The sequence below is a fragment of the Ceratotherium simum genome, chromosome 12, assembly GCF_057802395.1.
Source record: "Ceratotherium simum simum isolate JZ-2026a chromosome 12, ASM5780239v1, whole genome shotgun sequence".
Taxonomy (NCBI): domain Eukaryota; kingdom Metazoa; phylum Chordata; class Mammalia; order Perissodactyla; family Rhinocerotidae; genus Ceratotherium; species Ceratotherium simum.
In genome coordinates this window covers 5,530,466-5,777,722 of record NC_141911.1, presented here as the reverse complement: position 1 = coordinate 5,777,722, position 247,257 = coordinate 5,530,466, and the positions used below count along the sequence as shown (strand labels likewise).

Below are 247,257 nucleotides of genomic sequence, written 5' to 3'. Positions count from 1 at the left end.
CTAACAACACAAAGAAATTTCATTAATTCTGAGCAAAAGAAAAGATTGCCTTTCAATAATTCATTTAATTTTTGTTACTCTAGCTGATGAACATTACCAGTTAGGTAATGTTATTTATTAGGTTGGCTAAATACATTGCCCTCAAAACATTCTTGCCTGACAACTAGGAGAGAGAATTTTAGAGAGGGAAGAAAGTTTCAAAATAGTAAAATTTTCATTAACCCTAGTGATGCAACATATCTGTACACAAGTAAAAATACAATTGTTGGGGGGGGGAGGGGGTATAAAAAGGTTTTAAACCTAAACTAACTAGATTATCCACATTGATAAAATTCAGTACTCATGTAATTGTTTAGAGCAATTCATATTATCCTGTAATATAGTCTAGTCCTTTGAACTACAGTTCAAAGAAATATTAGTAGGAAATATTATAGATTCATTTTCTTATGAAGGTTACCATCATAAATCAAGACTTGGAATATTTTCTCCAGTTCATTTTATGAATTGGTTGTTTATACTGTAAATCTACCCCCAAGTCAATTTTAAATCATCTTTAATATATGAAAAGCCCCAGAATTTTATTAAGTCCCCAAGGAAGTATTATCTTTAAAATTAAAAGGTACACCTCTACAAAGAAAAGCAGTTACATTATGTTCGGTATAAAGCACTTTGTGCAAGGATTAATTCTCTGAAGCCCTTTCACAACCTTAGATCTGTCAGCAGGAGTTCACCAGGGCTGCTTCCTGCTGAGATTTTACATCAGGGCCAAAAGAGGTTTGCGTCTGTCATTCAGCAAGATTACTAAATCATTATTGTTGCATTTTAATAATTTTGAGATGTTTCTTTCAATGCTGAAAATGAAGCCGTTTTCCCTCTAAAGCCATACTTTAAAATTTAGGAAATTTCTAAATTTAGAAAAAATTTATGACAACTATAAAATCCAATTATTTAAACCCAATTTACTAAATTCAGATTCAAGGTAAATTGATTTCTCCTTGGAACTATGAAAAGGCTCAAAGTCTGTCACTAAACATCAAAATTTCAATAATTGCATATCTGTTTGATATCCTATTTGGTGCTGTAGAAAATAAAACAAATGTGGCCTTTGCCCTCAAGATCTCTGTGACTTAAGACGATACTAACGCAGCCTTAGAAGGCATGAAGCATCTTGAATAAATTCATAGACCATGTGGCTGTGTTCATCTAAAAAATTCAGAGCATTTTTCAAAAGTTTAATACTGACTGATAGAAATAACCTATAAGAAATCCAGTGGTGCTTATCCAGAGATAAGTGACCCATTTCATTAGTCCTAACCAAAGACATCAGCCTAAGCAGCACTGTGAGAAGCACTTCTCTTTCAGCAAACAGGAAATCAGTTGGATAATTTAAACAAACACTCTTCAAACATAATGAACTCTCCTTGAAAAACAGCCTCTCGTTATCTTTACATTACAGTGAGATGAGATCCCACCTCTTCACATCAGAATGGCTCTTAAATTATTCAAAGTGTCTAAATGAAATAAAACAATTTAAATGAAATAAAGTCAATCACTTATGTTTTATTTTTTAATTCCCCTCTATCTGCAATTACTCTTTCAAGTTTAGCCCCTCGCCTACCCTATCATGAGGATCTGACAGCCTCCGCAGATATGGCTGGGGGCGGGGGGGGGGGGGAGTTTATTTGGGAAGGACAACATTGCCCTTTATGCTGAAATCCTTGCAAATGTAATTACTGAAGAGGACACTGGGCAATGACTCATTGGTTCAGCATCCTACCCAAGGAGAAATGGCCAATCCTGGAGCTACAATGAATAAATATTCAGTTATTTTTAACCATTTTGCTGCTTAGCAAATGGAACAGGCCTTATAGTCAGTTGTACATGAAGGATTAATTCTATGTCAGATAAAACATATCTTTGATGCAGAAATAGAGGAAGCATTAGGCCTAATCTGGTTAAAAGGTCCTTAAATTCTACTCATTCATTCATTCAAACCTATACTTATTGAATGCTGACTAAATGCTAGGGATTTATTAACAGATGTTTAAATAAGATGGGATCCTTGACTGTCATAGCCCAGGGGTAAATTAGAAGACAATCATGTATTCAAATAAATGTAATCAAGAGTAATGGTTCTTTCTCTTTTTAAAATGCTGTACCATGTAAATAAAATGTCCAAGGGCTCACCTGGGGTGAACATCTATCTGTAAAATTTGGATAACAGTATCCACTTTGCAGGACTGTAATGATGAGTGAGGTTGATCTTATTCAAATGCCAGGTAACTATTATTTCTCATCTTTGTGCTCCCACTGCCTTTAGCACAGTGATTTGCATGTTTCAACTCGATAAGTATCCACTGCAGTGAGTCCAACTGTTGATCCAAGTCTGCTCTAGATGGTCTTGCGCTTAGTGTGCAACCACTACCAACTATGGTAGTCTCCCCTTATCCATGGGGGATACGTTCCAAGACCCCAGTGGATGCCTGAAACTGTAGACAGGACTGAACCCTATATATACTACAGTTTTTCCTATACATACATACCTAGGATAAAGATTAGTTTATAAATTAGGCACGGTAAGAAATTAACAACAATAACTTCTCTTTGGCATATCCAAAATGCCAGCAGGAGAGAAGTCAAGATGGCGGCATAAGCAGACTCTGAACTCACCTCCTCCAGTGGACACAGCCAATTTATAACTACTCTTGGAAAAATTGCCCCTGAGACAGAACTGAAAACTGGATAAGAAGAACTCCTGCAACAAAGGACAATCCTAATTGAGGTGGAAGAGGCAGAAACTCCCTTCTGGAGAGGAAAAACGCCGCCTTCACAAGCCGCAGCGCCTCACGGCTGCCCAGGAGCAGCCTACAGGTACGCAGCCCTCCCTGGAGGCGCGGGGCCCTGAACCGGGGAGTGCCCCCGCTATGGGCATTTTGTGGACCCAGCACAATGGAGACGAGTTGTGTAATATCTGACTTTGCCTGCTACTAAAACATTGGGGAGTACCCCCAGAAAAGCTGGTTCACAAAGAAATTAAAACCAGCTCTTAAAGAGCCCAAGTGCAAACTCACCCATTTCAGAAAGCAACCTAAAATCACCAGAAAGAAAGGTTCACAGTGCTTTGGTGAAAAGAGACTCACCTGATAGGCTCTGAGTGCATCTCGGTGAGAGATGAGACCTCTCCAGGGACTGGGACATTGGCGGCGGGCACTGTGGTGGCCTAGTGTGGGCGAGCTGACACAGACGCCATTGGAGTTCTCCCTGAGGCCTGCTAGCCCGGGTCTGCCCCACCCACTAGAGCACCAATTAAATCCAGCTTAGCCGGGGCAGGCAGCCCACCCTAGAGACTGGCCCCACCCAACAACAAGCCCTCAGGCAACTTGTGGGCCTGCATAGATTGGTGATTGGATTCTCTGCAGCCTGGCAACAGAACCCACTTCAGTGTGGCAGGGCATGCACAAGGAGCGGGTGGAGAGTGTGGGGTGGTGGTGGAGTGTGTGGGGCTCCCACCATGGAGAGCCTGGGTCCACTTCAGGAGGTTGGGGCATGCACACAGGGCAGGACTGTGTTGACTGTGTGTGTGGACCTGTGGGCAGCAGGGCTTGTCAGCTGCAGAAGACTTGTGCTTCTCAAAGACCCACATAGGGGGTTTGCCCCACCTTACAAAGCCTGAAACAATTGCGTTCTCCTGTGTCTGAGGCCAGCCCCACCCAGCTGCAATCCTCAGAGAGCTGACAAGAGACCTAATAGGCTGGAGGCTTATAGCAATTGTAAGCCCCTGAGCCTAACAACCTGCCACGCTGGGGGCCTACTCACTTAAAAGAAATACTGCAACACAAATGTGGTATTAGAACTTGCAGCCAACTGAGCTGGGGCTCCCCACACCTGATAAAGAGACTTAAGAAGGGCCCACAACAACTACAAGCAGCTGAGCATTACAACAGCTGGCCAGGAGCATAACTGGGCCTCCCTGGGCGCCTACAGGAAGAGCAAACAGGCCACAACAGAAGGACACACGTAGCACATAGAGGGGTCACCCCTGGAACATTGAGAACTGAGGGAAGCACACTGCAGACCTCCTAAGGCATCACTTATATAAGGTCACCTATCCAAGAGCAGGAGACGTAGCTGACCTACCTAATACCTAGACACAAGCACAGGGAAAGAGGCAAAATGAGGAGGCAAAGGAATACATTCCAAGTAAGGGAACACGACAAAACTCCAGAAAAGGAACTAAGTGAAACAGAAATGAGCAACCTACCCGACAGAGAGTTCAAACAAAGAGTGTTAAGGATGCTCACTGATCTGGGGAGAAGAATAGATGAACTCAGTGAGAATGTCAACAAAGAAATGGAAGATATAAAAAAGAACCAATCAGAAATGAAGAATACAATACTGGAAATGAAAAATTCACTAGAGGGACTCAAAAGCAGAGTAGAGGATACAGAAGAACGGATCTGTGAGCTGGACGAAAGACTAGAAGAAATTACCCAAGCTGAACAGGGAAAAGAGAAAAGAATTAAAAAGAGTGAGGACAGTCTAAAGGACCTCTGGGACAACATCAAGTGCACTAACATCCGTGTTACATGTGTCCCGGAAGGAGAAGAGTGAGACAAAGTGGCAGAGAATCTATTTCAAGAAATAATAGATGAAAACTTCCCTAACCTAAGGAAGGAAACAGACATCCAGGTAGAGGAAGCACAGAGAGCCCCAAACAAGATAAATCCAAAGAGGCCCACACCAAGACACATCATAATCAAAATGTCCAGAATTAAAGATAAAGAGAGAATCCTAAAAGCCGCAAGAGAAAGTCAAGTTACATACAAAGGAAACCCCATAATGCTATCAGCTGACTGCTCAGCAGAAACCTTATAGGCTAGAAGGGAGTGGTACGATATATTTAAAGTGCTAAAAGGAAAAAACGTACAGCCAAGAATACTCTACCCAGCAAGCTTATCATTCAAAATGGAAGGAGAGATCAAAAATTCCCCAGACAAGCAAAAATTAAAGGAGTTTGTCACCAAGAAACCAGTGCTACAAGAAATGTTAAAGGGACTGATTTAAGGGGAAAAGAGAAGACCACAAATAGGAAAAATTATCTATTTCCATGATAAGAGGGTAATGGATACAAATGCACGAAAAAGAGGTTAGACATGATATCAAAAACATAAAATGAGGGAGGAGGGGTGTTAAAGAGTAGAGCTTTCAGACAGAGGTCAAACTAAAGAGACCATCAATTCTGTATAGAAGGAGAAAGGAACAGAGAAGGACTACTAAAACATTGAGGAAAAAAAAAGTTAAAAAATGGCAGTAAGTACATACTTATCAATAGCTACTTTAAAAGTCAATGGACTAAATGCTCCAATTAAAAGGCATAGGGTGGCTGATTGGATAAAACAACAAGACCCATATATATGCTGCATACAAGAGACACAATTCAGACCTAATGACACTGACAAACTGAAAGCGAAGGGATGGAAAAAGATACTCCACGCAAATGGCAATGAAAAGAAAGCTGGGGTAGCAGTACTCATATCAGACAAAATAGACTTTAAAACAAAAACTGTATAAAGAGGCAAAGAAGGGCATTACATAATGATCAAAGGAACAATCCAACAAGAGGATATAACACTTGTAAATGTCTACACACCCAATGTAGGTGCACCTAAATATATAAAGCAATTATTAACAGACATAAAAACAGAAATAGACAGTAACACAATAATAGTAGGGGACTTTAACACTCCACTTACACCAACAGATAGATCATCCAAACAGAAGATCAATAAGGAAACATTGGCCTTAAATGACACACTAGAACAGACGGACCTAGTAGATATATACAGAGCATTCCATCCAAAAACCGAAGAATACACGTTCTTTTCAAATGCATATGGAACATTCTCCAGGACTGATCACATATTATGCCACAAAACAAGTCCCCATAAATTTAAGAAGATTGAAATAATACCAAGCATCTTTTCTGACCACAACAGTATGAAACTAGAAATCAACTATAGGAAGAAAATCAGAAAAGCCACAAATACGTGGAAATTAAACAAAATGCTACTGAACAATGACTGGGTCAACGAAGAAATCAAAGAAGAAATCAAAACATACCTGGAGACAAATGAAAATGAAAATACGACATGCCAGAATTTATGGGATACAGCAAAAGCGGTTCTAAGAGGGAAGTTTATAGCAATACAGGCCTATCTCAACAAACAAGAAAAATCTCAAATAAACAATCTAACAATGCACCTAAAGGAACTGGAAAAAGAAGAACAAACCAAGCCCAAAATCAGTAGAAGAAGGGAAATAATAAAAATCAGAGCAGAAATAAATGAAATAGAGACCAAAAAACAATAGAAAAAATTAATAAAACCAAGAGCTGGTTCTTTGAAAAGATCAACAAAATAGACAAACCTTTAGCTAGACTCACCAAGAAAAAAAGAGAGAAGGCACAAATAAGTAAAATCAGAAATGAAAGAGGAGAAATTACAACAGACACCTCAGAAATACAAAAGATTATAAGAGAATACTATGAAAAGCTATATGCCAACAAACTCGACATTCTGGAAGAAATGGATAAATTCTTAGAATCATACAACCTTCCAAAACTGGATCAAGAAGAAGTAGAGAATTTGAATAGACCAATCACCAGTAAGGAGATCGAAACAGTAATCACAAACCTCCCCAAAAATAAAAGTCCAGGACCAGACGGCTTCCCTGGTGAATTTTACCAAACATTCAAAGAAGACTTAATACCTATCCTTCTCAAACTCTTCCAAAAAATTGAGGAGGTAGGGAAGCTCCCTAACTCATTCTACAAAGCCGACACTACCCTGATACCAAAACCAGACAAGGACAACACAAAAAAAGAAAATTACAGGCCAATATCACTGATGAACATTGATGCAAAAATCCTCAACAAAATACTAGCAAATCGCATACAACAATACGTTAAAAAGATTATACACCATGATCAAGTGGGATTTATTCCAGGTATGCAGGGATGGGTCAACATTCGCAAATCAACCAACGTCATACACCACATTAATAAAATGAAGAATAAAAATCACATGATCATCTCAATAGATGCAGAGAAAGCATTTGACAAGATACAGCATCCATTTATGATAAAAAGTCTGAATAAAATGGGTATAGAAGGAAAGTACCTCAACATAATAAAGGCCGTATATGAGAAACCCACAGCTAATATCATCCTCAATGGTGAAAAACTGAAACCTATCCCTCTAAGAACAGAAACCAGACAAGGATGCCCACTGTCACCACTCCTATTTAACAGAGTACTGGAAGTCCTAGCCAGAGCAATCAGGCAAGAAAAAGAAATAAAAGGGATCCAAATTGGAAAGGAAGAAGTGAAACTGTCACTATTTGCAGATGACATGATTTTATATATAGAAAACCCTAAAGAATCCACCAGAAAACTTTTAGAAGTAATAAACGAATATGGTAAAGTTGCAGGATACAAAATCAACATACAAAAATCAGTTGCATTTCTACACACTAACAACGAAGTAGCAGAAAGAGAAATTAAGAAAACAATCCCATTTACAATTGCAACAAAAAGAATAAAATACCTAGGAATAAACTTAACCAAAGAGGTGAAAGATCTGTACACTGAAAACTATAAAACATTGCTGAAAGAAATTGAAGAAGACACAAAGAAATGGAAAAATATTCCGTGCTCTTGGATTGGAAGAATTAACATAGTTAAGATGTCCATACTTCCTAAAGCAATCTATAGATTCAATGCAATCCCTATCAAAGTTCCAACAACATTTTTCACAGAAATAGAACAAAGAATCCTAAAATTTATATGGAACAACAAAAGACCCCGAATAGCTAGAGGAATCCTGAGAAAAAAGAACAAAGCTGGAGGTATCACACTCCCTGATTTCAAAATATACTACAAAGCTATAGTAATCAAAACAGCATGGTACTGGCACAAAACCAGACACACAGATCAATGGAATAGAATCAAAAGCCCAGAAATAAACCCACACACCTATGGACAGCTAATCTTTGACAAAGGAGCCAAGAACATACAATGGAGAAAAGAAAGTCTCATCAACAAATGGTGTTGGGAAAAGTGGATAGCCACATGCAAAAAAATGAAAGTAGACTCTTACATTACACCATACACAAAAATTAACTCCAAATGGATTAAAGACTTGAATGTAAGACCTGAAACTATGAAACTTCTAGAAGAAAACATAGGCAGTACGCTCTTCGACATCGGTCTTAGCAACATATTTTCAAGCACCATGTCTGACCGGGCAAGAGAAATAATAGAAAAAATAAACAAATGGGACTACATCAAACTAAAAAGCTTCTGCACAGCAAAGGAAACCATCAACAAAACGAAAAGAGAACCTAACGATTGGGAGAAGATATTTGCAAACCATACATCTGATAAGGGGTTAATCTCCAAAATATATAAAGAACTCATGCATCTCAACAACAAAAAAACTACCAACCCAATTAAAAAATGGGCAAAAGACCTGAACAGACATTTCTCCAAAGAAGATATACAGATGGCCAACAGACACATGAAAAGATGTTCAACATCATTAACTATCAGGGAAATGCAAATCAAAACTACAATGAGATATCACCTCATGCCCGTCAGAATGGCTATAATTAACAAGACAGGAAACAACATGTGTTGGAGAGGATGTGGAGAGAAAGGAACTCTCATACACTGCTGGTGGGAGTGCAAACTGGTGCAGCCACTATGGAAAACAGTATGGAGATTCCTCAAAAAATCAAGGATAGAACTACCATATGATCCAGCTATTCCACTGCTGGGTATTTATCCAAAGAACTTGAAAACACCAATGCGTAAAGATACATGCACCCCTGTGTTCATTGCAGCGTTATTCACAATAGCCAAGACTTGGAAGCAACCTAAGTGCCCATCAAGGGACGAATGGATAAAGAAGATGTGGTTTATATACACAATGGAATACTACTCAGCCATAAGAAACGATGAAAACCAGCCGTTTGTGACAACATGGATGGACATTGAGGGTATTATACAAAGTGAACTAAGTCAGACGGAGAAGGTCAAATACCATATGATTTCCTTCATTAAGTAGTAGATAATAACAACAATAAACAAACACATAGAGACAGAGATTGGATTGGTGGTTACCAGAGGGGAAGGGGGGAGGGAGGAGGGTGAAAGGGATAATTCGGCACATGTGTGTGGTGATGGGTTGTAATTAGTATTTGGGTGGTGAACATGATGTAATCCATGCAGAAATAGAAGTAGAATGATGTACAACTGAAATTTATACAATGTTATAAACCAATGTTACCGCAATAAACAAAAAATTAAAAAAAAAAATGTGAGCATCACTACACTTGCGCTGTGGGGCCATTATTAAGTAAAATAAGGGTTACTTGAACACAAGCACTGCAATACTGGGACAATCGATCTGATAACCAGGATGGCTACTACGTGACTAAGGGGCAGGCAGTGTATACGTGGATCTGCTGGACAAAGCAATGATTCATGTCCTGGGTGGGACAGAGTGGGACTGCACAAGATTTCTTATTGCTACTCGCAATTTAAAACTTACGAATTGTTTATTTTTGGAATTTTCCATTTAATATTTTCGGACCACAGTTGACCACAGGTAACTGAAGCCTCGGAAAGCAAAACTGCGGATAAGGGGGGACTACTGTACCATGTTTCTCCTTACCTTTTTAATGCTATAGAAGGCTTTCAAGAAAAGTCAAAGAGGGAAGCTAGTGGGTAGGAGACCGGGGAATTTTCAGACTCACATGATCTACGTTAGGATCCTATGTGGGCTTGGTATAGTGCCAATAATCACTTATTATTATTTATAAATCAGCTCCTTTTACAAATGAGGAATCTAACAACTGAGACCAGCTCCCAGGCATCCTGACTTAACTTCTTTCTATAGCTATTATGTGGCTTCCTTTGTGAAAGTTTTTATGTGTGCATTTAACATCATTTAATCTAAGATAGCTATATTCCTAACTCTTGATAGGTCTGTCAGTTGCCTCAAGGGAAACCAACCCAGCTAGATTTTAATCTCTGAATTGCGGCCTCAGCTATAAAAGTCTTAGCTGAGGTTTTAATGGCCCAGATTTAAGCAAATTTAGCAGATACACCAGTAGGTGTTCCAATCACATACACCATTTAAGGGCTTTGCGTGAGGATTTAAAAAAAAAATTACTATTAAAAAAAAACAACATAGTCCATGTGCAGTACAATTTACCAGCAGGAAAGATTTCAGTGTCCTGGAAAAGTTTCATATAAAAAGGAAGGTAGGAAAATGTAAAATCACAGTACTCAACATACTCCAAACGAACCTTGGGATTCTTTTGGCTCTTTGCCCTCGAACAGGTAAAATGCTTTGTATTTCTAGCACTTTTTTTAGACCACATGCTATTGTCTGTCTATAGGGCATTTTAAACCCTAAGGGCTAAATCCAGGTGTGACTGTGTCTAAAGAAACATTGACCTTCATGGTCCTTGTCCAGGCTTTGGGGAATTTCAACAGCTCATCAACCAGTATTTGATTTTGTCTTTAGCTTCTTCCCCATCAAATGAAAATTAATTTGAAGACTCCTTTTTGTACGAATTCCACATGTCATTAGATAGTTTGAAGCTGCCTTGGCCAGGGAGGCATCTGGTCTGGGACTCGGTGCTTTGAAAAGTGTTGGGTCCCCTCTCACTCTCACAGATGGTGCAGCCAGCAGTAACACATGGAAGACTAGAGGACGCTTACTCGGCAAAATGTCATTAATACCATAGTGCAGCCATTTAATGTCAACCAACTTTATATCAGCCAGAGATTCCTAGCAGGAGCTGCTTTTCGGAGCAGATGGCCCAATTCTCTTAATCCTAGGAATTGATATAGCTGAAAACCAATCCACGGGGGGAAAGTGTTAAGGCAAAAATGTGAACTTGATAAGGGAGGAATAGTGGGGTTTGGATAACCAAATAAATAAGAAAAGTAAAAACAGAGTAGCTTAGTACTAAAAAGTACTGAGCATGTGAATTTAAAGTACTGATTTGGTCCCCAGTGGCTACTGGAAACTCAAGGCAAGCAAGCGGGTATGTGCATTTTAGTCTGTGTGTGTGAAAACTGTCGATGACTGCTACTTCCATCTTCTGCAGGGTTAGCGATACAGATGCTAGGTTTTTCACCCAAGAGGTCTTTCTTTACTTTTTGCTCAAGCCAGCCTTGGGTCTGTTTTGACTGTTGCATTGATGTTCCTTAGAATGGAGCCGAATCCAAAACTTCTAGCTGGACTTATTCTGCTGACTTTATGTGTGGTGGGCTGCTCCAGCCAACACTGGTCCCATGGCTTGCGCCCTGGAGGAAAGAGAAATGCTGAAAATTTGATTGATTCTTTCCAAGAGGTAAGTCTCTCTCATCTTCAAAATAGGACGTGGCTTACGTGATTCAATTTAACTGTACTAACATTCCGTGTGCGCCCCAGCAGTGCGACTCCAGGCTCTATCTACCCTAGGTATGCGGGGGGGAGATAACACACTTACAAAGTCAAGTCCCATTCCTGCTTTCAAATCAGTCAAGGACTAACGAAACAAAGAGCAGGAATAATTCCAAGAGAATACAGCAACAAGTGCAACGTGGCGTGTTTTACTCTGAATATATAGAATAGCCAAAGGAATTAGAAACAATGGGATGGTGCCAAGGTCTCTAGTACAAGATGATTCTTTGGGATTTGGAAAGAAAATCTTAGAACTTCTGGTTATGTTTTTTTTCCCTTATTTTATCTTTTAAAAATATCCATGATATTAGGTCAGTGGTACATTTTTATAACTTATAAATAAGTATCCTTATCAAGCCTGCATACTGTATAATTTCTTTTTACTGATATGCCATTTAAACAGAGGTTGGAGGCTGCTAGAGTGGAGGAGTTAGCAAGCTCAAGGAGACAAACTATATAACGGAAAATACACTGGATTTGATTTCCTATGAATTAGATTTCAGTACTAGTACCAGCACTAACATAGAGTACTTGTTTTTTTATCTGTAAAATGCGACTTCCTAAAGTCATGTGAAGACTACAGGAGAGAGGCTTTATGTGTTAGCTGATTAATCCAAAAAATGTTAGTGGATTAATAAAACAACAGTTGTTATTGTTTTTTAAGTTAATGGGAAAGGAACTAGGCCTAAAGGATGAGTGATTCAGGGCTGGGACACTTAATATAGGGCTGAGAATGGGAAACCTAGCTAGAGAAACTTAAATCCATTTAGTTTTCATTGGGAAAAAATATCTCTTTTTGGAGAAATAATAAAGATAATTTAGTATGAAATAAAGAAGCCCAGAATCTGAAGTCTCCTCTCCACATATTACATGTGAAGCAACTCTCATTTAACTATGACATATTTGGTAAAAACTAGAAAAAAAATATCAACCCTATTCATAACTATAAGCTCTTGTGTTTTTTTATATCATCCCCTCAGGAGGTTCAAAGTACTTCATTCTCATCATCTCTAGGGAGAAAATATTCTCTCTCCTTACTATCACCATTACCTCAGAACCCCACACCAACCTGTAAAAATGCCTGAAGGTAGATCTATGTTCTTCAAGGCCCCATCCCAATCCCAGCTTCCACAATCCCCTTGACCTCACTTTCCACAGACAATTTTTGGTGGGAATGGAAAATACCATTTCATTTATCTCCATCTCCAAAAATCACATTTTTCCCCCTCAGATAGCCAAGGAGGTTAATCAACTGGCAGAACCTCAAAGCTTCAAATGCACCGTTCACCAGCCCGGTTCTCCTCTCAGGGACCTGAAAGGCACTCTGGTGAGTTACAGTGATAATAACATGGGGCCTTAGAGATGGAAAGGTCCTTGGGTACCACCTCTTAGGTTGTCCACTTAGGACGACCACGTATCAGCCACCGTGGGGCTGACCTTCCTGATTGCCTGAATTTTCCTGTGGTAGGGCCCTCATTGTTTCATGACCCCCTCCTTTCAGTGGTTAGACAGTATTAATGATTGGAACCTTTTTTTCTTAAATTGAACTGAAATCTCTGGGTAACCTTTATCTCCTCATCTTGGCTCTGGCCTTCGGGATGAATGACAAAACAAATTTCTTCTCATGGCTACCTGTCAGTTCTTCACATACATTCATCAAACCCCAGATTATTCTAGTCTAGGCTAATCCACACCTCTCCACTGGAGTCCTCAATTGTTCTTGGTATGACATGGTTCTCCCTGGGAAATGTAAAAATCAAAAATGGTGCTGTAGCTTGTTTTTTTTTTCTCTTTTGAATAAAAAATTCCAATTTAGTAACTTTATAATTCAGAGCCACATATTTGATTTCCAGTTCTCTGATTGGACTATAACAATCTCCAAATTCCTGCCCAAAATGGAAATCTAAACTAATACAGGTTTTTGATTAAAAAAAAAGTATAAAGAGAATTGAATGTAGAAATTGAATCTTGAATTCAGTGTTGCTGCTCTCTGAAATACATGGTCCACTTATCTGCAGCAGTTAGAAGGCATCACAGTTAATTATCAGTCATGCCCAGGAGCGGGGAAAGCCCTAATAAATCATATATGAAGAAAAGCTCTAGTTTTCATTTTCTCCATTGACCTTAACTTCCACACCCATAGGACAAAGAGAAAAAGCAGATAGACATCTTTATTTCCTTTCTTTTTCTAATCTTGCTTACCACATGATAAAAATAATAGCAAGCAGTGAAATCTCCCAAACATGACATTAGAAAGAAGGAATTGAGGCAAAAGCTGGGTTAATAGCAAACTGATAGATCAGATCTTTCTTTTACCTCCTTCCTCACACACTATCCTTAAACTATTAACATAGATTTTATGTTTATTAATTAAACAACTTAAAATGAACTGATCTGTTGTATCTCTCTAGCACTTTCTAGTGCACAAAAATAAATGAATCTATTCTACAGATATTTTAGAAATTAAAATATCAAAAACATAATGAAATTCAGATAGATAGTAAAATCAACCTTGATATATCTGTTACTCACATATTTTTCAGGAAAGTCTGATCGAAGAAGAAACTGGGCAGAAGAAGATTTAAATCCACTGGGCCAGAAGGAGTGACAACACTTCAGCATAATTCTGACATTGAAAATTGTGTGAATTTCAGAAATTCTTATGTTAAGTTGCATGTATTTCATAACAAAGTACTGTGTTGTGAATAAAGTGGCATGAACGTTAAGTCTTTCTCTAACTCAGAACTCTGGTAGGGGGCCGGCCCTGTGGCTTAGCGGTTAAGTGCGCGTGCTCCGCCGCTGGTGGCCCGGTTTCGGATCCCGGGCGTGCACCGACGCACCGCTATGCTGAGGCCGCATCCCACATACAGCAACTAGAAGGATGTGCAGCTATGACATACAACTATCTACTGGGGCTTTGGGGGGAAAAAATAAATAAATAAAATTATTTTAAAAAAAAAGAACTCTGGTGGGGGAGGGGCATTGTAAGCCCACAAAAGGGAGAACTCCAAGTTTGTCTATAGGGGGCAGATGAAAGGAGAGATAACATGAAGTCAACATTATTGTTGATTAAAGGAATCTCATGGCTCTCCTCCACCACCACCCTGCCCCACAAGAACAGTCATCTATTGGTCTGGGCCAAAAACGCTGCTTCAGTAGTGTTCTGTGGGATTATAGCTTTATCTTTGACCATACTCTATAGAAGCAAGATTAGGCCATGGCCAAGGCTCCCTCTCACTTGGACAGAAGTTCTCTTCCCAGATTGTCTCCAATCCCTTTGAAAGTCAACTGGAACCAGAGAGAGACCGGCTCCTCCTCCTTAAGGGAAAGGAGGCCTTGCTGGGCTCCTGGTATAATGCTCCTTCTGGCCTCATGTGGTCTCTCTGAGTTCACCAGAGCAAGTGGTGCATATTGAGGTTTGGGACCAAAGCCTAAAAATAATAGTGTTCACCTGCCTGATCTTTTTGGTATTTCTCTTGAGAAATGCTGTGGAGTGTAGAGTCAGTTGAAGATAGGATTCAGGTGCTCCTGTGTTCCCTGGTCAAATAGCATGGCCACTATTCATCCTCCACAAAGACCAGTGTCAGGCTTTGTGCTAGATAGAAGCATAAATGTTTTCATTCACCCTTATAACAACCTTGGAAAGTAGATACTGTTGTCCTCCCTTTAGAATGAGGAAATTGGGGCTCCAAGAGTTGAAGAGCCTCGCTCAGTTCTGTCGAGTTCCGTGGTCAGTGTCCCTGAATTGCACTATGTTGAGCAGCCAACGGAATTGGACTTGAAAACTCTGTTATTTTGTTAGTTGGAGCTGCGACAGGATACTGGGGCTCACGTATCAACTTAGTTTACTGGTGACCATTTCTCTACAAGGTCCCAGACATTATGACACTAACTAACATTCTCATTTATCCTCATAACTTTCAACTGACTATGAGACCATTAGAAAAACTCAAATTTCAGATAACTTGCCCGATATCACAGCAATAAATTGTGCCTATATTCACATGGCAAAGATCTAGGCCCTCTACCTCTTTTAATCAGACAGATGGAACCTTCCTCCTCCTCTCCATGCCCCTCCACCTCAAAAAAGGGCAAGACCTGTGCTAAGGAATTTGAACAGGGGTCAGGAACAGGCCATGGGGGAAAAAATCCTCCCCTTTTAATACAAATATTTACTACTGCACAATGCTAGATTTCCCAAACATCTCTAGTGGAAGAATCTCTAAAACTGAATCAAAGAGCTTCCTCACTCCCATTTTAATAAAATTAGGCAGAGATGTGGTCCATAATTTACTTTATGGAACAAAAGGCAAAACTACATTATATCATTAATTGATACATACAAGCCAGGATGAGAAGCTTCTACTTGTCAGTAATTCAGTAACTATTCATTTTTTTTTAATAAAAACAATATCATTTACAATCTTTACGTTAGTCAACACATTAAAAAAAAGAAGGCAACACATCCACTTATTTTATACATTCTGTTTGGAGTCTCAGGTTTCCTTCGCCAAACCTTGCCTTTGGGATGATTTCTTTGGAGCCAGCTGTCAGCCTCCCCGAATGGCATACAAAGAAGATGCTCATCCAGCTACCCAATGCTGATGTTAGAGGCCTTGGATGGCATCCAGTAATTTGTGACTTACGTGAACGTGTTGGGTAATTGATTCTCAAAAGACCCAAATGACTAAGGAGAAGGAGAGTGAAAATGACTCCTTTATTAAAACTTTAAAAATCTTCCTGAATCTTGAGAACTCTTTAACTCATCAATGTAGCTTCAAAAGAGTCTGCAGCCTTTCAAAATAAAGGGGGGGGAAACATACCAAATGATACATTTAATGAGATGTTCTCAATATATATGGCTTTAAATATCTCAAATATGTATGGCTTTAAATGATCAAGTAACAAAAAGAATGACTTGAAGATAGATCATTTTAGGAAAGGGTTTAGACGCTGTAGTATCTTAGAGATGACTGGGAAAAAAGCCAAGAATCACTGCATGAGATAACAGCACTTATAAACGTTGACAGTGGAAGGTGCACTAATGTAGTATTTTTCAATGGAGACCCTAGATCCAAAAAGATTCCCCAGGCTTATCGATTCAAAGTCGCTGGGGCCCAAGCCATCCGCATTTTTAACAAGCATCGCAGTGATTCTTATGTATACAGACAGTGGAGCATTATTGCTCTAAAAAGCAATAGATTGCAAATGTTTAAAAGCACTGGGACATTTTCTCAAAACAAAAAAACCTCTTAGGCATAAGCCCACGACTAACAACAGTGGAGCTATTCTCACTGAGGTGTGGCTGCCCCCTCTCTCCAACCCAACACACCACCAGCTGGGAGTTTAAGAAACACACCTTGAACACCAATTTTCTAAAGCTGCTGTTTCCTCTAAGGTAGTGGTTCTCAACCTTGGTGTAACATCGCAATAAGACAGGCAGATTTAAAAGAAATACTGATGCCTGGGTCCCACTCCCCTCCCTTGGAAATTCTAATCAGTCTGGGGTGTGGCCTCTTCCCAGATGTTACTAATGTTCAACCTAGTTTGAGAATTGGTTCCTGTCCTTTCTGTGTAAGTTATTAGATACTCCTTTAACCTCTTTATTTCCCTTTACCTCGGCTGATTACCTGTGGTGAATAAGTGAAGAAACAGAACCTATTGTATTAAGTGAATTGTTATCAGCAACTGTCAGCTCAGATGCCAAACGGATGGATGAGTGGTGAGGGTGAGGGAAGAACCAAATGGTTTGCAGTTTTTATTGCTTCCAGGCAATAAAGATGATGATGACTCCATGAAGATGGCGAAGATGATTCCACGACCCCAAGGTCAAGTTTCAACCAACAGGATTGCAAGGAAAGGAGGTGTGCTGTGGAAAGCCGGGACTCTGGGTGCGAGGTGTTATGAAGGAGGTGTCAATCAGGAAAAGTGCAGGAACGACTTCATTTCCTTAGCATCAGGGTAATAATAAACTAAACACAATAAACTTTAAAATACATTTCCATTTTTAATTTAAAAAATAAATAACAGCAAATCTGAACAAAATTTTTCTGCTTCAATGCACATCTTCCTAACTGTCCATGTTTGAAACCCAACTAGTTTACAAAATCATGGCAACAGAGTTTTTGACAAAGTTTGGATGAACAACTCACAAAATTTGACTAATAGATGAGTTTGGGCAGCGTATATTGCAGCTCAGTTTTGACTAGATCATAAGAATCAGCCTAAAATCATCAACTTGGAAGGAAAACTTTTTTCTTCTATAGATTAGAACCGAAGGTTCCACTCTCAACCTACCAGAAGAGGAACTTACCTTTTCTGACTTAATTTTAAAACTCCACTTGGTCATGGTGCACAGACCTAGAAGGCTTTGTTCCGGAACTTAGTTTCCTTCTGACTCTTTTTCATTCACTTAGAACAAAAGAAAGCTAGGGCTGAAAGGATTCTGAAAATCACGAAGCCTCAAATATTATGTATACATATTCACATGAGGAAACTGAGGCCCAGGGACTGACTACAAATTGACTTGCCAAAAGGTACACAGTCTTTATGGTCTTGTTTTGTGTTGACGGTGGGGTTTTTCTCCCCTTTTCATTATACCCGAGAAGTGAGGGAAGGAAGGCACAAATGTGCAGGGCCTGGTTCTAAATACCTTTTACAAAATGCCACATGGACATGAGAGGTGCTGGAAGTAGTGTTCGTCTGGATCTGAGAGGTGGTGACAGGAGTGCATACGTATGTAAATTTCATCCATCTGTGCACCTAAGATTTGTGCCTTTAACTGTATGTAAGTTACGTCTCAATTTAAAACAAGAAATCATCCCATGATCTGGGGGCAAGCAGAGGGGAGAGTGAACAAAGGTAGATTGTTATCTGAAATCCTGGTTTATCTCTGGTTTCTTCTTAGGAGTCTGCAGTGTGGCAGCAGTTTTCAGTGGGTCTCCCCGGCAGGAGAAAATGACCACAATTCTGGAATCAAGGTGGGAAGGTGGAGGAGGAGGCAACCCAGGGCCCAGCAGCCCTGGTTGCTTAGGGTTATTTAGGGTTCCCTTTTCCTCTAATACCACTCTCTTGCCAATCCCACAGCACACCACAGTCTTTGTACACCAGGGCTCTTTCCATTGAACACACTGAACTGTCACATCCTGGGGGTCTAGTACAGTGTCTGGCATTCAGTAAGAGCTTAATATACGTTGAATGAAACAATTCTTGAAAAAAATCGCAAAGTAAGACAAGTCACAAGGACAGAGAAAGAGAAAAAAAGAGACTAAAAGAAAAATTCCATAAACCAATATCCACAAAGGTTGCGACAATTTGGGGGCTACTTTCAATGTCTTGCAATATTCCAGAATTTTTATCAAAGAAAATAAAAACCAGTTCTTCTCATTGTATTCCCTGTCCCTCATCTCTCATATATTTAAGGTGATCATAAGGCATTTCTTTGTAGTCTTCCTCTTTGACTTCAGGACAGACAGTATTTATGATCTTTTGTCAAATATGACTCTTCCTGACCCAGTGCCTTCCCAAGGAGATGAACCTTCCAATGTCCCCTATAATTTATTATTCACAACATTACCTGGAATCCTTTGAATTCAGGCAGCAGAGACCTAGTATGCCCATTAATGTGCAAAGGGAATCATATGGAAAAATGTGTTATATTAAAAAACGGAAGGTATTTGGGCACTGATGGATCAGATTTCCCCAGCCTCTGATCAAACACCAGACTGCAGGTCTCACTTCCACTGCTCTGAAGGGACATGCTTTAGGTTTGGTTTCTCGTGACCTAGTTTACATCCTTCTATTTTAACGGCAGCCTGAAAAGCAGGGTGAGGCATACTCATCCCCTCTCGCCAGTCTGCCAGGCTGCCAAGTCTCAGAAGCTGCTCCAGGCTCCTTGTCAGCCCTGCACAAACTTTCCATTCCTTCTCTTCATTCTCTTCCTCCATTCTCATCAGTTCTTTCCACTTAAAATCCTCTTCACTTCTTATCAACACTGTGTCTCTAGTGCTAAGTGATTATGTAAGAGACTCCAAAAGAAGCCATCTTTGAGAGAGGGATGGTATGTGCATAACTAACTTGCAATCACATTCCAAACTACCTTGGAAAAACAGGAGGATCAATAATGCTCTTAGAGAGTTCCAGATCTTACTCAGGCCTAGCAGAAAAAAGGACGGACCATTTCGTGAGCACCTGCTACTTCATATATTCGATCCCATTTGAACCTCACAACATCCTGTGTGGCAGGCATTATCCCCATTTTGAAACGTGAAGAAATGAAAGCTCAGAGAATTTCAAATAATTGGAGGGAGTTTGCAAAGTTAACAGAGGATGTAGCTGGGACGATCTGACACCAAATGGGCTTTCTTCTAAAGCCCAGCTTCTTCCCATTAAACCACACTGTAGGTTCTTCAGAGTGGGAGTGAAGAATAAACTTTTCCTCACCCCTTTTAAGTATGCATGCTAATTTCTTGAGTAATGCTGGACACGTCTCAGAGGGTTTTACTTCCTTGACCCTGTGATGAATTAATATCTCTCCTAAGAGAGGTCCTGGTGAAAGAGGCACACAAACAAAGAGGCAGGAAAGCAAATCCAAATTCTCGGAACTGAAATCTCTCTCCTCCCTCGACCTCGGAGGAGAGGGGACCCGGCCAGGTGGGGGAAGAGAGCCCGGGTGAGCTTCCCCACATGTTGACCTGGGGATCCACAACCAGAGTCTTCTACTTTGCCATAAACAATTAAGTAGTATAGAGACACCTGGGACATCTCCCCTGTTGCTCCAACTAGGGGTAGGGATTCAAGAGTGGTCAGGGTTGTCCCCTAGATCTAAGGGTTATTGGGGACAGCCTCAACTGCAAGCTGGGTTAGTAAGAATCTCTCATAGGATTTTCTGTGTTTAGCCTCAATTTCCTCATCTACAAAATGAGGGGGTTGTTTGTATGGCCTTTAAGGCCCTTCCAGCTCAAAATGTCTTTAACTTTGTGTGGTTGTTTATGCAGGTGTAGGAAATACCTGATCATCTAAATCACCCCAGTTTTTCTTCCGAAAGGAGTACTGACATTAGTACCATAAACACGTAATCAAATTAACTCCACAATCAAGAGGAATAAATAATCAAAGGGAGCTATTGCACTGTATTCTTCAGGGTAAAATCAGGGTGCAGATAGGGGCCGCTGAGCCATCCAAATGGGATCTGGAAGAGAAGCTGTTGAACCCAGGCTTCAAACTCCCTTGTTTCCAGTGATCTGAGCTCAGAGGAGGTAACAGGACAAGAAAATGTGTGTGCAAAAGAAAGCGTCAGAAGAGTCCGTAGCAGGCAGGTGGCACTTTCATGCAGTGAGGGCCATTAGTCCATTAGTCAGGAGTGTGAGGGACTCCCGGGGCAGGTTGGGGGCAGCTTTCCTGTGTCACAAGTGGGTGGGGGTGGGGGGACACAGGCGCTCAGGGCTCATGATTGAGTCCATGTTTTTTCAATAATGATAGCCATTCATACTTGAAAGTAGTCAATCTCCATTAAAAAGATATTCTTTCCTCAAAGGAGACACAGTAGACATTAGGAAGGTAAGATTATTTTGGTTACCAAAGTACCTCATATCAGTCTTTTCCAATGTTATATGGGATAAGGTATGTCCACGTGAGAAAACTAAGTCTCAAGCATAGCTTTCCAGAAGCCAAGCAAGAAACCCCACTGGGGTTGTTCTATCACCACAGAAGAACTTATTCAGGCTTTTGTAGGCCCCAGTGGTTCTGTGCTGGAGGCTGAAATTTAATAATGGTGAGGGAGATCTCTCCTTTGAGAAACGCACAGGATATGGCCAATTCTGGAATTCCTTGTGGACTGGAGGAGACGTGGCATGGCCTCAGACATCAATCAAAGAGACGCTTTCGAACGAACGAAACTGGTTTTGAGCTGGTGAACCTCATCCCAGATGAGCAACAGCAGTCAGCAGGAGGCCCCATGCAATGAGGGCACTGCCCCCTGGAGGCCAGCTCCCAGGCATCAGCTGTCCGAGGTGCTCAGAGATCCAGGGAGAGGACGAGATCCTCACTGGGATCCCGTCTCAGAGGAAAGGATGCCAGATTTCCGAGCTTTTGGAGGTGGTGGGGGTGGGGCTTTGGCTTCTCTTCGGACAGGCAGTGGCGGGGCAATCTGAGGGAGCAGACACATGCAAGGAGAAATGAGTCTTATCTTTCTTCCCAATTTTGCCTTTTCCTCCACATTTCAACATTCTGCTTTAGCTTCTAACTGATGTGAGTTTATCTATACAGCCTTCGCAAGGTGAAAAGGGATGTAAGACTGATTTATCCTCCTTGTTCTCCTTGAATTAATCAGATATACACCAACTCTGCTATATCCCCACCACTTGGCATACATACAGTAGGCACTCAATAAATATTTGTTGAATGAACAAAGGAAACTAATCAGAGGCCATTCCAGAATAACTGTCACTCACTCAGAAAAGTAAACTCTTCAAATATGAACAAGAACTCACTTCTTATTTCACTCACCTGTCCCCAGGGTGAGGTACAGAGAAGGGCTTTACCTTCAATCTGACGAGAAGGTCTACCTGGGTATCCTTCCTTCCCACTGAAAACTCACCTAATTTTTTATGGTTTCAGGAATGAAGCAAGAACTGATCAGAGTGACAAATCTATGAGAAAACCTGTCTACTAAAAAGCTTGGAAACTCCAAGGCTACATTCCCATGACTGGTGCTCTGGCCCCATGTTAGCCGTCGTTCCCTTACCTCCGTGGAGTTCCTCTGGCTGCTCTCGTAGGGCTTGATTTTGGGGGGTGGCGGAGGTGGGACAGCAGCAGTCATCAGCCCATCTGTCTGCAAAGACGGGGAGCCTAGAAATGACACCAAGGAGATGAATTCATCAAGAAATCCCACGGAACTTCTGCTTGCCACTTTAACACCTACACCAACCTGGTCAATCAAATTGCTAAGATCATATTCTATGGTTTCTGTGGACAGAATGAAAAAGACCTCTTACTCCTCATGACAAATGTAGCACCCTTCATTCACCAGCAGGCTTCACAAAAAGTTCTGAAGTAAAAATTCCATTTTTTGTTCAGGGTTTTACTATTGAACTGAAGATGAGAACATTTTTTAGAATTTAGGGTATTACTCTGTTCTCTGATATATCCCAAGTGCTTAGAAAAAAATGTCTGTCACATAGTAGGTGGTCAATAAATTTTGGGTAAATTTAACTGAGCTGTCTTAGTTTTACCATTTAAAGGGTGCGATTTCCACTTCCTTCAAGAAAACTTCCCTCATTATCTCCAATTCTTGGTTGACCTTTGTCTCCCGTGTGGCAGGACGATTTACCCCCCCCCCCCATTATTCCTTTCTATCAAGGGTACCTTGTAATTCTTCTCAGGCCTGTGTATTGCTGAGTCCCCAAGTCTGACTGCAAGCAGCATATAGAACGGGTCTATTTCTTGTTCTTCTTTTGGACCCTTCTCCACCTAAAGTACAGGGCTATCTACCCAATAGTTTAGAAGTTACTTGCTTCCTGTCTGGTCCTAGCACACATCTACTCCATTTACACCTTCACAATTGGGAAAGGGGCAGTGAGACCTTTTGGATCACAATACAGAAAAATTTAATGAGTCCTAGCAACCCGAGGACTCCTTGCCAAACTCTAGTCTAATTCTGTTATACCCACTGCCACTGAATTGAACCAGCTTTACAATAATCTCAGATACACTGTGGCTGTTTTGATTAAAAATTGCCCAGATTCATAAACATACTTCATTCTCTAGTAAAACGGATATATGGCATATAAATAGGAGAACTTACTCAGGGTCCTGGTAGCTTTAGGAGTGAGTGGAGGGGGGCTCAAGAGTGCGGACTGAGGAGGTGAAGAACCACGGAACGGTGTCAGCCGATTATCCGACAGCTGCAGACTCTTTGGCCTCTGTGCTTTCCTGGTTGGGCTCTAGGACAGGGGAGGGGGAGGAAACACAGAAAACCATTCTCACAGTGAGGAAGGCTGAGCTCATCCATGCTCTGATCAACCTTGTCTGCTGAGCAGAAACTTGTTAAAGGGCATAAAGCCAGGAGCCATTTTCAAGCTCACCGCACTGTTATGTGGTGGGCACCATAGCAAAGATATAACAGGGAATCACTGAACCATAGATTATTTTCTGGCTGGTCATGGACTTGATTTTGACCACAGTTGGACTGTGTCACTTAGGTTGGAAATGAGCCACCCTGATTCTCAGGGAAAGTTGGTCTTGCCACACTTAACTTGATGTGGCTTTTGGAGCAAAAAGTACCTTTTATTTTCTTAAGTTAAAAGAAGATAAATGACAATGTTTTGGACTGACTCATGGCACATGGTGGCGAGAACCAGGACTCCAAGCATCACCCCATTTGTGTACATTGTGGGTAGAGGATCTTGAGTCACTATTGATTTAGAGACTCAGATTCTCTGGACGTGCTTTTCTCAGTGGGATCGAGATCTGACACTACGACAGGCTGCTGTATGCTGAGAAAGCCAGGGCCAGGCTTCTAGCTGGTGACTCAAGGCTGTGAGGGAAGGGTGCTGTGCCTGGCTGTGGGGAAAGTATTGGCAAACCTCTGGTGCTGTTTCCCTTTTTTTACCATTAGATCAGGTTCCGGCGCTTTCTCTACAATGACCTGGGACTTGCTCAGGTTCCAGTCTTTTCTCTTGAACTTGCTGATCCGGTTCTCACTGTCCTCTTTGAGGGGCAGATCTTCAACTCTGGCGCCTGACGAGGCCCTGCGCTCCAAAAGTGGCTCCAGGATCGACCTATCAGCAAAGAACAAGGGCAAAACCACAAAACACTGATCACTCGACAGGCAGAATTTACTCCAGAGAGACCGGGGGTCATGACTGCTCAACCTAATCTTGACCTGTGACTTCCCTCTCAGGCTCTGCTCTGGAGCTAGCCAGCCTCTGTTCAAAACCTACCTACACTGACTTTTTGGGTGACCTTGGGCAGATAACCTTTATATACCTCAGTTTCCTTAACTGTAAAATGGGGAGAATAATAGTACCCACCTCATAGGGTTATTACAAAATCTTAGAACAGTGCCTAGCTATATGAGTATTCCTTAAATGATTTTTTTTTTTTTTTTGGTGAGGAAGATTACCCCTGAGCTAACATCCACTGCCAATCTTCCTCTTTTTGCTTGAGGAAGATTGTCTCTCAGCTAATATCTGTGCCAACCTTCCTCTATTTTGCATGTGGGGACTCTGCCACAGCATTGCCTGATGAGCGGTGAGTAGGTCCACACCCAGGATCCAAACCCGCGAACCCTGGGCCACTGAAGCGGAGCACACGAACTTAACTACTACACCACCGGGCCGGCCCCTTAAATGATTTTGAATTACAATGATAAATTTTCAAGCGCCACAGTGAAAACTGATTCATTCAAGAACCATGATTAGATGCTATACATAGAGAGGGGAAGAGTGTGATGAGAAACAAGAGTCTCAAAATCTCTCTCCATAAATTACATGCTAATTACAAAGGGAAAAATAGTAACTACACAGAAAAGAAAATGGATAAAACTGTAACCACATGATCAACGAACATCACCAACAAGGGACAAATGGACATAATGTACCTCTGGATATGATACCTGAAAAGGACATAACATCACATAAAAATGTATCACCTGAATCCTAACTAAGCACGGGGACACATCAGACAAACCCAAATGAAGGGAAATTCCATAAATAACTGGCCCGTAATCTTAAAAACTGATAACATTATGAAAGACAAGGAAAGGCTAAGGAAACTATTTGAGATTGAAGAAGAATAAAGAGACACGGCTAAATACAATACGTGACCCTGTTTGGATTCTGTACCAGTAACTGCTTAAAAGACATTACTGGGACAACTGAGAAAATTGAAATATGGGGTGAAGCTTAAAGTAGTATGTCAATGTCACATTTCCTGAATTTAGAGGCTGTACTGTAGCATGTGGTTAAAGAAGACAATCCGCTTGTTCTTACAGCATGATGTATGCAAGCTACTCTCAAATGGTAGAGTGGGTAAGGGAGGGAGAGGAGGACAGAGAGGGAATGAAGGCAGCAAGTGAAAAAAAAAGTTATATAAGTTAAAAAAAGATATATCTTTATGATAGGTATTGCTTACAGCTTATGAATGGGTATTTAATAAGCCCTGGTTTGACTAAAAATTGGTAGATTTTGCTCCAAAAAAATAAAAAGTTTGGAGGGATCAACAGGCAAAGCACAGAAGATTTTTAGGGCAGTGAAATTATTCTGTATGACACTACAATGGTGAATACATGTCATCATACATTTATCAAAACTCCTAGAATGTACAACACCAAGAGTGAACCCTGAGGTGAACGATGGACTTTGGGTGATGATGATGTGTCAATGCAGGTTCGTCAACGGCAACAAATGTACCACTCTGTGAGGGATGTTGATGGTAGGGGAGGCTGACGGTGCACGGGGCAGTGGCATGTAAGAACCCTCTGTACTTCCTGTTTCAATCTTGCTGTGAACTCTAAAAAATAAAGCCTATTAAAAAAAAGCTTCGGGGGCCAGCCCCATGGCGTAGCGGTTAAGTGCGTGGGCTCCGCTGTCCGCGGCCCGGGTTCGGATCCCAGGCACGCACTGATGCACCGCTTGTCAGGCCATGCTGTGGCGGCGTCCCACATAAAGTGCAGGAAGATGGGCACGGATGTTAGCTCAGGGCCAGTCTTCCTCAGCAAAAAGAGGAGGATTAGCATGGATGTTAGCTCAGGGCTGATCTTCCTCAGAAAAAAACAAAACAAAACAAAAAGCTTCAGTAGGAAGTAAGACAATATAAAAACTGGTATCAGCTCTTAGAATTTAAAAATTAGGGCGGGCCCCGTGGCTTAGTGGTTAAGTGTGCGCACTCCGCTACTGGTGGCCCGGGTTTGGATTCTGGGCGCGCACCGACGCACCGCTTCTCCAGCCATGTTGAGGCTGCGTCCCACATACAGCAACTAGAAGGATGTGCAACTATGACATACAACTATCTACTGGGGCTTTGGGGAAAAAAAAAAAAAAGGAGGATTGGCAATAGATGTTAGCTCAGAGCTGGTCTTCCTCAGCAAAAAGAGGAGGATTGGCTTGGATGTTAGCTCAGGGCTGATCTTCCTCGGAAAAAAAAAAATTAAAAGCTTCTGTTCAGCAGGAAGCATCATTAGTAAACTAAAACTATTTGCTATACATATTTTAGATGGCAAATATCTTTAATATATAAGAAACTTTTACAAATCAAAAAGAAAAATATGCGTAATTCAATTTTTAAAAATCGTCAAAAGATATAAACAGGTATTTCATGAAAAAAGAAGTCCAAATAATTTTTAAAAATTTAGTACTATTAAATACATAAATATTAAAACAAGATATTTGGAGGGGATAATTGGGCAAAGACTTTTTTATGTTTTATTCTGGAAAATTTCAAACAGATAAAAAAGTGGAGAGAATACAATAAACTCTTATGTATACATCACTCAGCACCAACAATGATCAACTCATGGCCAATCTTGTTTCACTTGTTACACCAGTCACATTCCCCACCCCTCACCGGATTATTTGGAAATAATTCCTGGATGTCATATCATCTCATCTATAAAGATTTTAGTGCATAAGACTATATGACAAGGTTTCATCTTCATACCTACAGTCCCATCATCATTCCTAAAAAATGAATAATTCCTTAATTTCATCAAACATACAGTCAATGTTCAAATTTCCTGTTCATAATTGTTTTTTGTAAGTGGTTTGTTTGAATCAGCATCCAAACAAGATTCACTCCTGTATTTGGTTGATATGCTTCTTAAGTCTTTTTTTAAGTCTTTTAATACTGTAAGTTCGCCTTTCTACAAAATATTTTTGCCTTCTTCTGTGAAGATACAGAATGATAAAGTTCCAGGGAAGTCTGATTTAAGGAACCACTGGAGTCACAATGGAAAATGCTTCTAGACTGCAGTTTCTTTTTCTTATTTCAAATTATTCTCTCCTTTTATGAATCATTTTTTATTTTTAAAAAAAGATTGCATGTCTGAATTTTCAATTTTTTGGTATTTTCCAGTTGTTAGTATATTTAAGAGGAAGTCACTCACTATTATTTATCTTAAATCTATACTAATTAAAAAAAATCATAGAACTAAATTCCAAAAAGACCCTAATTATTCTTAAAACCAACCAAGCCAAATCAAACAAAAAGAATCACCTCAAACAGTAATTGATCAGTAAGAAAAAAAGAAACAAGCCAAGATTCTACTGGATCAATGATCACTTTACCTGAGAGATTGAGAATGGAGGGAAGTGACGGTGGGTCACTAGATTGACAGTCAAAGATGTGAGTTTCACTAGGCCCCAGTTATGAACCAAACTAAACCATTAAATAACTATAGTGTAGTCCCACAGTGTCTGTGTTACTTTTTTCTTATAATGACTACTTTAATGATTTTCCTGAAATATCAAAGATTAATTTTTTTCTAAAAATTTCTGGTTTGGGGCTCCTTTGCTGGTGTTCTAAACATGTACTTAGTTGGCCTGCTGTGTAATCCCTCCGGCTTCCCTTAACATGATGCACTGTGTTTCATAAAGTAATTCTCTTTCTGTACCTGAACCTCCCATATGCCGAACAGGATGGATACATTCTACTCCCTACCAACAAAGAACCAACCCTTTATAGACGGCACCCCCAATAATCACCATGGAAGTTTTAATGAATACTGTGACATAACACTGGTAATAGGAGAATCAGGGTCATTAGCTGTGAATCAGTTTGAGCTGCTTTAAAGAAACATCCTGAATAAATGCTAGAAAATCCTGAATAAATGTTAGAAAATGTTATCAATGACTTCTTACACACTGGGGAAATTTGGGCAAGAGTAATAAGTCGCATTGCCCGGGGTCACAGCATGAAGAGGACCCCATTCGCCTGCTCTGTTTATGGCCCTAATGTATTAGCAATCACAGTGTCTCTGATTTTCAACAGCTGCTTCAAAACTTTTCTTTCTTCAATGAGGCAGAGTTTATTTAAGAAAAGAGTCTTACTGAACAGAACAGAACTTCCATGGTTTCCAAAAAGTAGGCAGTACCTCCTTACGGCATGAAAAAAACCACAGAAGAGAAAAAATAAACAAATAAATTAGGTATGATTTAATATTTAGGAATTCAAAAGATTAAAAATAGTACAAATACTATGGGTAAATATATGATGAAAATTATATAATCACTCATATACTGTATATGGCAGTACATATTGGTATTTGATATCAAGAACTGTAGAAAATTTCATCCTCTGACTAGGTAATGTATGCTCCTGGAAATGCATCCTACACTTGATCTTAACCAGAAGGCTGAGAAATGATCTGAGAATGCATCCTAAATAACTGAAAAGCTGTATGTACACGTATGTTTGCTACAATTCTTAATAATAAAAATGTATTTTATATTGATACAAGCTAAATGCTTTCATATTAAGTTTATAATGAACTTTGATGGTTACCTGTTTAGAAATAATGGCACAGCTTAAATGTAGTAGGAGAAGGATTAATCGTGGCACATTCATATGATGCAATGGTATTTGGCCATCAAAAATGATAATAAAAATTGGTAATAATAAAGTTACATAGCAACAGGGAAAATGCTTATAATAAAAAGACAAAGAAGAGAAGCAAATTACCAAACTATAATTCCAATTATATGTATGCCATAATTCCAACTGTGTAAAGATATCTATGTCAATAGAAAAGGATGGATAAATACTTTAGGAAGTACTAAACATTTGATTTCCAGGCAGGGGGTCATTTGGACAGGTTATTTTTGTGATATAATTATTATAATATGGAATTACAAATCTATGAATAAATGGTGAGTCAACTGACTTGACTTACAGTCAACACTAAAACATATAATGATATTAAACATTCATCATGTATATTAAATTAAGCAGTAGATCACAAAATGGTACACGCAATGTTTTTCCACTTATATAAAATGTATATATGCTTTTTTGCATTGTATAACTAAACCTTAACAGTGGTTATTTCTGAGTGATGAAGTTATAAGCATGTGTCCTTTTAAAAGTTTCTAGTACTTTGAAAAATTTCTACATGTGCATACATTAATTTTATAATTAGTAAAATATTGTTTTAAAATAGTGTCTTTAAACAGAAAGAACACAATTATAAGTTCACTCCTTTAAAATATTTTAAATTTAAACATATGGAAAAGCACTCCACGTTTTTGGCAAGGAAGGCTCAACATCAGAAAGTCATCAATCCTCCTAAAGTGAGCCCATAAATATAACACGATTCCAATAAAAATAGCAAGAGGATTCTAGACAAGTTAATCCAAAAGTAAGCAATGAGTAAAACTAGCCCAATAATTTCTGAAAAGGACTACTACAAATTAAAAACCTTTTAAGTCTAAAGTAATTAAAACTGCATAGTACTAGTGCATGAACACACAGGTACATCAAAGAAATGGGGAAAAGTCCACCAACAGACTAAAAAACACATAGGAATTTGATTTTCTTATAAGGTTAACATTTCAAATCAATAGAGAAAAGATGTTTTGCTCACTACATGTTATAGGGAGAACTGGGTAGTCACATGGGGGAAGAAAAAGTTGGCTCCATACCTCCACTTTATACTAGAATAAATCCCAAAGGATCGCAGATTTAACTGTGAATCATGAAACTCTAAAATTAGTTTTTTGTAGTCTTAGAGTGGGGAAGGCCTTTAATAACGATATAAAATCCAAAAGTCATATAATCAACTATTAATTTATTTGACTGCATAAAAAAATCAGCACAACCAAATAAAAATTAGAAGCAAAGGTGAAAGACAAAGGAGCAATTAGGGGAAATATTTCAACTCAGGTCACAGACAAAAGCCAACATTCAACAGAAAAATGTACACAAAATAATTGACCACAGTTCACAGAAAATAAAAACAGCTACTAAACAAGTGAAAAGATGCTCAACTTCACACAAGAGAAATAAAACCAAAACAGAATGAAACAAAAAAAAACCCTACACCAAGAAAATATTTTCCACTTATCAGATTGGCAAAAATTAAAAAGACTGATAATACACACTTTGGTGGCAAGGTGTGGGTGATGGCCAGGTACCAGTCTATGTTGCTGGTGAGACTCTAAATTGGTATAATCTCTATGGAAGTTACGTTAGGAATAATTTTGAAAATTGCAACTATACGTTTGACAGAGCAATTTCACTTCTGGAATTTTTCTCACATTGATATACTTGTATATTTACAAAATAACACTTTTAAGGTTACTCATTGCCACACTGCGGTGATAGTAACAGACAGAAATCCACTACGCGTCCATCCATAGGCACTGGCGGAGTGTGTCCTGGTGCAGACATACCACGAGATGCCTGCAGCTCAAAGAAAAGAGGAGGCTCTTTATGTTCTGAAATGGAATGATTTTCAAGATATAGTAGGTAAAAAAAGCAAGGTAAAGAGAGCATTATATGCTGCCATTTATATAAAAAGAAAGTGTGCGGAAGAATATACATCTGGGTATTGATTGTGCACGTATAAGGAGCTGCTGGCAAAGGCACCAAGAATCTGAATGCTAACATCACCTGCCTCTGGAGACTGGCACTGCCAAGTCAGGAGTCAGGGACTGAAGGGAGATGTTTCACGATACATCCTTTTGTACCTTTGGAATTTCATATTATGGGATTATATTACGTATTCATAAAACAAATATAAATTTAAAAATTAGTTTTGAAAACGGAAATGATAAAAAATCAAGCAATGACTACAAGCTAATACGAAAAAAACAAATCGGAATGTGATAAGGTGGATGACAAGATGCGATAGGATTATGGGTGATTTATTTTTTTTTCATTTTTCATTAACAGTTGTTACCATTATGTAAATAATGATATCCCTCATGAGGAAGACAACGAGCATGACCCCAAAGCAATAACCCATGGATTCTGAATTATTTCCCTCATGAGGATGATGCGGCTACACTCACCAAGTCCCACTTGACCAAAGACAAACATTGCCCCAGCCCCCCTGGCAACTAAAGATCGAACCTTACCCGTCAGATCCGGGTCTGGAAGGAGCATTATCCGACGAGTTAGAAGAGGTGGAAATCACAGAGGAAGTCACCGAGGTGACGGACAATCTCCGCAGCGTAGACGACATGATGTAGGGTAGTACGACAGACCCTGTGCGGCTTTGCTTCCTCTCAGTCAAGTTGGGTGGCTGGAGAACACATGACCCCTCATGGTTAGCTGGCCTGGAATTCAGCCCATATGCACTGGTGCAGCCCCCCTGTTTGCTTGTGGCAAGTGCCCATTTGTACTGGCTGGCACCCCATTCTGAATGATTGGCACCTGTGTTGCCTCAGTTAAATAGTGCAAAAATTTATATTCTCAGCTATAGACACAACTTAGGTTAAACCTACCTTGTTTCTAAGACTAGAGAAAAATTCATCATCATCTGCTGTCAGATACAGAGAAGAAAAACCAATGTGCATGACCCAACGACAAAATAGCAACACCCTGTCTGCTTCTCCAGGTTAGCATCTTTCAGCCATTTAAAAAATAGAATATTGGCCTAGGAGAAAAGTTTTAGATTGAAACTACAGACCTGAAGCTTAACTTGGTAAATCTCAGGAAGCAAAGGAATATTGATCTACTTTCTTATGTCACTAGTAGGACTGATCACCCCCACAGGCCACCATATCAAATTTACATGCTAACACTGGCCCGGTTCTAATAATGACTCAATTCATCAGGTCAAAGTCACAGACTGCCATCTAGGAACTTGTGTGCAAAAGACAAACGTTTCTAGAAGAACACTCTGAACTGGCAGTAGGTTAGGAGGTAAATTCTTAGGAAGGCAGGACAGAACACTTGGACAACTGAAAGAGATGATCAGAAAGATACTCTGGAGACAAATGCAGTAGAGACGGGGTGTGGGAATAGTGTAGAGGAGCACATGAAAGGAAATTCAGGGGTCTGAAGCGAGGAAAGAGAATTTGAAAATCAGGGCTCCAAGAATAAGACAGTTACAGAGAGCAGGTGAACATCTATTAAACCGCAGATAAATGAAGCTGGAACCAAGCACACAATCACCTGCTGCAGAAAAAAGGTTAGAGCACGCACCAATTCCCCCAACTTCTCAGGAGGAAAAAAGAAAATTGTAGCTGTGAGAAATGTGTTAGAACTGTCAAAAAAAAGCAAGAAATCAGCTACATACACTGTAAAATGTATTTCACAATTCTCTCTTCCCTTCAACGGTGTAAAAAGTAAAAACTTTTTGTCAAAATAAAAAATAAAGATTAGGAAAAAGTACAAGAATTGGGCTAGACAGGACAGGAACACCCAGTGTCTGGGATTAGAACACCTCAGCTTCTAGCAGAGTGGTTCTCACAGTGCGAGCCCAGGTCAGCAGCACCTGGGAACGTGTTATAAATGCACATTCTCAGGCCCACCCCAGACCTACTGAATCAGAAACCCTGGGCATGTGGCCCAGCAATCGGTGTTTCCACAAGCCTTCCAGGTGGTTCTGACGGTCACTCAAGTTTGAGAACCCCTATCTAGCACCACAAGGGTTGAAGGTCATCAACAGCAGGCCATGCCTTCTCCGACCTGCCCTTGGTATTTTCATGCCATATATACCTATACTATTTTGGCCCATTTGGCATCTCAAAAATTGATCATTATCATTAAAAGTAAAAGAGCTTCAAGGCTATTTAGACAAAGCCTACCAGTGTTATAACCCCATAGAGCTTTTCCACTTTCTCCTTGAGTTCCCGGAAGCAAGAAGACAAGCGGTCGTGCAGCGGCTTTAGCTGCTCCGTGAGCTTCTCCCCATGGATGCGGATCCCCTCTGTCAGCAGAGGCATCTGCAGAAAAGGGCATGAAAGGAATGACATATGGTTTAGGAAGAGCGACAATTCAGATTTGGAGGTTGGGGAAAGATGGGCGGCTGGGGACAGACAGGTAAACTGGCAGACACAGCACATATCAAATGAGAAAGCTACGTCTCACTGTAGGCTTGGGAGCTGGACGCCCTTGGGTCAAAGATGCAGAGAAACATGCACACCAAGGAGGCCAGTGGGCCCTAAACTAGCGAAGGGCTGACAGATGGCAAAGCCACCTGAACCCAGGGGGGCACTTCTGTGGATGAGCAACTGACAGGGTTCAGCCTTAGACTGAACTGAATGGCTGCACTTCCTCCCACTGTTCACTGCAGTAGTGACAGAGAGAAAAACAGAAGCCAACCTCTCTCAGCTGAAACAGGCCGGCAAACCAATTTAATCTCCCCTCTAAGAAGGTCCCTCTCAACACTGTGCAGTCTAACGGATTACTACTCCTAGGTCACTCTGCCACAAATAGATAGATTGTGATTCCAAGGGTTAAAAAAACAAAGAAAAGTAACTCTAAAAGTGGGGCTTGTAGATTTAAGCCCTAGAGACTGTCTTGGCGTCATGCACTGTGGCCACCCTCGGAGTATAGTGGAAAGCTGTCCCGCTCACCTCCCCGGAGGCATACCTGTAACGCTATTAGTTGCTTTAGCAGCTCAATCTTCTCCTGGTCTTCAGGATGCTCCTGCAAGTACTTTTCTGTAAAAAAGGCCTAAAAGCAGACCATATGCAAATATTAATTAGAACATATTCCTATCTGTGTATTTGACCCTAAAAGGGAAGGGAGGGAAGCCTGGAAAGGTAAAAAATGTCTTCTGTTCTATCTGATAAACCAGGAATGACTAAGCCCTTAATACTGCAGTGGACAATTAAAAAAGGTATGTGCTATTTTGTGGCCTTTCTGGAATCACGCAATTCCTAGCAAGAGCACATTCTCAGTAATCACCATATACACACACTAATTAAATAACAATCATCAGCAGAGCAGAATGTCATTCATTAACTTTCCCAAAGACCTAATAAAAGGCCAAATGACAATATCTAAAGGTTATCATTAGATTAAGTGCACAGATATTATAAAAGAAAGAACAAAAAATTATTAGGCAGGAGATGTGGCTAATGGTTTTTCTGCTCTACCCCATGATATAGGCTGTATCACTTTTTTTTCCTATAGTAAGTGAAAATTAATATCTGTACTTTCTTACTAATCACCTATGCAAAAGGCTATTTTGAGGACAATTTGAGATATAGATGTGAAAATGTTTTGAGATATTCAGTGTAGGTTGCATTTAGTATTATTATACGTGAAGACCATATCACCCACAACATCACCAATAAACATTCATGGTACCTATGGCTAAGGCCCTATAATAGAGAAATAAAACACAAACCCATTATGAATATAGGTGTTACATAGGAGACATTTTAAAGACAGAATTGATGGGGGGCCAGACCGGTGGCACAAGCGGTTAAGTGTGCATGCTCCGCTAAGGCGGCCCAGGGTTCGCCGGTTCGGGTCCCGGGTGCGCACCGACACACTGCTTGTTAAGCCATGCTGTGGTGGCATCCCATATAAAGTAGAGGAAGATGGGCACGGATGTTAGCCCAGGGCCAGTCTTCCTCAGCAAAAAAAGAGGAGGATTGGCATTGGATGTTAGCTCAGGGCTAGTCCTCCTCACAAAAAAAGAAAAGAAAAAAAAAAAATAAAGACAGAATTGATTAGGAAAGAAAAACAGAAGCCTATAGTGAATATTTCTAATAGAGTCCAGAATAGGAGTTATATATTTTCTTCCTGTACCTTTGCCTTCATTCCTGGAAGTGCTTTCAAAGACCAACTGTCAAAGATCCCCCTCCCTCTTCTGCTCTGCTACTGTGAAAGCCCAAGAGTTCCTGAAACTACAGGATACAGTTATAAAAGTGATCAGCCCATTTGGTGTGGAAAACTGAATATGTCACCTTCCCATCTCGTGGGAAGATGTTATGGGTTGAACTGTGTTCCCTCCCTCAAATTCATATGTTGACGTCTTAAGCCCCGGCAACTCAGAATGTGACCTTAGTTGGAAACAGGGTGCTGCAGATGTAATTAGTTAAGAAGAGGTCATACTGGGGTAGGATGGACCCTGAATCCAATCTAACTGGTGCCCTCACAAAAAGGGGAAATGTGGAGACAGACACACATACACAGGGAGAACACCATGTGAAGAGACACAAGGAGAAGACAGTCATCTATAAGCCAAGCAACGCCAAAGACCAGCAAACCACCAGAAGCTGGGAGACAGCAGGGAACAGAGTCTTCCTCACAGCCCTCAGAGGGAATAAACCCAGCAGACACCTTAATTTTGGACTTCTGGACTCCAGAACTGTGAGGCAATAAATGTCTGTTGTTTCAAGCCCCTCTGTTTGTGGTACTTTGTCACGGCAGCCCTAGCAAACTAATACACCAGAGAATATAAATATGTTGCCCGAGTATCACAAAAAGGAAGCAGACAGCACATTTGAAAAGCAGCTCATTCTAGCCAGATTCATGTTTAGGGTGACTGTCAATATAAATGAAAAGGTAGTATTTGCTTAAATCTTTATCTGCCTTTACCTTTCAAATACAAGCAGTTTAAATTTTTGAAAGTTAAAAAAATTTTTGATATATGATAAAATGCACTGAAATTCCCCAAGTGTGAGTTGAGTCAGGGAACATCAGAGCAGAGGGCCCTGAAATTCATTGTTCTAGCAGAGTCCTGCCTCACAACAGCAAGGGCTGACGAATGACAACAAACAGTTCTTCTCTCTCAGGCAATGACTAAAGTGCTGCCTAAAACAGGTGACAGGTAGGTAGGTAATGTACAGGTAGGTAATGATGGGTTCCCAATTGACTGCAAAAGGTCATGGTGATCAATGAGTTTACCTTCTTCTTATGTTCAGAAACGTACCAAGTCACACATACTAATTAAAAGTATAAATTAGTATTTTAAGCCAAAGGTTCTGAAATTTATTTGTTTATATATCCTTCCTTTCCTTTTTGTTTCATTTTAATTAGAAGATAGTCACATTGGAAAAAACTTCATATGAAATTATATAATAATCACAGATATTAGCATATATGAATCTGAGTTTAGGGGCATTCTGAAAAAATTAATACTTGGAAAAATACATCAAAATTAGGACCAGATGGCTTATAGGAAAAAATATACACTGAAATCATTATAGTATAAAAAAATGCATTGTATTTTGGATTCTTGTTTTGTATTGAATTCCATTGTTAACAATGGAAATTACTACTGAAACCTAAAGTGGGCAAACTAGAATTTATCTCTGGTGTTGAGTCTTTCTCAGCTGCTGAGTATAAAGACTAACCGAGGCTGAAAGGTCGAAGAGAGAAGAGAAGGAAGAAGATTAACGCAGTACCACTCAAGAAGAACATTCAAATCACACATTCCATCTGTTCCAAGCACACAGGAGGAGGTAGGGAGAACGCCAACACGGACCCATCTCAGCTACATGTGGAGAGCTGATGGTGTTCCTCAAATATAGCATGTTTCCCTTAAGCCTCAAGTCACTCCTGTGAGTATATGTATTTTCCTCACTTTTTTCAGATACAAAGCCTGGGGATCAGAGAGGTGAAGCATCTTGCCCAAGAGCACACAGTGGCCAATGGGAAGCCAGAACTGGGTCAGAGGCGGTGATGGATTCTAAAGCCCTGCTCTAGGGCCAGCCCCTTGGCTTAGCGGTTGAGTGCGCGCGCTCCGCTACTGGCGGCCCGGGTTCGGATCCCAGGCGCGCACCAAGGCACTGCTTCTCCGGCCGTGCTGAGGCCGCGTCCCACATACAGCAACTAGAAGGATGTGCAACTATGACATACAACTATCTACTGGGGCTTTGGGCAAAAAACAAAAGGAGGAGGATTGGCAATGGATGTTAGCTCAGGGCTGATCCTCCTCACACACACACATAAAAAATAAATAAATAAAGCCCTGCTCTTCCCAGGACATCGTGTACAAGTGGCATCAGAGAATCAGCCCACTCCACGTCTGCTCACCCTTCCCATCCATTTCCTTTTCTTTCCTCTCCCTCTCCACGCTTCTCCACAGGGGTGTACTGGCCAATGTTGACTTATAGTCAAGAGAGGACTCCAAAATTATTAGGTCACTGAAAACATACCTAACAATGAAAAATCCTGCCTCTATTCATTACACTTCACCACATTTTACTTACTGAACACATTACCTCCATTTTAAATGGTGCTACATACAAACCCTTATGCAATGGATTCCCACGTGGTGAGCACTCCTTTCACGTTTTTCCAGAATAACAGACACAACACTTAGTTGAACTAATTTAATTGTAGAGCCAGGGCCAGCATCTGTCCATAAAACCTATGGAACACCAAGTCAGGGTGGGGGTTCCTAGAGGCTAGTTCTAAATACTGCGCAGCTCTGCCTTTCCCACACATGCTGCTTCACTTCCGGTGTCCTCAGTTCTGGGGTCCACCCATAAGCCTTCTACCTCCTAGGGGGAGACAGGGAGTGGGAGAGGGAAGAGCTGGTGAACCAGTCAGACACCGTATATCGGGTTGATCTCTCAGTGATTCTGCCAGGCAGTGGCCTAACCCTGGCAGCTGGGTTGCTGAGGGTCTCTAGGAGGTGTGAGGTCAGGGACAAGCTTTTCATTAATTTCATTTGTCCTTTTATAAAGAGGGGAGAGTGAACATCTCTCAGAAAAGTTGTAAGAAACTAATTAACCAGCTGCACAATGCCACAGAGGGAGACATGGAGACACACTGGACCTGAGAATCCTGTGGGGTGCCAGGGAGCCAGCCCACCTTTTCATAGTTGGAGTATCCCCCCATGACAGCTGGGTCTACGATGCCACTGAGCAGCATGGAGAGAGGATGCACAGAGAGGGACCGGTCCCAGGCATGCTGCTGAACACAGTTGCTGATCCTCTCATTGGTGAGTTCCATGGTTTCTATGGCATTCTCCAGAGGGCTGATTTCCTCCTGAGTGACAGAGAGCATGGGAGACGAGGGGCACTTGGTGAGCTCCAGAGCAAAGACTGAAACAAGCCTAAGTATTCCCCTGACAAGGTATAAAACACCCACCAAGTTACAGAAGAGCAAAGTTTTGCTTGTCAACCCTATGTTTATTAGGATACCACACTTAATCGAAATGGTGTTGGTAAGTTGCAAAACAAGCTATTTGAATCTCTTTGGAAACTATAAGGATGACCAAAAATTGGAGCTATAGTAATGATTATTTCTTGGGGCAAAGTGTCTACAGAAATTTTGAGAAGAAAACAATTGGAGCTGTAATAATGATTGTTTCCTAGGCAAAGCTCCCTCAGAGATTTTTAAGAAGATCAACGACAACAGAGTAACAGGATATCCGAACCCAGACACTTCTGCACCACCAGAAATGTTTGTGGGCAAGAGGAGTGATGTTCCTGCCATGACAAAAGGTACGTGATTCTGGAAGCCATACATTCAGACCATACATAAGTCACCTCAGTATGGGTTCTGACAGAAGTCAGAAAAAATAGGATGAATTAGAATATTCAGGCTGAATTTTGGATCAAAATGAAATAAAATACAATATGGATTCAGAGAGAGCTCCTCCTCTGGAAATGTCTTCAAAACCAGGTTCCAAGAAAAATCATCTCGTTCTTCATTTTATCCATTATCAGCCAGCATGACCTCCTACTCCAGACTTGATTCTAAAAGTCTCTGTCCAAAAATCATATTCATACTTGAAGAATAATAATTTATCACTATTGGTTGAGAACACGTCAAACTTCAGATTTGGTCAAGACATATTTCTTGAGTGCTTATTGTATGTCAAGTACTGTGCTATGCACAACAGTTACAAAAGTGATTAAGACATAATTCACAGCTGGGAAGAGTGGATCTCAAGACATGCAAATATGTAGAAAGAAGCCCAGGTTGCGATGGGGCACATGGAAAGGGGTCTAAGCCAGCTTGGGAGTTTCAGAGACGGCTTCCTGGAGAAGCTGGTGCTAAACTGAATATTGATGGGAGTTGGTTAGCTTGAGACGTGGTGAGACGGAGTTTCAGGCAGAGAAAATGACCCAATGTCATGAAGGGCTGAAACAGCATGGGATGCGTTTAGTTCCAGTAGATTCCATAGGAGATGAGGTGGAAGAACTGAGTCACAAAGACCCAGCATGCGTGTGCCAAGGAGTGTGGGCTTTATGCTCTAGGCACTGGGGAGCCATGGAAAGGTTTTAAGCATGAGAATGATACGGTCAGGAATTCACCATAGATTCATTCACACTCTGAGGCAGTGAGGAAAATGGCCCCGAGAAGGCCAAGGCAGGAGGCCAATCAGGAGGCGTTTTCAGTGGCATCAACCAGAGATGAATGTGGGACTAGAAACAGGGTACAGAAGTAGGAGGACTGGAAATAAAAGAAAACAGATTTAATAAATATTAAAAAGGTAAAACGAGCAGCTTTTGGGAATGATGAGGATGGAAGAGTCCAGAATGACTGGGGATGTGATTAGCTGAGAATAAAAGAAGAGGAAATGTTCTGGAAGAGAAGAATGTGATTGACAGGAAACTCAAAGGAGGCATTCCAAAAATGTCTTTGGGCGCTGGCAGGATCACTGGGGAGACAACACTCATTTGGTCATAAAAGAGTCATTCACTGTGAGTGACCTTTAGGGTTGGTGTTGTAACATCAATTTTACAAAGGATTTCTATTATACAAGCATCTCTTTTAGAAAATGTAGTTGGCCAGAGGAGGCTGCCAAGCTAGTGAGAACTGGAGGGAGAATTTAACAAAGGCTCTTTATTATATTTGGAGACAAAGATTTTTGAGTTCCAATTCCAAATGACTCACTGTTGAAATGTGTTTGACTTCAAACCACTTGAGAATCCCAGGAAAGGTATACGCAGTCGTATACGTGGTCCTTTCAATCCACATGGTCTGGTGAAAGGAAGGCAAATAGGAAATATTGGTCAGTTCCCAAGCAAAACAGCAAAATTCCAGGGTTCAGCTCAATGAGATTCCACTCTCAAATGCCTCCTTAGAGAATGGGCCATATTTTCTCCAAAAATTTAAGGATCCTGCAGGTTTAAAGCTGGAAAGGGTCATCTACTTGGGCCCTCTCACCCTCTAGATGGAAAATTTGAGGCCTAGAGAGGTGTGACTTGCTCAAGGTCATATTGGCAGGAGGCCCAGGGGTAAAGCCCAGTTATTGGACTCCTAGTCTAGAGTTTTCCACTGAGACAACAGCCTGCTGTCCACGTAATAAGCACATGAAACCTCTATCCCCAGGGCTGCCATCATTTCTGCTGTATGTGCTGGTTAGGTGGAAGGTCTCCATTTTGGATGTCAATTTTGCCTTTTATGGGCAAAAGGGGTAGACTCACAGCAAATTCATTGTCCGGATCCTTTTCTCCTTTCCGGAACGGCCGGGAATATCTGAACTGCTGCACTTCATTGGCTCTGTAGTAGCTGGGGAAAGACAGAGCCATGATGCTGCAGTTTCTCTCTTAGAACAAGCACTCCCTGATCTGACTTCACCAAAACCTGGGACCCATCTTATACAGACAGAGTCTTATCCACTAAGCTGTCTCAAAACGGTCAGTCTCCACAACGAAGGCTGGAGGCTGTGCACAATTCGATTTTATTGCACATCTTAATTTTACTATTTCTGAATCTATTTCACAGCTCACAATTTAAAATGGTCTATGTCCACATTTGTGATCTCCTCTGTATAGTTTTGTAACAGTTCTATTAATCCTACCAGCACTTTAGCTTCTCAGGAGAAGGGAATGGGCCTTCAATTACTGGGGAACTCAACAAGTGAGGTGAGGTCAGCCACTACTCACCAGTGAATCCTTCTGAGTGGAAATAAGAGCTAGAGGATCTAAAACCTAAGAGTGAAATTCCCAGTTTCCTTCCCTCTGCTTAAAAAAACAAAATCTCTTGACTTACTAAAAATGGAATGGACAGGTGCTATCATCCGAATGTTTATGTCCTCCCAAAATTCACATGTTGAAATCCTAATGCCCAGTGATGGTCTTAGGAGGTGGGCCCTTTGGGTGGTGATTAGGTCATGACGGTGGAGCCCTCATGACTGGGACTGGTCCCCTTATAAAAAAGAAACCCCAGAGATCTCCCTCACCCCTTCCACCATGTGAGGACATAGCAAGAAGATGGGCATCTATGAACCAGGAAGAAGGCCCTCACCAGACCCCAAATCTGCCAACGCCTTGATGTTGGACTTCCAGCCTCCAGAACTGTGAGGAATAAATGTCTGAGGTTCATAAGCCCCCCAGTCTACGGTATCCTATTATAGGAGCCCCAAACAGACTAAGACAACAAAAGGTCTTCCAAATTGCAATGAATTTAAGGCTTTGGTTTTGATGTACTTGTAAAGTGTGTGAGAGAAACATATGTTTTAAAAAACAAACAAAAAAACTACTTACTTTAAGACCTGCTCTGGAACTGGTTTATCCTTGTAGCTGGGCGGCAGGCTCATCACTGGCTTTACGGTGAAACACTGCATGTCTGGAGAACTCGTTAAGAAAGAAAAAGGGGCTGGGCCGTGACGCTGTCCCTGCGGAAAGGACCACCTGTTCCTTCTGCCTTACAGGTGGAAGTGGCACCTGCACCGATCACTCCTTTCGACCAAATGCCAGGACCGCAATAAGGCAAATGCCTTATTAAGTCATAATTCTAAGACATTTTCTGGTCAGATACCTTCTAGGCAAACAACCTTGTCACAAGAAAAAAGGTATCAATGCTGGAAACAGGTGATTAGAAATTGTCTTAAATCATTTCTTTGGGACAAACATCTCTCTGAAATAGCCAGACTCCAGGGCCTGGGCGAGAGGAATTTCTTGTATCTTTGGACACCATTTGTTTGTGGAATGCCATCGCCGGGCACTGTATTAGGTGTTTTGAACATGTTATCTCCAATAAATGCAACAACTACCAGGTGGATGTTATTAATCTCCTTTTACAGATGAAGAATCTGAGGTTCTGAGAAAGCCCAGATCACGTAGCTGGTAAATAGTGAAGTCAGGTTCAAAACCAGCACAGGGGTGAGGCCTCCTCTGACTTAATGAGCTGACCTCAGAAATGATCTGCTGCTTCTGTCCTCACCAGTGCAGACACACTGTTTCAAAGTCAATAGCATTTAAACTAGAGTTTAAGGCACTCGGGTCTAGACATAACAGTGACACAGTACTTCTCACAGTGGAGCCTGCAGTCCCAGTCCCAGCACCAGTATCTCCTGGAGACTTACTCCAAATGCAGACTTAGAAATCACAGCTGCTGAAGCAGAATCTCTCCAGGGTGATTCTTATGGATAATAAAATCTGAGAACCCTGGGCTATGCCTTAATGCTGTTACAGTCTATACAGCATTTCTGTATAAATTATCTCCTTTTTATTTTGATCCTCACACATGTGCTATTAGGTATTTAGGGAAAAAAGACATGCTCACATCTGATAGATGAGAAAACCAGGCCCTGGAGAAATGAAGCAACTTGGGTGAGGTTAGATGGCTATGCAGAAATTACTGAGGGCCGAGCACCAGAACTCCTGTTTCTAAATCCAATTCCTGAAGACCTCTTTTCAATCCCACATCAAGAAGGCACCCCAGCACCTCCATAACCTGAACACGGATTTATCCTGAAGACCTTTCTTCTCCAAGCCTCCACTAGGTGTAACAGGCCACTGCTACTCTTCCCTTAAAAGTGTGTCTATTGATCTACTAGTATTATTATCTATCTTTCAAAAGCTATTTACCAATCTATATCTATAATAATAGCTAATACATGTTGAAATTTTCTTATGTGCCAGGCACTGTTCCTAGTATTTTACATATATTTATTCACTCAATCTTTACAAGAACTCCAGGAGGAAGAATGATCATCATCCCCATTTTACGGATGAGAAAATTGAGGCACAGAGAAGTTAAGTAATTTGCCCAAAGTAACACCGTAAGTGATAGAGCTGGGACTTGAACCCAGGCAGTCTGGTTCCAGAGCCCATTTTCTCATCTACCATGCCACACTGGCTTCATTTGTCCCAGCTACCTCTCTTAGAAGACTGTTCAATTTTGTAAGGTCTTTATTTTAGCAAAAGGCACATCAGAAAGTTTTAAAAATAACTTTGTTATAGAGCCCTTAGTTCTTTTTTTTACAGAAAGCATGTAATTGATTTCCCAATAAGTCATCATATAGCACAAAAAAAGAACTATGCATCTTTACCCAGAATCTAGAACAGGAAGTCTCTGTTCTCCTCAAGCTCCCCATATGGTTATAAAATATGTCCTTTCATATTCAGGATCTGCTTATCATCTCTCTCCTTTCATTATTTCATAACCATGAGCTGAGGACACTGGGGTCCCACAGCTTTTACACAGAATGGGAAACTGAGTCAGAACGGTTCAATGCGTGTCTGAGGATAGGACATATCTGCATGCAGAGACGGGGCTGACTCCTTGGCTACTCTGGCAGGGCTGGGGCTGGAGCAGGTCAGAGAGCCTCTGGGCCACGTCTCCAGGGCAAGGATACACTGCTTAGGGGAGGACTTGATGTCCTCTCCCGGGGGCGTGGTGCTGGTCATCTTCTCAGCATTGGGGAACTGGGTCAGCAACCTCAGGCTGAAGTCTTCTCGCCTCTCATACTCCTTCCCCCGGTAGATGAAGATTTTGTTCTGCAGGTCAGAGACAACAGGGGAAGAATTAAATATGAGGAGTGAAGGGGTGACTGGAGATCCTGGTCCTGAGGAAGCCACCAGCCCATGTGCAATCCACCCCAGTTCTCACTGAAGACCTCCTACATGCCCCACAGCAACCATCACCTCTGACAAGAGCTCATGGTTCATTTAGGGAGTTAAGTCACAGACCTAAAAATACTTCGTGCAGTGCTTCTCATCGTGTGGCCCAAGGACAACAGCCAGTCTACAAATGGTCTACACTGATCCACAAGGAAACGAGGGGCCTGTGCCCTCATGTAGATCCATGACAGCACCAGGCATGCTGTTTAGTTTAGCTGCTATTTTTCACGGCAAACCCTTCTCAATGAAGGAAGGATATGCATTAATTTACACTCAGGTGCAAGCTCCTTATCTCATCGTGACCAGGGACAGTTTTTGGACCACCTTTGATGGTGCTGCCTTAGAGAACATGCAAGTATGAAGAGAATCAACACAACATGTCTTCTGACACAGCCATATAGCAATGGGACAGGTCACAGAGAGCAGCAGTAATTTAGAGCAGTCCCTAGCCAGTCCTGAAAACCACCGTGAATGGCAACATCAAAGTCTCACAGAAAATAACTGCACTACATATTATTTTCTCCATTCCAAATGGCAGTTTTTTTCTCTTTAATAACATTGGATTTTTTTTTTTTTTTTAGAAATTTCTTAGGCCCCAGGCATTGGAGGAATTTGTCTCATAGTTGCTGTTGTCCATGAGAGTTCAAACGTGGCTGTGTTTTGAAAGTTTCTGCTCATCTGATCATCATTCAGATGAGTACTCTGCACTGGCAGCCTGCACAGCATTCATTTTTATTTAAGACTTGGGTCCATATTGTCCTGTAAAATGTTATTAAAAATCACTTGTCCATTCATATAACAAATATGTATTGAGCAGATGTAGATATGTCGGACACAAGGGACGTGATGGTGAGCCTACTCTCACAAAACTTACAAGTAAACAAATAAGTAAAAATGATTTTACATAGCATAAGAACCATGAAGGCAATATATCTTCTAGGCTAAACACTGAAGGCAGTAAAAACTGCCAGAGCCTTTGGAATAGATGATAAAATTTTTCCCAGCTGGGGAAGATTTATGTGGCTGATTCATGCATTATGAAATTCCATCATTCAGGCAAAACTGTGGTGGGCAGGGGATCAGAATATAATAAAACACTAATTGTATGATGCGGACAAGGGCAGTGAAAGGAACAGACAAGCAAAAGGTCAGCTCAAACCAGCTCGACTTGAAAGAGAGGGCTCCAACGAAGACATGGGACTTGATTGGGCCTAGACGGACGGACAGGGTAAGGTTTTAGGAAAAGAGAAGGGGAGAGGACAACCAGGCACAGTAAGTGAAAAGAAGGATAAGGCCCAAGGGCAGAAAGCACAGAGTTCAGATAGAAGAACAAGCTTGGGCTGGTAGGATGAGCCAGAATATGAAAGGCCTTGAAAGGCAGACCGAAGTTCCAGAGGGCAAGGGAATTCACTGGAGGTTTTGGAAGACGGGAGCAACTTGATGAGAGAAGTAGTGTGGACAACCTAATCTGACAGTGGAGCATATGTCCAACTGTAGGAATCCCAGGCAGGACTGAGCAGGAGAAGAAGCAGCCACAGGATCTGGTGTTTGACTCTTTGGTGTCTGGTGAAGGGCAAAGGAGATGGGAAAGTCTACAACCATTCTGAGATTACTGGCCTGGAAGCAGGAAGAAGAGTGGTGTCATTGATAGAAACAGAGAGAAGGAGACCTGGTTGGGGTCGAGGGAAGAGGATAATACAACATTACGTATTCTGAGTTTGGGGAAATAGTCCATAACATGGACAAACTACATTACAGTTTACAAAGCACTCCTATATGATATTTATCTAATTCTCAAAGCAGCCCTGTGATGTGAGCATTAATTCTCTAACTTACAGGTCAGAAAATCAAGACTCAGTGTTTATATAATTTGGCCAAAACCACGCAGTCACTCAGAAGACGATTTAGACCCCAATTCTTTCAACTCGTAAATCTAGATTTCTTGTTTTCACTGAACCACAGTTCCTAGTTCATTGTCCTTTATTGTCTCTGTAGACAATAGTCTGTCTACTAGTTCATATCCTTTATTTCATGTGACACAATAGTCATATATGCCCAGTATGGTAGGCATCATTATCTTCTCTTGACTTGAGTACACAAAGTGATAGAAAGCAAGAACTAGAATCTACGGGAAGGCTCCATCCCAAACCCTCTATGCTTGTTACTCTATTCTCTCTCCTTAGGCCACCTTATCCACAACTACAGTTTTAACTACAAGTAAATAACACACACTTTTATCTCCAGCCTAGAACTTTCCTTTGAGTTCCAGATCTATACATGAAATTGTTGACTCACATCTTTTAGATGTTCCAAATTTACTTCACATTGAGTATATTTAAAACCAAACTTTTACAAAGAACTTAGAAAGATCTTGAAGGCCCTCTGTGATCTGGTACCCACGGCCATCTGACCCCATTTTCCTACTTGCCCTCTTGTTCATGTCTCCAGCCTCATGGCTTTTGAACCTGCTATTCTCACTGTCTGGGACCCTCACTCATCCTCTTGACAGTACCTGGCTTATTCTCTCACTTCTTTCAGGTTTTTGTTCAAATGTCATTTTCTTACTGAAGTCTTTCCTATTCACTCTATTTAAAATTGCAACTCCAACCCATCGCCTGCCTCTACTCACCATCCCTGACTCATTTTCTCCATGATACTTATTGAGTGCCTACATTTATGAAGCATTGTTCTAGGCCATCTGACATATTAAATATTTTACTAATTTATTTATTTTTTGGTCTCTCCAGGCTAGAATATAAGCTCCAGAATTTTAAGGGTTTTGGTTTGTTTTGGACTCTGCTCCCACGCCTATATTACAGCAAGGCACACAGTAAGAACTAAATAAATATTTATTCAATGAATGGTTTAATTCTCTCCTCCATGACTCTGTTTTTTCACCAGTATTGCTGTCTTAGTGGACGGCTCCACCGCCCCTCCAATTATGTGGGTCAGAAACCTAGGACTCATTCTTGACACCTCCCTCTTCCTCACCCACATCTCCCATCAATCATCAAATACTGTTACATCATCTCCATCACACTACTCTTCCCACTTCTCTCTAAAGCCACCTCCCTAGTCTAACCTGTCATTTCTTGCCTGAACATCAGCAATAGTCTCTAGTGGCTTATCTATGCACACCTTCCATCCATTCTCCACACCAAAGCCAGATAACCTTGCCAACACAAATCTGCAATGGCTCCTGACTGCTCTCAGGATGCAGACAAAACACCCTAAGTAACCCCAAGGTCCTGCATGCCCTTCCCACACGTCCTGCTTCCTCTTTCCTGCTCACCCCAGCTCTCTGTTTCCACTGCACTGGTCCTCTTTCATTCCTAGGCACCGCCATGCTCTTGCCTGCTGTTCCCTCTGCCTGGAACGCTTTTTCCTTTCCCCTTTACCTCCTTAACTCACAGCTCACCTTTCAAATCGCAGCTGAAGCAGAAATTCTCCAGAACATCTCTCCTGACTCTTAAAAAATTCAGGTATAATTTATATCTAGTAAAATTTACCCTTTTTAGTGTAAAATCCTGTGAGTTTTGACAAATGTAACAACTACCACAATCAAGATATAGAACAGTTTCATCAGTACCCCAAATTTCCCTATACCTCTTTGTAGCCCAATCCTCCCCACAACTGCCAGGTAACCACTGATCTGTTTTCTGTCCCTAGAGTAAGTGTTGGCTTGGCCAGCATGTCATATTAACAAAATCATAGTGTCTGTAGCTTTTTAAGTCAAACTTCTTTCACTTAGCACAATGCATCTGAGATTCATCCACATGGTTGTGTGTATCAGGAGCTCATCCCTTTTCATTACTGAGTAGTGTTCCACTGAATGGCGGTACCACAGTTGGTTTATCCCTTCATCAGTGGAGGGACCTCTGGGTTGTATTCAGTCTTTGGTGATTGTGAATAAAGGTGCTATACACAATCATGTACAATTTTTGTGTGAACATAGGTTTTTATTTCCCTTGGGTAAATACTCCCTGGTTAACTGACTCTTACAGCACAGAATATCTTTCTTGGTCACAGTTTCAATTTTACATTTGTTTTTGTGATTAACTAATAACTCACCCATTAGATTATAAAATCCATGAGGGCAGGGACTACATCTGATTATAATCAGCACTGTATCTCTAATAGCTAGTATGTGCCTGGTATATAGCAGGCACTCAATAAATAGTTATTGAATGAATGAACCACCTCCTCATTAGGCACTATAAAGAATATAAAATGCTTTCTTAACCCATTTTTCCTTAATTAGGGGAAGGAAGGTGGATAACATATGTTTAAACATAGCTCAGTGCTAAAAGAAGCTCCTTTTTTTGTGAGAGGAAATACGAATTTTTTAATTTTTCACATTGTAAAATCAATATCACATTATAGAAAATTTTGAGAAGGAAGAAAAACATCGTCCTTCCCATTATAACAACAAAACTGTTTTTATTTTTGTGAAATTCTTACAGTCTTGTTTTTGAGATATTTGCTTTCAAACTAGCTCTGGCTGGAAATAAAATAAACAACTAAATACATCAATCCACACTTTTCCCAGCCTGACCTGTAGCAGCAGACCAGTGGAAGGGATGGTTCTGTTTTTCCCTTTTTCATTCCACCTGGGAAAAGTCATTTTACAAAAGAGCTGCCAGAATACCAGAGGTGGTCAGGGGGTGTGGGGTGACAAGGCCGGCGCTCAGGAAGTGGTTTCCCTCCTGGACCTCCCACAGTGAGAACACGGTCTCCAGCTGCTAACACCAGGCCCATCTGGAAAAGAGATGAATACCTCCCCTCCTTCAGACTGCAGGCTTAATAGCTTGGGAGACCACCCCAGGTTCTTACCCGTAGGAAAGAAGGAAAGCCCTGTCCATAGTATCCCACAGCAAAGTATTCTGGCTGAGGCCTCATTGCCTTAATGATGTTCTCATAAAACGAGGCTCTTTTTTTCTGGAAAACAAAACAAGACAGTCCATAGGGAGGTTACAAGGGCACTGTTGGAGTGAAAAAAAAGACAAGACTATTTGCTTTGTTCTTTCCCATGTAACACAGAGAAAAGAAAGGTCTTTGGAAAATATCTTGTGGGCCAAAGAGTTATCTGTTTTTTGGATCAGAGACTTTGGACCTGGGGTCCATGATGGGCCTTGGAGGGTTTGGGATCCCTGAAGTTGTATGCAGAAAGATGCTCACGTGGGCGTTCTTCTATGGAGGGAGGCAGTGTTTAGCTTTTACCAGTTTCTTCAAGGGGGTTCAGGACCACTGAAAGCTGAAGAAGCCCTCTCTGAGATTCACAGAGGGTGGTTTCACTTAAATGGAAACATATGAGAAAAGAAGTTAAAGAACCTTCTGGTTCGTGCAGGTGGTTTGGATTAAAGTCCTTGGTTCAGCTACAAGTGCTCAGGTGGTGATGATGTTCTGTCTTTCAATATCTGGTACCACCCCATTTATAATTCTTCCCATGGGGAGAAGCTTCCCAGCCAGGGCTCAGAGAGTCAGCCCTAAAGAAAGCACAATAGGTAGCCAAATGCAGGGGCTCTGAGGGATGTCCCTGAGCCCCTCCCACAACGGTTAGCAGGGCTACATTACTATTCCAGGTGAAGGTTTCTATCATGATTGTGTTTTTTGTAAAAAAATTTTTAAATTTGATTTATTTAAACTAAAAAAAAAAAAGTTCACTCATTTCTCCCACCCCACCAACCCCTGCCTCTTGCAATTGCCAATCTGTTCTCTGTATCTAGGAACTTGGTGTTTTGTGCGTTTTTTTTTGGATTCCACATATAGGAGAGATCACCCGGTATTTGTCTTTCTCTGTCTGACTTGTTTCACTTAGCATAATGCCTCGAGGTCTATCCATGTTGTTGCAAGTGGCAAGATTTCATTCTTTTTTATGGCTGAATAATATTCCATTGCATATATATGCACAGCTCAATTTCTTTATCCATTCACCCAGTGGCGAACACTTATGGTGTTTTCATATCTTGGCTATTGTAAATAATGCTGCAATGAACATGGGGGTGCAGGTATCTTTTCAAATTAGTGTTTTAGTTTTCTTTGAACAAATATCCAAAAGAAGAACTGCTAAATCATATGATAGTTCTATTTTTTTTTTTTTTTTTTGGCAAGGAAAGATTCGCCCTGAGCTAATATCTGTTGCAAATCTTCCTCTTTTTTTTTTCCCTCCCCAAAGCCCCAGTGCATGGTTGTATATTTTATTTGTAAGTCCTTCTAATTTTTCTATGTGAGCCGCCTCCACAGTGTGGCTACTCACAGACAAGTGGTGTGGTTCTGCGAGTGGGAAACAAACCCAAGCCACTGAAGCAGTGAGAGCACCAAACTTTAACTACTAGACCATCAGGGCCGGCTCACGATCATTCTATTTTAAATTTTTGAGGAACCTCCACACTGTTTTCCATAGTGACTGCACCAATTTACATTCCCACCAGCAGTGCACAAGGGTTCCCTTTTCTCCACATCGTCACCAATACTTGTTATTTCTTGTCTTTTTGATAACAGCCATTCTAACAGGTGTGAGGTGATATCTCATTGTGGTTTTGACCTGCATTTCCCTGATGATTAGTGATGTTGAGCATCTTTTAAGGTACCTGTTGGCCATCTATATGTCTTCTTTGCGAAATGTCTACTCAGATCTTCTGCCCATTTTTTAACTGAATTTTTTTTTGCTATTGGGTTGTATGAGTTCTTTATATATTTTGAATATTAGCCCCTCATCAGATACATGGCTTGCAAATATTTTCTCCCATTTAGTAGGTTGCCTTTTCATTTTTTTGATGGTTTCCTTTGCTGTGCAGAAGCTTTTTAGTTTGACGTAGTCCTACTTGTTTATTTTTGCTTTTGTTGATTTTGCTTTTGGTCAAATCCAAAAACATCATCACCAAGACCAATGTCAAGGAGCTTACCGCCTATGTTTTCTTCTAGAAATTTTATGGTTTCAGGTCTTACGTTCAAGTCTCTAATCCATTTTGAGTTAAATTTTGAGTATGGTGTAAGATAGTGGTTCAGTTTCATTCTTTTGCATGTGGCTGTCCAGTTTCCCCAACATCATTTATTGAAGAGACTGTCCTTTCCTCATTATATATTCTTGGCTCCTCCATTATAAATTAATTGACCATATATGTGTGGGTTTATTTTTGGGCTCTCTATTCTGTTCCATTGATCTATGTGTCTGTTTTTATGCCAATACCATACTGTTTTAATTACTCTAGCTTTGTAATACAGTGTGAAATCAGGGAGTGTGATGCCTCCAGCTTTGTTCTTCCTCAAGATTGCTTTGGCTGTTTGGGGTCTTTTGTGGTTTCACACAAGTTTTTGGATTGTTTGTTCTATTTCTGTGAAAAATACCATTGGAATTTTGGTAGGGATTGCACTGAATCTATATATTGCTTTGGATAGTATGGACATTTTAATAATATTAATTCTCCCAATCCATCAGCACAGAATATCTTCCCATGTTTTTGTGTCTTCTTCAATTTCTTTCATTAATGTCTTATAGTTTTCAGTGTACAGGTCTTTCACCTCCTTGGTTAAATTTATTCTTAGCGATTTTATTCTTTTTGATGCAATTGTAAATGGGATTGTTTTCTTAATTTCTCTTTCTGATACTTTGTTATAGTGTAAAGAAACGCAACAGATTTTTGTGTATTGATTTTGTGTCCCGCAATTTTACTGAATTTGTGTATTAGTTCTAACAGTTTTTTTTTTTTTTGTGAGGAGATCAGCCCTGTGCTAACATCTGCCAATCCTCCTCTTTTTTTGCTGAGGAAGACGGCCCTGGGCTAACATCTGTGCCCATCTTTCTCCACTTTATACGGGACGCCGCCACAGCATGGCTTGCCAAGCAGTGCGTCGGTGCGCGCCCAGGATCCGAACCAGCGAACCCTGGGCCGCCGCAGCGGAGCACACGCACTTAACCGCTTGCGCCACCGGGCCGGCCCCTCTAACAGTTTTTTAATAGAGTCTTTAGGGTTTTCTGTATATAATATCATGTCATCTGCAAATAGTGACAGTTTTACTTCTTCCTTTCCAATATGGATGCCTTTTATTTCTTTTTCTTGTCTGATTGCTCTGGCTAGGACTTCCAATACTATGCTAAATAACAGTGGCAAGAGCGGACATCCTTGTCTTGTTCCTGATCTTAGAGAAAAAGCTTTCAGCTTTTCACCATTGAGTATGACGTTAGCTGTGGGCTTGTCACATAGAGCTTTATGTTATGTCTTGAAGTACAATCCCTCTATACCTACTTTGTTGAAGTTTTTATCATAAATGGATGTTGAATTTTGTCAAATGCTTTGCCTACATCTAGTGAGATGATCATATTATTTTTTTTTTTTTTTTTTTTTTTAAGATTTTATTTATTTATTCTTTTCCCCCCAAAGCCCCAGTAGATAGTTGCATGTCATAGCTGCACATCCTTCTAGTTGCTGTACGTGGGACGCGGCCTCAGCATGGCCGGAGAAGCGGTGCGTCGGTGCACGCCCGGGATCCGAACCCGGAGCGCACGCACTTAACCGCTAAGCCACGGGGCCGGCCCTATCATATTATTTTTATCCTTCATTTTAGTTTATGAAATTAATAAATGATTTTTTGTGTGATGACAGGACCTGGTATATTACATTGGAAAATTCTTTACAAGGTGATCTTGACAACCATCTCCCCAAGTCAATTATTATTACATGACAGTGGGTGACCTGACTTTTTGTGACTCCTCTACTAAAAATTATCAAATGTAATATTGTATTGCCTACCATTGTGTATTTAGAAGGTTATTTTGGTTTTGCCTGTTTTTTTTTTTTTTAAAGATTTTATTTATTTATTTATTTTTCCCCCCAAAGCCCCAGTAGATAGTTGTATGTCATAGCTGCACATCCTTCTAGTTGCTGTATGTGGGACACGGCCTCAGCATGGCCAGAGAAGCAGTGCGTCGGTGAGCGCCCCGGATCCGAACCTGGGCCGCCAGCATCGGAGCGCGCGCACTTAACCGCTAAGCCACGGGGCCGGCCCTGGTTTTGCCTTACTGTTTTTAAACAGTTGACTTGTGCCAACAGCCAGGCGTAATACACAAGTCTAGGGGACTATAAAGGAGAGCACTCCAGTAACATTTGGGAGAAAGAAGAAGGCAAAATTTGAGATTCAAGATCTGGCAGGAGCATTTTATAGCTTACCAAAATGTGCACAATGGCACTCTTGAAAAAATAAAACAAGGCTCAAAGATTAGCAGTTCCATCATTCAGCAGGACCCTGAGGATGTGGACTACAGAACAATTAATTTTGATTAACAGAAGATGTCAGAAAACATCCGAAATATGGACGGTGTTCACAGAAGGCAGAATAACTGAGAGCGTAAAGAGGAGACGGGCCAGTGCTATGGAGGGTCCATAAAGAAACAAAAGGCACAGAGAAGGACGAGCAATCCTGAGCCCTCTCTCAAGGATAATCTGGAGAAATAATGATAACAGCTTTGGACCTCATCTTTTTTCATTTTTATTTCAAGCAAGGTTTACTTTTCTTTTTTTTTATTTTTTTATTTTTTTCCCTTTTATTTTTTTGTGAGGAGGACTAGCCCTGAGCTAACATCTGCTGCCAATCCTCTCCCTTTTTTCTTGAGGAAGATTGGCCCTGAGCTTACATCCGTGGCCATCTTCCTCCACTTTATATGGGACGCCGCCACAGCATGGCTTAACAAGCAGTGCGTCGGTGCGTGCCCGGGATCTGAACCTGCGAACCCCGGCCACTGCAGCGGAGCGTGCACACTCAACTGCTTGCACCACCGGGCCGGCCCCACGGTTTACTTTTCTATCATAAAGAACATCGTTTATCTTGACTTACTTAAACTTATGAAAACATTTTCATGAACACTAATTTTAGCACCACTGTTGGAGGCTTGACATATTCTGACCCAGACTCACCAGGAGATTGCCAAGGCCCTCGTAGTCAAATACTTTGCTCTCATACGTCTCAGCCAACTCTTTGCTCAGTTTGATTGCCTTCTCCCACATCTTCAGAAAAAGAAAAGTAGAGTTATGAGTAGAGAACAAAGCCATCATTGATCCAGCTGCAAAAGCCACTTGAGAGTCACTGGCAGTGAGCAAGGAGTCTGGGGGGTTGTTTCTGCAGATATTCTTGACATGCCTCATCTCTTGGATCGACTAAAACTTTTTCCTGACATCATAAAGCTACTATATCTTTATACAATAAAGATGCAAGGGGGCATCTTCTGTAATTCTGTTTGCAAGAAAATGAAGAACGCCATGAGTCCCAAAACAAAGCAACACTGAGTTTAGAGGGCAAAGCACGACAGACCATTGAAGGGGAGGGAACCAGTTCTGAAGCCTTGGTCCCAAGAGTGTGACAGTCTTGTCGGAGGGGAAGAGAAGTTGGTGTGGGACTCTAGTTCTGGTTCTGGGGTGTGCGTGCATGCGTGTGTGTGTGTGTGTCTGTGCATGTGTCTCTGTGTGTGTGTGTTTCGAGTTAGGTTGCTTAGGGAGGGGAAAATGGAAGAAAGGCCAACCATACTGTTGTGTGGAATTTAGGAAACTATTTTCCCAATTGAGGGCATTGATTTCCTATTTCTAACTAAACTATCTGCTTAGTCAAAGGAAGTTTTAGGACATGCTTTAGAGCATTTGTGACTGCGTAAGTCACAGCCTAATGCACATATCTGGTGTCTGAACACCCCAGATTGAGCCCTCTGTTCATTTTGGCTTTTCATAAAATGTCTCTCAGGTGGACACTGTTAAAAACGCAGCATCTGGTAATTTCCCAATTCCTTCGTGTTAACCAGATGCAATGCTCCATTGTTTCTGGCTGCTGAAGGAATGTATGGCCAGTTCACTTACAGTTCTAAAACACTTTAAAATTAAATCTTTTAAAATCATTATTTGCCAAATTTGCCCCCTCTGACATTTCAGGGCCAGGATCACTGCAAAGGCTCTGAAATGCGCCATATGGAAACCGTTCCACACCAGCTGGGCCTGGTGAGGACACCAGTCAACAGCATCAATGGGATCGAGTTCTCCCCTCATTCCACCAAATGCTAAGTTATGTGAGAGACAGAGAGAGAGCCTAGCACAGCAGTTCTCAAAGTGTGGTCCCTGGTCTCTGGGCGTCCCCAAGACCCTTTCAAGGAGTCCATAAAGTCAAAACTATCTTCTTAATAATACTAATATTATTTGCTTTTTTTAACGCTCTTTCTCTCAGAATATACAGTGCAGTTTCCCAGAGGCTACAGGACATGTGATATCACAATTGACTGAATATAGAAGCGGATATGAGAATCCCACGGTCTTCTATTAAGCCACATTAAAGAGATTTGCAAAAATGTAAAGTAACGCCACTCATATCAGTAATTCTGGGAAAAATATAGTAATTTTTCATAAGTAGATATGATTAATGTTAATAGGTCATAGGTTTATTACTGTTGTTAAAAGAACAAAGGTAAATATTTTAAAATTTTCTGTTTTAATTTCTTAGGGTATAGGTATCATAAGATATAATCCACTTGAACAAAAGCTCTTGGGGGTCCTCAGTAATTTCTAAGAGGGTATAGGGGTACAGAAACCAAAAGGTTTGAGCTAATATACTTGCTCTCTGGGCTCTTCACCTGTAAAATGGAGATAATACCTACCTAATAGGGTTATAGCAGGAATTAAATTAGGGAAAAAGTCTGGAAATCACCCAAAAACAGTAACTAGCACTAAATAGATGATAGCTATTTTATCATGGTGATTATTTGGCTTCTTTATTTATTTAACCAACAGGTTCCACTGATAAAACAGGTATGGTGGCTGGAAGTGGCAGTCCATAAGAACTACCCAGGCCTCTGAAACTAGTCAAATCTGGGATCTGTTTTGTTTGGAGAGCACACACACTTTTTTTTTCTTTCTCCCTCTACTCCTTCTATAATTTTTTTTTCCATTTTAAATTTAAAAGCCTTTCCTGGACATGCTCTGTCCAGTCGACCACAGACTCCATGACTTCCTGGCCCAGCTCACGTTTATTTTATTTTATTTATTTATTTAAAAAATTTTTTTTATTTATTTTTCCCCCAAAGCCCCAGTAGATAGCTGTATGTCATAGCTGCACATCCCTCCAGCTGCTGCATGTGGGACACGGCCTCAGCATGGCAGGAGAAGCGGCACGTCAGAGATCCGAACCCGGGCTGCCAGCAGCGGAGCGCCCGCACTTAACCGCTAAGCCACGGGCCGGCCCTCACGTTTATTTTATCTTCCTGCCCCCGTAGGTGTTTAAGTTGCTTGTTACTCTCAGCCTACGGTGTCAGGCAGGTAGCGACCTGGGTATCGGGTGTGCACCAGTGTTGGCCAACAATCTCTAGAGAATGCATGAAAATGATGGACCAGCTCCTGACCCTCAGCAATATTTAAAAGGTAAAATTATGGTTATGGAGACGGAGGCCCTGGGCTGCCCACTGTAGTCTCCATTAGGTTAAGCGTCCTCAAGATAACTGATCTTTATTGCATTTCTTACCTTAATTTATCTACTCATTTTCTCTCCCATTAAAAATACCAGAATTCAAAGATACATATAGGAACAATAAAGAGTAAGTCATGAGTCATTGCTGTATAATAAAGAATCTGTCTGGTCTTTGTTCTTAGTTCTAAGGAGGAAGCTTCTAAACCCTTGGAATTTCCCCAGTGATAGAAGTGTCTCTGTTATTCATGGTGGCCCCTGGGACCACACCTGAGTTTACTCTAATGAGGTGACTCATGGTGGCCCTAGACAGTCTCAGAATGGGGGCTGGCCTTGCCAGAACCACCACCCATGTGATTACAGTGACGAGGCCTTGAGCTACATAATATCAGCCAGACCTCCAGGGAGGAGAGGGAGGCTGGAAATCGAGTTCACTCATGTGGCTGACGATTCAATCAGTCAAGCTGCTGTGATGAAACCCCAATAAAAACTCTGCATATGGAGGCTCAGGTGAGCTTCCTAGTTGGTGAACACACCAATTTGCCAGGAGGATGATGTGCCCTGAATCCATGGGGAGAGGACACAGAAGCTCTGCATGTGAGACCCTCCTAGATCTTGCCCTATGAGTTTCTTCATTTGGCTGGTCTTGATTTGTGTGCTTTCTAATAAACCTGTAATCATAAGTCTAGCATTTTACCAAATTTTGTTAGTTGTTCTAACATAATCTCAAACCTGAGGGGGACCTAGGACCCCTCCAAATATACAGTCAATTGGTCAGAAGTGTGGGCAGCCCGGGGACCCCAACTTGTGGCTGGCATCTGACGTGAGGGCTGTCTTGTTGTGGACAGTGCACTTAGCCTGTGGGGTCTGTGGTCATGCTGGCTGGTTAGCATCAGAATACCGCACTGCAGTATTGCTGTCATTTTCCTCTTTCCCTTAATACAAAATCAAACAACCCAACACTCACTTTGCCTTTGTCAAAATACGATATGATTTCTTGATACAGCTTCTCTTTGAGCTCTTGCTGGGTATAAACATAGTAACTGTCCCTCTGAAGCAAATGGGGTACACAGGGCTTGTCAGACCACTGGAAAACAAACAGAAGCAACAAAAGAGATTAACACAACACATTAATTAATTAATGGAGATTAATTAAATTACAGGAGATTAATGTAATAAATATTCAGCCAAAAAAAGCCATGGAAATATTTGAATATATCTTTGACTCATCTGTATTGTATTTTAGATTATTTGTTAAACACAAAAATTGAATACAAACACAAACACCAGCTTCAAAACAAGTGTCATGCCGAACAGACAAGCACTCGAGCCATTCCCACCGAAGTCAGGAACACAGCGAGGTTGTCAACAGCACGACTGCTGCTGTCCTGAAGGTGTGATTGACACAATCAGATACAAGAAAGAAGTCAGAAGTATAAAAATGGAAAGGAGGGGGTAAACCTATCACTCTGCGCAAACAACGATTGTATTCTTCACAATCAATCCCTTCACAATAGGAGTCAACTGAAAAACTGCCACAAACAATGAGAGAATTAAGTTAAGTAGTGGGATAAAAAATTAACATATTTAGAAATAATTTATAAATATATTTCATATAAATAGATAACCATGCTGAAGCTAATAGAAGAAAAAATCCCAACAAGAATAAATCCAAAATGATAAGACATCCAGGCACAACAACGTCAATGTATGTAATGCCATTGAACTTAAAATGGTTAAAGATGGTAAATTTACATTATGTTACTTTACCATAATTAAATTTAAAAGAAAAGATATCTAGGAATCAACGTAACAAGGAATATGCAAAACTTCAATACAGAAAACTTGAACACACCACTGAAGGGCATGAAAGCAGACTTGAACAAATGGAAAGTCATACCATGCTTTTGGACAAGAAAACGCTATTTCATAAATATGTAAATTCTCACTAAATTAATTTTTAAATTTCATGATTCCAAAGTCCATGTGGAAGAATAAACAAAAAGGAATAGGGTGGAAAACTCTGAAAAAGAAGAGCAATAAAGAGTAACTACCAGGTAATATAACATACTATAAAGAATTAACAACCAAAACAGTGTGGTAGTGTACATGAATAGACAGAGACCCAGGCAAAAGTATATAAAATCTAGAAAGAGACCCAACCCCCCATACAGGGATTTAGTACATGATAAAGATGGATCTCATACCAACGAGGAAAATATGCACTATACTTAGGAAACAGCATCCCTACTGAGTAGGTACCTAGGGGAAAAAAGTTGCATCCACACCTCTCACCTTACACCAGGACAGGAGAGTTTAACTTTCTAAGCAGCACAAATGAAAAGACCTACAGTAACTGACATCGGGATTTCTTTCTGATCATCCCACAGTTGACAAGCCTTCCCTCTAACCCCTAAGCAATAAGCTGTTTAGTGCCCTAATCTTGAATATGAATTGTGAATGGCTGCCCTGGGGGAGTGGTGAGGCACAGGACTCCTCTTTTTAATTACAAAGCTTAGAATAATGTACATGTATTATTTTCATAACAAATAAAATTAAATTATACAAGAAAATTAATTTCTAGGTGCAAGAATGGAGGCAGGGAGACACAATAGGAGGCTACTGTCATACTCTAGGGGAGAGACGACCAGAGCTTGGACCAGGACGGCAGCAATGGAGATAACAAAAAGTGGATAGAAAGGAAATGAAAATAGGATCTTGAAGAGATATCTGCACTCCCACGTTCACTGCAGCATCATTCACTATAGCCAAGATATGGAAACAACCTAAGTGTCTGTCTATGGATGAATGGATAAAGAAGATGTGGTACATATATATTATTGTGGTATGTGGTATATAATATTATTCAGCCATAAGAAAGAAGGAAATCTTGCCATTTGCGACAACATGGACGGACCTTGAGGGCATTATGTTAAGTGAGATAGGTCAGACAGAGAAAGACAAATACTCTATGATCTCACTTATATGTGGAATCTGAAAAAGCTAAACTCAAAAACAGAGACTAGAATGGTGGTTACCAGGGGCTGGGAGTGGGGGAATTGGGGTTACCAGAGGCTGGGAGTAGGGGAATTGGGGAGATGTTGTTTAAGGATACAAACTTATAGCCAATAGATAAATAAGTCCTGGAGATCCAATGCACAGTGTAGTGATTATAGACGCTGTACTATAAACTTCAAAGCTGCTAAGAGACTAGATCTTAATTGTTTCCACCACAAAAAAGAAATATAATTATGTGACGTGATAGAGGTGTTAGCCAACACCACAGAGGCAATCATATTGTAATATATAAATGTACCAAATCGACAGGTGTACACCTTAAACTTATACAGTGTTATATGTCAATTATATCTCAAATAAAAAAAAAAGAGGAGAGTGGATAGGTTAAGGGCAAGTTTTGGACAGAGGGTCCATGATTCTTGCTTGTGGGGGTGAATAAAAGATGACGACGGGTATTTGCCTGAGCAAGTGGGCAGATGGTGGTGCCCTTTAGTGAAATGGGAGGAGAAGCAGGAACGGATCAAGGAGGAGAACAGTGGGTTCTGCTACTGACGGGTGAAGTTTGAGTTGTGTATTAGTCACTCAAACATTGATGTGGAACAGTTTATACATGCATCTAAAGTTAGAGAAGTGGTCAGAGCTAGAAATAATTATTTGGGATCCATGAAGTTCAGGTGTATTTATATTTTGCTTAGTGAGAGAGTATAATTAGAAAAGTACTTCTATGGTGCTATATTCATTTACAAGTCATTTCTCTGCAGTTTTATAAATCTTTTACATGTATTAACCGATGTGTGTTTTGTTTCTTTGATTACAGTGTCAATTACTAGAGGCTGGTAAGTTGTGCTCTGCTTTCTAAGGATTCTTAAATAAATGACAACGGACATTTTCCCAGTCTTGATCTGAAAATTCGCTGTGCCTATTTGGAGAGTATAAAAATACTCTTAGATGAAAGGATCTCCCTTGAATAAGGATCTTTCCCATCAAAATCACGAAGCGTGGGCCGGCCCCGTGGCTTAGCGGTTAAGTGCGCGCACTCCGCTGCTGGTGGCCGGGGTTCGGATCCCGGGCGCGCACCGACGCACCGCTTGTCCGGCCATGCTGAGGCCGCGTCCCACATACAGCAACTAGAAGGATGTGCAGCTATGACACACAACTATCTACTGGGGCTTTGGGGAAAAAAAAAGGAGGAGGATTGGCAATAGATGTTGGCTCAGAGCCGGTCTTCCTCAGCAAAAAGCGGAGGATTAGCACGGATGTTAGCTCAGGGCTGATCTTCCTCACAAAAAAATCACGAAGCGTACAGGATTTTGTCCCAGAGGACTGGACAGCTGACCCTGCTGAAGCGAGCACCCCAACCCACTCACCTGCAGAAGCTCAGCATGTAAGAGAAGCGTGTAGGCAGCTTCTGTGTAGTTCTCACAGTCTCGGTGCAAATCTCGCAGCTTGTACAGGTACCTGTAAGGAGGGGCGAGAGGAGGCGTTTTGCCACTGGGAGTTGACGGAGCATTCAGCCCATTCCAGGCCCACGTCTCCCATGTTCCTCCCCGACTCCTCCACAGGAGCGCTTCCTTTCTCTTAGGCAAAGGAATCCCTTACTTCCTGCTCCTTTAACCCCTTGTGTGGCTGCCTGTCTGTGTGTCTTTCCTACTCCACCTGTTCTACTTTGTACTCACTGTTTAAGGCAGTGGTGTTTAATTTTTTTTAATGCCATGGACCCCTGTGGAGAACTAATGAAAACTATGGGATCTCTCCCCAAGAAAGTGCATAGAGCTTATGGCCATGTCTGTTTCATGCTCAGGGCTTCCTGGACCCCAGGCCAACATTCCTTGACAGAAGGTGAGTTTTCAGGCCTCTCCCCTGTGCAGCCCTTCCTGATGGCCCTGGCCAGTCTTCTGTCCTTCCTTTGAATGCTGACAGGAGCCTCCCCATACACGCCCTCGTATTGTACTTCCTTGTGCATCTGTCTAAAGACTTTACCCTTTTAGGGGGAAGCGAGCATATCACATACTTTTTGGTGTCTCTCAAAGCATCGTGCATGGTGTTGGGGCTTAGTATTTGTTTACTGAAGAAGTAAATAATAAAGCCACAACATAAAGAGCTTCAGCTTACCTTATGTATATGTCCTCTCTCTTCTTTTCTTTATAAAAATTCTACAAAAAAATAAGTCATAAAATACCAACATAAATCAAGAGTTATTGACTAGTTTGCCATGAAAATGGCCAAATAACTACTTTTGCTTTTCAACGGTGTCGCTTTTCCAAAGAGCTTATTATGTCCCTTTAATGAATACCCCCTCAAGGAAAGGAAGTGACAGTTTATAAAGAAGATATGTTGAAGAATTTTTTTAGGACCATGCTTCTAAGTGAGTAGAGAGTTGCTCATACTCAAGTCACCTGATACTCTGTTTTTTCAGGGGGTCAGGGGTGGTAGGTTCTTGGTTTACAGTGAGCAGAGGAATGCATAGTAGCCTAAACCTCTGAGGTCTGTGGTCCAAGTTGCATATGTCTAGGGAAACGCAAGACAAAGAGTTCTAGCTCCATGAGGATTTTGGGCACTAATGCTCTACTCATGGTATACGGTGTTTCTCACAGGTTTGTCTGTGCACAGTAATTCCAACAATAAAGCAACCACATACAAACAAGACAGAGAAACAGGCTGAGGATGGCCTTCAGAAAGAGAGTTAAGAGCTTATTTTGCATTTTCCATCCCTGTTTCCAAATTTATCCTCAAGGTCTGTGGTTGCTGGTATCTGTAAGTGCAAAGCTGAGTCAGCCATTCCAATCAGACTGAGCAGGACACAGACTCCATAAAGGTCGCCCCAGGGTATCTTGGTGTCTGTGAGCTCCACCTAGAGCTGAGCTGTGGGGTGCAGGGGGGCCCTGGCAGTGTCCTCTCACCATCCCAGGGGCTTGGCACATACCAGCACATTAACGGTGCAGCTCATGCGGTTTTCCTTGCTCTCGTCATGCATGATGATGGTTCTGTAGTCCAAGAGATTCTCTAAGAGGCTGCTGACCAGGAGCGCGAATACCTCTCCAGAGCTGGAGAGGTATTTATGTTTCCGGCAATGTTCTAGGAGCCTGCAGGGGTGGAGGCAGAGACAGACGCCCATGTCCCACCCTGTCATTCCAGCACCGCTTATGAGTACTGTCCAAGGTCCTACCAGCAGGTGGTGCCAGACCAGGGGACACACCTTCATGTAACACAGTCCTGCTAGGGGCCTTCACTCACGCTGCTCCTCGTTACTCCCGTTTCACATTTTCTTTAGGGCTTTAGCCCCAGTTCCACCACCCGCTAGAATCCCAGCCCACCCTGCTCTTCTCTGCATTTCTATTTGTATTTTGTTTTTGTTTTTTGTCAATACCACAGAAACGAGAACCTTTGCCCAAAAGGTTTGCGTATGCTATCTGATCACTCCACTAAAGCGGAAAGAGACCATCTTTTTTATGTCTTTATTCTCCCTAAAGCCTAGCACTTCAGGGCATCTTGTGGGCATTCTGGAAAGCCAGGGATCAGTGCCCAGCCTAGAGGAACCTATGATGCTGGCACACATCCAGATATGCACCTCTTCAGATAAAAGTGTTAATTTCAGGAAAAAAATGCAGAGTTGTAAATAAGTAGACTGAGACTAAACTTTTATTCTAAATCCTCTCCCTTTGGACCCAAATAGAGCAAATTAGAAGAAATCTGGGGGAACAAGAGAAAAAAACGAGAAAGAAATAGGTTCAAAGAATTAGTCCAGACTCTAGGATTATTCCTGGGCACTGGAGATTTGTGGTCATATTTTTCTGAGTTAGTGATCCAGGAAAAATGAAGAAAACAAAATAAAATCTTTACATAAAAAATCAGCTGTAGGATTAAAAAAAATGAGTAGTTTATCATTTGCAAATATTGTGTGTGTGTTGGTATGTGTGCATAATTTCTCCATTTAATACCTGTATGAGATCAGAATTGCAAAAGCTATAAATTGGGAGGTTTGAAGCTCACACAGGGAGACCTAATGAACACAAGATAAAAAGATCAACAAGCGGTCTTATCCATTAAAAACAAAATAAGAAAGACTTCTGGTTCTTTACAATACAGATGAGGCATCAATACAGTTCTATTTCTGAGTATCCAGAGTGCTGGTTGCTTAAAACAAACCTTTGAAAAAAAGAAAAAATTGGGGAGTCCCTGTCCTCAAGCACAGTCTAGTGCACACCACTCCCACGCAACAGGTAGATAACAAAGCGGCCTTAGCACATACCCAGTTACCCGGTGACACAGTTGGTCAATGTCATAAACATTCAGAGAACACAAGGTATGAATAGTCTAGAGTGGTTACAACCCTGGATGACAGGAGGATTTGAAAATAATAGTAACAAGCACAAACCCCAGAGCAGCCGACATTTACTCAGCATGAACTTGTAACAGACACTGTGTTAACACCTCATCTCATTTAATCTTCACCACGATACCAAAATATAGATTCTATTATCGTACATGAAAAACATGAGGTGTTGGATAGGTTAAACCACTTGTCCAAAGTCAATCTCCTAGGATGTGGAGAAAACAGGATTTGAAGCACAATTTCTCTCTAACTCCAACATCCAAGTGTTTTAAACCACTTTTTATATTTTAATTCCATATGTGCAAAGAAGAATCAGGAGGGCCATGGGTGATGGGGAAGGTCTGCGGGGTGGGGCGGGTGGGGAGTAGAGGTGATATGTGAGCACGGAGAGAGAATGAACGTGTTGGACTGGGACAGGGGCGGTGGGACAGGGCAGTGAAAAAACCAACCTGGCAGGAGATGTAACTGGCGTTCTGACAGGTCCTTAGAGTGCATGAGGTAGTTTTAAATGTAAAGTGGACCTCGAAATGCTTTTTCCCTTCTCCTTTAAATTGTTGCTTTGAAGCCATAATTAGAGGTGCTATCACTTTTGATGAAGTTCAGCAATGCAAACACTAGGCAAAATGCCCCTGCTCTGTGCCTCTCCCCCTCTCCTCCATCTGCTCTGCCCTCTCTGCTCTCGAGGGCCGGGCTGGACAGAAAAACATGGACATTTGACTCACATCAGATAAACAAATGTCAGCAGCGGATGGTGTGAACTCCATTAACCCCACCAAGGACCATTTGTGGTGGTGACCCGGATGATTCTGGGGCTACTCGCTTAGTCTGGAAGTGCAGCAGAAGCCTGGGTTTCTCCATCACTAAATGATGCAATCAAATTGAGGTTTTTGTTTCTGAAATACTCACAGTTTTTCCAGAAGGACCTTGTATTGTTCATCTCCTCTGCCCCCTTCTACTTCTTGGTCCAGCTTTGTGATCAACTCATTCTCAAACTGAAAACAAAGGCAGAATTTCACAGGAGAAAACCATATCCTTATAAGAAGACAAGACAGACACTGGGCCAACCTTTCTAGATTTGGCCCACCCCCTTCTGGAACTGTGGAAAGTTTCTAACTTATATAGGGGAAGATCACACTTACTTGTGCACCAAGGCCCTACTGAAACGTTCTAAACCAGGCTCATGTTACTTTGTCCTTTGCTTTATATTTGCAGGGAAAAATAATTACGCAAAATATTATTTTCCTGTTACAACTATGAATATAAAAATAGCTTAATAATTCTAATTTTTCTATTTTATTTTTGTTTCTTGTCTAAGTATTGGCAATGGGATTGCTTTTGCAGAGTTTCATAACTGCAAAATCTTCCTTTCAACACTACTGTACTGTCTAGATAAGAAAATAGAAGGATAGATAAGACCTCTCAGGCACAATGAGGTCTCAAAACTCGACACCTCTGCATGCTCCCTTCAGCTGTACCACAACAGATGGGTTTTTCCTTTAACCCACTGCATTATTCTCTCAGTTACACTGCAACAGAGAGGATTAAAAAGCATGATGTCAAATTTTAACTATCCAGCAATACAGTGCTGCTTTAGGAAACACACGTAGCAAAAAGAGCATTTCTGGGCTGTGGGTTGGAATATCTGACTCTATCTCTAATTGCTTTACAAAATGAATTATAAAGAGAAGTTTCTGGATCAATTTTGATTTGTATTATTCAGGCTACTGCTTCTCTATATAGAAAGAAAATAAGAGTTGACTATATGTGCATTAGTGCCACTCCTTACCATATGGAAATTGCCATTTCCACTGAAATTGAACTCACACTGCATCATATCAAAGAAAATGGGGATGGTGGCTTTCCGGAGCTCTACTTCAGGGGTCAATGTGACTTCCAGAATGGGACCCACCATGGATGGGATAAATTTGATTTTGTGGGGACCTGAAATGAAAGTAAGTGAGGATATTAAAAAATAATTTCACTGGAAGTAAAGTGTTACAATCTTCCTCCACAGGGCCCATAAGAAAAGGAAAAGTTTATGTGGGTAAATCAACTCGATTCAGAAGTGAGTGACTAAATATTGTATTTGGATAACATGTCTCATAAGAGACAGTTTATTGTCAATGTCCCAGTTAAGACGAGGGTGTGAAACCCACAACTCAACTTCCACTTCCACAGACACAGATAAATACATCTCAGGGTTATTGGAATTAAAATGAAAGTGAATTCACCGTGGGATGTCATCACACAGGAGTGGTGTGTGGGCCTGCTCAAGGCTGTGCACTCACCCAGGTTATACCACATGTCCCGGATTCTAAAGCCGATTTCCTTTCTCATGTCCCCGTATCTAAGAAGAAGATCAGAAACCAAGAGGAGGATTCGCAGTGGAAACAAGTACATATAACAAAATGATGAGGGGAATAAAAAGAGCCTGTGTTCCTGTAGGTCAAATTTAAGGCAGGTTTTGAGGCAAGGTCCCTGTAAGAGATATGGTCGATACCTAAACACGAGCAAATGCTGAAAATAACTGAGAAGACAAGACTGAAAAACTTCTTGAAGGGAGAAGAGAGAGAAACACTCTGGTTGCCTTGGGGGCGAAAGAAAAAGCTCCCTGTTTGTATGTATAAAGTACAGATATGCATCTAGTACATAAACAGATACGTGGTATATCTGTGGTATTAACATTTCACGGGGGGAAGTGTGATTAGGAAAACCATTTCTAGAAAGGTTGCTTATAGGAGTCGATAATAAAAAAAACAGAGAAACACTGATCCAGGCAGTGGTTCCTAGGCAGAGGTGAATCAGAACCACACGAAACCTTGTATAGAACACACAACCCTGGGGCCACCCTCACGACACACCATATCAGAGGCTGGGGGCTTGGAAAATGGAAACGGGCGGTCAGGAGTAGACACTGCAAAAGTTCCCACGACCCATCCTACAGCCTCGGCTCTACACTCTCTACTCAGGCCACTACTGCCCCAAACGTTTTTTTCAAATTGTTCTTTTGGACATGCCTTTAGAAGCTAGCATAAAAATCATATTTAAAAATTTCTTACTTTTCAACAAAATACCTAACCTAATTTTATTATTAATATTAGATAAGCATATATGGTTAAGGTCTGGCACCTAATAGACAGTAAATGGTAGCTATTCCTATTGTTTATTTATTTATTTTTTTGTGAGGAAGGTTGGCCTTGAGCTAACATCTGCCAATCCTCCTCTTTTTGCTGAGGAAGACTGGCCCTGGGCTAACATCCGTGCCCATCTTCCTCCACTTTATATGGGACGCCGCCACAGCATGGCTTGACAAGCGGTGCGTCAGTGCGCACCTGGGATCCGAACTGGCGAACACCGGGTTGCCGCAGCAACGTGTGCGCACTTAACCGCTTGCGCCACTGGGTCGGCCCCCCTATTGTTTATTAATACTATTGTTGATGTTTCTACTAAAAATAAGAGAAATGTTGAAAAAAAATTCATTCACATTTCTATAACCTTAATATAAATGTTTTTATTTCCCAAGGTTTATCTTTGCCTATATGCCAATATATTTTTACACGGATTATACTTACAGTCACACTTCCCTTTGACCAAAACCAGAATCATTAATCCTAACTAGACACTTTATTATCAGAGCTGGTGTCAACTAACTTCACTTATGGTTGTTCAACCAAAATCAAATCAATCCTTGAAAGAAATCATGTCATTTATGATATTCTAAAGAATGAGATCAAAGCATCCATTTGAAAAATCAATTCTCTCTTAATCGCCCCACAGAGAAATCAGGAAAACAGGTTTTACTTTTATCTTTGAGAGCACAATCACTAAATCTCAATCTCTTCACGACCAATCTCAGTGTGTTAGGGAGAAACCAGAGGTAGAGGGATGCTAAATAGTTTGCCTAGAATCCCAGACATCCTGGCAAGGGGACAGAAATGAAATTTCACAGCCTTTAAATGATCAATTTCTCAAGTTCTTTTTAACCGCACAGCCTTGGAGTCTCAGGCTCTCAGTGAACTCTGAAACAGACCTGAGATGAGAGCAATGAAAAGCTTCCCTAAACCTCTCACCACTCTTGCACATAAGTCCATTTGGAATTCCTGCCAGGAACCTGGAGGGCATTTGTGGGTGATGTGTTAGTCTTGGCTTCTCTGCTGGAGTGACTGAGAGGCAGAGCAACAGTGCCAAAGCAGTGTCCTGTGTGAAGCCTGAGTGAGAAAGAGGCACTGTGCCTGCAATGTGGATGAGCTTCCAGCAGACGGGCAGCTGTTCTTGGAGAGCACTGGCTGGCCTCGGTGCCTCTCCATGTATGGATTCTATAAAGAGAATGCAATGGTGATGGGTAAAGAATGTGGATGTGTATCTGGTGAAATCTGAGATCTATTAAATAATTACTTTAAGATCTATCTCACTAACAACATGGGTAGCCATTGGAAGTAATTTCTGTGATACTAAGAATCCTGCTCTGAATAGAAACAGAAGACGCACCTTCCCAATCTTAAGCAAATTTAAGAGGGCACTTACTTTTTTACAATTTTGCTGCGCTTGGCTTGTGAGAAGGTTTCAAGCTGAAGGGACTCATGGGTGAGAAATGCTACTGCCAAATGAAAGTAATTGTTCCAGAGCTGTTCAAAATTAATTATGTGGGTGAAAAGAAATGGAAAAAAACATTAATAAGGGTCATAATAAAACAGCGCCACATGGTAGAAAGTCACTCGCCAGGGATTCGAGAAAAAAAATACCAAAATAAAATTCACAAGACGTTTTCTTCTTTCTTCTCTTTCAATTATTCAGCCCTGAAAGTTTTAACACTTAATATTAATATTAAGCTTTTTAAAAAAATACGAACTATTATATTTTCTTTAATCCTGGGATAAAGGAAAACTGCTGCCAAGGGCCCCTATTTATAGTAAGTAGCTTGGCAATAGGTATCGCAAGCCCTACAATTCTGCCAAACTTTTGAACTAGTTTAAACTAGTTTAGGACTTCATTCTGGCAAAATAATCATGAGTATTTAAGAATATTTAAAACAAAGAAGGCCCCCACAGTGTTATTTAACATAACAGAAAATGGAAACAACCTAAACGTTCATAAGAATTTGGTTAAATAAATCATGGCCCTGCCATACCATGGGCTATATTCAGCCATTAAAAATATTGTGAAAATATTTAACATCATTGGAAAGATCATAGAAAAAGTAAATAGATTAATAGGTTACCAACGAATGGCACAGCTAGATTCCACTTTGGCATATATATATATAAATAAGTACCTATACACATATACATATACATACACATGTGTATGTATATGCATGTATGTATATAGACTCTCCTCTACCTATGACTCTCCACTTTTAAAGTTCCACAGATACGAACAAAGGCACATGACACAGTAAAGCACATTGCTAAGAAAATGCACACTGGAATATAAGCACTCTGAGAGCAGGGACCTTGGCTGCCTTCCTCAGGGCCTAGAATAGTCCTATCCATGTAAACACTCTAATGTTTGTTGGGTGAATGAATGAATGAAGACAGAGCTAGTGGTCACCTGTTTTGCTATCACTTTGGACTTTCAAACAAGCATGTACACAAACCACTCCTTAGAAACTAAGTCATTTGCAGGTAGAGGAACACCTGCGTGCCCTTCTGCAAGCACGTGTGGGTATGTGTATTTGTGTTATGTTACTAGAAGGTAGGGCTATTTGTCTTTCAATTTTCTTCTTTTTGCTTAGTTATATTTTCTACTATTACTTTTTTTACGTGTATTACTTTTACAGAAAGAAAAAAAACCTTATTTTATTGTGTTTGAAGGACAGAGTGACAAGAATATGTGCTTTAGGAGAGGAGAAAAGACAAGAAAACTTTGTTCACTTGAAAATGATGAAATCTGAGGTGATGTTTTCCAAAATGAAATAGTTCTCTTGCTTTGGCTGAGAATTCAAGGAACTCCTAGGTGAGCTGCACGCTTACCTGAAGTTCAAAGCTTGCCTGATCCATGAAGAACCTTGTGAGAACCTCAGCAAACTGATTTATGGCCCGGAGGAAAACCCTGGGGGAGGAAGACATGGATGAAGAAGGCAACTTTATGCTCTTCGAAACACTTCCCGATCTTGTTAAAAACCAAAGCCAACCACACCGAGACCTGGAAACATAAGAACTTCGGATGGACCAAGGTCTTCAGAGACCAATCACAGAGCACAGTCTGCAGAGAAGGACACGGACGGTCAGTTTCCGAACTGACGACAAGCACCACTCGGGCCTGCACTGCGGTTTAGCCAGCTGAGGGTAGAGCCGAGCCGATAGGCCAGCTCCCCGAGCCTCAGCTCGGGGCTCTTTGCACTCAATCATGATGCTTCTGTTCTCAAGTCTAGGATTTCTGAAACCATTTTTTTCTCTAATCTGTACATAGTTGGGAATGGGAAGGGTTTTCTACTCAGGTATCAGGATCATGTAGAGTTAACAATAATGCTTGTAATAATGATTTACTTTATTTAGCTCTTTAAAAAATTCTGAAGCTTTTTTAATATAGTGCACGTATTCAGTTCACTTCACCTCCATTCTACAAGTATTTGTGTGGGCCAGCAACTACAAAGCACTGACTTAGGCTTTGCCTTGAAAGAGACGGTTCCCGGTCTTAAGAAGTTTACAACTTGGTGGTGGTCATTTGCAACCTGTAAATCATGACACAACAAAGAATAGGGAAAATTCTGTGAGGGGGCATCAAAGAGGTATGGGAAATTAAAGCAAGAGAAGACGACATCCAGGCCAAAAAGGCTTCCCTGGAGATGGCATTTGAGAAGGACCTTAAGGAATGGGTGGCACGTTGACGGCCAGAGATGCTGGGGACGACACTGCACGTGGAAGCAGCAGCAGGACGGAAAGCACAGAACACCTTCAGGGACTGAGAAGAGGCCAGTTTGGTTGGAGCGCAGGTTGTCTATAGAGGGAAACAGTGGAAGAAAAGGCTAGAAAAGGTGGGGGGGTGAGGCTGCAGAGGCCCTGAATGTCAGGATGACGAAGGCTAGATGGAGCCCCTGAAAGATGCCGTGTAGAGCTGATGCTGACGATTAACAGGAGAGCAATGAGGAGACTACTGCAGAGTGAAGAGAGCAGAGGGCCCGAGTCGGAGCAACTGCAGCTGCCCAGGTGAAATCAAGAACAGGAGCACATAAACCGGGATCACTGAAGCGGGAAGAGCCTTCACTTACAGGCTTGAGGCTTAGAGATTTAGCAGCACTTCACAAAGGCCAGATAGCTAGTTATCAGACCCAAGTATTCAGTCAAAAGCCTCAGGCCCTGCCATGGGCAGTCTTACCTGCTCTGCATCATATTCATGACCATCCAGTCTTTGGCGTAGACATTCTTTCCAATCAGATCCTTAAACATGATAAAAGTTTCCATGAGGAAGTCCTGCAGAGAACAAAGGAGGAACGGCTGGGGAAAACTGGGTTACATTTCATAAGGCTTTCCCCCAGCCTGTGGACAGGAGGGACCACTACCTCAGAACAAGACGTCCCCAGTCCCATAGCCTGTCTTCTTAAGAAGGTTTTTAGGGATAACAAAGCATTCTCATATGATTTGACGTTTACATCATATAATCTGATCAGGAGGACAAGGATGAAAAAATTGTCCACATTTTACAAATGACAAAACTGAGGCTGTGAAAACCTAAATGACTTGTTTAAGGTCACAGAAACTAGGAGGCAGGAGAGCTGGGAAGAGAACTTGGGGTTCTGGACCCTGGTTTAGAGCCCTAACGTCTGTAGTCTTCTGCTGCCAAGTGTTGTCTGAATAGATCTACTGCACTTAAAACGAATTCACCAATAATTGTGAGAAAACTGATACTTCTAAAGATTTTATTTATTTATTTTTTCCCCCCAAAGCCCCAGTAGATAGTTGTATGTCATAGCTGCACATCCCTCTAGTTGCTGTATGTGGGACTTGGCCTCAGGATGGACGGAGAAGTGGTGCCTCGGTGCGCGCCCGGGATCCGAACCCAGGCCACCAGCATCGGAGCGCGCACACTTAACCACCAAGCTACGGGGCCAGCCCAGAGAAAACTGATACTTCTAATAACTCTGAGTCTATTTCTCCTTTATTATGGTTAGAACAGAACAAAAATGCTATAAATAAGAAGCAAAGTCATCATTCTCCCTATTCTAGGAATGTTACCATGTGTAGCCTGGGAGAAGGGTCCTAAATGCTCCCTAAAAAGAGATTATAGCAGTGGATCGTGATGACTGTAACAGCTAATAATGAGAGCACACAGAGCACAGTATCGGAAAAACAGCTATTCGACTCAGAAGGGGGCTAGGAGCAAAAGTAACTCAGAAATAGAACAATCAGACTAAAACCCAGAGCTAAAAAGTTTTGAAAGGTCTTTTATTTATTAGTTAGTTAAATTTAGACATTTTCCACTTGGATTCCTGAAATGAAAATCCAGTCCAATTCCTCTGGCACTAAACCACCAGTTCCATCGCGTGAATTACATCATGCAGCAGAAAGAACACGGTAGTTGGGGGGCAGGAGGCCTGGGTTCTATTTCTAACACTATTCCTCAGAGACACGGGTCAAGTCGGTTAACTTCCTGTACTTCAGACGCCAAACAGCAAAGGAATGGGGGCAATTCTGGCTCTGAGGTCGGCTACCCTTGACTCCTCCTCCTGGTTCAATGGGGAGTCAAACTTTCCTATCCTCAATTCTGAAATCACAGGCATATTCCACGAGTTCCTAAGTTTTTCATATACATTTTAAGTGCAGTCACCAATTTATTAACTATTCTACTAACTTTTTCTCTCAAATCAACGAGAATTCATGGTTTGTGAAGCAAGGATTAAATTTAGATGCTAGTTATTGCCTTCTGAGGCTGACTCTACATTCAACTCTTGGTAATCTAAGTTAACTATACATAGTAAGGGCATAATAAAGGCACAGATAATCCCAGGCCTCATTTTATCGCCCACTTTCCCAAGTCTTTCAGGTGATGGGTTCAGGAAGCACCACGACAGCAGAAAGGACAGTGTACGGAAGTCAAAGGGCCACTGTGCCCTGGAGTTCTGCCACTGATGGCCACAGTGCCCTCATGGGGATAACAATCCTCTTTTAATTAGATAACATAAAGGGAAGAGCTCACCACTGTTCTGGAAAACAGGAGCTAAACTTGTTTCTTCTTACTTAATGGAGCCAAACTCTCAAGAGTTTGAATTCAGTATAACTTACTCTACTTGCTTACTGAAGCAAATTTCCAAAAAAGTCACTAAACTATTTTTATATTAATTTTATCTTACATTATAGTATAATTATTATTAAATATATTTAATAATTTAAATATAATTAAAATTATTATAATAAATAGCTAGTCTTCATAGGCATTAACTACATGCCAAGCACAAAGCTAGGCATTTTCCATGCGTCAAGTCAATTAACACTCACTCACACTAACCCTCAAGGTGGGTACTGTCTTACCGATGAGGAAACTGAGGTTTAGTGAAGTGAAATAGCTTGCCCAAAATTTCATAGAGGGAAGTGGAACAGCCAGAATCCAAACCCAGATCTGGGTGTTCTAAAGCTTATGCTCTTAAACTCACCACAGTACCGGCCTATGGAGGAGAAACACTGCTACCCTCGGCTTCCACCCCCCGCTCCCCTCCTCGCTTCCTGATTCTCCTGCACCTGTCTCTGCGGGCACACCTACATTTGCTATGGGTTCCTGTGCCGTGCTACCTGCCAGAGCAGGGCCTAAGTGGAGGCCCCATAAGCCTCTGGATTAAGCCACAGGGTCCAGCACAGCATTTTGAGAGTTCATCACTGGACCTACTACTATTAACACTAATAATAAACAGTACTTTATCTCTGGTTCCCTGGGTGTTTTTCCATCATGTGGATCTCACAGAAAGGAGGGCGACTGGCAGGGAAGGAGCTGGGTATCCTTGGCCGTACTGGCCACATACTATTGGTATAATACAGGCAAAAAGTAGAAAATCCAGAGCATCAAGAAGACTGGAATACGCATGGGTGATGGGAAGTTATTCAGAGCAAAGACTGGTGCCATGAGACATCAGATCGCTAATCCAGCTCCACGTCCAGCCCATAGCTTCGCAGGATAAGATGATACCTTCAGGGACATTTTAAAAGCCACTAACAATTCCCTAAACGGAAAGATCCTGGAGAAGTAGCCAGGAGCCTAAGTTAGCTCTTAGGCAATCTTTGATTGTACACCAAATAGTAACTATGAGAACAATTTTCTTGTTTAAAACAAAAGAGAATGGAGTATTTTCAACTGAAGATAACTTACAAATACTATAAGGGGCAAGTATTACCTCTTCTTGTTTCCCTTTCCAGGGAATACTGAAAATGATGACATCAACCACATCTCAGAAGACTACGCACACCTCTGCCTCCTAAAATCCTTGCCATGGCATGAGTAACTACTGTCCCTGAAAGTGTGTTCCTGAAAATGAGACACTATCTTCCTCTGAGAGTAAAAAAGGTCTCCCAAATGTTCCTAAATAAGAGCTCTCTCTAAATCCAGGAGACTTAGAGGGCTAACTGGAGACCTCTTGGTATATGTATTTTACTCTTCTTCAAATCCTATCACAGAGAGAAAGTAAGAATCAACCCTTTCCTCTTCATGATCACTGTGGACAGCCACACACCACTGGAGGTGGATGGGGAGAGAACTGTGGACTCAGGATGCTCGGTTTTGGTTATTTTTTTGCTGAATATAAAAATTCTTAAGGTTACCAAGACCCAATGAAGACAACTTACGATGATATCTTGTCTGGTTTTGAACGTGCTGATATAGTGGGTGTAGTGGCTGTCATCCATTTGCCGCAGGATGGCGATCATGCAAGCAACAAAACTCCCCTGGAAGGAGAAAGAAAACACAAATCCAGGACTCCTGAGACACCAACTGCCAAAACAAGATTCAGTCGCAGGTACTTTGGTCTCCCCTACCCAGTTACCTAAGCAGGGACCCTACCAAACTGGAAACATGTTGCATTCCAAAGGTTCAAAGGGCGCCCGCTTTGCTGTTTCTGCTTAAAAGACCTCCTTTCAGGTTTGAGTTAAGGAATGTGGAGGGTTTTACTCATGCCATTAACAGCTATGATCTGTGGAATCCTGTAGGTCAAGGGACACTGACTCCAAGATCTCAGCTAGACTACTAGTTAAGATATAACTTGTGGACTTTGAGTTTCTTGTTGAGACAGAGCTGTAGTGTGGAAGTCCACGGAGAAATGTCTGAAATATTCAGATCCTTTAAACAAATCTGAGTTTGGAGGAATGCAAAGAGGAGAAAGAAAGGTAGCAAAACAGAGTGGAGGAGCAGAGAATGGGATAGGAACACTTCAAGGTCATTTCTCCAACTCTAGAATCCTTCAGCCAGGTGTTCCCAGCATGTTATGCATGTGTAATTGTGGCCCTGCTTTGAAGAAACGGATTGAATAATTAGATGATTAACACCATTTCTATTTTTGAGGTCAGGAATTATATATTCAATGTCCAACCATATTTGAATCACAGACTTAATTTTCTAGCCATAGGGCAAATATCTAGGGATAATATCCTCCTGCATTCATATAGTTATGAAAACAACACAAAGTTAAATGAATTTGGCACAGGGGAGATTAATATACAGCTGTTCTTGGGATAACGGAATGACTTCCTAAACACAAAAACAATGAAAGACTATCCACATACACCTCTCTCTGAATGAATGTCTGTCTTAGTCTCTTTTGTTTAAAAAAGTTTATTTTTCTAATTATAAATCAAGGTAAATTTATTATACTAAGGCTTTTGATATATTTGGCCAAACTAGCATAGAGCTTGCATTCCCATCAGTATTTAACACTATTTGTTTCTCCAGGCCTTTGCCTATTCTGGCTTTTGGAGTTTAATTTCATTTTTGGTTAATTTGTATTTGCTTTGTTCTGGGTTACACATTCTGTCCATATGTTTGCTGGCCATTTATTTTTCTCATTTTGCTGTTTAATCATATTCTTTGCCCATTTTTTTTTTTTTTTTTTAAAGATTTTATTTATTCATTTTTTTCCCCCCAAAGCCCCAGTAGATAGTTGCATGTCATAGGTTCACATCCTTCCAGTTGCTGCACGTGGGACTCGGCCTCGCGTTGGACAGAGAAGTGGTGCCTCGGGGCGCGCCCGGGATCCGAACCCGGGCCGCCAGCATCAGAGCGCGCGCACTTAACCGCTAAGCCACGGAGCCGGCCCGCCCATTTTTTTAATTAAAAAAAAATTCTTTCAGTGGTTTGTAACAGCTCTTTGTATATTAAGCCTATTAGCCACTTGTGACATATTTTACAAATAATTTTTACAGTTTTGTGCTTGACATTTAATTTTGCTTATATATATATTTTCACATGTAGGGGTTTAACTAAAATCAATTTTCTTTTATAGTATCCTTTCAATTTTTAAAAATTCATCAATCAATCCCTTTTCTCTTAAAGATAGGTATATATTCATTCATATTTTCTTCCAGCTGCCTTATGCTTTAATATTTTTGAATTGAACCCTTCGTTTCATCTGAAATTTATTTTGTAGGTATAGCATGAAATAAAACTCAAATTTTTCCATGTTATTCATATATTTTCCAAATAACATTTATTAAAAATCTTCACTTTCCCTATTGAAATGTAACAAAATTTTCATATAATCTAAAGTCTCCTTTTAAATTCTCTTGTTCTGTTCTGTTGATATATGTACTCTATGCATGAGTCCAACACTCTTTGAATTATGGTAGCATTACAATGTTTTCACATCTGACGGCAGGTCATCCATTATTACTTCTGTTTGGCTATTCATTTGTGTGTATCTTGTATTTAATTTTACTCTCATATTTTTTGTGACTAAATTAAACGGAATTTTTCTTTTACAATCTCTAAATAGCTACTGTTGTTATATAGAAAGTCTATCGAATACTGTTTGTTTATTTTGAAACAGGTTAGTCTCATAAACTGTTCATTAGTTTTATTAAAATTTCAGTTAACTCTCTTGAGTTTCTTAGATACGGTACTCATTTCAGCTAAAAGTAATGACAATTATGATAATTATTTTTTCCATTTTCAATATTTATACTTAGTGTATTTTTTTTGTCTTAATACATTGCCTAGAATTCATAGAAAAATGCTAGACAGTGTTGAGATTTAACATCTTGATTCTTCCCTTTATGACCATCAAGTAATATGTTGTCTGGTGATTGCATGTTAAAAAAGTATCCTCCCATTCTTAATTTGGAATAGATGTTACATCTATCACATACATTTTGGCATCTATGAAGAGAGTCATAAAGCTTTTTTCTTTTTATTGAATTGATATATTTTATTGGATCCTCTAATATTTATTCTTGAATACCCAAAATAAACCAAATTAAGCCACATATACATACATTGTATTTTTCTCTTTGTGACTGTGTCTTTCTCTCTTTGTACGTCTTTCCCTCACTTTTTTCCTTCTTATGTTTATCTTTCTCAAGCAACCTCACTCTGCTTCTCTTGGTATCTCTATCACTCTGTGTACCTCAGCCATTTCCACCCCCATCATCTATTTTAACAGAAACATGACAGGGATACCGCCACTTTACATTTAAATCCTCACCCTTCTCTTCAAACATACTGAGCCAACGTTCTTGAGTTAGTTTAAACAAGGGAGATAATGGATGATTTCACTACTAAAAAGCTAAATAGATAAATTTAAATTAAGATATATTAAGTATTATTTGTAACCCAATATATCATTTCCCAAACAACACAGTCATCAATCTGCCTTTCTTTATATATTCTGTAAATACACGGCAGAAATCGCTTGGCGATAGCAATTAACGGTACGTCCAATGTCTATACCTTTAATACCACATCTGAATCATTTTATAATACCTTTTGGATCACCTTAAGTTTTAATCTAGCAGAAAAACAATGTTTTACTTGCAGTCATTTCTCTGTGATCTTATTTGGATCTATTTTTTTTTAAAGATTTTATTTATTTATTTATTTTTCCCCCAAAGCCCCAGTAGATAGTTGTATGTCATAGCTGTACATCCTTCTAGTTGCTGTATGTGGGACGCGGCCTCAGCACGGCCGGAGAAGCAGTGCCTCGGTGCGCACCCGGGATCCGAACCCGGGCCGCCAGCAGCGGAGCGCGCGCACTTAACCGCTAAGCCACCAGGCCGGCCCCTTATTTGGATCTATTGTTTCACCCATAAGTGAACCTTATAAGGGGCATCTTAGGGTTTCTGCCCTGGCTATTGCCTCTGCCTGAAAGGCCCTTCCCCGTTCATCCACACGGTCCACTCCCTCACCTTCTTCAAGTCTTTGTCTAAATCTTACCTTCTCAGGAAAGCCATTCTTTTTTGTTTGTGTGTGTGAGGAAGATCAGTCCTGAACTAACATCTGTTGCCAATCCTCCCCTTTTCACCGAGGAAGACTGGCCCTGGGCTAACATCTGTGCCCATCTTCCTCTCCTTTATATGGGACGCCGCCACGGCATGGCCTGACAAGCAGTGCGCTGGTGCGCACCCGGGATCTGAACCTGTGAACCCCAGCTCCACCCAAGTGGAGCACGTGAACTTAATCACTAGGCCACCGGGCCGGCCTCTCAGGAAAGCCATTCTTAGCCACCTTATTTAAATGTGTAAGTCTCCCACCCTAACCTCCCTTATCCTGCTCATTTTTTTCTCCATAGCACTTGCCTCCTTCTAACACTCGGTAGCTTATGTTTTTGTTCTTGTTACTGCTAGAATGTAAGCTTCTCTCAGGGAGTGACTGCTGTCTGTTTTGCTCCCTGACATATCTCCAGCATCTAGCCTAGTGCCTGGCTCACAGTAGTTTCTTAATACATATTTGATGAATAAATAAATGGTTTTTATTTACTACAGCAATTTGGGATAGTTCTTTTCCTATGTCTTCTAAATATAATCTAATCATAGCTTTTACTATCACAAGTAAAAGATGCTTCATTTTAATGATGATGCAACTTGGCCTCTCAACAGTCACCTCTGGTCTCAATCATCCTTCTCATCTGACATCTAAGAAACATAGTAAATGGAGAGTAAGAGGCCAGAGCAACACTGGTATTTCTAAAAGCATGCTAATCACAAGTTCTTTAAAGTTTGTTTTTCCTTTGAACCAAAAGGGATGGATGGTACCACAGGGCACCAACCTACCAGCATGCTAAGCATCAGTGGAACTGTGATGCAGGGGGAGAACCACGTTTATCAGAATGCCTCTCACGACGACTGTACGACAGAGTTGGAAACCTAATCTGGTAAGCTGCCTGGGGATGAAGAAGGTTGACAACGTGCAGACTCTGCAGCCAGGCTGGCTGCCTGGGTCCAAACCCAACTCAACCACCTGGTAGTTGTGTAACATTGGGCAGGTTTCTTAACCTCTCTGTGCACGTTTCCTCATTTGAAAAACGGAGCTAATGAATGAACTACCTAATAGGATTGGTGGGAGCTTTTGATGAGATATAAAGTGCTTAAAATAGTTTCTGGCACAAAAAAATTTTAAAAATCTGGGGCCGGCCTGGTGCTGTAGTGGTTAAGTTTGCATGCTCTGCTTCGGTGGCCTGGGGTTCGCAGGTGTGGATCCAGGGCGCGGACCTACGCACCGCTCATCAAGCCATGCTGTGGCGGTGTCCCACATATAAAGTAGAGAAAGATGGGCGTGGATGTTAGCTCAGGGCTAATCTTCCTCACCAAAAAAAAGTCAGCTAATGACTACCACTATTATCATCACTACAGTTGGAAGTCCTAATACTGTTACTATTATCATTCTAAGGAGAGTGGATCCAGACAGAGCATGCATATACTGAGAATTAGAACTAAATTACTTGAGATAATAGAGGAAATGCTGGATGCAGCCACCAAAACCCCTCATTTTCTGCTCACAAAGGCTCCTATTTTCCTTAAATAAAATATTAAACAAAGACTTAAAGAGTATTAGGTCGAATGGGTACCGAGTTAATCAGTCTACCTCGGATGCCTGCAGGTCTCAGTGGGTCTCTGCTTTAATGTATTATAACAGGCTTTTCTTTAATCTTCGATATGAGCAAAACTCCTCAACGGGTCCACATGCTTTGTATTTACGGGATCCTTAATAACTCTACCCCATTAGCCTCCCCTACTACCCCGTTGGAGTATTTTTCCTCAAGAGAAAATCAGTGTCAGAATCAAGATCTGCTCATAGTTATAACCCAGGGGCATCCATCCGGGGTGGCTGTAAAGTTCTAGACCCCACTCATTTCCCGAGGCAGTGATGCGGCACAGCACACAGGCACAGACTATAACCTGGGATGTGAGGGGCTACGTGAACTTGGTCTCCAGTACTGGCCCCGAGAGCCTCCCAACAGACAGGTGGGACACTGAGAAGCAGTGGTGGCAGCGTGGCACCCCCAAGCAATACTCACGATGTGGGGGGACTGCCGGCTCATCCCAATCACGGTCCGGTTGATCCTCCTCAGCAGCCGTTCCACTATCAGCTGTCTGTGCGTCGCCGTGGGGCCCTGGGGGGAGACACAGGCACTGACACCATCTTCTGTCTCAGCTTCACTTTTCTGAAGGAGACCGTGGACAGGTGAGTTTTCTCTCTACACCTCACTCTGGCTCTTCCCTACAAAGCAATCTCTCATCCAAAAGGGAAAAACGGTTTCACAGAATAACACATAATGTTACTAAGGAATCAGTTGAAAACAGTTATAACATTTAAAAGATGAGTGTGGGGATGCAGGGGGAGAAGGCCTCCCTATCAGCCCAGATCATCCGGGCTCACTGAGAGCTCGCCGTGGCCACGACCCAACACAGTTTTGGGGGACCCCCATTAGGATGAGGTACCCCATCCCAATGCTGAGCAGATCAGGTTGCCCAGGACAGTTAGGTACATGTATGGGAAATAAAAGACAAAATGTAAAGTTCTTGCCACCTTCTGTATTAGAGAAAAAAAACAAACAAGAAATTCAAATCAAGGAGACTGTTATAGACTGAATGTTTGTGTTCAAAACTCGTACGTTGAAGCTCTAACGCCTAGTGTGATGGTATTTGGAGACAGAGACTTTGGGAGGCAATTAGGCCAAGAAGGCAGGGTCCTGGTCTGATGGGATTAGTGTCCTTATAAGAAGAGATACCAGAGAGTTTGCCCTTTCTTTCTCTCCACGGGGAAAGGCCATGTGAGGACACAGAAAGAAGGCGGCCGTCTGCAAACCAGGAGGAGGGTCCTCACCAGGAACCCAACCATGCCAGCACCCGAACCTTGGACTTCCAGCCTCCAGAACTGTGAGAAATAAACGTCTGTTGTTCAGGCCCCCCAGTCTACAGTACTTTGTTTTGGCAGCCCGAGCAGACTAATACAGGGATTTAATATTTTGACTCTGAGCAATTATTTAACTTTGTTGAGCTTCGGTTTTCCCGGCTGCAGAAAATATATAAATAAATAAATAAATTAAAAGCTTCCCTTACAGGAACATAGACAACAGTGATGTAGACAACAGTGCCTCCTAAACGTTTATTCTTTATTTTTCCTTCTTTCCTTTTTTGTGGTTTGATCTTACACCCACTCAGCTCAACATTCAACTTGACTTTTCAAAGCCTTTATCCATTCTTGCTACATGACAGATATTTTGAAACGCCTGCTTAATGCTTCAAATAACTAAATCATTGCTACATGTAGCTTTATTAGAACATCAAGTATTGTTAGCGTCTCCTCTCCCTCCCTCCCTTCTTTCCTTCCTTGCTTTTTATTATTTATTTACTTGCTTCAAAGGATTGATAAAACCTTCCTCTCCTGTTGACGCTGTTTTCACCTCCACTTGTGTAACAATTCCATACTGTAGACCTGACTAGGTATGTAAGGCCTGTGTGGGGCCCTGTGTAGAGGCATGAAAATGCATCAGGCATCCTCTGTGCCCTTAAGAGATTTACACTCCAGCAGGAGAGCTGGGGCATGAATATAAATAATGAAACCCCAAAGATCCCACTAGAAGGTCAGCTCCATGAGGGCAGGGTGTTTGCTTCTCTTGTTCACTGCTGTGTTCTTAGACCTATCACAGTGCCTGGAGCATGGCAGCTGTTAAATTAGTATTTGTGAACTGAATTCATAACTCGAGGTACAAAACGATAAGAGCCTTAAAAGAGATGAGAGGAGAGCATGAAGGTAACTAGATGAGTGGGGATATTGGGCAGGACTGAACCAGGAACAATTTCATGGAGGTGCTTATTGCAGCCGGACTTTGAAAAATGAGGATAATTCAAAGATATAGCTGTGGGAAAAGAGGAGGGAATCCTGGACTATCAAAAAAGGCATAGGAATCCATGTCAATAATTAGAGCCTGGACTTAACTGTGGAGAGGAGAGGATACGGGAAGACACATGGTGTTAGTCTGCACATTCAAAAACGCTTATGACAGGGAAAAAATCAATACCATTATCATCACCACCAAAGATTTACTGAATTTACTACTTTAGCAGAGCTCCAAGATCAATACTTTTGAATGCCTCTGCTCATCAGAGGGAACATTATCAGGAAGACAAAAAAGATATCTTTCAAAAGCCAATTAAATCTCCAAGCACAGGATATACATACATTCATTCAAGTCATTTCCGAAGAGTCTTTCTATGGGTAAGAAGGTGGACAGAGATACTGTATATTAAAAAATAGGATCGGAAGTGGAAGAGATCGAAGAGGTCATCTAGAACAATTTCTACATATTATTGAACGGGAAATTGAGACACCATGAGATTTGCCTAAGGATAAAGAGTTACAGAGTGGTAATATTGGGACTAGAAATGAAATAGCCTGATTCCTATGTTTCAGGTTAACTTTGGATCATATACATATGCTTTCTAGAACACTGGAGCCCTGACTAAACCAAAGTGCCTAGTATATTGTTACAAAATTTATAGGGCTTGGAGCTTCATTTTACTATTTCAATTACTGAGTCATAAGAGTTACTGGTTCTTTTTTTTTGTGAGGAAGCTTGGCCATGAGCTAACATCCATTGCCAATCTTCCTCTTTTTGCTGAGGAATAGTGGCCCTGAGCTAACAGGTGTGCCCATTTTCCTCTATTTTGTATATGGGACACCTCCACAGCATGGCTTGACAAGTGGTGCGTAGGTCCATGTCCGGGATCCGAACCTGTGAACCCTGGGCCACCGAAGAGAAGCGTGTGAACTTAACCACTATGCCACCGGGCTGGTCCCTCATAAGAGTTACTTTTTAAAAATATTATTGTCATTATGATACGATCAGTCACATTTATTTATTTGCTGCAAAGTCCTTGGTTAGGAATCAAATCCCCAATCACAAAATTCCTTGGGAAAATTTATTCCATTTCATAATGTGGTTTCTAGGAACACATTTAAGCAGAAAAAGGGGAATCACCTATAATTAATAAATATCAAATAAATAGTACAAATAGTAAGGTGGGCTACGGGGGCTCAGGGAAGGGAAGAGCCAAAGGGGGGAGTAGGTAGAGAAAGCAGTGGTGTCTTCCTGTACTTCTGTGGCAGAGACAAGGATTAGCAGAAATGCAGATGGGCCCGTGTGATGATGAGCAGGGCATGAGGCAGGCTGTGGCCAAACTGGGGTGGATCTCAAAAGGTGAGCTGAGGATTTAGCCATGGGAAATGTACAGAGTATTCTTCATATCTTTTAGCAGAACTGAATCTAAAGATATTGGTAAGAGAAAGGGCTTAGGCAAAACCAAGAGTGATTTCCCTGTGCTGTGGGAACATTTGAGCCATGAGGCCAGCATGGCGGGTGGTGACTATGGTTTGTGCTCCAGCCTCCTGAATGGAGGCCATGCCTGACCCTGTCAGCTGTGCCAACTCCAGAACACGGCCAATCCAGACCAGGTCAGCCCCAGGAGTTTTGGAGGGAGGGGTGCTCAGGTTACAGAGATGAGGAGAGATAAGAAAACACATCATTTCCACTAGGCTCCAGAGGGAAGGATCAGTGTCAGAGAGAACATAAAAATGGGAACTCAGAAGCTCGGGGATATCAACAGCAGTGCTGTCAGGTACCAGAGGTATAAAAGGGTAGAGGCGTCTGCGTAAAAAGAAAAAGTCTAAACAAAGCTCTGGTTCCTAAAAGTGCTCACTGGGCCCTCAGTGATGGGCAGGCCAGGAAAACCAGACAGCAGCAGGCCCAGCGGTAAGCGGACCACTCCTTGACCTACATTTGCACAGCAGGCTCTATCAAGGAGAAGCCCCTGGAATCACCTACAAAAGGGGTGCAGCCTGCCCCAGCACCCAGGCTCTAAACTGCCTGGGCCAAGCCCTGAGACTAGGCCAGCCAGGGAGCCATTCTCGTCCCAGGCAAAGGGACCAGTGCATGCTGTGGGCTGCATAGTGACAATGCGACTCACCACATCCTGCCTGTCCAGCACTTCCAGGATGTTGCTCAGAAGTTGCGAGCTTGCCTCATGGTCAGGCCTGCTGGAGTTGTCGTCTAACTGGCCGCTGAGCTGGTCTGTCAGCAGCGGCAGCAGTACGTCTCTGCACTCTGAGAGAGAAAATGCACACAGCTCAGCGGCTGCGGCATCACCTCCTGAACTGCATGGCTCCTTCCTGCAAACCCCTCTCTGCCCGGTCCCACAGCTCCGAGCTCCGCCCCGCCATGAGGAGCCTGTCATTTTAGGCATGCAACTTCAGCCCTGGAACTCGATTTTAAAAACTAAGAAAATTACACCTACTCCAGCTACATGTAGCAAAATGTTTAAAGTATTTAACAATTCTAGTTTTGTAAAAAAATTTCAACTTGATACTTGAAAGCTAAGTCATATGAAACTACGCAAGTTATACACTTAAAGAAATTTTTTTTTGAAATTTCCTACCTAATGGAGAAAATTTACTCTAAAATTCCAATAAATATTGAGCTTCACTAGTACATTTCAATGTGTTTCACAGACATTCTGTTCATGTTTTCACAGGCACGTGGACTTCATAAGGTAAGGTATTATCTTTCCACTGTGTCTTTCTTCTGAGATTTTCACTATTATAAAACATTATGACAATGAGTCCAGATATTCTGGACACTAACAGAAACGACTGTTAACAGAGAATACTTTCTCTAACTGGAACTATCTAGTGCATGCTTGCTCTTGTGCTCAAATACACCATCTTTCTTGTCTCATTGATCCTTTCTGCATCCTTAGAGACAGAGATTATCCTAGCATATTAAGATGTATAATAATATGTTTTCTACTTAAGAGCACTCACTAGCTTTTCGTACTACCTCCAACCATGTCCTTGTAACAGTTGAAATTCTAAGCACAAATTCATAGGGTCAGAAAATAGAAGCAAAAGAGGCTTCCGACTTGATCTAGTGCAAGTCCTTCCTTCCACAGAAATGGAAACTGAGACTAAGAGGTCCCTCATTTGTCCAAAGCTACACGACTAGCCAGGGGCAAGGCCAGAGGGGTTCTCCCACCAACAACCTACAAACCTTTTCGTGTTTCTGACAAGTCCTGTTGATCCTCAAACCCTCCAAGCAATACACACAACATGAGGTCACCCTCTGGGACTCACTGACCTGATGGTAACTCCAAAAGAAGTTCCCACAGCTGCCTATTCTAGCAAGTCCTGGGTTTACTGGGGAAAGACCAGGTATTAGACCTCTTCCCTATATCAGCTTAGGGATAGGAGCACAGTGATTCAGACTTCGTGGCTACATGCTTGACTCTAGTTACAAAACGAAAGATATTTTATCAGTGTAAGAGTTTTCTCCCTGCATGTCCCCCTTCCCTCCCAGCAGGATGCTGGTAATAGGGCTCCCTCCCATCCCCCCACAAAAACCCTCTGATTTATAGTGTTTACCAATTTACATGGTGCAAATATTTCCACGTGCTACTGATGTCAATTTTCAGCTACAGATGTAACATGACTGAGCATGGAGTTGGGAAGAGATGTGCATAATCACCTCTCCTGAGCCCTACAAGCGGCACCTGGCATGCCACTGCACCACGGTCCCTGGTTTCTGAGGTTACGCAGTAAGTACAGGTCGAAGAAGATGCATTTGCTTCAAAGGACCATCTTTCCTGCTTGCCTGTCCATGTGGGGTTCCAATTTTGAGAACAAAATTCTCTAATTAATGAAACACTTGATTGTTCTAATTAAAGATTAAAGAACACACAATTTTGCTCTTTTAGGAACTACTGGAAATATTGAACTGACTTCACCTTCTCCTTAAAACCAGTTTCCCAGGAGGTCCTTAAGTACCAAGAAACAACTGGCAAGGACATTATTGACATTAAAAAAGGAAAAAGGTGAGTGTTGGCTGAAGAAGCAGCAAGACTGGAATTTCAGTAAGCAGCAGTTTTTGGTAGAGACTTACCTGACTGCCGAAACAGATTGCTCTCCACTATCTTGGTCATGCAGTTAAGTTTCTGGCGAACTAACTGGTTGTCAGGAATGCTTTGAATGAACTTGCAGAAGAGCACACTAGAAGAGAAACCCCAGAAGTTACTCTCTTCATTCTGCCAAGTTATCATTACACAGGCCCCTCTGCTCTGAGATCTGGGCGTGGAGAGGTTTACCTGGAATTCTCTCCCAAATGACATGAGAGTCTGTCTCTGGGAAGCAAAGGAGAGACCGTATTCCATGCTCACTACAGGGCTCAGCATTAGAGCTGACTCACTTGAAGCACAGTCAGGCCCATCACTGCTTTGCAGACCTGTCTTACCACTCAACTTCTGCAAAATCCTTTTCTGGCTGACTCTACCCCACTGTCGATCACCATCTGACTTTGCATTCCTGGGGTACTTAGGTATAGGGCTGGAAGCATATTATTATGTACTTTCTTTTGAAGTTAATTTTATGTCTGCAGGTCTTGTTTCCCCAGAAAAAGTGCAAACCTCTCTCAGGGGCAGGCTTTGTGTCTTCTTTTATATATTCCACAGAACTGAGCACAAAAAGGTATTCAGTTAACACATGTTAGAAGAATAGCAGCATGTGCAGCAGCCCAGGCCCCAGCCAAACAGCTGATCTCTGTTAAAGTCAAGAAACAAATGTTTTTGCTATTTACCTGAGCTCAATAGGATCAAACACAAGTTTGACGTCATTAATTATGCTAGGAAGGTACTTCAAAGCTGCCCCCTGTAAGAAAAACACCAAAGGCAAATTTAGTTGCCAAGCAGGACGAATACAAAATGCACTGCTCGATTCCAAGAAGAAAAGGCTGTGCTTGGATCTTAAACAGGGAACTGGACACAGATGCTCTTGAACAGAGAGGAGAGCTGATGTTGCTACATGTGATCTCCTAAAATCTTTTTCCTGAAAGTCAGGGGGCACAGGTTTCTGTCTTCACTACCTACAGGCACTGTCTATTTGGAATTCATTTTTCTGTCTAAGGAAGTAGTTAAAATCTTGATGTCTCCTTCATAAAGTTGCCATAAAAAGCAAAGAGTAAACAATAAACTTCAACTTTGAGTCTTTGGAGATTATGTATTTTACATTACAAATTGATAATGATCAAGATGAAGGTGACTTTGGGCTTCTAAGAAGAAATGAGAACTAAGAATAAAAACCTGTTGCCTGTAACATCATCAGGATCAAATGGCTGAATTCACAGGGGCGAAAAAAGCCATTCAAGAGATGTCTGAAAGGGTAGAGTGTCTTTGGCAAACTGACATTCAAAAAATACTAATGTATGTAAAAGTTAAAATGCAAGGTTTTCCCTTTACTTTCTGTAAGTCATTCTAAAATTCACCAGCTTTCCATGAATTATGATTCACTTTGTTTCTCTCCCGCCCTGGCCAGTTCTCTGCTGTCCCAGAACATCCTCAACCACAACGTTAAAAGAGTTACCCACGATGACGCCATGCTGACCTTGATCTTGACAGCTTCCTCCAGAGGCCTGTCCATGAGCGTGTTGAAAGCAAGAAATAACTGGCGGATTGAATTATTAAATTCATCTCCATCTTCACTTTGGCCATAAAATCTTAACAGGAAAAAAAAGAAAAGCAGTCAGATTTACCATCTTTAAAAGAAATTTTCAAATAGATCTGCAGCCTAAACAATGGTAGAGGCGCAAGCCTCTCACCACCTCAAATTATGCAGAGAGAAGGCACAGGTGCTCTAAGATGGTGTCAGGGCTGAGAAGACACTACCACCTGGACAAAGGCAAGGTAGTAATTGGTAGGTAAAGCCCTATCACAGAGCTCTCCAGGGGTCCACTATGATCTGCCAGTCGGGAAGGATTCCCCTGAAGCTGTCTGAAGGCCACAGTCTTGGGGATGTCCTCTCTCTTAGTGGTCTGTGGGCATTCCCACATGGAGGGGAGAGCAGGAAGCTGCTTTGCCTGAAGCAGAAGATGTGCCCTGTATGCATGCCCGCCTTCCTCAGCTCATTAGCAGAATGGCCAGCAAGCAAGGGACTCCCCCCAGCTAACTTCCTCGACACGCCGCACGTGCCACCTTTTATCCTCCAGCAGCACTTTCTCTCGTCCCTCGTTCTCCTCTCCTGCATCACTCTAATCATTCTGTCTCATCTGATCAAGCCCTAACCATGTGAGCTGGAGTTTCAGACAATGAGTAGAGAAGCTCCTCAACCCAGAAACGTTCTGAACCAACCTAACTAGCAGTCCAGTCAGTGTCACTCTGTCCACTGAACTGGCCAGCCTGGTGCTGACCTACGCTAACAGCAGGGGCCTCCCAGCACACAAGACACCTTAGTCTTCACTGATCCGTGCTTGTTCTGATTAAAGTACTCTGCTTGTCTTCAAGATCTGTCCACCAACTGAAAAGTTAGTTCTTTCTCATAAGTAGAAACTGGGAGGTCTTTGGCCCTTTTCTCAGAAATACAAAAGTCCCAAACTGATATATAAGTGCATATACACTGGGCGGCAATTTTACCACCAATTGATCAAAAGAAGGGATGGTTTGAATTCAGAATTGTATACACACACTCACACACACACATACATATTTATTTATTTATTTTTTTACTCATGCAACTATAATGTATCTTATTTTATTTATTTTTTATTTTTTTAATTTTTTGTTTATTGCAGTAATATTGGTTTATAACATTGTATAAATTTCAGGTGTACATCATTATACTTCTATTTCTGCATAGATTACATCATGTTCACAACCCAAGTACTAATTACAACCCATCACCACACACCTCCCTCTCCCCTTCCCCTCTGGTAACCACCAATCCAATCTCTGTCTCTATGTGTTTGTTTATTGTTGTTATTATCTACTACTTAATGAAGGAAATCATATGGTATTTGACCTTCTCACTCTGACTTATTTCACTCAGCATAATACCCTCAATGTCCATCCATGTTGTCACAAATGGCTGGATTTCATCGTTTCTTATGGCTGAGTAGTATTCCATTGTGTATATATACCACATCTTCTTTATCCATTCGTCCCTTGATGGGCACTTAGGTTGCTTCCAAGTCTTGGCTATTGTGAATAACGCTGCAATGAACACAGGGGTGCATGTATCTTTACGCATTGGTGTTTTCAAGTTCTTTGGATAAATACCCAGCAGTGGAACAGCTGGATCATATGGTAGTTCTATCCTTGATTTTTTGAGGAATCTCCATACTGTTTTCCATAGTGGCTGCACCAGTTTGCACTCCCACCTGCAGTGTATGAGAGTTCCCTTCTCTCCACATCCTCTCCAACACAACACATACATATTTAAATTCATCTCCTCCATTCACCTGTACTTTATATGGTACTCATGGAATACGAACTCTTCTGAGAAAATTATTCAGTCAGAGGTTACTGGTTATCTCAATTCATCCATTTTGCAGAATAAGAAAAGAACTTCATTTGCGATTTATTCCAAAAAGTATCTCAAAATTAACATACCCAGAACAGACCTCACTTGATCTTCCTGCTCATCTTTCTGTATTCCAAGTCTCGGCAAACAGCACCCAAAACCCAGAAGTTATCTATGATTCTCCCCTTTCTCTCATTCTCCCACCAAATCTCACAGTGAGTCCTAAATCTCCTCCCCTTAAACCAGGCCACTCTCTCCAGCTCACCAGAGACAGAGCCCCTGTCCCTCACACCTGAACTGCAGCAGCAGTCAGCCGAGTTTCACTCCTAACCCTCGATAATCCATTTCCCACCCAAGAGATGAGATGCTCATTTAAATGTAAGCCAGATTGTACTACCTCTCTGACTGAAACCCTTCAGTGGCTTCCCATTACACCTGGAATAAAATCCAACCTCCTCACTCTGGCCTATGAGGCCCCACATCACTTGTCACTTGCCTGCCAGGCCCCATTCTCCCATCCCCATTCCCTAACCTCCAGCAACACTGGCTTCTGCTGGTTCCTCAAACATGCCACACTCGGTGCCCCCACAGGGCCCCTGCCTTAGCAGCTCCTGCTCCTGCACTGCTCTTCCCTGAGACCTTCAGAGGCCACCTCCTTGTCTTTCAGTCCCAACTCAAATGCCAGCTCCCAGAGAGGCCATCTCCCACCAGCTCAGCTCAGGTAGCATTGCCTGGTCACTGTCACATCAATGCCTCCCCTGCTAGCCCTATTCTATCTGAAACGATCTTACGGGTTTCTTTTTTTACTATCTGCCTCCCTGGCCTCAATGTATCCCACAAGCATTAACAGAGCAGGAACCTTGTCTCGTCCGCTGCTGGATCCCTGGCACCCAGAACAATACCTGGCACCCTATGTATATGACTTTAAAAAGGGGACTAATATGAGACTGAGGGACTAAGATCAAGCTGCTTAATATCTTATTGTGGGCAATTTACAATTTTAATTTTCCCTAGGTGTCTCCCTAATTGAGGTAAACTCCAGCCTGCTAATGAGCTCAGAAGGGGAATTTAAGCTCTGATGAAGGCAATGGCAGGGTGGGGGACAGATGACATTTCATTTGCAGCCCCAGACAGGGCCAGTAAGCTGATGTGTCCCTCCAATCTGAGCAATCGGAGAATGTAGATGGCCAGATTCTCTTTCCCAGATCAAGCTCTTCCTTCAGGAGAAAACATCAGGGCGAAAAATAACCATAAGCAGGCCATCAGGGACTAAGTTCAACACAGAGACTCTCAGTTAATTTCAGGGGTTAATCTTGGCTTTCCCATTGTGATGACCCTATCTGATGTCAGAAAAGACGGCCTGGATGTGCTGCAACCCTATGAAGGGTGGCAGAACTAGTGAATTGTCAGTGGAAACCGTTTTTTCATTTCGTAAATTCAGGTTTTCTTTCTATGGTTTTATGATGATTTTTTTGCTGGACATCAGGGTTTGCTATAGAAACAAACTCCTAGGTAAGGAAATGTTCCTTCAGTAGGACACTCCATGCCCTAACTATTCTGAATACGTGGAAATTTAACTTAATTACAAAATACAAGGAACTAACTATTAAAGACTGTCTGAGGAGCCGGAGACGACAGAGACTGTGTACAAACTCTGCTGGGTGAACCCTGCTCGCGTCTACTAGGGAAGGAGGACTTGTCTCCCATTCAGCTGAGCTTTTAAGTCATTAAACATTTAAAAAACTATAAAAATGTACAAATTCATTATAGAAACTTTAAAAATGAAGAAATAATAAAAAATAAACCTACTTAAAACCCTCTTACCTACAGTTTTGCTACTAAAATTTTTGCATGTTATCTACCCAGTTTCCAAACCTGTACTATTTTTGAAATGGGATCATCTTGCACTTATGTCTTATGTCTTAATTATTTAAGAACCTACCATGGTAATCTTTCCTCATTAACATGCCCTATATTTGAAAGGGCTGAATATACATACTTTAACATTCATCTTTGTTCATACCTGAAGGATTTTTTTCCCATTAGATAAATTTTTTGATGCAGTATAACTGGACAAATGTGATATTTTGTTTTGCTTTTTGAGTGTTTTTTTTTTTCTTTTTATTCATAGTGCCAAATTTCTGTCCCTAAGAATTTATATTTCTATCAGCATTAAAATATAGGGCCAATTTTTGTCCAGTCTCATCAAAGGATAAATAGTTTTAATTTTTAACAAATATGTAGATAAAGATGATGTGTGTATTGCATTTTGATAGTATGAACATTTTTTAAAAATTTAATTGACAATTTGAAATTTTTCTTTTGTAAGTTATCTGTTTTTGTTTTCTATTGTTTAAGGATATTTATCATTCTTTTGTTGATTTATAAGAGCCTTTTAATCAGTAAAGCTATTAACCTTTGATCTATACTGTATGTTACAAGCATTTTTCCAGGTTGTTAGCCTTAAAGTTTGTTTATGGTTTTTAAACACACAAATTTTAAAAAACACACACGCTCAAATCTACAAGCCTTTTCCTTCAGCCTCAGAAATATATTTTAACAGTTTGGAAATCCAGCTTTCATTGAAGGGCAGGGATGGCACTGGCTTGTGGGAATTTGCAGAAAAGGTACTTCCTCTGTCTCATTTCTTCTATTTTTGATGGAGCTGTTATTCTAAGAATCCAAACTGGGAATTATTCTATCTCTATGGCTTGGTTCAGCAAGGTAGCTAAGCATGGTGTCAGCAAAGAAACCCACACCTCAGGAAACATCTCCCCCAAACAATTACCACCGTGCTCCCTCTCCTGCCGAAAACAGCTTGTGATCCTAGATTTGTGTGCCCAACATTGTCATGAAGCCCCTTGCTGTATTAAACACAATCTTGCCACAGGAACCTGCCTCCCTAGAGCTGCTGTCACCAACAGAGGCTTTCAGCCAGTTGCACATTTTAGCTACCTGCATCCCTAAGTCTTTCTGTCATTACTACCCTAGAAATTCTGCTGATCCAAAAGGACTTCACGTGGACCTTCTCTAATGGTTTCATAGTCCACCTCCATCTTCAGCCCTGAAGTTCTGAAATTTGGCAGCTCCATGACCCAAGAGCTCACAGAGCTGAACATGAGCATGAAGATTAAGGAAAACTACACGAAGAGAGAATGGATCACATCAACAACTTATTACAGTTACCATTACCTCAGGTAGAGCACTCTAGATTGGATGATGAATCTGAACAAGTACTTTAACGCTTTCAAAGCAGCAAAGAGCAATTCTGTCTTGCTTGAGTCATCTGCATTAGCCACATAAAAGTTCAGTACCTTGGAGAGTTTCCTTAAAAGGGTGAGAAAGAAAAAAACGTCAATGAGGCAAAGTGGTACTCTCAGGTTTGGGTGTGCTATAGACGAAGGGAACTTGCATACTGGGGAAGAAGTCGTCACAACTAGACTTATCGCTTCTAGAATATGCCCTGAACAGGGAAATCAACTCCTTTGCAATTTAGTTTCCTCTTTGTGGTCTAGGTTTGGAGCTTCCCTTCTGCTTAGAAAGAGGGGATGGTTTATTTTCCTTTGTAGGATTTTTAAAAACAATCAAGAATGGAAAGAGTTGAAGGGATTCAAATTCTGAGGGTATTTCAATCTCTGGTATGTCAGACAGATATCTGCAGATGTTCCTGTAAGGGAGGGATTGACTGCCTACAGTAACCACCTTAAAAGAAGTCTAATTCCTTCCAATCTGCCAAACCTTTTGGGAATCCATAAATACGGAATCAGCTAGAAACTTCATTGAGTGTGGGAAGAGGACCTCAATCTGACTCCCTAGAACACCCATGGTTCTGAACATCCCAACAGATAAAACTGCTCTGGGATACTAGAGTGCCCTCGTGTCTCTCCAGCGTCTTTGGACTAGGGATTGTCTTAATCTTGTGCTAACTCACACTTTTGAGGGCACTGATATTTTGAATTTTCCTCCTGGGAATCTCTGAGTTTCTCTAGTATTAAGAAAAATACACAGGAAACATGTAGAATTGATCAAGTGTTACAAACAGACTCAGATTACTACCATCTGGAGTGTTGCTTTTGGCTATGTAATGAAAATCCACTGATAGGATTTCCTCACCTGTAGCTAGTGTCTGCTTGGAAAGCGAGGCCACTGGGTGGAAAGGACCCTATCACTGGTGTATCTGCTGCCTCTTCAATCCAGTGGGCATTACACCCATGGTGTTAGTTGGTTATCATGCTACACGACACCTCTTCTATGTCCTTTATGTTTCATTACATTTCTGGACCTTCATGCAAATAAAACCAAGAACTTTCATGTTTAGTACATAAAAGGATACAAGGGATCAATGACCCGACCTGACAGATCAGGTCAGCAGCTAGCCTGATAGATCAGCTAGCAGCAACTGGCATGATCTGTCATAAGCCACTGTCGGAAAGATCTTTGCCAATCTCAATTACATTCCTGTCACTACTTATCACATTGCTCTGTGGTGGGGTGACAGGCCACACACAGTGCATGGTGAGGTGAGCACTCCAGGGTGGAGCACCGAGTGAACATGAACTGCTTTCCTTACTCAGAGGCTCATAAACCAAAGACAGAAAGAAGGCTGCACTAGGGAAGAGGTAGAGACCATTCCCTCTTATGCAAAAGAAAGAAAAATTAAATCTGCCCATATCCTGTAAGTAATATAGTCTACAAACACTTGTGGAGTAGGGTTGAGGGTTGAGGGCATGACCCTCAGTTCTGTCAGACTTGGTCTTGCTTAATCCACTGTCTGATCCCCTTGGGGCCTCATGTTCATCACACCGACCACCAACTCCTGAGATCCTGAGTATGGTCATCTGCCTTGATTGTGCACCTACTGGCTGCAACTCCTCACCTACATATGTTGTGGATTCTTAAGGAAATATAGTCTTATCTGTTCTGTAACTTCCCACAAGACAGGGCCTGAACTTAATACCTTGTCCAGGGTTAGAATACTAGACGGTTCTCTCTTTCCACCAGGAAGCTTAGAACAAGGTTCTGCATGTAGAGGCACATTTACTCAGCTTACATCCCTCTCATTTCTCAACAAACAGCCCCGAGAGTACAAATCCAATAATCCAACCACAGGGAGTTCTCTTGAGACATACTTACACATATGCCAAAGTGGCACTGAAGTGCTTGTAAATGTAGGTTTCAAGGACAGGATTAAAATGCTGGAACTTGATGTCTCCTATCAGCGAGATAATAAATACCTGCCAAAGGTGAAAAATATAAATAGCAGCCCTGTACAACCTCTAGGCTCTCTGTCAACAAGCTGGGTTTTAACGTCTTGGTGCCTTTTTCTCTTTCTCAATCATTTCTGTAGCATTCCCACTTTCTATTCCAGAGCCTAACTAAAGTCTCGGGGATTCTTTTTATTTAACATGAATATAGTGACTAGTACATGTCAGGCACTGTGCTAAATGCTGTGAAGACACCAACGAAAGCCAGCATCCACGGCCTCAGAGAGCTTACTGTCGCAGAGAGAGGGTGGAGCACAAGTCGCATAAGTCAGGGGAGAAATGGGACAGGAGAGAGGAGGATGTGGAAGAGGTCCAGTGGAATAAAACCCTCCCACCCAACGAGGCAGCTAATGAAACACGCCATGACATTCCTCTCCTTGGTGCAGTGTGAGCGCTCCCCTCCTTGGTGCAGTGTGAGCGCTCCCAGTAACTGAACCTCTCCAGACTTCCACCTCCCAATTTCCCCCTCGTATGTTAACTCCTATCTCTATCAGGGGCATAACCGACAAATAACCAGTTTGCCCCTACACGCGACAGAAGAGTGCAAAAGAAAGGGCACCAGGGACTTCCACATACACCTGCTGCCAGCTGCTCTGTCTCACAGTACTTGTCTCCATACCTGTCCCACGGAACCCATATCCATAGTCTCTCTTTCCCATAAACCTGACCAGAGTGATCTTAGCTGGGAGCATTTCCTCTCTTGGTCTTACATCCTTAGCTTCAACGCCATGGCCACTTCCTGAAATTACCAATTTCTCCAAGCTGGCGAATGACCTAACACTCCTTTGCTGCAACGTCCAGGTAAAATTCTGCACTGAACTTTAAACCCAACAAGGAGCAAACGACGCTGGGCTTGGATGTGTCCGCCTCCTCCACTCCACTGCCACTTCTGGCCTTCCCAGATCCTGACGGCACCTCTCCTTGTCTAGATGATTTCAGTTCTTGGAATGGGTGTATGTTTAAGTACTTTGTGTGACAAATTTAATTGTCTGCTGGGTTGTGTATTACACACAATGAAACTAAGACTCATCTCTGACTTGTGAATTCAGTCTCATTTACATGAACACACAAGTACACACATACACAACAAGCTTTGTTAATGGTACCTCCTGGTTTCTGACTAGGCAATTTTAAAGTGAGTTAAAGTGATTCCTGTTTTCTAATGTAATGTAACACTATGTTTTCCCTAATGAGAAAGAGAAAGATATCAAAAAGTAAGACCTAACAGGGAGCAAATAAAGGCCTTGAATATAAGTCAATTGTTTCTAATTTTACTTCTAGCAAAAAAGAAATAGTAAGAGAGATGTCTACAAATACTTATGCAGAAAGATATTCATCACAATTATTTATAATAGTGAAATATCAAAAACTACACAGTTGTGATAATAAACACTAGTTAATATGCTTAAACTGCTTACCAGTGCATCAAACACAAGGAAGTCATACGTTTCATTGTCTGACATTTCCATCATTATGTTAAAAAGTGCATCTAGTGTATCTTGCAAAAACTGAAGACAAGAAAAACAGAGAGGTTATTTGGTGCTTTAGGTTCAGCTCCATACTGCAGAAATTGAGGGATAATTCAGTTTCAACAGAATAGGTTTTAAAACAGCAGTTTCTTAAAAATTGGCACACTTGCTTCCCAAAGTACATAAGTCTTATATTTACAGTAACAGATTTAATTTAACACGTTGAACTAATGATACAGTGGGTATATTTCTAACTATGAATATATAAACATACCTTAACAATCTCTCCTCCATCCACCTCCATCAACTTCTTTAAGTTGTGTGTAATGTTCTGGGAGTTCGAACGCCAATTTAACAAGCCTAACAGGTCCACTAGGAAGAACAACCACAAACCATAAACATTAGACACTGATTAGAAGGAGCATTTCAGGATACAGCTACAGAACTCTCTAGAGAAGACTGCTGCTCTTAATACCTTAAGTATTCTTTTAATTTACTGTCTCCTATCTTAATCAGAGTGAACCTTCTGGTCTTCTTTCATTCTTCACAGAGAAAAAAATTAACCACTAAAAGAAGGTAAAACGATACCTGAATAGAACACACATTTCTCAATGACATCACAGCCTACGTACAAAACCTAAAAACACTCTTAAGTAACTTCTCTGTCTTTAATTTGCTGCATTGCTTAATTTGTCCCTTGTCACTACGTGTGTCTTGGTGAATTCAAAGGGAAAAGGGAACTTATATATTTGCATTAATTCATTTATATGTCACATCCACACTACAAAACAGATTTTATTTTCTCCATTTTTGAGATGAGGAAACTGAGGCTCTGTGAAATTAAATTCCTTGCCTTACATCATACAATTGCCAGGGAGTGGTACAAATGGCATTTAATTATAGATTTATCTGATTCCAAAAAACGATGCCTTTCCTACTCTATCACATTGCCTCCCCAGAGTTCTTCAAAAGAGATAAACTGGGGCCGCCTGGTGGCATATTGGTTAAATTCGCGCACTCTGCTTTGGTGGCCCAAGGTTTGCTAGTTCGGATCCTGGCCATGAACATACTCACTGCTCATCAAGCCATGCTGAGGCAGCGTCCCACATAGAAGAACTAGAAGGATGTACACCTATGACACAACTATCTACTGGGGCTTTGGGGAGAAAAAAGGAACAAAGGAGGAAGACTGGCAACAGATTTTAGCTCAGGGCCAATCTTCCTCAAAAAAAAAGAAAGAAAGAAACAGACAAGCAAATCAAACAGGCTGCTATTCCAAAGGAAGGTAGGACAGATTCATGGTCCTTAGAGCAAGTCTGGGGCAAAAATCTTGAAGTGTTTTGGGATTTAAAATGCAGAATTTTGGATCTTTAAGCCACTTACAAGCTTTCATGAATGTTAAGCTACTAAAAGTGTCACAGGGAAATATAGCTGGCATCTGGCCTGTTACTATTTTATCATTTTGTCTAGTACATGAAGTGCTATTACTATTTATAGAGCATTATCTTGTAAAAGTAGCAATACCTGCTTTTTAATCAATAGACACACAAATATGTATAAGTAGATGAAAATATATGCCATTCATTAGAAAGTCAATTTGCTTCACAGCTGTGTTTGTTTTATTGGCTTGGGAAGCCTCTAAAACCCAGTGGCTAGAGACTCCCCACTGTCAACAGAATAAAGTCCCGACACCACTCACAGAAAGCAGTAAGGCCCTGCCTATGGCCCCCCAGCCAGCCCCATTGCCCACCATTATTTTTCACCCCTCAGCAAGTCAGACAGATCAACTCACTACTCCCCACACTATGGCATGCTCTGAAATAGTTCCATCTCTTTGCATATATTCTTTCCTTTGTCTGGAATGCCCAGAAATACTAGAATATGTACTATGTATTTGGCAAGCTCCTACTTATATTTCAAGACCCATCTCAAACTTTATTCCCTCTGGGAGGATTTACCCAATCACTCTCTGCTGTCTGTACTCCTTCCTACATAGACATAGACATAGACATAGACAATAGACATAGACATAGACATAGACATACATACACATAGATTATAATAAACAATAAAGACACACTTGGTGTCTCTTTGGCTCTTCCCATAGATCTGAGCCACCCGAGGGCTGGAACCATCCCGCATTCATTCTTACACCCCACCATAGTGCTAGGCACCTAGCAGGTGATTAATACATGTTTGATGAAAGAATAGCTGGATGGATGGAAAGGAAACCGGTAGCCCTGAGGAAGTTGGTCGTGTGCTCAGTACTATTCTTCAATTTATTCATTTGTTCAGTAAGTACTTCATAATAGGCACTGTTCTAGGCCCACCCACTAGGCACTGTCTACTTCCATCTTCCCATCTCCTATTTCTGCCACAGGCTGGTCAATGGTACTGCTCCATTCACTACGTCACTCCACTCATTGCTGCCGGAGGAAAAGGATTTAGATGCTTCATCGGGTTGAAGAGGCACCCAGCTGCTTTAAGTGTCTGCAAAGAACCATCTATCAGCCCAGAGGTTTCCTTCCTGGGGATATCTGCACACCACATCACAGCTCATATTAGGAATATATTTGGCATCTGGTAAATCATAAGGTCTTAGGACCAGAAAAGTGGTGGCAGAATGTTACAGACACAGCCCTAGACTGACTGTGTTTCTGAGATTCAGACAGGTTGACGCATATGGCTCTAATTTATTTTCATTGCTGCACAGTATCTATCCCATTGTATGGATGTACCACATGTACAATAATCTCTTTATCTATTCTACTGTCAATAAACATTTGGGTTGTTTGCTATCACAAACAATTCTGCTACGAACATTCTCATACATCTTCCGGTATCTAGCTACGTCAGCTTCTCTGGGGTATAAAACTAGAGTGGAATTTCTGGATCAACAGAAATGACTATTTCAACCATGTAAGATATTATCCAAAGCCACTGTCCCAATTTGCATCCCTATCCAAAGTCTTTAATAATTCATGATAATCTGAATAACAATCCCCAAATTTAGGCTAGTGATTACCTTAGGGAGAGGATTAGGGACCATAACATTTAGAAAAGAAAAGAAAGACAAAGAAAAACTATAAATTTTGCAGTTATAAATATCTATTTTCAGACCCAAGTCCACCACTTACGAGCTAAGGCAAAATATTTTAGCACTTGAACTCAATTTTCTGATCAGTAAACTGAGGATAATAATAGCCATATCGGTGTTTTCGTGTGCTAGGGTGCTGGAAGGTAAAATAAGATGCTAACTGTGAACCACCTGGCCCAGGACCCCACCTGCAGGGACTTAACTCCCCTCTCCCTTTCCCGGAACAGGAAATCCATTCTCCCCCTCCAAACGGGCCCAGGAACAAATGATGCCATATAAATCGGTCTGTTCGGGGTTTTGAAAAAATTAATAAATAAATGAATAGTTACAAGCTCTGTTTGTAACCAGGGTCAGTGACTTTTAACCTTTTGAGTCTGAATCGGGCTCCTAAGGCTAAGGAGAAATGCGTCTTGCCACCGTCTCTGTGTGAAAGGAGCACAGCTACCCTCTTGCTGACGCAATGCCCTCATACAGTGGATGGTTTATTAATGTTCTTCAGCTTCTTCCTTCTCAGGATGAACTGGTTCTTTATAGTGTCCATCAAATTAGAAGAAAGCAAATACACAAACAACCCGCAATTATTGTCTGTCCCTTGGAATGCACTGCTTTCTCTGATGCTCACTATGTCCTTGCTGTTCTCTGCATCTTTCCCACATCTCTCCCCTCTTCTCATCCCCGTCCACGCTGGCAGCAGATCACTCCTCTCCGGTTCATATGAGTTTGCCTCTTTAAACCTGCTTTGGGATAGGATATTATTTAAGACTTTTTTGGGGCGTATGTTAAGATGAGTTCTTTTGAGATCTACGCACTAGGGAGGGGATGACAACAAAGGAAAGGGTGCAGTTTCACCCGATGGAACTTTCTGTGATGATGGGAATGTTGCATATCTGTGTTGTCCACAGAAGTCACTAGCTGCATGTAACTACTGAGCACTTGAAATGAGACTAGTGCAACTAAGCATCTGAATTAAAAACTTTGTTTAATTTAAATTTCACAAGCTACATGTGGGTAGGGGCTGCTATGGGGACAGCACAGGTTTAGAACATTTAGAAGATGATTGAAATCAAGTGTTCAGTGGTGAACATGATGTAATCTATGCAGAAATAGAAGTATAATGATGTACACCTGAAATTTTTACAATGTTATAAACCAATGTTACTGCAATAAACAAAAAAAAAAACAAAAACAAAAAAAAAAAAAGAAATCAAGTGTTCAAGTTGAGTCCTGCTACCTGTCAATAAGCTTCCTGAATTTATGACTTAGAGATAATAATATCACAATATGGTTATCTCTAACAGAAATTCCTTTTGCTTTTCATTATAATTTTTATTACTTGCTTTCTTCGAACTCTAGTCTCTGGGGAAGATAATCTACTAGATGTTTGATAGATGCTATCCTTCTTGAATATCCCTTGGTAGCCCCAAAACTACATTAATGTTTAATATTGTCTACTACCATATTTAAAAAAACAACATTTTAACATTTTATAGTTAAAAATTTGGAAAATACCAGAGCCAGCCTGGTGGCATAGTGGTTAAGTTCACATGCTCCGCTTTGGCGGCCCGGGGTTTGCAGGTTCAGATCCCAGGTGCGGACCTACACACCACTTATCAAACCATGCTGTGGCGGTATCCCACGTACAAAAAGAGAGGAGGACTGGCATGGATTTTAGCTCAGCAACAATCTTCCTCAGCAAAAAGAGGAAGATTGGCAATGGATGTTAGCTCAGGGCCAATCTCCCTCACCAAAAAAAAAAAAAAAAAATTGGAAAATACCAAAAGAATAAAGAAAATAATAACTGTCCAAATTTTTGGAATTATTCCTTTTAGTCTTCTTCTGTGTATATGTAACAATGATGATAACGATCATAACAATAGCTAATACTCATACAGTGTTAGCAAGGGGCTAAACACTGTTTGCTTTTACTTATTTTAATTTACTTGATTCTTTCACATATATGCCACTATTACTCCCATTTTAAAGATGAAGAAACCAAGTCACAGACAAATCAAGTGACTCGTTCAAGATGAAACAGCTAGTAAGTGGCAGAGCTGGGATTTGAACCCAGGCAACTGGCCTCAAATTGTCCTCATATATTTAAACAAAATTGGGATTATACTCTATACAGTGTAAACAATTGCACGTCTTTGATTATGTTTTGAAATAAATTTGGCAGCTGCATAGATTTCATCATTTAATTACATTACATAATTTAAACTGATCCAGACTATCGGACATTTGGATTGTTTCCACTACTCCCCTATCATGAGTAACAGGGAAACAGCCTCATACATAAATCTTTGTGCACATCTCTCAATGTTTACTGAGGGTCAGTTTCTAGGGGTCAAATTACTGGATCAAAGCATCTAAATACATTTAAAATCTTTGATACACCTTCTAAATCATCTTCCATGAATATTGTACCATTTAACCTGCTATCATTACTTTGTTATATTTACTTTTTCCCTACGAAGGGTTATGTCACTGATACAACTCTGTCATGTCCTCTAGGAAGCTCAGAATGTTTTCTGGCTTAATTTTTGTTTTTTTCTTAATTAACAGACTTTCTTTTTTTGAGCAGTTTTAGGTTCACAGAAGAAAGAAGCAGAAACTACAGAGTTCCCATTTACCCCTTCACTGCTGCCCAGTTTCCCCTCTTAACATCTTGCATTAGTGTGGTACATTTGGTACACGCAATGAGCCAGTATTGACAGTTTATTAACTGAAGTCCATAGTTTATGTTCGAGTTCACTCTGTGCAGCACATTCTGTGGGTTTTCACAAATGTATAATGACACGTCTCCATTACGGTATGATAAGGTATAGTTTTACTGACCTAAAAATCCCCTGCGTTCTGCCTATTCATTCCCTTCTTTCTCCCCCTGAGCCCTTTGCCACCACACATCTTTTTACTGTCTCCAGAGTTTCGCCTTTTTTCTGGCTTTATTCTTGGCGAGTGTGCTTTTACTTTCCCATGTGTATCCGCTCTAACTGCACTCTGTTGAGTGTAGCCACTTGTCCAAGTTGAAATACTATCCATTTTCTCTAGCCAACCATGATTCATCAAAACAAACAATAGTGACCCCTTCCAAAGATCAACCAACACCTGATCCTTGAGTGTTCCTCATATCTAAACTGTTTGTCTATCTTAGCACTTCCCTAAGGCAGAGCCCCTGCCAGGTACCTCACCCAAATCTAAGAAGCCAAAGGGACTAATCCTCAACACAGCATATTGGATACAGAATTTCTAAGGCCAGTCCCCGGGCAGCTAATTCTTGGCTCACTGTGTTCAGTAGGACTCCTTATACATTAAATGAATAAGAAACTGTTATTGGCTATCAAATGCCATGATATACACAAGAGAAGTTAACACTGATATCAGAGATTTCAAGGAGGAAACAGATGAAGCCTCAATTTGAACTATTCAGCTGATTTTACAGAAAACTCCTGACTGCTTGGGAAAACACGGGAAAGAGGAGACTATATGGGGGACAGATAGAACTCTAACAGGAAATCCTCCCTGTCCTTTGCCATACCTGTTTGGGCAGGAGACTGGTTATATTTCTCCGCCAGTGTCCTCCCCCTTATTACCAACATCTCTTATTACATATATTATACAGAGCACATTATTAGAGTTCTTTGCTGCCTTGAAAGAAGGAAACATAAGATTTTTTAATTTTACAGTCTCTGTTAATGAACACATTTATAGTTTTTACAATATTAAAAAATACCAAAATGCTTTTCATCCTGTTTAAAAGATGGACCACAAAACCTCAGAAGAAGCTTTAGCTATTTGATAAGTATTTCCCAGAACATCAAGTGAAGAGCAGAGAGCAGAATCCAAAATGCCCAGCAACCCACCTCAGAAGACATGCCCCATATGGTCCACCCCCTGAGAATAACAAAGGAGCCCAGGAGGACTGGTGTCACCACACCTACCATTCTGGGTGAGCTTTGTGGAGCAAATGAGGGTGGCAATCTGAAAGCTATCTTTTGTGCTCTCCTTGGTTGGGGTGAAGGTGGCCAGGTTTTTGGATGCTTGGAGCTCTTTTTCTTCCATCTCTACCTTGGTTCCAGGCAGGGTCAGGTAGAATTTAGCATCTTCCATTTTCTTGTTGTCACCCTGAAAAGGAAGCATGTTAGGAACACCAAATGATGGACAAAATCTCTTACACGCAAATAAAAATATTTTTTATCAAGAGCACCGAGTGACGAAGTTTTATCAAAATTATACTTAGATCCCTTCCAACTCTGAGACATTGTGACACCCTTTCAGAGTTTGAGCCCAGAAATAATTTCAACATTGAATAAAAATGAAGTTGTGAACTAGAAACTAAGACTATCCTAGGTCTCTGCTATAAGTAAATAAATATTAAAGAATAAGGATGGATTTCATTTTCTTGAACCTGTAAATGGTCACAATTATACTTTGTTGGGGTGATGGAGTGATTGGGTTCATTGGGAAGAAACAGCTTGCCATGCCTTCCAAAACTATTTATCAACTAAGCAGCTGTTAAGGAAAATACATATCAGGTAGACACATCTCAAAAAAGCTACCAACTCTGTGATATTCTTGGGTAAATGAGATCTTCCAGCATCTACTTTCTACTATAAAATCTCAGTAGAAGCAAGAGCTCCACGGCAGTTAGAGGAGGAATGAGGACAAAACTGTAGGGAAGGAAACAGGGCCCCACAGCAGAGAAATGGTGCCTGGCTTATGATGATAAGAAAACCACATCCTACCACACCCATCACACCCTAACCAAGCCCAGCAGTGCAACTGTCTATGTTCCATGCAGGACGATGCAAAGAGTAGAAGGCAAAAGGATGGGCTCTTGACTATTCACCACCACGGAATGCCATTTGCAGGAGAGGGAGAGATGCTCTTTAGGAGACTAAATAATAATGCAACTCACACTCTTTCCAGAAAGGAGATGGGAGACCATGCAGCTGGTGTGAACCCTCTAGGTTTCTAGACTTTAAGGGGCAAACACATACACCTCTAGAAAAGTTTCTGATGTTTATACACATTAATCTGAAAGGAGACTTAAGAACCAATTTCAGAGGGAGTAAGTATTTCCCCAGCAATTTTCTGAGCCTCATTCTGTTAGTACCACCTTATAAATCACCAGATCATGCCTCCCATCCTGCAGAGTGGTGCCATCCGGGTTCATCAGTTTTACGAAGGCCACCCCAAATGCTCGCTCCGACTTATCTCTGGCTGAAAAGACAGAAATATGTGTCTGAGCAGTGTAGAAAGATACCAGGAAGTGATGGCTATGAGAGCTGATTTCACATTTTGCTTGGGGTTTATATTCAATCATGCTACCATCAACACAGTTCAGCAAACTATAATAAGCCACACATACTACACATGTCACAGGTTCTTCAAAGGAAATATTTCCCTAACTGAAATCTTCTGGCACCTCCAAGTATGCGTCTCTTCCTATATTTGCAAATGAATGAGACCAGCATCCACTCAACCTTCCAAATCAGAATTGCAGCTGCTGACACTGACTCCACCCCCACGTCAACTCCACGTCCTCAACACCTCTGGAAGCTGTGCCTTTTCTCTCCATCCCTCCTGTTCCTACCTGAGTACAGGTCACCCTCATCTCTTCCCTGCATTTCTATAAGATCTTCCTAACTGATCTGTCTGTCTCTAGTCTTCTCCCACCCAACACTTTCTCCACACTGCAGCCAGAGTGAGATTTCCAAAATCAAATCGAACCAGGTCAATAGCCCTGCTCCAAACCCCTTTCACAACATACCTCATTTCTGTTGTTTTAAGACAGACTCAGTGAAGTATTTATTACACTCCAAGGTATAATGCTATCTAAGGTTTCTACTCTCCTCTTCCTTTTACTATAGGAGCCCAGGTGCCAGGAGTAGTGGGTGCGTGTGCCCTGCAGCATTTGGGGAGGAGGGTCCAGCCTCCCAAGGAAGCAGAGGATCTCCCTCCTGGTCTTCAGGTGTTGGTCTCTGAGCTCACCGCGTCCCCTACTTAGATGTCCATGGCTGGGGTAACTCATGGCCTGGTCTCACCACAGGCACAACTCTAAGGTCTGCTGTGACTCGTGTGTCCCTAGATCGGCTGAGGAGTAACCCACTGCATGATTATACCACAATTGTTTATTCATTCTCCTGCGGATGGCCACTCGGGCTATGTCCAATTTGGGTGTATTATGAATAAAGCTACTATAAACATATACCAAACAACAACCACCACCGTCACCCATAAAACACCCTTTAATGGCTCCTACATAACATAGTTCAAAAGAACCTTCATCCTTCATGATCTGGCTCTGGCCTGCATCAATCCAGGTATCAATCCTCTAGAGGTATCAATCCAGGCTCTATCACTTACTAGTCCTGTGACCTTGGCAAGTATCTAAACTCTCTGTGCCTCAGTTTCTTTACGTATAAATATGGATAGAAGTAGTATGTACCTTATCAGATTACTGTGGAAACTAAACAAGATAGTGTATAAACAGAGCTTCACATAGTGTCTGATACAAACTAAGGGCTTGATAAACGCTAGTTTAGTATTATGAAGAACCATATGAAATTGCCGATATCTATTTGACATTGACCTATAAAATGGCAATTGCATATGGTTCAATCTAATATTATGATTGCTGCCACTGCTCCCACTTCAGCCCCTACTGAGCTCAATTGCATTCAAACACATTTCTCCACTATCACCCTTTGCTGGGCTAACTTCTACTCACCTTCAAGTCTCAGCTAGGATGCAGGAAATCTTATACATAAAGCCCCAGATGGGGTTAGGGACTGTGCTGCATGCTCCCTTACAACTCTGTTTGCTGCTGTAGCATGTATCACCTGTTCTGAACTTAATTGCCTGCTTTTTTGCTCATCTTCCTAGCTAGATCACAGAGAGTCTTCAGTGCCGTGGCCGTGTCCTATGTGCTGTCATACCCAGGGCCCAGCCTGCAGTCTGGTGTGTAGCTGGTGTTCAATGCATTCAGTTTGAAAGAAGGATTGCATTTTTATGCAGTGCTGAACGAGAACAAGATACTTCCAGAAATTTTGTGATCAATCTGAAAATAATCAATTTTATTCTCTATTCACACTTGAGAGCAGTCATTTCATAAACTGTGATCTAAGTCTTAAAATAGTTCTTTCATGAGAAAAATAGTAATTTTGGGAGACAACAGATTAAACAGTTTTTGCTGCAGGACTTCTCAGCAATATGGCAATATACATTGTGAACGTCTAAGAGGGAGATGTGATATACAACATTTCCTCCTCCTATTCCACTGTGAAACACTTTTCGGCATAGAGCATTTGTTAGCATCTTACAGAACTTTAGTATTTATAGAACACAGTTTGGGGAAATTCTGATGCAGAAAAATAAGACAGATCTTGGAAGCCCAGAAAAACTCACTTTTCTGATTTCCTTAGCCCCAGTGAATTCTGAAATAAAGATGCCAAGTATCTAGTTTCCAAGTATCTTGTTCTCCAGTCCCACAAAAGCACCGTCAAGCAAAAGTAAATAGGTCTTTTATGGAAATAGGTCACAGACCTCCTAATACTTACATTCCTGAGATGACCTGTGTCGGAAGGTGAATCTTATGTGGCAGCGAGTAACTTCTTCTATAGCAATGGATACCTGCATGATAATAAGAAATTTTATATATATATAAATATACATGTACATATACACTTACATATACACTTACATATTATATATATAAATATATACGTACATATACACATACATATTATATATATAAATATATACATACCTATACACTTAACGTATACATGTACATATTATATATAAATATATATGTACATATACACGTACATATTATATATATAAATATATTTGTACATATACACGTACATATTATATATATAAATATATATGTACATATACACATACATTTTATATATATAAATATATACATACTTATACATTCATACATACAGTACTTTGTACTCATAACCCATTTTATAGACTTAGGCTCATTTTTAGTATCTTATCAAAGCACTAACTCCTACACAGTGAGATCTGGCATAAGGTTTCATTCAAAGGAGATTTAGTTATTTTCAAACCAAAAGCATCTCAGGAAAAGATCATCTTTGCTGTTTATCATAGATTCTGAGAATGGAAATATTACAAGTTTCTAGTATTTTCTCAAGTATGAAACAGGAAATACTTCAGAGAGAAAAGATCAGTACTTGGAGGTTTATATAGGACCTTTCAGACTGCAAGGTGTGTATTGATATGGTAATAATTAGGGTCTATAATAGAAGGAAAAGATAAAATACTGGGGATAAGGAAGACTTCTGCTGCTTATACACATAGAGGGGACTAGGAATACAGACGCATGGGGCAATGAAAAAAGAAGAGAATTTGCGGCAAACAGTTAAATTACAGCATGTTTATATAATGGAATATTATCCAAGTATCTAAAAATACATTTCTGAAGAACTTTCAATGCCTCAAGAAAAGTAGTTTTAAAAAGCACAGTATAGGGGCCAGCCCCGTGGCTCAGCGGTTAAGTGCGCGCACTCCGCTACTGGCGGCCAGGGTTCGGATCCTGGGCCTGCACCAACGCACCACTTCTCCGGCCATGCTGAGGCCCCGTCCCACATACAGCAACTAGAAGGATGTGCAGCTATGACATACAACTATCCACTGGGGCTTTGGGGGAAAAAAAAAAAAAGGAGGAGGATTGGCAATAGATGTTAGCTCAGAGCTGGTCTTCCTCAGCAAAAAGAAGAGGATTAGCATGGATGTTAGCTCAGGGCTGATCTTCCTTAAAAAAAAAAAAAAAGCACAGTATAAATATGTATAAACAGCATAATTTAAAACATATGAAGTATATAAAATTGTGGGAAATGGTTACTGTTGAATTGAGATAGTGCAATTTTTTTTTTTTTTAGTTTTCTGTGGAGACTCATAAGACTTCAACAGTCAGAAAGAGCTGATGGAGGTACCCGCCCAGTGGTGCAAGCGGATAAGTGCAACGTGCTCCGCTGCGGCAGCCCGGGGTTTGCTGGTTCGGATCCCAGGCACGCACCAACGCACCGCTTGGCAAGCCATGCTGTGGCGGCGTCCCATATAAGGTAGAGAAAGATGGGCACGGATGTTAGCCCAGGGCCAGTCTTCCTCAGCAAAAAAAAAGAGGAGGATTGGCAGATGTTAGCACAGGGCTGATCTTCCTCACAAAAAAAAAAAAAAAAAAAAAAGAGCTGATGGAGCCTGGGATCCAGCGGGCTCCAGTTTAGGCTCTGACACTAAGCCACTAGAGGATCTCGGGAAGTCACTTCACGTCTGTGAGTCTCGGTGACCTAAGTGGACAGAGGGCGTGACACCTGATTGCTTCAGGAGCAGTGCTGTGAGGCTCGAGATCTGAAAAGCACTTTGGAATTGCTAATACATGTATTTAAATTGAAAAGAGGCCCAGAAACCTTGGTTAGAGGCCAAGAAGAAAAAAACATTAAGCAACCGCTTGCGGAATGTGGCAATTTCCATTTGGCTTTGGACCGTCTTGGCAGCCTACTGCATCATCACCACAAGTTTCTCTATTCAAACTTCTACACGTCTATGAATGAGAATGTTATTTAAGAATTCTGAGTTTATTAAAGATAAATGCTCTTATAAGGAATTATAATCATCAATTCATTTCTTATTGCTCACCTTAGACAACCCACCTAAAACTTCAGGATAAAGCAGGATGATTTGGGGGTAAAAAGAAGAAAAGAACCTAAATGAGGTCTAATCCATGAGAGAGGCTGCAGGTGGCGTATTCTCACCTTGACGGTCTCATACCAGCAGGGCTGCTTGACTTGGTAATAGACGACTGACTTGTACTCTGAAATGCCTTCGTATCCAGCACCAGGATGAATTGCTTTCTTTGGATAGAAAGAAAAAATTAGGAGGGGATAATTTTATCTAGAAAAATAAGAGTACTCTACACCCCACGTGTGAGCCCTCTACCCTCCGCATGGCCAGCATGTGCCGTACACTGGCACACATAAGCTGGTTACACTTGGGGGTGAAGAATAGGGTAGGAATGAGTTTCCACCACTTTAGCTGAGGGTCTAGTGTATAAATGTCGTGGTCACTCGGGGACCAAGCACTGTCCCAACACTCCTCTTTGCTGTAACTTGTTTTCTCTGTTCCACGCCCGGCCATACATTCTCCTCTCTTTCCTCCTCTTTCCTCTCTTAGGGAACAGAGGCCTAGCGAGGGTGACTGGGAGCTACGGCACAGGTGCAGATGCACCGCTGTGTGAGGAAAATGATTTCTCCCTCCTGTCTCGGGAAATTTGGCCACAGTTACCTGCTCTGGAATCACTGAATCACAGTCTGAGACACTGAAAGCCTCCTGTGGCCACACCCTGCCTATCCTTCTCTTTGATGTGAGAATCAAGACTGACTTCTGTGGGAGGAACTCTGGACAGGAAGTCAGGATACCTGGAGCCAGTCCTGGCTCCATCACTAACTCCCGGGTTTCCCTGAGAATAACTCATCAGCGTGGGGCTGCGATTTCCTGATCACTACAACTAAAGAGCGTGGTAGCTGACCTCTAAGCAAGAGCCCTTCCGGTTTAACAGCTCTCTAACAGGCGCCTCCCTTGGTTCTGCTCCCCAGGCGGAGGAAATGTGCGTTTCAATGCCTTCCGGGCACGCGTGCCACTTCACTCAAGCCCCAGGGGCACTTAACGGGCTTGAAAGTGGCTAAATAATTGGAAAATGATAATGAAGCCTACACATAAAATCATTAGTGGCTTGAGCTATTTCTCAGCACAGGAGAAATAATGAAAAAAAGAGTCTAAATGGGTTTCTTAGTAAAACTGGCAATTGCTAATCACAAAGGTAACAGGTTTCATGTTTTTTCCTTATGAAAAACCAAACACATCCTAATGCGGAGAACAATTAACACAGGGCCAAAAGTCCCTCATGAAGAAGGGGGTGACGGCAGCGGGATTTCCGGGCGAGACCTCATACCTCCAAGAGCCTGCCGTCCTCGTCATACACAGACATGGTCACCTCCACATTCTTTGGCGTCTTCTTTTTCCCTTTGTCAAACTCCCCATGGATCAGGGTGACATAAATATCATTCCGAACATCTCCTGCAAGGTGACAAGCCACCCGTGAGTGGTGCTGAGGGAAGTCATTTTTAGTTGTCAGGACGTAGTAAGATGTAAATTATAAGTAAAATATGAAATGCTCTGACTTTATAATGAACTATTCATATAGCAGAAGTTTTTAAATGTATTGTTCTCTTTAGCTTACCTCATCCTACCTTTCCATACATACCAACGTGTCTTTGAAGTGTAGTTTTCTTTAAATGAAATCTTTTCAATAGTAATCCTTTGTTCTATTTATTAATAATTGCTGTCTAATAATAAGTACACAATATATTTTATTAGGCTACAGTGGCAGATTTTTTTTTTCAATAATGCCTTGGAGAGTGTGACATTTTAACACATTGGAAAAATAACGAAGGCTAATGCTTACTGAGTGCTTACTCTGTGCTGGGCACTGTTCAAAATGTCTTATATGCAATAATCTATTTAATCCATATAACAAATTGATGAGGCAGACACTTTCTGAAAGCCTGTAAAATACTTTGTGTTTATTTAAATCAGGTTAATTGTTTTTACTGATATCAGAATAATTTCTGCTTGTCATATTTTTGGTTAACCAGCACAAAATTTTAAAAATATATATATAACCAGAAAATATGTAGCCCCCATAGTGAAGAAACAGTTTAAATATCATTAAAATACATAAACAAAACCTGGAATGAATGAAAGGCATACCAAGTTCCTGGATGGGAAGACTCAGTATTGTAAAAATGACTCCAAAATCTGTAGGACATTAAACTGCCTCCCAATGTAAAAAATAAAACCTTATAGCACTATAAGAAAATCGGGATGCACATTTAGAAAACTTATTTCCGTCACTTATCTGCTTGGAAAATAATTAAGATACTACCCACAGTTGATGAGGTGTGAAGGAAAAGGGGCTTATTCGTACATTGCAGTATGAAATCTTAATTGACACACTCTTGGTCTATGGAGAAATTAACAATTTGCATCAAAAGTCTAAACTGACACAGCAACTTCACTAGTAATATCTGTCTCAAAGTATTAAAAATGTGAGCAATGATTTATCTATAAGAATATTCATTATAGTGTTGTTTATGAAAATGAAAACTTGGAAACCTCCTCAATTTCCAACCATTGACAGTGGTTGAATAAATTAGGGTACAACCAGATGAGATAATATTCATTTACTCATTGAAAAAACTTATTGAACACCTACTCTGTACCAAGCACGGTGCTAGGGGTCTGGGAGACAATGGTGAGCCATGCACCAGCCTTACTCTCACACAGCTTACAGGCGGGGCAGAGAAGCATTATCAGATAATCACAGGATGAAACCAACATCACAAATGAAGGAAAACGCCAGGCTCTGTGAAAGCATAACACTAAGTCCCAACCTTGTCTGGAGGGGTGGGAATCTTTCCTTGGAGCTGATATTGGAGGGATGAGTAAGAAGAGAGAACAGAATGTGCAAAAGCCCAGAAGTAGTAGACACACGATTGAAGTCTTCACAGTGAAGGGGCTCTGGTATGAGATTAGGCTACAGAGACAGACAAAAGACAACTCTCCCTGAGGCTTACAGGCCAAGTTAAGAATTTCTATCTTCATCCTAAATATAAACAGAAGTCATCGAAATGTTTTCAGTAAGGAAGGAGTGGGATGAGATCAGGTGGGCTTTCATAAGAGATCATTCACGCTATACTGTGGAGAAGAGGATATGAGGTAAGAAAGGGAAGAAACAGGGAAACCAGTTAGGAAGCTGTGACAGTTGTTTAGGGAACTAATGACCTGGGCTACAACTCGGGTAGTGGCAATAGAGATGGAGCGAAGGGGATGGATTTGAGAGGCCTTTCAAGGGTAAGACTGGCAGGTCTTATCTACTAATTCTGCATGAGGTGTAAAGGAAAGGGAGGTGTCAAGGGTGACTTTTAGGCTTCTTGTTTGTGAGACTGGATGGATGGGGTGCCATTCTATCAGATAAAACACATCAGAAGAGCCAGGTGTAGATGCATAGGGTGACAAGTTCCAAATGGGGATTCTGGGTAAGAACTGACCAATTAAAGAGAGGAGAATAGTGATCCGGTCAGGGGTGGGAATAGTACCTACGAAAGTCCTGAGGCAGGAAGTAGTTGGATCTATGGTAACGAGTTCAAAGGAGGGGTCTTGGGGGCACGGATATGGATTGGGAGCCAACTAACACACAGAAGCCAAATGAATGGGTGAGATCACCTAGGGAGAGAATATTGCTGAGAAGGAAAGGGCACCTCTTATGGACTGAATTGTTTCCCCCTAAATTCATATGTTGAAGCCCTAATCTGCAGTACCTCAGAATACGACTGTATTTGGAGATAGGCCCTTTAACAAGGTGATTAAGGTAAAATGAGGTCATATGGTGGGCCCCAATCCAACTGACTGGTGTCCCTGTAAGAAGAGATGAGGACACAGGGAACACAGACCGAGGGGTGACCACATGAGGACACAGTGAGAAGATGGTGGTCTGCAAGCCAAGCAGAGAGGCCTCAGGAGAAACCAACCCCGCCGGCTCCTTGATCTTGGACTTCTAGCCCCCAGAATTGTGAGAAAATAAGCTCCTGTTGTTTAACCCCTCTAGTCTGTGGTATTTTGTTATGGCAGCTCTAACTAGCTAATACAGGGCATAAGGACCAAATAGCAAGGAACTCCAAGAATTAAAGGTGGGGTAGAAGATGATAAGGTGGCAAAGGAGTCCTAGGAGAGGCCTCAGGGGAATGGAGCAAAAGACAAGAGTGTGGGGTCACTGACAATGAGGGAGGAATATTTCAAGGAGGGAGTGATCAACAGGGTCACATGCTACCAAGAGACCATAGAGGATCATTAGGCTAAAAAATACCCATTGGGGGGCCGGCCTGGTGGCACAAGCGGTTAAGTGCATGCTCTCCGCTTCGGTGGCCTGGGGTTCGCCAGTTCGGATCCCAGGTGCGCACTGATGCACTGCTTGGCAAGCCATGCTGTGGCAGCGTCCCATATAAAGTGGAGGAAGATGGGCACGGATGTTAGCCCAGGGCCAGTCTTCCTCAGCAAAAAAAGAGGAGGATTGGCAGATGTTAGCACAGGCCTGATCTTCCTCACACACACACACACACAAAAACCATTGGACTTGGTGACAGTGCAATCTTTGGTGACTCTAGTGACAGCCATTCTGGACAGGATAGAGGGTGACTGGCAGATAGTATATAATCCACTTCCAAGAATCTGGCTGTGAAGATGAGGCGGAAAGTAAAAGCGCCTTAGCCAGAGAGGACCATGGGTAGAGGAGAGAGTTTAAGATGCATCTGGAGCCTGTTGAAATGGTGATGGGAAGGAGCTATAAGGTGAGGGACTTTGGTCCAGATCTATATTTCTCAAACCTGGCTGATCACCAGAATCACCTGGGAAGCCCTGGTCTTACAATCTGAATCAGAGTCTCTGGAAGAATCTGGGAATCTGTATTTTAATGTTTCCCAGGTGATCCTGATTAGCTGATCCAAGACTAGCATTTGGGAACCACCATCCTAAATGATTTTTAAAGTCCATCATAGCCCTGGCCGTGTATGAACCAACCCTAATGATTATAAAGAATCCTTCCAGCTAGATTTCAAAGATAAAGTAAACTTCTCTCTTTTATTTTTCAGTATTCTGTCTTGCTGTAGCAATAAAACTGCCTTTGGTTATGCAAATATTACCAATATTTTTTTTAATTGACACATAATGCCAATAATTTTTTTGTGTGTGTGTGAGGAGATCAGCCCTGTGCTAACATCTGCCAATCCTCCTCTTTTTTTGCTGAGGAAGACTGGCCCTGGGCTAACATCTGTGCCCACCTTCCTCCACTTTATATGGGACGCTGCCACAGCATGGCTTGCCAAGCGGTGCGTCAGTGCGCACCCGGGATCCGAACTAGTGAACCCCGGGCCGCTGCAGCAGAGAGCGCATACTTAACTGCCTGTGCCACTGGACTGGCCCCCCAATACTTATTTTCTTAAACAACAAGAAGAAAAACATTTTCCCAGAATGTTGCTGAATATGTATTAGGGTGAATGGCTCTAGAAGGGATGGAATAAGAAGAAAAAGATAATTTCCATTTCACAGCTCTTTTATTCATTCATTCCACAAATACTCTTTTAACACCCACTATGTGCAGACAATGTGTGTGGCAATACATTATTATTGCTCCTCGATCTCCCAAAGGAGGAATGAGATCTCGTACTACTTTAAAGGAACGCGAATTTTTAAGCAATAGGTAACACCTTGGTTTTCTAGAATTTTTCTAACAGGCCAAAGATTTTATATATGTATATAAAATCTACCTACCTATACAATATATATTCATATTTTATTATTTATATAATATTATATATTATATAAAGTTCCTTTGAGGAAATTATTTCCTTTTACTACTATAAAGATTAAGAAATTAAATGAGTTAAATCAGTGAATTCAAGAGAACACATATGCAGATCATCAACATGTGGTAGCAAAAATGATGAAACTAGAGTAAGAAACTGCAGAATGTTTACATCCTCATGACTGCAAGTATGGGGAGAGCCAAGAAGACGGCTGGAGCTTAAGCAAATGGAGCAGGGGGTCCAGCTAGACTGGGCTGAGCAGGCATCTCACTGGGGTTTCCCGGCAAGGAGCCCCTGAGGCTGGTGATGTCCTCAAGAGAAAAGGTACTCGCAAATAAGCACACTACTCTGGGCAGAGAACCTGTGCTCCCATTAGCTCTACTAAACGGATGGTTGAGGGAAGTATGTCAGAGGGGCTTGTGCGGAACACAAAGGGAGAGAGGAAATAGAAAATTCTGAGTCACAGGGAAAAGCATTATCCTGGGCTTGTGCACTGGGTAGCCTTTTAAGGTACTGCAACCCTGTCTGTATCTCTCACTGTCCAGATACCACTGAATGCAGATCACTGAATCTCATGGATCCACGTTGCCTCCACTGTGCTGCATGGAAGCAGGTCCTAGAGGAAGCAGAACAGGTGAATCAAGCAGGGTGTTTACCTGGAAGTATTATTTCAGGAAAGCCCATTTTTCGGGCGATTGCTGTTGATCTATCCACCAAGTGTGAAAAAGTCTTCTGAACTTGTGTGAGGTCACCTGGCAACAGCTTCAAGGACACCCAAAGTCCTTTAAAGAAAGAAAAGATAAACTTTTAGTTCTCTGTACGATCTACAAAATAAACACACCCAGAAAAATTGAGAAAAACCTATGAGTTGTATTGCTACACAGATACCTCATTATAAAGACGTAACTTCTCCTCAGTTAACTTATAATTTTAATGACACTCCTGCCAAAATCACAACAGGACTTTGAGAATTTGACACAGATGTGAACAGATGTTTACTTTGGGGGAAAAGGGAGTAAAGATAACCCCTATCAGATACCAAAATGCTGTAAAGCTATAGTAATGTGTGATAATAGTGGCAGAAAAGATATATAAATCAATAGAAACAATGAGATTTAAGTACTATAATATACAGCAATTTAATATATAGCAAAACAGGCATTAAAAATCATGAAAAAAGAAACAACAATTTCATAAATGTGCTGGGATAATTTTCTGGCTACTTAGAACAGAATCAATCTAATTTCTCACCTCACATTTTCATTAAAATAAATTTCTAATATAATAAAGAAGTAAACAGGAAAAAAGACAAAACGTTAAAAGAAAAAGTAAGTGTATAGTTATTAAATCTTTGAGAATGAATCATTTTTCTAAGTAGAGAAACAAATGAAGAAATCACAAAATAATTATCTATATACAAACTGAAAGTTTTGATATTCATAAAAAGTAAAAGGCATACTACAAAATGGTGAAATACTTATAAGAAATTATGAATTTATACTTAGAAGAAAAACATTAAGATCCTCACAAATAAATAGGACATGAATAGACAATTCACAAAGAAGTACAAGAAGTTTATAAATATTTGGCAAAACCAAAAATTGAAAAACATGCGTCCTAAATAAGACAGATTATCTTCATTATATAAAATGTTCATAAAAACTGAGAAGGAAAACTTTAGAAAACTCATAAACACATATGAAGGCTAGATAACTCACCCTCAAGTAGTTTTTTAAAATGCAAGAGAACTATGGAAGTCTATTTTTCACCTTTCAAACAGGTAAAGTTTTTTAAATATCAGTTTGCAAAGTGGCTAAGATGGTAATTAGTACCCTCTGGTAGAAATCTATGGAAAGCAGTCTGGTAATATGTGTACCCCTGTTTAAGCTTGTTCCCATCATTTGACCCAGAAATCCTGCTTCTGGGAATTTTCTTGAGGAGGTAGTCCTAAATATGGAAAAGCTCCATGTATCAAGATAGTCATAGCAGAGTTATTTAAATTTATAATGGTGACAAATTAGAAAACACTTAAGTGTTTATCTAGGGGGATTTAATTTTCTTAAATCCAAGCAATGGAATATTACGCAGACACAAAAAAATATTTGTGATGAGCATAAAAACATTTGAAAAGCACTTGTTTTGTTAAGCAGCAAGAGAGGAAATATTTTTTCACTTTTGTTAAAAAAAACAAAGAAATTATACGCACAGAGCAATCTACTTAGTGTAAGGATTTTCCACTCTAATAAATTATATCCTTAGGTTGGGAGTTTCACAACAACAGAAATGTATTTAGTTATTTGTTTCCAGAGTCTTCAATTATTCCTCACATGTCTTTCCCACTCAGGATAATTGTGAATACATGGGAAACTAAATATGCTGAAAATAATGTTTCCTGATGGCCTCCACTTCAGAAGACAGTTACAATTGGTGAAAAAAACAGTAACTCAATCTTCAGAATTATCCAAAAATCGTCACCATCTTGGTATTTGAATTTTAAAATTTTAACTATTTTTCCTTATTATTTGAATTTAAAATGCAGTTTCAATAAGCAGAATTTTTCTTTGTTAAAACTATGTCAACAGAACAATATATGTAGGTACAAAAACAATTAAAAATGTTTTGCTAGATAGGCCATTATTTTACACTAACACATATTCATTTGTATTACTTTGGTCTCCTCCCTGTCAATTTTAGGAAGTGTACTTGGATAAACATATTCAGAGGGTGGAACATAATCATCCCCAATCTCTTTGTCTTTGTGCATTTACCTAGAGTCAGCATTGGGACTGTAGAGTAGACAAAACTGAGGAAAGGCTCATGGAATTAAGAATTTGTTCCACAGAATTTACAAAATACAGCTGTGATCCAGTTCAGTGCCAGGTGCAGTCTCGGTGCTTTTCAGCATTAAAGGCCTTCAGCAGGAAGCTGAGGTGAGCAGGCCCCAGCAGGGTCTGCTTTGTATCAGAGAAAGATAACGAAAGGGCAGGAGTCCAAGGACTCAGCTGAGTGCCCCAGCCCACTACCGCCCCTCCAGCTTAGTGCACAGGGCTGCTACCTTGTCCTTTGTGATTCACTTCCCGCGCTGCTATCACTTTATTCAAGACTGACGTCAGTGGCTCATTCTCCCCAATCACATGGGACGTTATCAGGGGCGACATGATTAGCTGTCTCTGCCGGATATAGGTTTCCATTGCAATCCTGGGAAGTCAGAAACGGGAGGTAAGGAACAAAGAGGAAGTCTCTGTAGCACAGCCTTAGATAGTGGTGGCTCCTATGGGAATAATCTGGAAATATAAACACTGAACACACCTAATTAGAGGACTCTTTCTATCTTTCCTTTATTTTTCCATTGGGTGCCTATCTTGGAAATGACTTGGGGCAAAGAGGAAAAACAAAAACCCCAAGAACAAACAAAACTGATGCCAAATGTTAACAACTAGCACCATTGGCAGTGCTGATGTTCTTGGTGAGGTGGGAGAGGCTGCTGTAATGAAACTGAAGGAGGACTGGGAAGAGCAGGAGACCTGGCCTCCAGGTCCGGTTCCACTTGACAGTGAGTTCTGCGGGGGTCTCCCCTCTGGGCTGCTGTGTCCTCATCTGTAAGGAGATGGGCCTGGATCATATGCAGGGAAGGCCCCCTCTCCCGCCAACACTCAGTGTACAGGAGCTGTGTGTATGCAGCGGCTTTGGGAAGGTATTCTTGGATTCCCATGTGAGGACAGGCACCAGCCAACAAGCTTCACCTGAATGATCCCATCAGGCTGAGGCTTGTCCAGGGTGATCCAAGGACCAAACACAGACCCATTCCATTGACAGCACAAGCGCCATCAGGAACTGCGATCAGCCTGGGGCATCACAACAGTCTCCAGTCTTCTCTGCGGTGGTTTTGTGCTCTGGCCTGCTAAGCAGGCCAGCCTTCTCTGCAGGGTCCAGAGCTGCATCCTGACAACAGGGGCAAACGTACCGCAATATGCTAGATCGCTACAATCCAAGCCGCTGTTTTCAAATGCCTCTCTTAGATGGATTGGCAGAACGCACATATAAAACTCTCGTAACAGAATGCACTGTAAGCTTTTGAGCTAAGTTAGGACAGCATGTGCCATAAATCTTAGGAGTTAAATGCCAGAGGCTGCGATTTGCATTGTGAACACTTTACAGTGGCTCTTGGCTGCAGAGTGAGCAGTAATCAAATTAGGGCTGGGCTCCTCAGAGACTCAAGCACGTATTATGATGCAGTGTAGACTGTCTCAGGGCTCAGCGCCTCAACACGGCTGCCGGCTGCCGCAGGAGAGCTGGCTCAGGAACTAAGCAGGGAGGCAACACGGCTAAAGGAAGAGACTCACCTCGGAGGTGGAACAAATACACAGAAACACATTTCAGAGAACTTCCATGTCCATAATGCTGCTCCTATTTTATGTGTAATTAAATATTCGATATGGAGCAGAATAACTTTCATATCCGTAAATGCTGCCCCTATTATTTACATATACATAAATAATATCATATATTATATCATATTTCATGTAACTTTCACATTCATGAATGCTGTTCCTATTATGTATATACATATATATGATATAATATATATAATACATATATAATAATATATAATATATATGTATATATAATGGGAACAACATTCATGGATATGAAAGTTATTTATATTTATCATAAGTATATTTATATTACATTTTTATATATTTAAATATATATTCATATTTAGTCTATATATTTTATTTATTTAATATTTATTAATATGTATATAAGAAATATATATTTGAGTTAATATATTAATACATTAATATTATACTATTAATATACAACTACATTATAATTACATTAATATAAAATTATAATATGCTTTAATATATTATATTTATTAAATTTAATATATGATATTTATTTAATATATTTAAATATATGTATATATTTATATTGGGAGCAGCATTCATAAATTTGAAAGTTACCTCCTAATTCATATTAGCATAAGCTACATAAAATATTTACCTAGTCATATTCTTGGTGGGTCAGGATATAGGTAGGATCATACATAAATGCATCCTTAGAAAATTATTACTAGCAGCCTTTGGATGAGGAGGGAAGTACTACTTAGCATAAGCTATTTGTACTATTGTGTTTAGAAACTTGTCCAAAGGTGTTGGACTTTAAATTGAAATATAGGGATTTTTATATTTTAAATAAAATTACATATAATACATATTTATTGTATAAAAAAAAAGAAAATAGAGTTAAACAAAAAGAGGGGCAAAATCACCTATAGTTAAACCAACAGAAATAATCACTGTTAATTATGGAGTATATTGTTTGAAATATCAAAATTTTAAGGCTTTTAATGCATAACAATTTATATTCCTATAAGTAAGATATGTTTCCTTATACCTACCAAACACTGAATATTGTATATATTTTTAAAACTTGGTCAAGCCAAAAACTAAACCTCATTGTTTAATTTGCATTTCATTGATCCTCAATGAATTTATAGGCCAATTCTTCGCGTGTGTGTATATTTCCTTATTTTGTCCTTATGGACTTCTATTAATGGTTTATATATTAAGAATACTTATCCTTTTTCATACACATTGCAAAGATTTTATTAAATTTTTTCTACATATAAGTTGTTTAAAATTTTTGTGTGGTTAAACCTACCAATTTTCTTTTTTAGTCGAATCTTTGGTGTCTGACCCAGAAAGGCTTCCCACACATTACTATTATGTACAAATTCTATTTTCCTGTAGTATTTTATGATTTTTGGCTTTTACATTTATATACTTAATCATCTGGAATTTATAGTGGTATAAGTTGTGAGATAAGGCTCTAACTTATTAGCTAATAAATTATTAGCTAATTTTCTCAAACTTTTTTTTTGCATAGTTTATCTTTCTCCACTGATTTATTATTATTCATATATTTTATATAATTTTTAAAAAATAATATAATCTTATTATTTATTATTAATAAAATCACATAGTAATTCAAATATCCTTGGGCTGGTTTCTGGAATTCTCAGTTTGTCATACCGATCTGTTGTGGCAGCTGCAAGCTAGCAGAGACAATCACCCTCTCTTGCTGACATGACTGCCCTGTTAGGGGTCAGTTCCAGCAATATTCCCTGGTCTCACCTAGGCCACACCACCTGTGCACAGGGTGAGTGGAACATGACTGCTCGAGCCAGTCATGATGTTCACACCTACACCACCTGTGCATGGGGTGAGTGGAACATGACTGCTCGAGCCAGTCATGATGTTCACACCTATACTTCTTCAGAGTGATAGGGATGGAGATTCGCTCACCAGCAGCTCCCCAGTGGCCTGCCCAGGGCTCCAGCTCCTGAAGCTCAGTATGGGGATCTTAGTGGAGCTCTGCCGGGAATCCTCCCATGTACTCCCTGGCTGGCTTTCCCTCTGCTTGCAGGAACCCAAGGACTAGTCAGCCCTTCACTCTCGCACCTCCTAAACCCTTGCTACTCAAAGTGTGGTCTCCAGACCAGCAGCTGCAGCATCACCTGGCAGCGTGTTAGATGCCAACTCCAGACCCACTGATCACATTTTGTATTATAACAAGATCGGGGTGACACACACGCGTGTTAGGTTTGAGAAGCCCTGTGTGTCCTACATGATTCCTTGTCTCGTGTGATACCTGTTCCATACGACAAAGCACAGTACACTTTGGCATTTCCGACACTCTAAGGGCACCACTCTCTGGTTTTCAGTGCAGACACCGATTTGCCTCCTATATTCCTTTGGTCATTTCTGTAGTCAGGAAAGTTCGGTTTACCCTCTTAAATTGGAGTCCAATATAAAGGACTTTGAAAAATGTCCTCTGTCAGCTCCTATCTGACAATCTTCCAGCATAGGAGGCTTCCCTTTTCTAACTGGGCAAGTGGTTCCCAGCACCTGGCTCTGTGTTAACAGACATTCAAAGGGCTAACCCAGGTCTCAAGTCACCAGAAGTAAATGCCAAACTACTTACTGCTGAAAGGGAATAAAATGCTGCTTTTCTTCATCATCCACCTTCCCATGTACGATATCAGTAATATCCATCACTAGGAAAGAGATAAACCTAATTAAAGAAACTAGTTATAAACCAATGTTACTGCAATAAACAAAAAAATAAAAAAAAAAAAAAAAAACATAAAAAAAAAAAAAAAAAAAAAAAAAAAGAAACTAATTGCTTCAGGCCTCAGCGAGTTACAATGGAAAATCACAGTATCCACAAACAGAACTCCGGAAGAAGAAAGACACCAAGCAGGGACATTTCTTTGCCAACGATGAGCCCCAGTGTCCCCAGCCTAGCAGGAGAGCAATTCATCACGAGCTCATGCAGGGGCTCGATTTTCTCAGATCAACCCTGCAGACTCCCCTCTTTCAAAAATTCTGCAGGACCGAATTGCTCAATTCTTGAGAAACTCAAGACTGGATTACTTTTTAGTAAGCCTGCATTCAAAGACACAGAGAACACATTTTTGGCAGGAGTGTCAACAGAATGAAAGACCTGGGAGAGAAACTCAAGACCTTAAGTGGTCAACTGTCTCTCTGATTTGACAATATCTCACCTGGTTTCCACGTGAATGAAGGAGGCCAGGGCACCAGCAGCACAGACTAGAAGATCATATAGTGATTTGCTCCTTTATGCACAAGAAGAGCAATTTAAAAAGCCCTGCTCTAAGCCTACTGCATATATTATCTTCTTTATACAGATATTATTATTAGCCCTACTTTAAGAGATGAGGAAACTAAGCACAGGAAAGGTAGGCAATTTGCCCTAGGTCAGAAGTTTTAAGCGGTAAAGCCAGCATATGAACCCAATAGTGACTATAGGGCCAAATCATTTAACCTAACTATGCACTACTGCCTAGAGAAGTAATGAGTGGGCCACTCTACAGCTGCTGAAATGAGCTGAAATGATCACCCATGGCAGGAGGTGATCCCTTGGTTAATAAATTACAATCTGGACATAAAATACACACTAACAATCCACTTCTCAAATAACCCATTTGCAGATTAAAAGAAATAATGAGACATGAGACAATTCTCATGAAAAATTAAGGATAAGGTAGGAAATGCCTTCTCAAAGTAACCCAAATGACAAAGAGCCTAAGGCTTGGGAAATAACCATGCTGGTGAAAGGAAGCTGTAGAAAGCAGGCATGACATCAACTCGCTGTCAGCCCTTAATGGACTCCTGCAAACACTGTACAAAAAAACACTGCAAAATTTGTATTTGACTCCCAAAATTGGCAGTTCATTTGTCAACGCCATCATCTAGTTCCTCCTAAGCTCTACTAACACTCGGCATCACAGCTCAGAGTAATTTAGTCTCCTCTCCTTTCCCACCACACTCAACACCCTGAACACACACACACACACACACACACCCTGAAATAGAAAAGCAACAAAACCCTCAAACTTGATGCTCAAATCTCTTTGCCCCCTTTCAAATGACAGTGACCTTGAATATTCCTTAAATACTTTGATGGAACAATGAATAGATTGCCATAAAGATGGCTATATTGTCCTGGGCCAGGGCTCCTTGCCTTTTCTAAGACCTCATTTTAATTCTCTATCGGGAAGTAGGGCCAGCCCATCTAGACAGAGACTGGCAGACCTTAAGGAGCAGGTGGAGTGCAGGGTGTTCAAAGTGTGCACAATAGACACAGTCTCATGGGATACGGAGGCTGCCTCATCCGCATAACCCACAGGGTCAACCCTGATAACAGGGAGTTTCTGGACCCTTCTTCCAGGAGCAGAATTATGACATTTCATTGATGCTTTCAAAACTACTTAGTGCCCAAAATGTCAATGTAAGACCAAAAATATATTTCCTCAATTTAACAAACTACAGAGGAAATGTAGCACCTCTTGGAAGGTTGTGGGGTTTGATTTAAGCCAAGGACCCTCTGTGAAAGCAGTTATAAACACGGTGTTGCCTTGGAAGAGTAAATTTCCTAGACAAGAAAACTACTTTCCAGGGAGAATTTTATTCGACTAAAATCAGCATACAGTGGTAGGCAGGGAGGATTCCAATAGTCACAGCTGAAGCTTTACTGACAGCTTTCTGTGTACAAGAGCCAGTGCTGGGCACTGAGGGAGACAAGGAGGTGGGGCCAGGTGAGGACACAGAACCTGAGGAAAGCTACCCAGCAGTCCCAGGCAGTGAACACTGTGTGTCTGATGCCGGCAGTGACAGCCAAACTCACCTTGCACTGTCTCTGGGTCTCCCTCCCTTCCTTCTTCTTTCCCTCCCTTCCTCCCTCCTCTCTCTATCGTTCTTTAAATTTTTTTTTATTGTGGTAAAATATACATAACACAAAATGTACCATTTTAACTATTTTTACATGTACAGTTCTGTGGCATTAAGTACATTCACACTGTTATGCAGCCATCACACCTTCTACCTCTAGAACGTTTTCATCTTCCCAAACTGAAACTTGGTCCCCATTAAACACGAAGTCCCCATTTTCCTCTCCCTCCCAGTCTCTGGCAACCACCATTCTACTTTCTGTCTCTATGAATTTGATACTCTAGGAATCATACAGTATTTATCTTTTTGTGACTGGCTTATTTCACTTAACATAATATCCTCATGGTTCACCCATGTTGTAACATGTGTCAGAATTTCCTTCTTTTTATAGGGGTGAATGATATTCCATTGTATAGATATACCACATTTTGTTTATCCATTCATCCATTAACAGACACCTGGGTTGCTTCTACCTTTTGGCTATTGTGAATAATGCTGCCACGAACATCGCTGTATAAATATCTCCTTGAGATGCTGCTTTTACTTCTTTTGGGTGCACACCCAGAATGGGATTGCTGGATCCTAAGTTCTATGGTTAATTTTTTGTGGACCTGATGCTATTTTCCACAGTGGCTGCACCATTTTACATTTGTCTCTGGGTCTTTCTGTACCTGCTACTCCAAAAGGTCTTCGGAGTCCACAGGTGTGCTTTTTGCCCTCCTTCAGCTCCATGTGGCCCACCCGGACAATCTGGCACACAAGGCTGATGCGGCGCCGGATAAGGTCTGTGCTGCTGAGGTCCTAAAGGGGCAGAGAGCACGCAGAAGGAGGTCATGCTGTGTCACCCGGTCACCTTCATTTCTCTTTTCTTTTCACTCTACAACAGAACACCACTCAGAGCATATTTCCTAAAGCTGAAATATCATAATGACTCCTCCCTTCCCCATACCCACCCAAGACCTATCATGGCAGTGGATAAAAACGACTGTATTCAAAAAAGGAATTTTTTTAATTCCCTAGTTCCTATTTCAAATTTATAAATCAGATCATATTCAACCTAAGGTCTCTTTTTTGTCAATTAAGCAGGGTATTTAAAAACCAGGACACTTGTCATTGCTCCTTTATATCCTGCCAGGACATATCGGAGCATATGATGCATTTCAGTGTCAAATGAAATTAAAACTTCCATGACACTGACATTTACTGGGTATCCACACATGCTGGGGATATTTCATTTCATCTTCCAAATAACCCTGTGAGGCAACTATAACAGAAATTTACATGTACTGCTTTCTGTAATTATTCATCTGTTTTATGAGCATATCTATTGAGAGCTCTGGGTGTATGCTGATTAATAAGAGATGTGCAGACTAAATGTCTCTGTTTTTTGTGGCTCACGTTCCATACTTGTTTGTAGTCTTAAGAATGGGTGAATAAACCCATGAATGAGCTCACATAGCTCATTCACTTTCACATCAGCAGTAATTCAACTGCATCTCAAATTCTTTTCATGAAACAGCTGTCCAAGCCCTCTTTACTGAATCAAGAATTACTTTCTAGGGGCCGGCCCGGTGGCGCAAGTGGTTAAGTGCGCACGTTCCACTGCGGCGGCCCGGGGTTCACCGGTTCGGATCCCGGCTGCGCACCGACGCACCGCTTGTTAAGCCATGCTGTGGTGGCGTCCCATATAAAATAGAGGAAGATGGGCATGGATGTTAGTCCAGGGCCAGTCTTCCTCAGCAAAAAAGAGGAGGATTGGCATTGGAGGTTAGCTCAGGGCTGGTCCTCCTCACAAAAAAAAAAAAAAAAAAAAAAAAGAATTACTTTCTAAATAATCATTCCAAATCCATCCTCTGTAATTAAGTTAAGTCAGGTCTCCAAGACAGGAATACATACCAATGATAACATCAACCTTGAATTTCTACTCTGAGTTTTGTGAGGCTTCTGTTAGTAGAAAGATAAAGACTCTAGGTGACTGGTTATATAAATTGTGGCACATTGATATTATTTAATAATATGCAATCATTTATAAACCAAGTTTTTGCAGAATGTTTAATGACCAAGGAAATGGTTACATTTTATTTAACTGAAAAAGCTGGACATGACATTTACATATAAGAAGATCCTAATTGGTGGGGGGAGTGGGGGAATGGAGATGAATTGCAGCTCTTCAAAAATGGTATTGATTAGAAGATAGATCAAAGATTCACTAATACCTTTTTTAATTGTTTTTTTTTAATGTACATATTGACTGATAAATGCCTTTTGATTTCAGGGAAAAATTCACATATCCTAAAACTGAGGCGATACTCTGTGTGTTGGGGGAGGTTTCGGGAAGAGTTCTAAGCTCTTTCTTGTCTACATTTACCAGGTAGTAAAGACATAGATGGGTCAGTGCAGGGACGGTAATCAGATCATGCTTGTCCTAGGGGTGGGATGTTAACAGAGGGAAGGAATAATAATAAGGAGAAATGAATGAATGAATGAATGATAAGCCTGCATTGGAACCACTGCTCCTTCCTATCACTTCCTTTGGTGCTCTACCTTAGACTCTGATCCTCTGCTAAGAGGATAAGGAGATAAAAGACCAGTGTGGGCTTAAGGGGAAAAGGGAGAAAAGAAAGACAGTATCCCCATTAGGCCTAATGGGAGCTGGGAAACCTGCCCACCAAGGCTTCTCAGAGCAGGTGGCAGCAGCTCCGGGGCATTTCAAGTACTGACAGAAAAAAGTGAGAGAACCCCAAGAAAGTTCCCAGCCCAAGAGAAAGAGTCACCAAGCCTGAAGCTACAGACTAATAAATCTCCTTGCTCTTGGTCCATATATAGCAGCACTCCCCCTTCCTTGGAGAAGAGGAGGGGGCAGGGCAGAGTCCATTAAAATATATGTAAACAATAAAGTCTAGACCCCGACATTGCAGGACCCATAACTTCGGTCCGGAAGGCTCTTCCCCTTTATTTGCATAGCTCACTCCCCCATCAAAGGGTTCCTTCTCACAGAGGTCTGCTCTGACCCACCTATTCAAAACAGCAACCCTCCCCCAGCCCAGAAGCTCCCAATCCCCACAAAGCTCTATGACTTCTAACATCCAGTACAATTTACTCATTCATTTGATAATTGTTCATTACTGTCTTCCCCATTTGGACAAACACTCCTTGAGAACAGGCATGTTTTTCTGATGTGTTTACTGACGCACCTCAAGTGCCTGGATCAGCACCTGGTATCTAATAGGTGCTTGACAAATATCTGTTGAATAAATGAGTGGGTTATTCCTGCTGTGGAGATTACGATGATTTTGATTTTCATCTTTTCATTTTTTATGCTTTCCATATACTTATCATGTGTATCTGCTAATATCATAAACAAGGAAAATTATTAAACATAAGGTAGGACTTACAGTAAAGACCGCTTGAAGGTTATTAAGCTTCTCTATTTCCTTGGGCATCCCATTACTGCCCCAACGAATTAGGTAATTCTCACTGGTGGAGGAAAAAAAATTATTCTTAATGAGGGGCTAACTGGGGATGGAGCTGCCCTCAGTATAGACTTAAGAGAGTGACAGGAAGGTCCAGAGAAGCTCAGCTAACTTCATCAGGCAGGTGTGAATGTGGCACAGGCAGGAACTGAGACCGCACAAGTGACCACTCTCTGGTCTCCTGGCTCTAGAGCAAGGTGCCTGCTGCAGCCCGGCTCCACGGGGCACACCCTGTATGGACCCGTGACAACACACTGTTCAACACGGGCAGAGACACAGCAGATTCTACCAGATCCTATCTGAGGTCCTTCTTCCGTCTCAAATTTTTTGTATAAAAATTTCAGCTTTGATGAATCAAGAATATAATTTTATAATAATCATTCCAAATCCATCCACTGAAATCCACAACACCACATTCAAAATTTCTATTTTAGAAATAAACAATTTGTCAGTAATTACTTTTAACCATCTTCTCAACAATAAGTCTGTTTTCTTAGCTGCTCAGCAGTAGCATGACTGTAGGATGGAACCAAGTCTGTTACCATTCCCTATAGTCTTTTTTTTTTTAGCCTTTATTTTTTAGAGCAGTTTTAGGTTCATAATAAAGTTGAGTGGAAGGTACAGATACCTCCCATATATCTCCTGCCCCCACACAAGCATGGCCTCCTCCACTAGCAACATCCCCTAGCAGAGTGGTACATGTGATACATTCAGTGAACTGACATTGACATGTCATTATTCCCCAGAGTTCATGGTTTACATGAGGGTTCACTCTTAATGTTGTACATTCTATGGGTTTGGACAGATGTATAATGGCACGTATCTACCATTACAGTATCATACAGAATAGTTTGACTGACCTAAAATCCTCTATGCTCCATCTATTCATCCCTCCCTTCTCCCTCCCTATGGTCTTTTCAATTCTTTGTTGCTGTTTCCACGTTCTGATAAGTTTCATGTGATTTCTAAGACAGAGGAGTACACAAACTGTTACTGCACTGTTTCACCTGCCATACAGAAAGGCTCAGTAGCCCAAAGGATTTTATTTTCTACTGCCTAGAAATCCTCCCCCTCTTCTTTACCTTCCCCCTCAAACCTAGCAAAGAACTCCCCAGTTAGGGGGCAGGTGAAGGCTGGGTATTTTTGCAAGGTCGACAGCAGACGACCTGGGTCTCCACTACCTGATGAAAGTGGACTGGTCCGGGTCATAGAGGGCCATGAACAACTCTGCGTCCTCCCCAATGTTGCAGACAAAGTTCTTGAAGTTCACGTAGAGCCCGTAGGTGTGGACGGCACTGAAGATGGACTGGCCCCGCAAGTCCATGTTCTGCAGAAATGACTGAACACAAAGGAAAAGAGGGAAGAGCATCTTGGCTTTAGCAAATGGGAAATACTGACAAAGACACTGGCCTGCAAATGGGGACAAATATAATTACCACGCAAAAGGAGAAGCACTTCCTGAGAAGCAAGTGTGTGTAAGTGGACAAATGATTGAGTGAGCAAAATATAATCATTACTATTTAGATGATCAAGACTGTCCTGTTCAGGACCTTGAACCCAAGTAATTCAATAAATGCTGTCTAAAGGTGATAACTCATGGTTTTAGAAGCTTCAAGAAGTTCTCCTGGGCCGGCCCTGTGGCTTGGTGGTTAAGTGCGTGCGCTGCAATGCTGGTGGCCGGGGTTCGGATCCCGGGTGCGCATTGAGGCACCACTTCTCCGTCCATCCTGGGGCTGAGTCCCACATACAGCAACTAGAAGGATGTGCAGCTATGACATACAACTATCTACTGGGGCTTTGGGGGGAAAAAATAAAATAAATAAAATCTTTAAAAAAAAAAAAAAAGAAGTTCTCCTTTCTCACAGTGGCTTCTGGATGAACCACAAAAGCACAAAAATCAAGATTCATTATCCCTCTTTTTGGGAATGACTCTCATTGCAAGAGATCCCACTGGAAAGGCTTCACCCTTGGGCATGGTTAGCCATTGGATCCAGAAACACTATTAAATATTATCACAACTTGTGATAAAGAAATAAAAACTACAAACGAAAGAAAATAAACAGAAACCTTTACTCATTAGAACAGAAAGACTATAAGAGTATACACCAAAATATCAATATGGTTGGGTCTAGGCAGTGATAATGTCACTGACTAGGTGTCTGCAGACACTCAAAGGTGGGTTTGGAAGCAATTAACTATTTTTCCAAGTTGTTTCTTTTCCTTTTGTGTGTTGAGGAGATGTAACCACCAGCCATCCTGAAACTGACCAAGCCTCCCCACAAGAGCTATGCCCGTGACCTTTGCCTTATTTTTAAGGCAAAGCTCTCCAGGAGGAGCTTAGGCCTCATTATGTGGAAGCACGTGCTCCAGCTGAGCCTGTGCAAGCGATACCCCCCCTCCCTTTTGAATATTCATTCCCCAACCAAATAAAAGTTCCTGCTTTGCTTTGTTCGGGGACGCCATGACTTTGGAAATGATTCCTCACGGCCTCCTATTTGCTGCAAATACACTTTACTTTGTGAGACAACTTCCACTGGTGTAGAGTCTTATTTAACTTACCAGGAGGCGAGCCCACTTGGTTTGGTATCAGTAATATGGGTGACATTTTTTTCTTGTTCTCTTTTTCTGTACTTTTTGTGTGTGTGTGTGAGGAAGATTAGCCCTGAGCTAACATCTGTCGCCAATCCTCCTCTCTTTGCTGAGGAAGACTGGCCCTGGGCTAACATCTATGCCCATTTTCCTCTACCTTATATGTGTGACGCCGCCACAGCATGGCTTGATGAGCAGTGCATAGGTCTGCGCCTGGGATCCGAACCTGCGAACCCCGGGCCGCCGAAGAGGAGCACACAAACTTAACCACTACGCCACGGAGCGGGCCCCCTCTTTTTCTGTACTTTTCTAATTTTTATTTAATGTCCAATTATTACTTTCAAAATCTTTCAAACACTTTACTCAAATACAGAAGGTTACTCAGTAAAAAGGCTCACTCCCATCCAGCTCTCCTTCTCAGAGGCATCTATTAATTATCAATTTCTTGTCTATCATTCTAGAGTTAGTCTACACATATGCAAGCACAGATATATGTATATTCCTTTTTGAAACACAAATAACAGTGTTTTATACACACTGTTCTGCATCTTGCTTTTTTTCATTTAATATATATCTTTGCCATCTTTCCCTATCAGAACATATATAGCTGCCTCATTCTTCTTGTTATGTTCTGCTTTTCAAATGAGGAGCTGAATGAAAGAAACACCATGTCTACCTCTGTTGTCAGTGACGCCCTTTTTCTCATTAAGCACAAAAGCAGCCAACGATTGGCTCAGTGCCAATCACCTCCTCTACCCGCCCCGCAAAAAGCAAAAATGGAACCTCAGTGGCCAAAATCTGCACATCTAAGGAAGTGTACCTTTTCCTCTTGGATCTTTTCCTCAATCCTTTTTGAGGCCATTTCATGGGCCTTGAAAAGGGCAATGGTGCTGGTTTCGTCCGGGTCCAAGATGTTCCCATTGTCATCTCGCACTACCAGATCTAACCCAAGCATCCTAGAAAGAAAAGAGTGGTCAGCTGGTTCTCCTCCTTAGGAACAGACTCTTCTGAAGAGTCCTCATGAAAGAACCCGGAGGATTCATAGTTACAAAGGTTGGGTACTGGACAAGTCAAGAACAGCTCATTGGCTTTTCTCCTTTCAATTTCTGGCTCCTTCCCACATAACAACATTAGAAAACTTATGATAATGTTAACCAAACTTGGATCATGATGTGCAAAGTTATCTGGTCCACAGAACCTCAACAGAAAAGGAAAAATTGGCACTGATTCTGACCAGATTCCTCTGACCAAAGCCTCCTCCCCTACTCTACTCTTGTTTGGCATAGGAATGATGAAAGACCAATGCACAAATATTTGGGGGCTTGCCCTGATTTCCTTAAAAGTACAGGCTTAGGGGACAGTACTTAATTCAAGACTGTCTTAAAGGAGATCCATGAAGTAAGTCCTGGCTGCTGTATCTCATAACCCATCTCAGAGCATGGGCTCTGGTGTCAGTTAGACTAGGATTTGAATTTTGGCTTTAACACTTGTTAGCAAGGTGACTCTGGGTAATTTACTTAATTTTGCCAAGTCTTGATTTCCTCATCTGTAACTATTCCTTAGCCTTCAGGGTTGCTGTGAGAATTTAATGAGATAATGCATGTAAAGCACATAATACAATATCTAGAAGACAACACACTCCCAACAAACGTTAGCTCTCATTGCAGCAACTGCCACAAGAAAACACCGGGTGGTGTTAAGATGTGGCTCTGAGTGTTGTGTGGGAAGAGTAAGAGCCACATGGTCTACGCATGGCACGACCCCCACCAAAACTTTTATGCCCAATGTGCACACAAAAGCAGAAAAAATTTTGCTTAGTTCCAAGAAGTTGGAGACTGTGGTGGAAACGGGATACTGCTATCTGAATGCCCAGCGTACATTCCAGGCTCCCAGGCACCAATTTGGAAGTAGGGATGTCCAAACAGTAAGAAAACTCAGGAGTAACAGGGAAATGTGCCAAGTCTTCGGGAAGACAGAAAAAATGCCTAATTTCCCTTATCCCTGTTATATAGCATCTCCATCAACTGATTTAATCTGGCAGGTTCCTTTCCATGGCAGCCAGACCCAAAGGCCACCCAGACTCATGAGTGATGGGCCTTGCTGGCTGCTCAGAGACTGGATCACTGATGCACTGATGGAGCAGTTTAATTTCTTGAGCTGCTTCCAAGAGCTGGAATGGGAAGGCAGGCATGTTCTGCTGTTTGTGGAATGTTAACATCCTGTGCCAGAGATCAGGGTCCTCCAGGCCAATGCCATACTGTGACAAGACCCAACAGTACAGAGGCAGCATATGTGCAAGGGGGAGCTGCCTTAGCCCATCTTAGGTGTTTTTTAAGAGTCCCCCAGCACTCCATGACTGGCAATGCAACCCCTGTGGTTATAATCCTGCAAATGGACAAGTGACAGGGGAGGGAACTGTTAATTCTTAACCCTGGAAGGGAGCATTAGACATGGAATCAAAAGTCTTGGGTTCAAATTTAAGCTTTCTCGCCTATTATCTATGTGACTTGGAAGTAAATCACTTAAGCTCACTTGGTCTGTTTCTTTAACCATAAAATGGGAATAACAGCTACCTCATAGGGTTATAATCAAGTAGTATATGTGACATGTACATAGGAGAGATTTCATAAATAATGGTTGAAATCTGACTCCTGCACGCTGTGTTTACTCTAGCTATTTCTGAGTACAGTTGTCAGAGTCTATAACACTTAAATGAGTAGAATTCACAATGAGCTGTATTTTCAGAGATCTCTGAAGTATATCCAAGAGTCCTGAAGTTGGAGAAGTAGGGCAAAGGGGGAGGGAAAAAAATCACATATGCACAAGTTGAAGAAATGTAAAAATGAGACTAAATGTCAAATGAGTCGTTAACAAAGACTGAGGAACCAACAGTCTTTTAAAAAGAACTGATCAGGAGCCATGAATCCCAGGTCACCATAAATTTTGATGAATTGACTGAATTTCTCATTTTCTAGAAGGCGGTAATATCTGGAACCTACATATTTGCCTGAGATAGTCAGAAGATTAATGAAGTGATTAACTCCTTAGAAGTTGCTGGAGACATAAAAATCAACAGGCTAAAAATATTGTTTTGCTATTCTGGCAAATCTGGTTTTCACCCACTGTAAAAAATGGCCCCAGTTAGGGGAAGACAGAGAGAATGAGAGAAAATAAGTCTGATACTGGTTTAAAATCCATTCTTAGGGCCGGCCCCGTGGCTTAGCGGTTAAGTACGCACGCTCCGCTACTGGCGGCCCTGGGTTCGGATCCCGGGCGCACACCAATGCACCGCTTCTCCAGCCACGCTGAGGCCGCGTCCCACATACAGCAACTAGAAGGATGTGCAACTATGACATACAACTATCTACTGCGGCTTTGGGGCAAAAAAAAAGGAGGAGGGGGCCGGCTCCGTGGCTTAGCGGTTAAGTGCGCGCGCTCTGATGCTGGCGGCCCGGGTTCGGATCCCGGGCGCGCCCTGAGGCACCACTTCTCCGTCCAGCGCGAGGCCGAGTCCCGCGTACAGCAACTAGAAGGATGTGAACCTATGACATACAACTATCTACTGGGGCTTTGGGGGGAAAAGAAATGAATAAATAAAATCTTTAAAAAAAAAAAAAAAAGGAGGAGGATTGGCAATAGATGTTAGCTCAGCTAACATCATCGGTCTTCCTCACCAAAAAAAAAAAAAAAAGAAGAGGATTAGCATGGATGTTAGCTCAGGGCTGATCTTCCTCACAAATAAAATAAAATAAAATAAAATAAAATAAAATAAAATAAAATAAAAAAATATAAAATAAAATAAAATAAAATAATATAAAATAAATAAAATAAAATAAAATCCATTGTTAGAATAAAAATGGAGATCGTCCCAGGTCTCCAAAAAGGTCAGCTTCAGATGCTCAGTCCCTTCTGTTTGTTTGGCAGTTAAGTCGCTTCCATCCAAGCCCACCTTCCCTGTTCATCTGTCATCTCCAGGAGACCAGAGATCCAGCACGGGGTCTGGCTCATGGAGGGCACTGCCAATTTTTTTCCAACAAAATTAAATGTTTTCCAAGGCAAAAAGAGAGCAGTAAGCATTATTCTTTGGCAACTCCAAGATCAAAAGCTCATGGTGAGCTGTGTCCTTAGCTTGAACGAGCCTGTCTTTTTCTAGGTTCTCAGTGGAAAGGCATCCCCGGTTTACCTATTCCCGTGATCAATTTTGGCTGTGACCTTCTTCTTGAGCTCTGCCAGTTCGTCCTTGGGGAGTGTTCCAGACAGGATCTGGGACCGCCACTCGATCAGGCTGTAGGTCATCTGCTGCAGCTGGCGGAAGAGTGTGACCTTGCTGTTCTACGATGGAAATGAGGTGGAGGAGAGGAACACAAAAAGGTGATGGAGGACGGGAACATCGTCTGACTTCATTCTTTTAAGGTGTTAGTCAACCAATTAATTTTGCCATACAGTGCACTTTGAGGAGATTTTAAAAAATATTAATACGGATGGATGGCCTTTCCTGACCCATTCCCACGCCCGCCTCTACTGCAACTTTAGAAACGGATAAGCAATTGTAGGAGACATGGTTGGTCCTAATTTGTAAGTATATCAAATCATCCATGCACCCTAAAGTTCTGCCCATGTCCCTCCTCTGTTGAAAACCCCCCAGTGATTTCCACTGTCCACACAGCAGATCACACTGTCAGCCTCTTCCTGTCCTGGCTCCTGCCTACACTCTCCGCTGCACTGGACACCAATCTCCACCTGAAAAATCTATGCTCCTTCCATGCAAAACTATGTCCATTTCTCCCAAGTGCTCCAGACCCTCTCGATATGTTACTTCCTCTACCTGGAACCACTTTTGTCCTCTTCCCCCAAACTGACTCCAATCCTCATCTCCCTCTCACTCACACCCTGTCCGCCAACTGCTAATTCTGACTTCTTCAGTCTCAACTTAGAAGTCTCTTCCTTGAAACCCTAACTCTGGGTTTGTCCCTCCCACAGTTCCTGAAATTAATTCCTATCACAGAACTCAGAACCCTGGACCATCTTGGCCCATCTGACTCTCCCCCTAGACAGAGAGCGGCTGTAGGACAAGGAGCTTGTTCATATTTGTATCCCTAGAAGCTGGTACAGACTAGGCACTCTATAAAATGCAGGAGTGAATTATGGATGGAGAAAGAACTGTAGTTTCAGAGATAAGGGATATTGGAAAATAAAATGCAGAATATTATTTTAAAATCTCTGTTTCCCAGAAAATTGTTAGACCATTCAGAAAATTGAACTTAGAAGAACTAAACCATTATTCTGGATTTCAGTAAGAACTTCCTGTAACTGAACCAAACTAACTTATGACCAACCATATTTGTGCCTCAAGCATTTTAAGAGTCAAATACCTGATGTGTGAGCCATCACGACCTTCGTTCTATCTAAATATTTGATTGATTCATTACTTATTTTTTAGAAAAATTGTCAAGAGCATCTACTACGTGCTGGAAATAAAGTTTCTGCCCCATTCTAGAGGGGGAAAAACAGCAATAAATACGTAAACTACACACATATGTGTCTGTGTATATGTAAACAATATATCATATCAATATCATATATTGTTTACATGTATAATACTTATACATTTATATACACACAAAAAAAATAATTTCAAATTATGAAAAGTGCAAGTAGGGAAATGAATAGGACAAGATAGGGTGCATGTGGGGGAAGGAGGTCACTTTAGAGAGAGTGGTCAGGAAAAACTGTTCCGTGTATCATTTTTGAAATATGTTTTTTAAATAAAAACCTGTAGGATTCCACTCACCCCATACATACTATGAAACCACTTCTTTTTTATTTAGGTGAAAAGTCATGACATATTTATATAACCATATACTTCTAAAATTATAGGAAATATTATCTGCTACAAAAACAATTAAAAAAAAAACACCCCACAAAGCAGCTGTTGATGGCTGTACACATGTTCTTTAGTGACGTTCTTCTGCAACACATTCCCGGGCACGGTACCGACTGGAATCAGGCTGAGAATGTCCACGACTCTCCTGAACAAGGAGCAGATGTGGAGGGAAGAGTCCTCAGCCCAGAAGTAGGACGGTGGGAGCAGCAGTGAGATGAGCAGAGTGTGATAAAGGCCCCAATAGAGGAAGGTCAGTGTTCTAAGAGAACACAAAGGGAAGGACAGGACTCGACTGTCTGGGACTACAGTCTGCTCTGTTAACACCACTGATCTGACAAACAGAACGCGAAGCCTGCTTAGAATTTTCAAACTACCTCCATCTTATGCTTTTAGCATTTTCTGAATTGCCTCCTTCTCATCAGCCAGTCTTTAGAAAAGCACAAAAACGAGACTTTTAAAAACTCCATTTTTAATAAACAAAGGTAAAAATTCCACTTTTTTCATTCAATTCTATATAAAATGTTTCCATCTCATTGTCTTTCAAACTGGAAAAAGGAGTGAGAAATTAAGCCCATAAAATTTTGCCTTTCAAAGCTGCTAGGCAGAAAGGGGATCTTTTTGTTTTCTTGCAACCTATTTGTCTTCTCCTATTTAGGTTTCTGGTTTAATGCTTCCTCGGTTTAATTAAGATATTAGGTCTCATAGTATGGTAAAGAACGGCTCAAAGACTCAAGGGATCCTCTGTGAGAGACAGTGCTTTGACTGTGGCACATGTTCACAAGTTCTGGGTCTCAATTATATTTGACACTATCCAAGGCAATTTAATTATTGCCTGTCCATATCAGCCTTGTTTGCCAAGTTCTCTCCTAAAAGAAGGATGAAGACAGCCATTCTTCTCTGATTCACTGTGCCAAATTAATTCTGAATAGACAAGCTGGAACACACCAAAGGAAGCCATTTCCCCATTTACTTTAAAGAAATGGATTTTGCTGCCACATTCCTAAGATTGTTCTAAGTAGGATGTTCTGTGCAATAGCTGGCCCTGATACTTTATGGATTCTCGGGGAAGCATGACGACAGGTGAGGAGAAAATCGAGCAGTCCCCACAATACCTTGAGCCAAGGACCTCTGAGTCTCCATCTTTTCTCCTGTCGTGCCCTCCTTCCTGCCCTCTTTTCTGAATCCTACCCAGCCCAAGCCCACCAGCTGTAGAGTGCCTTCTCTACTACCTCTAGCCCTCGCTAATCTCAGCCTGTTTACACTAGCAGCCCTTGTCACATAATTTAGGAGGACAGGAATTTATTTACTAATTTCTTTGATCCTCTCCATACAAAAGTCAGCACAATCCTGGGACACAGGAGCAACTGAACAACAAATGTTGACAGCTCAAACTTAAAATAACGCTTTGGCTTCAATTTGAGGAATAGCTACACAAATAGAGAATTCTAAATATTCTATCAGACAGTAAAGGTATTCCTGCATTTGGTGAGAATTTCTCCCTCTTTTCCACTTGGAGATCTTTGAGGTCTCACTTTTTACATTTCTATTCTGGGTGTCTATCTTTTTTTTTTTTTTTTAAAGAATTTTTAGAGATAAAAACAAAGTCACAAGAAAAAAACAGCTTAGCCTTCAAAAGTGGTAGGGATATAGAAGCCATCCATTGAGTAATTTAGAAATTCTGGTGGCCATTGAGACAATGGCACCACCTCACCGGGTGTCTGAAAACCTGTATTCTATTCGTCACTTTCCCAAAGAATGCAGACCACAGTCTAAAGATTTTTCTCTGGTCCTCCACCTCACCTGCTAAAGAATCCGTGTTTCTACTGCTCACCAACTGTTCCTCTTCCGTACACATTCTACAAGTGAGAGGCAGAATTGCCTGACTGACAGTATGGAGACTTGATCTCTCTCTAATTCTCGCTAACTTGCTAAGCGACTTTGGGCAAACTGTTCCCTCTGGGATGCACCCATCTGTAAAATAAAGGGACTAGCACCAAGATCCACTCCCAAGGATAAGCGTCCTCCAGTCTAGGCTGAGACACTGAACTCAATTACTCTCCCACCAACTTCCTGATTGACCGTCTCACTCCTGATGCACCCACGTGCTCCGGTGACTCCATATCAAATTGCATCTGTACTGTACATAGCCCTTCACAACTAATCTGTCTTTTCTGAGTATCATAACTCCTGGGGTCCAGAATGGTGTCTTGGTCCTTCTGTGTCCTCGTGCTGCCCTGACTCTATGAGCACTGGGAAGAAGGGAATCCGCACGGCCCCTACCACTCTTCCTATCCATTCTAGTGCCTTTTCTCTCTGTCAGAAAAAGGCTTCGCCTGACTAACAAAAGCTTGATTTTTAAAGAAAAGATTCCAGTAAAAGACAATTTTTGCCTCTGGAAGCAGTGCAAGAAATCCTGAAAGCCAGGCAACAAAGTCAGAGAAAAACAAAACTAGAGAAACACGCAAACCAGCACCCCTGCCCCGTTCCAGTCTCTGCCACGTCTCAGCTTGCCTCTCTTGACAGCCCTGCTGAAGCAGGGCTTGCAACTCACAGAGAAAATGCCCTGACGACAGACCAAGTTTTCTATGGGAATTTTCTGTCCCTGGTAATAAGCGATCAGATGCTGGTTTCAAACCAAGAAACCAGCTTAATTACACTTCACGGCATATGCTCCAGCAGCCAGTAATAACCACCAGTTCAAAAAGATTAGCTTGAGTGCTTTAATCTGCCTGGATACGCAACCATGGGAAGAAAGGGCGATTCATTGTATCCTGCAGGATCCCCTCCCCCACCTCAGTTACAGGCACTTCCACTCCAGATTTTTACAGAGCTGCAGACGAGCACAAGGTTTTACTTTGCTGGCAAACTTTAAATGACAGGAGATTGGTCCTTTCTATGAACTACATTTTAGCAATTAAATTCACTGGATTCAACAATACGTATTAACCATCTTCTATCACTAGGCTTTCCTCGTTATCTCTTTTGCATAAGGAAATAGGATTAGATTCAGTCTCCCAAATCTATACGGACAAAACTCACGGAACCATTTCTCCAATTGGAAGGTAGAGGACAGCACTGAGCTAAACGTCAGGGGGAGATGTTACAGAGTGTGTTTATGACAACCCAACATCCCAGAAATTCCAAGACAGTCCCTCTTTCAAAAATTCTTGTCTCAATATCTCCACAAACATATTCTAACTTGTCAGTTTTAAAGACCTGGTTTTTAGTTGAGAAAATACGGTATTATAACGTTGGATGTAGATTTGTGCATACCCAAAAAATATAATTGGGTTGTTATTGAAAAGGTAAACCTAGCTATTATATCAATCCAATTATGTCTAAATCAATGCATAGGCATCCACCTTTCTAGCTGAGGGAACTCGCATGGAAGCCAGGACATGTGCTGCTAAGAAAGAAGCCAAAATTCAGCTCACTGGATCTACTCTGCAAGGCTGGAGAAAACCGTAAGATCCTGAGAGGCAGCAGAGAATAATGGACAGAATACTTAAAAATTATCCACCTAGCGTAGTTAAGTAACTCTAGGGCTGGAAGGGAGCCCACCCCCTCATCCCCAAGCTGGAGGATGAGTGAACCACCACGGGTGGGTGGCAAGGGCACCCTTAAATGACTTCAGGGCAAAATTGCACAGTGCATCTAGTTCTTCTCCTAACACTTTCATCATTAGTCAGCTCTTTCATGAAGCAGTGCTATAAGGGGATAGTCAGGAGCTGTCACATTTTGAAAACCATATGCCAGGCACTGTCCCAGAGCTTTACACAGATTATCCTAGTGAATTTGCATAGCAAATTTGCAAGGCATCTATAATATATAATTACCACCGAGGTGAGGAAAATAAAATGTAAGAGGTCAAAGGACTTGTCTGAGACTGTAGAATCAGCTAGTGGCATGAACTGAACCAAAACTCCTGCCTTCAGAACCACGTTCCTTCTGTTTTGGTTTGTTTGCAGTAGTTACCGGGTATATAAAAATACATACCAAGTAACGGTGCAAGCCAGAATTTAAGAACTGGCTGTCTGTCTGACCCCAGTGTCCACAGTCTTGCCATTTCACCAGCCGACACCTCATTCAGAAATTGCCTCCTTTCCTGATCAACCACTGAAAACACACCCCGTAAACGGGCTCCAACTGAGGAACAGCAATGCAGGCAAAGCTCGTCAGAAACTGTTGTGAATTTGCACTCTGTGTTGGCATGCTTCCTCTTTCCTTTCTGGAATGATCCATGCCTCCTGGGCCTGAACCTAAACTAAGGAGGCTCACTATCTATGGTGAGAAATACTTGGCCTGGTTACTGAGTGCTCAAGGCCACTCTGCCTAAGACGATAACACAAGACAAAGGAAGTGGCCTTGGATAAGAGGGCACACAGAAGGGAGCTTCAGAGTCCCTGAGTGGGGTCAGAGGGACGCCAAGCAAGGCTGCCCAGAGGCAGGACGTCCAGAGCGGCTACTGTTTCCAGCTAAGACAGCATCAAGAATCAATGCTCATATTTGCAGAGTCCTTGACGGTCTGCCTGCACAATGATTTCACAGCCACCATCTCTTTTCATATTCTCACAACTCTATGGAGTAAACAAGGCAGATTTTATATCATTTTACAGGGGGGCAAAATCCATCAGATGGTTGAAGACCTCAAGTCGCTTGCCCAAGGCCACAGAGCCAGTTTGGGCAGGGTCTGGACAAGAAATCAAGCTTCCAATTTCTAGTCCAGTGTCTGCTTCCTACTGCCCGCTTCCTCCCAAAAGCATAAGGCCACATCCACCAGGAAAGATAATTAAATAGAAAAAAATAACACTAATGCAACAAAGAGGAAAAGGAGGAATGTGGGCGAGTCATCATTTCTTCTTTCTACTTTGGACGAGCAGGTTCCCTTCTTTTTGGCACAGGCACTCCCCTCCTCTTTAAAACATATTCACGGTTATTTCAAAAGCTTACAGTATGACTCTTAAAAATAAACCATAGCTATACAAACATCTGTCCTTTCTAGAATAGTTATCTTTGTCTACATGGTGGGGCTTAATCTGGTTAGTGGATGGCATTTTCCCCTCACATAAGACGCTGGATCTACTACATAAATTTCTTGTGTACTCACACTTGGAACAGAACTAGGAAATGCGTTTTAGAGAAATGTGGAGGTTCTAAGACACCACAGCTGTCTTTAAAGACACCAAAAAGAATGGCTGGTCTCATAATCTGTGGGAGGAAATGCATGAAAGAAATAATACAAGTATTGATGTATATTAGCAAAGTCTTTTACTAATAGTATTTATACTATTAGTATTTATCTTTACATAGACTGAAGGAACTTAGACACAGAATCAAAAAACCAATAAAAGTGTGTGTGTGTGTGTGTGTGTGTGTCTGTGTCTGTGTCTGTGTCTGTGTAGGGGGAAGAAACCTATAGATTTGGGTTCCTTTTACTTTTTTCCCAGTAAAGCATAATATTTGAGGTTTTCTACTTAGACACACAAATATTTGAGAGAGAAGTTCAGAAAGTCTGCCTGACGTGAACTGTCAATGCTTTGAGAAGGGCCAGGAAAAAAACAGAGAAAGCCGTGATTACTAACAAACTCATTTTAAGGGGATTATTTCTTAATGGGTGAGCATGTGTCAAAAGCAGAAGCAGATTGCTCAGCACCACCAATTGACTAAGATTCCCACAACGAAGGTCTTTTAGTCAACAAATAGCAGCTATAAGACATTTTTAAATACTCACAAATAACAAAGTAATTGTTTTATTAGATGTCAAAATTAAGATGGGAAATGTGCTGCCCTCTGAGAGGGGTTGGATTTTTTTTTTTTTTTTCCCACTTAGAACCCAATTCTGCTATTAACTAGTGGAACTCGCACAAAGGAAAGCCTCAACCCAAGCTTAGCACCATTTAACTACTAAGGGATTTTGGAAGCTCAAATAAATGAATCATATTTCTTCCTCCCTGGTTCACTTATTTCTCATTTCTGTTCAATAGTAGACTTGGCACAATTACCTGTGGACGTGTAGAGGACATAGATAAAGAACTGAGCACAAGAATTGTGTTTTAGCAAGAAGAAAAGTCTACCTCATCCATACTTTCTATTCTTGTACATTACAACTTTAAAAGTCTCCTTTCCTAGTACTTATTATCTGATAACATTTCACCACTCACCAATTTCCAGAAAGAATATGTTAAGAAACTAACCCATGTATATGCCATTGCTCATCCATCAAACTTGCTGCATCCACCACTAACCAATCAATTAACCAGAACCAGAGTGTTTTCAACAGAAGTACAAGATGATCGATGTAGGCCAAAGGGCTTAAAACAGCATCTCCAGCCTCAGAGGTTGTGATTTAAGATCTTACAGGTTAGTGCTCTCCTCAATTAAACATAAAGAGACCAAAAGATCACTCGCATTACAAGGCAGTGTGCCCTAAGGACCAGATGATGAGGTCAGCAGTAAGTGCTCCACTGGTCCAGAAGGAAACATTATGGATGGGTGTGTTTAGAAGCCACAATATGAAGAAAAAAGGGCTTAAACAAGGCCTTAAAGAATGGGCAGGCAGAGAAAAATCATGTGCTTTTCCACTGAAGGGGCTGGTGATTTCTACTGCTGTGATCCATCGTGGGGAACAACAGCCCTGAATGGAAATGAGATACCTTCCATTAACTCTTAGAAGTTATGCTGGAATGAGCCTTTGATTACTATTTTTAGTACTTAGGGTCTAAGAGTGATGTGTTCTCAATAATTTATTAAGATTGGGTGTTGAGAGTTAAAACAAAGAATCAACACACGACTGAAGAAAAACCTAGATAAACAAAGTCACATAAAGGAAAGAGAATGGCTCCCAGGCCATCGAGTCTGGTCTTTTCCCTCACTGAACTCATTCACACGTCGAACGAGAGAACATACGTTCATTGCAGGAATTCCTGGTCAGCCATGGAAACCTGGAAGATGCTTACAGAGGCAGGACCTGGTCATGCTTATCCACGAGGTCTCCAGGAAAACTGTGAGATTCCAATGTCGAGGAAAGAGCTCCCTAAAGTGGACACGTGCAGGCTCGCAGCCAGCGGACTTTGAGCATTCTTGGTCTCCCGCAAGAGAGCTGCCCTAGGTGTTCTCAGTCTGATAATATTAAATGCCAGATTTACCTTGTCCTGATTGCAAACCTACCCACCACTTGTGATTATGGTTTATCACGGAGAGAATGTGCTGGTTGCTGTGTAATTTCCCACCTCACTGGCATATCTTATTAGCATTCTGAGGTCAAACCATAGTTGTGAGAAACAGTACTTTGAGTCAGCCCCCAAAAGAAGACTCTTTAGACCATGGCTTAATACAACTCAAATGTCAGAGTCTGTAAGGTTCACTGGCCACGGTAAGGAATGTCACCCTCATAGGAGCCCTCATGCAGCCAAGCACTGAAACACTGACAGATTTCTATTCACTGGGATACACACAGAGGCTAAGAGCATGTCCTGCAGTTTCCTCATTGATAAATTGGTAATAATTGCACCTACTCTATTGGAGTGTCATGAGGATTAGTAGTTTCTGGCACTTAGCGAGGACTATATAAGTGTAAGCAGTTGTTATTGTCATTGTTACTTTACAATCAGCATGTTTGTCAGCTGAGAAAGGACTGACCTAATGATTATGTCCACTCCTTCACTGCCTCATATCATCAATGACCCTACTCCAGGGAATGAGAGTCTGCTGGTTATCAGCCACTGTATGGTCCAGGTAAGATGCACCCAGTCCACGCAGAGAGGTAATAAGTGGCCAGCACCTTGCAGCAGAACAGACAGGCTGAGGGCCCAGCAATAATGCACCAGCTCCAAGCACCAGGGGAAAACTCACCACATAGAGCTTGTGCCAGATGACAACCCATTCTCGCAGGGTCGACGTGAGCTCCTGCACCAGTGGGAGCTCACCAGGAATCACAGTTTCGTGCTGCCTAAAGAGAACCAGAGAGATGCTCAAGTTACTCCGGGTTGATCATTGCTGCTTTTCTTGACAGACGTCATATTCCCAAAGCTCAAAGACGGGACTGGGGCTGGTGGGGCTTGAAACAAAACAAAACTTGTCCGTTAGGGTTAGGTTTGTGTAGGAAACTTTATCACATCTAAGCATCTGAGAAAAGAGAAGGAGCTTAGAACACCACAGTTCTCAGAATGAACACAGTTTCTGCAATGGAATGGTCCTGTAGCCCGGCCTCTATCTTCCCATTTTGGATCTTTAAGGGAGCCTCAATTAACTGAGCCAGGCTGGCTTCAGCAATTCCCAGGGACAGATGGAAGCTAAAATCCTGTATTTTAGCTGGTTCTGCCAAGCAGCCGCTTTATCAGGGAGGGTGGGTGGAGAAGTGTGCAGGGCCCAAGGGTCCTCGGGCCTGTAATCTCACACAGGACCTGCTGGTGGGGCTGAGGTCATGCCCTTTTCTGGAGTGGTCCTCAGTTTTCTCCTCATCTGCTGCCTCACTGCATAGAAAATGTACATATACCAAACTCCTCACTTACAGGAGACTTATAACAAGGTAGGCCTGACATTTACTCAGATAGATACTCTCTGGTCTTTTTATGATTAGCAAAAGGGGAAAAGGAAAGAGCAAGGGCAAGCAAGCAAATGGAGATTAGTGGCAGGATTGCCAGACTTAAATAAAAATACAGGATGCCCTGCTAAATTTGAATTTCAGAGAGATTAAAAAAAATTTTCAGTATATCGCATGAAATACCCGGGACAAACTTACTATAAAAAATTACTTGTTATCTGAATTTCAAACTTAACTGGGTGTCCTGCCTTTTATCTGGCAACCCTAATTAGTGGGAATATGCTGCCCACCCTGCCTGTCCACCAATGTGGCTGTGGCTGGTGATGCTGGAGGCTGCCCAGGAATGGCCCGCTGGAAAGAAGCGTCTCCAGGAGGACAGGACACCTGGCTTTCAGTCCTGGTTCTGCTACCAAAGAGCTGTGTGAATCTGAGCATGTCTCCACCTCTTGTCTCTGAAACCAGGGGGCAGAACTTATGACTGAGAATGTTCTTTGCAGCTTTCAGTCTGGGTGACTCCGTGACCCACTCTACTCTCTCTCAGTCCCGGATTCTAGTCCTGCTCCCGGCCCTCCTTGTTCCCTCCTTAACTCTCCTGCCTGTCGGCTCACCCACAAGCGGCCTCTCTCTCCTACTTCAGGCTGGGTGTCTCACTTTTCTTAGCCGCCATGGGGACAGTGCTTACCGGGATAAATGATAAGGCGGATAAGAAATAAGAATACCCAAAACTTAATAGATTTAATTGCAGAACACGTTTACACACATTATTTTATAATTTCTAATCAAGATCATGACCAATGTAGGGCCAAATTTGTTTGTTTTCCCCAATTTGTCCTTGATTTGCATGGAAAAAAGCCCAAGGTACTCTGAGGCTAACTGACTTGTCCTGTTGATTAGCTTGCTCACCTGTCTCCCAGGGTTCCCAAACAGGGGGGTCTCAGGTCTTATCAGCAAAAGGGTGCCAAAGGTTCATGGACGAGCACACAGACACACACACGGGTGCACAAGCAATCGGCGAGTAGGTGGTGAGTGCAAGAGGAAGGTAAAGGCCCTCCGTTCACTCATAATCTGTCTTTACTATTCTGGGGAAGGATGCCCTGGACAACACGAAGGCACTCTTTAATGATCATTTTACATCTTTATCATTTTTCAGGAGGCTTCCTAGAATGGAACTTACCCTCGGTCTTCCACGGTTGCCTCTTTCAAATGGATATACGTTTCAGGGAAAATACCCTAGAGAGAGAAGAACTTTGGTTACACGGCCATAAAAATCTCAGCCGAAAGTGAAGAGCACAAATGGCAGCGATAATGAATGTAGGGAGAAAGGACACCTGGACACGAGCTCAGGTCCGCAGTCAGGCTTCCAGGACACCAACTGCCCTGATTGGCCATCGAATGAAAGCATGGCTGAGCGCTGATTAAGATGTGGGTTCAGAGAGCATAAGATAAATGCTTCCTAAATGAACAGGCAAACATGCCCAGGGCAGCCCAGAGCTGCAACAATGGTCAGGAGTTTTAACAGTGAGATCCTGAAACCCCTCCAGATCCTACATGCCATGAGAGGATGCCCTTAAAGGGTTACACATAATTAGTGAGATGGAAGGCTAAGTGAGATGTACTTAGTGGCCCATGAAATTACAGTGATTTTCTAAGTAATTCCTCTCAGCACTTTCACTTAAACCAAATGCGCCCAAATCAATTAGGACTAGTTATCTGGTTACTTTTAGCACTTCCCAGCCTCAAGTTGCTCTCCATTCTATAGCCCTCAGAGGCAATTCTACATCAGTATTGTGACATTGCCCACGGGAAAACTAAGGCCCAGAAAAACCTATAAGAAAGACTGGAAACTGGTCGGTAGAAACTGAAGAACTGAAGATCAGATCTAACCAACAGGAAGCAAGTCATGGATGTGAGTTTTCTTAAATGCCAAAATCTTCTGTTGTTTAACTGTGTGATACGCTCATCACTAAACAGAGAAATTGCCATCTGGAAAAGACACTGCTGTTCTTTGTTTTATGGTGCTTTGCATGCCAGACCAGGAGAGGTAGGAGAAGAACCTGTTTAATGGGCACCATTGGCTCAACGGCTCCTAGGCCTGTGCCTGTAAAGGTTAGTGCAACCCTGTGGACATTCCGTGTCAGGGGTGGCTGGCCACCAAGGTGGAGAGGGATATCCCCTACTTGGGGGACTGGGTCAAAGGTGTGTATGTACCCAGCAATCTTTGATCCAGTCAGAGACAGAAAACTAGTGAATTTCAGCCAAGGTTGATCTTGTGCCTAGTTTCCTGTGGTATATTTATCTCGACAATACTCTTCTTTCTCCCTTTTAATCCTCTGCCAATAAAACAGGAAATGGCAAGAATATTGAGACTGAGCTGCTCCCAGCATTGTGATGACAGGGTGGATCCTGCCACTGCTGGAGTCAGAAGCAAAATGGCCATCCTTTCCCACCGGGCAAGAAGAACCAAAAAAAGGACGTCCCTTCCCCTTCTGGCTTTGAGAAAGGGGCAGGCGTGGGGTGTATGAGTGAGCAAGCACTGTCCCAATCCTGTTGTTGATAAGACCCAGAACACACAGAGGCAGGTAACCCCCACTCTGTCTTATAGGGACAGGACTCAGAGTGATTTTAGAAAACGGATCAAACGGTTAAAAACAAGCAAAAATTCAATGTGCACATAATTCCTTTGGGGCCTGATTTCTGGGGTTCTGATGCTCCAGATCTGTCCTTAGGATGCCTAAGGAACTTTAGATGTTTCTTCTGTCGCTAAACTGAGGTAAACGTTTTGTTGATTACTATCTAAATGGAGAACCGACTTGGTAACCCAGAGCTCACCTTGAGGACATGATGCTAAGTGAAATAAGCCACACAAGAAAGGACAAATACTATATGATTCCACTTATGTGAGCTATCTAGAGCAGTCAAATTCATAGTGACAGAAAGTGGAACAGGGAGTGTCAGGGGCTGGAGGGAGGGAGAAATGGGGAGTTAGTGTTTAATGGGTAGAGAGTTTTGTTTGGGATAATGAAAAAGTTCTGGAGATGGATGGTGGTGATGGTTGCAAAACAATGTGAATGTACTTAATACCCTTGAACTGAACATTTAAAAACGGTTAAAATGGTAACTTTTATATTATGCACATTTTACTACAATAAAAAAAATCTCCAAAACTCACAAAAAAAGTGGAGTGTTGGGTAAGGATGAACCACTTAAAGTAGTAGTTATAAGGAGCCATATTTGGAGGTTAAAGTAAGATTAACACTGCAAGTCCCAAGGAATATCCTAGGAGATTTTTCAAATCCAAAAGTTAAAGGACGAATTAAAATTTTCATGCAGTCATAATCTGATGACTGGTCTCTTCCTAATAACTGGGAGAAATCCAAGATAGAAGGATTCAGGAATATAAATAAACAGTGACTTATTTTATGACATCTAAGCAGATCATAAGCAGATAATTTATTCTGGGTATACACACATGATGATTTTCATATTAAGAGAATATTTATTTTGTTGTATTACCACTCTGTTATTTGTAGGCATCATCTTTCCACGATAGTATATGTCCACTTACAGCCATTTAATTGCTCTGGTAAATCTGAGGCTTGTAGAAACTTTTCCTATGCCATTATGACACACAGAAAGCCAGAATAAACCTGGGTAATATATTTCTGATTTACAGCCCATCTCTCAATTTTGCTTTTCCTTTCTCAGTGTAACCTACTCACTGAGTAAAAAAATAAACTAATGGTTTTCTAGATATTGCCCTTATCCACACTTCCATAATCCTGCCAGGATCAATAATCAGTTTCTGCAAAGCTCTCAACTTCTTCAATTTGTAAAACCACTAGCTCACTTTATCACTATTCTACATGGCTAGGTCTGCTTATAAATGGCACCAAAAATTTCCATTAAAATAACAGGCCTTTCAAATAGCTCTTTCCCCTACAGACTGGCAAAGGAAAGAAAGAGCATGAAGAGAGCATTTCAAATAGGCTGATCTCTTAATGAAGGGGTGTCAAAAGTAGAGCATAATTCATGACAAATGACTGTGAATTCTCTCTATTTTTCCTGGATCTCTCCACAAGGAAGATATTTCGACTTAAAAATCAACAAGTAAATGCACTGCCCCTGTTTGTACTATCATTTCATTGAATTACAAAATTTAATTATCAAGAACTAAGAGAAGCTCTTACTGAAATAATTCTGCTACAGGGTGAGTTTTAAAGTTTAAATAAAGGTTTTAAGAAAATGAATACAAAAAAATTAAAAACACATCCAGAACTTGTCATGTAGACCCCAGTGGGGCACCCCTTCTATGCACTCTTCAAAGCAGACAACAGGGCACTCGGCTAGACGGACTGTGACGTCTCAGGAAATCACAGGATGCCTTAGAAACCAAGGTCCTCTATGCTCGCAAAGGATCCTTACGTACTGCACTCTGAAAGGGAAAACCTGTGGCCTGGGGCCTTGTTTCAACACGATTCACATTCACCAGTTAAAAATCAAGAATTCTGTGTTTCTTAAGTTCATACGATCTTCTCTAAAGAAGGAGTTTTGTTCATGTTTTAAAATAAACTTTTTAAAAAAAGGACTAGAGGGCCGGCCCTGTGGCTTGGTGGTTAAGTGCGCGCGCTGCGATGCTGGTGGCCCGGGTTCGGATCCCGGGTGCGCATCAAGGCACCGCTTCTCCGTTCATCCTGAGGCCGAGTCCCACATACAGCAACTAGAAGGATGTGCAGCTACGACATACAACTATCCACTGGGGCTTTGGGGGGAAAAAATAAAATAAATAAAATCTTTAAAAAAAGGACTAGAAATGCAGTGACATAGGTATTGTCGCTCTTTAATAAATTTAGACCTTGACAATTGTTAACTCTAATCACGCTTTAAAACAACTACCACTTCCATAATTATGAGTAAAATAAACACTGATAAGGTTAAACCCAAATCGAGAAGCAGGAGCAGCTGTAGACCAGGTAGTCTTGTAACAAGAGTCCCCAAAGGAAGAAAGGCTTTGCTTTAGTCCTCTCATGCTCTCATTCACGCCAGAACATCTGCCACCTTAGCTCCCTATTTGGAGGCCTGGAGAAATTCAAGTCAGCAAGAGATTAAATGAAAATAATTAAGCTGGAAATGAAGACCTGCGGCACACGAATCTAACTGTGAGTAGAAAAATGAAGCATCGGGATGTGGGGAGTTGATACTCACATCAAAAGCAAACACTTCTTTATTTTGGTAGATTATTAAATTGTCTAAGTTAACAAAGTGTGTGTGTGTACACATACATGTGCAAATATTGAGTGTGATTCATCAACATAGAAAGCTTGCCCAGGACAGTCCCGGCTTTTAATGGCTTACACCTTGTAGAAAGGTGTTTTTCTGGGCCCTGAGCTCTTCTGAGAGTTGAGTGCTAGGATTACTTCTATCTCATGCTATGTTTGAAGAACAAGAACTGTGGGGTTTTTTTTACTCACCTCTTGGTAAATTCCAAATGCTTCTCTCACCCCTTCCTAATTCACTATTTTGCATGTGAACTAACTGTGAAATAATATCAACTTTGCTCTTTCAAAACAAAGTGCTAACATGCTATGCTGCCCAGCGTGCGGTGTCAGAGGAAAAGTGCTGACCTGACCTAAAATAAACTCCAGGGGTATTAGCCTGATGAACAGATTTTCTTTAGCTTGATGGTTAGTGGCTCTGGCACTGGGAAAAGGAACCTGCTAGGGTCAGTATTTTTCAAACTCTGTGGCCTTGATGAGATAGCAACCCAGTACTACTATACATAAATATAATTAAAAATACATAAAAATATGTACCTAAAACAAAAGTTTCATGAAACAATACTTACTATGGCATTCCATTTTCTTTTCTTTTTTTTTAATTTTTACTTATTTTATTTTTTTTCCCCCAAAGCCCCAGTAGATAGTTGTATGTCATAGTTGCACAGCCTTCTAGTTGCTGTATGCGGGAGGCGGCCTCAACATGGCTGGAGAAGCAGTGCGTCAGTGCGCGCCCGGGATCCGAACCCAGGCCGCCAGCAGCGGAGCGCGCGCACTTAACTGCTAAGCCACGGGGCCGGCCCTCCATTTTCTTTTCTATTTTTCACTTTTGTTTTTTTAAAAATGTTGTACTGTATTGATTGTATTGATCTCATGATGCATAACTGGGGTTGTGCTGTTCACAGTGTGAAAACTACTACTCCGGCTTATCCATTTTACAAGGAAGGAAAGAATCAAGTGGAAGTGGGGAGAGTCTGTAGTTCTGGGATTTTAGCATTAGCACTAAAGGATAAAGTAAGAAGCACAGGTCCCTCCCTGAAGAGACAGCCAACTACAGCAATGCCACTGTATTACCACACTGCTCAGCTTGAGGGACGGGGAGCAAGGAGCACCACCTGGAGTGTGAATTCACCTCTGGGCCTTCGTCCTTGAGTTGGTTGGTGGGAAATATGGTCAATGGATATACTACTATACTTGAACATTGAGGTCAGAGAATTTGCTTTCAAATAAAAGAACAGCCATCAAAGAGAAAGCAAACTAGGTCTCGAGAGAGCAGAGAGCAGATAATGGGATCAGACACCAACAAAATTAGCAGACAGATTTCAAATTAAAAACTGAATGATAAGCCATACCTTTTTAGATTTATTTCGGAGGGTATATCCTCTGTACCAACCTGTTAAGGTATAAGAGAACATAAAATTTTTATGTTATCTGGGATAATATAAGGATATTAGCAATATACATCCTCATATTCTGTTGGAATACTGGGATGTAATCCAAGAGACAATTAGCAGACAATATGCTAGAATATGCACATTTTGGTTTATTATATAATAAAAATCTACATCTATTTTAGAGCCTTATTCTCTTAATAACTTAAAAGATTTAAAATTCACTTAGAACCACACTTCATCTCTACTCCTTTGGAGAAAGGACAGAACAAAAAAATAAGACAGAAGGCAGCTCAACCTCTTAACACCTTAATACCTCACGTCATTCAGTAAGTGCTTCTGCATGAATGAATATGGACTTTCATCCGCATGTAATATTCTACAAGTCACCTTATACTATTAGAGTAGATATTTAAAAAGAATTTATATATTCTCTCTCTCTCTCTTTTCTAAGTTCCAAGGTTAAGAACTACCATTCTGGAACAATTTTAAAGTGAAGTAGCAAATCTCATATATATAAATATTTGTACCTCCCCCCCCAAATTGAAACAAATAATAAAACAACATTTTAAACAATCCTTGGCAATGCTAAAAGCCCCCCGCCCCCACAATAAAAAGACTGTATGTATTTGCTTAATGAGGCTTTTGGTAAAGGCTTTAACTTCCTTTTAAAAATTCCAATAAATATACATATACCTATGGATGTTTTCCCACCCCCATCTTGTGGGGAGTACACAATTTAATCTGTCCATAAACAGATATTTTATATTATATATTTACTGAACACCTACTATGGGTAATTCACTGTAATAATTTTCTTCATTCCCCAGTAGCCATCAGGCATCAATGTGGTCATATTGCCTAAGTAAACCCGGTTGTACGTGGTACATACGTGTAAAGCAGCCATATACATACAGTGAATACACGCAAACTATAATTAAAACTTCAGGCATCTGCCAATAGGGTTCTAGAACTCTCTTGTAATTTGCACAATATAGTTTGGACACGTTACAAGAGGAAAGTTGAATTTACCCTCCTTCGGCATGGATTTAATAATATTTTCACACATTTTAAATTCTCAGTATTCAAAAATTTAAAGGATTTTGCTATCTTTTACAGGGAGGAATAGAGTATTATGCTGTGGAATCATTGTAAGTTGCATCAAGGCCCATGGTTGAGAAAAAGATATTTGAACAGGAAACACTGCTGCCAATTGCAGATGCCCAAGTGCACAAGAGAGCCTGGTGTAAGAACACCGAGCTCATCACCTCTCCCAGGTCTCGAGAGTCTTTACCATCTGTATGCACTTGCTCAGCTCTGCACATGAAAATGGCTTTTGCATGAAGGAATGGCTTCAACTTCATCCTGAAATGGCAGTGGGGGAGGCAAGTTGAGAAATAATACTTTAGTCTCTTCCAAGCAGTTTTCATCTCTCTATGTCCTATGAAACCAAGATGTTATAATATAGACTTTGCTCCACTTTCAGAGAGGAATTTATTTTACTTTTGTAAAGAGTATATTTTGCAAAGCCATTCATCACAGAATTACGCTTCCTAAACCTGTCATTTTTGAAAACTTTTTTTTACCTCCTAAGTCTTCTCTAGAACTGTAGTGCGTGTATAAGCCCTACGTAGGGGCACAAAACGACCACACTGAATTTGTAAAAGTGAATGCTCACGTTCCTTGACACTAGGTAGTGGCAGAACATCGTCTATTTCCGGAGTTTCAATCATACACTGTTGGGACTCCATAAATTCAACTGCTAATAAATGCAAGGGATAGGGTAACAGTTCAAAGGTATGTTTGCTCATTTCCATATTACAAACTGGAGTTGTGATACAGGCAAGAACACAGTTTTCCAATTAATCCTAATATTTAAAGCAAGATAATTACAGTTAAATATGGTACGCTATTAGGCTTCTGAATGCATCACGATGCGAAGGGGTAATGAAGGCTATATCAACAAGCAGCCATAATCAATGAGTAGTGTGAACTGGTTGGGATCTCAGATGCTTTCTTAAGTTAGTACATTATTAAAAAGAAGGGATGGGGGCAGGGGGATGGGGTGAGCCCAGAGGGCAAGTCTTACCTACATTTAGGTGAAATGACAGTCTCAAAAAGTAAGTTTATAGCAATCACAGTGAGCATTAAAAGTGATTCTGTGCTAAGGGTTGTTCTTCCATTAGGGAAACCAGTCATTTCTGTTTTCCTGGGACTGCCCCAATCCGGAACAAAAATCTGTTCCCTACAATCTGGAAATATCCGAGTTCCTAATTCCGTTGTCAAAGCTGCTTTCTTTATCTGGTTTCTCAGATAATCTCCACCAGTCAAGACTCTATCATCTGCTCCCTTTCACCTCGCCTATCAACTGTATCTCTGGCTACAACTTTCTGGCTCCCATACAACTGTTCCCTTACTCAGCTCTTCTCCCCTCTACATGCAGTCATTCAACAAGTATTTGTTAAGCACTAGCTTAGGCACCATGGTGTAGTGGAGGGCAAGAGTTATTCTGAAGATTACACTCTAATGTAAAAAAAAAAGATGACCTCAGATAATGACAGTGCTGAGAAGAAGTGCTCAAGGAGAGTAATATGGCAGAGAATGACTGGTAATATGGGACATTACTTTAGATGAGGTGATCAAGAAGCACTCTGAGAGGCTAAACGGAACTAGTCATGAAAGGGGAGAAGGTAATAAGAAGGTGGTTAGAGGAAGGCACAATTCTCAACCTTGGCTGCCCATCAGATTCACCAGGGAACTTTTAAAAATACTAATGCCTGGGCCACATCCCCAAATATTCCGATTTAATTGGACTCGGGTGGGGCCCAGGCTTAGCGCTTCTAAAAGTTCCCCTGGTGATGCTAACGTGCAGCCAGGATGGATTACCACATATATAGGAATTATACGCCATGGAGGAATTTGGAGTTTATTCTTAGCACGGTGGGAAGCCATTGGAGGGGTCTAAATAACATCACACCTGATGCTTTTAAAAGATCATGCTGGCTGCTCTATGAGAATGGACTGCGGGAGGTGAGACACTACAGAAAGAGGAAAACCAGTGAGGAGACCAGTAGGTGCAGCGAAAATGGGGACAGACGAAAAGATGCAGGACATATTCTGAATCAATAGGAGCTGCTCATGAGTTAGCTGGGAATAGCCATGAACGGGGGGGAAAGGCAAATAGTCAAGGGCATTCAGATCTTGGGCTGAAGCAAATGAGTGAACAGTATTATTCTTTGGTATAGGAAGACCGAAAGAAGCAAAACATTGGGAAATGGGAGATAGAACCAAGAGATGTATTTTGGCCCTTTAGCTTCCCTTCCTGAATAACTGAGCTCTGAGCCATTAGGTAGGACAGGGCAACTTAGGCATTTGCAAAGGTGGTGGGGAGAGGAGGGCATCTACACGGGGGCCAGACTGGCATTGCATGTTGGAACCCAGGCAGAACAAGGCAGGCATCCACGTCGGGGTGGGGGGCCCTGCATGGGGCATCGGAGCCTAGGTGGGGTGAGGAGAAGGGCATCCACACATGGGACTTGGGGGTGGGGGATGGTGGACGGACATGCACTATTAGAGCGAGAACAGGGTGAGGAGGATGTCCACGTGGGAGAAGGTGTGGTAATGAAGATGGAGACTGGTTATAAACTGGGAAATCGACCAAATAAATAGATATATTAGGAATATTGGAAGCCAGGTTTCTCACTGTCACAGAGGGAGTAATAAGCACAGAAAGGGAAAAACCAGAATGAACTCGGTGATGCTGGATTGGAATTGACAGTATCCACGTGTACTCATAACTTTTAAAATACATAGATAGGTCAAAATTAATAGAGGCATTAATCTATATTTATAAACACATGCATAACATCCGCAGTTCTGCTGAAATACTTATTAGTTCTTATTTTTCTGACCCTGATACAGATGATAGAGATCTCAGAAAAGGAGCTATGTACTTGGCATAGAGTGCAACCAGTCCAAAATGAAGCCGGAGGCCAGAGGATTCCAGGAGGAACAAATCCAAGACAGAAAATGGAACTGAGAAATCATCTTATTTGTCTGAACATATTAGAAGGCGGTAAACACTTCTGTTAGAAAGTCTGGATATGAAATAGAGGTAGGTCCGTAGAGAACCTAGAAAAAAAGAATTAACATCTCCAGAAAAACATATTATTCAAGAAAGGGAATGTAATCAAGGTACATCCCACAGCCTCTGCTGCTTACACTGCATAGGCATACTCATTCAAATAATAACTTAAAGAAAAAAATTATGATGTATCTATATTGGGAGATCTATATTAGGGACAAATGGGTATATGTGTGATTGGTGGGGAGTATAAGAGAGCTAAATCCTTATCTTCCATAATAAGCAGTTAATAAATAAAAACGCAAATGGAAATATCAAGTCATAGAGGTGCAGTTATTTAGAAATGAAAAGGCATATACCACAAAAAATGACTTAGTTGAAAGTGAAATCAGAAACCAAGAGGAGTTAGGAAGAGACTGTTGTTTTTCATTACAAACTTTGCAAAAATGATTTGACCTTTAAAATTATATATATATTTATGACAATGATAAAAATTAAAATTAAAAAATATGTGATAAATCCTGGTAAGCTAGGACTAGACAAAGGCAAAATTACAGGTAAAGAAAATAGATCAGTACGGGCCGGCCCCGTGGCTTAGTGGTTAGGTGCGCGCGCTCCGCTGCTGGCGGCCCGGGTTTGGATCCCGGGCACGCACTGACGCACCGCTTCTCCGGCCATGCTGAGGCCGCGTCCCACATACAGCAGCTAGAAGGATGTACTTCTGTGACATGCAACTATCTATTGGGGCTTTGGGGGGAAATAAATAAATAAAATTATAAAAAAAAAAAAAAGAAAATAGATCAGTAGTTGCCAAGGGCTGAGGGTGGCGTGGGGTTGGTTACAAAGAGACGAGGGAGAATTCTGGGGAACTGACAGAACTGTTCTTTATCTCGATTGTGGTGGCATTTCACGACTGTGTGCATCTGTCAAAACCTGTAGTACTGTACACTAAATAAGGTGAATTTTACTCAATGTAAATTACACTTAAAAAAAAAGATATTAGATACTACTATATACCCAGTAGAATAGCTAAAGGTAAAAAGCCTGACTGTACCAAGTGTGGGTAAGGATATGGGGCAATTGGAAGTCGTTTACATTTCAGGTAGTTTCTTATAAAGTTAAATATACACATGACCTGTGACCTAGCGATATCCCCATTCCTCGGTATTTACTCAAGATCAGTGAAAACCTATATCCATAAAAATACTTTACAAGAATATTTATTAAAGCATTATTCTTAATAGCCCAAAACTGGAACCCAATGAAATGTACATCAATAGAAGTATAACAAATAAATTGTGATGTATTCGTATAATGGAATATTACGTGGTGATAAAAAAAATGAACTACTGTTACACACAACATCATGTATGAACCTAAAAAATATTATGTTGAATGAAAGAATCCAAACACAACAGACATGCATAATTCTACTTATACAGGCAAACTAATCCATGGTGATCTAAATACGAACAATAATTGTTTTTTGGGGTGCAAACTGTGTGGAAGAAGGCAACAGGGAACTTTCTGGGGCAAAGGAAATGTTCTATATCTTGACTGGAGTATTAGGTACACGGGCTACATTCATTTGTTAAAATTCACTAAATTGTATACCTAAGATAAGTGTATTTCACTGTATATAAATTTTACTGCAATTTTGAAAAACCATACAAAAATTTACACTATCAAATGAACATTACAAAGTAACCACCTCAAAGTGACATAACATTCAACAATAATGGCATTGCTCAAATATTACTGAAGATTTTTGTTTGAAACTGCTTCTGAAACCAGTTTGAGTCACGTGTGAAAAAAATCACAGAACCATTTCTCCATTGCTTTTACTTTGTATTGGGCCTCCCCAAAGACATTATGCACTATAATTACTCCCTTCGTGCTCCAAAACTGACTCTGAATAAGTTTTGCTATTTTAGAAAGTTCAATCACAGACTGGAGATTCATTTATGCATTCAACCGAGAGATGCAAGAGAGCAAGATGCACAATACATCCCTCCTTCTTAGTCTTATTTTATAATGGGTAGAGAAAAACATATACACATAAACACACACAAGCAAATAAACAAAGTAATTTCATATAGAGCTAAAAGTTATGAAGGAAGGAAAGAGGGTATTGTGAGAGGGGCAAGTGGGGGTGGGGCTACTTTAGGGAGTGTGGTTAGAAAATTCTCCCTGAGGGGGTGGGGGAGGTGTTGAGAATTTACATTACTAATATGGCCATTCATTTATTATACATAAAAACACTTATTGAACACCAGCGTGCCAGACACTGTCTTCAAGGAAGAAGGAAACAGATCCATAAACAAATAATTAAATACAAAGGGCCTTTAATGGTAATGCTTGGAGACAATGGCACACAAAAGGGGGGTTGTGAATATGCTCAAGACTCGGAAGGCAATTACTGAAGGGGACTCTGAAGATTTTTTGAAGCATAAAAGCATCATTTAGATGTGTAAGTCATGGAGGGTTTTATAAAATCTCTCCTCATTTTGCAGTCCCAAGATAAATTAGTTTCCTCTCCCCACAGATCAAAAAATTATTTTTTTTATTCCGGTAAAATATACATAACATAAAATTTTCCAATTCAACCATTTTTAAGTATACAGTTCAGCGGCATTAAGTACACTCACACTGTTGTGCAACCATAAATAATTTCTGACCTCCCAGGAATTAAAGGCAAGAAACAGACAGGGAGCCATTGTTTATACGTACCCTCATTGTGTGTGGGGGGGGAGGGGATGGTCACAGAGGAGGAGCAGGTGCTGAAATCTGTTGTTTTCCTTTAAGTGTCACAGGCCTGGTAGCTTGCTGGGTAAAGCACAGTTAATTAGGCCAAGGTCAAAGGTTTCATCCCCTTTGGACTAGGTAGACCTATGGGGTTTCCCTGGCCATAGCCTGCCCTCCCATCCCAGTGAGTGTCCCTCAAAGAGACACCTGCGGTCCCTCTCTCCAGGGACGCCTGTGAGCAGAACAGCTGGAGCAAACTTGGTTGCTGGATCTTTGCCCGTGGGCAGCACAGAGCCTCAGGGTTCAGGATGCTCACTTTCCGCATGCACTGACCATCTCACTGGGCGTTTGAAATTAAGTTCAAAAGCAGAAAGTAAAAGGCTGCTGAAGCAAAAGGATGCAAAGACAGTAAAAGATGATGCTATTCTTTTGTACCTTTTTGGGAGACAAATCAGTCTTCTAGTTAATTATCTTCACTCACTTTTGTGCTTTTGAGATAGGCAGATAGTAGATGTTGGACATTGGAGCTCCAAAGGAACTCAGTGTTCACTGAATCTAACATCCTCACTTAAAAAGGAGGACACAGGCAAGAAACCGAGAAGCCTGTCCAAAGTCAACCATGGACTTAGTATCGGAGCTGGGGGTGCAAACCCAGGCCTCCTCCCGCCCAGCTCCTCACTGTTTCCCTTCCACCATGCCCCTCCACAGCCATACCGGAGGCACAGTCAAATGGGACACTTGCTCAGGGCACTGACTCTTAGGGGAGGGACGCTTGGCCACAGAATCCTATCAATATATAAAACACATGCACAAGCACGCCAGTAAGTGGAAAAGAGAGATGTGGTTTCCATCTTTTATTTTACTTCTTGAATGAACGAGAAAGAGACCTTTCTTTGCAGTGCCTGGCACATCACAGGCACTCAATAAACCTTTAATGAATATATTAATGAGGAAGAGAAGGTCTCCTTGAGCTAGCGGCTGCGGACAGGATAGACTGATGCGAGGAGTGAGTGATAAAATCTGCACCTTCAAGGCACAATCTGGCTGTAAGGTAAGAGAGACTCTTCTGTCTCCCTGGACCCCACGCCCAGTGGGCAGAACTGGGCGGGGCCCGAGCACCTGCCTAGGAGGCCAGAGTGTCCAAAAAGAAGAGGTGCTGCTCCTTATGAGGAGGACTCCCTGAAATCAAAAGGCCTGGCTCTCAGTCCTGGTTCTGTGCTCACCTGTTCTCTGGGACTCCATTTCTTCGACTATTAATTTAAAGTAATTAAGCCTTTGATCTCTTAAATCTCCTTCTTCAAAACATTCTATTTTTTTTTCATTTTCATTTCATTACCTCATAAAATCTAACCCCTTAGCTAAAAATGCCAAGGTTTCTTCTGGTTGCCTAGGATAGATGGTGATGTCAGAGACTTGTATTTGCAGCCAGCAAACCCCTCCTTAGACAGGCAGAGGGACCTGGTCCAGGGGGTGGGGGGAGCAGACCAACAGTCACAGAACGGGGAGATGACACATCCAAGAGTCCACTGCAAATCTAGGGAACCTCTCTGTGAATTTAGACACCTTGAAGCTCAGCGAGGAGGAGGAAATAAAATTTCCTCTAGTCTAATCAACATTACACTGGTTTGCCAATTCCCTTTACATTTTCCGGATGTGGCTTTTTCTTTCTTTCTTTTTTAGAGCAAAGTAATCCTGCCAGAAGTTAGTCCTCCTTGCTATTGGCTCTAATTTCCCTCTCCTGTGATCCGTTTCTCTAACCTATCCACCTAGTTCAAGGAAGCTGAAATGCAGCATATAGTTCTACCAGTAGTAGCAATGAATTTGCTGCAACCCATTCTTATATAGGTTGTTATCATCAGCACCACTCTGCAAGACGGACGAGACAGGGTGTGGGCTTGTGAGTGAGGAATCAATCAAGCAAGGTACATTTAAGGATGCCCACTTCTATAAGGAACTCTGCTAGGCCCTGTGGGGCCTCAAGGAGTTTGAGAGTATAATAAGCCCCAAACCCTGATCTCGAAGACTTTCTAATCTAATTGCTAGTAGAGCAGAGAGACACAGGTGAGGGGAAGACACAAACTTGCACATCTAGCTTACCAGGATTTCTGGAATTTCAGTGCAGGCTGCTCTTCTCATGAAATCCCCACCTAAGCTTTCTGAGAAGGACACTGAGATGAGAGGAGAGAGATAAAGGCTGCCTTAACTTCTGAAGGGGCAGTGAGGCCCCAGTAAGATAGGAAACTAATCCTGTGCAGAGGTGCTGGATATATGTGTGCCTCAGCTCAGAGGACGAGTCAGGGAAGTGAGGAATGCACTTCAGTGTGACACTCAGCACTGGCCCTGAGGCCCCTTCGGTCACTTAGAAACTTGCTTCAAGCTCCTCCATGGAATGCATCCAAAAAATGAAAGAGCAAGGCTATACTTTTGGACTCTAAATGTGCACTACGGGGCCCCACTCTGAGGACCCAGACAGTCAGGGTGAGGAGACGCTGCCAGGGGCGTGACAGATCAGCAGTGGCAGAAGCAGAGGTGGAGCCCAGTAGCGATGACAGCATTAAGAGGCCTGGTGGCAAAAGATCAGAAGCAAGAGCAAGAACATGAAGCACATGGGACCTTCCGAGAGTGTCAGAGCCAAAGACTACTGGGTTCAACGCCCACGCCCTCTTTACTAACACAGGCAGGAGGGCACAACCGGGGACACAAGCTGTAATTGCCACAGACGTACAGGGAGGGAGAGACTGCTACAGGCTGGGGAGTCAGAGACCCCTCCAGAGAGCTCTCTGCTTATTTTTCCCTCCCTGGCCTACCTGCCACACCTCAGGGGGTTGCACAAACCATTGGTAATGGCAGCTCACCGCCTCGTGATTCTTCCCTGGAGTGTGTGGGTTGCAGGAGGGCACCAATATCTCTGGGAGGGGGGATGATTCTGCTACGCTCCCCGAGAACAGACATACCCTGGTGGGAATCACAGCTCTACCATTTGATAGCTGTGTGGACGTCTTCAAGTTTCTCATCCTCGATTTTCATGTTTGTTAAATGAGCACCAGTTAACTCTGATCTCCCAGGATTGTAAGAACTGAGATTCAGTGAATCAAAGCCCTTAGCTCAATGCCTGGCACATAAAGGAGGGTACAACGCCAGAAATATTTGAAATTGAGGGTACCCAATGCCATAACCCAGGGACTATCTCCTACTCTTAGGGCCTCCATCTGATTCATATGCTGCTGACAGCAGGAGACTTGATTTGGAGTTCTCTTTCATTTGTTTTCCGAGGCATGTGTCTGTGCTCCCTGGAAAAAAGAGCAGAACCTCTCTAAACTATTCTCAAATTACTGACGATGAACAAAGCTGGAATCCCCCTACCCAGCGATATTGGTGCCCCTCCTGCAACCCACACACTCCAGGGAAGAATCACAGAGGTGCTCGGCTGCCATTACTCATGGTTTGTCCAACTCCCAGAATAAGCAGCTGGAATACCATGCCAGGTGGAAGCTTCGCTTCAGAGCTGTAGGGGCTGGTAAGATGTATTTTTATTGTCCAACAGAATAAATTCCCTGCCCTGAGAAATGGTATAAAAGACAACTTTAAGGGAAAGAGAACAATAAAAAGTGGAAGAAACAACTTTGGTGATAGAAAAAACATATGATGGTGGCTAGAATAATCGACAAACATGGTGCCAAATGACCCAGGGCCTGAGCAGAGATTGAATGCAGCCAAAAATGAACTCAAAGGTTACCAAAATAGGTTATTCTAAGGCCTGTTGTAACATTCAGTGGGCAATGAATATGACAGTAAGATTAATTAAAAAAAAAATTCTTCCTCCATCCCCTCCCATTCCTTCAATTCCAACTAAAATATCAAATTCTTAAACCTGCATTGGTGAAAACTAAACAAGTATTCAAGGTTAGGAATTTAATGTTAATTGTTCCTGCCAATGAGAAGATGGACAAAACTGCTGGGTACCGTTGTTTAAAATCTTATATTCCTATTGTCAAAGTGAAATGCACGCACATTTAATATTCTTGTTTGAATGACAAGCTTTGGGGACACATACACAGAATATAAGGGCTAAACTAATACTCTTTCTTTAACAAGAATCTTTCCCGTCTTGCCTTGTCCATACCTCTTTATAGTCTGAGTTACACATGGAGGAGAAGAAGGAAAAGAACCAACATTCTCACGGGCTTGTAAGACTCATTTGCAGCACGCAAGTTTTTCAGGGAGCATGCTTTCTGCTCCTATGACACTTTCTGTTGAATGATTTGCCTCCGTGGGTTGAATGAAATGGAGGCACTCTAGCATAGTGTTAATATTTATATTAATATTTATTATATTATGAGGCCCTATATGCTTTTAAAGATCATAAATTACTCTTCCATTACCATGAGCAAAGCAGAGGCATACATCTAACCTTCTTTCTCCAGATGGAAGCAAGAGGAGAAATATCTTATTCCTATTTGCCCTCAGTCCATTTTGAACTTTCCTCTAGGACGTTCTCCTTACACTAATTCTTATCTGAGTCTTATCCAGCTCCACAGTGGTTGCATGTGCTGTTTCACAATAGTGATAAGACGCCTATGGCATTTTTGATAAAAGTTACACACCACATAATGTGAACGGCCCAGCATTCAGAGGTGTGAAGACTGCCATGCATGGGCATGGATGTGCACGGGATGGAAGAAGCTTGCCAACACTTTGCCCGCTTCTCGACCCCTTGATCCCACCAAGATCCCTTGGAGATCAAAACTTATGGAACACCAAAAGCTCATGAGAACATTCCTGCAGAGCATCCCCCAAAACATCTTTGCTTTCAGCCTGAGCTTGCCTCCTTAGGTGCATGGGTAGCTGCCCAAATGGGCCAACTCCAAGGAGCAGTTCACGACAAAGTAACTGAATGAAGGCACCACTCAGGAAAGGGTTCTGACCCCTATTCTAGAAGATCCCATATATGCCTACAGGCGAATAACATACATTGTAAAGATGGAATTTTAGAAGAAGGTTCAAATGTATCTCAAAAGGAAAATCAGGAGAAGGCATTCTCTTTTTGATAAGATTAAATCTGAAATGAGACTTCTCAGCGGCTCTACTTTTTAATTATTTTTTCTTATAAACACACTCCTACTGCCACACACATCTTTTGAAAAACACCTCAGGAACATCTGTCCCCAGTAGTGGTAGCTGACAGGCTGTACTTAAGGTAAAGGTCAAACAGATGTGGGAAGTGACCGGCACTCTGCACAAAATGCCACATGGCCTAATGTGCTTTTGAGGCTAGTGCCAAAACGTTCGCACGCAGTCCTTGTCATAAAACCCAAGCTGTTAGGCTCCCTGCCTTTCGTGTTTGTGAAAGGCATTTGTTTTTATAACTAGAACATGGTGAGTTCTGAATTTAATAAACTTTCAATTATCTTGACTAATGCGGTAACAAAAGTAAATGAAAGTCACAAATACATCGAATGCCTTATTTCAGCGTATACCCTGTAAACTTTTACACATGCTGTTAAAAACTGATTTTTAAAAATCAATTTTGATTTTCTTTGTCTCTCACTTGTCTTATGACCACTGCGCATGGCTGACCAAATAGAGAAGGAAATGAACAGAAAAGAGGAACAATAAAGGGATGTCAAGGCTACCAGGTTGACTGATTGTTATCCAGGACAGCAGGATGTGACAACCCATCTTCTCGAATCAGACGTTCTAAAAGAGTTCGATAAGGCCTTCTGTATCATATAGTCCTCTGCAGTGTTCCTATTACCACATCTCAGAAAGATGCTCATTAAGCCTTGGCTTGAAAAAAATCTTCAAACGCACTCTCTTCTGTTTTATGCCTCCGTTAGAAAGTTTCATCAGCCATGGAGCCAAAATTCAGTGCCACGTAACTTTACTTATCCATCATAATACTGCCCTCTGTACTTACTCAAAAAAGCCTGCTTTATAAAGATGAGACTCAAAACACGTTCAGCTCAAGTCATAATCCAGTTTTATTCCTTTTCATATTAGAAGGGAGTGGATTTCTTGATTAAGGTGCATTTTAAAACTGGCCTTATTCTATACTGAAGAAATAACACGGACATATTGGAGACCACCTGTATATACGTACACAAATGCTTCTTTTTATCTCTTTAACTTTTCAGGATTGCCCACTTCCTCTGCCCAATTGTTCGTGCTGTCCTTTGGGTTTTTACAAATTACGCTGAAATAATATAAAACTTTATGCTGTGCCTGCCTCTGTAGAGCTTGGAACGCCTTTGAGACATTATCTCATTTTGTTATTTCCAAGAGGCGCCAATTGTGTTACGTTCGCCCCAGAAATCACTGTTAACGCCAGCCACCCTCTCCTGAGCTTGTGAGTGGTTTACGGAGCTGAAAATGAGTTGACCAATGGATAGGAATCAAACACAGGAGATGAGTACCCGTCAGTGGAACAGCAGACCCTGCCATGAAATCACCTGAGACAGCATGTGGGTACTCACAGGAGAGGAGAGCTTCATGGTGGCAGGGATGCTGAAGCCTTCTTGTTCAAGGCACTTTCATTTAATCATTTTCAATTCAAAGAGTGACCCAATTTTAGATGAAATGACCACGATATACAAAGAGACTTTAAGTATCCTGCCCAGGGACGGTTAACCTAGAGAGGAACAAAACCATCTAATCTAAAGTAGTCCTTCCCCTTCTCCCGCTGCATCACCCTCATCTACCTCTGGTCTTTTCTCCCCATAGCATTTAAAAGTATCTGCATTTTTCTGTTTACTTACTTTGCTCACTTGTTTTTGTCCATCCCGTGAATGAAAACCCTATGAAAGTAGGAGCCTTGCTGTTTTGTCACTCAGGTGACCTCAGTGCCTAGAAAAACTCTTGTGCTCAATAAAAGTACTTGGCACATAAAAAGAGAATAATACTTGCTCAGCAAGTATTGTTGAAAGAATAAATGACCACAACTGGAATCTCCAGGCGCCAGTGCCTTTTCAGCCATGCCCATGGATTTGGGATGGGAAAAAACACTCAAGAGGGAGAACAGCTGCCTTGCTGCCAAATCCCTCGTCTGGTTAAAGAAGCAAAGACATGGCAATGACTACAGGTAGGCCAGCGCCAAAGTCAAAGAAGGCAAGGATGCTTGCTTCAGTCCTTGAGGATTTCTGTTCCCTGAAAAAGTCTCTGAAGGCAAATAATTCTTAGGGGCCTATAAAAGAAGAGAAGTATATAGCTTCTCAGTCAATTCTACTTCCTTCCCTCATTTTTAGTAACAGTGAAGTTCAGGGGCGAGGGCACAGAAAGAAATGAGTGATAAGGGACGAGTGGAAGAAGCTCTTTCTGTGGGCTGTGGTCTCCTGTTCTGGAGCCAACATGCAAGCAATCAGTCTGGCAGATCCCCAAAAAGTTAAATACAGAGTTACCACATGACCCAGCAAATTCCACTCCTAGGCATATACCCAAGAGAAATGAAAACATATGTCCACATAAAAACCTGTACACCAGTGTTCACAGCAGCATTATTTACAATAGCTGAAAAGTATAAACAACCCAAATGTCCATCAACTGATGAACAGATAAATAAAATGTGACATATGCAGATAACAAATATCACTCAGCAATACAAAGACACAAGTATTGACACATGCTACAACATGGATGAACCTCGAAAACATGATGCTAAGTAGAAGTCAGTCACAAAGGATCACATATTATATGACTGCATTTACAAGAAATGTCCAGAATAGGCAAATCTATAGAGACAGAAATTAGGTTGGTGGTTGCCTGGAGCTGGGGTGTAATGACACTAATGGGTACAGGGCTTCTTTTAGGGATAATGAAAATGTTCTGAAAGTAGATAGTGATGATGGTTGCCCAACTCTGTGAATGGTGTACTTTGTAAATAACCATTGAGCTGTAGACTTTAAATGGGTAAATTATACAGTATTTGAAATATATCTCAATAAACCTGTTATTAAAAAAAAATGCTCACGCAACAACCAAGTCCTTCTGCAGTCTGCACAGGGCAGGGACATGTTGGAGCCCCCCTGTATTTCCCCCAGGAAAGGAGTAAAGCAGTGCAGCCCTGTAATATCAGGGGTTTTGTGGAGGTGACTCCACCCTCCCACACACACTAGCTTGCTTTACTCCAGGACAGGCTTGTCCTGGTCTCCTATTTTATCTTGGCTCATTCAACAGACTTTTGCTGAGCACCTATCTATATGCCAGGAGCTGCGTTAGGCACAGGCCCTGCAGATGAAGGGGGAGCAGGCTTTGCTTTAAGGAGCTATCACTTTTGTAATTATTCATTCAACCACAGGGCAGGAAACAGCAAAAGGAGAGCCCTAAGTGGTATTCTGCTGTGGGCAGAAAAGAATTTTTCATGTCTGGGTTCCAGAAAGGCGGACTCATGTCCACACTGGAAAAGCACACACAGGTCTGGTATGCAAATCTCAAAGGCAGGGCGGGGAAGAGTATGCAGGTGGGAAGCCGAGGGAGTCAGATCTGACAGGAAGCCGAAAGACACAAAGCCCTGGGGCCATGACACAGAGCCAGATCACCCTTAAATTCCAGCTGGCAGTACGGTGGGTGTTTCCATTTTGTTTATTTTTTTAAAGGAAAGAGGAGATGGGGGAGGAGGGAGAGCACACCAGTTATTACTCAGCATTTCCATCGTGTTTAATGTTTGCAAAGCATTCCCGCCCTCACTTAGTCCTGAACGGCCGAAAATAATAAAGGAATTTGAGAACCCAGCCAAGAACTCTAAGTACTTAGCAGATATCAGAACCTATTACTGCATCTGGCAAGGCGGGCACTATTAAAAACGTTAACCCCATAAAATAAACACTATTTAAAAACTTACTTCAGTATAATAATCTCTGTAAAGTGGATGTGTCATCTGATGGTTAATGAACTCAGTAAGCTCATGTTCTAAATCTGCCCATTCACACCTTGGCACACGAATGTGCCACTGACTTCCTTACAGAATGGGCACTGACTTCCTTCTTTGAGATGAAAGAATTCCATGGCTGGCACACCAAGTAGTTTATGGTAGCAATTAACAAGAAAATCAGCTTCCTGCTGTCAGGACTACGGCACCTGGATCACCACAGTCAAGGTGCAGCATTGATAAAGGAATAGTTTTTTGTATGATTGTCTATCAGCTGGGCCAGTGCTCCAGGCAAGCCTACCGCTGTGTAAGTTGCAATACTCTAGGAGCACTGTGGCTTTTGGATTCAAGCTCTGGAAGGGATTTGAAACGGATGCATTTGTATGTCTGTGTTTATATTTATATTCAACCAAGCTCAGTGACCACCTCGGCTTGGTCCGCAGGAGTGCTACCTTCAGGAATGTTCACTGGTCAACTGGGAGACTACACAGTAAGGTATAAATAGTACGCACACTTAAAATTTCCATTAATATGAATCCCATAAGAACAAAGAGCTTCAATTAGCTATTTCAAAAAATATGTTGGGGTCACATAAAAAGGAAAAAAAATTTTTGAAAATATATTTGAAAGACATCATCTACTTTATTTCAGATCAACTCTCCACTCTTCCCTCCCACACTCCAGAGGACAATTAGAAAAGCCTGACAACACAACACACAGACACACACACACACACACACTTAACAACTAACTGGGTAAAGTGAAGAATTACCAGGTCAAGATCTGAAAAAGACCAAAACTTAGAAAGATGAAGCCAGCATTTGGCTTTGCTTTCCTCTTGAGGCATCTGCTGAATTAAGAAAAGGTTCCTGAGTGGCTGAGAAGCTGAGAAGCATTTCTGATGGTCTTTGGGGCCAGGAGAAAAAAAACTGAAGCCCTGGACTGCCGACAAGTTGGCTGTAATTTCAGACAAAATAAACTAAGGCAAAAAGCATTACTACCAATAAAGATAATGTAAAAAGGTTTAATAAACAGGAATTAAAAGTTGAAATTGTTTAATATAACAATTCTAAAATTCTATGCACCCAAAAAGAGGCCTGAGAATATACAAAGCAAGACAACGACATCACTGTAAAGAGACACAGACAAACCGCAATCACGGTAGAAGATTTAACACGGTTTTCTCAGTAAGAAAAAAGCAGAAAAAAGTTAGCATACAGCAAATTTGAAAAAAGTGATGAAGAAATCAGAATCTAATTGTCATCTACAGAACTTTGCACCTAATGATCCTAAAATTTACATTCTTTTGCAGGCCACATGGAAGAGTTACAAAAACTGAACATGTGCCTTTTACACAACGGAAAGATACGTGTCGTAGAGACTAACTAATAGTGGATTAACCTGGCCCCTGACAATGAGGTATGACCTGGTAAGGTTTGAGGGGACTATGGTGTCAATATGCAAAGGACTCTCAAGAAGGTAAGCAGACTGTCCCTAGTGCCTTGGCGACTTAGGGATGCCATGAAATCGATGTTTGGCTGGACTGGAGGTGATGAGTATGAAAGCAGAAGAGAGAGAATGGAGTGTGAAGAGTCCACGCAGCCCTCCCTCCCTTCTCCCTGCCCCTGGGAGCTGCACGATTACACCTGGAGTTGCAAGAAAGGGAGAAGGATAAGACAAAACCCTGGCCCTCTGCCCACCACTGAGGGAAGGCAGCAGTAATGGCAGAGTCTTCTGTGCAGTCAGGCAGAGGACTTAGCTTTACTAAGGGCAAACCTGCTTCTGCTCCTCCTGGCTTCGCAACTCCTCTTCCCTATCGGTGTCTCCCTGTCTTGTCCCAGGAAGCTGCACTGGCTTCCAGATGACCCTTCTAGATGACCGCATTCGCCATTCCACCATCATAAGCATTTATAGGGTGGCTGGTGCAAATCCAGAGTTCCTGTTCTAACAAGCCTCACCCTATGAGAAAAATCTGCCTAGCTTCCCACCACGTTCCTGTCCCAACCTTCAGAGAGAGTACATGGGACCTAAAGGTAGTTCTTTGCTTTGATCCTCAACTTCAGTGGCCTGTTGTGCTCTGGGAGTTTGGATTAGAAATGTGGATCATGGAGGAGTCCTGCTAGGATTTAGAAAGCTAGAAGCCTGGGGTGGGGTGTGGTGGGTATAGACATGACCTGTGCTTTTCAGACAAATCGGGAGTCCTGAGGATTCCTGCAGCCCATTTACAGGTTAACTGGAACCACCTCCCTAGCCTGACCTAGTTGCAGGAAATATACTAGTAGGCTTTCTGGACCTGCTGCAGTCCTGACCTAATTCTCTGAAAGAATCTCAGCAACACCAGTCAGTCTCTCCCTCATTTCTCCCCCAATCTGGCAACATTGAGTGCTGAGCAGAAAGAGCCACTTAATCAGCAGTGCTTCCTCCGAGCTCCGGCCAGCCCAGTGTCCACGTGTCTCCTCCTGAGCCAGCATTCTGTTGGATCCTTCTGCATCCAGTGGTTGGTGCGCAACATATTCACATACTTTGATTCTGGTGTCTGGGCATGTTTGCACTCATGTATTCACCTGGTTATTTTGAAATCACCCTCAGTATGAAACTGTATAACCTAAGTACTTCCTGGATTTTTACTAGCACCGCTTTAGGAAGTAAGTGAAGCATGTTGATGTTTGCTCTAAGTGCCTTATTAATAAGCAACTTCTACTGATTTTCCCTTCCCCCTGTCTGGCTGAATGCCATCTGGACTTACCCTCATACATCTCCAGGATGTGAACCGTGTCTCCAATCTGCAAGGAGAGCTCCACATCTTGAGAGGCATTGTAATTATAGATCGCTGGAAATGGGAAATAAAAGGGGGAAATGGCATCAATGGCAGTGAAAATACAAGTCACTAAATAACACATTCGGCGGTTAGTGAATTACTTATTCAACAAATAACCCTCTATTTAATGATTTCATGTGAATCACCCACTGTAAAGCAGATAACATTCTCCTGGACCCCCATTACCGGTAATTTACAGTCATTCCTCCATCCAACAAATATTGGTTGGTTGCCTACTAGGCACCACATGCAGTGTCAGAGTAACGAAACACACAGACTTGGTCCCTGTCCCAGGGATTTTTATAGTCTAGTAGGGGAAGAAACATATTCAATATATTATTACAGAAACAACTATTTAATTAAAACTGTGATAGGACTTACGAAAGAAAAATCCAGGCTACAATGAGACTATATTGTGGGGTTCTTTTGGTCAGTCCCCTTGTTCATCAGACAACAGCCAGCCTACACCACCACTCAGCTTATGATCTCCAGGGCATAGGGCAAGCCATCTCCCCGCTTCCCTGATACAGTAATTGGTAGCCAAAGGGCCACCTGTGAGTCTTACCTAACCTCCAGTAGCAGACTGACACAGTAACAGACTGACATGGGGTGCAATGCAGGCATGGCCACCTTGCCCCAGTTCTCGGCACCCTGGGGAACTGGGTTGCCCGAGCACTTTCTCATCAAGGTGATCTCAATGACCACTATGCGTAGGACTGGCAATGACTGGGCCAGATTGTGAAAAACAGTAGCCTAACTTTTATAACTCAAAAGGAAGAAGACTATAAATAACCCAATTTTAAGATAGGCAAGAGCTCTGAATAGACATTTTACCAAGAATCATATACGATGGCTAATAGCACCTGAAAAGATGTTCAACACCATTGTCATAAGGGCAATGTGAATTAAAACCACAATGAGATACCACTTCACACCCACTGGAAGGGCAATAATTATAAAAAGGCAGACAATTGGCAAGAATGTGGAGAAACTGGAACTCTCGTACAATGCTGGCAAGAATGTAAAATATAAAGATACAGCCTCTTCAGAACACAGTTTGGCAGTTTCTTAAAAACTTAAATATAAATTTACAACACAACACGGCAATTCCACTTCCAGCTATCCACAGAGAGAAATGAAAACATGCCTACACAGGGGCCGGCTCCGTGGCTTAGCGGTTAAGTGCCCACGCTCTGATGCTGGCGGCCCGGGTTCGGATCCCGGGAGCGCCCCGAGGCACCACTTCTCCGTCCAACGTGAGGCCGAGTCCCACGTACAGCAACTAGAAGGATGTGAACCTATGACATACAACTATCTACTGGGGCTTTGGGGGGAAAAAACTGAATAAATAAAATCTTTAAAAAAAAAAAAAAAAAGAAAACATGCCTACACAAAAGCTTGATGTCAATATTCACAGTTTCTGTGGTAGGCAGAAAAACAGCCCCCTCAAAGAGATCCCCATCAAATTGCTGAAACTTGTTAATGTTACCTTATGAGGCCAAAAATTTCCCTAAGTTAAGGATCTTGAGAGGAAGGGCTTTTTCTGGATTATCAGGGTGGGCTCTAAATACACTCACACATATCCTGATAAGAGAGAGACAGAGGGAGTTTTAAAAGACTCACAGAAGAGAAGGCGACGTGAAGATGGAGACCGAGACTGAAGGACTGCCACAATCACCAGAAGCTAGAAGAGGCAAGGAATGGAATCTTCCCTAGAGCCTCTAGAAGGAGCACAGCCTGTCAATACCTTGATTTTAGACTTCTAGTCTTCAGAACTGTGAAAGAATAAGTTTCTGTTGTTTTAAGCAACCCAGTTTGCGGTAATTTCTTACAACAGCCACAGGAAACTAATATGGCAGCATTATTCACAATAGCCAAAAACTGGAAACAATTCATCAACTGATGAATGAATGGATAAATAAAATATGGTATATCCACACAATGGAATATTACTCAGCAATAAAAAGGAACAAAATATTAACACATGCTACAACATGGATGATCTTCAAAAATATTATGCCAAATGAAAGCCATATGTAAAAAGCATATTTTAGGTTTCCATTTATTTACAATGTCCAGAATAGGCAAATCTATCAAAGACAGTACAGAAGATTATTGGTTGCCTGGGGCTGCAAGTGGGAAGGGTGACTGAGCACAGTAGGCACTAGAGATCTTTTCAGGCAGATGGAAGCATCCTAAAACTGGACTGTGGTGATGGTTACACAACTCTGCAAATTTACTAAAAATCATTGAACTATATCCTTAAAATGGGTGGATTTTGTGTATGTAAATTAGACTTTGACGAAGCTTTTTTTTTAAAAAGTAGATTTATTTCTTGCCCTCACTCTCTTGAGAAGTGATCTACATCCTTCCAGGGGAAAAGAACCACCTTGGAGATTCAGTTCTATCCATTTACCCAACGATACAAGAAACCCACAATATTCCGCACCTCTGCAGCTCTGCTGAGCACACGAGGATGGTCACTCAATCCATCTGCCAGATCCCACAAGGACGTTAAAAAAGGGAAGAAAGGTGTCCCTGTCATTGCCAGTTGTTGGTACTTACTGCCCTTTCCTGAGCCTGCAATGCATCCTACATCTGCAGCTTGACTGGAGACTTGTCCTTACATCACAATCTGTCAATAAATGGAAGGAGCACATCTCCAGCCACATCTTTTTCAAGTAGCCTCTCTTTTTGAAGGGAATCACCTAAATAGTGCTCTTCTGTAGTCTCGGCACAAAAGCCTGGACAAATTATGTTGGAATTTATTTACTCACAAGCTTTTGGACTAGACTGTGAATTCAAAAACAAAGATCAGCTAATGAAATGGGTTAGGAGAAACTGCAGAGAATTCAGAAGTAGGAGTTAGTTCCCTACTCCTAGAACTCTTTATGGGCCACAAGGCCATAGCTGCTAGTCACTGAAGGAAGAGGTTCACCTCCTTCATCTGACTGCTAGTTGACTCAAATGTTTTGCCCACTAAGTATATGGCTGGTTTTCCACAGAAAACGTAGATCTCACATCCTTGACTCCCTCAGTCCTCACTCTCTGCCTTCCACTGAACTGGTTCCTTCCACTGGCCTGCTCTCAGATAGAAACAGGAAGTAGCGAGGCTGCTGTGTCACAATGTGTGGTGTCATGACCAAGCTTCACCTCTTCCTCATTCTTAGTCATCAGGAAAGTAAGCAGAAGCTCTCAAAGGCAGCACCTGGCACTGGTAGCTCCAAGCACAAACACCTACCAAGAACTGTGGTAAACACACACGCACACACCATAAACCAATGTGTTTCCTTAAATCCTAGATTCCTAACCCTGACAATCAAAGTGCTCCAAAAATTATTCTGGCCTTAATTATCCACCTTTGACTCTATTATTGGCCAAATTCCACCCTCTGCTCCAATCAAGACTCATATTCTCCCCTAAAGTCCGTGCTCACCCACGATTTATCCCTGCCTGGAACAACAGCTTCTCTTTTTCTTCATAACAATCCAAAGCTCACATTCACAATTCAATTTGACAAATGACTACTGACTCCCCACTACCCTGCATGGATCTCTTTCTTCTCTCTCATCCCCAACTTTTCCTTCCAACACAGTCTGGGTTATTAATCACAGATAATCTTGTGTTATTGTATGTAAGTAAACCCCTCACGAATGGGGACCTGGTTACACGTTACTTTTGTGTTTCACATTTCAAGGCACTGGATGAAACCCAAAGAATGTGCTCAAGGCACAACAATGACTTTCATAAAATCAATTCAGTTATGCACCACTTCCCCAAACTCCAAGATTCTTCCGCTTTCCTCAGAAGCAGCAGCTATGGTTTCCCATCACTCAAGAAAGGGATATCAAAATCACCTCTCTTGCCACTTTTTGCTTATTACACAAGAGAGAATCTGCCTTTCCAACCCAAGCTTTCAAAGATTCACAAGGGAAGCACAGCCCTTCAACAACGCCTTTCACTGGAGTGAAAAGTCATGGTTAGAGGATACTGGGACTACCTGTGGCATGTCTTTGGGCAACAAGACTTCCAATCAGTTATTGCTGTCATCTCTTCGTTCCAACTACACACTTTAGAATTATGCCCTCCCTTCCCCCCCTTAATGCACCTGATTCCCATTGTATTTTATGGTTTCACTTCCATATATAACATTTATGGAGTGGTTGCCACATACCACTTTATTTAATGAGGAAACTGAGACTCAGAAGGGGTAAACACCTTGCCCCAAGTAACCCAGCTTTACAAGCTCTTACTAGCGCTGGTCCTGTGATGATCCATTCATCACATTTTTCCAGGCTGGTCCACCATGGCGAAGGTATGCCCTGGAATAGCCTGGAAACAAAGAGAACAGCCTGGAAACAAAGAGATTCTCCATGTGCTGTCTACCTTAGATTTCTCTCATGAAATGAAAATCCAACTTCCAAAACCAAGCTTTATCATACAAATTAGTGACTGAGGGTCACGCTATCTGCTAGTCTGGTGCTATTTCAAGAACAGGCATACAACTCATGCACTCAGTGGATCGTGCTTTCTCCCTGGAATGTGAGTAACTGTCATAAAGGAAGACAGAGAAAAGGGAAACAAAGGAAATCTTTCGGCTTAACTAAACAGAATTGAAGACTCAACCCTACCACTTACACACGCACAACCTTGAATGAGTTACTCAGTCTGGGCCTCAGTTTCCTATCTGTAAACCAGGCACTGGAGCAGATGACTCTAAGGGGCCCTGAGGCTCTCACGTCCTCTGATTCATGAGGTGATGATAAGAGGCAAGAGAAACAAGTTGTACCGTTTTGAACTAGCAGGCACCACCACAATCTCTTGTTTTTCCTGAGGAAATTAAAAAAGAACAGGGAGTTGCTGTATATAAATCGCCTTGCTGGCTGCTATGCGCAAGGTTGGGAAAGACGAATTGCTGGAATTCTTCCCTAAGCAGCTTACTGTTTACATCAGGAAAGTGTAATTTTGCAGAGCCAAGTAGACAAGGCAGTATGTCTACAAATGTAAAATAGTTTGCATTTTACCAAGTCTTTGATTTGGCCTTTTCTTTTAAACCAGCCTTATCTGAGAGAGGAAAAAAGAAAAGAAATTTGAGGCCTCAGGATTATGCAACAAGAAACCAACAGAATAGACTTATAAGCCCCAAAATGAGGATCAGTTCTGATGATGAAAAGTCTGTGGATTACTAGTATTTAATCTTTCTAATAAATTAGGTTCTTTCATGAATCCTCAAATTACAACCCCCTAAAGAATAACTAAAGCATGACAATTTTTATCAGTCATTTGGTAGACTCTACAAAAGAAAGGTCCAGCAAACACAGAACGAGGTTCCAATTTGAGTTGTCTACTATTCAGAACATTAAAAAGACGATCAAGCGTCATCATTTTCATTATTATCTTGATCTGCCTACTTTTAGCCATTAGAACTAAAAAACAAATAAGGGTACATCTCCTCTTTGATCTTTACCCTGGATTTAATGCAATGATGTCCTAGAAGGCCAAGTGGACTTTCTTCTTTTGCTCTTTAATTCCAGTCTACTATAAGGATCAGAGAATCAGATTCAACAAGAGGTATGACCCCACAAAGTAAAAATCTATGGTTTTATGCTGATCTTTCCAATTATGCTCCAAACTAGCCTTTTCAGGATGAGATGACCATCCTGCTGCGTCTCTACTCAGAACTATCCAGGTCAGGGGCTATCAGATGAGGACTTCGACTTATACTTCTCATCAACAGTACTCCATAGGAGCAGGCTCCTATAAGATTGTAATGACCAATTTATTGGTTATTCTTTAGAAATCTCTATTTTAAAGATTCTATCTATTTGTAGATAGAATAGATAAATATATCTTTAATGGGAGAGAGATTTCACAGATATAAACTCAACTATGTTTTATTTATTTCCTCACTAGTATCAAGTGATTACCTACAAGCCATCTCATTTACATTAATATGAAATTAAGTTTACATGAAATACTTAAAGGAGGAAAGCTAAAACAAGGCAATTGAAAATTACAGAACAAAAACGCGAGGAGCTTTTTCCCGCAGCTTCCCTATCTAAAAAATGGAGGCAACAGTCTATTCTTCAGATGGTTTTGTGAAGCCCAAAGAGGAGAATGTACGCAGAGCCCCCAGGACTATGACTAGCAGACACTGAGTAAACGGCAGTCACCTCCCCTTTTCCCGCCCTGTCTAGCTTCCCGCTTTGTGCATGGTGGCACCCACATCCTCAAGGATGGACACTACCACCCTCACCACTAAGCCAGTGGGTCAGTCAGTGAAAGCAGGGAACCAGCAAGGACCGTAGCGGTAACAGAACGAGCGAGCCTCAACAGTCCTTCCAAGGTACAGGTTGCTGGACAACGAAGTGCAGGTGTCTTTAAGGACAGCAAAGCCATTTTATTGCAGATAGCTAAGTACAGAGCTCCCCTATGAAGCAGCACGAGAGTCAGGGAATATTTTCATATTTTACCATTTTCTTGCTGCCCCTTCCAAGCATTTCTGCATTGATTCGACAGAGGCACCCAGGTGTTATTTGGAACGCCAATGATGCCTCAGTCATGTACTCATGACACTACCCTCAATCTGGATATATCATTAAAGATACACATTCTAATGGTATTCATACCCATAGTTCTGTTAGCCTCTACTCTTTCCAACTGATCTCTTTCTTGTTAAGGAAAAGTAAAACAGAAAAAAATCTGAGGGCAACTAAAGCAGGGTTTGAATGATGAAGTAAAAAATTAACTTATTGGGGCTGGCCCAGCGGCGCAGCGGTTAAGTGCGTGTGCTCTGCTGTGGTGGCCCGGGGTTCGCAGATTTGGATTCCGGTCACAGACCTATGCACCTCTTGTCAGGCCATGCTGTGGTGGCCTCCCATATAAAGTAGAGGAAGATGGGCATGGATGTTAGCCCAGGGCCGGTCTTCCTCAGCAAAAGGAGGAGGCTTGGCATCGGATGTTAGCTCAAGGCTGATCTTACTCACAAAAGGAAAAAAAATTAACTTATTAACAAGTCCAGAACACCTTCCCCAAATCAAATAAGGTATTACTATCAGGTTCTTCTTGGTATACATCCTTATTAAATAAAAATTAAACAGATCTAAGATAAAAATGGTCAGATCTAAGTTTACTACATCCAACTTATAAACAGCAATCATAACTGAGGACTAGAGAAGCAGAAGATAAAAGCCACAGATTACTGTGGAATCTAGAACAAGCACTTTGAAATGACGATCAAAATGTCAGCGACTGTTTTCTCCGTACGTACGTGAGTTTGAGACAAGACACAGCTCGTTGAGAAAGGGAATAGTCCCAAACCAGGCCGGAAAACCCATTAACTAAAATCATCAACTGAAAATGCAAATACAACAGGAGCAGCCTTGGACCTCGGCTTACTTCCCAGCTGGGACCTGTCCCAGGACAAGCTTGACCGGGCGACCTCACCCCATGGGTCACATTCAGGAGGCTCTCAGAACTGAACCCCAGCTTCTTCAGTATTACATACACCAGAGTCACGTCCTAGTGAAAGCACAGTGAGAAAACAGAAGGTATCTCTGTGTGCCTGGGAAGGAAGAAGGATGGAGAAGAGCAAACAGCTGAGGAGAAAGCCAGACACTGAAGAGATCTGGGAAACCATTTGTTCAAATCTCTTTGTTTCACAAATAAAGAAATGGAAGCCCAAGGGGTGTGTGTGTGTGTGTGTGTGTCTGTGTGTGTCTGTGTGTGTCTGTGTGTAAAGGTGAAAAGTGATAGACCAAGCTGAAACCAAATTACAGTCAGGCCATTGAAGATACCGCCCACAGCTTGGCCAAAAAACTACCATCCTGGACTTTCAGGCAAGTCATGTAGTCTTTCTGGGCTTCAGTTTCCTCACCAATAAGGTGATATTTGTGAATTGGTATTTTACCTACCTGTTAGGGTTGTTATAAGAATAAAATGAAAAGAAACATGAAAATGAGTAATTATTGATAATGTTTTTGGAACCAAGATTTTTCAGCATAAGAGAAAAGTACAAAATTAAAAAAAAAAAAAGATTAACTCTGGGCTAATCTATTTGAATTGGAAATATCTGTATGAATTTGGAATATTTTTCTTTCAAAAAAAAATCCATATTTCACTTCCACTTGTGGCCACAGAGGACCAGAGAACACATCAGGGATCAGATGAACTGTCCTAAACATCTTGAATATTCTGTCTTAAACATGTAAAAGATGGGCAAAATATAAGACAATGGTTTTTAGACACTGAACAGCATATAATGCAGGAGGATGATGCCTGAGAAAAGAGAAACAGATGAGGTAAGTCTACAATTGCCCCCGCTTAATGCTTGAAAAGAGTGTCCAAGAAAAGTGCAGGGATGAGAAACCCAAACACAGCTCAGTAGTCACCCTGAGAAGGGGGAAGAGAGTTGAGAATTCAGGGAGGTCAAGGTGGCCAGAATGTGCAGGGCAGAGAATCAGAGAGAAGAGGGCTGCGGAAGTCTACAGCTGATTACTGGTCAGCGCATGCACGTGAAGAAAACACCACGGGCCAGGAAAAGAACCCGTGGAACAAAGAACAGGAGGAACAATCCCAACCCTCACACAGGGCTGGGAACAGTTCGCATTCTCCACAACCAGACTCAAGACACCTTGTGATGTGTGGCCACTGGGTTGGGTACTTCAGAAGACTGTTGCCTTGGTGGTGCAACCAAACCAGCCCTAGACTAAAGGCTGTGCTGGTCCCACCTACAGAGATCAAATGCACAGGGTCCCCATAACTTACCTGCATTCCAGAACAAGGCTCAAACTCCCAACAAGATAAAATTCACAATGTCTGACATCCAGTTCAAGATTACCAGGCATGCAAGGAAGGAGGAAAATATCACCTATAGTTAGGATAAAACTGAGTCAATAGAAAAAGACCCAGAAATGATGTAGATGAGGCAACAGAACAAGTCCCAGTTAACTGAAAAGGATTCAAACCATACAAAGCATGTTCTTTGACTATAATGGAATTAAAATAAAAATAAGTAACAGAAAGATATTTAGAAAATCCTAAAATATTTGGAAACTAAACAACACACTACTAAATAACGCCAGGACCATTCATAAATCAATGTAATCTATCACATTATGATGAAAAAAGAAAAAAAGGTGATTATCTCTGTGGATGTAGAAAAGGCATTTGATAAAATCTGATATCCATTCATGATAAAAACTGTCAGCAAATTAGGAATATCTTCAACCTGATAAAAAACATACATGATGCACCTACAGCTAACATCATACTGAACTGTCAAATAGCAAATATGCTTCCCTAATTCTGGGAACAAGATGAGGATGTCTGCTCTCATCACTTCCATTCCACGTTTTAGTGGTGGTTCTGGTTAGTGCAATAAGGAAAGAAAAAGAAATAAAAAGCTTACTAATTGGAAAGGATGACATAAAGCTGTGTTTATTAGTAAATGACATGATCGTCTATATTAAAAACCTTAGGCATTTACAAAAGAATTACTAGAACTAATGAGTGAGTTTAATGCAGTTTTAGGATCCAATTTTTGTCAATATACAAAAATTCATTATAGTTTTCAATCCTACAAGAAGCAAGCTGAAACTGCTCGGTTATCATGGAAAGTGCATTTCTTCCTATAGATTGCAGGTGAAACAGTTTGAAAGCCAGTGCCCCAGAGAAACCCTTGCACAAGAGTACCAAGAAATATGTAAACGAATGTTCATAGTAGCAGTGTTTGTAACAGCAAAAACTGGAATCAACTCAATATCCATTGAAAGGAAAATAGAGAAATAAATTATGGTATATTCCAACATAGAATGCAGCAGGGAAAATAAATGCATGCATCAAATTTGCACACATACCACTAACAAAATGTTGAGCAAATAAAAAAAAAAATCACAGGAGAAATATACATAAGATGATGCCTTTAGATAAAACTCAAAATCTTATAAAACTAAATGAATTAGGTTTTTAAAATATACATATATGTGTGGTAAAGCGATAGAAAAAAATTGTGGAAATAAAATACACTAATTTCAGGATATTTTTACATCCAGGGTGGGGCTGGGTGTCAGACCATTAGGGAGAAGCATGTATATGGGGCTAATATACAGAGAACATTTTTTGCAACTCAGTGGATGGGGATGCATGGGGGTTTTTATTATTGTTTCTCTTTACACTCTTCAGTGTTGTAAATATTCTTTTATGTACCCAATATTTAATTCAAACAACTAAAACCAGTTATATAGACAGATCTACATCTACTTATGCATGAGGGGGAAGTGTTCATAATGACAAAAAAACCTCTTTTACATCACTTGCTGCAGGTGAACACATACTTTCATACACGTTCTTCCAGTGGTTCACAACTTTCTGCACACATCCGAATCCCCTGGAGGTCTTGCCAACACGGACTGCTGGGCCCACCTCTAGAGTTTCTGCTTCCGCAGGTTGGGAATGGGCCGAGAAAGTGCATGTGAATGTGGCCCCAGGTAGCAGTGACGCTGCTGGTTCAAGCCAACACTTCAAGGACCTCTGTGTTACTGTATTTGAGCCCTGTACAAACCAGCAAATAAGACAGAGGTAATATGGGCCTCATTTTACAGATAAAGAAAAGGAATCTCTGAGAGATTAAGGGGTCTGCAGTATTACACTATTGTTAATCATACCAGCTCTGGACTCAGACTACCTATGTCTAAACTCTGGCTCTATATTTATTGATTCTCAGTGGAGGTAATTTAACCTCTTGGGCCTCAATTTCCTTATCTATAAAATGGATACAATTACATATTCATTTCACATATAGGGTTCTTGTGAGGATTAAGGGATTATACACGCAAAGCACTTAAATCTGTGCCTGGTACATAGTAAACCCTCGGTAAATGTTAACTAACTTTATGGTGGTGTAGCGGTTAAGATTCCTGCTTTCACTGCCGTGGCCCAGGTTCACTTCCCAGTCTGGGAACCACACCACCCGTCTGTCGGTTGTCATACTGTGGCAGCTGCGTGTCGCTGTGATGCTGAAAGCTATTCCACCAGTATTTCAAACACCAGCAGGGTCACCCATGGGGACAGGTTTCAGCAGAGCTTCCAGACTAAGACAGACTAGGAAGAAGGACCTAGCCACCCACTTCTGAAAAAATCAGCCATGAAAACCCTACAAACAGCAGAGAGCATTGTCTGATACAGCACCAGAAGGTGGGAGGATGGTACAAAAAGACAGGGCAGGGTTCTGCTCTGCTGCACACAGAGTCGCTAGGGGTCGTAATCAACTCTACTGCACTAACAGCAAAGTTACCAAGTGGTAGAGCTGAGACTCAAGTCTAGGTCTTCATATTCATTTTCAATCACTGTCAACACAAATGCCTTTTGGTACCACAAAACAACACTGGTGAGTCCCACAAACCTTTCTTTTTAAAAAAATTTTTAGAAACCTTTAAAATTGGAAGACTTTAACGGAAATTCTAGATCCAATCACTATTTTCACCTACGAGAAAACTAAGAACCAGAATGAAGTGGCTTACTTAAGATCATACAGCTAGTTAGAGGCAGTCCAGGATGAGCAAGCTGTAATAATTTTTTTCAAGGGCCACATAAGTGGTCTTTATAATAAATTTCACCCTGTGTTGAATTGTACTTCTAAAGTAAACAACGAAAACAGTGGAAGCATAGAAACAAAAGATTAATTACCATTTATGCAATGAATGAATGAATGAATGAATCAATCAAATACAGTAATGCATTGCTTAACGATGGGGATACTGAGAAATTCGTTGTTAGGCAATTTCATCGTTGTGTGAACATCATAGAATGTACTTACACAAACCTAGATGGTACAGCCTACTGCACACCTAGGCTATGTGGTACAAATCTTATGGGCCACCATCATATATGCGGTCTGTCGTTACATGGTGCGTAACTGTAAACAAGCACACAAGCATCAGGTCTGTGAACACGAGGAGCTAACTTTCTGATTTATTTACCTTCTTCACATACATATATTTCAGCAACCAAATAGAATTTTCTTTTCAAGATACAATTAGTTGGGCCGGCCCCGTGGCTTAGCGGTTAAGTGCTCGCGCTCTGCTGCTGGCGGCCCGGGGTTCGGATCCCGGGCGCGCACCGACACGCCACTTCTCCGGCTATGCTGAGGCCGCGTCCCACATACAGCAACTAGAAGGATGTGCAGCTGTGACATACAACTATCTACTGGGGCTTTGGGGGGAAAAAATAAATAAATAAAATCTTTAAAAAAAAAAAAGATACAATTAGTTGGAGTCAATTCAGTACAAAAATATGGAAAATTCTTTTCAATTTCATTTCTTCCTCTAGTCTGAAGAAAGGTAAATACATTATTTCTACAATTTAATTTTAGAATAAATGAAAAATCTAAAAATTACACAGATTGCATTTCACTGTAATCACTTTACGTTTTACAAAATTCACCTGAATTATACTTCTTTTCACATACATTTGAAAATAATCAAAAGTAGAACAGAAAAGTTTTGCAAATTCAACATGCCTCTCGAGTTATCCCCAAGGCATTAAAATACTTTAGGCATGAATGTTCATGAAAAGAAAATATTGTTCATAAAATATAACAACGTAGCTTACAACACAATCTAAATGTTAATAGCAAAATAAGATTTTTCCAACCAGAAATCTAGGCTTGCCTGTTGTCTGGCATGTAAAAATAGAAATCACTCTAAAGCTAGTGGAAATGTACTTCCTGGTCCACATTAGCACATTATATTTTATTTCAATATAATGAATTGGTCAGTAAGCAGCAACCTACAGTACTTGCATTTGCTCCAAATGGAAAGTGTTACAGTGCCAACGTCTGCTTCTACTTAACTGTGAACCACAAACAGAGAAGGATAAAATCATGTACACCAAAAGTAACACATCTTATGATGAGTTGCACACATCACATACACACACACACCTCACTCCCCACTCACATCCCCAACCCACACCCTGCCCCAGAGGAAATTTTTTAGAGTTTCAGAGCATAGTATAGGTAAGGAGAAAAACCAAAGATGGGTCTGTTTCAGTGAGATGACTGGGGAGTTTATCCTTTGAGTCACTCAGCCTTGACACTACAGAGTCATCTTAGGCTTGCTGCTCTCCCCTTCCACTCCCACCATCTCAGTCTTCCCTTCATCATCTAGGACTCAGATTACTGCACTTGGGTCTTAACTGATCGCCCTGCCTCCAGTCTCTCCTCATGTATAAAACGGGACAAGTAGTAACAATTATGGCATAGGGCTATTGCGGAGATTAAACAACACTTCTAAAAAACACTTACCATGGGAAAAACTAGCTATTATTAGTATTATAACACTATTCTGCATAATCATGCCACTCTAATACCTCTTTTTTGTGTGTGTGAGGAAGACCAGCCCTGAGCTAACATCCATGCCAATCTTCCTCTCTTTTGCTGAGGAAGACTGGTCCTGGGCTAACATCCGTGCCTATCTTCCTCTACTTTATACGGGACGCCACCACAGCATGGCCTAAGAAGCGATGTGTCGGTGGGCGCCCGGGATGCCGGCAAACCCTGGGCCGCCAAAGCGGAGCGCGCGCACTTAACAACTTGCGCCACCGAGCGGGCCCCCACTCTAATACTTTTTTAACATTACATATAATGTCTTGTCCCCAGCTCAAAAATCTTCCAATACTGTAGTTCTCTATTTTCTACTGATGCACATGATTTAAGGATTTTCAAAGCTCAATCCTGTTTGAGTCTTCTTTTGTGATCCCCTTGCTTGAATGGCCCTCTCTACTTTCCCCCATTTGACCAAATCCTATCCATAAAGTAAACTTACAAAAGGCCAACTCCAGACATGCTGCCCCGATTATCCCAGCCCTCCACGGTTTCACCACTTCAGGGATTACAACGTTCGGCCTTTTCCAGGCAATTTAGAGCTTAATCAACACTGCTGTGTGATGTGACCTGTCCAGCTCCCTCCTAGGGCTCAATGCAAGGAGAGCCCCACACCAGAGGTTCCATGTGCCCCTGGGGTTCTTGACACTGGCCTTCTTGAAGGGGGCTGCTCAACAGTGACAAAAGAGGACCTGCGTAGATTAGTCTCTACTTACCTAAATTATGAGACTTTTTTTCCCCTCATTGAAGCTCCTCAAAAGGTTGCTCAGAGTGTTCCTGACAGCATCCTTTAGTCAGGTCTCGTCTGCACACCACTCTACAAGTCCCGTCTACACTCCACTCTGTAGGTCTCGTGTGCACTCCACTCTACAGGTCCCATCTGCACGCCACTCTACAGGTCCCGTATACACTCCACTGTACAGGTCCCATCTGCACACCACTCTACAAGTCCCATCTACACTCCACTCTATAGGTCTCGTGTGCACTCCACTCTACAGGTCCCATCTGCACACCACTGTAGACAGTTTTTTTCTTACCTATACTTTGGTTTTTCTCCTTACCTATACTATGCTCTGATATTGTAAAAAATTTCCCCTGGGCAGGGGGGTGGGTTGGAGATGTAAGTGTGTCTGAATATGTGATATGTGAAAATATACCAAGTATGGGGGATATGGATGGCACAGTTCCCTAACAAATAGGGCTGATTCCAGGTTTTCTCTACCTTGATAGTTCTTTGGCCATTTCAAGAAATTTTGGGGCCGGCCCTGTGGCTTAGCGGTTAAGTGCGCACGCTCCGCTACTGGCGGCCCAGGTTCGGATCCGGGCGTGCACCAACGCACCGCTTCTCTGGCCATGTTGAGGCCGCATCCCACATACAGCAACTAGAAGGATGTGCAACTATGACAAACAACTATCTACTGGGGCTTTGGGGAACAAAAAAGGGAGGAAGATTGGCAATAGACGTTAGCTCAGAGCTGGTCTTCCTCAGCAAAAAGAGGAGGATTAGCATGGATGTTAGCTCAGGGCTGATCTTCCTCACAAAAAAAAAAAAAAAGAAAAAAGAAATTTTGGAAAGGGTAAAGTTAGTTGCCTAAGCTTAGAGCCATTTTTTTCCCTCTCAATTCTCTGTCATTTAATGGAAAGTTTAACAATATTGTTTTTGTTTCAAATATTTGAATCTCATTTTTGTCATCATACTTTATGTTTTCTATTTTCTGGTTTTTGTTTTGCTTTTTATCTCTTGCTCTGGGCATTCTGGTTTCTTTCTTCCCCTTCTGGTAATATAAGGTAACTCTCCGTATAGAGAAACTTTATTTGTATTTGTCAAAAATTGGAAAAAAACTCAAATGTCCTTCAACAAGAAAATGAATAAACAAGCTGTGGTACATCCATACAATGGAATTATACTCAGCAATAAAAAGGAACAGCTACTGAATGAATCTCAAATGCGTTATATTAAGTGAAAGAAGCCAGGATACTGAACAGGATACATACACACTGTGTGATTCCGTTTATACAGCATTTTGGAAAGAGTCAAACTACAGAGGAGGAAGACAGACCACTGGTTGCCAAGAGTTAGGGTTGGAAGGGGAGCTGATTAGAAAGGGGCACAGGAAAAATTTTGTAAGTAATGGAAGTATTCCACATTTATTGTGGTGGTAGTTGCACAATGAATGAGTTTACCACAATCCACAGATCTATGTACTAAAAGGTGAATTTTACTGTATGTAATTTATACCTTGATTTTTAAAAATTTTAACAAAAAAGTTCATCCTACTCACAATTGCTTTGTCACTTTTAAAAAAATCTCTTGAACTTATCTTAATTATCAATACTTTTAATTAGACATTAATCAACTGATGTAAGAGAGAAAAGTGGTACACCTTTACATCCTCAGACCTCTCCTCAAACCACTTCCTAGTTTTTGTTCACATAATCTGTCAGTTTCATTGCATAATATTATAGTTAACAGATTATCTTTATATTATTTATCTGCTTTTTCAAAAATTACTGTTGCATGCTATTTTGTACCTATATTTAAAACAATTAGTTGTGTGTAGTCTTAAGTCTAATTGGTTTCTAATTTACCACCAACCGTTTCATAGCATTACTTCCTCATTCTTGCATTATTTAGGTTGATCCTTAGAGTAAATCTCTACTATGGTCTGAATGCTGTGTCCCTCCAAAATTCATTATGTTGAAATCCTAACCCACAAAGGTGATGGTATTGGTAGGTGGGGCCTTTGGAAGGCGATTAGGTCATGAGGGTGAAGCCCTCATGAATAGGATTAGCATCTTACAAGAGAACCCACCGAGGTCCCTCATCTCTTCTACTGTGTGAGGATACTATGGGAAGTCTGCAACCCAGGAAAGGGCCCTCATTTAACCATGCTGGCACCCTGATCTCAGACTTCCAGCGTCCAGAACTGTGAGCAATCAATTTCTGCTGTTTATAAGCCACCCTGTCTGTAGTATTTTGTTATAGCAGGCCAAATGGACTAAGATAATCTCCAAGTCATTCATTTAAGTTCAGCATATATGTGGCACTCTTTCTTGGCTCTTGCATCTGTGAATTTCTGTTGCCTTCAAGTTTAGCTGAGTTTAGAAGTTTGGAGTTAAAAAATTTTTTGTTCAAAATATTGGAGAACACAAAGAAGACCCAAGTAAGTAGAAACATACCATGTTCCCCTAGGCAAAGGTATAATATTAGATCTCAATAACAATTTCAATGCTCTAAATAAAATAGATGCTAAATTAAATTTCAATTAAAATCCCAATGGGTTTTTAAAGAGTTTGATACATAAACGATAATGAAGTTCACCTGGAAGAATAAATGTGTGAAAAAATTAAGAATATGTTGAAAATGCAGAATTAACAAAGGGAGACTTGCCCCAACACATTTTTTCAAAAAGCTACAGTAGTGAAACTAAGGTGATTGTTCAGAATAGACAAATCAGTTGAACAGAATTTCTAAAATCCAGAAATAGACCTGAATAAAGGAAAGTAGTAAATGATAAAACTGGCAATTCAAATAAGATGGAGTAGAAATAACTTATTCAATAAATGTTGTCAAAATAATTGCTTTAGGGGCCAGCCCCAGTGGCATAGTGGGTTTGGTTTGGCATGCTCTGCTTCGATGGCCTGGGTTCGGTTCCCGGGCACAGACTTACACCACTCATGGCCATACTGGGGCAGTGACCCACATACAAAATACAGGAAGACTGGCAACAGATGTTAGCTCAGGGCAAATCTTCCTCAGCAAAAAAAAAAATAACAACAATATAAGTGCTTTACTGGGTAGAGAAAAAAGTTTGACATGACTTCACACCATATATGAAAATAAATTTTAGATGGATTAAGGATGTAATATAAAAAATAAAAATCATGGGGCCGGCCCCATGGCGCAGTGGTTAAGTGCGGACGCTCTGCTGCTGGCGGCCCGGGGTTCAAATCCCAGGCGCGCACCGACACACCGCGTGTCAGGCAGCGCTGTGGCGGCGTCCCATATAAAGTGGAGGAAGATCAGCCAGGTGTTAGCCAAGGGCCAGTCTTCCTCAGCAAAAGAGGAGGATTGGCAGATGTTAGCTCAGGGCTGATCTTCCTCACACACACACACAAAAAATCATAAAACTACTAAAAAAAATACAGGACAATATATTTATAGCTTTGGAAAAAGAAAAGCCTTTCTTAGCTGATGACCAGGCTAAATTGCAAAAACGACTGCAGATTTGATCAGAAAAAAATTTAAACTCCCATAGTACAAAACACCATAAAATGACACAGAAAATGAATCACAAACAGGGGAAAAGTTACAAATACCGGCATGATCGTATCAATAAACGCAGAACAGCATTTGACAAAATCCAATGACCATTTGTGATATTATGGTTTATAATAAGAAATATATATTTGATCTTCATCCCCATTTATGACACAGAGCTCCTAAAACCCTTATGATTTCCTATGTGGTAACAGCACAAGAAGCATCTTTGTTCTAATATTTGGTCTTTGATCCCAGTTACTGACACAGTGCTCCTAAAACTCTTGTAATTAGCTGGGAGATAGCAGTGTCTTTTGTTCTAGTGAGGCAACTCTGGGTGGGCTCCTGGATGGCTTCTGGATGAGGGCTAGTCACCAGAAAGACTGAGTCATGATTAGAAGCTTTTAATTTTCAGCCTCACCCCTCAATCTCTTGAGAAGGGAGAAAGGCTGAAGATGGAGTTAGAGATCGATCATGCCTACATAAAATGATGAAGTGATGAAGCCTCCACAAAATCCCAAAAGTTCAGGGTTTGGAGAGCTTCCAGGTTGGTGAACACATAGAGATGCTGGGAGAGTGGCTCGCCTGGAAAGAGCTTGGAAGCTCTATGCCCCTTCCCATATACCTTGCCCTACGCATCTCTTCCATCTGGTTGTTCCTGAATTATATCCTTTTATATAAATCAGTAATCTAGGAAGTAAAATATTTCTCTGGGTTCTGTCAGCTGCTCTAGCAAATTAATCAAACCCAAGGAGGAGGTCGAGGGAATCTCTGACTTATAGCCAGTCACTCAAAAGGACAGGTAACAACCTGGACTTGCATCCTGAGTTGGAGGGGTTGTTGGAACCTCCAGTCTGTAGCCAGTCAGTCAGAAGCTTAGGTAACAGCCTGGGCTTGCGACCGGTGTTTGAAGGGGAGAGGGGCAGTCTCGTAACCCGTAATCTGTTGAATCTGACACTATCTCTGGGTAGATGGTGTCGGGATTGAGTTACATTGCTTGTTGTTGCTGGTATGGGGGAAATCACTCCCCCACGTTGGAATTGGTACCAAAACCAATTTATCTTTCATTATAAAAAATCTCAGTAAACTAAAAATAAAGAGGAACTTCCTCAACTTCATAAGAAATTTCTACAAAAAACCTATAGTTAGCATCATACTTAATGGTGAGAAATGAGAAGCATTCCCATTAAAATCAAGAACAAGTCACCCCCTCACCACTCCTTTTCAACATCGTACTGAAAGTCCTAGCTAACGCAGTAAGATAAGAAAAGGACATAAGTGGTATATAGTGGGAAAAAAGAAATAAAACTGTCTCCGTTTGCAAATGACATAATCACCTACGTAGAAAATCTGAAAGAATCTAAATAAAACAAAACAAAAAACCTCCTGGAACTAACAAGCAATTAACGCAAAGTTGCAGGATACAAGATTAACATACAAAAGTCAATCACTTTCCTATATACTAACAATAAACAAATGGAATTTGAAATTAAAAACAATACCATTTATATTAGCACCCCCCAACATGAAATACTTTGGTATAAATCTAACAAAATATGTAGAAGATCTATATGAGGAAAACACCAAAACTCTGATGAATGAAATCAAAGAAGAACTAAATAAATGGAGAGATATTCCATGTTCAAGACTCAATATTGCCAAGATATCAGTGCGTCCCAACTGGATCTATCTACATTTAACGCAATCCAAATCAAATCCCAACAAGTTATTTTGTGTATACTGACAAACTGATTCTAAAGATTTTATGGAAGGGCAAAAGATCCTGAATAGCCAACACGATGCTGAAGGAGAAAAACAAAGCTGGAGGGCTGACACTACCTGACTTCAAGACTTACTATAGAGCTACAGTAATCAAGTCAGTGTGGTATTGGTGAAAGAATAAACAAATAGATCAATGAAACAGAATACAGAGCCCAGAAATAGACCCACATAAATACAGTCAACTGATCTTTGACAAAGGTGTAAAAGCACACAATGAAGAAAAGATGGTCTTTTCAACAAATGGTGCTGGAACAACTAGACGACAACATGTTAAAAAACAAATTTAGACAGAGACCTCACACTGCACAAAAATTAACTCAAAGTGGATCTCAGACCTAAGTGTAAAATGCAAAACTATAAAGCACCTAGAAGGTAACACAGGAGTAGCTAGATGACCTTGGGTTTGGTGACGACTTTTTAGATACAACACCAAAGGCACGATCCATGAAAGAAATAATTGATAAGTTGGCCTTCATTAAAATTAAACACTCCTGCTCTACAAGTCACTATCAAAAGAATTAGAAGATAAGCCACGAACTGGGAAAAATTACTGGCAAAAGATATATCTGATATAGATTATTAGACTATTATCCAAAATATACAAAGAATTCTTAAAATTCAACAATGAGAAAAACAAGCAACTCAATTAAAAAATGGGCCAAAGATTTTAACAGACACCTCACCAAAGAAGATATATATAGTTGGCAAATGTGCATATGAAAAGATAATCAACAGCATGTGTCATTAGGGAACTGCAAACTAAAACAACGAGATGCCACTACAGACCTATTAGAATAACCAGAATCCAACAATGACAACACCAATTGTTGGTGAGAATACGGACCAATAGGAATTCTCATTCACTACTAGTGGGAATGCAAAATAGTGCAGCCAGTTTGGAAAACAGTTTGGCAGTTCCTTAAAAAACTAAAAATACTTTTATCATATGATCTAGGAATTGCCTCTTTAGTATTTACTCAAATGTACTGAAAACTTATGTCCACACAAAAATATGCAAAGGGACATTTATAGAAAGTTTATTCATAACTGCCAAAACTTGGAAGCAACCAAGATGTCCTTCAGTAGGTGAATGAATGAATAAAGTGGTACATTCAGACAATGAAATATTATTCAATGCTAAACAGAAATCAGCTGTCAAGCCATGAAAAGACATGAAGAAACTTAAATGCCTGTTACTAAGTGAAAGTAGCCAATCTGAAAAGGCTACATACTGTATGATTCCAACTCTATGACATTCTTGAAAAGACAAAACTATGGAGGGGCTGGCCCTGTGGCCTAGCGGTTAAGTGCGCACACTCCGCTGCTGGCTGCCTGGGTTCGCATCCCAGGCATGCACTGATGCACCACTTGTCAGGCCGTGCTGTGGCAGCATCCCATATAAAGTGGAGGAAGATGGGCACAGATGTTAGCCCAGGGCCAGTCTTCCTCAGCAAAGAGAGGAGGATTGGCATGGATGTTAGCTCAGGGCTGATCTTCCCCACACACAAAAAAAGACAAAACTATGGAGAAACTAAAAAGATTAGTGGTTGCCAGGAGTTGTGAAGGAGTCAGGATAAGAATGGAGGAGAGATGAATAGGCGGAGCACAGAGGATTTCTGGGTGATTTTTTTTTTAGGTGATTTTTAAAGTGAAACTATTCTGTATAATACTATAATGATGGATACATGTCATTATACATTTGTCCAAACCCATAGAATGTCCAACACCAAGAATGAACCCTAATGTAAACTATGGATTTGAGGGATTATGATGTGTTAATGTAGGTCATCAATCCTAACAAATATACCACTGTGGTGGGGGATGGTGATAATAGAGAGTATATGCAAGTATAGGGGCAGGGGATATATGGGAAATCTTTGTACCTTCCTCACAACTTTGCTGTGAACCTAAAACCGCTCTTTAAAAAAGATTCCTAAAAAAATTACAACATATATGACAAAGACAGAAAAATATATGTCATAAAATATGCTACCAACTATGAAAATAAAGGAAAGTTTTCACCCAAGAGGAAAATAAGCAAAGAACACAAATAGGCCAATCACAGAAGAAATATAAATGTCCAATAAATGCATAAAATATGCCCATTAAAAATAGTAAAGTAAAAATTAAAGTAGCAATCAATTTTTTTTAGATCAAATTAGGAAATATTTTAAAATATGGCAAGTCTAAAGGTTGGAAGGGTGTGGGAGACAGGTGCTCTCCAACAGTGCTAGTAGGAATGCTAATGAGATGTTTTTTGGAGGGCATTTTGGAAACACGCATTATATTTTAAAAGAAACATTTTTACTGAGGTAACATAGACACACAATCATAGGTATATAGTTTGATTAATAATTAATGGGGCCGGCCCAGTAGCCTAGTGGTTAAGTTCAGTGCTTTGCAGCCCAGGTTCAGTTCCTGGGCACAGACCTACACCACTCAGTCAGCCATCCTGTGGCAGCAACCTACATACAAAATAGAGGAAGGTTGGTGACAAATGTTGACTCAGGGAGAATCTTCCTCAGCAGAAAAAAAATTATGAATATACACATGTAAGAGCTATGCAAGTGAAGAAATAGAACATTAGGAGCATCCCAGAAGCTCCCTTCATGACTCTTCCCAATTTCCTCCTGGAAATGTAACCACTCTTCTGACACTATAGATTCCCCTTGTCTGTGTTAAAATATGTATAACCTGAATCATAGAATGTATATATGAAATTCATTCATGTTGTCACCTTTACCAGCAGTTTGCTCATATTCATTGCTGCACAGTAGTCCATTCATGAATCCACAGTTTATTTATCCATGCTGCTGCTGATGGACATGTGGGTTGTTTCCAATTTGGGGCTAATGGGCTATATGTTTCCATAAATGAACATTCTTACACATGTCTTTTAGTATGCATATGTACTCAGTTCTGTAGGGTATTTACACAGGAATGAAATTGCTAGATCACATGGTATATGTATGTTCAACTTTAGCAAATATTGTCAAACAATTTTCAATAGCGGTTGTATCAAATTACACTCCAACTCAATAGTGAATGAGAGTTTATGTTGCTCCACAGTCTACCACTTGGTTTTAGAAAAGAAAGGCTAAAATATCAATGATCAAATCATCCATATCATGAAGCTTGTAAAAAAAAAACAACAGCAGCAAATTAAATCCAAAGAAAATGGAAAGGGAATGATAAAAAGAAGAGCAGAAATTAATAAAACAGAAAATACACATTCAATAAAAAGGACTGACGAAACCTAAGGCGGTAGATACAGCAATCCTACTTATAGGAATTTATTCTATGATATACTTATTTAAATGCACAAAGGAATAATAATGTGCAGGAATAATAACTATGGTATTGTTTATTGTTAATGACTGAATTGTGTCCCCCCTTCCAAATTCATATGTTTAAGTTCTAACCCACAGAACCTCAGAATTTGACCACACTGGGAGACAAGGTCTTTGTAGACATGATTAAGTTAAAAGAAGGTCATTAGGATGGGTCCTAATCTAATATGACTGGTGTTCTTATAAGAGAAAATATGAACACAGACCCACACAGAGAGAAGATAATGTAAAGACACAGGAAAAAGATGTCTATCTACAAGCCAAGGAGAAAGACCTGGAACCAGTTCTTCCTTCACAGCCCTTAGAAGGAACCAACCCTGCTGTCACCTTGATCTCAAACGACTAGACTCCAGAACTGTGAGACAATAAATTTCTGGTTCTTAAGCCACCCAGTCTTTGGTAGTTTGTATGGCAGTCCTAGCAAACTAATATATTCATAAAATGAAAAGGCAGGAAATAATCGATAAATCTACCAGAAAAAAATTTTAAATAAATTACAGTACATTTATTCTATGAAATACTACACAGCCTATATTTAATTAGAGCTATTGATAAGATGTGCATAATTTTTCCTAAGTGGAAAAAAAATATGCTGTAATATATATGTATATCATGTCCCATTTTTGTTACATAATTACATGAGTTTCAAAAGCACAGAAAAATGTTGGCAAGTTTATACAATAAACTGTTAACGTGTTCAAGAGACTAGAGAAGGCTTTATCTGGTACTTTGTTGTTTGGCTGAAAATGATGGGCACATATTTTTTCCTTAATCATAAAAAACAGGTCTACAAATACACACAACAGATTATACATAATAAAGGTAAAAATGATCAGAATCACAATTGAACTTTTTTTTTAAAGAACTGAACAAAATGGTTTCAAAGTTCATAAGGATGGAAAAATATCTGAGAACTGATAAGAAAATTTTGAAAAGGGAAAATGATAAGGGATTTTCCTTCCACACATTGAAACATTCTATAAAGTTTCTATATACTCAAAACAATTTAGCACTGATACAAAAATAGAAAAGAAAATCAACGGTATCAAATAGTCCAGAAAAATATCTAAATATATATGATAATGGCACTTTAATTTAGTGGGAAAAAATGATTTAATAAACAGTGCTAGCATAATTGGCTATTCATCTGAAAGAAAACAAAATTAGATTCTCTCTTATCCCATATACAAACAAATAAATATAAAAAGTTAGTACATTTTTAAAAGATACTCAACTTCACAACTGCAAGTTTGAAAAATACAGTCACACATTGCTTAACCACAAAGACACGCTCTGAGAAATGCATCGTTAGATTTTGTTGTTGTGTGAACATCATAGAGTGTACTTACACAAACCTAGATAGTATAGCCTACTACACACCTAGGCTCTATGGTACAGCCTATTGCTCCTAGGCTACAAACCTGTATAGCATGTTACTGCACTGACTACTGGAGGGAACTGTAACACAATGGTAAGTATTTGTGTATCTAAACAAAGAAACAGTACAGTAAAAATATGGTATAAAAAATAAAAAATGGTACACCTGTATAGGGCACTTACCATGAATGGAGTTTGCAGGACTGGAAGTTGCTCTGGGTGAGTCAATGAGTGGGTGGTGAGTGAACATGAAGGCCTAGGACATTACCGTACACTGCTGTAGACTTTATAACAGTGGACACAGACTACACGAAATTTATTTAAAAATATTTTCTTCAATAATAAATTAACCTTAGTATACTGTAATGTTTTTACTTTATAAACTTTTTAACTTTTTGACTTATGTAATAACACTTAGCTTAAAACACAAACACACTGTACAACTGTACAAAAATATTTTTTCTTTATATCCTTATTCTATAAGCTTTTTTCTATTTAAAAAATTTTTTTTCACTTTTTAAATTTTCTTATTAAAGCCTAGGACACAAACACACAGTAGCCTAGGCCTACACAGGGTCAAGATCCTCAATATCACTGAATTCCACCTCCATATCTTGTCCCACTGGAAGGTCTTCAGGGGCAATAACAAGCATTGAGCTGTCATCTCCTATGATAACAACGCCTTCTTCTGCAATACCTCCTTAAGTACCTGTCTGAGGCTCTTCATGAAGAGGTGTCACTCTTTCCAGAAATATGTCTATGATGGTTTGCCTGATTTGTTTCTTTTTTTCATCACAGATTTGCTTGTAAACAGATAATGCAACATGAACATTCCTATCAATGAAAACCTTTCAGTGTTGGTGCCCATGTTTTTAAACTTTTTAGGGAGCTTAATGAGGTCTGCAAAAACTTCTGCTAAACCCTTCATGTGAATTTTCTTAGGGGTTCTTGTTTCTCTTCTCCTGCAGTTTCCTTTTCTCTTGCCTCTTCTTCAGCTATGTGTTCCTGTTCCAGTCCAGCAACTTCTCATTAGTCAGTTCCTCAGGAACCACCTCTAGGAGCTCCTCAATGTCGTCCTCATCCATGCCCAGGTGAAAGTTGTTTGCCATCCCAACCACAGCCTTGTTGATTTTTGCAACTTCCTCACCTTTGGCAAATCCTCTGGTCATGGACGAACCTCTCGAATGTCTTCTTCTCGATTCATACACTCCTTGGTGACATCACCCCAAGGCCAAGCAACGTTTAGTCACAGATGTTGTAATCTTTCCAGAATTGTATCAGTGTCTTCCTCAGTTGCACCAATAGCCTGGGCAAAGGGCCTCCTCAGGTAGCAGACCTTAAAAGCTGCTATAATTCCCTGATCCATTGGTTGGATAAAGAGGTGGTGTTTGGAGGGAGAAACACCGCTTTGATATTGGGATGAAGATCACTAATAAAAGGAGGATTCTGGGAGCATTATCAACAATAAGCAAACTCTTGAAAGATATGCTATTCTGCAAACAGTACTTCTCCTTTTCACTGGCATACCAGAAGGCATCTTGGAAGAGGAGCTGGGTCATCCATGACTTCTTACTCCTGTAGTACACTGGCAGTGTGTGCTTACTGATATGCTTGAAGGCCCTGGGGTTCTCACTGTGCCAGATCACAAAGGGTTTCAATTTGTAGCCTGCAACGTTACCCCCAAGCAAGACTGTTATCATATCCTTAAAAGGCTTGAAGCCTGGCATTGACCTAGTCTCTTTACTGATGAAAGTCCTTTCAGTCATCCATTTCCAGAATAGGAAGGTTTCATCCATACTGAATATTGGCTGTACAATTTCCTCCACAATCAGCTTGTCTAGAGTTTCCAAAAACGATGTCTCTGTGTCTGGTCTTCAATGCAGGTCACTAAAATTTTTCCATGTCTGATATAGGCCCTTCTTGAATTTTTGTTAGTCTTGTTGCCATCAATGAAGCAGATCTTTTAACAGCTTCTGTCACTTTGTTCTTCAAGATTGTAGCTATGGTGGGATGGGACATGCCTGACTGGCAAGCAATAACCTTCACTGATTTTCTACCTTCGAAGTTCTTAATCACTTTTAATTTCATTTCCAGGTCAACCACTCAACATGGCCTCTTACTGGCAACATTAGCAGTGGATTTTGTACCTTTAAGGGCCACAGTGAACAAAACAACACAAAATTAAATCAAGCACAAGAGAGAATGATGCAATCAACAGACAGTAAACATGCGACCTACGAGGCTGCTGCTGGTGTAACACAGCATACTGTTTCACAGTGAACTTTTTTTTATAAGTAAAAAGAGTACATTCTAAAATAATGATACAAAGTATAGTATAGTAAATACACAAACCAGTAACATAGTCGTTTATTATCATTATCAAGTATTATGTACCGTACATAATTGTACATGCTATACTTTTATATGACTGCCAGCACAGTAGGTTTGTTTACACCAGCATCACCACAAACATGTGAGTCATTTGTTGCACTATGACTTTATGACAGCTACAACGTTACTTGGCAATAGGAATTTTTCAGCTCCACCGTAATCTTATGGGACCATCATATATGCAGTCTGTCGTTGACTGAAACATCGTTATGCGGTGCGTGACTATAATGGCAAACCATTATCCACCAGCCAACTGCAATATCTAGTACTAGCAGGGAGGTAGGTCAGTAAGCTGACATCTCAAAAAGTACTGGTGTGAATGTGAACTGCTATAAAGTTTTTGGAAAATAATCTGACAATACTCTTGACCACAATTATTTTTGGAATTCCGCAGAAATAAGAGCATCGGTATATAAAAATATATAAATAAAGGTGTTTATTGCATCATTGTTTGTAGTGGCAACTAAACTAGAAATGACCTGAAGGTTCAGAAACAGGAAACATTAAATAAATCACAGTACACACATCCTATGGATAATTACAGTTATGTGCCACATAACGACATTTGGTCAATGACCAATGGCATATATGATGGCTGTCCCATAAGATGAGTACCATATAGCCAGGGTGTGCAGTAGGCTGCACCATCTAGGTTAATGTAAGTACACTCTGTAATGTTTGAACAACGACAAAATAGCCTAACAATGCATTCCTCAGAACGTGTCCTCTAACGTGTCGTTAGGCAACCATGACTGTAGTCATCTTTGAAAGACACGTGAATCAGATCTATATTCACTGAGCTGGAAAGATGTCCATAATATGTTGTTAACTAGACTAAGAAGGTATAAAAAAGGAAAGCAAGTTGCTGAGTAATATATGCAATACCATCCCCCTACTTTTTTTTTTTTTAAAGCAAACAGGAAGCAACAAGTAGCCTATACACACATTTGGCTTGCATGAGCACAGAGGTGTGGATGATACAGACTACCTTCTTTTTTTATTTTACTTTTTAAAAAAATTTCAATTGTGGTAAAATACACACAAAATTTACCATTTTAATCATTTCACGTGTGCACTTCAGTAGTGTTAAGTATATTTACATTGCTGTGTAACCAATCTCCTGAATTCTTTCATCTTGTAAAACTGAAACTCTGTACCCACTAAGCAACTCTCCATTTCTCCCTTCCCCCACCCCCTGGTAACAGCCATTCCACTTTCTGTTTCTATGAATTTGACTACTCTAGGTACCTCATGTAAAGGGAATCACACAGTACTTATCTTTTTGTGACTGGCTTATTTCTATTAGCATAATGTCCTTAGGTTCATCCATGTTGTAGTATGTATCAGAATTTCCTTCTTTTTTAAGGCTTAATAGCAATTCATTGTATGTATATACCACATTTTGTTTATTCATTCGCCCATCAATGGACACCTGCGTTCCTTTCACTTCTTGGCTATTATGAATAATACTGCTGTGAACATAGGAGCACAATTATCTTGAGACCCTGATTTCAATTCTTTTGGATATATATCCAGCAGTGGAATTAGTGGATCATATGGTAATTCTCTCTAATTTTTGAGGAACTGCCGTACTGTTTTCCATATGGCTGCACCATTTTACATGCTTACCAACAGGTACAAGTGTTCCACTTTCTCCAAATCCTTGCCAACTTTGTTATTTTCTGTTTTTTTTGATAGTAGCCATCTTCATGAGTGTGAGGTGATATGTCATTTTGGTTTTGATTTGCATTTCTCTAATGATTAGTGATGTTGAGCATCTTTCATGTGCTTGTTGGTCATTTGTATATCTTCTTTGGAGAAATGTCTATTCAAGTCCTTTGCCTATTTTTAATGGCATTATTTGGGATTGTTTTCATTGTTAAGTTGGAGGACAGACTATCTTCTTAATATCAGTTACCTGAGAAGGATGTCAGGGTGGCCCAAGGTGGGGTGGGGGTGGGGGCAGTGAAGCCAGTAACTTTTTCTTTATACATCTCTGTATTATTTGATTTGTTATAGAACACATAGATTGTCTTTCTGATTGTTTTTATAACTAATGAATTACAGGAAAAAAAATGAAGCTGTGTCTCCCATTGCTCCCATGAGAGGAGCCTCGTGCCAACCCCTGCAAGCTCTTGCCCATCTTCCCTCAGTCTATTTTATTTATTTATTTATTTTTTAAAGATTTTATTTATTTATTTTTTCCCCCAAAGCCCCAGCGGATAGTTGTATGTCATAGCTGCACATCCTTCTAGTTGCTGTATGTGGGACACGGCCTCAGCATGGCCGGAGAAGCGGTGCGTCGGTGCACGCCCGGGATCCGAACCTGGGCCGCCAGCAGTGGAGCGCGTGCACTTAACCGCTAAGCCACTGGGCCGGCCCACCCTCAGTCTATTTTAAATTAAAGTTTCTCTCTCCTAGTTGAAGACAGATTTGTTCTTAGTTCATCTGTACCTTTTCCAACTACAAGGGAATGAGATTCAGAGTAACACACTTCTTTGTTCTTTTTCTTATGGATATAAAAATACCCATAATATTTACCATAGCATGAAAAAGAAACATTTGTTAATATATAGATATTATAAAAAATATTAAGAACTCAAAGATATTATATAAATGTAGGAAGCATAAAAAATGCTAAAGGTAGAAAGGTCTCATTCATTCATTCAAGAAATATTAACTGAGTGCAACCTGGTCTTGTTCTAGTTGCTGGAGACACAGCAGCAAACAAAACAGAACAAGTCGGAATGTGGTCAGTGCTGCACAGGCAATGCTGGGGGAGGAGAGCGCAGGGATGTTCGACAGGATGGTCAGGGAAACTTTCTCATGTGACGAGTCTCAGTCCTTGACAGGCTATGAATGTCCCTGCTTCGAGGTACAGGCTCTCCCTACTTAGAAATTTAATCTTCAGAAGGATTTTGACAAATCTAAATAATCATCTACCAAAAAGGGCCTAAATCCTTCTTAATATGTAAACGTACTTATAACATTTCTTTTGGAAGAAGTTACTTGTCATGGAATGAAAGTTTGTGTCCCTCCCAAAATTCATATGTTGAAGTCCTAATCTTCAATGTGATGGTGTTTGGAGGTGGGACTTTGGGAGGTAATTAGGGTTAGACGAGGTCATGAGGATGGGGCCCCTGTGATGGGATTAGTGTCCTTATAAGAAGAGGACGACACCAGAGCAATCTCTCTCAGCCATGTGAGGCTACAGCAAGAAGGAGGCCTTCCGCAACCCAAAAGAGGGCGCTCACCAGAACCTAACCATGCTGGCATCCTGATCTCAGACTTCCCAGCTTCTAGAACTGTGAGAAATAAACGACTGTTGTTTAAGCCACCCAGTCTATGGTATTCTGTTATAGCAACCCGAGTAGACCAAGACATTACTTCTCGTGACAATAATAGCAATCCATTCTTATCACTCATTCTTATTTCATTTTTTATGCTTCATTGTTCAGTATATTAAAAGTCCTTCACTTATTCACTTTTTTCAATCATAAAACATTCTAGCACATGTACTTTGTTTAGAGGACTAAGACTCAGAACGCATACTCCAAATCTTGGCCCATGAGTGAATCACTGAGCCCCAGCAAGGATAGATGAATTAGCTACTCAATTTTCCAGGGCTTTCAATGGAAACACTCAGTTGACCAGAGCAAAGTCCCCAGAGCAGGAGTCTGTGTGAGCAGAACTCCAATGGGGTGAGAGGGAATCAGTGAATGGGGTTACCTAGTGTGTCATCTGCTGGGCAGGCAGTTATCAGTAGCCCCAAGTGTGTAAGACCCTTTCTGGCAAATTCCCTCAAACCCTCACCCTTCCTGCAGATAGGAAGTCGACTTAGAGCAAAGGAAATACTGTTGGCTCATGGCCTTTATAAAAATCCTCTTTAGCTAACTGGGCTACGTGCTCGCTAAAAATAAGCAAGAGCATCTCAGGGTTTAGCAGAAGCCTCTGCTGAAAGGTAGGAACAGGTGGAACAAAGAGAGATTAGATAGAAAGGAATGATTTCTAATGCGTTCTACCTCAGTGTGGTAATGTGGCAGTAATTATGATTCTTGGGCTTCATCCTATCTGATTAGAGAGGAAAAAATGAATTTATAGAGATCATCTTACTTATTCTCATGGAACTTCTGTGACACAGCTAGAGATGGGGCATATCATTCTTTTATTTATACTTGAGAAAATAAAGGACTGTCTTAGTCAGGGGGAGATTCAGGCCACCTGTCTCCTAAGAGTTATCATATCCACTCATCCAGAAGTGAACATGATACAATCAACTGAATTATATTTCAATTGATTCTAAAGATGAGGTTTGGGAACTATTTATAAGTGATAAGGCAGAGACGCTCAGGGGTATGGTTTGCCTCTCAGATACCATTTGAAATAATATTAGAATTATTAGAAGACAGAAAAGTCTGTATCCACCCTAGCAAACAAACCAAAGAATTATCCCCATGCCAGAGCTTGGAGAGATTCTTCCTACACTACAATGCAGGTTGAAGCAGCACGAAGAAAGTACGAACACCAACCCAGAATTTTTCCTTGAGAGAAAATATAGTGCCCTTAGGAACACCAAAGATCCCTAGCAAAAGCCAACACTCCTTTCTAACTTGGAGGGATGAGGGCAGAAGAAAGGGTAAGACTCTAAGCATATTTCTTTACTCTCAAATTCCCAGAAGATGAGTCCTGGGAAGCAGCAGCATAGGGCAGCCCTGGGGATGGTGAGCTGATAGGATCAGCATTAAGTATGCAGTCAGGTGGGTCTGGATATGAACCCCGGCTCCACCACCTACTAGTTCTGAGACCCTGGGCAAGTTATTAAACTTCTCTAAGCCTCCATTTTCTCCTCTGCCAAACTGGCTAATAACTATGCCTTTTGCACAGGATTGCTGTGAGGATTAAATGAGATGAGACAGTAAAGCATTATAAATTCTTTTTTTTTTTTTTGTGAGGAAGATCAGCCCTGAGCCAACATCCATATGCTAATCCTCCTCTTTTTGCTGAGGAAGACTGGCCCTGAACTAACATCTATTGCCAATCCTCCTCCTTTTTTTCCCTTTTTCTCCCCAAAGCCCCAGTAGATGACTGTATGTCATAGTTGCACACCCTTCTAGTTGCTGTATGTGGGACGCCGCCTCAGCATGGCGGGACAAGCGGTGCGTTGGTGCGTGCCCCTGATCCGAACCAGTAGCGGAGTACGAGCACTTAACCGCTAAGCCAGGGACCAGCCCCCGAGACAGTAAAGCATTGAAAATAGTCCCAGCAAGTGCTCATCTAGAGATGATGATGATGGTGATGGACATGATGATGATGATGATGATGATGATGATGGTGATGGTGATGGTGATGAATATGATGGTGACAGATATGATGGTGATGGTGAAAGATATGACGATGACAGTGGTGGTATATATGATGATGATGGTGATGGTGATGGTGATAGATATGATGATGGTGATGGATATGATGGTGATGACTAGTAGTGAAACTGGAATTTAAGATTTGCCAAATATAGCTAAAGCTTTTGAAAAGCTTCACATATTTCATATATTCTTACTCCTTGATCCAGTAATTCTACTTACTGAAAACATTCTTTTGCAAATAGAGAGAAAGAAACAAGAGGATTTAAACATAAGTTTGTAATTGGAAAAACAGTAAAAAAGCTAAACATAGCAAAGGTTTTGAAAAATAACCTGTAGAAATAAAGCGATATAGATAGATTGGCCCCGATTATGGACAGACTGGAGAAGCAGGCTTTCGGGATGGGGAAATTTGAGAGGCTGGGTAAATGAATGACATACCTACCCCCCAAACTTCCACATAACAATCCCTTCTCTACCCCTACAGGAGACAGGAAGTTTATCCTCTGTAAAAATTGAATGAGAGATGTTCCAAACTCAGGACACCAGGCAAGGGAGAGGTGCTGGAGTGAAACAGTACGGAGAGGTTCACATGTCAAGTTGTGCTGATGACCTTGCCCTCCTCTCCAGTGACGTCCCAGAGCTCCGGCAGCCAGGCTTGTTCTGCCTACATGTGAAATTAGAAAGTCTTTTCTAGGAGAATCTGAACTGCCCAGAGAAAATTCTACAGATAAAGGCATTTGGAGGTCTTAAAAAAAAAAACAGAGCCAGTTCAGAGTTTCTCATTCTTTTATATATGAACAAGCAGTCAAGGATCAGCAAACATTTGGGGGAAATTCTCTAACATGAAGATTATAGCACAGAGAAGAAAATAAAAGAAAAAGAATCTGGCAGAAAAAGTAGTGCAAGTATCAGAAATACAGTCTTGTAGCTACAGTGGCCTCCAAGATTGAGACTGCACTGTTAGAGAAGTGTTAACAACATACTACACTGAGACTTTCCATTTGGTGAAACCACAGGTATTAAAAGAGAATTTAAAAGGAATCGTTTCCTCACTATATGATTCAGTGTTAATTAACGCCATGGATTGCACCTTCTAAAATCATCTTACGGCTCTCTGAAATCAGAGACACGGCCCCCTTCTTGCAAGTGCTGGCCTGGGCAATAACATTCCCTCACAGCCAACCTTGAGCCATTGTCCTCCACCAACATATCCCACCCAAGCGCTCACGCTTCATTTCTGTGTTCTGGGTAACTGGAACTAAAGGCAGTAGAACTATAATACATGCCTGATGTCTGGCATACTCGATGCTGAGATCAGCTGGCATAGAAGAAGCAGCCACAACTCTCAAACGAGCTAATCCCACTGATCAGGACTAGTCCCGCGAGTAGTGAGTTCAGTAAACTGATGGTGACTCAAACAGCTAACTTCAATTGCTGCTTTTTAAGATGACCATTGTTAAGGTGTCCAGAGATCATCAATATAACTACCTGTTTAAACAAGTACTTGTTTAAAATCCACTCTCAACTATTACATGAGATTGCGTGTGTGTATATAGTGTTCCCAGGGTTTGAAAAGATTAAGAAAAACCTGAGATTTATTATTTTTAATAACAATAAATTGCAATAAACTTTTACTCTATCCAAATTGGGGTGATATCAAAGTTAATAACTGTCACTTTCTATTATCATAAATTCTTTAACAATAGGACATCGCTTTAATAAATGGCCTTTTTATGATTAAAAAAAGAATGCATTCCAATGATATACACTGTTGTCAGAAACACTGTTGCCAAAAATAGAAATGACAAAGTCTAAAGATTGAGTAGGTTGCAAATTGCTCTCCTGCCCTGCTTGGGAAGAACAATTCCTTTCTCCTCCATCTTTGCCCTCTTGGAGAGGCAGTGACCCTCCCTCAAAAATGAATTACCACCATAAGAATCATATAAGTCGCCCTGGAGACCTTGCTCTGCTCTTGATAGTGGGCTAGATGCTGGCGTACAGGGGCATGGAAGCAGCAGTTCCCGCACTGGAGAGCTGAAAGTTCTGTACCTCCCTCTCCTCAGTGTCTACAGATCTAGGACACAGGAGAAAAGAAACCTCCCCAACGCCACCGCCACCCCCACCCAGTGACCCTCTTTTGTTCAAAGGTGCTCTGTTCCCACAGAAGACGTTGATTGCCACGTCACTCTAGCTTATCCATGTTTTAAAGCTGAAATCAAACTGGTCACCCAATTCCCCCAAGCTTTTCAAACAGACACAAAGAATCAAGCTGAACCACTGTTGGGGCATTCCCTGGTCTGGAGAATCATATCCAAACGGTGGAGAGGATGACTCCCTCTTGGAAACAGTCCAGGATTTCCCTAGCTCAACAACCGGTACATTTTCCCATACCACCACTCACAGATCACGCCACTTCCTTCAAAAAACTCATCTGGTGGTGCAGGGAGAAATATGTCCAGCCAGGAGTGTAGGAAGTCTCTCATTCTAGTCACCAGCTTGCAGTTGGTAAGAGGAAATTTGGAGTTGGCCAGTGGGGGATAAAAACAAGGCTGGGTGTGAACACTGATTCAAGGCAGCCCGGTCTGGTCCTCTGTGCCGTGTCATCCCCTCAGCGGGGTGGCCTGTGACAGAAGAGGCCTCTCCCAATGTCCCATTCATCTCTGTCCCCCTCACACTTACACAGAGCACGGCTTGGGGAAGGAGAATGACCACCCGATGTCCCCTGAATTGATAGGCCCTACTTCCACAGGAGAGGAGAGGCGCGGGGGCTGGCGGTCAGGCGGCTGTAAGAGACAGCCAGCACCTCAGCGAGGAGCCCGGGACCAGCCGCACGGGCACGTCAGGGACGGGGGACAGACCCCGAGTGAGGGCTGGCCTCAGACACTCCCAACGCGAGGATCGCTGGGCAAAAGTGAAGATACGGACAGTGAATGTGATACACAGGGAGGCTGGGGAGACAAAGAGGAGACTGAAATCGGGAACTCCTGGATCAGATGTCACCTAAGCTCCGGTGTGAAAACGCCACTTCCCCTTTACCAGAGGTGCTCGGAAACGGTCTGCCAGGTCGCACCCCGGATCACTTCACCCCAGCGCACTTCCCACTCACGGCCGGACACAGCTTGAGTCCCAGCTCACCGCCCACACCCGCCTGGACACCGAACTCCCTGGGAGCTGAGCAGAGCACCTGAGGCTAAGAGCAAAAGAGGAAGGAGCAGAGCAAAGAGAAGAATCAGTTCTCTAAAAAGAGGGGCGGGTCGGGAGCAAACAGAACCTGGGGACAGGTTTCCTCACCCAAGTATCACCTCCCACCCTCTCTGAACGTCCCAGAGGGGCCTCTGCCTCCGCGAGAGAGAAGCGGAACATTTCCCAGCTCCACTGCAGTCCTGTTCAAGAATGTGTTTATGATGTCAGGATTAGAATGACTGTGATTCTGGATGTGCATTTAATTTGTGTGATTACTTCTCCGTGGGGTGTGGGGAGGTGCTCACAGAGAAAGTTTATTCCTCCCGGAGGCTACTTGCAAGTCGGTTCTAATTAAGCCCTGATGTAGCATGAGGAAAACGCAGACTAGAGGAAAGCCGGCTCTGCCTCCCGGGTCTCTGCTCCTCACATCTTGAAAGAGACACTCCACACGACCCACACAAAGGAAAGCTACACAGAGTCTTCCCAGCCAGAGGGGGAGAAACCAGAGATTATCAGCTTTGTTTTGCTACATTCAGGCAGCTCCCACTGCTGTGTGAAACAAACAACTGTGTCTACTAGGTGAGGGAGCTTTGCCCAGGAGAGGGACCCCAGGGAAGCTGCTGTAACACACCGGCCTTTCCATGTTGCCGGTCCATTTCAGGCCGGAAACAGGGAGGCCTCCCCCGCCTCTTGGGTCTGGGCCCGATCCACAGGAAACTTCTCTCTTGATTAGACTCCCACTAAGCCCAAGGTTCAACTTTTCATCTTTCATTCCAACCCACACACCCGCCACTCTACCAACAGCCGAGTCAGGGGGCCTGTTCAAACAAACTGGCCCACCCACAAGCACTGCGAGCAATCTACAAAGCTCATGCTAAGAATCAACGGTGCCTTTTTCTTGGAATCAAGCGATTATCCTTTGAACCGCCAGGGAATATTCTCTAAACAGCAGATTAATCCTTATTCAGTTTTGACAGTCAAATTCAGGGGTCAATTAAACAGAGCCAAGCCCTAGTGCCTTAATCTATTTCCCGAGCATTTACATGAAATGCCTGAAGAGAGCATAGGATTCTATGGCCTCATATAGATGATATTGCTGGAAATCACACAGGCCTTCCAGAGCCTTCCTCTTCCTAGGTTTTCCTACAGTCCAGCACAAGGCGGGTTTCAACACTCTCCCTTGCAAGATCAACATAAGCAAAATGATTGAGACACTCTACTTTCAATGAATTGGTGACAGTCACATGATACATCTGGATATTTCCTTTTAAAAGAGACTTTCCAGCTGAAATGGGATCCAGATGTTGTAAGCAGATGTATATCCAGTCCCCCTCCTAGGTGGTACCTATGTAATGGAGACTCAACTTACTCTGATTTCTATGTGTACTTCTCTTCCTACTAGAATGCAGGCACCCCCAGCCTCAGCAAACAGTACTTACCCACAGCCCTGAGCACAGTGCTTGGGCCACAGTGGGTCCTTAAAAGCTGGTCCAATAAATGAAACAATAAATAAACACAATAAGGAAGGTTCAAATGTATCGGATTAAGTACCAATCAACGTTAGGAACAAAATGTTTCTTGCACAAAGTCATACAGATGGATTTAGATAATCTCAATCCCCTTGTTAACTAAGACTATTCACCAAGCTAACAGCCAGATTTCTTTTTCTTATTTTCTTGGTTAACAGTTGGCTATTTCTACTTGAGCAGTTCTTTACACGGAAGCTTCACAAAAAATCTTTCTTAGATGATAAACTATGCAGATAGAATTTTATAGTTCAGAAATTCTAACCATTCTTTAAGACCCAACTCAGGGGCCGGCCTGGTGGTATAGTGTTGAATTCTACATGCTCCAATTCCACAGCTCGGGGTTCGCAGGTTCGGATCCTGGGCGCGGACCTACACCACTCATCAAGCCATGCTGTGGTGGCGACTCACACACAAAATAGAGGAAAGACTGGCACAGATGTTAGCTCAGGGCCAATCTTCCTCAAGCAAAAAGTGGAAGACTGGCAACAGATGTTAGCTCAGGGCCACTCTTCTCTCTCTCACACACACATACACACACACACACACACACACATACACACACACACACACACACAAGACCCAACTCAGTGACTGGTCACATTTATTGAGCACTTACTATGGGCCAGACTCTGGAAAGCTCTCAGGCACATCTTTACTTTGTCCTCACAACTCTCTGTGGGAGATTCTGATAGCATCCCCATTTCATGGGTGAGGGAACTGGCCCAGCTATCCCTTGGGCCTCGCTGACCTCTCCAGTGGAAAGAACTTGCTTCCTCTTCTGAAACTCTCATTAGCACGTTTTGTGCTTCTCTTATGAAACATACCATATTCTCCCATGTATATGCAACAGTTCAGGTATTGTCCTATCTCCTCTGCTCCACTGTAAGCTCACTGAAGATGCAGCTATCTTATTCCAATGGTACTCCCACGGCGGGTCCAGCAACTGAATATCAGAATCACCTGGGAAGTTTTTGAAACAAAACACAACAGAGGCCTGGGCCTCACACCCTGGAGATTCTGGTCTTTGTTGGTGCTCTGGAACCTTTATGTTCAGAAAGCTGTCCAGGTGCTTCTGACACACAGGAGGTTGGAGGACCACTGTCTTATTCAACTAGCTCCCTGCCTTGCACACTGTGGGCAAGAAACAAACATTAAATGAATGGATGGCTTAATGAACAGCGATTATTATGAGATGTCATGCAAGGTTGATAACAATTGTTTTTCAAGTGGACAAAGGACTACCCACAGCCTAACTCTGCGGACCCCTCAAGCTGTCTCCTGCCACTCCCTCCCTGCCCCCTTCCCTCATTCAGCTCCAGCCACACTGGCCCTCCTTACTGCTCCTCAGTTGTGCATGACATTCTGACCCTGGATTTGCATGGCTCCTTCCTTCTTTTGTATTCCGATCTCTTCCCAAACATCACCTCCTCAGAGAAGTGATCTCTGACCGCCCTAACTAAAGTATGGCACCCGCGCCATCACTCTATAGTGTTCCAGTCCCTTATCAATATTCTCATAGCCCTTAACACTAATGTTATATTATATATGCTTTATACGTACTGTCTTTTCTTCCCACTTAGAATGCACACTTGAAGAGGTTAGGGATTCTCTGAGGAAAACAAACAAGCCTTCCCTGCTGTTTAAGCCTTGTTTGAAGTGTTTCAGAGGTGTGTTGTCTCTCATTGTGACAGAAAGGAGGGCCTAGCTGACATTTTAGGTTCCTTCCAGGATCCAAAGTCTTAAAAAAACTGAATTTTACAGATAGAAAAAAGCTCAGACATCATCTAACGCAGGAGTTCTTCTTAATCTGGGATCCATGAGTCCCTGAAGATTTATAAACTTCCTAAAATTGAATGTGAAATTTTGTCTGCATGCATATGCACAATTTTCTGTGGAAAGAATCCATAGCTCTCATTAGAGTCTCAAAGGAGCTTTATTTCTCAAACAAAAAGTTAAAACTCTCTCTGCAGAATCCTTCATTATGGATGAGGAAACTGAGGCCCCCAAAGAAGCAACTTAACGTAAGGTCACACAGCTGGTTAGTGACAGAGTTCTATGCAGAATCCACATTTGCTGATTCCCATGCAATCTCTTTACCTTCCACTCTCCAGTGTTCCCTTAGAAAGAGAGGACCCCTCCCTCACGATGTCAGACTGCCATCCTGGACACCTGGACTCCCAGTGTAGCTACTTCACTGTGTGTATGACTAAGCCTTGAGCAAAGCCAGTGAGGCATGCCTTCCCCCTTCCTAACAATTTAATTATTCACAAATTTGCGTGTGGTGAGAACATCAGACAGGGATGAAGGCTCAAATTTGCCCTAAGCCTCTTTCAAATGGCATTTCATACCAACGCAGTACAGGGCATCTTCACATACCCTCACTCAGCAGATGCCCTCAGCAAATAAAGAACTCCTTTTCCTTCCCTGCTACTAATGGCTCCAATTTTCCCATGATTTTCTATAATGGTAAGTGCCAACGAAATATCACCCCACCACATGACCTACTGGCTAGTCTTTCAACATCATGGATTCCAAACCAGCCCTGCTGGAATGAAAATAATATTCACAAGCCATTTGGGAGGAGCGCAGAGAGGGAGGGCGTGCAAATAAATAAAGGGCGGGGCATTTTTTTTTTTTGAGGTAACATTGGTTTATAACATTACATAAATTTCAGGGGCACATCATTATATTTCAATTTCTGTATAAACTACATCGTATTCACCACCAAAAGTCTAGTTGCCATCCATCACCGTACAAAGGTGCCCCTTTATTATCCCTTTCACCCTCACCTCACCTCTCCTTCCCCTCTGGTAACCACCAATCTGTTCTCTGTATCTATGCGTTTGTTTATCTTCCACATGAATGAAATCACATGGTATGGCTTTCTCTGTCTGACTTATTTCACTTAGCATAATACCTTCAAGGTCCATCCATGTTGTCACAAATGGCAAGATTTCATCTTTTTTATGGCTGAGTAGTATTCCATTGTGTATATATATTTACACACCACACCTTCCTTTTTTTTTTTTTGTGAGGAAGATCCGACCTGAGCTAACATCTGCCAATTCTCCTCTTTGTTTTTCGCTGAGGAAGACTGGCCCTGGGCTAACATCCACGCCCATCTTCCTCCACTTTATATGGGACGCCACCACAGCATGGCTTGACAAGTGGTGCGTCGGTGTGCGCCCAGGCTCCGAACCAGCGAACCCTGGGCTGCTGCAGCGGAGCGTGCACACTTAACCGCTTGCGCCACCGGGCCGGCCCCCACACCACACCCTCTTTACCCATGCATCCATTGATGGGCACTTACGGTTTTTCATAGTCTTGGCTATTGTGAATAACACTGCAATGAACATAGCAGTGCATATATCTTTTCGAATTAGTGTTTTTGTGTTCTTTGGATAAATACCCAGAAGTGGAATAGCTGGATCATACTGTAGTTCTATTTTTAATTTTCTGAGGAATCTCCATACTGTCTTCCATAGTGGCTGCACCAATTTACACTTGACAAGGGTATGGTTTACCCTCAGGCAGAAGCACATGATCTGTCCTCTACTCTTAGGAGATTTGCTGTATTCATGGAAAGCTCTGCAAGGTACTCTGAAGTGCCATATAAACTGCTTCAGTGAGGCCATCACACTGCAAGCAACAGGGACCCACTCATGTTACCTCAGGAAAGGGATGTTTTGGACCTGGAATTGGGAAGCTGCTGAAAACAAGGACAGCTCTGGGGCCTGGATGCCCCCCCGAGAGGCTGGAGGGTTTCTCTCCACAACTGCTCCCTTCTCTTTATCAATCAGCTTCCTCAGTTTCCATATGGTTTTTTCATTCATAACTCTCTCAAATGACATCCTTTTAGTTTTTGCCTCTGTGGCAAAACATATCTTGAGATTCCTTCATTCAAACTCCCAAGACAGGGAATCTTATTGACTCTACTTATTTCTTTGTCCAAGACATATGTTATTGTCTAGACTACGGAATGGCCTCCCAGGGGTGGTGTACCCACCCATACACCAATCAGCGATGGCCACAGGAGTCAGATGTGTAAAACATGGCTACCCAGGCCTTCCCTAGGTCTTCTGCAGAGGCTGTGGCCAGACAGATACAGTGACTATTGTCATACCGGCACTGAACTAGGCTGTTCAATAGTGTGCTGGAGCAGGCTTGTACTGGCATACGAGAGCCAACTATTACATTTTCAAGAATTTTGTGAGCTAGTTGTTAATCCACAGGTAGTTGGAAATTGGCCCCCGTGGGAGTATTTACACCAGAGACATTGGCAAATGCTACAAATTAGGGATTTTTTTTCCCTGGAGAGTTAGTTTGCCAGCACACCACTGTAGCACTAAAGGTTAAAGAGGAAGGAAAAAAAAAATGAAGGTAGACAAGGTTCCCCAACAATATGACCTAATCTATGTCTTCTTCCTCGTCTCCCCTTCATCCAGACTTTGCTCCAGCCAGAACGGACAGCTTCCGCCTTCTCCACTCGACACGAACACCTGCCCTTACAGCCAGTGCTCGTGCTGAGCCATATCCCCAACCTTCCCAAAACTGAATGCCCATCTCCATGAAGTTCAACTTCTTCCCTGAAGCGTCCCTAATTCCCTCAATTAGAATAACCTCTGCTTCTCTAAACTTCTGGAACCCAAAATGTACTTCTCTGTGCCCCCTTTCCTGCTCAGCCTTCCACTATACTTATTTCTGGCTTCCTACCTTGGGGCACTTGAATTCATTATAAACTTCCTATGAATGGGATCTACGTCCTCTTCTTCTCTAGCTCCTTCCAAGTGCTGAGCATATACCTGCTCCTCAGCTAGATACCTGGTAAGCACATGGTGAATGTATACAGAACATTTATTTCCACAAGTCTGCCGATAACACATCTCTCCCTCGCCTTCTTGCACCTACAATTCTAGACCTGCTAACTCCTGAGTTCCCCAACAGTTCTGAGACTTAACAACCGAATCAGCAACAATGGGATTCAAGTCTGGAAGGCTGCTAAAGGCAGGTGTCTGGTGTGTGTGTGAATTACTTTCACTAGATCCAAATGCCTGTGAGAAGGGAAAAGTCAGGGATTAAACTCTGATCTGGCAACAGCAGATTCATACTTCAAACCAAACTCAACTCCCTGTTAAAACCAATCTTCCGGGCCGGCCCCGTGGCTTAGCGGTTAAGTGCGCGCGCTCCGCTGCTGGCGGCCCAGGTTCGATCCTGGGCGCGCACCAACACACCGCTTCTCCAGCCATGCTGAGGCCGCGTCCCACATACAGCAACTAGAAGGATGTGCAGCTATGACATACAACTATCTACTGGGGCTTTGGGGAAAAAAATAAATAAAAAATTAAAGAAACGGCACAAGTTAAGAGGTGCCACTGTCTTTAAAAAAAAAAAAACAAAAAAAAAAAACCAATCTTCCTTTAAGACTTTGATAAAGATGACTCGGACCATTAGGGAAAAATCTCAGAACCAAAAACCGTGAACAAGATCACAAGTTCACCATCAAGCACAGAAAATTAGTTCTTCATGTTATGGATCACTTAACCAGCCTGAAGAGTACATAAAAGCTGCCAAAAAGTTAGAAGGAAAACTATCAGGTTACAATTGGCATGTGAAGAAAAAAGCCATGAAGAAATGGCCTTCTTGGCCCCAAAGCTCTTGCTAGACAAAACCTCCGGAGTAGGCAGGTCTTCAGGCAGAAAGTTCAATGGCATGTCAACTTTAGATTTTGAAATCTTTTGGTCAATGAACGTGGCTTTACTGGCACTGCTTAATTAATTTGAAGAAATTTTCGGGCCGGCCCCGTGGCTTAGTGGTTAAGTGCGCGCGCTCCGCTGCTGGCGGCCCGGGTTCGGATCCCGGGCGCACACTGATGCACCGCTTCTCTGGCCATGCTGAGGCCGCGTCCCACATAGAGCAACTAGAAGGATGTGCAGCTATGACATACAACTATCTACTGTGGCTTTGGGGGAAAAATAAATAAATAAAATTATAAAAAAAAAAAAGAAATTTTCAAAACTTAAAAATTCTTCACACTCTGAGAATCTGGATGGTAGTAGAAAACATTATCTGTTTTACAGATGGAAAAACTAAGCTAAAGAGAGTCAAGTCGCTTCATCGTGTCTGTAACAGAGACTGAAATACAAGCCCGGCTTCCTAATCCTGGTTTCAAGACTTCTCTGTTGGTTTCATTCCACCCATCATCCCTCCAAACCCTAAATGCCCCAGAACATAAAAAACAAGTGACCTTTATGCAATGGAATTCCTGAAGCTTAATGCAAACACATGGTGTTAAAAACTAGTAAAAAAATTCTCAGAACTAAAGCAGACAAAAGAACACAACAGAGTGACTATTTCAGCAAGAAAAAAGGCCTTCTAACCTTCCAAAAGTATAAAACCCTGTCACTCAAGGCTGCTGATAAAGACATAATTTGAAGATAAACACATATTATGGTGGAACACGTTTCATTTAAGATATCATTTATATTTCTTCCATCTGTCATGTCTTGATAGGAGCAGTTTTGGTAGGACCACAGAGGCGCTGTACTTTCCCTAAGGTTTAGTAACTTAGCTAAAGCCTCCTCAACATGGAATTTTGCCCCCTGGGATCTAAAAGAAATCAAACCAAAAGTAAAGAAGGGAAAAAAGAAAACAAATGAAAGCAAAAATCCACGTATCCACATGTCTTCCCTAATACATTCTGATCTGATCCTTAAAAATTTAGTCCTTTGGACAACAAATGAGGGACTCTCTCTTTTCCTGGTCTAAAACCTGTCTTCCTGTCACTGCATTAAATCAGAATCAAAATGCCACCAAAGGAGAAAGGTGATGGGATTAAGGTTTGCTTCATGGAGTGAGCCATGTGCTTCTGAAATAAATCATGTTGTCAAAATCTGAACTGAGCAAGCAGACTCACATCTAATTCAGGAAGGAAAATATAAAAGACAGATTCAAAATTTCCAAGGCTGTTGGCTCAGATCAGAGCTCAAACATGAAAAGAATTCTCCTAAAGACTCAACCCATTTCTGAATTTGTGAGTTTACAAAGAGACTTCCCTGAAGCTACCAAGCAATTGGAAAACAAGCTTGAGCAGCAATCCTCACATTGCCAGAGATGAACTGTACCAGCCTCTCCCAAGGCATGCAAGGTTCTTCTGAAAAATGATTCCAGATTATTCTATATGCAGACAACTCTTCAACTCAAGTAAGCATCAATCTTTTTTTTTTTTTTTTAGAATTTTTATTTTATTTATTTATTTATTTATTTTTTTGTGAGGGAGATCAGCCCTGAGCTAACATCCGTGTTAATCCTCCTCTTTTTGCTGCGGAAGGCCAGCTCTGAGCTAACATCTATTGCCAATCCTCCTCCTTTTTTTTTCTTCCCCAAAGCCCCAGTAGATAGTTGCGTGTCATAGTTGTACATCCTTCTAGTTGCTGTATGTGGGATGCAGCCTCAGCATGGCCGGAGAAGCGGTGCGTCGGTGCTCACCCGGGATCCGAACCCGGGCCGCCAGTAGCAGAGCACGCGCACTTAACTGCTAAGCCACCGGGCCGGCCCAGGCATCAATCTTCTTTAAGTAAGGCTTACAGCCCCACAAGATAATCATTCAGGATTCTGTCCTCAATGAATTCCTATTTTCAGATTCTATGATAATCTATGCGGTAGAACGAGAAATGGCTGGCCTGGGGCTACTGATCACAAATGTCTATGAGTTCTTGAGACTGGAGATGATGTATCTCGTGGCACTCTATCAGGCCAAAGGTAAGGAAACCAGCCTTTATGAAGCCCTAATGCCTTCTATGTATTTTCTATACATTCCCTACCTGCATAATTCTCACAACCACCCCATGAGCCACTGGAACAGAGCAGGTGCTCAGAGAATGTTTTACTTCCTCTGTGTGGTAAGCTAGCCACAGTGAGTGGGGATTCAAATTCTAGCTGTCCTGACTCAAAACACCCATGTTAATCAGTCAGTCAGTTATGTGTGAATTTATTATTTATTTATACCTCTTAGGATTTCAGACTGTTCTGAGCCAGTGAGTGCTACCCCAAAAGCACAGGAACAGAAAACAAAAGTCCCATCATCCAGAGACCCCTGGGAATTTACACATGTTCCATGAAGATTCTTGCAAGACCAGGCCATTTCTGGCCATAAAAGCTTTGAAATTGGAAATATACTAGAATCTAATCTGGACCTATGAGGACAGGTTCAGAGCTAACAACATTAACTATTTAGTAATCAACTCTACTCTGCAAACAAGGGCACCTGATTGCTGGGCTGGTATACTGTCAGGGAGGCTCCGCCCAGCAAACTTGCAGATAACAACCGCGTACTGCCCACTGCACCAGGAAGTGTGCTAATCTTATTCCTACCTTGTCACTTGGCTTAGACTCTTATATGACTTCACAAAGGCAAAGAGTAATAAAAGTTCGTAAACTTGGACTTCAAAATTCCGAGCCACAAGAAGCTGCTCTCCAAAACTTCGCTCTGCAGCAAATGGCTCTTGCACCTACCTTGACAATTCTGATTTTAAGTGTGGCTTGGCCACAGGCACTAACTATAGTCTGCAGGAACCTGGTTCCGATGTTCCCCGACCACGTGGCACTGAGCAAATCAACATCTGCATCTCAGTCTTCTTCAGTAACTCAGAATAGGATGCATTTTTTTAAAAGGCATATCGTATTAGTGATGCTGTTAGACTATACAAATAATTATATAAAAATGTTCTGTTTCTTTAGTGAAACACTTTATTTTACGTAATTCAAGATTAAGTTTTGTGTAAGCCACAGGACTGTCCATTACCTTATCGAAATGACAATGACATCTTACTTTATTGTCTTCGAACAGATAGAGAAGTCAACGCCTGAGACTAACGGTTTATCCACAACAAAACAGCCATTTAGATCCCAAAAACGACCAACAAATTAAAATGAATAACATGATTCTACAAGTTTGAAATTTTAGGATTATAAAGAGATGAGACTAATATAAACATGAAAATTCCATTTTGCCCTTAACTGAAGCAAAATCTTGGATTTGGTTTTTGATTATAAACAAAGAAACAGAGTGTGTCATCAGTAATTAACTGAATGGTAGAAAGCACAGTATATTAAATTACAGATGGTCATCAAGAATATAGGAACATTATGTAGTTAAATTTTTGCTAGAATATGCAAGAGTCAGCACAGTTTGAGAGACAGGGTGGAAGACCTACTTGCCAAGACATCCTGTGTGATTTGGGGCAAACCACCAAAATGGTCTGTTTCAGTTGCTGGATCTCTAAAGCAGAGGTGACAACAGCTGCTGCCTTTAGGTCACAAATTACATTAATAATAATAGGATTAAGTTCAATTTAGTTATTTGTTTAAACTGGTATTCCATTCACACTGTACAAACTTTAAAAGGGGCAAAAATATTTAATATAAACTCTACTTCTTCTGACACCCAGTCCACCACTCCCTTCCAAGAAACAATCAATGGACAATTTCTTAGGTACATTTTCAGAAACCATCTAGCATTTACAAGTACACACAAACATGCAGTTCTCTTTGTCTACTGTATTCAGAGCCTAGAAAAGTGCCTGACACATAGTGGGTACTGCATAAATATTTGTCTAATGAATTAAATTAATACTATATACACTTTTTGCATCTTGCACTTTTATGTCTTGGAAATAGCCCATATCAATGAATACAGAGCTGCCTCATTGTTTTACTAAAATGTTTAATATACATATAGAAAGTGCACATACCAAACATGCATATTTCACTAAATTTTCATAAACTGAATGCACCCACCTAACCGGTACCCAGATCAAGAAACAGAACAAACATTACCAATAACCTAAATGCCCCACTTGCCCTCCTTTCCAGCACATCCCCCACTCCATACCCTGCAGACATCTAGGGTAACCACTATCCTGACTTCTAAAACAGATTAGCTTTGCCTGTATTGGTATTTATAGAAATTGAATAGCACAGCATGTATTCTTTTGTGTTTGCCTTCTTTCACTTAGCCTTATATTTGTGAGAGTTATCTGTGGTTTTGTGTGTACATGTAAATCATTCATTCTCCCTATAGTATTTCCTTGTGTGAAATTTATACCACACACAATTTATACATCCATTCAACTGTTGATGTGCACGTATGTGGTTTCCAATTTGGGGCCATTTTGAATAGTGTACTATGAACATTTTGCACAAGTCTTTTTGTGGAAATGTATTTTCATTTCTCTAAGAGTGGAACTGCTGGGTCTCAGGGTAGGTGTATGTCTAACTTTACTAGGAACTGCTAAACGGTTTTCCAAAGTAGTTGTACCAATTTACACTCCCACAGTGCATGAGGCTTCCTATTGCCACACATCCTCGCCAACACTTGATATTTCCTTTTTTTTTTTTTTCAATTTAGGGGTTATAGTTGTCTGGCATTGTGTTGGCATCCCCTTGATGACAAATGGAGATCAGTACCCTTCCATATGCTTATTGGACATTTGGATATCATTTTTTGTGAAGTGTCTATAAATCTTTTATCCATTTTTCTGTTGGGTTATTGTTTTCTCTTATTGATTTGTAGTTCTGTACATATTCACAATATGATGTACTGGTCAGACACAGGTATTGGAAATGTCTTCTTCCAGTTGGTGGGTTGCCTTTTTGATCTCTTTAAGAGTGTTTATGGTGAAGAGAAGTTCTTCATTTTAATATGACTCAGTATATATTTCTTTCTTTTAAAGTGTTTTTTGTATCTCTTTAAGAAATTTCTGTTGTGGATGACATGATTTTATATGTAGAAAACCCTAAAGAATCCATCAAAAAACTATTAGAAATAATAAATACAGCAAAGTTGCAGGGTACAAAACTAACATACAAATATCAGTTGTTTCTATACACTAACAACGAACTAGAAGAAAGAAAAATCAAGAAAACAATCCCATTTACAATCGCAACAAAATAGAGTAAAATACCTAGAAACAAATCTAACCAAGGAGGAGAAAGACCTGTACACTGAAAACCGTTAAGACATTGTTGAAAGAAATTGAAGGAGACACAAAGAAGTGGAAAGATATTCCGTGCTCATGGATTGTAAGAAGCAACATAGTTAAAATGTCCATATTACCTAAAATTTTGTATTACCAAAATCTCAATGACATTTTTCACGGAAATAGAACAAAGAATCCTAAAATTTATACAGAACAACAAAAGATCCCGAACAGCCAAAGCAACCCTGAGAAAAAAGAACAAAGCTGGAGACATCACCATCCCTGATTTCAAAATATACTACACAGAGCTATAGTAATCAAAACGGCATGGTACTGGCACAAAAACAGACACACAGATCAATGGAACAGAATTGAGAGCCCAGAAATAAACCCACACACATATGGACAGCTAATTTTCGACAAAGAAGCCAAGAACACACAACAGAGAAAGGAAAGTCTCTTCAATAGTGTTGGGAAAACCAGACAGGCGTGTGCAAAAGAATGAAAGTAGACCATTGTTTTACACCATACACAAAAATTAACTCAAAATGGATTAAAGACTTAAATATAAGACCTGAAACCATAAAATTTCTAGAAGAAAACGTAGGCAGTATGCTCTTTGACATCAGTCTTAGCAGTAACTTTTTGAATATGTCTTCTCAGGCAAGGGAAACAAAAGCAAAAATAAATAAATGGGACTACGTTAAACTAAAAGCTTCTGCACAGCAAATGAAATGAATCAACAAAACGAAAAACAACCAACCAACAGCAGATATTTGCAAATCATACATCTGATAAGAGGTTAATATCCAAAATATATAAAGAACTCATACAAGTCAACAGCAAAAAAACAAACAACCCAATGAAAAAATGGGCAGAGGATATAAATAAACATTTTTCCAAAGAAGATATAAAGATGGTCAACAGGCACATGAAAAGATGTTCAACATGACTAATTATTAAGGAAATGCAAATCAAAACTACAATGAGATATCACCTCACGCCTGTCAGAATGGCTATTATTAAAAAGACAAGATATAACAAGTGTTGAAGAGGATGTGAAGAAAAGAGAACCCTTGTACACTGTGGTGGAAATGTAGATTGGTACAGCCACCATGGAAAACATTTTGGCGATTCCTCAAAAAATTAAGAATAGAATATGATCCATTTATTCCACTTCTGGGTATTTATCCAAAGAATACGAAAACACTAATTCAAAAAGCTATATGCACCCCTATGTTACTGCAGCATTATTTACAATAGTCAAGACATGGAAACAACCTAAGTGCCCATTGACAGATGAATGGATAGGAAGATGTAGTATATATACACAATAAATTCAGTCATGTCCCACATAACAATGTTTCGGTCAATGAGGGACTGCATATATGACGGTAGTCCCATAAGATTAGTACCATACAGCCTAGGTGTGTAGTAGGCTATACTATCCAGGTTTGTGTAAGGACACTCTATGATGTTCGTGTAACGACAAAATCACCTAATGACACATCTCTCAGAACATTATCCCCATCGTTAAGAGATGCATGACTGTACTATTCAGCCATAAAAAAAGATGAAGTCTTGCTATTTGTGACAACAGGGATGAACCTTGAGGGTATTATGCCAATTGAAATAAGTCAAACAGAGAAAGACAAACGCCATATGATTTCACTCATATATAGAAGATAAAACAGACACATAGATACAGAGAACAGATGGATGGTTACCAGAGGGGAAAGGGAATCCGGGGAGGGAGAAATGTAAAGGGGGACATCTGTATGGTGACGGATGGAAACTAGACTTTTGGTGGTGAACATGATTTAGTGTACAGAGAAGTTGAATTATAGTGATGTACATCAGAAATCTATATAGTATTATAAACCAATGTTACCTCAATAAAAAAAGAAAAAAGAAATCTCTGCCTACTGCAAGGTCAAGAAGATGTTCTCTTGTGCTTTCTTCTAAAAGCTGTCACTATTTTACCTTTCATACATTTGGAATCAATTTTTTATATGGCATTAAGGAGGTAGCAGTCCAGCACATTTTTTCAATATAGATAAATAACCAACTGAACCAGCACCATTTTTGAAGAGATCATTAACCACTGCATGCCAGTGTCATCTTTGTCAGAAACTTTGTCTATCACTGAGCCTGATTCTTTTTAATGGCTATATAGTATTCCATTGTGTGCACATGCCATAAATTACTAAACCCATTTCCAACTGATTGATATCTAGGTTTTCATGTTTTTGCTATAACACGGTAATGAATAATCTTGTGTACATATCATTCCCCACATGTGTTAGTGCATCTGTAGGACAAACTCGTAGAAATGAAATTGCTAAGTCAAAGAGGATGCACATTTTAAATTTAATCAATATTTGATAGAGGTTCCAATCAATTTTTTTTTTTTTTGGTGTGAGGAAGATTAGCCCTGAGCTAACATCTGTTGCCAATCTTCCTCTTTTTGCTGAGGAAGACTGGCTCTGGGCTAACATCCGTGCCCATCTTCCTCTACTTTATATGGGACGCCGCCACAGCATGGCTTGACAAGCAGTGCATCGGTCCACGCCTGGGATCCGAACTGCACGCACTTAACCACAACGCCACTGGGCCAGCCCCTCAATCAATTTTAATTGGATATTTCAAACTACAATGAACTGCACACACAGTATTATTATAAGACACAGCACATCAGAATTTCAATTACACCAAGGTTCCTAACATTTTTGAGCCTTAGAATCTTTTTTAAAAATGATAAATGTATAACTATGCTTAGCTATACATTTGATTGAGAAAAATATATATAACCATGTAAGTTCACAGAAACTGTGCGTCAGAATCCTGTGATATGGAAACTAACTAAAATAAATCATTCTGTCACACTTTAAGGAACAGGCTCCTCTGCTTAACACAGTAAAGAGCAAGCGCACCTGCTATTTGCCCCTGTTCTGAAGAAAGCTCAAAGCCCAGCTGGGGCACCCCAGAAACCAGGTAGACAGACCCTGTCCCTGCTCAGGAGGAGTTTGCTTCAGTAGGAGAAGGACAGTGGCTGTCTGCATGAGATGAGGCTGTATCTCCTCCCGAGGATCAAGCTGTGCATTCCCATCACAGAAACAGAGCAGAAGGAGTCGAATCTGCCCTGAGAGCAGGGAGCCTTACTCAAACTTCTCTTAGGTCGAGTCTTCAGAGTAAGGCATCATCATTTTGTTCAAAATACAGATCTAAAAAAATACTAATGTTCTCTCCCCTCCAGGTCAGTATTATAATCCTTTAAGGTCAATACATGACCCTTCCATCACCTCAACACTTTGTAAACCACGGTAACATTCGCTCTCAAACACGCCTGTAATGTCACGAGAATGTCACACTACTTATTAATTTTGCGACTGCAATCATGTCAATACCATGGCGCTAAGGATCAAAGACCACTGAGCCCCATAGCAGACCTAAAACCACGTGACCACCTTGCAACCCACAGCGTGACTTCCACTTCAGGCTGACCTTCAAAACACCCTTCCTTACCAGAACTCTTAAAAAGGGGAAGATGAACAGCAAAGAAAACCATCAACAAAATGAAAAGGCAACCTATCAAATGGGAGAAAATATTTCCAAATCATATATCTGATAAGGGGTTAATATTCAAATTAGATAAAGACCTCATACAACTCAATAGCAAAAAAACAAACAATCCGATTAAAAAATGGGCAGAGATCTGAATAGACATTTTTCCAAAGACACACAGATGGCCAACAGGTACATAAAAAGATGCCCAACATCACTAATCATCAGGGAAATGCAGATCAAAACTACAGTAAGATATCACCTCACACCTGTTAGAACAGCTCTTATCAAAAAGACAAGAAATAACAAGTATTGGTGAGGAAGTGGAGAAAAGGGAACCCTCATACACTGCCGGTGGGAACGTAAATTGGTGCAGCCACTATGGAAAACAATATGGAGGTTCCTCAAAAAATTAAAAATAGAACTATCACATGATCCAGCTATTCCACTTCTGGGTATTTATCCGAAGGAAACAAACACACTAACTCGAAAAGATATATGCATCCCCATGTTCACTGCAGCATTATTTACAATAGCCAAGGCATGGAAATAACCTAGATGTCCACTGAAGGATGAATGGATAAAGAAACTGTGGTATATATACACAATGGAATATTATTCAGCCATAAAAAAGAAGGAAAACCTGCTGTTTGCTACAACATGGTGGACCTTGAGGCATTATGCTAGGTGAAATAAGCCAGACAGAGAAAGACAAATACTATATAATCTCACTTATATGTGGAATCTAAAGAAAAACCGAGTCATAAACACAAAGAACAGACTGGTGTTTGCCAGAGGCAGGGGGTGGCAGATGGGTGGGCAAAATGGGTGAAGGGGGCAAAAGGTACAAACTTCCAGTCATAAAATAAATAAGTCTTTGGGGTCCAGCCCAGTGGTGCAGTGGTTAAGTTCACGCACTCTGCTTCGGTGCCTGGGGTTTGCAGGTTCAGATCCCTGGCACGGACCTACGCACCACTTATCAAGCCGTGCTGTGGCAGGTGTCTCACATAAAACAGAGGAAGCTGGGCACAGATGTTAGCTCTGAGCCAATCTTCCTCAGCAAAAAGAGGAGGATTAGCAACAGACGTTAGCTCAGTGCTAATTTTCCTCACCAAAATAAATAAATAAATAAGTGCTGGGCATGTAATGTACAGCATGGTGACTATAGTTAATAATACCAAATTGTATATTGAAAGTTGCTAAGCAAGTAAATCTCAAAAGTTCTCACCAAAAGGAAAAAAAATTTGTAACTATGCGTGATGACGGATATTAACCAAACTTCTTGTGTTGATTATTTCGCAATATATACATATAAAGAATCATTATGTTTACATCTGAAACTAATATAATGTTATAAGTCAATTATATCTCAATAAAAAGGGGGGGGGAGATGATTTAATAGCTGGATCTTATTTACAACAAAACCTCCATCTGGGAAAAAACCAGGGAAGAGACAGGCATTTTCCCCTTACGATTGAGAGGGGAGAACTTACTCTTCAGACCCTTAGGTAGACGTGATAAAGAAACTTGCTCTCTCCAGAGTTATAAAGAGAAAGGAAGCAGCTAGAAGACAAGTTGAAACACATATCTGCTACTAGCTGTATGATTTTGGTTAAGTCACTTTATGCCTCTGGGGCATATTTTTCCAATAAAATGAGGATGTTAGCCAAGAGGTAATGCTTATAGAATCTAGCTCTTAATATTTTATGATTCTATACACCAAAGAGCAAAGCTCTTAGATATCTATAACTGAGTCTTATTCTTATAACTGGCCTTTGGCGAGAATGGGTGGGGAGTAACAGCCCTACGGTTCCAGGCTCATAGGAATTACAAAGTACAGGGCATCCTGCCGCAGGTACACAGGTAACAAAACAGTCAGCGGGACGCATTCTTACTCACCTTGGGTGAGTCAGCAAAGACCTATTTCCACAAGGGAATTCATCTCTGCTGTAATTTCCTTCCCTCAACTTCTTTTAAAAGACAAAGAATGCCCTTAGAGAGGGCATCTTGAGGGTCCACTACTTCGTCTGACATGGACAGTCTCAGAATTTACTCGGGTGGGGAAATGTAAGAGAAAATGGCACAATCTGGAACGGTGGACCCATGAACATAAAGCCATTTGAACAACAGCAGCTTTGCGATGGCAGAGTGCTTTGTGAAAGACAAAGACCACTTTTGTCTCTTGCTCAGGAACTGGCTGCCAGCAATTCAGACAATTGTTCGAGTGAGCCCGGACTGCCGGCCCAGGCTCCGAGAGGACATGGCCTGAACATCACTTGGAAAAATCAAATTAACAAAACCATCCTCTGCTTTCCCTGGCTCACTCACATCTCTGCCTCAAAGTTATTTCTTAGCCTGATCTCAGAAGCACTTTTTTAGCTTAAAATAAAACCCCATTATTCCTGAGCTATGCTGGAGGCTACTTATAAACCAACGTCAAAGGACTCCCAAAGGATTTATTCTATCCTTTAATGTCCACAGAGAGGAGATACATCATGGGTGATTTTACCTATTTGATCAGGAGAAAACTATTTGCCCCTCCATTGAAATAGTTAGTGAAGAACAAACTATGTGACCTCTGTCTAGTTCTTGGGCCACAGATATGGATCAAGTTCTATGATACTTCTATTACAAATTCTATTAGAACTCTATCACAATTCATTTCAAAGAAGTGAAATGAGTTGTAATAGAATTTGACCAACATTCCTTTTTTAAAATTCTTTTGACAATACTAAAGTATTTTACATGCATAGAGTTATAATTATAATTATAATGTTACTATATTGAATAACATTGCTAGGAATAAACTAGAAGTTGATAAATTTTTGCTTTATTAAAAAATTCAGGGGCCAGCCCCGTGGCTTAGCGGTTAAGTGTGTGCGCTCCGCTGCTGGCAGCACGGGTTTGGATCCCGGGCGTGCACCAACGCACCGCTTCTCTGGCCATGCTGAGGCGGCGTCCCACATACAGCAACTAGAAGGATGTGCAACTACGACATACAGCTATCTACTGGGGCTTTGGGGAGAAAAAGGAGTATTGGCAATAGATGTTAGCTCAGGGCCGGTCTTCCTCAGCAAAAAGAGGAGGATTAGCATGGATGTTAGCTCAGGGCTGATCTTCCTCGCAAAAAAAAAAATTCATTGCAATAAGTTCTTCCTCCACTTTATATGGGATGCCGCCACAGCATGGCCTGACAAGTGGTACATTGGTACGCGCCCGGGATCCGAACCCAGGCCGCCAGCAGCGGAGCCCACGCACTTAACTGCTATGCTACCGGGCCAGCCCCCGGAATGAGATTTGATTCCTTACCCCCACACCCCACTTGTTTGTCTCTTAAAATTCACATGAGGAGAAACCACAAATTAAGTTTCAGCTAAGAGGGCAAAAATGACCACCACAAAAAGCCTTCTATATATCGGGACAAACTAAAACTTGAGTAACTACTGCCCTTGCTTCAAAGCCCTTCATCAGTTCTCTAAATTACTTTTTTTCCTCCACGTTACCTGTGATCTCTTATCTTTTTTCCTTAATTATCCTGTGTACAGTATATTTGTACGTATCGTTCAGGCATCTCCACTCCTTTTTGCTAACAGGAAGTCACAAATGAACTCAATGCCTCGTTTCTTCCATCCGATTGCATCTTCCTTCCTCTCCAACTCACGTGCTCAACATGACACCAGTCCAGTGACTCAGAGCCTCCTCAACCCTCTTCACCACTGAGGTCAAGTTTTTCTTTCCATTTAGCCAATCCTACAATGCACCTTCCTCCACGAAGCCTCCACAAATAATGGAAAAAAAAAAAAACAGAAGCAGCAGCAGCAAATTCCCATTGTTCCCTTTCTATCTAACAAGCATCCTTTAGGATTTCAGTTCCTCTCTCTCCCACAATGTTCATACAATCCTTTGCTTAAACAACTTATTAAATCTATTTTATCTATTATTTAAATGTTCCTTTTCCTACTGCTTTTGATTGTATCTCATTGGAAGCATGCATAGGGCAGCATCTTCCATAGTGTGGGGAAAATTTCCTCTTACGGTAGACGAGACAAATTGAGGTAGATGCTGGGTTCAGCATTCATTTATTCCTTCATCATTTATCTACCGAGTGCTGACCACGTGCCAGGTGCCGTTCAGAGGCTGGGGGACACTGACGAAAAAGATCAAGTTCCTGTGCTCATAACTCTACATTCTAGTATGGCAGACAGACAGTACACACAAACAAATAAATAAACAGGACAATTACAGATCTTGTGAAGAAAATAAAGGGAAAAGGATAGACACAGAGAGGTGTGGGCAAAGACAGTACCTCTAGCTAGGGTTCTCAGAAGGATCTCTCGAAGGAGGGATTATTCGAACAGAGACCTGAATAATTCAGGAGATGATTCCATTTTTAATTCTTTTTATCTAACTACAGTTGATCTCATTATTCTCAGATTCTTTACTTGCCAATTCTTCTACTTGCTAATATTTATTTGCAGCCCCAAGATCAACACTCCTGGTGCTTTCATGGTCATTTACAGATGTGCAGAGGGGCAAAAAACGACATATGGGGGCCGGCCCGGTGGTGTAGTGAAGTTCGCACACTCCGCTTCGGCGGCCTGGGGTTTGCGGTTCAGATCCCAGGCGTGTACTGATACCCCACTTGTCAAGCCATGCTGTGGCGGTGTCCCATATAAAGTAGAGGAAGATGGGCACGGATGTTAGCCCAGGGCCAGTCTTCCTTACACACACAAAAAATAACATATGATTCTCACTTGAAGTCAAACAAGGCAACACCGTGCCTTTTTGTTTCAGTTCTTGTACTGTAAACGAGGGTCCTTTTCGCCATCTTAAATTTAGTGCCATGTTTTTCTCACTTTGTGCATTTTGTTAATGATTTTGCTCTTTAAAATGGCCCCCAAGCATAGTGCTGAAGTGCTGTGTAGTGCTTCTAAGTACAAAAAGGCTGTGACTTGCCTTATGGAGAAAATACTTGTGTTAGATAAGCTTCATTCAGCCTTAAATTATAGTGCTGTTGGCTGTGAGTTCAATGTTAGTGAATCAACGATATATACTGAACAAAGTCTCTAAATCTTAAACAGAAACACACATAAAATAAGGTTATGTATTGATCAGTTGACGAAACGTGACCAGAGGCTCACAGGAGTCTGACCTTGTATTTCCCTTGGGAGCAGTGGTTCAGTATTCGCTAAGTCAGTGTTCACGGCGACTTCACAGAACTTTAACTACCACAAATAACAAGAATCTACAGTACATCAAAGAGAAAATTTCAGTTGGCCACCAGCCTCCTCCCTCTTTAATAGAGAAAATGTCTTGACAGGCAGTAGCATCCAGCCAGAAGCCAGGACGCTGCTGTTTTATTTTTTGTTGGCTTTATTGTTTACAGTTGCTTCTTTGTAGGGCAAGCGATACTGGTTCTCCTTCAATGGTGGGAATGCAAAGTTTTCTTTTTCAATGATTGTTCTAATTAAAAAAGAAAAAAATGCAGGCAACAAAAGAAAATATTAAGTAGAAAATAATAGAAAGGGCAAATGGATGTGGCAAGAGGCACAAAGCTGCACACACAAAGGGGCCTGGGCATGGCAGAGGTCAGGGTGACCAATGAACAACCTGAGTTTGGGAAACACATGTGGAGTCAAGTTTTGGCTTGGGACTGGGAATATACGGCCATGGATGCAAAATTTGTCTTGTCTGAACCTCAGTTTTCTTATCTGGAAAAGGGGACAATATGTGAAAGCATCATCTCAATGGTTTAATGAAACAACATGTACAGTGAGTGGCACTGAAACTTTTTGGTCTCGAAACCCCTCAAAACTCTTAAAAGTTAACGAGAACGCCAAAGAGCTTTTGTTTATGTGGGTTACCTCTATCACTATTTACCACATTAGAAATTCAAATTGAGACATTTTAAAAATAGTTATTTAATTTAAAATTACCATAATGAACCCAATACATGTTAGCAAAAATACACATTTTTTATGAATAAAACTATTTTTCCAAACAAAAACACTTTGAGCAGTGGCATTGTTTTGCACATCTGGAAAACTCTTTAATGTCTGGCTTCACAAAAGGCAGTTGGACTCTTCTATGTGCTTCAGCATTCAATCTGTTATGATATCACACTTCACATAGCCTCAGGAAACTGTACTGTAAACTCATGAGTGAGTAGAGTGAAAACATGCCAATAATGTCTTAGTATTATGATAAAAAGGCTTTAATCTCATGGACCCCTCAGAATGTCTCCGAGATCCCCATGTGTATTCAGAACATACTGAAATAAAGGGCACGGAAGAGTGCCTGTCACAAGGTAAACTGTTTATAAATATTAATTCTCTGTTCCTTTTATTCTTAGCCTCAATTCTGTTAGAAGACAAACACATCAGGGCAAGGACTTCTTCAACGGGTTACAACTGTATAATATCTAGCACAGTGTCTCATGTAGACAGACAATCAACAAGTGTTACTGTTGTTGCTTACTCTGGTTCTGTAAGTAATTAGCTATGTGACCTTCAGCCAAGAATTCTTAATCTGTGTTCAAATTCAGAGGATCCATGGACTTGAAAAGGGAAACAAATTACATCTCTCTTTTCTAACACTCAGCATTGACTTCAATTACAACTGCAGACAATAAACCACAGGTGCACTCGTAGTACCTTTGACACTGTCACCAATAGAAATCACGGATATTTTCATGTCATATTATGGTTACTGCAGATATCTTGAAAAATCATACATGCTCATCACTAATTCGAAAGTAGTTATTAGACCTGCCACTGGGTCTTGTTATTTAATTGATTAATAAGGAAGCAAATGTATTACAATATCACAAATTTTGAAAAATATGTTGACAGTTGTATTTCAATACAAATGGTTTCATTTTCAATCCTTCATATTTGACTTTATGCACTTAAGGGGTTCATGCAACCACAAAGGTAAGAAGAAGTTGTGTTAAACAATTCACTTCATCTCTTTAAGCACCAGGTTCCTCTTTAAAAAGGAACTGGGCTAGTTAGTTACTCTCTGAGACTCTCTCAGGTCTGCCACTCCAGCTGGAGGATATGGAACATGGTGCCTGTGGTGAGGAAGAACTGGACGGGAACCCACAGCACACACGAGAGCATTAACAAAGAGCTACAAGAGTCTGGTTTCAGTTTTTACACTAGCATTTGAGAATCTACTCCACCAAGTTAAATGCTTTTAGACTAACTGGGCCTAGCACAGCTGAACAGCTGAAAAGCTAACAGTGAAAGCAAATATTCCCCCAACTACCTTTTATTACATTATAAATATACATATCACAAATCCCAACAAACAATAATGAATTATTTTGCAAATAATCCATCATCAACATAATCTGGGTCTGTTCTTGATTATACATAGCTTGTTTGGGAGCAGACTTAAAATAAATGTTTCAATAATCAGAAGACTAATCTGGGGCCGGCCCCGTGGCTTGGTGGTTAAGTGAGCGCGCTCCACTGCTGGCGACCCGGGTTCGGATCCCGGGCGTGCACCGACGCACCGCTTCTCCGGCCATGCTGAGGCCGCGTCCCACATACAGCAACTAGAAGGATGTGCAGCTACGACATACAACTATCTGCTGGGGCTTTGGGGGAAAAAATAAATAAATAAAATCTTTAAAAAAAAAAAAAGAAGACTAATCTGGATATTTATCAGTAATGTTTGTTTAAAATCTAAATAAAAATGTTTATACTCATATCCTCAAACAGAAAAAGAGGAAGAAAGAATAAAGGAAAAGAAAATAAGAAAGAAAAAGGAAGAAAGAAAGAAAAACACTTTTCTATGGCTGTGGGGAGGAGCACTCATTCCTACAGGTCATTCAGACTCACCTAACGCTAGAGATGGAGCCAACAGTGCTGTTTAAGAAGGAAGAAAGCCCAGACGAGACTGCATTTCAGTCCCTGTAGGACAATCTACGCTATATGGGGACAGCCAGTAGTGGTACCAAGATCAAACAAGACAGCAGACTTACTAGCTTCACTGTGCACAGTTCAAATCAAGATCAAAGTGTTACCCTCAGACAGAGTAGCTGTGAGTCATTAAAAAAAATGGCCATCACATGGTTTCCTTCACCCAGAAACAAAAATCTGTCCAGCAGACACTCTGAAGCGACAACAATCCCCCCAAAAGTCCAACAAGCCAATTTTCCCAATCATATTTAAATGAGTCAGACTGTTCTGTTTCCTTGTTTTCTCAGCAGCACATTTCAGTTTTTTACTCGCAAAGATAAAGACAGACTGAAGGCTCTCACTTCGTCCACCTAATGGAACCAAATAAAACGCATACTGGAGTGAATGAGACACTAAAATCTAACAAGGAAAAAACTGCATTAAATGGGCGCAGGCCCAGTGGCTAGCTTAAGTAGGCACGCTCTGCTTCAGAGGCCCGGAGTTCGCTGGCTGGGATCCTGGGCGTGGACCTATGCACCGCTGAGGCAGCCGTGCTGAGGCGGTGTCCCACACAGAAGAGCTACAACTCTACAACTATGATACACAACTGTGTACTGGGGCTTTGGGGAGAAAAAAAAAAAAAGAGGACGATTAGCAACAGATGTTAGCTCAGGACCAATCTTCCTCAAAACAAACAAACAAACAAAATAACCCTGCATTAAATCGTCATAGAAATTAGGTCAGAGCTAGAATGCTACCCCAACTCCAAGGACACGCAATTACTACTGAAGGCAGGCTCTATACCTGCTACACCCGGTGAGTGACAGGGATACAAAACCATAACCTGAACCCGAGGATACGAGGAGAAGCAATGAAATAAGGTAGGCACGACGCAGGCATTGTGAGGAAGAGGCGTGAATGCCTGGGGAGGTCTGGTGAACACCAAACCTGAAGGAGGCACTGGCAGCAGATCTGAGCCCTGAGGAAAGCTGGACTGTGGGATGCAGAGGTGGGCGGGCACTCTGACAAGGAGCAAGCACAAGGGAGCAAAGTCCCAGAGGAGGGACTCTCCAGGCCTGTGGCCTATTGCACAAGAGCTAGAAGAGCAGTATCTGCGTGGGGGGGCGGGGGGCGGGGGAGACCATAAATGAAAGAAGCCAGGAGATAAGGTTGGTTGGTGAGGACACTTTGAACCAGATTATGGGAATCTTGAAAGTTGGGCTCAGTTAGATCTTACCCTGCAGGCCAAGGAAGGCTTCAAATCAGGGAGGTGATATGAACAACAATGTGTTTTAGCAATAAACAATGGAGATATATCTCATCAGCTAATCTGTGCTAACAGTGGTCCTTCTGTCAAATCCAGATTAAGCAGAATATATTGTGTCTAATGAAATAAGTGTCCCAAATTATATCCTGGGGCAATTTTGCTACCACCTATGCCCTGGAAATGCAATTCAAATACTTTTCTTGATGGAAGATAAAAAACATGGTAACTTGACTCCAGAACACGAAAAAAAAAAAAAATCAAAAAGAGAACATATCATACTTGCTTCTATGACTATGGCAATAAAAACCACATTTGGGAGATCTGTTTGCATCACCTACACTGAAGTCATACTGGTTTTGGAAATAGCTTTTATCCTCTTAAACAAAATTAGAATTGATAACTTTCTTAAAGTAGTAATTAATGATTAGGCGTTGCTAAACACGCTTTAATTTAGTAAATACTAGATAACACTCAAAAATAAAGAAATTGAGTCCATCTATTTTAGAGCATTTCACTTCCAAAACCACTGGCTACTTACTGACTGGCACCTGAGTAGGAGTCCCCGTCTGAAGCGTCATGACCAAATCATGACGGGGTGGTCTGGGGCAGGAGAAACACCACCTACCTGTTTCTGAGTTGTAGCCATACCAGAGTGCAAGGATTCTAACAGAAATTTAAGGGGAAAAAAGTTTTTGGAATAGAGGGAAAACAAGGAATTATATATCTAATTACATACACACAAACATATATATAAAGGATCTCAATCTAAGAATAATATAGCAAATATGAGAGAGTTTGTTTCTTTAACTGACTCGGGGCTACAGAGTTGAAGAGCACCAAGGATGTTGAGTATCCGTGAAACTGACCTCGCCGTCAGAAAGCTCAGAACAGGTGCTGGGACGGTTCCCTCCCTAATAACCAGAGAGGTGAGGAGAAACAGGGGCGGGGCAGGGAGGGAAGTGAAAGATTAAGTTACAAACAGGCCAAATGAATGAACCTAAGAGGAAGTGATAAAATTCTCAACACACACAACTGCGTTTACACCACGGAATCGCTCCGAAGTCGAACTGCCACTGTAATCGCCCCGCGAACAGCAGCGTTCCCAGATTTCAGCAACCTCACTCCTTGGTAGGAAGTGGAAGGACCACGGCTTTTCACCTGGGTCAAAACCCCACACAGCCACCGTTCCAGGGCCAAACCAACAGCACTGTAATCCCTCCGCACGACAGGGACTCTCTAGCACCGCTGTTACGAATGCCAAGCGCCGGGCGCGGGATCTGTCACAGCGTTCCTAATAAAATGCCCTCGTCTTATCCCACGACGAAACTCGGGATTCAGAAGGCAGTCCTCACCCCTCTCCATATACGCTCCGTTAGGAGATGAGCGTCTGCCCCATCGGCCCCAGGAGCAGCCACCCTCGTTCCCATGCCACACACTTCCTGTCTCTTCCATCACCTCCCCACCACAACTTTAGTCTCCCATTCAGTTTACAACTGTTATCTGGATCCCAGTCCCTGGGAGGAAACGAGGGGGCGGAGGGCGGCTTTCTACCCCCAACTCCTCACTCGGGGCTTCAGAGACAACCTAAGAAGAGGGAAAGCAGAAAGCACTGGGGCAGCGAAGACCACTGGCATTCCTCCGACCTGGGCTGGCTACAAACTAGTGAATGAAACCACACGGATGGGGAGGAGGGAGGCGAGCACCAGAGCTGGGCGCCCCAAATGCATAAGAGGCGAGCACCGTCGCTTTTGACGTTTCTACTATGCAAAGCGCTGGAGCTTTGGATTCGGGAGGATTACCTGTCCCGGAGCCCAGCTGCACTTCTAGCCACTCGGATTTCCCAAACTCAGAATGACTTCCCCCACGGGGCTCCAGGAGAGGACTCCGACTCCCACCCGCCCCCAGAACTGCTGCAGCGGGAGCCGAACCCCCGCCTCGGGCAGCGCGCGCGCCGAGTGGCCCGGCGTCCGCCGCCCAACTTTGCGCAAGGCAGGGCGGCTCCCGCGAAGTTCCCGGCGGCCGGGTCGGAGGCGGGGTGGGGCGAGCACTCACCAACCCCGTACTTCTGCCTCTTGGTCGGGATCCAGCGGGCCATGGCGGCCACCTCAGCCCGCGGCGGCGGCGGCTGCAGCGGCTACAGCTCCTGGGGCGCCGGCCGCCGCCGCGCCGCGCTCCTGCGCGCCCCGGGCTCCTCCGCCATGTTCCGGCAAACTTCGCCCGACTCCGCGAGCCGGCGCCCCGCCGCGCCGCCCGCGTCCGCACGGGATCCGCTCCGGCCCCGGCCTCGGCCCGCGGTCACCTGCTGGGCCGGGCGGCCGCGCCGCTGTGCGCGCCCCTCCCGGCGCCGCCCCGGCCCCTCCCGCCGGCCGCGCCCTCCGCCCGCCGGGGCCGCCTCCGCGCCCGACCCGCGGGCGCCCGGCCTCCCGCCCGCTCCGGCGCTCCGCGCTCTCGCCGGCCCGGGCGGGCGCGGGCCCCGCCTTGCGCGCTTCCCAGGAGCAGCTTCCCAGTGCAGACTGGGGTACAGTTTTTTCCTTGTTTTGCTTTTTCCCCGCCTTCCCCACCCGGATTAAACCCTCGAGACTGGATCCCGTGGGGCGGGTTCCCCCCGCGGGCGACCCGAGGGCTGCGCCGGAGGCGCTGGGCACACCCAGGCTGGGCGGCCCGGCAGCGGGTGGGCGCGGGGTGCGGGGTCGGCTCCCACTGCGCGCGCCGCAGCTCCTGTGGGAACTAGAATGAGTTGAGGAGTTGCTTCTCGCCCCCGGGGCACCCCCAGTGCCTGGCACTCAGCGGGCGCTCCGTAAATATTTGTTGAATGAATGAGCAGTTGACTCCTGCGTTCACTCTCTAGAGCTTTAACTGACACCGTGAGAGCCGGAAGCCGGACTCCGGGGCAGACATGATCTCCTGTGGCCACCGTTTATAGCCTTCAAAGCAGGCGCATTTGTTTTCTGGTAAATAGAGAACTGATGCAGGGGAGACGGCCTCCTCAGAAGTATCAAATACTTTCCTAGCAGAGCCTCTGTGGGAAAAAATTATTCTAACTTGGAAATCCTGTATCCCCAAAACACCCGGAGGAGTCCCTGGCTGAAGCAATTCAAACCTTCATGCTCAAGGGAAAAGTCCGCCCCAAGACGTCCCGCTTCCAACAGACCAGCATCCCTGCGGAGAAGAGGACCTGGCACATCCACGTCTTTTCTCGTTCATTGACTGTATTGTTTCGACAAAGAGCCCAACGCAGAGACTGATCGTTTGAACTGCCCTGGGCTCCTGTGGGCGCTCTCTAAAAGTCCCCTCCCGGAACTCACTTTTTCCTGGAGAAGCCTCAAGAATGAAAATTGGCTCTGAGTCCGGGGTGAGATGGAGGGCTTGCTACCTCACACAGAGAAGTAAAACCTCAGAGTAGTAAAACCTCAGAGTAATGTTCACCGTCTGAGAAAATGCCTCTTGAAATAAACTGTTTGGTCCTTGCAGTCTCTGAAGGTTTTCTGCCTATTTGGAACATAAAAGGAAAGGAAAATAAACAGGTATAAAATAGAGTGAAACTTGATTGGAAAATTAGTGCATTTTAACTTTGATACTTTTTGCAAATCCAGATGTGAAATTAAAAAAACAAAACAAAAAAAAGTCTTGTTCGCAGTGGGTAACTCCTAGGGCTTACTTTCTTCTCCATCAGCAAATAGGCATTTATTCACAAGTGCAATGATAATTTAAGAAATCTGTCGCTTTAGACTTAACATGCAGAAGGAATTCCATCTCCCCAAAAATAATTTCTCTTCTGCCAGTGACATTGTGATTAACCTAATTTCCCAGGTTAGGTAATTTCTTCTTCTTTCCACAAATATTAAGTGCCTAGTAGGTGTCAGGCTTTGTTCTACAGATGAGGGCACAGCAGCTTCTACCCTCGTGAGGCTTCCAGTCTACAAGAGGAGAGGAAAACAATACCAAGTAAATGTATGCCAAATGAGGAGGAGCCAGGAAAGAAAAATCCAAAGCAAGGAGGATAGGCCCGGGGGTGCTGCTGTTTACTGAGTGGTCTGGGAGGTCGCCTCTGATAAAGTAACATTGAAGGACAGACCTGAAGGAAGTGAGGATTTCAGGGGAAAGTATTCTGGACATCAGGAACAGCAAATGCAAAAGCCTGGAGGCATGTTTTTGGGCAGGTTCCAAAAACAGCAAGGAATCCTGGGTGGTGAGAGATGAGTAAGGGGAAGAGTGTGGGAGGAAACTTGGTCCAGGAGGCACAGGGTGGCCGGATAAAGCATGTGAGGACTTTGTATATGACCATGACAAGAGAAGTTTGCAGGGTTTTGAGCCAACCAAGGACATGATCCCATTTGCCTGCTGTGTGATGAATAGACTGTAAAGACACAAGGGAAGACACAAGAATATCAGATGGATGGAATGCTATTTCGGTAGTTCAGGCAGGAAATGAAGATAGTCAGGTCCAGGATGGTAGGGTGGAGTTGGAAGAGAGGTTGTGTTCTTGACATACACTGAAGGTAGAACCAACAGGAGGGCAGTGTAGGCAGAAGGGAATTTACTGATGTCCTAGACCTCACAGTGTACTTTTATCAACATATGTTTTTGGAAACTTTCGCCCAAAACCTATGCTTGTTTTTTTTTTTTTTTGAGGAAGATTGGCCCTGAGCTAACATCTGTTGCCAATCTTTCTCTTTTTCTTTTTTCTCACCAAAGTCCCAGTACAGTTGTATATCCTAGTTGTAGGTCCTTCTAGGTTCTTCTGTGTGGGATGCTGCTTCAGCATGGCTTGATGAACAGTGAGTAGGTCTGCGCCCGGGATCCGAACCAGCAGATCCCAGGCTGCCGAAGCTGAATGCACGAACTTAACCACTATGCCAACTTGCCGGACGCCCTTGTTTTTTTTTTTTTTTTTTTTTAAAGAGACTCACGACATACACTTCAGGCCCCACAAACCTTTCATCTTGCCCTTGGGTATGACACACAAGATAGGTCAAGGATGACCCTAAGATTTGGGGCTTGAGCAATTAGTAAATAGAGTTGCCATGTTCTTGGTCATCTGTGATATCTACTTGGTCTTCACGCTTTGTATCCCAGTTGTTCTGTACTGAAGTTTCCCTTTGATATTTCTTTAGGACTCACTTCTTCACACCTTCCTCAGCAACTCCTGCTTGTGGACCATGAGGAGCTGAAGTGTTTGGCCTTGTGGAACAGGGGCTTCACAAAGTCACTGCGGTCGTCTGCGTTCAAGGAAGTTGGGTGACCAGTGTTCTCTAACCACTGGTCTAGTTTAAATTAATACACATCAGAGTGTTAATGCTCATCCAGCGGAACTGGGTTTCTCCCAAAATGATTTCAGCTGCTTCACCCCGCCTTGCATTGCAGACTTTTTGCAGAACTTGAGGTTTGAATTTGGGCACTGGATGTTTCAAGTCTGACAATAATTGCGATAAGAGGGTTGGAGGAAAAGGGAAAATTTTAATTACAGCTTTCAGTATGTTTATGCTTTTTCTTCTGAAGACTGAAGTCCACCCGCTTTGTAATATCAGATGGTTAAATCCCAATTTAAAAGTCCATTTAAATCATAAAAGCAGAGCTATTCAAAGTCTTTTATTAAAATGAGGCTTAAAATTAAAGAGTCAACCAGATGGGTAGGTGGAATAACAGCATGATTCCCAGAAACATCCTTTTCTTTTTCCTCTGATATCTTTTCAGAAGAAATAGTAAGCATATTCCACAGCCGGAGACTCCAACAGCCACACAAATACACACACGCTTCTGCCTGCACCAGCATTCACGTGTTCTGCGTGAAGGCCTTGGAGGAAGACATGAGCATACATGAATGTGGAGGCTAGTTTGACGTGAATATTGTGACTATCCCTTACATTGCCTCAGAGAATAGATGGATGTGTTGACAACTGGCAAGGGCATCACTTCTGTTGATTACCAGGTTTATTTTGCGAAATCTGGCCGTCTTGATTGCTTCTCTGAGAGAAGCTGTAGCTTCTGCTAAAGAGCCCTGGAATATGTAGAAAAGCAGGAAATTAAATGTCTAAATTTGATCCTTATTTGGGACAGGAGTGAAGTTTCATTCTGCAGCCGCTTTGTAACAGTGACACTATTACTATATGGTTTAGATAACTCATAGTCAGCAGATTTTTCTTCCTATTACTTTGAGGTCAGTTAAGAAACACACATTTGATCTAGAATTTTTATTTAATACCAGGCAGATTTTTCCATGGTCACCAGCTGTAGTGTAACAATAATAACTAACTGTACCTGGCACTATTCAAATCAACTTGTTTAATCCCCACACAACCTAATGAGGTAAATTGAACTATTGTTGTCCCCACCTTACAAATGTGGAAATTGTGGCTCAGAACATGTTAAGATGTTGTCCACATAGTTAGTGGCAGAGCTAAATTCAAACCCTGGGCAGACTGGCTTCAGTGTCCATGGTCTAAACCAGGGGTCAGTGAACTTTCACTGTAAAGGGCCTGTATATATATATTTCAGACTTTGCCGGCCATATGGTCTCTCTTGCAACCACTCAACTCTGCAATTGTAGCAGGAAAGCATCCATAGTCAATACTAAACAAGGGTATGGCTGTGTTCCAATAAAACTTTATTTGTAGCCATGAAATTTGAACTTCATGTAATTTTCACATGTCATGATATATTATTCTTTTGATTTTTTGCAATCATTTAAAAATGTAAAAAACATTCTTAACTTGCAGGCTGTACCAAAACAGGTGGGAGGTGGGATTTGGCCTTCGGGCCACAGTTTGCCAACACCTGCTCTGAACCATGACTTCCACCTTTTGAAGTGGGTGGGAAGGCTGGGGCGGCCTCCAGAAGAAGAGACAGGGTAACGATGGCGGCACGCGTGTAGGACTTTCCCACCAGAAGTCTGTTGCATAAGGGTGTGGAGGAGAAGTCATTGGAAGAGAAGGACTCTAAGTAGTAAAAGTTGCCTTAGAAATCAGAGGCCGGGCACTTCTGAGAACAGTGAGTGTGGGGAACTGTCCACTGGCCTAGCCCCTCCAGGCTCTATTCTGAATGGTAGGAACTATAAATAAAATAACGAAACCTGTAAGACATTAGCACATAAGCAACTGCTCTGGTGCCCATTGAACAAGTAGACTTCTAAAGAGGGGAGGGAGGCATATTCCTTGCAACATTAATCACAATAGCCAAGATGTGGGAACAACATACGTGTGGACGAATGGATAAAGAAGTTGTGGTGTGTATATATACCGTGGAATATTATTCAGCCATGAGAAAGAAGGAAATCCTGCCATTTGTGACAACATAAGTGAAATAAGTCAGAGAAAGATTTGTCTTTCTGTATGAAAGAAACACATACAAATACTGTATGATCTACTTATAGGTGGAATCTAAAAAAACCAAAGTCATAGAAACAGAGAGAAAAATGGTGGTCGCCAGGGTCTGGGGGTGGGGGAAAGGAGGAGATGTTGGTCAAAGGGTACAAACTTCCAGTTATCAGATGAATAAATTCTGAGGATCTAATGTACAGCACGGTGATTATAGTTAACAATAGTGTATTAGATACTCGAAAGTTGCTAAGAGGGATCTTAAATGTTTTCATGTGGGCTATGAAGAGAAGCACATGGTAATTATGTGATGTGATGAAGGTGTCAGCTATAGCTACAGTGGTAACCATTTTGCAATATATGTGTATCAAATCAACATGTTGTAACCTTAAACTTACGCAGTGTTAAGTGTTAATTATATCTCAATAAAGCTGGGAGGAAAAAGAGTGGAGGGAAGCATTCTCATGGGTCTCCTGATGGAAATGACAACGGGTCCTGGCTGAGATCATGGTGCTAGAAGAAGATGTGACAGCATCTGTTGAAAGGTTTGCAAAGCCAAGTGGATTCTGGTGATACCACCTGGCAAGGGTCAGAGCGGAAGAAAAGAAAGGAAAATGTCCAGATTGGTGAGAGTATTCAGATACACACCCTGGGGCTTTCCAGAAATACTTGAAGGGAGACTTGGCAGTGAGAGTGTTGAAACTGTGGAACCAGCACCAGGTGGGTTATATATATATAATTGACTGACATATAATTGACATAAAATTGTGTAAGTTTGAGGTATACAATGTGACGATTTGATACACATGTATATTATGAAATGATTACCAAAATAAGGTTAGTTAACACCTCCATTACTTCACATGATTACAATTTTTTGTGTATGTGGTGAGAACAAAGATCTACTCTCTTAACAATTTTTAAGTATATAACACAGTATTGTTAACTTTAGTCACAGTGCTGAACATTAGATCCCCAGAACTCATTCTTCTTATAACTGGAAGTTTGTACCCTTTGACCAACATCTCCTCATTTCCCCCACCTCTCAGCTCGTGGCAACCATCATTCTACTCTCTGTTTCCATGAGTTCAGCTTTTTTTAGATTCCACATATAAGTGAAATCACATAGTATTTGTCTTTCTGTGTCTGACTTATCTCACTTAGTATAATGCCCTCAAGGTCCATTCATATTGTTGCAAATGGCAAGATTTCCTTGTTTTTCATGGCCGAATAATATTCCATTGTATGTATATACCATGTTTTCTTTATCTATTCATCTGTTGACAGACGCTTAGGTTGTTTCCACGTCTTGGCTATTGTGAATAATGCTGCAAGGAACATGAGCATGCAGATATCTCTTCAAGATCCTGATTTCATTTCCTTTGGATATATAGATAGGCAATGTTCTTTTTTTTTTTTTTTTTTTTTGGTGAGGAGGATTAGCCGTGAGCTAACATCTGTGGCCAATCTTCCTCTTTTTTTCTGAGAAAGATTAGCCCTGAGCTAGCATCTGTGCCAATCTTCCTCTATTTTGTATGTGGGATTTGGCCACAGCATGTCCTGATGAGCAGTGCGTGTGTCCGTCCCTGGGATCCAACCCTGTGAACCCTGGGCCACTGAAGTGGAGCACGGGAACTTAACCACTATGCCCATGGGGCTGGCCCCAACAGGCAATATTCTTAAATGCTTTCATGTTCATTAGCTCATTGAAATTGGGACAGATATTTGCTGTCTGTAACTGGTCCTCACCGTCAGAATTCATGTTTTTGAATGTCAATCTTTTTATTCTCTTGGGAGAAACTTGACTTAGCAGAGTTGTTATTGCCACAATAAAAGTAACTGAAAGTTTTAGGGATTGTTTGTTTGGATGGCAAGATTTTAAATTTGGGTATTTTGAAAGTTATTCTTTGAATCAAACAAATATGTGATTGCAAAGCCCATTAATGATAGCTTAACAACAAACTTTTAATGTTACAAGGTAGGCACCGTTATTAAAGTAGTGTTTTCTTTTATAGTCTTCAATCTCAGGGTATGGCTTCCTCCCAGGATTGTTTTGCGTCATATTTGGGCAGTATTCCCGAACTCAATTCTCTCAAGATAACAAGATACCTTTAGATACTTTGCAACAGCCACCTGGCTCGACTGGGTCTGGAGCAGAGTGCCCCGGGCTTCCTTCTTACACAGTTTCTTAGTCATGGTCCTGCAGCACAATGTTCTTATTTACACAAGCCCTTCCCTCCCATAAAATTATGCCTCAGGGTTTATTTCTCAGAACGACTCATACCACATACACAAAAAGTCTCTTAGGAGGAGAAATAAACTCATGTATATTCTTTCTGGAGGCATTCTCCATTCAGCAATGATCTGTTAATGTCTGCCCTTGTTTTTTTTGTTGTTGTTGTTGTTTGTTTATTGCAGTAACATTGGTTTATAACATTGTATAAACGTCAGGTGTACATCATTATACTTCTATTTCTGCATAGATTGCATCATGTTCACCACCCAAATACTAATTACAACCCATCACCACACACATGTGCCGAATTATCCCTTTCGCCCTCCTCCCTCCCCCTTCCCCTCTGGTAACCACCAATCCAATCTCTGTCTCTATGTGTTTGTTTATTGTTGTTATTATCTACTACTTACTCTGCCCTTGTTAATTTTGGGCCGGGCCACACTTCAAGTGCCAAGCGACGCTGGCCCTGGGAGTTGTATTCTTTTTTTTTTCTGTGAGGAAGATCAGCCCTGAGCTAACATCCATGCCAATCCTCCTCTTTTTGCTGAGGAAGACCGGCTCTGAGCTAACATCTATTGCCAATCCTCCTCCTTTGTTTCCCCAGAGCCCCAGTAGATAGTTGTACGTCATAGTTGCACATCCTTCTAGTTGCTGTATGTGGGACGTGGCCTCAGCATGGCCAGAGAAGCGGTGCGTTGGTGCGCGCCTGGGATCTGAACCTGGGCCACCAGTAGCGGAGTGCGTACACTTAACTGCTAAGCCACGGGGCCGGCCCCCTGGGCGTTGTATTCTGATTTCTCCTGTGATTTCCCAGAAAGGCCTCTCTTGATTTCAGTCCTCTTGTTTGTAAAACTATTGTTATAATTCGTTGTCTGGGTACAAATGTTAGAATTCTTTCGAATGGTTTATTATTTGAAGACAGAAAACTTCTGTTTAGCTAGAATGTGAATAACAGGAAAGTTCAAACAGCCATGTATTTTACTTAATATTCTGTAAGCCATTTTAAGTAGAAGCATACCTATAAAATGACTAGACCTGTAGTCAAGAATAAAAAAATATATAAGTATGCACAATTAGGAATTTGAAAGAAGATAAGACCACTGATGTAGAGAAGAAAATTTACGTAAGACTATACCGTATACTTATATACTGATAGTGCTTACTTAATAAATTGTAAAAATCACAATGAAAAACAGAATTCACTAAGAAAATGTAAATGACAAAATTGAGGCAAGAAATAGAAAACGTGAGCCAGCCAAACAGCATAGAAGAGATGGAAAATGTAGTCAAAATATTACGTCTAAAAAACGTGCTAGGCCTGTATATAAAGGCAAATACGTTTGTATATTCAAAGAATAGAGCAGTTGAATGTAATATAAACTGTTCCATAGAAAAAGATGGAACGCTTCCTAATTTATTTTATGAAACGACATAACCCTGGCAAAAAAACCCATTAAAATATGGAAGAAAAAATATAAATATAAATTTATATTTATAGAAATACAAGGTAAATACAGTTATAAATAGAGATGGAAAATAAAATATTGGTGAATATCATCAAGAACAATACAGAATGACTAAAGTTTTATTCTAAAAGTACAAGGGCAGTCCAATAATAGGAAATTTATCAACAGAATTGATCTCATCAAAAGGTCTCAGAGGAAAACCAAATGATCATCTGGCTAGATATTCAAAAACCATTTGATAAAATTAACATTCATTCTTGATCCAAACTCTTAGTAAACTAAGAATAGGATATGCACTCTCAACTTGATGAAGACTATATATGGGAAACCAGCAGCCAGCATCACACTTAAGCACGAATTGTCATGTATTCCCATTCCGCAGAAATAAGAAATAAAATTCTCTAACACCATAGTTAGAGCAATATTCAGCGACAGCTTTATCCAATGAAGGAAATGCAAGACATGAATTGGAGGAGACCAAATTGTCATTATCTGCTGATGATATAACTGGTTAACAGAATCAACGATGAATATTTTCAGATAAATCAGAATTTTGTCATATAATATATTTAATTCTATTCTCTTGTTTTGATGTACATGTAAGGGGACTTAGCCCAAAAAAGATTTTGGGGCCCTTTCATCAAATTTACTACTATACTGAAATGCGTGATATTTCAATTTCTGCAAAGTTCAGTTTTCCCCCTAAACTTATCCATCTTTAAACACAGAAGAGAATTTAGCTTCAAAATTATTTCACTTGTTACAGAAAAAAGGTTAAATAGGTCGACCCAATTGCTGTTATTTTGTCAGTAGCGTAGTCTCTTGGGTGGAATGAGCCTCTGCAGTGGGTTGCACCGTGTCATTCTGAATTCCTCCCCCAAGGCTGGTGTACTGCTTCCCTAAAAGGCTTTTGCAGGACCCTGAGAATTCACCTCCAGCCTAGTGTGAGTTGACAGCCCCACCCCTGTGGTTGATCTCTGTCAACACCACCCGTTGTGTGCTGACCACAGAATTATGGCTGCAAGCGAGACTTTCTTGTGTGGTTGCACAAATGCATTTTGCACAGAGCCTGTGTTTGCCTCAAGTAGGCTCTGAGTAAGCATTTTACCCTTAGGGACTGAGTTAATTCAGAGAATCTCCGAACGCTGTGAGGCAAGACAGCCCCAAGCCATGTTACAGTGCAAGCCTGATGCATGTAAATAAGGTTAAACCTGTAGCTTCCCAGCTGGGCTAGAAAAAAACCTGCCATGAGTTGCAATGGCAGCAGCATAGGAAATTACATATATAAAGATACTTGTGAGAGCCACACAAATTGAGTTGGAAAATATAATTATAATTGCTTCTGAATTAACCACGAGCATATTCATCAAGCAACTTAAGAATGATTTCAGAACCATTGGTAGTTTTCGGCTTGCCATGCTCAGTCTTTTCTTCAAACATTCCTTCTAACAAATGCATATCCCATGGTATTCTAGAAAAGGGGGCTTGAACGTTTCTTAGGATTAAAGAAGACTGCAGATTAAAATATTCTTTTAAAAAAAATTTCACTTTATTTTTCTTTTTTTATTGCAGTAACATTGGTTTATAACATTATATAAATTTCAGGTGTACATCATTATATTTCAATTTCTGCGTAGATTATATCATGTTCACCACCCAAAGACTAATTACAATCCATCACCACACACATGTGCCTAATCATCCCTTTCACCTTCCTCCCTCCCGCCTTCCCCTCTAGTAACCACCAATCTAATCTCTATCTCTATGTGATCGTTTGTTGTTGTTTTTAAGTTCTACTTGTGAGTGAGATCATATGGTATTTGACTTTCTCCCTCTGACTTATTTGGCTTAGCATAATACCCTCAATGTCCATCCATGTTGTCACAAATGGCTGGATTTCATCACTTCTTATGGCTGATTGGTATTCTGTTGTGTATATATACCACATCTTCTTTATCCATTCATCCCTTGATGGGCACCTGGGTTGCTTCCAAGTCTTGACTATTGTGAATAATGCTGCAGTGAACATAGGGGTGCATATATCTTTACACATTCATGTTTTCATGTTCTTTGGATAAATACCCAGCAGTGGAATAGCTGGATTGTATGGTAGTTCTATTTTTAGTTTTTTGAGGAATCTCCATACTGTTTTCCATAGTGGTTGCACCAGTTTGCACTCCCACCAGCAGTGTATGAGAGTTCCCTTCTCTCCACATCCTCTCCAACACTTGTTGTTTCCTGTCTTATTATAGCCATTCTGATGCGAGTGAGGTGATATCTCACTGTAGTTTTGATTTGCATTTCCCTGATAGTTAATGATGTTGAACATCTTCTCATGTGCCTGTTGGCCACCTGTATATCTTCTTTGAAGAAATATCTGTTCAGATCTTTTGCCCATTTTTTAATTGAGTTGTTAGTTTTTTTGTTGTTGAGATATATGAGTTCTTTATATATTTTGTATATTAACCCCTTATCAGATATATGGTTTGCAAATATCTTCTCCCAATTGTCAGGTTGTCTTTTCATTTTGTTGCTGGTTTTCTTTGCTGTGCAGAAGCTTTTTAGTTTTATGTAGTCCCATTTGTTTATTTTTTCTTTCCCTTGCCTGGTCAGACATGGTACTTGAAAATATGCTGCTAAGATTGATGTCGAAGAGCATACTGCCTATGTTTTCTTCTAGAAGTTTCATGGTTTCAGGTCTTACATTCAAGTCTTTAATCCATTTTGAGTTAATTTTTGTGTATGGTGTAAGATAATGGTCTAGTTTCTTTCTTTTGCATGTGGCTGTCCAGTTTTCCCAACATCATTTATTGAAGAGACTTTCCTTTCTCCATTGTATGTTCTGTAAAATATTCTTGTTTCCATGCCCATAGTAGAACAATACAATCAAATTTAGAGAATGATTAGAAAGAGGGCAAAACTTCAAAATAAATTTTAAAATTTCGTGAAATCAGCCCATGGCAATTTGTGTCTGCATTTTTTAATAGAAATAATTTACTATTATGAAAATAGCCTATGAAACTATAAAGGAATAGCAAAAAATAAAAAGATCGAGGGGGAAATATTTCTGGAAAAGAAAGCTGAAAAAGAATGCTTTAAAAAAAATTCAGCGTCAGTGTAGTACTAATAGATAAATATGGTCCTAGTGCCACCCACTGTTGTAAGTGTAAATTGCAGTGATCCAATAGCTGATTTGTTCTGAATATTCAGAATTCTTTTAAAAGCTGCCCTTTCATGGCAGGAACAGGTGTTTTATGTTATTTTTTTTATTATTTCCACTTACCCAAATCTTACTGTGTGCTAAGAATTACTGTGCTAAAAGCTTTACATAGATCCTCTCATTTACTTGTCACAACAGCTCGACCAGGTAGGTAGTATTTTTACCCCCATATACAGATGAACAGACTAGAGCTTGTGAGTCGCTGAAGAACTTACCCAAAGTCATGTAGGTGCTGAGCGGCAGAGCCACGCTTAGAACTTGGGCTGTCTGATCGGAAGCCAACCTCATGGCTGCTCTTCTGCTGTTTTATGCTATGTTGCTTTGTAATGGGATCGCCCTTTTGGGAGATCTTTCAGAATACATATTTCCATCATTTCAGCCTCAGTTTACTGTCTTCAAAAGGATTCATACAGAGGAATGAATTATTAAAAAACATTGTTAGAGTAAAGAAGAGGGTCTGCAGGTTATTTTGAGTGGTCTTTCCCATTTTTACTTATCAAATTTCAGGCCTTTATGTGCCTCTGTGCTAATTTGCATGTCTGACAGTAATAACTTGTTTTCAGAGTACCATGGCTTAGAAATAGGAAGATGGGTCAGATTTTCCCTGAAAGGCATCTCCTTAGACGGAGGATTCCACAACCATTATATTTCTATCAAGGGGACAAGAATGGCTTATTGGTCCTTATTTTGTATGTATGGCTTGTTATCAAACTTTTATTGGTTATCGCATGCAGATGCTAAGAACTCTTAGCACCGTGTTCTAATGAATCCCAGGGTTTGTTGCCAAATGTAGTAGTATTTTGTGTCCAAGGTTTGAAAACACAAAACAGAGACGGGATGAAGCAAATGGAAAAGTAGAGCAACAGTTGGAGTCCAGTAGGGCAGAGGGAAATAGTAGAGGAAGACATAGGCAGGGTAGCAAATTCAAGTGGAGGAGAGAAGCAAAGTCAGGAACGTGTATCGAGGAGCCAGTTTCTGGCAGAGCGGAAGTTGGAGATGCAGTCCCAGCACACACCCACGAGCAGCACAAACAGCAGGGGTGAGGTGGAGTGGAGGCCAGGGAGAAGCTAGCGGCTGGGGACTCCACCACAGCATGTGTTGGTTTTTAGGAGAACATCTCTGAAATCAAGAGTCAACACCAGATACTGTGAGGGTCCAATTAATTCAACTGAATAAAGATTTATCCAGTGTCTTTGCTGTGAAAAGCACTGTGCTTGTTGTACACTGTGAGAAACCAATAATCTGCCTCAACTTATCTCCCTTCCCTCTCCTCTTCTCTCCTCGGCAGATTTGGCATTGGCAGCACTTAATTCAATCCAGCTGTAAAGAGTTGAAAACTTCAATAGCTGAGATCCAATCTGACTAAGCATGGTGCACCCAAAAGCTACGGCTTAGTTATCTAGTTACAGCTGAGATTGGCATCGCAAAGCCGTGCAGCTGATTCCTGGGCCAGCGTTCTATATTTTGCCTGGATAATTCTGCTTCTTTTGGGTGTATGTGTGTGTTGTAATTTTTTTCGCTGAGGAAGATTAGCCCTGAGCTAACATCTGTGCCAGTCTTCCTCTACTTTATATGTGGGTTGTCGCCACAGCGTGGCTGATGAGTGGTGTAGTTCTGTGCCTGGGATCTGAACCTGCGAACCCAGGCCACAGAAAGCGGAACACACCGAACTTAACTGCTATACCATGGGGCGGCCCCTCCTTTTTTTAAATTATGGTAAAAAACACAACATAAAATTTACCATCTTAATCGTCTTTAAGTGTACAGTTCAGTAGCATTAAGTATATTTGCGTTGTTGTGCAATAGATTTCGAGAACTTTCTTATTTGCGAAACTGAAACTCTACATCCATTAAAACTAATTCCTCCTCCCTCCAGCCCTTGGTAACCACCCATCTACTTTCTGTTTTTATGATTTTGACTACTTTAGATACATCATATGAGTGGACTCACACAGTATTTTTTAAAAACCAAAACTGGCACAGTGACTAGAGGTCTAGCAGTCTAGGGAGTGTTGATGGAAACTGACGCAGGAAGATGGTCAGTAGCAGGCTAAATGTCTCAGGAAGCAGAGCACCTGCGAAAATTCTGGGCCTCTGTGCCTGACTGCCTGTACATTTCGCTTAGAAAAAATGGTTTAGCTTTCAGCGTGACCTCTTTGGTTTATGGAACGGCAATCTTGTAACAAAGGGCTAGATCTTTTCTTCAATGATCTAACCATGTCACTTAGCTCAGATCTCCAGTGTCCTTCTATGTCACCCAGAGATTTTATGGGCGATATCATCGTCTACTTCCAACATGGAGACCTGTGTGCTATGTCAGATTCCATGAGCGGAGGCATGCTGGGGGGAAGAAAGAGCCTAGACTCTGAACTCTGGACTCTGAGGACACTAATTTTAGTACATTGTTTTTATTTTATTTTATTTTATTTTTTATTAATTAATTTATTTTTTCTCCCCAAAGCCCCAGTAGATAGTTGTATGTCATAGCTGCACATCCTTCTAGTTGCTGTATGTGGGACACGGCCTCAGCATGGCCAGACAAGTGGTGCGTTGGTGCACACCCGGGATCCGAACCCAGGCCACCAGCAGCGGAGCACGCGCACTTAACCGCTAAGCCACGGGGCTGGCCCAGTACATTGTTTTTAAACTGAATCATTTAAATTCTTTAAATTTCAGCTTTTTTCAATTGTCAGATAAGGATGATAATACAGACTACAAATTTTTGGTGAGG

General features: G+C 41.4%; 2 protein-coding genes and 1 long non-coding RNA gene across 7 annotated transcripts; 2 read left to right on the top strand and 1 right to left on the bottom strand.

The window, feature by feature from the left end:
- The first annotated feature begins 11,274 nt into the window (after positions 1-11,274).
- On the top strand, positions 11,275-14,104 carry GNRH1 (gonadotropin releasing hormone 1). Its single transcript, XM_004433571.3, has 3 exons — positions 11,275-11,427; positions 12,751-12,846; positions 14,063-14,104. The coding sequence occupies exons 1-3, from the start codon at positions 11,275-11,277 to the stop codon at positions 14,102-14,104; spliced, it is 291 nt and encodes a 96-aa protein (XP_004433628.1).
- A 3,397-nt stretch (positions 14,105-17,501) lies between these two features.
- On the bottom strand, positions 17,502-232,559 carry DOCK5 (dedicator of cytokinesis 5). Of its 5 annotated transcripts, none has more exons than XM_087437327.1 (52): positions 232,344-232,557; positions 169,889-169,972; positions 151,415-151,455; positions 145,964-146,019; positions 144,099-144,195; positions 134,547-134,695; positions 131,184-131,319; positions 128,956-129,113; positions 127,697-127,778; positions 124,973-125,102; positions 122,032-122,104; positions 118,097-118,239; positions 115,698-115,823; positions 110,574-110,698; positions 109,378-109,476; positions 107,149-107,221; positions 104,706-104,809; positions 103,528-103,711; positions 96,767-96,864; positions 96,442-96,531; positions 94,893-94,993; positions 92,952-93,086; positions 87,849-87,960; positions 87,046-87,116; positions 86,356-86,462; positions 84,389-84,525; positions 80,437-80,583; positions 74,783-74,881; positions 71,331-71,425; positions 69,986-70,064; positions 68,538-68,638; positions 66,302-66,360; positions 65,800-65,954; positions 64,920-65,005; positions 62,604-62,763; positions 61,793-61,833; positions 61,048-61,138; positions 57,630-57,749; positions 54,142-54,231; positions 49,064-49,168; positions 43,966-44,107; positions 41,870-41,951; positions 40,808-40,892; positions 40,275-40,361; positions 38,241-38,417; positions 34,056-34,139; positions 33,269-33,406; positions 31,592-31,758; positions 24,130-24,298; positions 23,323-23,461; positions 22,264-22,367; positions 17,502-21,666 (listed from the first exon to the last, which is right to left on the bottom strand). In XM_087437327.1, exons 1-52 carry the CDS (start codon positions 232,384-232,386, stop codon positions 21,562-21,564), a joined length of 5,661 nt encoding a protein of 1,886 aa, XP_087293453.1. In that variant the 5' UTR covers positions 232,387-232,557; the 3' UTR covers positions 17,502-21,561. The 5 variants fall into 5 exon arrangements, with proteins under 5 accessions (XP_087293453.1, XP_004433629.1, XP_087293454.1 ...); XM_004433572.3 differs by having other exon boundaries at positions 80,437-80,532; positions 232,344-232,556; XM_087437329.1 differs by lacking the exons at positions 17,502-21,666; positions 22,264-22,367; positions 23,323-23,461; positions 24,130-24,298 and adding an exon at positions 30,281-30,914 and having other exon boundaries at positions 232,344-232,559.
- A 203-nt stretch (positions 232,560-232,762) lies between these two features.
- LOC147915768 (uncharacterized) lies at positions 232,763-236,338 on the top strand. The gene is made up of 2 exons (XR_015553774.1): positions 232,763-233,815; positions 235,406-236,338. It is a non-coding gene; the product is annotated as an uncharacterized LOC147915768 (long non-coding RNA).
- The last annotated feature ends 10,919 nt before the right edge of the window (positions 236,339-247,257 follow it).

Coding starts and splice junctions, on each gene's coding strand:
- DOCK5 (XM_087437327.1), bottom strand. CDS start 232,386: ATGGCCCGCTGGATCCCGACCAAGAGGCAGAAGTACGGGGTTG. Junction 115,824..118,096: donor AGTGAATCACAAAGGACAAG/GTAGCAGCCCTG, acceptor CTTTCTTTAAAG/GACTTTGGGTGTCCTTGAAG. Junction 57,750..61,047: donor TACATGCTGAGCTTCTGCAG/GTGAGTGGGTTG, acceptor TTTGTTTTCCAG/TGGTCTGACAAGCCCTGTGT.
- GNRH1 (XM_004433571.3), top strand. CDS start 11,275: ATGTTCCTTAGAATGGAGCCGAATCCAAAACTTCTAGCTGGACTTATT. Junction 11,428..12,750: donor TGATTGATTCTTTCCAAGAG/GTAAGTCTCTCT, acceptor TTTCCCCCTCAG/ATAGCCAAGGAGGTTAATCA. Junction 12,847..14,062: donor GGGACCTGAAAGGCACTCTG/GTGAGTTACAGT, acceptor CATATTTTTCAG/GAAAGTCTGATCGAAGAAGA.